The sequence below is a fragment of the Manis pentadactyla genome, chromosome 9 (assembly GCF_030020395.1).
Source record: "Manis pentadactyla isolate mManPen7 chromosome 9, mManPen7.hap1, whole genome shotgun sequence".
Lineage (NCBI taxonomy): Eukaryota > Metazoa > Chordata > Mammalia > Pholidota > Manidae > Manis > Manis pentadactyla.
In genome coordinates this window covers 93493452-93781809 of record NC_080027.1, presented here as the reverse complement: position 1 = coordinate 93781809, position 288358 = coordinate 93493452, and the positions used below count along the sequence as shown (strand labels likewise).

The following is a 288358-nucleotide window of genomic DNA, read 5'->3' as shown; positions in this document are numbered from 1 at the left end:
ATATTTTTTTCTTTTTTCTGCAGAAATGGGGTCCTGTCCCAAGTATACCTTTTTTAAATGCTCACTTTTTCTGTGGTAAAATATACACAACACAATATTTACCATCTTAACAATTTTAAAGTGTATGTTTTGGTGACATTAGTCTGTTAACATTATTGTGCAGCCATTCCCACCATCCATCTCCAGAGGTTTTTCATTTGCCCAAAATACCCATAACAGTAAAATGCCCATTTATCCTCCCCCCAGCCCTGGTAACCACTATTATTTCTGGCTCTGAATTAGAGTACCCTGCGTGCTCCATGTAAGTGGAACCATGCAGTAGTGGTGCTTTTATGGCTGGCTTATTTCACTCAGCATAATGTCTTCGAGGCTCATCATGTAGCAGGTGTCAGGATTACAAACTGAGGCAGCTTTATTTATTCTTCTCTAAACTTACAACTTTTATATCTTTTTCTTACCTTAATGTGCTTAGTAGAACCTCCCATACAATGTTAAATAGAAATGGTGAGAGGACAGTCTTGTTCCTGATCGTAGGAGAGAAACAGTGTTAGAGCTATTTCTGTTTAACAGAAGAATCTAGCTTTGGTCCCAGATGCTTGCCCACGTACTCCCAAAACCCCTTACTGAGTGATTGAACCTAGTAGGAAATGCCCTTTTCCATCTGTTTAACACTTAACATGTACATGTGTCTGATTCTATATCAGGGTGCTCCCTTTGACTCAATATTTAACTTAGATAAAAGAATAGTAGAAATTAGAAGGTGGGGTTAGAACTCCATGGGTACAGGGCTTTTGTGGTAAGTACCTTCTGGTGAGGGAGGGGTCCAGAGGTCACAGAAGAGCTAGAAGGTGAGAAAGCCACCACTTAACATGCTATCCAAAGAGGCTGTCTGGGAACAGTTTTTATTTTAGTGCCAGAAAAGAGGCTGTATTAACCAACAGCTGTCAGAAATAATAGCTTCTGCCTATGCTGGACACTCATGTCCACCAGCTCATCCTGGGTATAGGGACACAGCATGGAGTGCTCCACAACCTGGGGAGAGGGCTGTTCCTCCATTTGAGGAGCCCACGGTTCTTTCATTTTTTTTTTTTTGGTATCATTAATCTACAATTACAAAAGGAACATTATGGTTACTAGGTTCCCACCTTCACCAAGTCCCCCCCACAACCCCCATTACAGTCACTGTCCATCAGCGTAGTAAGATGCTGTAGAATCACTACTTGTCTTTTCTGTGTTGCACAGTGCTCCCCGTGCCCCCCCCACATTATACATACTAATCATAATGCCCCCTTTCTTCCCCCCCTTATACCTCCCTTCCCACCCATCCTTCCCAGTCCCTTTCCCTTTGGTAACTGTTAGTCCATTCTTGGATTCTGTGATTCTGCTGCTGTTTTGTTCCTTCAGTTTTTTTTCTTTGTTGGAGTGAAATCATTTGATACTTGTCTTTCTCCACCTGGCTTATTTCACTGAGCATAATACCCTCTAACTCCATCCATATTGTTGCAAATTGTGGGATTTGTTTTCTTCTTATGGCTGAGTAATATTCCATTGTGTATATGTACCACATCTTCTTTATCCATTCTACTGATGGACACTTAGGTTGCTTCCATTTCTTGGCTATTGTAAATAGTGCTGCGATAAACATAGGGGTGCATCTGTCTTTTTCAAACTGGCCTGCTGTATTCTTAGGGTAAACTCCTAGAAGAGGAATTCCTGGGTCAAATGGTATTTCTCTTTTGAGCTTATTGAGGAACCGCCATACTGCTTTCCATAATGGTTGAACTAATTTACATTCCCACCAGCAGTGTAGGAGGGTTCCCCTTTCTCCACAACCTCGCCAGTGTTTGTTGTTTGTCTTTGGATGGTGGCGATCCTTCCTGATGTGAGGTGATATCTCATTGTGGTTTTAATTTGCATTTCTCTGATGATTAGCGATGTGGAGCATCTTTTCATGTGTCTGTTGGCTATCTGAATTTCTTTGGAGAACCGTCTGTTCAGCTCCTCTACCCATTTTCTAATTGGATTATTTGCTTTTTGTTTGTTGAGGTGCATGAGCTCTTTATATAATTTGGATGTCAACCCTTTATCGGATCTGTCATTTATGAATATATTCTCCCATACTGTAGGATGCCTTTTTGTTCTATTGATGGTGTCCTTTGCTGTAGAGAAGCTTTTCAGCTTGATATAGTTCCACTTGTTCATTTTTGTTTTTGTTTCCATTGCCCGGGGAGATATGTTCATGAAGAAGTCACTCATGTTTATGTCCATGAGATTTTTGCCTATGTTTTTCTCTAAGAGTTTCATGGTTTCATGACTTACATTCAGGTCTTTGATTCATTTTGAGTTTACTTTTGTGTATGGGGTTAGACAATAATCCGGTTTCATTCTCTTACATGTAGCTGTCCAGTTTTGCCAGCACCATCTGTTGAAGAGACTGTCATTTCCCCATTGTATGTCCATGGCTCCTTTATCATATACTAATTTGCCATATATGTTTAGGTTAATGTCTGGAGTCTCTGTTCTGTTCCACTGGTCTGTGGTCCTGTTCTTGTGCCAGTACCAAGTTGTCTTGATTACTGTGGCTTTGTAGTAGAGCTTGAAGTTGGGGAGCAAGATCCCCCCCCCCACTTTATTCTTCCTTCTTAGAATTGCTTTGGCTGTTCAGGGTCTTTGGTGGTTCCATATGAATTTTAGAACTATTTGTTCCAGTTCTTTGAAGAATGCTGTTGGTAATTTGATAGGGATTACATCAAATCTGTATATTGCTTTGGGCAGGATGGCCATTTTGACGATATTAATTCTTCCTAGCCAAGAGCATGGGATGAGTTTCCATTTGTTAGTGTCCTCTTTAATCTCTCTTAAGAGTGTCTTGTAGTTTTCAGAGTATAGGTCTTTCACTTCCTTGGTTAGGTTTATTCCTAGGTATGTTATTCTTTTTGAGGCAATTGTGAGTGGAATTGTTTTCCTGATTTCTCTTTCTATTAGTTCATTGTTAGTGTATAGGAAAGCCACAGATTTCTGTGTATTAATTTTGTATCCTACAACTTTGCTGAATTCCAATATTAGTTCTAGTAGTTTTGGAGTGGATTCTTTAGGGTTTCTTATGTACAGTATCATGTCATCTGCAATAGTGACAGTTTGACTTCTTTACCAATCTGGATTTCTTCTATATCATTGTTTTGTTTAATTGCTGTGGCTAGGACCTGCCATACTATGTTGAATAACAGTGGGGAGAGTGGGCATCCCTGTCTTGTTCCCGATCTCAGAGGAAAAGCTTTCAGCTTCTTGCTGTTCAGTATGATGTTGGTTGTGGGTTTATCATATACAGCCTTTATTATGTTGAGGTAGTTGCCCTTCTATACCCATTTTGTTGAGAGTTTTTATCATGAATGAATATTGAATTTTGTCGAATGCTTTTTCATCATCTATGGAGATGATCATGTGGTTTTTGTCCTTTTTGTTTTATGTGGTGGATGATGTTGATGGATTTTCTAATGTTGTACCATCCTTGCATCCCTGAGATGAGTCCCACTTGATCATGGTGTATGATCTTCTTGATGTATTTCTGAATTCGGTTTGCTTATATTTTGTTGTATATTTATCCAACTGTATTCATCAGGGATATTGGTCTGTAATTTTCTTTTTTGGTGGGGTCTTTGCCTGGTTTTAGTATTAGGGTGATGCTGACTTCATAGAATGAGTTTGAGAGTATTCCCTCCTCTTCTATTTTTTGGAAAACTTTAAGGGGAATGGATATTATGTCTTCTCTCTATGTCTGATAAAATTCTGCGGTAAGTCCATCTGGCCCGGGGTTTTGCTCTTGGGTAGTTTTTTGATTACTGCTTCAATTTTGTTGCTGGTAATTGGTTTATTTAGATTTTCTATTTCTTCCTTGGTCAGTCTTGGAAGGTTGTATTTTTCTAGGCAGTTGTCCATTTCTTCTGTGTTGTACAGCTTGTTAGCATATAGGTTTTCATAGTATCCTCTAATAATTCTTTGTATTTCTGTGTGGTCCATCTTGATATTTCCTTTCTCATTTCTGATTCTGTTGATGTGTGTTGATTCTCTTTTTCTCTTAATAAGTCTAGCTAGAGGCTTATCTATTTTGTTTATTTTCTCAAAGAACCAGCTCTTGTTTTCATTGATTTTTTTCTATTGTTTTATTCTTCTCAATTTTATTTATTTCTTCTCTTACCTTTATTATGTTCCTCCTTCTGCTGACTTTAGGCCTCATTTGTTCTTCTTTTTCCAATTTTGATCATTGTGAATTTAGACTATTCATATCGGATTGTTCTCCCATCTTTAAATATGCCTGGATTGCTATATATTTTCCTCTTAAAACTGCTTTTGCTGCGTCCCACAGAAGTTGGGGCTTTGTGTTGTTGTTGTCACTTGTTTCCATATATTGCTTGATCTCTATTTTAATTTGGTCATTGATCCACTGATTATTTGGGAGCATGCTGTTAAGCCTCCATGTGTTTGTGAGTCTTTTTGCTTTTTTTGTACAATTTATTTCTAGTTTTATACCTCTGTGGTCTGAGAAGTTGGTTGGTAGAATTTCAATCTTTTTTAATTTACTGAGGCTCTTTTTGTGGCCTAGTATGTGGGGTCTGTTCTGGAGAATGTTCCATGTGCACTTGATAAGAATGTGTATCCTGCTGCTTTTGGGTGTAGAGTTCTATAGATGTCTATTAGGTCCATCTGTTCTAGTGTGTTGTTCAGTGCCTCTGTGTCCTTACTTGTTTTCTGTCTGGTGGATCTGTCTTTTGGAGTGAGTGGTGTGTTGAAGTCTCCTAAAATGAATGCATTGCATTCTGTTTCCTCCTTTAGTTCTGTTAGTATTTGTTTCACATATGTTGGTGCTCCTGTTTCGGGTGCATATATATTTATAATGGTTATATCCTCTTGTTGGACTGACCCCCTTATCATTATATAATGTCCTTCTTTATCTCTTGTTACTTTCTTTGTTTTGAAGTCTATTTTGTCTGATACTAGTACTGCAACACCTACTTGTTTCTCCTTGTTGTTTGTATGAAATATCTTTTTCCATCCCTTGACTTTTAGTCTGTGCATGTCTTTGGGTTTGAGGTGAGTCTCTTGTAAGCAGCATATAGATGGTCCATTTACATTTGGGTGATTATTGAAAGATATGTACTTATTGCCATTGCAGGCTTTAGGTTACTGGTCACCAAACGTTCAAGCATAGCTTCTTTACTATCTTACTGTCTAACTTAACTCACTTATTGAGCTATTATAAATACAGTCTGATGATTCTTTATTTCTCTCCCTTATTATTCCTCCTCCTCCATTCTTTATATGTTAGGTGTTTTATTTTGTACTATTTTGTGTTTCCTTTAACTGCTTTTGTGGGTAGTTGACTTTATTTTTTGCCTTTAGTTAGTATTTGGTTGGTCTGCTTTCTTTGCTGTGATTTTATTTTCCGTGGTGACATCTATTTAGCCTTAGGAGTGCTTCCATCTAGAGCAAGTCCTCTAAAATGCCCAGTAGAGGTGGTTTGTGGGAGGCAAATTCCATCAACTTTTGCTTGTCTGGGAATTGTTTAATCCCTCCTTCATATTTAAATGATAATCGTGCTGGATACAGTATTTTTGGTTCAAGGCCCTTCATTTCATTGAATTAAATATATCATGCCATTCTCTTCTGGCCTGTAAGGTTTCTGTTGAGAAGTCTGATGATAGCCTGATGGATTTTCCTTTGTAGGTGACCTTTTTTCTCTCTCTGGCTGCCTTTAATACTCTCTCCTTGTCCTAGATCTTTGCCATTTTAATTATTATGTGTCTTGGTGTTGTCCTCTTTGGGTCCCTTCTGTTGGGATTTCTGTGTGCTTCCATAGTCTGAGCATCTATTTCCTCCCCCAGTTTGGGGAAGTTCTCAGCAATTATTTCTTCAAAGACACTTTGTATCCCTTTTTCTTTCTCTTCTTCTTCTGGTACCCCTATAATGCGGATATTGTTCCAGTTGAATTGGTCACACAGTTCTCTTAATGTTCTTTCATTCCTGCAGGTCCTTTTATCTCTCTCTGCCTCAGCTTCTCTGCGTTCTTGTTCTCTGATTTCTATTCCATTAATGGCCTCTTGCACCTCCTCCATTCTGCTTTTAAGTCCTTCCAGTGATTATTTTATTCCTATATTCTCCCTCCCAACTTTATCTGTTAGCTCTTGCATTTTTCTCTGCAGCTCCATCAGCATGGTTATGACCTTTATTTTGAATTATTTTTCAGGAAGATTGGTTAAATCTATCTCCCCAGGTTCCCTCTCAGGGGATGTATGAGTTATTCTGGTCTGGATCAAATTCTCTGCCTTTTCATGGCAATAGAGGTAGTCGTGGGCAGTTGGCATGTGTGTCAGCTGGGAGAACAACGTCCCTTCCCGCTTTCTCGTCGCTTTCCTCTCATGTGAGAACGGTGACCCCTAGTGGCTTGTGCTGGGCAACTGTGTGCCAACGGAGTCTCTGATTCTGGCCTGGGTGGCTACGGAGAATGCTCTGTGCTGCTGCTGTGCATGTGGCCAGTCTCAGGCTGCTGCTCCACTATGGCGGGTCCGCACCGGAGTGGGAACAGCGGGAGGCTGTTTATCGCCATGAGGGGTCTCAGAGTTGCTGCCCAGGTTGTTAGGGCGCCTGGAGTTCCCCAGGATTCCCCGCTGCTGGGCTAAGTGTCCCGGAATGCTTCTGTCCAGCTGTGGGGTCCCTGTCCCTTTAAAACTTTCAAGAAGCATTCACTTTTCTTTTGTCCCAGGTGTGCTGGCTGTGGGAACCCGCTTGCAGGTTTTACTGTTCTGTTTCCCTAGTACCCAGCACACAAGGCACTGTGTGTCTGTGCTCCCAGTGCGGATGACTAGGGCTGGGTATTTAGCAATCCTGGGCTCCCTCTCCCTCCCCTCTCCGACTCCTCTCCTCCTGCCGGGAGCTGGGGTGAGGAGTGCTCGGGTCCTGCTGGGCTGGGGCTTGTATCTTACCCCTTTTGTGAGGCGCTGGGTTCTCGCAGGTGTAGATGTAGCCTGACTGTTGTACTGTATCTTCTGGTCTCTCTTTTATGAATAGTTGTATTTGTTGTATTTTCAAAAATATGTATGGTTTTGGGAGGAGATTTCCACTGCCCTACTCATGCCGCCATCTTGGCTCCTCACGTCGGTTGTTTCATTTTTATTAATTACAGCCAGGCTGGCCTTTAAAACAGGAGAGGATGGGACTTCTGGTAGTGGCTTCGGTAGCAGATCGGCCCATGGCCCCACCCCCTCCTCTTCTCCCCCCAGCTCCTCCTCCATCTCTGGGGCTGAAGGTACCACTATTCCTACCCCTCACCCACAGCCTCCTGCAGTGCAGCTTTTCCTGCTGCCTCCCCGCTCAAGGCTGCTAAGGAATCTTCTGGGAGCATGACCTGCCTTTTCAGTAACTCTCTTCTTTAATGGCATCCCATAGGTTATCACCCAGCTCCTCCAAGCGATGATGAAGTGTGTCTCTCTCCCACCTAAGTCCCTCTCCTTGCTAACCCTCAATAATCCTTTGTAACATTTTCCACTATCTCAATGAAAAGAGACCCTACAAAGCCAGCCACTACATGGCCACTTAGGATCTCCAAGCAGTCTTCCAACTTATGGAGGATTAATTCTTCAGTTTCTGGTCTTCTGGGGAAGACCCCACCACTCTAGGAGATACTTTACCCTAGACCAGTTCCCCACTAGGGGTTCCCAAATTGGAAGCGCCACAACTGTGGGGATAATAACAGGTGAAGCTGCACCCTCTGCTGCTGCATCCGCTGGGTCCTCCCCACCATCCACATGGGAGGTTCCAGGCATCTCCCCACCATCTCTAGGGGTAGCCCTCCCATAGGTCATGCCCATTTTGACGGATTTTGTGTTCAGAAATCCTGCTGACTATGCTAGATGTAACTCCGGGGAGAAGAAATCCCAGGCCAAAATACCTCTAAAACTGAAATCAGTCAAAGGGAGAAATAAAGTTAAAAACCCGTTTATTGCTTACAAACTGCAGTCTGAGGCCATCTCTTTCCTGCTCGGGAAGAAGCAAACAAGACCTCCCCTTAACCTTTCACGTTCAGATAAGTCCTCAGTTGCCCAGGTAATTACCCATTGATATGGAGATTACCGGCTTTCCACCCCTGAGGAACACCTGTTAACATGCAGATGCACTAATGCCAGGCTATTTCAGGATATTCTGGAAATATCACAATTTTACCCACAGGCCTGGACTGCAGTGCTTTTCTTTATAGGTGAATTACAGGTAACAGAGAAGAAGGTGTGAATTCTGTGAAATAATGGCTCTCATCAGCCTTCACTGACAGGTGAGAAACTGTTGGACAAAAATTTACTAAAAATTTACAGGCTGTCAATCTGTGCATAGCTAAAATGTGACGCTGTTGCCTTCCTGTAGGATACAAGAGGTGGATGACACAGACTGTGAGGAATTCCATCCTCTCCCCAAATGTAAACTTGAATCTAATCAAAACTCTAAATCTCATTGCCTTTCTAGAGAAAATTAAAGGTTAAGCAGGGTTTCTTAATGTGTGTACTAACATTTTGGACCAGGAAGTTTTTTGTTGGGGGCCATTCTGTGTGCTGTAGGATATTCAGCAGCATCCTAGACCCAGCTTGACCAGATACCAGTAGCACTACTGCAGTCATGACCAACAGAAATGTCCATTGTCAAATGCCCCTGGTAGCAAGATCCACCCCCTGTTAAGCACCTTTGTGTTAGAGACACAGGTTAAATAACACAATACGGATACAATCAGCCAGCTCCTGAAGGTGGGAAATCCTGCAGGACAAGTGATACACTTTCATCCACAAACAAATGTCATGAGAGAAAAAAGGATGAGGGCAAGGCTATTATATAACTTAACCCACCCAATATAGTGTGCCGGACTTCTTTGGATCCCAGTTTGAACAAGCTGTACAAAGACATTTTTGAGACAATTGGGGAAAACTGAATATAAGATAGGATATTAAGATAGTATTGTTAATTTTGTTTGGTATGAGAAGATACTCTGATTTTGTATATGTACATTACATCTTCATCTAATAAACACGCTAAAGTATTTTTTATTAAAATATTTTTCTGCCCTTTGATTTAAAATATTGAAGCCAAAAATGCAGGAATAAGTATATAAAATGAGAAATTGGAGAAAGTCATACAGTGTTGAAGGTAAGTGATAAGTAGTCATCATCATCATCATCATGAGTTCATTCCCCTCTTCTCTGTACTTTTGTGTGTATATTACATTTTCTATAACAAAAGTCTAACAATAAAAGACAAAAGGATGGGAAAAGGTTTTTCACTTCTAGTAATGATAGGTTAGGAAATTCAAAACAACCCCCCCCCCACTTAGGACAACAAAAATCCTAAAAGAAAGTGTTTAAATTTTAGGGGATTAAGATCGTAGCAGAGAGGAGAGACAGAGGCCTCCTCCTAAAACCAAATACTATGAAAATATAATTAATACAACTAATCCTGAAAGAGCAACAGGAAAGAAGGCTGCACCAGACTGCGTACCTGGAGGAAAGAATACACTTCATGGAAAAAGGTAACATACCAAAGCTGTGATCTGGCGGGACCCAAGCCTTTCCTCCATACCAGCTCACTGGTGGGAGGAAGAGAAATGGATCAGGGAGGGAGTGGAGGCCTGGGACAGCTGCACACCTAGTCCTGAAGATCTGCTCTGGGAACATGAACCTACATTGCATGGTGCTCTAGTGATTAGTGGGGATGGAAAGCTAAGACAGGCAGAGTACCTGGAGAGACTGAGATCCCAGCCATTTGTGGAAAACAGGGATCCATATCCAGCTGCTCTGGGACAAAAGAAAGGTGGGCAGTGTGAAAGACTTCCTAACAGTGAGGGCTACTAAAGGGGCAAGGATTGCACAGAGCTTACTGCTCAGAAGAAAGACACGTAGACAAAATTGTCCAGGTGCACTCTACCTAGCAGGTGGGGAATTTTCAGGACATTCAGGCGCTCTATTCCCATGGCTGGCTACACAGCTCCAAGGCCCCCCACTGTGATATGCAGCCTGCTGTGCCTTCCTCCTGGCCAGCCTGCACCTGGCTCCCAAACTGGCAGCCCCTGCCCTGACATCAGGCCAGCCAGAGAGAAGAACCCCTACATCAGCTACAAACACAAAGCATAGAGGCTTACACCTGTGTGTTTGGCCCATGGATTTTGGCAGTGGAGATAGGCATAGCAGCCTGGAAGTAGGAAACAGATTTTCCTCCCCCCCCAGGCACCAACACCACTCCTCTGCAAACCCTGACATTGCTCCAGGGACTGAGCAGCTCCAGAGTAGAGCTGGGCACTAGAGGGGGCACCACATACAAATATAATACATCAGAGGAACCTGGTTGAAACCAAAATCCCACAAACACCAGAAAAAGGGTCAAGTGAAATTGAAATCTTCCTGAGAGAGATTTCAAAATAAAAATCATAAACATGCCCAAGGAGGTACAGAAAAATATTCAATAACTCAGGAACGAATTCAGGATGGAGATCCAATCATTATGGAATACAATGCAGGGATTTAAAAGCAGATTAGGTATGGTGGAGGAAACGATAAAAGAAATAGAAATTAGAGAAGAGGCATACAAAGAAGTTGAGGCATAGAGAGAAAAAAGATCACATACAAAGGCAAACCCATCAGGTTATCATCAGGCATCTCAGAAGAAACCTTACAGGACTGAAGGGTAGTGGCCTTATATTTAATGCATATATTTGATATGATATATTTAATGTAATGAAGCAGAAGGGCCTGGAACCAAGAATATCCAGCAAGATTATCATTTAAATCTGAAGGAGGGATTAAACAATTTCCAGATAAGCAAAAGCTGAGAGAATTCACTTCCCACAAACCATCTCTACAGTGTATTTTGGAGGGACTGCTAAAAATTTAAGTGTTCCTAAGGCTAAAGAGCTGTCACCAAAGGTAATGAAACCACAGTAAAGAAAGTAGAAGAATTAATTAGTAAGAAAATGCAAAATTAAATCACCTACCCCCAAAGTTAGTCAAGGGACAAAGAGTACAGAATATGATACCTAATGTATAAAGAATGGAGGAGGAAGAAAAAAGCAAAAAAAAAAAAACCTTTAGGTTGTGTTTGCAATTGCATACTAAGTTAAATTAGACTCTTAGATAGTAAGGAAGTTACCCTTGAACATTTGGTGACCAAGAATCTAAAGCCTACAATGGCAATAAGTACATACCTATCAATAATCACCCTAAATGTAAGTGGTATGAATGCACCAATCAAAAGACAGAGTCAGTGAATGGATAAAAAAACAAGACCCGTCAAAATGCTGCCTACAAGGGACTCACTTCAAACCCAAACACATACTCCAACCGAAAGTGAAGGGATGAAAAAAGAGATTTTGTGCAAATAATAGGGAGAAAAAAGCAGGAGTTGCAGTACTTGTATCAGACAAAATAGACTTGAAAACAAATCACAGACAAAGAAGGGCATTACATAATGATAAAGGGGTCAGTCCAACAGGATATAACCATTATAAATATTTATGCACCCAAAACAGGAGCACATACATATGTAAAACAAATACTAACAGAATTAAAAGGGGGAAATAGAATGCCATGCATTCATTCTGGGAGACTTCAACACTCCACTCACTCCAAAGGACAGATCAACCAGACAGAAAATAAGTAAGGAGACAGAGGCATTGAACAACACATTAGAACAGATGGACCTAACAGACATCTACAGAAGTCTACACCCAAAAGCAACAGAATACACATTCTTCTCAAGCGCACATGGAACATTTTCAAGAACAGATCATATACTAGGCCACAAAAAAGAGCCTCAGTAAATTCAAAAGGATTGAAATTGTACCAACCAGCTTCTCAGATCACAAAGGTATGAAACTAGAAATAAATTATGCAAAGAAAATGAAAAATCCAAAAACATGGAGGCTTTACAACATGCTCCTAAATAATGAATGGATCAATAACCAAATAAAAACAGAGATCAAGCAATATATGGAGACAAATGACAACAATAATTCAACACTGCAAAATCTGGGGGATGCAGCCAAAGCTGTGCTAAGAGGTAACTATATTGCAATACACATTTACCTCAGGAAAGAAGAACAATCCCATATGAACAGTCTAAACAACTAAACTGGAAAAAGAACACACGTGGCCCACAGTCGGTAGAAGGAGGGACATAATAAAGGTTAAACCATAAATAAATAAAATCAAGAAGAGTAAAACAATTCAAACAATCAATGAAAGCAGGAGCTGATTGTTCAAGAAAATAAAATAGATAAACCCCTAGCCAGACTTATCAAAAAAAAAGAGTCTACCTACATAAACAGAATCAGAATGAGAAAGGAAAAATCACTACAGACACCACAGAAATATATAAAGAATTATTTGACAACACTATTAAAAAGTATATTCTAACAGGATAATCTAGAAGAAATGGACAACTTTCTAGAAAAATGCAACCTTCCACGGCTGACCCAGAAAGAAAGAGAATCTGAACAGACCAATTACCAGTAACGAAATTGAACTGGTAATCAAAAACCTACCTAAGAACAAAATGCCTTGACCAGATGGCTACACTGCTGAATTTTATCAAACATTTAGTGAAGACCTAATACCCATCCTCCTTAAAGTCTTCCAAAAAGTAATAGAGTAGGGAATACTTCCAAACTGATTTGATGATGCCATCATCACTCTAATACCAAAATCAGGCAAGGACAACACTAAAAAGAAAAATGAAAAATATCCCTGATGAACATAGATGCAAAAATACTCAACAAAATATTAGCAAACCGAATTAAAAAATACATCAAAAACATCCATCATGATCAAGTAGGATTTATTATTCTAGGGATGCAAGGATGGTACAACATTCGAAAATCTATCAATATCATCCATCACATCAAGAAAAGGACAAAAACCACATGATCATCTCCACAAATGCTGAAAAAGCATTGGACAAAATTCAACATCATTTCATGATAAAAACTCTCTCAACAAAATGGGTATAGAGGGCAAATACCTCAACATAATAAAGGCCATATATGACAAACCCACAGCCAACATCATACTTAACAGTGAGAAGCTGAAAGCTTTTTCCCTAAGGTCGGGAACAACACGGATGCCCACTCTCCCCACTTTTATTCAACATAGTTGTGGAGGACCTCGTCACAACAATCAGACAACACAAAGAAATAAAAGGCATCCAGATTGGCAAGGAAGAAGTTAAACTGTCCCTGTTGGCAGATGACATGATATTGTACATAAAAATTCCTAAAAGAATTCACTCCAGAAATTACTATAACTAATGTCTGAATTTGACAAAGTTGCAGGATACACAGAAATCTGTTGCTTTCCTATACACTAACAATGAACTAGTAGAAAGAGAAATCAGGAAAACAATTCCATTCACAGTTGCATCAAAAATAATAAAATACCTAAGAATAAACCTTACTAAGGAAGTGAAAGACCTGTACACTGAAAACTACAAGACACTCATGGGAGAAATTAAAGATACCAATAAATGGAAATATATCCTGTACTCATGGATAGGAAGAATTAATATTGTCAAAATGTCCATCCTTCCTAAAGAAATCTACAGATTCAATGCAATGCCTATCAAAATACTAACAGCATTCTTCAGTGAAGTAGAGCAAATAGTTGTAAAATTCATATGGAACTGAGAAAGGTCCCAAATAGCCAAAACCCTGAGAAGGAAGAATAAAGCTGGGGGGATTATGCCCTCCAACTTCAAGCTCTACTACAAAGCCACAGTAATCAAGATAATTTGGTACTGGCAAAAGAACAGACCCATAGTCCAATGGAACAGAATAGAGAGCCCAGATACAAATGCAAGCATATATGGAGAATTAATATACAATAAAGGAGCCATGGATATACAGTGTGGAAATGACAGCCTCTTCAACAGCTGGTGGCAAAACTGGACACCTATAGTAAGAGAATGAAACTGGATCATTGTCTAACCCCATACACAAAAGTAAACTCAAAATGAATCAAAGACCTGAATGTAAGTCATGAAAGCATAAAACTCTTAGAAAAAAACTTAGGCAAAAATCTCTTGGACATAAACATGAACAACTTCTTCACGAACATAACTCCCTGGGCAAGGGACACAAAAGCAAAAATGAACAAGTGGGGACTACATCAAACTAAAAAGCTTCTGTACAGCAAAGAACACCATCAGTAGAACAAAAAGACATCCTACAGTATGGGAGAATATATTCATAAATGACATATTCGATAAGGGGTTGACATCCAAATTATATAAAGAGCTCATGTACCTCAACAAACAAAAAGTGAATAAACCAATTAAAACATGGGCAGAGGAGCTGAACGGACACTTCTCCAAAGAAGAAATTCAGATGGCAAACAAGCACATGAAAAGATTCTCCACATTGCTAATTATCAGAGAAATGCAAATTAAAACCACAGTGAGATATCACCTCACACCAGTTATGATGGCCAACATCCAAAAGACAAACAACAGCAAATGTTGGTGAGAATGTGGAGAAAGGGGAACCCTCCTACACTGGTGGTGTAAATTAGTTCAATCATTGTGGAAACCAGTATGGAGGTTCCTCAAAAAACTAAAAATAGAAATACTATTTGATCCAGGAATTCCACTCCTAGGAATTTACTCTAAGAATGCAGCAGCCCAGTTTGAAAAAGACATACACTTCCCTATGTTTATCGCAGCACTATTTACAATAGCCAAGAAATGGAAGCAACCTAAGTGTCCATCAGTAGATGAATGGATAGAGAAGAGGTGGTACATATACACAATGTAATATTATTCAGCCATAAGAAGAAAACAAATCCTACCATTTGCAACAACATGGATAGAACTGGAGGGTATTATGCTCAGTGAAATAAGCCAGACAGAGAAAGACAAGTATCAAATCATTTCACTCAACTGTGGAGCGTAAGAACAAAGGAAAAACTGAAGGACCAAAACAGCAGCAGATTCAGAGACCCAAGAATGGACTAACAGTTACCAAAGGGAAAGGGACTTGGAGAGGTTGGGTGGGAGGGGTGGGATGGGGGGAAAAGGGGGCATTATGATTAGCACGCATAATATAGTTGTGGGGGGACACGGGGAGGGCAGTATAACAGAAGACAAGTAGTGATTCTATAGCATCTTTTTTATATTTTTTATTAAGGTATGATTGATATACACTCTTATGAAGGTTTCACATGAAAAAACAATGTGGTTACTACATTTACCCATATTATCAAGTCCCCACGCATACCCCAATGCAGTCACTGTCCATCAGTGCAGCAAGATAACACAGATTCACTATGTGCCTTCTCTGTGATACAATGTTCTCCCTGTGATCTCCCACACCATGTGTACTAAGCATAATACCCCTCAGTCCCCTTCTCCCTCCCTTGCTACCCACCCTCTCACCCCCCTCCCCTTTGGTAAAGACTAGTTCATTCTTGGAGTCTCTGAGTCTGCTGCCATTTTGTTCCTTCAGTTTTGCTTGATTGTTATACTCCACAAATGAGGGAAATCATTTGGCATTTGTCTTTCTCTGCCTGGCTTATTTCACTGAGCATAATGTCCTCCAGCTCCATCCATGTTGTTGCAAATGGTAGGATTTGCTTCTTTCTTATGGCCGAATAGTATTCCATTGTGTATATATACCACATCTTTATCCATTCATCTACTGATGAACACTTAGGCTGCTTCCATATCTTGGCTATTGTAAAAAGTGCTTCAGTAAACAAAGGGGTACATATGTCTTTTTGAATCTGGGAAGTTGTATTCTTTGGGTAAATTCCAAGGAGTGGGATTCCTGGGTCAAATGGTATTTCCATTTTTAGTTCTTTGAGGAACCTCCATATTGCTTTCTACAATGGTTGAACTAGCTTACATTCCCACCAGCAGTGTAGGAGAGTTCCCCTTTCTCTGCATCTTCGCCAGCATTTGTTGTTCTTAGTCTTTTTGATGCTGGCCATCCTTACTTGTGTGAGGTGATATCTCATTGTGGTTTTAATTTGCATTTCCCTGATGATTAGTGATGTGGATCATCTTTTCATGTGTCTGTTGGCCATCTGAATTTCTTCTTTGGAGAATTGTCCCCTCATATCTTCTTCCCATTTGTGAATCAGGTTATTTGCTTTTTGGGTGTTGAGGCGTGTGAGTTCTTTATATATTTTGGATGTTAACCCCTTGTCGGATATGTCATTTACAAATATATTCTCCCATACTGTAGGGTGCCATTTTGTTCTGTTGATGGTGTCCTTTGCCATACAAAACTTTTTAGTTTGATGTAGTCCCATGAGTTCATTTTTGCTTTTGTTTCCCTTTCTCGAGGAGATGTGTTCAGGAAGGAGTTGCTCATGCTTATATTCAGGAGATGTTTGCGTATGTTGTCTTCTAAGAGTTTTATGGTTTCATGACTTACATTCAAGTCTGTAATCCATTTCAAGTTTACTTTTGTGTATGGGGTTAAACAATAATCCAGTTTCATTCCCTTGCATGTAGCTGTCCAGTTTTGCCAACACCAGCTGTTGAAGAGGCAGTTAGCTCCCCATTGTATGTCCATGGCTCCTCTATCATATATTAATTGACCATATATGGTTGGGTTTATATCAGGGCTCTCTACTCTGTTCCATTGTTCTGTGGGTCTGTTCTTGTGCCAGTACCAAATTGTCTTGATTACTGTGGCATTGTAGTAGAGCTTGAAGTTGGGGAGCGTAATTCCCCCTGCTTTATTTTTCCCTCTCGGGATTGCTTTGGCTATTCGATGTCTTTTGTGGTTCCATATGAATTTTTTGACAGTTTTCTCTATTTCGTTGAAGAATGCTGTTGGTGTTTTGATAGGAATTGCATTGAATCTATAGATTGCTTTAGGTAAGATGGCCATTTTGACAATATTAATTCTTCCTATCCATGAGCACGTGATGTGTTTCCATTTATTGGTATCTTTAATTTGTCTCATATGTGTCTTGTAGTTCTCAAAGTATATGTCTTTCACTTCCTTGTTAGTTTTATTCCTGAGTATTTTATTCTTTTTGATGCAATTGTGAATGGAATTGTTTTCCTTATTTCTCTCTCTGCTAGTTCATTGTGAGTGTATAGGAATGCCACAGATTTCCATGTATTAATTTTGTATTCTGAAAATAGCTGAATTCAGATATTAGATCTAGTAGTTTTGTAGTGGATTCTTTAGGGTTTTCTATGTACAATATGTCATCTGTAAACAGGGACAGTTTAACTTCTTCCTTGCCAATCTGGATGCCTTTTATTTCTTTGTGTTGTCTGATTGCCATGGCTAGGACCTCCAGTACTATGTTGAATAGAAGTGGGGAGAGTGGGCATCCTTGTCTTGTTCCCAATCTTAAAGAAAAAGCTTTCAGCTTCTCTCTGTTAAGTATAATGTTGGCTGTGGGTTTGTCATATATGGCCTTTATTATGTTGAGGTACTTGCCCTCTATACCCATTTTGTTGAGAGTTTTTATCATGAATGGATGTTGAATTTTGTTGAATGCTTTTTCAGCATCTATGGAGATGATCATGCGGTTTTTATCATTTTTGTTGATGTGGATGATGTTCATGGATTTTCGAATGTTGTACCATCCTTGCATCCCTGGCATAAATCCTACTTGATCACGATGGATGATCTTTTTGATGTATTTTTGAATTTGGTTTGGTAATATTTTGTTGAGTATTTTTGCATCTATGTTCATCAGGGATATTTGTCTTTCATTTTCTTTTTTTGTGTTGTCTTTGCCTGGTTTTGGTATTAGAGTGATGCTGGCCTCATAGAATGAGTTTGGAAGTATTCCCTCTTCTTCTACTCCTTGGAAAACCTTAAGGAGAATGGCTATTAGGTCTTCACTAAATGTTTTTTAAAATTCAGCAGTGAAGCCATCTGGTCCAGGAGTTCTTAGGTAGGTTTTTGATTACCAGTTCAAATTCATTGCTGGTAATTGGTCTGTTCAGAGTCTCTCTTTCTTCCTTGGTCAGCCTTGGAAGGTTGTATTTTCTAGAAAGTTGTCCACTTCATTTCTTCTAGGTTATCCAGTTTGTTAGCATATAATTTTTCATAATATTCTCTAATAATTCTATGTATTTCTGTGGTGTCTGTAGTGATTTTTCCTTTTTCATTTCTGATTCTGTTGATGTGAGTAGACTCTCTTTTTTTTCTTGATAAGTCTGACTAGTGCTTTATCTATTTTGTTTATTTTCTCAAAGAAACAGCTCTTGCTTTCATTGATTCTTTTTATTGTTTTATTCTTCTGAATTTTATTTATTTCTGGTTTAATCTTTATTATGTCCCTCCTTCTACTGACTTTGGGCCTCAGTTCTTGTTCGTTTTCTAGTTTCATTAATTGTGAGTTTAGACTGCTTAATATGGCATTGTTCTTCTTTCTTGAGGTAGGCCTGGATTGCAATATACTTTCTTCTTACCACAGCCTTGGCTGTGTCCCACAGATTTTGTGGTGTTGAATTATTGTTTTCATTTGTCTCCATATATTGCTTGATCTCTTTTTGTTTGGTCATTGATCCATTCATTATTTAGGAGCATGTTGCGAAGATGTGTTTGTGTTATTTTTCATTTTCTTTGCGTAATTTATTTCTACTTTCATACCTTTGTGGTCTGAGAAACTGGTTGGTACTATTTCCATAGTTTTAAATTTACTGAGGCTCTTTTTGTGGCCTATTATATCACCTATTCTTGAAAATGTTCCATATGCACTTGAGAAGAATGTGTATTCTGTTGCTTTTGGGTGTAGAGTTCTTTATATGTCTGTTAGGTCCATCTGTTCTATTGTGTTGTTCAGTGCCTCTGTCTCCTTACTTATCTTCTGTCTGGTTGATCTGTCCTTCAGAGTGAGTGGACTGTTGAAGTCTCCTAGAGTGAATGCATTGCATTCTATTTCACCTTTTAATTCTTTTAGTCTTTGTTTCACGTATGTATGTGCTCCTGTGTTGGGCACATAAATGTTTATAATGGTTATGTCTTTTTGTTGGATTGACCCCTTAATCATTATGTAATGTCCTTCTTTGTCTCTTGTGACTTTCTTTGTTTTGAAGTCTATTTTGTCTGATACAAGTTCTGCAGGTCCTGCTTTTTTCTCTCTGTTAGTTGCATGAAATATCTTTTCCATTCCTTTACTTTCAGTCTGTGTATATCTTTGGGTTTAAAGTGATTCTCTTACAGGCAACATATAGATGGGTCTTGTTTTTTTATCCATTCAGTGACTATGTCTTTTGATTGGTGCTTTCAGTCCATTTACATTTAGGGTGATTATCAATTGGCATGTACTTATTGCCATTGCAGGCTTTAGATTTGTGGTTACCAAAGGTTCAAGGTTAACTTCCTTACTGTCTAAGATTCTAACTTAACTCACTTAATATGGTATTCCAAACACAATATCTAAAGGTTGTTTTCTTTTTCTCCTGTTTCTTCCTCCTCCATTCCTTATATATTATGTATCATATTCTGTACTCTTTGTCTATCCCTTGTGTGACTTTGGGGATAGTTAATTTCATTTTGCATTTGAGGTTTTATTACCTCTGGTGACAGCTGTTAAACGTTAGGAACACTTCCATCTATAGCAGTCCCTCCAAAATACACTGTAGAGCTGGTTTGTGGGAGGTAAATTCTCTCAGCTTTTGCTTATCTGGAAATTGTTTAATTGGTCCTTCAAATTTAAATTACAGTCTTGCCAGATAAAGTTATCTTGGTTCAGGGCCCTTCTGCTTCATTGCATTAAATACATCATGCCACTCCCTTCTGGCCTGTAAGGTTTCTGATAAGAAGTCTAATGTTAGCCTGATGGGCTTTCCTTTGTATGTGATCTTATTTCTCTCTCTGGCTCCTTTTAATAGTCTGTCCTTATCCTTGATCTTTGCCAATTTTCTTACTATATGTCTTGGTGTTGTCTTCCTTGGGTCCCTTGTGTTGGGAGATCTGTGCATCTCCATGGCCTGAGAGACTAACTCCTTCTGCAGACTGGGGAAGTTTTCAGCAACTACCTCCTCAAAGACACTTTCTATCCCTTTCTCTCTCTCTTCTTCTGGTATCTCTATAATGCGAACATTGTTCCATTTGGATTGGTCACACAGTTCTCTTAATATTCTTTCATTCTTAGAGATTCTTTTTTCTCTCTGTGCTTCAGTTTCTTTGTATTCCTCTTCTCTAGTTTCTATTTCATTTATTGTCTCCTCCACCATATCCAACCTACTTTTAATACCCTCCATCATGCTCTTCAGCGATTGAATCTCCAACCAGTATTCATTCCTGAGTTCTTGGATATCTTTCCGTACCTCCACTGGCATGTTGATGATTTTTATTTTGAACTCCTTTTCAGGAAGAGTTATAAGGTCCATGTCATTTTAATCTTTCTCCAGAGTTATATTAATTTTACTCTGGACCAGGTTCCTTTGGCATTTCATATTTGTATATGGCACCCTCTAGTGTCCAGAAGCTCTCTCTGGAGCTCCTCAGCCCCTGAAGCAATGTCAGGGGTCACGGGGGAGCAGTATTGGTGCCTGGGGGAAGGAAAGAGTTGTTTCCTGCTTCCCGGCTGCTATGCCTGTCTCCAGTGCCTGACCCAGTGGACCGAGCACACAGGTATAAGCCTTTGTCCCAGAGCAGCCAGATATGGATCCCCGCTTTCCACAAGTGGCTGGAATCGCAATCTCTCTAGGAATTCTGCCTGTATTAGCTTTCCAACCCCATAATCACTCAAGTATCATGAAAACATCATGAAATCTAGGTTTGTGCTCCCAGAGAAGATCTCTGGAGGTAGGTATTCAGCAGTCCCAGGCCTTCCACTCCCTCCCTGCTCCGTTTATCTTCCTCCTGCCAGTGAGCTGGGGTGGGGGAAGGGCTTGGGTCCTGCCAGGCCACAGCTTTGGTACGTTACCCTGTTCCATGAGGTCTGCTCTTTTCTCCAGGTGTATCCAGTCTGGCACAGTCCTCTTTCCTGTTGCTCTCTCAGGATTGGTTGCACCAACTATATTTTCAAATTGTGTGCAGTTTTAGGATGAAACCTGTCTCACCTCTCACACCACCATCTTTAATCCTCCTGTAGCATCTTACTACGCTGATGGACAGTGACTGTGGTGGGGTATGTGGTGGGGACTGGATAATGGGGGGAGTCTAGTAATCATAATTATACATTAATGAAACCAAAGAACTTTAAAAAAATGGCTTTGAAAGGCCCAGTGCTAGAGACTTGCAGCTAATTCTTGTTAGATGATGTCGTCCAGAGGGAATCAGTTTCTCAGAGTTCTAGAGAAGCATATCTGGAGTTCATTAAAACAGGCCAATACTCTCGTTTTCCACTGACAGAAAACTAATGCACAGGTACAACAGAAGGCTTAGCAAAGATACAGGCACTGGTAAATTGAAGCCACTACCCCTGGGAGGTGAGTAGAACTCTTTTATTTACATTCTGGGACGTTTTTATTTGATACTTCTATTGACGAGGCCCCCCTGTATAAATAGGACCTGTTTTCATGGGAACTTTTCTGGGACAGGGGAGAAGATTAACTAATCTAAGAGGCTACCAAGGTCACTTTTAGCACGTGTCCTCAGTGAATATAATAATGACTGTAAACAGATACTGCCCACTAGGTTGTAGTCTCAGTTTTCACAGTAGTGTGGGGTCACAGCTCAAAACTGTGTATTCTTATGTTAAGTGAAGAAAATGTTAAGAATAATGCAGGTCCGGTTTCTTCTTGGAAGAGAATTACAAATATGGACAGGCAGAACTTTAAACCAAACCACATGGTGTTCCTTTGGAATTTAAAAAGGTCAATTTGAACTCATGGGGAAAAGTATACTTTTGTGTAAGTTAAGTGTTTATTTCATTTATTTACTTTAGTAAATATAAAGTGAGGGTGCCTTTATTTACCTAACTTTTTACAGTGTATTTACCTAATTAAGCGAGACCCAGCAGGATGGAAAAGCTGGTTCAAAGAGAATTTTTGAGAGATTAAATATTATAGGCACTGTCTAAGGAATGTTAAAATAGATTTCTGGATTATATACAAAACTGGCTCAGTCATACAGAGTGAGAACACTAACCTTTGAGATTGGGGTTTTGTTTTTTAGGATTTTTTTTTCTTTTTTTTCCTGAAATAAATATACATGCATAGATACATAGCTACATATGTAGAATCATATATACATACATACATGACAGATACATATGTAAGTATATGGATGATAGATGTAGGTACATAGGTAGAGACAGGTGGGAAACAGAGACAAAGGACAGATGGCAGAGATCAAGGGAGGAAAGGAGAGAACAGCAAGCCAGGCAGTCTCAGCATCAGACCCGGAGCCCTTCGGGATCTGGACTGAAGCCTGCTTGCCGTCCACGTTGCCAGTTTTCGTAGTTTATGCTGAGAAGTATCAAAGGCCTTTTGAGGTAGTGATTTCCTTCGCCACAGCTCCATGGGGGTTCTCTTGCTTCGAAGTAACTACTGAATCTCGCCACGTGGTGGAGCCAGCGCAGCACCAAAGAGGCCTCGGAGGGGCCTTCCCTTCCCAGCCCGCTGCACGACACAGAGCTTTGTCTGGGGGTCAAGACTTTACAGCAGGCTTATATCTGGAAATGATGATCTTTAAAACTCTTGACACTCAAAGAAATGACCCGACCCCATGAAAGGGTGGAAAGGACCATTTCTGTCCAGGGAGAGCTTTTTGGTGCGGAAAGAGTAGGTAGGCCATGCCATTGTGCAGGCGGACAGGGAGAAACCCGGGAGAAACTCTGCCCAGACACCTAACCTGACCTTGACACTCACCTCCTTTGCCCTTCAGTGACTCCCAGTCCCTGCAGGAGCGGGCCTCTACCTCCCAGCCCTCCCACCCTTCCCACCTTCCCCTCCACCACTGTTACCAGACCCCCCAAAGGCCAAATTCTTGCATTTCAATGTTCTAGAAATGAGCACTGAACGTGAAAGCAAACAGGTGTAGTTCATCAGAGGCAGCCTGCATACAGGGAAGCGTGGAAAAGAGGAATGTGACCTCCTGCCCGCGGCTGTGCATGGGGCTCATAAAGGCAGTTTCAGAGAGTTGAGGGACTGGGAGGAATGGTCCTGATGAATTATTTCATGATGTTACCTCTGCCATTTGCTTTTTGGTGGCACCACTCCACAATCAGCAGATGTTGATCCACTGACTTTCCAAAATATGGTCGGGCCTCCTTTTTGATGTTTCTGTAGGATAAACTTCACACAAAAGAATTTTTTAAGTTTTTCTTCCCTCAAGGTAATGATTTTAGTGAAAACAGACTTGTTTACTAATTCTTGGGAGTGTTTGTTCTGGCTTAAATTGTTAGTCATATGGCCAGTTAATGGAAATTCTTTGTTTTTAAAGACATTTTAGGAATTTTACCTTTTAATTAAGCCCCAGAATGGGGGTTTAGCTTAAAATAGAGTCCCTCCTGCTCTTCTGGGCCCTGTTTTACCACCACTACCTCCATCCCATCCCCAGCCCCACACACAAGAGGCCCTGGGGCTGTCCCTTGGCCCAGGGTTTACCCCTGTTTTGCCTCTGTCACTGATGCCCTAATGCCCCAGGGGTGAAGGGTGCTGAGGCTGGCAGGATGCTCATGGACAGTCTTAGAAGATACCCTGATGATTTCCAGGACTTCCTGCCTCCGCATGCAGCATACCTGAGAGGTGGGCGCCCAGCCACAGAGTGAGGGGGAGAGGGAGGCAGGGAAATGGGCCTTGTCCAGGTGCATTCTCACCTCTCCCCTGGCAGGGTGGGGAGAAGAATCTGGGGCAAGAATCTGCAGGTTCTTTTGTAAAAAAGGGTTGGTGCACATCTAAACACAGCCATCTGCAGCAATCCTCATAGGTATTAAATCTAGGCCCCTCAAAGCCCTCTATTCAGGAGCTTCTGCAGCAGGACACAGGACCCTCAATACCACTGATGCAAACATTGAAGATACCAACCAGCTTTACCCAGCGAAGTTTTGCATCAGATCCTCCAGGCAGTGGACCCTTACCAGGGACCCAATAGCTGGGCCGCAAGGTGAATGAGGACCCAGTGCATGTCTGGAACTCACAGGCAGGCGGAACCAGACCCACACACACTGAGCACTTCGTGAAAAGCCCTGTAACAGGTCATATAAAAGGGGCTAAGGTACTAGCTCTAATGATTGTTTACCATGCTTTTCAGTTTATATTCAAATCAACATCACATAATTCATGGTAGACAGCACTTGTGCGTTACTTGTGTTTTGATCAGTCCCTGGACTGCTGGGCTGGAAAGAAATCCCACAAAGGTGCCACCTTCTAAGTAAAAGTAGAAAGGTGAGGAGCCGGAGTCCAGCTCCAGAGGGAGGGTAGGGAGGGAGTGAAGCCCAAAAGGATGAGACAGAGTCGGTGCATGGAGAGACAGGACACAGAGTCAGATGGAGGTGGTCTCTTGACAAAGTGCTGATGACAACTTTATTTATACCGTTTTGCACAAGGCTATGATTATTTTTTATTCTGTTGATTAATTGGTGTAGGCAGTTGATTAATAGGTATAGGCAAGCTTTTTACTTTCTTTTTCTTCCTAATCTATTCATGGTTGGTCAAGTGTTAGGTGATCTTTTTCTGTTCCTTGACCAAAACTTTTCCTAGCAACATGTATTCTATTGTGCTTTACGTTTCTGTGCAATGCAGTTTTTGATAGTGCATGTGACCGCAGAAACATGCAGCTTGTAGCAGTGACTATGGAGTCTATCAACTCAGGGTGAAATACAGGTCACTCACTACTACAGTTAGCTAGGCAGGTATCATCTATATTTCTAATGCAATGGGTACATTTCATCCCCTCATAATATTTATTCTATTGTAGGTAGATGCAAGATAAAGATAGAAAGCATGATTTAGAACTGTAAGAAGGCAAGTGTAGATGATCATATCTGTGCCTATAGACTAGATATTAATCCAAGCCAGACAAGGGCAACAAAACATCCATGGGTGTAGACAATTTCAAAACTGGGGAGGTGAGGTTCTAAGCCTCACCTCTGTTGGCCCCCATTTTCTCACCTGATGGCCCCCCTGCAACTGTGCCTATCTTAGGTTGTTCCTCCCTTGAGGAATCTTACCCATCTCTGACTAACCAGCCATCTTCCAGGGCCATACAGGGAGATGTAAAGCTGGTAAGTGAGAGAGAAGTAATATGCTTTGAAAATGTTAGCTTTTTACTTCTTTGCAGATTTATGCTCTGTGGCCTCTATGCCCAGCACTGGTCTTGAGGTATCTTTACCACTTGGAAGAATTATGATACTTGGTAATTCCAAATAAGAGGCACTAATTCTAGTAAAGGGCTGTAATTAGGAAGGAAGAAGAAAAACTATAGAAGTAGCAGAGGGAAGAAAACATGAGAAGATTGATTAAGTGTCAGACAGGGCTATCCCTTTCAGTATTCTCCTATAACTCTATTTCTCTAATTATCCTATAAAACTCTTCATTACTAATCTCACTAGCATTGCAAACAAGGGGGGCGTTCCCACTTAGGTGGAGACGGGGTGGTCAATGTTTGACTAACTGCAGGTTTTGGTATTCTATGTCAGGATCACCATCTGACCCCTGCGTGTTCTATTCTTCAGGAGCACTGTCCTGAAAAGCTTCTGGGAAGTTTATGTTCTCCTCTTTTCTGTGCTGCTTATCAAGGGTTAGCTTAGTCTTTGGCAAAAATGCAAGCAAAAGCAAAGCCAGTAGTATAATGGAGAATAACAAAATCAAGGTGGGTAATAGGGGGAGCCAGCTGCGAAGGCCCCTGCTTTGTGGGGGTCTTCCTCCAGCCTGAGCTTTGCTACACAGCTTGAATAGCATGGCTCCTGCCAGTGAGGCCTGCTTAGCAACCCTGTCAGAGCAGCCCATCCCGAAGCAGAGCCCAGGGGTGGCAGTCCTGAGCACAAGGCCCCAGAGCACCTGGCCTCCCCGGGTGGCTGAGCCCTGCTGTGCAGTGGGTGGAGGGGTGAGGTGGCCCATCCTCCTCATTCTTTCCATTAAATGCTGAAAAATCTCCACTCTGAGTCAGACACTGTGTGATGGTGTCACTAAGAAGTGACTCAGACCTAGACTCAGCTCTGAAGACCTTTGTAACATGCCCTTATTTGGGCTCATGCAGGTCTTCATGCTCTGAGAGCCTCTGAGCAGAGCCTCTCTCCAGCAGGAAGAGCCTTGTGCCAACCCTTAGAGGGTGACAGCCTGGGCCAGCCCATCCTCGCCCGGTTCTGACACAAAGGAATGTCTTTCTAGGCTTTAAGTCTGGTGCAGATTTAAAGGGAAAATGACCAGGGCACCACTGAGCTTCCTCTAGCTCTGCCTGGAAGCCCAGATTCATATTTTAAAAAATAAATATCTCAAAAACTATAGAGAAGCCTCCTCTGTGTATACACATATTAAGAAAGAAAAGAAAACAGACCACCTCCCAGAGGAGGAAGAGGCCCAGTCAGTGGAAAGGGCCTGGTGATTCCGGCCAAGCACTGGCTGTGTTCACCAGTGGGCGCTGTGCCTGGAGGCTCAGCAGATGTCGGGCCAGGCTGGTTTTGAGGCAGGAAAGGGCCCAAAAAGAACAGCCCAGGAGCTGGAAGGAGGTGTCCAAGAGCAGAGGGCAGAAAGGTTCTCATGGAGGGAAGGAGTAACCCACCCAAGGCAGCGCAGGTGAGAGCTGAGATTTCGGGGCTGTGGCTTTGCCATCTGCAGTGCCGATGAGCAAGGGTCAGAGCACTAATATCCTGTGCATTTGCTCCAGCCTCACTGCCCCACGGCCAGGGCTGTGGTCCCCAAATGCAGCCTTGAGTTTAAACTCCACAGCACTAACACTGCCAGGTGGCACTGAGCAAGTCATTCAAACCCATGTGCCTCAGCTTCCTCATCTGTAAATGTGGGAGGGACAGCAAGGCCTATCTCATCGGGTTATAGTGAGGGTTTACCCAAAGGAACCAGAAACATTAGCTTGAAAAGTTGTCTACACCCCCGTGTTCAGTGCAGCATTATTTACAGTAGCCAAAACATGGAAACAACCTACAAGTCCATCTATGGATGAATGGATAAAGGTGCAGAACATATACGCAATGGAATATTATTCAACCATAAAAAAAGAAAATCTTGACATTTGTGTGTGACAACATGGATGGATGTGGAAGGCAATGTGTTAAGTGAAATAAGTCAAAGACATACTGTGTGACTTCTCTTACATGTAGAATATTTTTTAAAAATCAAGCTTATCCATACAGAGAATGGATTGGTGGTTACCAGAGCAGTGGTGGGCAAAATGGGTGAAAGGGGTCAAAAGGTACAAATTTCCAGTTATTATAAAATAAATAAGTCCTGGGATGTGATGTATAGCATAGTGACTATAGTTAATAATACCATATTGCATATTTGAAAGTTAAGAGGGTAAATCTTAAAAGTTCTCATCACAAGAAAAAAAACCTGTATATTTGGTAACCAGTGTTAACTAGACTTACTGTGGTGATGATTTAGCAATTTATACAAATATTGAATCATTATATTGTACACCTGAAACTAAAATAATGTATATCAATTATACCTCAATAAAAAAAGAAGAAGAAAAATAACTCATAAATATGTGCAGAACATTAAAGATGAAGACAGGCTCTCCCCAGGCTGCTCCAGCCAATGACAGCACTGCACAGGTGCTGGGCTGGCCGGCTCTGCCTACTGTGGCCTTGGACTGGCCCAGCCTGCTTTGCCTGGGAGTCCTTATGGGTTGGCTGAGACTCTCTTGGGTGGCCCTCAGGCTGAGGCCCCTCTTGCCCCATCATCTGCCATCTCTTTTCACAGGTGCCAGACTTGCTCTGTGGTCTGAGGCACCCTGCCCCCTCTGCTCCCTCACCCCTTTTGCACACAGGCATTACCCTCAATAAACCTCTGCATGTCTAATTTTTTTGGCATTTGCTTCCTGGGGGACCCAAATGGACAGGCCAGGTCAAACAGAATCCTTTGCTACAGTCTTGTCGGAGTCTTTATTTTAGTAATATTATGACTTATTAAGGGGGAAACATACTGGGAAGCATTTCCCAAACCTATTTGACTACTGAATGCTAACATTCACACTCACATCCACACCCACCACACAGGATACCCATCAACATCTCATAGAACTTTCATTCTGCTTAATAAAGTTTGATAAACACTGAAACTCTCAAGTTCCATCCCACCCTGGGCTCCCACCACACAGATCTCGAAATGTGCTTCAGTAATTACAGCACAACCAGGGCCTTGGTGGGAAAGCCGCAAAGCCTCAGCAGATCTGTATCAACCACCAGGCTCCTCCCATCAGAAGTAAAGCCTGTGATAACAGCACCAGTGGCATCCTTACCTCACGGATGGAAAAGCCAAGGCACAGGGAGGTCAAGACATTTGCCTTGGTCCACACTTGAGTCCTTGGTGTAGCCACTGAGTTGCGATTGGTTTGACATACTGCGTTGACGGAGAACTAAGGGGTTCTGGCATTCAAGCCCTGGGATCACAGCCACACACAAGGCCCCTGAGCTGAGCCCTGTCCTGTGTGGGAACCAAGGGCAGGCCAGCCCAAGATGTGCTGCTGTGACATGCACATTATTTTGAGCTGAAAACCATCAAGGCCCAAAATACCCAGGAAGATACTTTGACCTCCCCTCCACCACCCACCAACTGCATAAAAGGAATTTAGAAGGAGGACCTGCTCATGGAGCAGAGCTATCACCATAGATAGCTGTACTGTAAAACTAAATTAGGGGCAATAGGAAGTGTTTGGGGAGCATTGTGTATTTTCCTCAATTCTTGTCCCCACTGCAACAAAGAATTGAAGGGCAGAGGCACAGTAGTGAAGCAGGATCAAAGTTTTATTTAAAGTTACTTAGAGAAAAAGTGTAGCAGGCAACCTCAGTGAGGAGAGGTGCTCTTAAAGGTTGGAGAGAGAGTTTAAGACTGAAAGGTTATGCACTTAGTGCAGGCTGTAAGGCTGAAGGCTCCAGGGGAAGGGGTGAGCCTGCTGGACAAGCTCAGGCCTCACCAAACAATGTGAAGAGACCAACAGGTTCTGGTCTGACAACATTCCTAACTAGAGCCCTCCCCCAAGATAGAAGAGTAGTGGTAACTTTCCAGTACCTGGCTAAAGGCCAATGAGAGACCCCCATGTACCCTAGGTGAACCAATCCCTGTGCCACTGTATAACTTTGCTCTCCCTCCCCCTGCCTTCTTTAAAAACTCACTGCCTGCCCTGCTGAATATGACTTCCCTGTCCTGTGATAGCCAGACCTGGGAACATGACCCGGGAATTGCACTCAAACTGGCCCTTTGTTGCCTCTCATCACCTGCTTAATTTGGCTAAAATTTATCTTACATTTGGTGCCAAAACCTGGGAAGGAGTGTGAGCGTGGGGCCCCGACCAGCCACCGGCAGCCCTGTGCCCTCCTTCCCTGACCCAGGACCTCAGCCTGCTCTCCGCTGCATGGACTATTTTCCAGTGAGTCCCTCAGTTTCCCCTGGTATGTTTCCCTTCCTAACTCCATTTCACCTGGTCCGTTAGAAATTGTAGCTACATCCAGGTTGGGGCATCTGGCCCACCCTCTGCAGGCATCCAGCCTGCCGCTGGCCCTGCAGTGCGGGAGACGTCCCTAACCCAGGCCCCAGGACATCTGGGGGCATCCAGCCCGCCCCTGGCCCTGTGGTGTTTGAGACATCCCTCACCCAGGCTCCCAGGATGTCTCCCCTGACTTGGTGCACTTGGGACACTGGGCACTCCTCTCAGAGGGATTAGTTGGGGAGTGCCACAGACATGGGGAACCAGCCCTCAAAAGCAGAGGCTCTGTCCCCATTGCGGTGTCTCATTTCTAATTTGGCTACTCTATATTTGTCCCGGGAAGTTTTCAAATGGCAGCTAGTCTTTCTTTGCTCTGAGGCAGGGCCTCAGTATCCCCTGGACAATCAATCTCGCTGGCCCCCTGAGGGAACTTTCAATTTTGGCCTCCTCACCAACTTGATTATTGCCACCAGAGTGGAGAGTGGAGTGAAATCCCATATGTGCAAGCTTTTTGGACATTGCGCTCCCGCCCAGACCTTTATGTTAAGTGTTCAATGACCCAAGTTCTCCTGGCCCAATCTCCAGTTAAAGATTGTCAGCCTCTTACTCTGCCCAGTACTTCTTCCTTTTCAGATCCACCGGAGGATGTTAGTCTCCCACCTCTCTCAACTCGCTACCCCCACCCCTCTCCACCACCATCTTTAAGTTCTTTGTCCTTCCCTGGGTTGCTGCCATCTTAAAGTCCTACATTCTCAACCATGCTGTCGTCCTCCTCTCCTCTTCCGGTGGCTGCACCACCCCCTCCCCTCTCCTTCCACCTTCACTGCCCTCTTCCCCCACCGGAACATGCTCCTCTCACTCTCTGGTTCTGGAAGCCATGGACCAGAAGCTAAAAAGAAAGAAAGCAATTAAATATCAGTAATGTATCAGTTTGTGTATAAGTTTTTATATGAAGTGTTGCTAACTGTAGTCGTTATGTCTCAATTTGTATGTTTGTGTGCCTAAGTGTGTAAATGAAAAATATTTTCCTACCTCCAGATGGTATTAATAAAAATTGATTTAAAAACAAGCACTTGTAAAAATTGGGCATTCTAAAACTTCCAGAAAATCTAATAAAAAATATTAAGCATTAATGCTAACTTAAGTTTAACTGAAACAGACATGTCTTTATAGTTATCAGCTACCAAAGTTTACTTAAAGTCATTTTAATTAACGTTATCTGTTAAACATTTCAAGAAGATGCTTAAAGAAAAGCTTAACTTTGTCTAGTGTTTGGTAAAAGTTTTGTAAGTAATCTAGCATAGTTGCTAAAAATAAGTAAACAAGCATAGCAAATAAACATCTTAATAATAATACTGTATTAATGTATAACTGTATATATATGCAAACAGCCTGAGAATTTTTGTGATAACCAAAATTCTTAAAGTTTGCTAAGATATAGACACATTTTGTGCCTAATGAGAAATTGTGCTGTAAAGCACATTTCCAAAAATGATAATATATGTTCATAGATGTATCAATCTGAAGAATGCTAGTGTAACAGTTTACAGTGGCCTATTTTTCAGTGTTCACTGAAGGTTAAAGTAATGGTTTTAAGTTCTAATTAAAACTACTTAAAGTAATAAGGAAAACATTTCTGCATGCTAAAGAATGTGTCTTGATCAAAGAAAGTAACTTTGTTCTAAAGGACAGCTCTTTATTTAGAGAAATCTAAATGTAAAAAGAAAGTTGTAAAAAGTTTGTAGAAGAATTTAATATGGTCATGCTATATAAAACTAAAGCAAATGAGTCTCAGCATCAAGTGCACAGCAAAATTAGAATTTTGTTTTCAGTTAAAAAGACAAAGTTTTCTTAACTGTTAGTCTGCTCTTAATATTGAAAGATTGCAGAGGTTCTTTTAATTGTTTTACCAAAGCAGTTTCTTATGCTTAAAGTCTCAGTGAGTTGTCGGAGTCTTTAAGAAAATGAGATCTTAATATTAAAAGGACTAAAAGCTAAACTTTGCTAACAACTGTGTAACCTTCTTTATTTGCCTTTGAGATATTTTGTTGTAATTCTAGTTAGATAAGTATTGCTTCATAGCAGCCTATAATCCTATTTAAACAAGTGCAGAAAAACTTTCTTCTAACAACTTCCCAAAATCAAATTCAAAAAAGTACTTTTACCTCTAGTTAACTCTGATATTTTCCAGAGGGCCCCTAGAACATGTCAGAGGAACTTTTTCTCATTGGAGAAAGTATTTGGCTAATTTAGCTTATTTATATGATATATAATTACCTGCTTAATTACCTGGAAAGCACTGTCAAAGGAAGTGATGCTAAACTTTGTTACTGAATGTTTTGTGTTACAGAAATATCCAAATTTCCTTATGTGAACTGTCTTACAGTAAGCTCTCATCAGATCTTTAACCATTGTCATTTGTAAGTCTTTTGTCATTTATAGTCCCTGTTTTATTACTCCTAAACTACTAAAGAACTAGATTTCAGCAGAACAGGTATTAGTTACATAAGATTAAGTACACTAAGGAAGATGATTTTGTGGCTTTTTGTTTCAAATGTTGTTGATAAAGTGTTTTAAGCTTTTCCTCTTAAGCTGACAACAGTTTAGTAAATGACTGCCTTTATAAGCAGAATTAAAACTTTATCTTTCTCTCTACCTGATCCCTCCAGAATTTAAAAACTCTCAGTAAATATTTTTACATTTCATGGCAGTATGTTTATTTGCACAAGTTCAATAAGAATCTGCTTTCCTTGTAAGAAGGCCAATGAAAAACACTGGTTATATTACCAAGGCTTTGACTAGAACGTCATACCTGAGGGACACATGTGTAAACTAAGATATAAACAGACAGTTTTAAGGAACTAAGATTGACTTTATAAAGCCAACAAAGCCCCTTAGAAAAACTGGCCTGGTACCTTGCTTACAGAGTTCCCAGCAGCCTTACCAGGTGAGTAAAGAAAGTCACTTCCTGGCAAGTGCAGGAATCTCAAGAATGTCTTGAGAACCTCAAGAAGAGAAGAATTCACCCAAATGTGCAAGTACTGCAGGCACAACCTGATAGCAAGTCTGGCTTAGCTGTCTGGCCTCAAGAAGCCTTTAGAAGTTCAATCTGAAATTCCTTACAAAAAGTTCCAGCAAAGCATATTTAAAAGAGCCTATGTAATCAATTGCTCTTCTTGCTGCACTTATGCAAATAATAAAGCCAAGTGTTAATTATTTTTTAATCTGGTTACTTCTAATAAAAATGAGAGAGTGATTTTAAAGAAAAGTATTGTCTTAATAATGCAGTCTTATCTATACTAAATCCTAATACTAGTCATTGAGATGTAAACTCAATCCAGAATTCTAGTTCCCCCATAATACCTGGCTATGATTCTCAATTAAAATCTTCATATTTCTCATTCTCATTTTCAGCCATGCATTCTTAATCTCATCAAATTTGTCCTTCCAGAATAGAAAATCCAACTCCAGATGTTGCTACTTAACCTAATAACACAATTTGTTCTATCTTGCCTAGAAGCCACAAAACTGAAAATAGTAATAAAAATGAAACCCAGAACAGAAGCGCCAACCTTCCGAGGCCCTCTCAACTGACCAGTGATGGAGACCTAGCTGCACCCTTTACTGCGCCCCCTTCTCAGCATGAAGCAGCCAGAGCGGTCGTCGCCCCCTTTCCCTAGCAGCAGCTAGAGTCTCCATCTGTACAGGGGAGAATGAGACAGGGACCGTAGGCTTAGACAGAATGAGATGAGAGCTTCTAGAAAAGGCAAGGCAAGATATTTGCAGTCAGAGCAATGTAACTACATGCTAAGAAACCCCCCTCACACAACGCCCCTTGTCAGCCAGAAGTAGCCAGATTGAGTCATCACCCATTATGACCAAAGGCTGGAATGTAAGGCTGGAGGCTCCAGGGAAGGTGTAAGCCTGCTGGACAAGCTCAGGCCTCACGAAACAAGGCAAAGAGACCAACAGGTTCTGGTCTGACAACATTCCAGAGTCTGATCGGACAACATTCCTAACTAGAGCCCTCCCCTAAGCTAGAAGAGTGGTGATAACTTTCCAGTACCTGGCTAAAGGCCAATGAGAGACCCCCATGTACCCTAGGCAAGCCAATCCCCGTGCCACTGTATAACTTTGCTCTCCCTCCCCCTGCCTTCTTTAAAAACTCACCGCCTGCCCTGCTGAATGTGACTTCCCCGGCCTGTGATAGCCAGACCTGGGAACATCACCCGGGAATTGCGCTCAAATAAACTGCCTGGCCCTTTGTTGCCTCTCGTCGCCTGCTTATTTCTGCTAAAATTTATCTTACACCAGCAACCTCAGAGAAAGCACCCCAAAAGGCTGGGTTTCCCCCTTTTAAGGATTCTTCAGAAATATGACTAAGGCCTGGGGGTGCAGACCTGTTAAGTGGTGTTTGAATACTTAAAATTAACATGACAAGGAACTTCCTGCTCTGATTTCTCCCTGGGACACCCGTCATTCTTGGTCTGGGAGCATATCAAACAAGGTTGCCTGCCCAACCCCCGAGGTGGGCCAAGTTATTGTCTGTTTGCTAAACAGTAAGTTAAGAATGTTACTTCTTAACTTCCTGCCTTTTACTATATTTATGGCTTGGCCTGCATGCTAAATTAGTTGCCTAGGTTACAAACTACTTGAGGAGGGCCCAAGGAGGAAAAAACAGCATATAGGTAAAGTGAAAAGATAAGCTGGGCTTGTATGATTAACATAATAAAGACATGGGCTATGCTGAGGTACCCTCCTTTATCTGGGGAATATTCAAACATTCCAGGCCAAGTTGCTCCTGGCTTTTTGAGCTTTAATTGATTAATTCTGGGTCTTTCTAGTGGACTTTCCTGGCCTTTTTCTTTTTCCACCTCGCTCATATCTATTTTCCTCCCTGACAAGAAGGACTACGACAAAATGTGTTAAAATCTTAAAATTTATCTCAGTGCCCCACTGTTTCTGTATGGCTCACCAACTATTTTGTTTAAAATATTTACTCTTTTCATATACCTGTGAACTGTTTCCATTTTCCTTTAAAGTCTCAGGCCCCCACACCCTTCTCTTTGGTTCAGGATGACATCTATATCTCATTCTCCCTGACCGTCTTTGGAAGCCACATCTATGGCTTCCCCGTATGTATGTAATTAAACTTGTTTTTTCCTGTTGGTCTGTGTCATGTCAATTTGATTCCTAAACCAGCTAGAAGAACTTCCAGGGGTAGAGGAAATTTATTCCTCCCTAATGTTAGGCAGGAAAATAGACATGAGCAGGGTGGAAAGAAAACAAGGTCAGTAAAGCCCTCTAGAAAGGACTTGGTTAACCAGTTAAAACTAGAAATCCAGAAAAGACTCAGAGTTAATGAGTTAATCAGTTAAAGCCCAAAAGGTCAAGAGCAACCCATATAAAAGTATCTGAGCACAGCCCATGTCTTCATTGTGTTAATTAGATCATTGTAAGATTTACTCTAGCCTGCTAAAAGGCCCACCTATAAACAGCATAATAAAGACAGGGAGATCCCACCTTAAAGCCAAAATTGCATTTTGAAAAAAAAACCCAAGAAGTTAAGAAGAAAGATTCTTAACATACTCTTTAGCACCACAAATAACTCTGCCCACCTTGGAGGAAGGGCAGACAGTCTTGACTGATAAGCTAATTTTGCAGAATTACCTAGAGGGCTGATAAGAAACTTAACATCTTATCAAAGATACTTTCGACCACTTAACAAGTCCACATCCCTAGCCCTTTGTCACTGTAAGGCTGGAGGCACCGGAGGGAGGGGTGAGCATGTCAGACAAGCTCACCCTCACCGAATAAGGAAAGGGGGCAGCAAAGCCCCCAACTCTGGCCTACTAAGGGAAAGAGACCAACAGATTCTGGCCTGATGACGTGCCAAAATCTCCAGCTGCTGCCTCCCAACCTGTAAAAGGAGTAGTAACTTTCTAGCCCTTTGTATACTGTAAAGGCCAATGATACGTGCCTTAGGCTAGCCAATCCTCGCACCACTGTAGACCTATGCTCTCCCCCTAACTTCTTTATAAACTCACTGCCTGCCCTGCTGGGCATGACTTATCCAGCCTGTGACTAATTAGACTGGCAAACATTGCCCAGGATTGCGCCTTATTAAACTTTTGGCTCCTTTGTTGCCTCCTCGCCTGGTCATTTTGGTTCGATTTAACCTTACATCTGGTGCCAAAACCCGGGAAGGAGATAAGATGTGGGGCTCCGGCCAGCCACTGGTAGCTCCCACCCCTCCTTACCCAATCCAGGACCTCCACCTACTCTCAGCACTTTGGACAGTGATTTGGTGAGTCCCTCCTTTCCCCGGTCTGTTTTCCCAGTCCTGTCTCCACCTGGTTCAATTAACTTGGACATCATAGCTACATCCAGGTTCTCTGGGCATTAAGCCTGTCCTGGTCCTGAGATAGAGGAGATGTCCTCATCCAGGCTCCCAGATCTCTGGGGAAGAGTACAATACTTCCCTGTCTCCTCCTAACCTGAGCGAGTTTGGGATGCTGGGCTCATCAGTTTAGGGGCTCTGGGAAATGGGTAACAAACATGGGGAACCAGTCCTCTAAATCAAAGGCTCAGACCCATCTGCAGTGTCTCATATCCAATCTGGCAACCCTAGATATGGAAACTGGTCTGACTCTGTTCTCAGACTTGGCCTAGTATCCTCTGGCCCCCGGAGGGAACGTTTTATTTTAGCCTTCTCACCAACCTAACTTCTGTCACTGAAATGGGAAGTGGTCTGAAGTCTTGTATGTCCAGTCCTTTTGGACATTGTGCTCCCGCTCTGACCTTTACATTAAGTGTTCAATGACCCAGGTTCTCCTGGCCCGATCTCCAGTTAAGGAGTGTTAGCCTCTTACTCTGCCCAGTTCTTCCTCCTTTTCAGATCTGCTGGAGGACCTCGGTTGCCTGCCTCCCTCAGCCCACGATCCCCTCCCCTCACATCGCCACCATCTTTAGGTCCCTTGTCCTCACCCGTGTCACCACCATCTTTAGGTCCCTTGTCCTCACCCACGTCACCACCATCTTTAGGTCCCTTGTCCTCACCCACATCGCCGCCATCTTTAGGTCCTTTGTCTCCTCACGTCACTTCCACCTTTAGGTCCTTCGTTCTCAGCCATGCCATCTTTCTGCTCCTCTTCCTGTGTCCATGCCACCCCCTCCTCCTCTCCTTCCATCTTCACTGCCCTCTTTCCCCACTGGAACAGGCTCCTCCCACCCTCTGGTTCTGGAAGCCACGGACAAGACTCCCCCCAGCACAGACCCACCTCCTTTCTCTCCTGACACTACACCCCTCCCCACACCCACTATTCCCCATTTGTATCCTTTTCTGGCATCGCCGCCATCTTCTTCACTTCCTGTTCCCACCCCACCACCATCTTATGTGCCCGCGCTGCCCTTAGCTCCCAGTTGGTCTAGCCCTCCAGTCACCAGGTCCAAGGCCCAGTGGCCACCCTAAAGGTCCAACTAGTAGCCCCTCTATGAGAGGTTGTAGGGGCAGAAGAGGTTGTCTGGATTCATACCCCTTTTTCCCCAGGAGACTTATCCCAGATTGAGAGATGCCTGGGCTCTTTTTCCTTTAACCCCACAGTTTATACCAAAGAGTTTGACTACCTAACTCAAGCCTACGAACTTACCTGGCATGATATACATGTTATCCTAATCTCCACTCTTACCTCTGAAGAATATGACCGTGTTACCTCTGTCTCCCGACATTGTGCAAATGAGGCACATAACACGGATCAGGCTGAGCCAATTGGGACAGAGGCAGTTTCTCTCACAAACCCCCAATGGGACTATAATACCCAAGATGGAGGAACTCAGCAGGACTGAATGCTCTGGTATTTACTGGCAGGTATGAATAAGATGGCTCAAAAGGCCATTAATTATGATAAGCTGAGAGAGATTACTCAGAGACCTGATGAGAACCCAGCCTGTTTTCTTGACTGGCTCACTGAGGCTTTCTCTATACATACCTGCCTCAACCCCAACTCATCATTGGGGTCCATGGTGTTGGCTACTCATTTTATTACCCAGTCAGCCCCAGACATAAGATGTAACTTAAAAAAGGCAGAGGAGGAGCCCCAGTCTCCACTCCATGACCTGGTAACCATGGCATTTAAAGTCTTTAATACCTGTGATGAAGAACATGAGAGGAGGATAGCATCCAGGACCCAAGCCTTCGCAGTGGCCCTACTGACCAGTAGAACAGGGGTCTCATTACACCAAAGACTGGTCCGGAGCTCATGAGCCTCTAGGATCTTGCTTCCTGTGTGGCCAGGAAGGCCACTGGGCAAAGAGATGCCCCAACCCGACCAATAGGCCAACCAAACCCTGCCCGGTTTGTGGTAAGAGAGGTCATTGTAACGTAGAGTGCCTGGCTGGGGAAGGTCGTCCCCCCACAACAGAGTCTCGTGGGAGGCAGGTCCCCCTAAGGGACTCCCATCCAGACCTTCTGGGCCTACTCAAAGACTGAAGCTGCCTGGACTTGAACACCCCTATCACCCTTGCTGAGCCCAAGTCCATGCTGTGGGAAGCAGGTAAGTCCATCTCCTTTTTGGTAGACACAGGGGCTGCCTACTCTGTTTTACCTTCCTTTCATGGGCATTTATATCCTTCCCAGGTCTCGGTCATGGGTGTCACGGGAGGTCCCTCTAAGCCTCTAGAGATAGGTCCGGTAGCCTGCATGTTTGAGGGCCATCCTCTTACCCACTCTTTTCTAGTCATCCCGTCCCATACCTTTGTTAGGGAGGGGTCTCCTATCCAAGCTTGGTGCCTCAATCTCCCTGCCACTTAGTCATCCCTAACCGAGTTCACTCATCGCCCTAGCCAGTATAAGTTGTGGCCCTGAGGCCTCCGCGGACCCTCCTGTTCTGTTGACCGACGTTAACCCAATGGTCTGGGACACCTCTACTCCTGTAGTGGCGAGCCATCATGCTCTGGTCCTCATCCACCTCAAGGACCCATCCTCCTTTCCTACTAGGCCCCAATTTCCTATTTCTCATGCCCGTCACAAGGGCATCCAACCTATCATTAACCATCTTCTTTCCCAAGGGCTTCTGGTACCAACTAGTTCTCCCTGTAACACTCCCATCCTTCCAGTCAAGAAGCCATCGGGAGCCTACAGGCTCGTTCAAGACCTGCGGATAATCAATGAGGCTGTAGTCCCTCTTCACCTGGTCGTCCCTAACCCTTATACTCTCTTGTCTCAGGTTCCCCTGGACACCTCTCACTTTATAGTTTTAGACCTTAAGGATGCATTCTTCACCATCCCTCTACACCCCAATTCCCAGTTACTGTTTGCCTTTACCTGGGAGGACCCAGACACCCACCGAACTAGACAACTAACTTGCACGGTCCTCCCTCAAGGCTTCTGGGACAGTCCTCACCTTTTTGGACAGGCACTGGTGAAAGATCTGTCCCATCATGACACAGGAGTCAACACTCTCCTCCAATATGTTGATGATCTCCTATGTAGCCCCACAAAAGAGGCCTCTGTTCAAGACATGGCTTCCCTGCTAAACTTCCTGGCTCAGCAGGGATAGAGTCTCTCCATTGAAAGCTCAGTTATCCACCCCACAGGTTACATACCTTGGAGTGGCCCTAACTCCTTCTTCCAGAGCACTCATGGTGAATCGAACAGCCTCCATTAGAGCTCTTCTACCACCCACCTCAGGAACTGAGATCTTGTCATTTCTTGGACTGGTGGGGTTTTTCCAACACTGGGTCCCTACCTTTGCCTTATTAGCTAAGCCTCTGTATGCTGCTGCCAAAGAAATGCCCTCTGGGCCACTCACCTCTACTACAGCAGTGGCCCATGCTTTTGAAGAACTGTGAAATGCCCTCCTCTCCTCACCCCCACTTATGCTGCCTAGCCCTAACAAACCTTTTTGCTTATATACTACAGAAAAGACATGAATAGCAACTGGAGTGCTGGTCCAGCCAGTAGGACCCAGACACCAGTTCATTGCTTTCCTGTCAAAACAACTGGATCCCATCACTAAGGGGTGGCAACCCTGCCTTAGAGCCCTGGCGGCAGCAGCATGCCTTGCCAAAGAAGCTCTGAAACCAACCCTCCTACAGGCGATAACCGTATACTCTTCTCATCATTTACAGGACCTTCTGGGCCACAAATCCTTGGCCTTTCTCAGCCCATCACGAGTGTAGGAATTTCACCTCCTATTTATTGAATACCTCCAGGTGTCACCATCATTACACCCAACCACACTCCTTCCTCCCACCAGTTCAGCTGCCACGCCCAGCCACTCCTGCACAGATCTGGTGGAAACCCTTTGACTCCTGCATGAGGGTCTCCAGGACACGCCTCTCACTGACCCAGACTTAATTGTCCATGGATGGAAGCTCAGGGATTCAAATGGGTGTAGGTGAGCGGCCTACACAGTAGTTTCCTCCTCCTCAGAAATAGTGGAGGCAGCTCCCCTGCCAATGGGAACCACCTCCCAAAAGGCAGAACTAGTAGCCCTCACCCAAGCCTTACAGTTGGCAGCGGGACTTAGGGTAACCATTTACACTGACTCAACGTATGCTTTCCTAATCGCACACAGCCATGCAGTGATCTGGAAGGAAAGGGGATTCCTCAGTACCCGAGGGACCCCAATTGTAAATTAAACAATTCATCACCTACTCCAGGCCTTACAGGAACCCAAGGAGGTGGCTATTGTTCATTGCCGGGGACACCAGACAGGTACCGACCTGGTCACTAAAGGGAATGCTCTAGCTGATGCTACTGCCCAACAACCAACCTCAGGTCCTGATATTTCCCCAGTATTGTTTCTCTCCCACTCTATAACTCCTAATTATTCCAAAGAGGAAAAACAACAACTTTTAGGCCAGGGTGGAATAGCTGGACAACAGGGATGGATACATCTTACGGACAGGATAGCTCTTCCCCAGGCCCAGGCCAGGGAAATCGTATCTACAGTTCACCAATTCCTCCATATTGGTCCAGAGGCTACATACAGGTTTCTCTCCCCTATCTTCACCCCACTTGGTCTCCAAAAGACCATTAACCAGGTACATATGGCTTGCACCACCTGTCATCATGTTTCTTCTCAAGGCACCTTCAAATGCTGTGCAGCCTTCCACCAGCTGTGGGGAGCGCTACCTGGACAGGATTGGCAGATTGATTTTACATGCCTAGACACAAAAAGCTCAGATATTTACTGGTCATGGTTGATACATTTTCACGTTGGATCAAGGCCTTTCCTACCTGCCAAGAGACTATGTTGGTAGTGGCAAAGACGTTAGTGGAACACATCATCCCTCGTTTTGGCCTCCCAACGTCGCTCCAGACAATGGACCAGCTTTCATCTCAAAGGTCACACAACTGGTGGCTGGCTCTCTAAATATCTGCTAGAAACTACACATACCCTATCACCCTCAATCCTCGGGTAAGGTAGAAAGGGCCAATGGCCTTCTCAAGGATCAACTTACCAGACTCTCCTTAGAGGTAAAGACCTGGCCAGACCTACTCCAAATTGCTCTCACCTGATTGCGAGCAGTTCCCAGGGGACCCACTGGACTAAGTGCCTTTGAGTTAATGTATGGTAGACCCTTCCTTCTAAACACAGGCCTGCCTACAACTCCACCCCCTCTAGCCTCCTACCTACCTTACTTCTCACTCCTAAGACATCTCCTCAGGGAACATGCAGACCAGTTCCTGCCTCAACCCACCTCCCCCTTGAATCCAAGAATCACAGAGGTTCTACAGCCATGAGATGAAGTCCTTCTTAAAGAACTCCAACCTCAGTCACTCCAACCATGGTGGATGGGACCATACACGGTGATCCTTACCACTCCCACAGCTGCCAAGCTATTGGGACACTCCCCATGGTACCACATCTCCAGGCTCAAACAAGCGCCCAGTCATGATAGGTGGAAGTCCAGAGAGACAGGGCCCCTCCGTTTGTGCCTTACTCACACTAGTGCTGGCCACAATGACCCATCTGGCTCTGGCAAACTGGGTCTGTAACCAATGCATCATATAGGGCATGCTCCAACTATACCAATTGGTCCCCTGGACATGCTACTTTCAAAAAGTACCTTGCTAGCAGGGATATCAATTGTACTGGGCCACTATAATGTTAAGAGATTTCCAAATTGGCTGCCCAGGAGGAGTCAGCAAAATCATTTTCTAGGTACGAGACCCTCCACCAAATCCCCAAGGAAAGATACCCCCTTGTTCCGCCCAATGCTCATCTTTCTATTCCTTCGTCTAGGCTGCCTGCTACGAACGAGCCTGGGTCTGTCTCTCATCTTCCAGACAACACTACTGGATGGGGCGAAGCCTGGATAATCATGCAGATATGTCTGTCCTGAGAGACAAGGACAACATATCTGCTGGAACCTCCAGACACCGATAGAGAGGTCGGATGGTAGAAGTGCGCAAGACTATGCTGGTATATCAGTACTCGCCCCTTCCCTCCAAGCCTCCTCCAGCCTCCCACCAGCCTTAACCCTGCCTGCACCACCCCTCTTCAGCCGGAAGTAGCCAGTTCGAGTCGGCACCCATTATAATCAAAAATCTGGAATGTAAGGCTGGAGGTACTGGAGGGAAGGGTGAGCATGTCAGATGAGCTCACCCTCACCAAATAAGGAAGGGGGGCAGCAAAGCCCCCAACTCTGGCCTAGTAAGGGAAAGAGACAAACAGATTCCAGCCTGATGACATGCCCCTATCTCCCAGTGCAGGTGCCAACTTTCCTTCCAGCAGCTGGGATCTGGGGCCACAGAGGTAACTGAGTATTCAATTTCACACCCTCATAATAACCTGCTGATTGGTTGGCTGTAACTCCACAGGAAGATCTGGGCAAAATATTTTGAAGCCGAAATCAAAGTGAGAAATAAAGTGGAAGAAATTTGCTTATTGCTTACATGTAGTCTACTTCTGCTTGCACTTGTCTCTCAGGACCAGGCTGCATAAGAGGCCCCACCCAGCCTCTCTGGTCCAGATAAGCCCTCCCTTGCCCATGTGATTACCTACTGTTATGGAGATGGTCTACTTCCCTCCACCCCTTGGAAATAACTATTGAATGTAGATGCACTAAAGCCAGGCAAGAGATTCTGGAAATACTGCAATTTTACCCACATTGGCTAAGAAAGGCATGGAAAAGGGAGTAGTGAGGAAACCAAGAGGCAGATGGAGCTGTGCTCGCTGTAGCGGCCTGAAGGCACCCGACCAGCTCTGGTGGTTCCTATGTTGTCCAACCACCGGTGGTGCAGGGAATGTTTCCCACCACTGCCAGTGATGCCAGCATTCTTGTTTGCAGAGATGAAGAATGAACTTAACAAACAGTCAAGGTAGGAGAGCCAGAGAGACTTTTACTGAGAGATACAGTGAGAAAACAGACAGAGCTCCTGGCTTATGCCAGGAGGGGACAAGAGAGCCCAGGGTGGTGTGTTGTCTAAGGGATTTATAGGCAGTTGAGGATTTGGGGGAATTGAGGGCTTAGAGTGTGGACTTGTACCACCTGCCCTGCCCTCAAGGTGAGCTGGGTTGTTGTCTGTTTGCTAGGGCTTTTAACAGTGAAGTCATGGGTTATGCTGATATACCCTTGGGGAACACTCAAACATTCCAGGTGGAGTTGCTCCTGGCCTATCGACCTTTAACTGATCTTACTGAAGATGTTTATATTCCTAGTCTAGTATCTTTACCCTAGAGAATTAGTGTGTCCTTGACTTTGCATAATGCTAAACAGAGTTTCGATAGGGACTTTGCATTGTTACATTGCTTTGACTCTAAATATCTTGCCTTGTTTTTTCTGGAGACCCTCACCCTACTCTGTCTAAGCCCATGGTCCCTGTCTCCTTCCCCCCTCTACAGATAGAGACCCTAGCTGCTGCTAGGGAAAGGGGGTGATGACTGCTCTGGCTGCTTCATGCTGAAAGGGGGCTTAGTATGGGGTACACCTAGGTCTCTATCACTGATCAGTTGAGAGGGCCTCGGAAGATGGGCACTTCTATTGCGGGTTCCATTTCTATTACTATTTGTGGTTTTATGGCTTCTAGGCAAAATAGAAGAAATTGCGTTATTTGGTTAAGCAGCAACATTTGGAGTTGGATTTTCCATTCTGGAAGGACAAACTTGATGAGATTAAGAATGCATGGTTGAATATGAGAACTAGAAATAGTAAAACTTTAATTGAAATGATGGGAGAAAACTAACACATCTGAAGAATCATAACCAGATATTTTGGGGAAACTAGAATTCTGAATGTAGTTTATGTTCCAATGACTAGTATTAGGATTTAGTATAGATAAAGGCTACATTATTAAAACAATACTTTTCTCTAGAAAATAATACTTGGCTTGATTATTTGCATAAGTCAATCAAGAAGAGCAATTGATTACATAGGCTTTTTAAAATGTGATTTGCTGGTATTTTTTTATAAGGAATTTCAGATTGGACTTTTAAAGGCCTCTTGAGGCCAGAAGCCAAGCCAGACTTGCCATCAGGTTTTGCCTGCAGTACCTGTACATTTGGGTGAATTCCTCTCTTCTCGAGTTCCCCAAGACATCCTGAGGTTCCTGCACTTGCCAGGAAGTGACCTTCCTTACTCACCTGGTAAGGCTGCTGGGAACCCTCTAAGCAAGTTACCAGGCCAATTCTTTCAAGGGGTTTTGTTGACTTTATAAAGTCAAACTTAGTTCCTTAAAGCTGTCTGTTCATATCTGAGTTTGTGCACATGTCCTTCAGGTATGACATTCCAGTCAAAGCCTTGGTAATATAACCTGTGTTTTTAATTGGTCCTCTTCCAAGGAAAGCAGATTCTTATTGAACTTATGCAAATAAAAATACTGCCATGAAATATAAAAATACTCACTGAGAGTTTTTAAATTATGGAGGGATCAGGTAGACAGAAAGATAAATGTTTCAATTCTGCTTATAAAGATATTGTCATTTACTAAACTGTTGTCACCTTAAAAAAAAAGCTTAAAACACTATCAGCAGCATTTGAAACAAAAAGCCACAAAATCATCTTCCTTAGTTTACTTAATCCTATATAACCAATACCTGTTCTGCTGAAATCTAGTTCTTTACTAGTTTAGGAGTAATAAAACAGTGACTATAAATGACAAAAGACTTACAAATGACAATGGTTAAAGATCTGATGAGCCTCTTACTGTAAGACAGTTGCCTTAAGGAAATTTGGATATTTCTGTAACACAAAACATTCAGTAACAAAGTTTAGCATCATTCCCTTTGACAGTGCTTTCCAGATAATTAAGCAGGTAATTATATATCAGATAAATAAGCCAAATTAGCCAAATACTTTTTCCAATGAGAAAAAAATTCCTCTGACATGTTCCAGGGGCCCTCTGGAAAATATCAGAGTTAACTAGAGGTAAAAGCACCTTTTTGAATTTGATTTTGGGAAGTTGTCAGAAGAAAGTTTCTTTGGCACTTGCTTAAATAGGATTTCTAGGTTGCCATGAAGCAATACTTTTCCATTTAACCAGAATGATAACAAAATACCCAAAAGGTATTATATTATACAGAAGGTTCCAGTTAGGCAAAGTTTAGCTTTTAGTTCTTTTAACATTAAGGTCTCATTTTCCTAAATACTCAGACAACCCACTGAGACCTTAAACATGAGAAACTGCTTTGATAAAGCAATTAGAGAACCATTTACAATCTTTCAACATTAAGAGCAGACTAGCAGTTTAAGAAAACTTTGTATTTTTAACTGAAAACAAAATTCTAATTTTGCTGTGTACTTGATATGGAGAGTCATTTGCTTTAATTTTATATAGCATGACCACATCAATTCTTCCACAAACTTTCTACAACTTCCTTTTACATTCAGAGTTCTCCCTCTTTAAATAAACAGCTGTACTTTAGAACAAAGTTACTTTCTTTTATCAAAAGACACATTCTTTAGCATGCAGAAATGTTTTATTACTTTAAGTAGTTTTAATTAGAACTTAAAACCATTAGATATCTTAATTTTCAGTGAACACTAAGTAGGCTATTGTAAATTGTTACACTAGCATTCTTTAGATTGACAAATTTATGAACACACTTTATAATTTCTGGAACTATGTGCTTTACAGCACAATCTCACTAAGCACAAAATACATGTAAACTTAGCAAAACTTTAATGTTTTAGGTTACCACAAAGATTCTCAGGCCATTTGTAGGTATACACACTGTAACACACTGTAACACACTATTATTAAGATGTTCACTTGCTACACTTTAGTTTACTCATTCCTAACAACTATGCTAGATTCCTTACAAAACCTTTACTGAATGTCAGACAAAGTCAAGCCTCTAAGCATTTTATTCTTGAAAGATTTAACAGGTAACTTTAGGTAAACTTAGGCAGCTGATAACCATAAGGACATGTCTGTTTCAGGTCCACTTAAATTAACATTAATGCTTAACATCTTTCATTAGAATTTTCTGGAAATTTTAGAATGCCCAATTTTCACAAGCACTTGTCTTTAAATCAATTTTATTAATACCATCCAGAGGTAGAAAAATCTTTCATTTACATGCTTAGACACACAAACATACAGATTGAGACATAATGATTACAGTTAGAAACACTTTTCATAAAAGAACATATACACAGACAGATAAGCTGATACAGAGATTTGAGTGACTGATATCCAATTGCCTTTCCTTTTAACTTATTGACTAAAAGTATCTCAGTTTTCAAGAATACACTCTAAGAGCGAGCAGTTTACATAACTGTGTTAAGGTTTAGATGGCCCCAGACTAACAGGGCCAATGAAGGCTCTGAAGTGATAGGGACTGTGTGTGTCCAGGGGACTGGAAATGAAATGCAAGTACAATTCTAGCACCAGTCATTTAAAGCCAGGGTGTATTGCAAAACATAAATTTCTTCTGTTTCAGGGAGTTTAGTTTAAAAACCTCCCAATTTTTGAGGATAATGATGAACCCAATAAGTAGAATAGATTTTCACCAAAAAATTTAGAACTAGTCCCATATTGTAGTAGTTTACAGGACTTTTGACTATTTTCTTTCCTTGCATTAAAATAACTTTAGCTGCATAACCTTATAATATTGTATACTTCTCTCAGGGACCAAGCCTCTCCATTAGAGAGTTTGTATTGAGGCCAGGCTTGTGTGCAGAGGACAAGACACTTCTTTTTCAGGGTCTGAGGATCAAATTTGCTCCCAGTTCTTTAGAATGCAAGCCATAGGCATGTCTGGCTTTAAACTTGAAGAGAAAGCTTCCACCTGGAAGAGAGAAAGACATGTGTGTGACACCTGGTCAGCCTTTCTCTGTGAGGGTGTCCCCTTGCCTTGGAGCCTGGGTGACAATGGTCAATCACCTCCTCTGCCAGGCCTACTGGATTTAACTACTCCTTACCAGTGTGGCCTGTACCTTGCCTTGATTTCCATCTTGCCTTCCCACAAGCAAGAGTTGCTTCAGAGCTCTGGATCTAGTGGGAACCTCACCAGTGTCTCTTACTTTACACCTTCTGGGAGTCCTGATCCAGACCCTAGTTTCTCTGCATGGGCTTGAGCATAGTACACTTGGGATCATTCCTTGAGAGCCCCCTGCCTGTCCAATAAGTGCAGGGACTGTGACCTCTTGCTGCCAGAGCCTTGGTCAGAGCCATAAGCCTGTTTCACTTCCCTGGGGGCTACAGAAAAGGAAATGCCATAGCCCCAGGATGGCTGCCTCTAAGATAGGGAGGTAAATAGAATAGAGCCATTTACTTGTTGGGCTCAAGGTTTCAGCTTGATTGCTTCACAGACTTCATTTCCATTACACAGGAGAAAGTGGTACAGGACTAAGAAAACTGCTTTGAATGCAGAGCAGGGAACTTTTTCCAAGGCCACAGATAAAATTCAGAGGCTGCCACAGACATTTAAGGGTGTGGAAGGTCTATACTCTTAAACAACAGTTTCTCCCACTGCCTGGGAATCATCCTGCTAATCATTCACTGTAAGAAATCTGCCTGTGAGACAAGAGGTCAGGGGTCATCTGCGACTCTCACATAGGCAGTAGCCTAGCTGAAGGTTCACTTAGCATCATTGGATGCATCAGCCGGAGCCGAGATACAAGGATCACTGTCTACTAGTCCAGTCTGCCCTTGGAGTCTGCAGATAAGGATAGGAAAGTAGGAAATTGGCTCAGCCACTCCCCGACATTACTGTCTGTCAAGAGGTGGGGGATCAAGGAACAGCAGACACCTGGGAAACTTTCACCCAAGACTTAAGACAGGTAGCTGACTCTAATCATCTTTTAAGTGGCTAACAGGTGCCCAGACACATTTTATGATATAAAAAGTACAGCATTTAAGGAGGAGCCAAGATGGCAGCACAAGTAGGGCAGCAGAAATCTCCTCCCAAAACCACATTTGTTTTTGAAAATACAACAAATACAACTATTTCTAAAAGACCAGAGGATACAGTACAACAGCCAGGCTACATATACATCTGTGAGAACTCAGTATCTCACGAAGGGGGTAAGATACAAGCTGTGGCCCGTTGGGACCCGAGTGCTCCCTGCAAACCAGCTCACTGGTGGGAGGAATGGAGTCATAGTGGGGAGGGAGTGGAAGCAAAGGACTGCTGAATACCCAGATCTAGTAATCTGCATCCGGATCACAAACACACATTGCATGGTGTGCTGGGTATTAGGGAAACAGAAAAGTAAAATGTGCGAGTGGGTCCCCCAGCTGGCTCCCCTGAGACAAAAGAAAATTGAGTGCTTTCCAAAAGTCTTAAAGGGACAGGGGCTTCACAGCTGGATGGAATCATCCTGGCACACTCAGCCCAGCAGGCTGGGAATTCTGAGGAACTTCAGGTGCCTCAGCCCCCTGAATGGCAAAGCAGCTCTGAAGCCCCTCATTGTGATAAGCAGCCTGCCATTTGCTCCATGGCTGGCGAGGCCACAGAGGCTGAGCAACTGAGAGCAGCCCCACCCACAGCAGCTGCCCAGAGTCTCCTCCCAGCATGCAGCCACCTGGGCCAGACCCAGAGGTCAGCGCCAGCGTACAACTGCCAGGCACAGGCAGAGGACGCAGGAGCAAGGCACAAAGGGGCACTGTTCTCACAAGAGAGCACACCCTGTGCACCTGCCACTCCCCTCAGGACTCTAGGCTACCCCAATAGCTACCACACCCATGGCAGCTCAGGGGATTAAACCAGAGGCTGCTCCTTGTGTGCAGATAACAAACACAGGCAGCAGAGAAGGGCAAGGCAACAAGCAAGCAGAAAGGGACTATGTTCTCCCAGCTGACAGATGCGCCACCTGCCTGCGACTACCTCTATCACCGTAAAAAGGTAGAATGTGATCCAGTCCAGAATTACCCAGACGACCCCCAAGAGAAGGCCTAGAGAGATAGATATATAACCAATCTTCCTGAAAAATAATTGAAAATAAAGTCATAACCATGCTGATGGACCTGCAGAGAAATATGCAAGAGCTAAGGGATGAAGTCAGGAGGGAGAATACAGAAATAAAACAATATCTGGAAAGACCTGAGCAGACTGGATGAGGTACAAGAGAAAATTAATGGAATAGAAATCAGAAAACAGGAATACAGAGAAGCTGAGGCAGAAAGAAATAACAGGATATCCAGGAATTAAAGAATATTAAGAGAACTGTGTGATCAATCCGAATGGAACAATATTCAGATTATAGGGGTACCAGAAGAAGAAGAGAGAGAGAAAGGGATAGAAAGAGTATTTGAAGAAATAATTGCTGAAAACTTCCCCAAACTGGGGGAGGAAATAATCAATCAGACCATGGAAGTGTACAGAACTCCCAACAGAAAGGACCCAAGGAGGACAACACCAAGACACATAATAATTAAAATGGCAAAGATCAAGGACAAGGACAGAGTTTTAAAGGCAGCTAGAGAGAGGAAAAAGGTCACCTACAAAGGAAAACTCATCAGGCTATCATCAGACTTCTCAACAGAAAACTTACAGGCCAGAAGAGAATGGTGTGATATATTTAATGCAATGAAACAGAAAGGTCTTGAACCAAGAATACTGTATTGAGCATGTTTATCATTTAAATATGAAGGAGGGATTAAACAATTTCCAGACAAACAAAAGTTAAGGGAATTTGCCTCCCACAAAACAACTCTACATGACATTTCAAAGGGCCTGCTCTAGATGGAAGCACTCCTACGGCTAAATAGATGTCACCAGAGGAAAAAAAAAGCACACCAAAGAAAGCAGACCAACCAAATACTAACTAAAGGCAAAAAATAAAATCAACTATCCACAAAAGCAGTCAAAGGAAACACAAAAGACTACAGAATAAAACACCTAACATATAAAGAATGGAGGAGGAGGAATAAGAAGGGAGAGAAATAAAGAATCATCAGGCTGTGTTTACAATAGCTTAATAAAAGAGTTAAGTTAGATGGTTATATAGTAAAGAAGCTACCATTGAACCTTTAGTAATGCTGAATCTAAAGCCAGTGATGGCAATAAGTACATATCTTTCAATAATCACCCTAAATGTAAATGGATTGAGTGCACCAAGAAAAGGACACAGAGTAATAGAATTAGAATAGATTAAAAAGCAAGACCCATCTATATGCTGCTTACAAGAGACTAACCTCAAACCCAAAGACATACACAGACTAAAAGTCAAAGGATGGAAAAAGATATTTCATGCAAACAATAGGGAGAAAAAAGCAGGTGTTGCAGTACTAGTATCAGACAAAATAGACTTCAAAACAAAGAAAGTAACAAGAGATAAAGAAGGACATTACATAATGATAAAGGGGTCAGTCCAACAAGAGGATATAACCATTATAAATACATATGCACCCAATACAGGAGCAACAACATATGTGAAACAAATACTAACAGAATTAAAGGAGGAAATAGAATGCAATGCATTTGTTCTAGGAGACTTCAACACATCTCTCACTCCAAAAGACAGACCCACCAGACAGAAAATAAGTAAGGAAACAGAGACACTGAACAACACACAAGAACAGATGGACCTAACAGACATCTACAGAACTCAGCCCCAAAAGCAGCAGGATACCAATTCTTCTCAAGTGCACATGGAACATTTTTCAGACTAGACCACATACTAGGCCACAAAAAGAGCCTCAGTAAATTCAAAAAGATTGAAATTCTACCAACCAGCTTCTAAGACCAAAAAGGTATAAAACTAGAGATAAATTATACAAAGAAAACAAAAAGGCACACAAACACATGAGGGCTTAACAACATGCTCCAAAATAATCAATGTATCAATGGCCAAATGAAAACAGAGGACAAGCAATATATGGATACAAATGACAACAACAGCATAAAGCCCCAACTTCTGTGGGAAGCTGCAAAGGCAGTTCTAAGAGGAAAGTATATAGCAATCCAGGCCTATTTAAATAAGGGAAAACAATCCTAAATGAATATTCTAAAGTCACAATTACTGAAACTGGGAAGAGAAGAACAAATGGGGCCCAAAGTCACCAGAAGGAGGGACATAATAAAGAGAAGAGAAGAAATAAATAAAATTGAGAAGAATAAAACAATAGAAAAAAAATCAATGAAACAAAGAGCTGATCCTTTGGGAAAATAAACAAAATAGATAACCCCCTACCCATACTTATTAAGAGAAAAAGAGAATCTACACACATCAACAGAATCAGAAATGGGAAAGGAAAAATCATGATGGACCCCACAGAAACACAAAGAATTATTAGAGAATAATATGAGAATCTATATGCTAACAAGCTAGAAAACCTAGAAGAAATGGACAACTTCCTAGAAAAATACAACCTTCCAAGACTGACCAAGGAAGAAACACAAAATCTAAACAGACCAATTACCAGCAAGGAAATTGAAGCAGTAATCAAACACTACAAAAGAACAAAACATCCGGTCCAGATTGATTCACTGCTGAATTTTGTCAGACCTATAGAGAAGACATAATACCCATTCTCCTTAAAGTTTTCCAAAAAATAGAAGAAGAGGGAATACTTCCAAACTCATTCTATGAAGCCACATCACTCGAATATCAAAACCAGGCAAAACACCACAAAAAAGAAAATTATAGACCAATATCCCTAATGAACATAGATGCAAAAATACTCAACAGAATATTAGCAATCCGAATTCAAAAATACATCAAGAGGATCATACACTATGATCAAGTGGGATTCATCTCGGGGATGCAAGGATGGTACAACATTTAAAAATCCATCAACATCATCCACCACATCAACAAAAAGGAGAAAAACCACATGATCATCTCCATAGACACTGAAAAAGCGTTAGACAAAATTCAACATCCATTCATGATAAAAGCTCTCAACAAAACGAGTATACAGGGCAAGTACCTCAACATAATAAAGGCCATATATGACAAACCCACAGCCAATATCATACTTAACAGCAAAAATCTGAATGCTTTACACCTAAGATCAGGAACAAGACAGGGATGCATACTCCCCCCAACTGTTATTCAACATAGTACTGGAGGTCCTAGCCATGGCAATCAGACAAAACAAAGAAATACAAGTCATCCAGATTAGTAAAGAAGTAAAACTGTCACTATTTACAGATGACATGATATTGTACATAAAAAACTCTAAAGACTCCACTCAAAAACTGCTAGAACAAATATCTGAATTCAGCATAGTTGGAGGACACAAAATTAATACACAGAAATATGTTCCATTCCTTTACAATAACAGTGAATTAACAGAAAGAGAAATCAGGAAAACAATTCCATTCACAATTGCATCAAAAAGAAAAAAGATACTTAGAAATAAACCTAACCAAGGAAGTGAAAGACCTATACCCAGAAAACTACAAGACACTCTTAAGAGAAATTAAAGAGGACACTATCAAATGGAAACTCATCCCATGCTCTTGGCTAGGAAGAATTAATATTGTCAAAATGGCCATCCTGCCCAAAGCAATATACAGATTCGAGGCAATCCCTATCAAATTACCAACAGCATTCTTCAATGAACTGGAACAAATAGTTCAAAAATTCATATGGAAACACAAAAGACCCTGAATAGCCAAAGCAATCCAGAGAAAGAAAAATAAAGCAGAGGGGATCTCGCCTCCCAATTTCAAGCTCTACTACAAAGCCACAGTAATTAAAACAATTTGGTACTGGCAAAAGAACAGAGCCACAGACCAGTGGAACAGAATAGAGAGTCCAGATATTAACCCAAACATATATGGTCACTTAACATATGGTAAGGGAGCCATGGACATACAATGGGGAAATGGCAGCCTCTTCAACAGCTGGTGCTGGGAAAACTGGACAGCTACATGTAATAGAATGAAACTGGATCATTGTCTAACCCAATACAGAAAAGTAAATTCAAAATAGATCAAAGTCCTGAATGTAAGCCATGAAACCATAAAACTCTTAGAAAAAAACAAAGGCAAAAATCTCTTGGACATAAACATGAGCAAATTCTTCATGAACGTATCTCCCCAGGCAAGGGAAACAAAAGCAAAAATAAACAAGTGGGACTATATCAACCTAAAAAGCTTCTGTAGAGTAAAGGACACCACCAATACAACAAAAAGTTATCCTACAGTGTGGGAGAATATATTCATAAATGACAGGTCCGATAAATGGTTGACATAAAAAATATATAAAGAGCTCATGCACTCAACAAACACAAAGCAAACAAGCAAATTTAAAAAAGGTCAGAGGAACTGAACAGAGACTTCTCCAAAGAAGAAATTCAGATGGCCAACAGACACATGAAAAGATGCTCCACATCACTATTCATCAGAGAAATGCATATTCAAACCACAATGAGATATCACCTCACACCAGTAAGGATAGCCACCATCCAAAGACAAACAACAACAAATGTTGGCAAGGTTGTGGAGAAAGGTAACCCTCCTACACTGCTGGTGGGTATGTAATTTAGTTCAACCATTGTGGAAAGCAGTATGTGAAAGGGTATCTTGCCATGGCCCTCCTTACCCCAGAAGAACTCAGGAGACACGAGCCCATGCAAGACATTTTATTATCTGAAAGAGAAAAATGGCTGCCCCCAGAGAGAGGAAGCAACAGTTCATGGGTGAGGAAGCGTATTTTTAAGGAGTAGGGGTAGGATGTGTTCTGCGTTGGTGATTGGATCTTAAGGGGTGGGCCTCTTAGTGCACCAGAATTTGCCTTCATTCCCATCTTTCTCTTTTCTAAATTGCGCGTTTGGTGAACTGGGTGGAGAATCTCATTCTCTAGCTACTTCCTGCTGGAAGTGGGCACAGATTCTGGGGTAAGCGAGGCCATTGCTGTAGAGTTGGGGAGGGGTGGGCATCGTGAGATGATTCGTGATGTCATCTAGCTGGTTTGGTCATTCTTAGTGAGAAGGCCTTGATAGTCCTGGAGGAGTAACTGGTTGACAATATGGTTAGAAATTTTCAAATTTTGATTTTGAATGAATTTTTGGAATAGGTTAATGAAGCAGGGAAGGAAAAGGAGAAGAATAATAAAGGAATAATAAAGGTAATAGGGGCTTGGAGGGGCAGGAGCCAATTGAAGGGGTAAGGGAACAGATTGTTAGGGGAGTTTTCTAGGAGTTTGGAGGCTTGTTCATGGAGGTGTTTTACGCCATCCCAGATGAGACCAGATTTGTTGGTGTAGAAGCAGCACTGTTCTTGGAGTAGGGCACATATGCCGCCTTATGCAGCTGTAAGGAAGTCCTGTTTGGGTTGTAGAGTAGATTACTGGAGGATTTGTAGTCTGTGGAGTTGAAGGTGTAAGTGGTCCCATTGGGATGGAGGAGAATGGTGAATAATGCATTTTTGAGGTCAAGGATGGTGAAGTAAGTAGAAGAGGTGGGGATAGTGGATAATAAAGTATAGGGGTTAGGGACTACTGGATGGATTGGAATAACAGCTGCACTGATAATTCTTCAATCTTGAACTAGCCTATAAGAGCCATTAGGTTTTTTGATAGCCAGTATCAGGGTGTTGTAAGGGGAGTTGGCTGGTCTCAAAAGGCCCTTTCATAGAAGGGGTATTGGGATTGTGAGGGGAAGGAGGTAGGGTCTTTGACATTGATGGTTACGGATGGGCAGGTGGCAATAGAGGAGGTAGAGGTGTCCCAGACTCTGGGGTTTACTTGGCAAGAGGGTAAGGGAAAAGGGGAGGGAGGTGGGTCTGGAATGGTTTGGAGAGCAAGTAGAAAAGGGATCGGAGGCGAGTTGGTGTTGAGGCGTGGGCCAAAGGTAAAGGAGATAAGAGCCCCTAGCTTGGATGAAAGGTCCCTTCTCATAAGGGGAACCGGACAACAGGGAATAACTAAAAAGGAATGAGATAGAGCAACACCCTTAAAGATGCAGTGAAGCATGGGAGTTTGTAAAGGCTGATAGGGCATGTCTTCTACCCTGACTATAGAGGACTGTGAAAGGGAGGTAGGTCCCCAAAACTCCTTCAGGACTAAGTAGGTGGCCTCAGTGTCCAAAAGGAAAGAGATGGGCCTACCCACTACCACAATGGCTACCCTGGGATCCCATACAGTGATGGTAGTGGTTGGGTGGAGGAGACCCGGCCCCTCAATCATCAGTTGCCAGACCCAGAAGGTCTATGTGTGGAGTGTTAGAGCTGGATGACCTGGCACCTCTCAGTGTGCAAGGACAATCAACAGCCCAGTGTCCCTCCTGATGACACTTAGGGCATGGACTGGGGGGCTTCTGGGGATTTGGGCAGGCTCTAGCCCAGTGACCTGTTTGACCACATTTGAAGCATGGACCAGGAGATCCTCCTGGCTGCTTCTTAGGAAGTGAGGTTACCCGAGCACCAATGGTTGGGGTAGGTTGAAAGGCCTTAGCCAGCATTTGATATTTTTGTTTACGGGCCTTTTCATCTCTTCCATTATATACTTTGAAGGCCACTGCCAGGACTTCTGCCTGAGGAGTTAAGGGTCCCTTCTCTAGACATCTAAGTTTAGCCTTAATGTCTGGGGAACTCTGGGTGAAGAAGTAGGTCATTAATAATTGTCTCCCATCTGGGGTCTCAGAGTCTAGATTTGTATATTGTAAAAGAGCTTTGGTGAGGTGGTGTAGGAACATAGAGGGATTCTCATTTTTATCCTGAATAACCTCTTGGAGTTTTTCATAGTTAATGGCCTTATTGGCTGACTTCCTGAGACCCGCCATGGGGAAGGTAATGAATTGATCTCAACTGGTGACTCCCCCTGCCGTATTATAGTCCCAATTAGGGTCTCAGTCAGGAACCACCTCAGTGTCAATTGGATGAGCTGGAGTAGTTTGGTGAACCTCACTGGCATGAGTTCTAGCCTGTTTCCAGACTTGCCTACGCTCCTCAGGAAAAAGTGTGTTGGATAGGATCATGTGAATATCATGAAAGGTAAGATCATATGACAGTTAGGTACTGGAACTCTTTTATGTAAGTAGCTGGGTTGGAGGTGAAAGAGCCTAATCTTTTCTCAATTTGAGATAGGTCGGAGAGAGAGAAAGGGACATGGACCCGGACGATGCCCTCTGTACTGGCTACTTCCCGTAGTGGGGCTAGGATCTGGGTTCGAGAGTGAGTGGCTGGAGGGCTTGGTGCCAGACTGGGTGAGGGAAGGAGAACTGGTTGTGGAGGAGGAGGACGTGCTGTGGTTCCTCCAATGGCACTAGGGGAGCTGGGAGGGTTGTGATTTTGATCTTGCAGAGAAGGAGGTTGGGGCAGGAGAGGAACTGGTGGTTGAGGGGGAGCTGTAGGGGTTTGAGATCTGTAGGGAGGAGATTCATCAGCAGGGTCAAAGTCAGAGGATGTGGTGGGAATTGGTGGGTGCTGGGGTGAAATTTTTTAGAGTGAGGAGAAGATGTTTAGGATTCCAGGGGAGACAGAGAGCATTCTTGGTTTGGAGGTAGGAGAAAGCCTGGATATATGAAATCTCTTTCCATTTTCCTGTGCACTCACAGAAGTTGCATAAGTCTTGGAGAATTTTAGGATCTAAAGAGCCATTGGGAGGCCATTTAGACTGATTGTCCGAGGAATATTGTGGCCAGATCTCATTACAGGAGTGAATAAGCTTAAAAGGTTTGAGGTCTGCTGTGAGGTGGAGAGGTTTTATATTATTGAGTAAGCACCCTAGCGGTAAATCTGTGGGAATGGAGGGGCCAGATCCCATGGTGAGAATGATACCGTTCAGAAGTCACTGAGGCGTCCCAGAGCGACTGAGAAGGTCACGAAGAAGACCAGACACAGTTAGGGGGTTTTCACCACCTGTAACCGAATGGCAGAGGCAAAAACGATGAGGAGGCTCGGTACCTGGTACCAGGGGTTTACAAGTAGATAAAGGAAGACCAGGCCTCAGTGAATGAGGATTCTCACCACAGGGAGGCAGAGAAGGGTCGACTATGAGAATCAACTGTGACTCTGAAAGTCATGGTTTGGGGGGCCCCTGTCCCGGAGGAGCCCTTGGGGGTGCCGGACATTCAATGGTCACTTCCCAGTTTCCAAAGGGACATTTAAGTCGACCATGAAGGGGAGACTTACCAAATTGAAGGCCGGTGTTGGGCGAGAAGGCGGGCGACCAGGGAAATGGATGGTGAGCCCGTGGAGGAGGATTGGGCAGTGAGGGTTTCCAAAGCAGCTCAAATTCCCAGAGGAAGAGCAAAGTCAATGGGAGAACCTCATCCAAAGTCATGGCACCAATGAAAGTGTATCTTGCTGTGACCCTCCTTACCCCAGAACGACTCAGGAGACACAGGCCCATGCAAGAGATTTTATTATCTGAAAGAGAAAGTGGCTGCCCCCAGAGAGAGGGAGCAGCAGCTCGTGGGTGAGGAAGCACATTTTTAAGGAATAGGGGTAGCATGATTTCTGCATTGGTGACTGGATCTTAAGGGGTGGACAACCATCTGGTCAGTGGTGATTGGATCTTAAGAGGTGGGGGTCTTAACGTGCCAGAATTTGCCTTCAGTATGGAGGTTCCTCAAAAACTCAAAATATACCATTTGACCCAGGCTCCACTCCTAGGAATTTACCCTAAGAATGCAGCAGCCCAGTTTGAAAAAGACATATGCACCCCTATGTTTATCACAGCACTGTTTACAATAGCCAAGAAATGGAAGCAACCTAAGTGTCCAGCAGTAGATGAATGGATAAAGAAGAAGTGGTACATATACACAATGGAATATTATTCAGCCATAAGAAGGAAACAGATCCTACCATTTGCAATAATATGGATGGAGCTAGAGGGTATTATGCTCAGTGAAATAAGCCAGGTGGAGAAAGACAAGTATCAAATTATTTTACTCATCTGTGGAGTATAAGAACAAAGAAAAAACTGAAGGAACAAAACAGCAGCAGACTCACAGAACCCAAGAATGGACTAACAGTTACCAAAGGGAAAGGGACTGTGGAGGATGGGTGGGAAGGGAGAGATAAGGGGTGGGAAAAAAGAAATGGGACATTATGATTAGCATGTATAATGTGTGTGGGGGCACGGTGAGGGCTGTACAACACAGAGAAGACAAATAGTGATTCTACAGCATCTTACTATGCTGATTAAAGGGGTATGAAGGAGGACTTGGTTGGGGGGGGAGTCTAGTAAACATAATGTTCCTCATGTAATTGTAGATTTATGATACCAAAAAAACCCAGCATTTTCTCAGGAATAAGAGCAAAGCATGGATCTCCTACCTTGTGGTGGCGAGCATTGGATTCCATGAAATTGAGAAAGAGGCACACAGAGGAAATAAAGTGCATCCTTGTGTCACCCAGAGGCCAGGGTGGCCTGTAGAAGCAGGTTGGAAGTCAGAGAGACAGAGACAGAGAGAGACACTCCTCGTGGTTACCCAGTTTGGCTGTCGGGTCTGATACCACACACGTGGGCCTTTGAGGAGCCACTGAAGTGTAGCCTCAGCCTAGACTCTCACATTTGCCCACGGCTTCCCTCAGTCCCTCGCATCCAAGAAGATGCCTCTGAAAAGGAATGCTAGCCTCCACTAAGGTGACTTTCCTGGTTCCCAAGAGAGATGGGGGATCCACTGAGGGAGATTCAGGGAAACCTGTTGCTCGAGACTTTGAGAATGGCAGTCGGGCTAGTCCCATTTAAGTGGCTGATGAGCACCCAATGTGTGCCATAGACGGCTTCCTTCTGTAAGGACAGTGAAAGAAAAGGCAGTCTTGGATGCTGATACTCACCTCCGAAGTTATCCTGGACAAGCCCCCAAAGATGATGCCAGGGTTCTTGTTTGCAGAGTTGAAGAATGAACTTAGCAAACAGTCAAGGTAGGAGAGCCAGGGAGACTTTTACTGAGAGATACAGTGAGAAGACAGAGCTCCTGGCTTACACCAGGAGGGGACTAGGGAGCCTGGGGTGGTGTGTTGACTAGGGGATTTATAGGCAATTGAGGATTTGGGGGAATTAAGGGCTTAAGGTGTGGATATGTACCACTTGCCCTGCCCTCAAGGTGGGCTGGATTGTTGTCTGTTTGCTAGGGCTGTTTGCAGTGAAGTTATGGTTTATGTTGAGATACTCTTGCAGAACACTCAAACATTCCAGGCGGAGTTGCTCCTGGCCTTTTGACCTATAACTGATCTCACTGAAGATGTCTATATTCCTAATCTAGTAACTTTGCCCTAGAGAATTAGTGTGTCCTTGACTTTGCATAATGCTAAACACAGGGTGGTTTTTTTTTGTATCATTAATCTACAATTACATGAAGAACATTATGTTTACTAGGCTCCCCCCTTCACCAAGTCTCCCCCACATACCCCTTCACAGTCATTGTCCATCAGCATAATAAGACGCTGTAAAATCACTACTTGTCTTCTCTGTTGCAGAGCCCTCCCCGTGCCCACCCCTCCACTATACATGCTAATCGTAATGCCCTCTTTCTTTCTCCCCACCCTTATCCCTCCCTTCCCACCCATCCTCCCCAGTCCCTTTCCCTTTGGTAACTGTTAGTCCATTCTTGGGTTCTGTGAGTCTGCTGCTGTTTTGTTCCTTTAGTTTTCCTTTGTTCTTATACTCCACATATGAGTGAAATCATTTGGTACTTGTCTTTCTCCACCTGGCTTATTTCATTGTGCATAATACCCTCTAGCTCCATCCATGTTGTTGCAAATGGTAGGATCTGTTTTTTTCTTATGGCTGAGTAATATTCCTTTGTGTATATGTACTACATCTTCTTTATCGATTCATCTATTGATGGACATTTAGGTTGCTTCCATATCTTGGCTATTGTAAATAGTGCAGTGATAAACATAGGGGTGCATCTGTCTTTTTCAAACTGGAGTGCTACATTCTTAGGGTAAATTCCTGAAAGTGAAATTCCTGGGTCAAATGGTATTTCTATTTTGAGCTTTTTGAGGAACCTCCATACTGCTTTCCACAATGGTTGAATTAATTTACATCCCCACCAGCAGTGTAGGATGGTTCCCCTTTCTCCACAACCTCGCCAGCATTTGTTGTTCTTAGTCTTTTCAATGCTGGCGATCCTTACTGGTGTGAGGTGATATCTCATTTAATTTGCATTTCTCTGATGACAAGCGATGTGGAGCATCTTTTCATGTGTCTGTTGGCCATCTGAATTTCTTCTTTAGAGAACTGTCTATTCAGCTCCTCTGCCCATTTTTTAATTGGATTAACAGAGTTTTGATAAGGACTTTACATTTTTACATTGCTTTGACTGTAAATATCTTGCCTTGCTTTTTCCGGAGGCCCTCACCCTACTCTATCTAAGCCCATGGTCCCTGTCTCACCACCATGCTAGGAAATTTGCTCCCCACCCAGACCACAACCCAGAGGGCAGGCTCAGGGCCCAGGCCTCGTGGATTGAGTGCAGGTGGGACAGTTCCAGGATTTCCACGTGGGAGGGCCAGGCTGAGTGCAGAGGTGACCTGGGGCTTGCTTGAGGCCTTTTTCTTTTCTTTGCTCAGTGAGCCTGCTTTTCCTGGAAGCATATCAGTTTGGGGACTTCAATTCTGCTGGTGGGACCAGGCCTGCGGCCCAGCCTCCACCAGCATCCGAGTTCAGACACTGGCCCCTCACCTCCCAGAGTGGAGACAGGCTGCCTCCCCACCTGTTTTCTGCAGCTGGGGGAAATGGAGGCTCCAGGAAGTGCGGCCCCTGGTGCCTGAGGTGGCTCCGAGGGCACCGTAGCTACATACCCCTACACTGAATACCCCTAAGCAACCTCACACACCTTGTAGTTAGTTGGTACATTTAAACAACTCTGTGAACTGTGCCAACTAACATGATTTCTCCATTTTAAGACATGAGAGAATTGATGGTTAAACTTGGGAAATGGTAAAGGGCCCCATGAACACCAGGTTCATGAATTCACAATTAGCAGACTTGCCTGCAGGGGAGCCCTGTTTCAAGGCTGATTTGTGCTGGGGGCAGGCAGCCTGGGGACCAAGGAAGGCCCAAGCCCCTGCTGGAGGCCCAAGGCCTCACAGGCTCCTACCCTGGGCTTTTTGAAGCTCCCTGTGGGGCCTCTCCTCTCTGCTTGAGCACCCCGTCTGCTGCAATACCACAGACTGGCTCTTGTCTCTTCTGGCCTGGGGATTGCAGAGGAACCAGCCCCGCATCCAGTCTGCCATCCCAAGAAAAGCAGTAGGGTGGCAGCTTTAAAGGGCGAGGGGCCTCCACAGCAAAACACTGTCATGACATCACCCTGGAATCCAGTCTCCTGCTCTCCTTGGGATTTGGATCACAGACCTGGAAGCAGATGGGGAATGAAAACCAGCTCTTCTGTGCCCAGCCAGAAGAGGGTGCCTGGAGCTGCAGCCGGGGGCATTACAGCTGGCTTGCTCCCCCACACGACAGCTGCCACTCTGCTCAGGCTCCATTTCCTTATCTATAAAATTAAATGTGCTAGTGTGTGCAAGGCATGGAGCTCAGTGCTGGGCAGGTTGAGGTGCTCAAGTGAAAAAGCAGCTTGGACCAGTGTCTCCAGTGTCTCGGAAGAGTACTGAAAAAAAATGCCACACACACACACACACACACACACCGAGCACACAGGGCTACAGCCCACCTCCCAGCAGTTTGGGGTGATCCCAGCTACTCTGACTCACCCACTGCCTTCAGGACTGGTGACTCACTGGAGGAAGTTTCTCCCTGGGGAGAGGTGAGTTGGATGGGGTGTGTGTTTGTATGCCTGTGCCCTTGAGTTCCTGCAGAAGAGATTATGTGGTCAGAGATGAGATTTTGCCAGATTCAGCAAGAGAGCATTGTGTGAGAGGCACTGGAAAGCATACAGAACAATGCTTATTCAGGTTTAAAGAACTGGGCCTCATCCTGTTGTTGGGGGAGGGGCAGTTATTTATTTCCCTCAGTTTTCTCCACTGCAACAAAGAATTGAAGGGCAGAGAAACAGTAGTGAAGCAGAGTAAAAGTTTTATTTAAAGTTACTCACTTAGGGAAAGTGTGGGTGTCCTCAAAGAGGCACCCTGAAAGGTTGGGGGTTCCCCTTGTAGGTAAAATTGCAATGTTTCTAGAATCTCTTGTCTGGCTTCAGTGCATCTCCATATCAATAGGTGTTCACAAGTGTGAGTGAGGGCTTATCTAGACCAGAGAGGTTGGGTGGGGGGTCCCTTCTTCTGCAAGTGGATTGAAAGAGATGCAGGATGACTGCTTGTAAGAAATAAACAAGTTTCTCCCACTTTATTTCTCCTTTTCGCTGATTTTGGTTTCAAAGGTATTTTGCCCTGGGATTTTCCCCCCAGAGTTACATCTGGAGGTAGTTGGCAGCGCCTCTGAACAAAAAATCTGTCTACATGGGTGTGACCCTTGGGTGGGCTGCCTCTAGGGATGGTGGGAGGCCCCAGTGGCTGCAGCAGTAGAGGGTGCAGCTTCACTCATGAACCCCATATTTGTGGGGCTTCCAACTGGGAAGGCCCTAATAGGGAGTTGGTCTAGGGTAAAGCACTTCCTAGAGGGGTGGGGCCTTCTCCAGAACTGCAGAAGGGTGGAGATACCAGAAGCTGCAGAATTAGCCCTCTGTCAGACAGAAGACTGCTTAGAGGCCCTGATGGCCATGTAGCAGCTTAGATTGTAAGATCTCTTTCTCGAGATAGTGGAAGGTGTTATCGATGAGAGAGGGTTATAGAGGAGAGAGAGAGAGAGACTTCAGCAGGACAGAGACACACTTCAACATCGCTTGGAGTCACTAGGTGATGACCTATGGGATGCCCTTAAGAAAGAGAGATGGTTATTGAGAAGATGGGTCAAGCTCCTGGAAGATACATTAGCAGCAAGGGAGGAGGCAGCCAGAGAATCCACGTTACAGGAGGCTGTCAGGGAGAGGGAAGAAAAAGCTGTGCCATCAGCCCAGGAGATGGTAGAGGAAATGTTGGAAGAGGATGAGGGGTGTGTGGCCAAGGGCTGATCTGTTGCCACAGCCACTGCCCGAGACACCAGACTCTCCTGTATGAAAGGCCTGCCCTGTTGTAATTAAGAAAGTAAAAACACAAGCGCAACAACCTCCAGCTCCTCGGGTTGTGGAGCACTCCATGCTCCTCCTTTATACCCAGGATGAGCTGGTGGACATGAGCATTCCGTTTTGGCAGAAGCCTTTGGAACCTCTGCCTACATGGCTTTTTCATCTCTAGGATATGGGGGTGGAAAACATTGTTCTGTCAAGTTCTGAAATGGGTAGACTGGTTTCCCTGATGACTCACTGTTACCTCCAGCAGAGGTTGCAAAGTGCCCATCACACCTCAGGGAATCAGATGCTTCTGGATTGGCTAAGAGCAGCCATCAGGGCAGTTTGGCCTAATCAGGGTGATTTACCATACTTACTCACCAGGTGGAAAATGGATGCAGAGCTCCAGCAGGTGCTACAGGAGCTGGGCATGAAAAATATCATCTATAATATGGACCCCCAGGACCCCGATGAGAAGTTGTTCACCATAGGAATGAGAAATCTGGTGTTCCATATAGCTCCCCCCATCTTTGAGTCTCTAGTGACTATTCTTGCCCCCCCTCACACATGGGACAACCCATAATTGAGGCTACTTGTACTTTAGCAGATCTGGAGGAGGTTGAAACAATAAGAGCACAGAAGTATGTACAGGCTAGGACTGAAAGGAGAGGTGCAAAAGGCCCCATGAAGGTCTCGAGGACCCAGATGTGGGTTGATTTGATAAAGGCTGGGATAGTGAAATAAAAACTTGATGGGCAGCCCAATAGGATCTGTTGGAACTGTGGCACCAATTAAAGCCAGACAGCCACTGAGGTCAGGGTATGGAAGCCAGAGGCAGAGCCCTATGTCTGACCTGTGTCCCTGCAAGACTTCCTGAGGGACAATACTCAGGATTCGCCTGAGCCCTCACCCCCACAGGAGGATGACTGGGCATCATAGTTCAACTAAGGGGGGTGGTCAAAGTCCCCACCTTGGGGGACATGGTGGGGACCAGAGGCCACATGTAGAATTAGCAATTCATTGGTCCCCTGTGAATGTACAGTGTTTCCTGGCACTAGTAGACACAGGAGCTGAATGTTCTCTGATTTCTGGCAACCCTGACTATTTTCCCAGGACGCCTGCTGTGATAGATGGCTATGGGGGTAAGGCAATTAGAGTGAAGAAAGCCCAAATCTCACTGGGGATAGGGCATTTACCGCCAAAGGAATATACCATGTACATTTCTCCCATCCCTGAATATATAAAATGCTGAACTGGTAGGTAGATACAAGATAAAGGTAGAAAACATAGTTTAGTGTTGTAAGAGAGCAAATATAGATGATCAGGTGTGTGCCTGTAGACGATGTGTTAATCCAAGCTAGACAAGGGCAATATAACATCCACGTATGCAGAAGATTTCTCTCAGAACAGGGGGGGTGAGGTTCTAAGACTTACCTCTGTTGATCCCCAATTTCTCACCTGATGACCCCCCTGTGACTGTGCCTGTCTTAGGTTGTTCCTCCCTTGAGGAATCTTACCCGTCTCTGGCTAACCAGTCATCTTCCAGGGCCATACAGGGAAATGTAAAGTTGGTAAACTTGGTAAGTGAGAGAGAAGCCTTATTGTTTGAAATGGTTAGCTTTTTATTTCTTTGCATATTTATGCCCTGTAGCTTCTATGCCCAGCATTTGTCTTGAGGTATCTTTACCACTTGGAAGAATTATGATACTCGGTAAATTTGATATGAGGTACGAATTCTATTTAAGGGTTGTAATTAGGAAGGAAGAAGAAAAGCTATAGAAGTAGCAGGCAGCAGAAAACATGGGAAGATTGGTTATTTCTTTGACATATCTTCTTGTAGAGTAACTTCAGCATGGATAGGTTTTAAGCTACTACTTAAATTGTGCACACACATTAACATAATAGGAGTATAGTTACATAACCAAAGCATACCTGTAATTACCAGCCATCTCCAGTGAAACCAAGAAAACCAGTTAGGCACCTTAGGCATTTGTGAAAACTTATCTATGATATGGTGGATATTGTCCAACTGAACTTGAACAGTCTGAGAGAAATCAGACAAATTAAAACAACCCATTCCTGGGGAATGTTCACATCCCTTATGTACTTTTAACAGTAAATAGTCTGTAGTTGTAAGATTTTGGAGCGCTACAATTTGCACTTCTCCTAATTCTTGATTGAGTTCCAACAGTACAGATCCAGTCAAATTTGTTGTTTTACTGTATGCACAGGGCAGCTTAGATATCTCCTTCTTCATTCCCATGGCAAGTCCAGGAACTGGTGGGATGAGTACATCTACAGCTGTAGCAGTGCGTGGATCTTTGTTGGGGATTTTTGATGATCATCTTCTGGCATGAGTCTTCCACAGAGTGCTGATGTTGGAAGTTCTTTTTCATATCGTATCTTAGTTCATTTTTGGGGTAGCCCAATTAGGCTTTGACCCTCTGTATAAACACAAACAGACACTTTGCCTACACTTTTATATGCCCTTTACACCCTTGTGTAGAACTCATTGGAGGTTACCACACAGGAAATGCATTTTTTTTTTTGGTATCACTAATCTACACTTACATGACGAATATTATGTTTACTAGGCTCTCCCCTATACCAGGTCCCCCCTATAAACCCCTTTACAGTCACTGTCCATCAGCATAGCAAACTGTTGTAGAATCACTACTTGTCTTCTCTGTGTTGTACAGCCCTCCCCTTTCTCCCACCCCGCTATGGATGCTAATCTTAATACCCCTCTTTTTCTGCCCCCCCCTTATCCCTCCCTACCCACCCATCCTCCCCAGTCCCTTTCCCTTTGGTACCTGTTAGTCCATTCTTGAGTTCTGTGATTCTGTTGCTGTTTTGTTCCTTCAGTTTTTCCTTTGTTCTTATATTCCACAGATAAGTGAAATCATTTGGTATTTCTCTTTCTCCGCTTGGCTTGTTTCACTGAGCATAATACCCTCCAGCTCCATCCATGATGCTGCAAATGGTAGGATTTGCCCTTTTCTTATGGCTGAGCAGTATTCCATTGTGTATATGTACCACATCTTCTTTATCCATTCATCTATCGATGGACATTTAGGTTGCTTCCAATTCTTGGCTATTGTAAATAGTGCTGCGATAAACATAGGGGTGCACTGATCTTTCTCATACTTGATTGCTGCATTCCTAGCGTAAATTCCTAGCAGTGCAATTCCTGGGTCAAATGGTAAGTCTGTTTTGAGCATTTTGATGTACCTCCATAATGCTTTCCACAATGGTTGAACTAACTTACATTCCCACCAGCAGTGTAGGAGGGTTCCCCTTTCTCCACAGCCTCGCCAACATTTGTTGTTGTTTGACTTTCGGATGGCAGCCAACCTTACTGGGTGAGGTGATACCGCATTGTAGTTTTAATTTGCATTTCTCTGATAATTAGCGATGTGGAGCATCTTTTCATGTGTCTGTTGGCCATCTGTATTTCTTTTTTGGAGAACCGTCTGTTCAGTTCCTCTGCCCATTTTTTAGTTGGGTTATTTGGTTTTTGTTTGTTGAGGCGTGTGAGCTCTTTATATATTCTGGACGTCAAGCCTTTATCAGATGTGTCATTTTCAAATATATTCTCCCATACTGTAGGGTTCCTTTTTGTTCTATTGATGGTGTCTTTTGCTGTACAGAAGCTTTTCAGCTTAATATAGTCCCACTTGTTCATTTTTGCTGTTGTTTTCCTTGCCCAGAGAGATATGTTCAAGAAGAGGTCACTCATGTTTATGTCTAAGAGGTCTTTGCCTATGTTTTCTTCCACGAGTTAAATGGTTTCATGACTTACATTCAGGTCTTTGATTCATTTTAAGTTTACTTTTGTATATGGGGTTAGACAATGGTCCAGTTTCATTCTCCTACATGTAGCTGTCCAGTTTTGCCAGTACCATCTGTTGAAGAGACTGTCATTTCGCCATTGTATGTCCATGGCTCCTTTATCAAATATTAATCGACCATATATGTCTGGGTTAATGTCTGGATTCTCTAGTCTGTTCCATTGGTCTGTGGCTCTGCTCTTGTGCCAGTACCAAATTGTCTTGATTACTATGGCTTTATAGTAGAGCTTGAAGTTGGGGAGTGATATCCCCCCTACGTTATTCTTCTTTCTCAGGATTGCTTTGGCTATTCGGGGTCTTTGGTGTTTCCATATGAATTTTTGAATTATTTGTTCCAGTTCATTGTAGAATGTTGCTTGTAGTTTCATACGGATTGCATCAAATCTGTATATTGCTTTGGGCAAGATGGCCATTTTGACGATATTAATTCTTCCTAGCCATGAGCATGGGATGAGTTTCCATCTGTTAGTGTCCCCTTTAATTTCTCTTAAGAGTGACTTGTAGTTTTCAGAGTATAAGTCTTTCACTTCTTTGGTTAGGTTTATTCCTAGGTATTTTATTTTTTTGATGCAATTGTGAATGGAGTTGTTTTCCTGATTTCTCTTTCTGTTGGTTCATTGTTATTACATAGGAAAGCCACAGATTTCTGTGTGTTGATTTTGTATCCTGCAACTTTGCTGTATTCCGATATCAGTTCTAGTAGTTTTGGGGTGGAGTCTTTAGGGTTTTTTATGTACAGTATTATGTCATCTGCAAATAGTGACAGTTTAACTTCTTCTTTACCAATCTGGATTCCTTGTATTTTTTTGTTTTGTCTGATTGCCGTGGCTAGGACCTCCAGTACTATGTTAAATAACAGTGGGGAGAGTGGGCATCCCTGTCTAGTTCCTGATCTCAGAGGAAATGCTTTCAGCTTCTCGCTGTTCAATATAATGTTGGCTGTGGGTTTATCATAGATGGCCTTTATTATGTTGAGGTACTTGCCCTCTATTCCCATTTTGCTGAGAGTTTTTATCATGAATGGATGTTGAACTTTGTCAAATGCTTTTTCAGCATCTATGCAGATGATCATGTGGTTTTTGTCTTTCTTTTTGTTGATGTGGTGGATGATGTTGATGGACTTTCGAATGTTGTACCATCCTTGCATCCCTGGGATGAATCCCACTTGGTCATGGTGTATGATCCTTTTGATGTATTTTTGAATTCGGTTTGCTAATATTTTGTTGAGTATTTTTGCATCTACGTTCATCAGGGATATTGGTCTGTAGTTTTTTTTTTGGTGGGGTCTTTGCCTGGTTTTGGTATTAGGGTGATGTTAGCTTCATAGAATGAGTTTGGGAGTATCCCCTCCTCCTCTGTTTTTTGGAAAACTTTAAGGAGAATGGGTATTATGTCTTCCCTGTATGTCTGATAAAATTCTGAGGTAAATCCGTCTGGCCCGGGGGTTTTGTTCTTTGGTAGTTTTTTGATTACCGCTTCAATTTCGTTGCTGGTAATTGGTCTGTTTAGATTTCCTGTTTTTTCTGGGTCAGTCTTGGAAGGTTGTATTTTTCTAGGAAGTTGTCCATTTCTCCTAGGTTTCCCAGCTTGTTAGCATATAGGTTTTCATAGTATTCTCCAATAATTCTTTGTATTTCTGTTGGGTCCGTCGTGATTTTTCCTTTCTCATTTCTGATACTGTTGATTTGTGTTGACTCTCTTTTCTTCTTAATAAGTCTGGCTAGAGGCTTATCTATTTTGTTTATTTTCTCAAAGAACCAGCTCTTGGTTTCATTGATTTTTGCTATTGTTTTATTCTTCTCAATTTTATTTATTTATTCTCTGATCTTTATTATGTCCCTCCTTCTGCTGACCTTAGGCCTCATATGTTCTTCTTTTTCCAGTTTCGATAATTGTGACATTAGACCATTCATTTGGGATTGTTCTTCCTTTTTCAAATACGCTTGGATTGCTATATACTTTCCTCAAGACTGCTTTTGCTGTGTCCCACAGAAGTTGGGGCTTAGTGTTGTTGTTGTCGTTTGTTTCCATATATTGCTGGATCTCCATTTTGATTTGGTCATTGATCCATTGATTATTTAGGAGCGTGTTGTTAAGCCTCCATGTGTTTGTGAGCCTCTTTGCTTTCTTTGTACAGTTTATTTCTAGTTTTATGCCTTTGTGGTCTGAAAAGTTGGTTGGTAGGATTTCAATCTTTTGGAATTTTCTGAGGCTCTTTTTGTAGCCTAGTATGTGGTCTATTCTGGAGAATGTTCCATGTGCACTTGAGAAGAATGTGTATCCTGTTGCTTTTGGATGTAGAGTTCTATAGATGTCTATTAGGTCCATCTGCTCTACTGTGTTGTTCAGTGCTTCCATGTCCTTACTTATTTTCTGCCCGGTGGATCTATCCTTTGGGGTGAGTGGTGTGTTGAAGTCTCCTAGAATGAATGCATTGCAGTCTATTTCCCCCTTTAGTTCTGTTAGTATTTGTTTCACATATGCTCTTGCTCCTGTGTTGGGTGCATATATGTTTAGAATGGTTATATCCTCTTGTTGGACTGAGCCCTTTATCATTATGTAGTGTCCTTCTTTATCTCTTGTTACTTTCTTTGTTTTGAAGTCTATTTTGTCTGATATTAGTACTGCAACCCCTGCTTTCTTCTCGCTGTTGTTTGCCTGAAATATGTTTTTCCATCCCTTGACTTTTAGTCTGTACATGTCTTTGGGTTTGAGGTGAGTTTCTTGTAAGCAGCATATAGATGGGTCTTGCTTTTTTATCCATTCTATTACTCTGTGTCTTTTGATTGGTGCATTCAGTCCATTTACATTTAGAGTAATTATTGAAAGATATGTACTTATTGCCATTGCAGGCTTTAAATTCGTGGTTACCAAAGGTTCAAGGTTAGCCTCTTTAGTATCTTACTGCCTAACTTAGCTCACTTATTGAGCTGTTATATACACTATCTGGAGATTCTCTTCTTCTCTCCCTTTTTATTCCTCCTCCTCGATTCTTCATATGTTGGGTGTTTTGTCCTGTGCTCTTTCTAGGAGTGCTCCCATCTAGAGCAGTCCCTGTAAGATGTTCTGTAGAGGTGGTTTGTGGGAAGCAAATTCCCTCAGCTTTTGTTTGTCTGGGAATTGTTTAATCCCACCGTCATATTTGAATGATAGTCATGCTGGATACAGTATCCTTGGTTCAAGGCCCTTCTGTTTCATTGTATTAAATATTTCATGCCATTCTCTTCTGGTCTGTAGCGTTTCTGTCGAGAAGTCTGATGTTAGCCTGATGGGTTTTCCTTTATAGGTGACCTTTTGCTCTCTAGCTGCCTTTAAAACTCTTTCTTTGTCCTTGATCTTTGCCATTTTAATTATTATGTGTCTTGGTGTTGTCCTCCTTGGGTCCTTTCTGTTGGGGGTTCTGTGTATTTCCGTGGTCTGTTCGATTATTTCCTCCCCCAGTTTGGGGAAGTTTTCAGCAATTATTTCTTCTAAGATACTTTCCATCTTTTTTCCTCTCTCTTCTTCTTCTGGGACCCCTATAATATGGATATTGTTCCTTTTGGATTGGTCACACAGTTCTCTTAATATTGTTTCATTCCTGGAGATCCTTTTATCTCTCTCTATGTCAGCTTCTATGCGTTCCTGTTCTCTGGTTTCAATTCCATCAATGGCCTCTTGCATCCTATCCATTCTGCTTATAAACCCTTCCAGAGTTTGTTTCATTTCTGTAATCTCCTTTCTGGCATCTGTGATCTCCCTCCAGACTTCATCCCATTTCTCTTGTGTATTTCTCTGCATCTCTGTCAGCATGTTTATGATTCTTATTTTGAATTCTTTGTCAGGAAGACTGGTTAGGTCTGTCTCCTTTTCTGGTGTTGTCTCTGTGATCTTTGTCTGCCTGTAGCTTTGCCTTTTCATGGTGATAGAAATAGCTTGCAGAGCTGGGACGAGTGACAGCTGGAAGAACTTCCCTTCTTGTTGGTTTGTGGCCCTCCTCTCCTGGGAGAACAGCGACCTCTAGTGGCTTGTGCTGGGCAGCTGTGCGCAGACAGGATTTCTGCTTCCTTCCCGGCTGCTATGGAGTTTATCTCCACTGTTGCTGTGGGCGTGGCCTGGCTCGGGCAGCTGCTCCAAAGTGGTGGAGTCGCGTTGGAGCAGGAGCGGCTGGGAGGCTATTTATCTCCGTAAGGGGCCTCCCTGCTCCCTGCAGCCCAGGGGTTAGGGTGCCCGGAGATTCCCGGATTCCCTACCTCTGGATTAAGTGTCCCACCCTGCCCCTTTAAGACTTCCAAAAAGCACCCACCAAAACAAAACAACTACCACAAAAAAAAAAAAAAATGTTGGCTGCTCGTTTTTCTTTATTCTCCGGCACCAGCCTCAGGCATCTGCTCACCAGTCTTGCTGCCCTGTGTCCCTAATATTGGGGTCCCTATCCCTTTAAGACTTCCAGAAAGCGCTCACCAAAACAAAACAGCAAAAAAAAAAAAAAAAATGGTCACTCGCTTTTCTGGTGTCCTCCGGCGCCAGGCCTCTGGTGCCCGCTCACTGTTCTTGCTGCCCTGTTTCCCTAGTATTGGGGTCCCTATCCCTTTAAGACTTCCAAAAAGCGCTCACCAAAACAAAACAGCAAAAAAAAAAAATTGATCACTCGCTTTTCTTATGTCCTCCGGCGCCCGGCCTCCGGTGCCCGCTCACTGTTCTTGCTGCCCTGTTTCCCTAGTATCCAGGGCCCCCTGCGCACTCACTGTGTCTGCACTCTGGCCCGGATGGCTGGGGCTGGGTGTTCGGCAGTCCTGGGCTCCGTCTCCCTCCCGCTCTGCCTGTTCTTCTCCTGATGGGAGTTGGGGGGATGGGCACTCGGCTTCCGCCGGGCCGGGGCTTATATCTTACCCCCTTCGTGAGGTGCTGGGTTCTCTCAGGTGCGGATGTGGTCTGGATATTGTCCTGTGTCCTCTGGTCTTTATTTTAGGAAGAGTTGTCTTTGTTATATTTTCATAGATATATGTGGTTTTGGGAGGAGATTTCCGCTGCTCTACTCACGCCGCCATCTTCCGATCTCTCCCCCCTGGACATTTCTATACATGGACCAGCAATGGCTGGCTCTTCTGACACCTTGGTGTAAAGGCCTGGAAGCTGGCCTCCTGTGTATTCCTGGAGTAACAGCAGAGTGGCCCCCAAAAGATCACGGTTATTTTCTTCCACAGTCCCTGTGGCCTGGATGCACCCGCTGGCTGCAGCTGCCATGTAATGAGTCCTCTAAACTCGCTACCTGTTCAGCTACTGACTGCTTGTGGAATGGGCAAGGGATGGACTTAATCTGCGTAGTATTTTGAACCTAGCTGAATCCTCCAGCTTGAGGATTATCATGATTTTATTGCCATTGCTGTTGTATGTCATTAGTCTGGTTACAATGCTCAAGATTTCTTGCCCAGAGGACATTGTGGAAGATGGGGAAGGAGTAGATTGTAAGGCAAGATTTCTTGAGGGGTGGGCTGTAGGTAAAATTGCAATATTTCCAGAATCTCTTGCCTAGCCTTAGTGCATCTCCATATCAATAGGTGTTTCCAAGGGGTAGAGAGAAGTAGTCCATCTCCATATATCAATAGGTAATTACACAGGCAATTGAGAGATTATCTGGACCAGAGAGGTTGGGTGGGGGTCTCTTCTTCTGCAGCTGGGTCAAGAGAGATGTGGGACAACTACCTGTAAGAGATAAATGGGTTTCTCCCACTTTATTTGTTCCTTTGGTTGATTTCAGTTTCAAAGGTATTTTGTCCTGGAATCTCCCCCCAGAGTTACAGAATAAGCTGGACCTTTTTGCAGGCTAAGTAGGTTTTACAATGATATGATCTAATTGGCACAATGAAGACATGGGCTCCGCTAAAATACTTTTCCTTATCTGGGGAACTGCATTCTAAGTTTCTCCTGGCCTTTGGAACTTCAACTAATTAACTCATTAACTCTGTGAGTCTTTTCTTGCTCTCTTATTTTATCTGGTTAACTCTTTGAGTCCTTTTTAGTGGGCTTTACTGGATTTATTCTCCTTCCACCTGCTCATGTCTATTTTTCTGCCTAACAAAATGATGACTCTCATACAAATATAAAATGAATATATCTTATTTAATGTATTAATGAATGAAGGAACCAGTAGGTGTTAAAAATAAAAACAGTTCAAAGGCAAATTCTAAAGAGGAGCCAGTTGGGAATGCAGAATTGAAATCTTCTGAAGCAAAGAACAAGGGAGGCTAATTGCTTCCATCAGAGGAAACACATTTGCATATATGCAATACTATCAATTTTCTGCAATTTACAGAGCTCTAAAATAGCTTGAAAACAATGGAAGGTCCAGACAACTTGCTACCCTGAAACATTCCACAGGACACTCAGGACGTTTTTTTTCCAATTCCAAAGACAAATACTTAGGTTTTTCCTGACAGATTATTGTTTTGCAGAAAAATTCTTAACATTCGAATCTCAAACTATCCTTCCAGATCAACTTAAATGCTACTTTCTCCACAGAGCCTTATCTGGTCTTCCTTCCTTGGGCTAAAAGGTAATTCATTAAAAAAGTAAATCATGACTCTCATATAGATACAAATTGAACACATTTTTGAGATTGCATTTAACTCATGATTTAAATGAGGCAACTAAGCAAATGTTATAACTGGTTCAAAGAAACAGTCAAGGAAGCACAATTTTACACAAAGTAAAGAATATTGAATGTGCAATTGGGCTCAGAGGCTTCTCGCAGTGAGGGAGCCCTTCACTGGACAGAACTAATTTGCATATCTACATTGCAGTCCTACAGTTACCTTCAAGGGAGAGCTGTAAAACAACTAGGAAACATTGAATCAGCTAACCTGGAAGGAGGTGCTCTGAGCCAGGCTTCCTAGTCTCAACATTGTTGACATTTTGGACCAGGTGATTCTTTGTTTTGGGAGATGCCCTGGGCATCATAAGATGTTTATCAGCATTCCTGTCCCCACATAACAGAGGCCAGCAGCCACCCCATACCTCAGTCACAGCTATTAAATGTCTCCAAACAGTGCCAAATGTCTCCTGGGGTTGGGTGGAGAAGGCAGATTTGTTTCCTGTTTAGAAAGACTACACTACACAATGCAGTTTTCCATTGAAACTCAAATTCTTCCCTATTGGTGTAGGAAAAGAGACAGGGAACCCACTGCCCTGCTTGGCACTCACCCATTTCCCTGTATGAGCTGAGAGTCTCATGCTCTCTCCCCAACAGATGTCCCAGTGGCCCCTAACACCACTATTGTTCTGATACTCTACAGGTATACTCAATCCTCCCCGATCAATGAGTTCAGATAAGTATGCCCTTACTCAACACTGGGGATGTGCTTATACTAAAAACCTATTCTGGTGTTAAAAAACAAAATTCAACAGGGTAAATTTGAAGATCTAATTGGCTTTATTAAGTGATTCTCCAACGGGGCAGCACCCCTGTGGGTAAAATTGTAATATTTCCAGAATACCTCCCCTGGCTTTATTAATACATCTGTATATCAATAGGCGTTCCTCAGAGGTGGACAAAGATTCATCTCCATATAAGTGGGTAATTACCTGGGTGACCAAGGGCTTATACTGAACCTGAGAGGTTAGGAGGAGGGCTGGTTTTGCTTCTGCCAGAGCATGAAAGAGACGGCTCCAGACTGCAGTTTGTAAGCAATAAACGTGTTTTAAACTTTATTTCTCCCTTTGACTGATTTTGGTTTTAGATGTATTTTGCCCCGGGATTTCTTTTCCCCGGAGTTACAACCCCTCTAGCAGGTAGGGAGATGAGCCCAGGAGTTGTACAAATGGAAAACTTTTTTTTTTTGGTATCATTAATCTACAATTACATGAAGAACATTATGTTTACTAGGCTCCCCCCCTCACCAAGTCCCCCCCACATACCCCCTCACAGTCACTGTCCATCTGCATAGTAAGATGCTGTAAAATCACTACTTGTCTTCTCTGTGTTGCACAGCCCTCCCCGTGCCCACCCCTCCACTATACATGCTAATCGTAATGCCCTCTTTCTTTCTCCCCACCCTTATCCCTCCCTTCCCACCCATCCTCCCCAGTCCCTTTCCCTTTGGTAACTGTTAGTCCATTCTTGGGTTCTGTGAGTCTGCTGCTGTTTTGTTCCTTCAGTTTTCCTTTGTTCTTATACTCCACATATGAGTGAAATCATTTGGTACTTGTCTTTCTCCGCCTGGCTTATTTCACTGAACATAATACCCTCTAGCTCCATCCATGTTGTTGCAAATGGTAGGATCTGTTTTTTTCTTATGGCTGAGTAATATTCCATTGTGTTTATGTACCACATCTTCTTTATCCATTCATCTACTGATGGACATTTAGGTTGCTTCCATATCTTGGCTATTGGAAATAGTGCAGTGATAAACATAGGGGTGCGTCTGTCTTTTTCAAACTGGAGTGCTGCATTCTTAGGGTAAATTCCTAGAAGTGGAATTCCTGGGTCAAATGGTATTTTTATTTTGAGCATTCTGAGGAACCTCCATACTGCCTTCCACAATGGTTGAACTATTTTACATTCCCACCAGCAGTGTAGGAGGGTCCCCTTTCTCCACAACCTTGCCAACATTTGTAGTTGTTTGTCTTTTCGATCATAGCGATCCTTACTGGTGTGAGGTGATATCTTATTGTGGTTTTAATTTGCATTTCTCTGATGATTAGCGATGTGGAGCATCTTTTCATGTGTCTGTTGGCCATCTGGATTTCTTCTTTAAAGAACTGTCTATTCAGCTCCTCTGCCCTACAAATGGAAGATTTTTATAGGCAGGAGGGAGCAGCAAGAAGTTATTACCAACAGAAGAGACTGGGGTTGTTTCAAGCCTGGCCACAATCCCTAGGAGGGAGAGCAGATCACCTCTTCACCTTCTTGGGGTTAGGAGAAGGCTGTGGGAGGATCACCTAGTGGGTGCTGGCCAAAAATTCCTGATTGACCAAGCCCACAGTTCTGGGGAGGGTGAGCGGCAGTTAGGCTAGGCACTTATTCCCGGTTGGGCAACCTGGCCCAGCACTGGCCCTTGGGCCTGTGGCTTTACTTTTACCTGAAATTCACGTTTAACTGGGAGGATGTATTTTTATTTGCCAGATCTGGCACCCCTGTCTGTGCTCAAACAGCAGACGGTAACAGTGTAACACCGTGACTGTAACCGGCCTTCTGGCACAATCCCCGCTCTGCCACACTGGGTAAAGTCATTTGGCCTTCTGGAGGCTGTTTCCGCATTCGCACCATAGGGACTGTAGCGCTGCTAAGGGATGCAACGAGCTGCGCAGCAAAGCTATTAGCAGCGCTTGGAACAAGCGGGCCCCATGCGCCTCCTGGGCCCGCTCCCGACCCGCTGATTCAGGGTGTTTCTTGGAGCCATGCCTGCCCAGCTTCCCACGCCGCGCCTGCCGGGCCAACGGACAGTCCCCGGGCCGCGCCCGCCGGCCCAGCAGGCGCAGCGGCCCAGGCCCCGCCCCGGGGAAGCCTTCCCGGAGAGGCGGCGGGCGGGCGCAGGGCGGACCCTCGGCGGAGCGCAGCAGGGGCGCGGGGCCATGGCGGGGATTGCGGCCAGGCTGCTGAGGGACCGCGAGGCGGCCGAAGGACTGGGTTCGCACGAGAGGGCCATCAAGTACCTGAACGAGGACTACGAGGCGCTGCGCGCAGAGTGCCTGGAGGCCGGGGCGCTCTTCCAGGACCCCTCCTTCCCGGCAGCCCCTTCCTCCCTGGGCTTCAAGGAGTTGGGACCCTACTCTAGCAAGACCCAGGGCATCGAGTGGAAGCGGCCCACGGTAGGCGGCGAGCCGGGGGCGCGGGGATCACGGGGCGCAGCCTGGGAGCCCAGAACTCGCGACCCAGTCCCGCCACCCCATCCTACGCAGGCCACTCCTGGGGGCCTCCGGGCGCCCAGCAGAGGTTGGGCCTGACCCCGCGACGCGCCCAGGGTAGGTGGGGGAAGCGGGAAGCTCTGTCCTGAACCCCATTACAGGCCCGCCAAGGGGCCGCCGCGACCTCACCAACATCAGTGACCTAAGGAACCTGGGGAAACTCTGGACTCCACCGGGCGGCGGAAGCGGAGGGCCCGCCGGGCGGGGTGATAGGGGCTGTCTCTGAGAGCTGGAAAAGCCGTATCTAACTCGGTTCTGTGCTTGCCAGGGAGCCGAAAGGATCCCGGTGGTTATTTAACTCAGGACTGGGTCAGGCGTGGTGGTGGAGGTACCCAGTGAGAATTTCTCGTCCCAGACGGACGGGGGGATGCAGCAAAGCGCCAGCGCCAACTCACCATGTTCTTGGCTGAGCCACCCCTACAGGCTTCTCCACCCGCCCAGCCCCCAGATTCCCCTTGTGCATCATTCCTGCTGCTTCTCCTGGAGTGACCCCAGACCCAGCCCACCCACAGCAAGTGCAGCACGGAGGTGGGGGCACCTGGGTTCACTTGACGTTAACCTGCTGGAACTGACCCCGTGCTTCCAGGTCTTCTGGACAAGAAGGGGCGATGCCTGCACATTCTGTGCCCAGTGTCTCTCCAGGCCCAGACACCCTGGTCTCTTCTCCTTTCCCAAAGGCACTGGCCTCACCTGCCAGGACCCATCTCCTTCTTTTCCAAAGTCTGGCTCATTTTCCCTGGGAGAATTAAATGTCCCTCCCACAGACATCTTTCCTTAGCAGCCACCAAACCTGATTTCCTCTATGGTCTTTTCACAATTTATAACTACACCTATCTGTGTGTCCTCCCCTCTGACCCTTTGTCTCATTCGCCAGTGTCCCCATCCCCAGTCCCAGAGGGGCAAGTGGCCTTCCACATATACATTCACTCATTTGTTGTTCTCCAATGTTTACTGAGTACCTACTGAATGTCCAGTGCTGTTTGAATGCTCGGGCTACATCTGTGAATGAGGACTGGCCATTTGTGCAGTGAGTGAATGAATGGTGCCATGTTGTAACAGGCCTCGAATGAGACTGTGGTTGTGAAGGTGAGAAATGAGAAAGTGTGTGCAACTAACGTTTAGCATTTTAGAGTTTACAAAGCAAATTTACACAGTCCTTTACTTATTCATTCATTAGATAAGCATCTAATGAGCACCTACTATATGCCAGGCACAGTGCACCTAGTTTTTGCCTCTGACTTGAGGGCCTGTGAAGGGAAACAGACAGGTGTAACTGCTGTAGGACTTCCAGATGGGGAAATAGAGATCTGGAGCCGTTTCAGGGCCCCTGTTCAGGGTGGAGCAGGCTGTGTACTACACAACCAAAGGTGGGGTATGGCTATTATATTCCCATTCAGCAGCCGAAGAAAGTGAGGCTTGGAAAGGTTAAATATTTGCTCAAACAGATGTCTGGGGTGGAGCCAGGATGTGTCAGCCTGCGGGTGTGGAGAGCTGTGCTTTGTGCCTTCCACCTGCCTTCTTAAATGCTGCTGTGGTTGGGGTCAGGGTCAGGCGAGGGGAACAAAAATGCCCCTGGATTTGGATATTAGCAAGTCCTTTGCAGTGGAAAGGTGGGGGAGAAACTAGATGGCATAGACTTCAAAGTGAGGAATGCAGAGGAAGAATGTGATCCATTGATTTCAGAAGGGTGTCTGAAAATAGGGTGATGGATGGGGTTTGAGAGGCCTTTTCAGAGGAGAGTATTTTCAGGGGTCACCAGAGAAGAAGGGACCAGAGACAAAGGCAGGATGGAGATGGTGACAACCGGTCCAAGGAAGTGAGAATGCGTGGGGGGTGTGGGCAAGCGCAGGCAGGGCAGTGGGCCAGCCTGGGGCAGGAGGGACTGCACCTCGGAGGCTCCAGGTTGGGAGGGTGCAGAAGGGAAAATGGGGAATCACCATGAGGCCCCAGGGCCCACATGGAGCACCAAGAGGAAAAGCCAACATGGTCCGGGGATGACAGCAGGTCCCAGCAAGGGCAGGCGGTATTGGTCCCCATTTCCTCTGACACAGCCAAGCCTCAGGAGGTTCACTGCTTGCTTATACTCAGGCTGAGCTCAGCCCCAAACCCACATCCCCTGCCTTCCGTCAGTGATTATCATCATCAGCTTGTTTAATAATAATAAAACTATAATAGGTAACTTTAGTAATAACAGGTAAAGTACATTTTCATGGTTATCTTCACCTTCAGAACAACCCTATGTGTTAGGTACATGGTGTTCGCCATCCCCAGTTTACAGAAGAGGAACAGGCGTAAAGCCCTGTGGTGATTTGCCAGGGCCCTAGAACCCACAGGAAGTGGCAGTGCTGGGATTCAAATCCAGAGTGTCTGGATGCAAGGCACAAAGCCACATTTGCTTCTCGGTTGCCTTCCATGTTTAATTCCATCCCTACCTACCACGCACAAGGCCATTTTCCAAAGAACCTCTACAGGCCACTCTTGACTTTTGCTGCCTTTGGTAAGGTGCCAAAGATATGAGAAAGTTTCTGGGACTTGATGGAAAAATCCTTCTGGGGTAAGTGCCTGGTGCACTGAGAATTGTGAGTGATTCTTGGGCTCCAGGCACCAAGCCCAGTCCATGCCATCAGCTGGGCAAGTTCCTGGCTGGCCAGCCAAAGCAGGCTTTGATTCCTCACTGTCTCTGTCCCCAAAACAGAGTGACCTGAGCAGGGACCATGCCAGGACACGGAGGGAATGCACTCTGCTGCAGACTTCGGCTCCAGAAGAGCACTGGTGGGGCCATGGTCACGTTGAAATTGCCAGAAGGCAGAGGGGTCCCCCGGGAGTGTGGGTTGGGGCCCTCTCCTGAGGCTGCCCAGGCCAGCCTCAATCTGATTTTTGCCGACTTCCTCTGTGGTCTTGGGGTGCGGCTCTTCAGAATCCGGAAGCAATGAGGAGGGCTGCTGAGGGGCCAGAGTGTTCCACCGCCAGGCTGCTTGGGGGACAGTCCCGAGGTTTAACCCTTAGCAGTTTGTTACTGATCAGTGGGGGCAGAGGGGGCAGTGCGCACACCTCACAGGGGTAGCTGCAGAGCCCAGAGCCAGTGGCAACAGACAAGCAGCATAACTGGGCTCTTGCTTAGCTCCTGAGCCTGTTTGCTCACCTGTAACATGTGGCCAACACCCACCTTGTTCCCAAGGGGCCTCGTACATGGGTTGTTGGCAGGTTCACGATGTACGGGGGCTCCAGTGTCCTGGCCCTGTGATGGGTTTGGAAGGTACACGCATTTCCCTGCTCTCAAGATGTGGGGTGTTAGGAAGACAGAGTGATGCCCCTGGCACCACCAGGCAGTGTCCAACTCAACACCACATTATGGGGGACAAATAGTTTGGGACTCAGAATGTAAGGAGATGTGTAAGGGCTGGACTGTGGAGGAGGGCTTCATGGGGGAGGTGACAATGAGTCTTGAAATACAGTGAAGTGTGAAAAAGTAGAGAACAGGGTGACAAGAGAATTCCATGCAGGAAAACAACCAGCCTGCAGGGACTAGCGTGGTGGAGCTAGCATGGTGGGCAGGACAGCTCCAGAGCGTAGATGGTCTGGACGCCTGGCAGAGGAGCTGGGCCTGGTGCTGCATGGCCCTGAGAATTAGCACAAAGTGGGCTCTGGACAGCTGGGGGCCTTGCACCACCCCCACGGGGACCCAGGGAGCAAGGTCAGAGAAGCGCCCCATGGCATCTGACTAATTACAAAGCTCTCCTAGAGGGCAGGTGAGGGAGGTGGGGTCTGAAGCCCCTGTTGGGAACTGAGGCGTCCTAACTGAAAAAGCACATATGTGGTCGGCTGACAGCACTTTGTGGGTCTCATTCCAGGAGATCTGCGACGATCCCCAGTTTATTGTTGGAGGGGCCACCCGTACGGACATCTGCCAAGGAGCCCTGGGTGAGTGATGCATCCATCTACGGTGGCTGGAGGTGTTACCTGTAGGGCAGTGGGTGGGAGGGGTCAGGGGTGATGGCCCTCGCCCTTCCCAAGCAGCCTGGTGGTTTCCATCTCCAGAAGCTTCTAAAATGTCTTGAACACCAGGTTCTGTGCTGAGACATAAGATGTCCAGATGTGCACTGACACCTCCTGTGTCCCCTGCACTGGGCTAGTCATTGAAGTTACAAAGATGCTTCCCTAGAGAATGGGGGAGCCTCTGGATTTCAGCCTCCCCTTGGCCTCTGTACCTCCTGGGCCAGTGTTCTTAGTGGCCATGCAACAGCCAGGCCTGGGCCAAGGGCCAGGTGGGAGGGCCCCCCAAGCTAATGACAACTCTGATGCATCCATGCCATGGGGTTCAGGGACAGTGACTCAGTGGGAAGGAAGAGGAAACCCGGATGCTCGCAGCCTAGAGGAAGTTAAAGGATCAGTGTGCTCTTAGTGTTTGCAAGATGAGTTGCCATGGTGTCACAACAGTGGGGAGCAGTGCATATGGTCAGAAAGATAGAAAGGTGGTTGTGATGCTCATTTAAGTAAGATTAACTGGAGTGGCTGAATTGGGAGGGTTTGCATCCTTGCTCGCTGAAGCTGAGCTATGGCATCCTCTGGATAAGGTGTCTGCTGAGACTGGAAGCTATAGAGTCTCCAGCTTTGGTATGAAAGCCCCCAGGGCATCTTTGAAGAAGTCCTATCAGCCATTATTTGGGATTCTCATAGAATCCACCCTCAATCTTCTGTGTGCATAATAAATGATTCTTGGAGCAGCTTACATACTCCAGTAAATGAAAAATTGTTTCCTGCCCTCAGCTTCCACTTGCTCCTCCAATGAGTCCATCAATAATAAACTTAGTCAACTTGAATTGTACTTCCTTTCCTGGCCCACCTAGTACAGGTTCTGATCCTTAGAATAATAACAGCTAATATTTAGTGAATGCATACTATGTGCCAGACACTAAGCCATGATTGTGAAATCTCTAATTTGCTCTTACCAATCAGTTTTCCTGGAGCCCTCACTTTTGGTGCCCAGTGACCCTGGGCTTCTGTGATTATTTTCCATTTTACAGATGAGTGTGCTAAGGTCCTGGGAATAACTTGTTTACACAGCTCAAGTGGGGGGGCCTGGGATGCAAATGCAGTCTGACTCCAGGGACTGTTTTTAAACACCTGAGCTAGACTCCCCTAGAGGGGGGCCTGGAAAAGTTTCAACCCCCAAGGCTGTCAGGGCAGCCCTGTGCAGCTATGGGATGGGCACCCTGGGAGGAAATGCCTCTCAGAGAGAACATGGCCCAGCCTAGTCTCAGCTCAGCCTCTGCAGATTCCTGAGATACCAGAGCATATTCCTACCTGCAGAAAATGCCTCTCCCATTTCTCACCTTTTCCCCTCAAAAGACAGAAGCCCAGGGTCCTTGGGCACCAAAGGTGGGTGCTCCAGGAAAACCCACTGGTCAGAGCAAATGGAAGTTCACAGGGTCAGTAGTGGATGAAGACTGACCCACCCTGAGCCTTCACTGGTTCTGCAAACAGCAGCTGTCTCACCTGAGCCATGTTCTGCATTCAGGTGAAATTCTACTCCTGAGCTAAACATTTACTTCACAGTTTAATGACATCTTAAGGGCCCAACTGCAAGTAACAAATACAAGATTTAAGTCCCTTTTAAATACTTAACAGAACATTTGGAGAGGGGACAGGCAAAGCTTGCATTCCTATAGAATTACTATGATATGTACCAAACTCTCAGCAACTGGTCCGTAATTTCTAAGGTTTTTACACCATGTTGGCTTTTTGTTCTCTTGGCCTTTTACGTTGGAGGGTCCTGGTTCTGTTATGGTCTGTGAAGTATGGTTGTCTGGACTCTCATCCTGGTTCTGGCACAGGATACAGGTGGCATGGTGACTGTCACCAAGTCCCAGCAGGCTCAGAGTATCAGGAACAGCAACACCTGGTCCCACCACAGGGAGGACAGCCAAGGCTCGATCTTAGGAGGCCGCCGGCAAGTGATCACTTGGAGACTGTCTCCTCTAAGACTGGGAGGGGAAGAGGGTGAAGGAGGTAACCTCAGAGACCCCCTGGCATGGGGCATACAGCTATGCCAAAGTCATCCTCGCTCCTGGCACTGAGTGCAGACCTTGTTCCAGAGGGTCAGAGCCTGGCCAGCTTGTCTGTCACGTTCTGTCACCTGAGACTCAGCTCGTAGTGGTCTTGGGTGCACTGACTCCAGACTGCATGTTTTCCAGTGCCCCGGCGACCTTCACAGCACTGCCCCGAGTTAATGCACAAACTCCACCCTCTTCCCTGAAGGCCCAGCTCGAAACCTCACCAAAGTAACACAGACCACCTTTGCAGACCGTCAGAGCAGCAAGCCGCCTGTGCTGCAGACCTTGGTGCTGAGTTGAGTCAGCAAAGAAAAATCTGCCCATCCTTGGTGGGGTGAGGAACTGGGAACTCAGGCTGAGCCTCTGCAGGCTGGCCCTGCAGCTAAATTGGGTCTGGAATTGCTTGTAGCCAGCTGTTCTTAAGGTATTGCTGCAGGCCCAGGAAATGCAAAAGCTGAGTTCCTCCCACCTCAGGTTTTGACTGTGCCTCTACTGAGCTTTCCCGCTGCCCCTCCTCCCCCCTGCCACAGGCCCCGCTGCTCCCTCAGCTCTGGGGAATGGCAGCTGCCCTGGCCTGGTGCCCCCACAGGCTTGCCTTGCAGGGGAGGCTCAAGGCCACCAGCACTGTCAAGGCTGTTGAAACCTGGCAGATGTTCTTCAGGCCCCCAGAGGTGGGTTGCCCTGCTCCCACCCCATGAGTCACCTGCATGGAGACGTTTGGCTCCAGGGGCCCCTCCCTACAGCTCAGGCCCTGCTCCCTCACTTACTAGGCTGAGTGACCTCAGAGGTTGTCCAACTTGAGCCTCCCTGCAGAATGGGAAGCGCCCCCTTCCCGGGCGTGGTGACAAGTGAGGTCATGCAAGCAAACAGCTTTGGCAAACCCAAACATCCTGAGCAAGGTCAAGGGCCGTGGTTATTCCTGAGCCCAGCTAGATGCAAAGTCCCTTCACCAAACTGTAGGCAAGAAAGGAAAGGAGATAATCTGGGTTGGAAACCAGATCCTTGTCTCTATAAGGGTTGAAGTGTCAGAAAGGGGGAGGGCAGACTTGGTGCTAACTATATTTGGGTCACACACAGATCGTCATGCCCAGGAAGGAGAACTGGAAGAGATGATAGTCGCCAAGGGGCAGCTGGACGGCCAAAAGGGGGCAGCTGCACAGGCGAGGGGGTCATGAACGGGCAGCTGCACACTCTTCCGTTTTAAAAACATTTTCTCCATGTATTTGTCTCTGTTTTGCTGAGAGCATTTAATTTCCACTCTAACATTTCAGTTGTACAATACAGTGTTGTCACCTGTGGCCTTATTCAGCTTATGGTGAAAACCTCTCCCTATTTCCCCTTACTTTTAAATGTTGTAAGTAATTTTAAATGATTTTTAAATTATAATTTTTAAAAGCCATTTTTATCATAGGTGCCTTTTAAAAATGTTAATAGACTTTTTAAGGACAGTTTTAGATTTACAGAAGTGTTGAGACATTACAGCGCACTTCTGCAACCCCCTCTCAGGTTCCCTGTTAGCACCTTGCGTTCGCGGGGCACAACTGTCACAGTGCATGAGTGATACTGATCATCACTGTAAACTGAAGCCCATACTTCATGCAAACGTCCTTAGTTTTTACCTTGCATCCTAGTGTCCTCTATTCCCGGATCCCAACTGGCACCACATTCCACTGAGCCATGTCTCTCTGTCTCTTATATTTGACGACCTGGGTGGTTCTGAGGGGGCCTGCTCAGGGATATGTAGGGCACCCCTCTGTTGAAATATGCAGGTGCCTTTCTGAAAATCAGTGCGTGTGGTTTAAGAAAAAAAAAGGACTTGTAAACAATGTTGGCTGGCTGGAAGGAGAAAGTAAATCTGCTCTTTTCTCAAAAACAGCCCCTCACCAGCAGACCCTGCCACCAGCAGTGGCCTCTCTCCACTGTGGAGCTGATGCACGGAGACCACGAGTCAGGCCCCCGTCCCCCCAGCTCCTCTTCTGGGTGTAAATGCTGTTCATAACCTTTCTCCCCCATGGCTGCTGCCCAAGCCCCAGCCCCTTTCCTGCTGCGTAAGGTAGCCTCACAAGTGGGCTGAGCAGCAACCCTTAATGTGGCCCAGAGGCCCCTGTCCTGCCCTGAAGCCCCAGCCTTGACCATCACATGACAGGATCCTGCCTCCTCCCAGGCCTCATCCCATGGCTGTCCCCGACCTCCCTTCCCAGGGGGCAGAGGTGATAATCCCCCATTGTCACATACACTTGACTCTGAAGCCACAGGGTGCCAGGAGGCAGTTACAGGGTCCCTTCTGCCCATCCCTGGTGATCAGAGGAGTGTGGCCTTTAACTTGTGTCTGCCCTCCATCACGCGTTCCTGAGCTGAGAGGGTGCATCCAATTTTCTGAGGCCCCACTATTTCTGAGCTGTCACTCCAAAATGTCCGCAGTCCCCATATCCCCTGCTGTCCATACCCACTGTGGGCAGTGCTGGCTCTGCTCTGAGGCTTAAGGGGTCTTGCTCAGCTCATCCCCCAGCAGCATCAGCCACAGTGGCCCGGCACCTGGGGATCTCAGGCATGAGGGGCCCTGTGTTCTGTAAGGTTTGGGGTCCTGGCCTGCACAGTGGGGGCACTGCAGCCCCGGGGGGGTGCACGCTGCCTCTGGCTGACCCCGCATGGGGCCCTGGCCATCAGAACTTCGGGGATGGTGGAAATGCTGTGTCTGCACTGTCCAGTGTGGTGGCCTCTAGCCACGTGTGGAGCGCTGGGCATGTGGCTAATGCAACTGAGAAAATGAGTTTTTTAATTTTATTAGACTTAAAGAGCCACACGCATCACAGTGCAGCAGGCCACTGAGTTTCAGGGCCATCTCCATCCTCACTGTCTGGGGTGGGATGGTCCCCACAGGCTTGAGCCAAGTGTCTCCATGCAGGGCATACACATGAACACGCTGGGCAAAGAGCAGTCAGGAGCGAGGACCTGGGCTCCGGCAGGTAGGGGCTGGCCTCCTGGTGCTGCCGCTCCCTGGCCCTGTCACTTTGGGCAAATCACAGTCCCCCTTTAAGCCTCAGTTTTCTCAGCCATGAAATTGGGGTGATGACAGTACCCACCTCAGAGGGCTGGGGATGCCCCGTGAAGCTCCGCACCACAGGCTGCCACAGAGTGGTGCTTAACATCTGCAGATTGCAAGATAGCTTTGGGGAGGGCAGCTGGGGGAGTTGGTCAGTGAGCAGGAGGTGGGGTGCACTGGGCCCTGGACACCTGGCCAGGCCCCAGCACGTGCTTTTGGCATCTTGGACGCTGGGGCAGAGGAGATGGTGTTCCGAGAAAGTTCAAGCTACCTGCTCAGCTCTCAGGGCCGCTGGGAGGTCCCTGTGCCCCCCTATGCTCCCCAAGCCCAGCCCTCCTGTCCCCTTTGCCTCAGGACCTGAGATGTTTGGCTGCACTTCCCATCAGTGAAACAGGAAAATGGTGGTGTTTGCATCCTTCCTTCTCCCACGGTGGAGAGCTTTAGCCTGTCTGATAGGGGCCCAGAGTCCAGAACCCCCGGGGCTTTTCAGTCTCTGGATCCCAGTCAGAGTGAGGCCATCAACAATGCAGGATCTTTTCCCTTTAGTTCAACGCTGTGTGAGCTGGGGAGTCAGGAGGCAGACACCCTCCTGCTGGTTCCTCCAGGAGGTGAGGACCGGTGGGAGGAGAGTTCTGAGCACTGGGAGTTTGTAGTAGGAATTTGGCAGCCAAAGTAAGGCTCTGTCCCTCCTGGGGGTCTGTGAGGGCCCCACGGCTTGGGGCGGAAGGGCGTGAGTCTGACACTGGGCCAGAAGGAAGTACTGGTAGATAAAAACACTGGTAGCAGGTAGTGACTTCGAGGCCAAGGCCACAGAGAACTGGGCAACAAAGGTGAAACCTGCACTGGGTGCTCCCTCCTGCTCCAGGGCTGCTGTGGGCAGGAACACCCTTCTGAGGGTCTCCTTTCTCAGGGCCGTCCACACAAGCTCAGAGGTGGGAGTGTGAAGCCAGGCCCTGCATCCTCCATTCCCCTTTTGGGCCCAGCTCGGTGGGAGCAGTAGGGAGGGGAAGGGACAGGCCACATGGTTTGACTGACTTGCTCCAGGCTCTGTGCAGCTTAGGGAAGGAGGCTGATGTGAGCATCTCCCCTCCCCACACAGCCACTGACATAAACGCACGATGGGGGATTCTGGTTTGGAGTGCCATTTTCTGGACTGCTGTCAGGCCATGAAACAGGCAGGGAAGGATGGTCCTGTGTGACTCAGACACCATACCCAGGCCTGGGCCCTGGAGAAGCCCTCCCACCCACCAGCCCCCAGGGCTGCCCTAAGGTGCCTCCTTGGAGCTCCTGTCCCCTCCCACCCAAAGGTGACCTCCATCGGCCTCCCTCTCTGGGCTTCCTGGCTGGGGGAGATTCATAGGCCCTGGCAGCAGGGCAGAGGGTCTGCTACAGATATAAATAGTGTCTCAGGAAGGGTCAGATTCAGCCAGAAGCAGCCTCAATGTCTTGGTCCATAAATCATTTAAGTAGCAAAGGAATAAAGCAGAAGGTTGGAGATGAAGCAGGGTTTCCTGACCTCAGGTAATTGCTAGTTTGGGGGTGCTGTCCTCATGCTGTAGGATGCAGGATGCCTCTGCCCACCAGATGCACCTTGCCCCTCCTCCAGCATGACAATCAAAAATACCTCCAGACATCACCAAAAATCCGGGTTGGGGGGCAGACATGCCCCTGGGAGAAAGCACTGCTGGACTGGGCGGATGGGGCTCTGGGAAGGCTCTGCCGTGGGGGATGAGGTGGTAGTTGAGAGATTGAGAGTAAGATCGTGCAGCTTCACATGTGTCCAGGTGCGATTTGCGGGAGAGGAGAGGACAGTCGGTGTGCGGTGCAGCCGGGCTGCAGTGCCAGGATGCGGGCCTGGGGGCAGCCCTCCCAGGAGTTGTGGCAGCAGAGGAGGAGAGGGCCCTGCTTCTCAGGGTGCTGTAGGGCTGGCACCCCGCTGGCTTCCCAGCCAGGTGTGTGGAGCACCTCTCAGGTCCCAGGATGCCCTGGCTGCAGCGTGACTGGGCATCTGGCGCCAGCATCTCCCCACTGGCACCCCTTCACTGGGCAGATCTCAGGAGGGTCCCTATCTGGTTACACCTGTACTGAGTGGGTAACAGCCCTCCCCAAAATTGATGGCTGGAAACAAACAGTCCCTCCTTCCTCTCTTGGTTCTGAAGGATGACCAAGCTCGGCAGTGACTCGCAGGGTCTTCCACAGGCTTGCAGACAGGGTAGGAGCTGGGGTTGCCCACATGCTTGGCGCCTGGGCTGGAGGCTGGGTCCGTGAGGGATCTAGGGGCCCTGCGTCTGGTGTGGTCCCTTCCACCGAGGTGCCCACCTCAGCCTGGGCAGCTGTCCTGCCTTATGGGATGCAGCCTTGGAAGGCATGGAGCTTCACTTCTGCCTCATCCACTGAGCAGAGAGAGGCTCACCTGGATTTCCAGGGGCAGAGGAACACAGAATCCACTGCCAATGGGGAATGGCAAGGTTCTAGATGAGCCCGTGAAACCAGAAATAGCACAGCTGCCACTTTTGGAAGGTGCCACTGTTCTTCCCCTTGAATAATGGCCTCCTTCACCAGTGGTGACCTCAGGCTGCCGAGACACTAGTCCATCACGGTGGAGCAACTGTGTTCCCTGGGACCTCCCAGTGTGCAGGGCAGAGGGCACTCAGCTTGTCGGGCCTGCCTGTGGCCTGTGGACTCTCTCCCCGTCCACCCCTGAGAAGACCCTGCCAGGCCCAGAATCCCCGACGGCTCAGGCCACCCTGCTGCCTTTCTGCTCCCAGTCGCCAGCCTGCTGGGTGCCTATGGTGGGAAAAGCAGTGGGCTAGGACTCCAGGCAGAAGAAACTAGCACGTGAACGATGCCAACCTCTTCAGCTGCCTTGCCCCTGACCCCCTTCAACCCCGTCCACCCAGCCCCCTCTGTTCTTGGCCTCTCCCTCTCTGTCCCCACTGCCCCAGGGGGGCCTGAATTCCCACCTGTTCCAGCCCGTCCTGGATGTTACTGCCAGAGGGCCCCTCAGGAAGGTGGCAGCCAGGTGGTGGAAACAGTTAAGTGGACAAATTAGCTGGTTATGGTCATGATAGCTGGACTGCAGTCTGAGGACACGGGAGGACAACAGGAGGTGAAGAGGGGCCCCCAGGGCTGGGGCTGGGTCCCCAAGGATAACTCAGGAGGAGGTGGGGGACAGGTGCCCGGAGGCCTTCACAGGTGTCAAGGACACAGGGCAAGTTAGTCCACAGCAGACACAAGTGGCCACAGTGAGGGGTGCAGAGGCCCAAGGGCTCCCAGGACTTGGGCTTCGTGTTCTGCTCTTTCTCCAAGATGGCCTTCCTCAGCCTGTGTTTTGCAGTGTGTGTGTGGTTCATGAGCATGTGCTCCACTATGGTGCAGCCTGCCCCACAGAACTCCTATTCTGGACCTGTCAAGTGGCAGCTGTTCTCTAGGATGACAAGCTGCAGCAGGACCCGTGGGCTGGAAGCCTGGCATCCTGGATTCCTCCACTTTCCTGTCTGGGAGGAAAGACAGACAGTGGAGGGGAAGGAGAGAGCATGCAACAAACATGCTCCTCTCTTGGAGAAACAGAGCCAGAAGTAGCAGTGTTGCAGCCACGTCCCACCTGCACAGTGGGCCCCAGGTGGCTGCAGCCAGTGGACAGAGCTGACCTTAGGACACCACACAGCCCAGGAACACAGCTCTGGAAATATACTGACGTGCATGAATGTGTCTTTTTAGAAGAGGGCTCTGGAGCTTAAAAAGGAGCCATTTAAAAAAAAAAAAAGGAGCCATTTATAAGCCTGCTTGGGCTGCTGTGCCCTCTTGGTGGTGTGGGCCTGAGTGCCTGCGGAGAGCGGCCGAGTGTGCCTGGTGAGGGAGGGCAGGGCAGCCCACTGGAGTCAGTCAACTTTCACTGAGGTGGGAAGGTGAGGCAGTAGGGCTTCAGGATCCAACAGACAGCCCCAACTGCCTTTCCCAAGTGAATTGGAAGGAGGGGGTAGTTTGCACTTGGAGGGGATTCCCCTGAGGCCAGGAGCTTATGGGATCTCAGCAGGTGTGGGGGCAGAGCATGTCACTAAACAGTCCGGAACAGGTGACTAAGTCATCCCGTAAGTACCTGCCAGAGGCACAGAAGCAGTAAAGCTGCTGTGGGAAGACCCCCGCTGAGGCATGCCTGAGAGTGGTTGCCAGGCAGCAGGCAAGGGGAGGCAGGCGGCCTGGCTCCCGAGGGACCCAGGGCAGAGCCCTCCCGGGTTTGAGTAAATGCGTTTGTGTCTGCAGCCTCATCTGCACCTGGTCCCCTGCCTTCATCTGCTCATTATGTGGACCCCCAACTTCTGAAGAGTTTATAGAGGCCCTAGATGGTGAGACAGGCCCCATGGACACTGGGGGGCCACATGCCTCCCTACCCACACTCTGTTCTCCTCCCCACATGAGCTGCCACCTGGGCAGGCCCCACCAGGCAGGACAGCACACGTGGCCAGCAAGGCACACAACCTGTCCTCAGGTGAGACTGTCTCTTGCTGCACTTGTCTCCCCTGTAAAGTGAGAAGATAAACAGCACTTGGAGACACCATACTAATGCCTTACCCAATTTCTCCTGTTTAGTTCTCCACCCCAAAGCAGTTCACCATTAAACCCACTCCTTATACAGGGCTGCTGAGGTCCTGGCTCCAGTGTTCCTTAACCTTCAGGGGTGGGGGTGGCAGAGAAACCTGACTCCTTAGCCCAGAAAAACACAGTCAATGTGTTTTTACCAAACATTTAGGCCCAGCTCTCTGAATCTGGGCCACGGACCCCTGTGTTCATGCCCCATCTTCCTGGGGATGTCTTCCCCTCTTCCACAGCTGAGAAAACATAGGGTCAGGGAAACTAAGACATGTCTACATTCACAGTCAGAAGCAGGATTAGGTTTCAACTTGGGTCTCAACACGAGTCCAGGCTCATTCCCACCCACCCTGGGTGGGCCCCCAGTCCATCAAGGAGTGCTTCCCTTATGACTGAAGGCCCGGTGTGGCTGTGGGGGCCCAAGGGGCCAATTGCTCTGTGCCTGGTGCCTCACCCACTGGCACCCTTGGTGAGCAAGCTCATTCCCTCCACTCCAGCCCCTCCACCTTCCATGGACCTAAAGTCCCCAGCCTCTGGCTCTCGTTCTTGGTGTGCAGAAGCCTGCAGGTTCCTGCACCTCCCTGTAGCTCTGGTAGATGACTGTCCAGGGCTCTCCAGGCCAGATGGCACTCTTGGACAAGTCAGTTAATACGGGGAGCGGCTGCAGGACAGACCACACCAGCCAAGGTCTTGAACTACATTGGATGTAAACAGCCTTCTGTAACCAGAGCTCAGAGCCTCACCAGCCCCTCCCTGAAGAGCAGGGGGCAGTTGTCAGGATTCTAGGCATGGGAGTGAGTGGGTCATGTGCAGGTGCCACACAGTCAAGAACCCAGCTCTGCTGAGCTCACCAAGGTGGGGCAGGGGCAAAATGCCTTGATCTCATTCTCCCTTCTGCTCTCTGGGGCAGCCACTGGTCAGACCCCAGCAGCAGCCAGAGGCCCTGGGAGCCCCATGGTTCTGTGGCTGGGCTCCACTCTGGGACAGAGCGGGTGGAGAAGGGCACTGCCTGAATGTGGAGAAGCAGCCAGGGCTTTGGGGACCCACCTTCAGCTGACCACAGTCAGGCCCTGAGGCCCCCAAGATAGCTCTTTCTGGTCTGAGTTAACTGGAGCAAGTAAAGGTAACAGGTAGCCAGTCAGGCTTATAGCTGGGCAGAAGGGCTAGGCACGTCACACTCCCATCTTCCACCAATGGCCGTCACAGCCAAAGCATTTCCCTTCAAGCATTGCCTGACTGCCTGCCCGCCATCACAGGAGTGCTGTGTGGACATCCTGCCTTCCCCTGGCACGCCTTAGGCAGTGCGCTCCCAGAGTGGGGGGAGGTGTGGCGCACCCTCCTGCACTGAGGCGCTCTGAGGGAGCTCCTTGCGCTGTGTTCACAGGTGACTGCTGGCTGCTGGCAGCCATCGCCTCCCTCACCTTAAATGAAGAGATCCTGGCTCGAGTTGTCCCCCTAAACCAGAGCTTTCAGGAGGACTATGCAGGAATCTTCCACTTCCAGGTAACTGGTGGGTAGCTCTCCTCAACAGGCCTGGGGGCCAGGAATTGGTTCCAGGGGCTGAGAACAGGTCCTGGGTGCCAGGAGTGGGCCCCAGGGGCTGGGTGCAGGTGCTCTGCTTGGCTGAGGTCATTAGGCCCTGCTGTCGCAGACTAGGACCAGTTCTGTGGCAGGGACACTGAAGATAGCAGGACACTGACGTGGGGCCCTGCGAGGGTAGCAGTAGGAGGCAGAGTGGGGCATACAGGAAGTAATCCCTAAGTCTTACAGAAGTTGATTGTTTGGGATCTGAGACAAATGTCGTAGCGTGGCTCACGTGCTGGTAAATGAGAAATAGTGTTTTGAAAATCATAAGGCACAGAGTGGAATGCTAGAGAGGTGGGTGTGGACTTGAGAGGAAAGACACAGGCTGTCGTCAGCTCCCCAGTGAGGACTTGCCTGCAGGAGGAGAGTTAGAGGCAGCGTCTCCTGCAGGAAGGGGCACAGAGCCTGCTCCCAGGGCTCAGGGCAGGAAGGATCCAGGTGTGGCTGGGGCTCGGGTCCTCCTCCAGCCCACCCATGCCACCCCTTCCCACCCTTCTCCCCAGTTCTGGCAGTATGGCGAGTGGCTGGAGGTGGTGGTGGATGACCGGCTGCCCACCAAGAATGGGGAGCTGCTCTTTGTGCACTCGGCTGAGGGCAGTGAGTTCTGGAGCGCGCTGCTGGAGAAGGCCTATGCCAAGTAAGTGGTTGTGACCTTCCCTGGGCAGCCTTCCCCCAGCAGCCCCCGACACTGGGAAGAACAGGAGTCATTCAAGGACTACTTGAGCAGAAATCCTGTTCTGCTTCGGCCAAAACTGGGCCCTGAATTCAAGGAGATGGTGCATGCAGGGTGCCTGGCCATGCTACGCCCTGGTCAATGGCTGCAATAGCTGTCTGTGTCCAGGTGCACAGGAACTGATCATGCTGGGCTTGGGAAGGACCTCTGGTTTCCCGGCAGGGCATGTCACGTTTTTTTCAGCTAAATACAGAAAAGAGTTTTTGCCAGTGGGCACAACTACCCGTTGCAGAGGCATGAGGATTGTGGGCATGTGCCCAGAACATGTGGTGTCAGTCGGAAGTGGTGCTCCATGTCCCTTCCAGCTGCCTCCCACCCATGCTGCCTGGACTCCCAGCATCAGAGTGATGGGACCGGATCTACCGCCCTTCTATTCCGTAAAGTGCCTGCGAGCAAGAGGGCTAGGGGTCTCCTACCCAGGTGTGAGGATGAGGGCTTGAGAGCTCTTGAGTCCCTTGCTTAGAGTAGAGCAAGAGAAGCCACAGGAGGCCGGGCCAGCCAGTTGCAGCCCCTCCTACTGCCCACTGTGCAGGGACCCTGCTTTCATTAATTGTCAGCTCTTTTAAAGCATAAATGCCAAGCAGCCAGGCTTCCAATCAGGATGTAGAGTCAGGATGTGGCGCCAAACTAGAAAATCAGCCAGGACTTTCTTATCTAAGGCTCTACGGGTCTTTGAGAACTGCAGAGTACCAGAGGAAGGTACCTGTGGAGGAGTGAGTTGGAAGCTGCCCTTAGGCACCCGAGTTGGAGCTAAGGCCAAGGGGAACGTGCACAGGGGCCCCGGGAGCATCCCCCGGGGAGCACGGGGCACTGAGAAGCCTCAGTGTGGGCAGCGTGTCCCCATCCCTAGGATCAACGGGTGTTATGAAGCACTCTCCGGGGGTGCCACCACCGAGGGCTTTGAGGACTTCACCGGAGGCATTGCTGAGTGGTATGAGCTGAGAAAGGCCCCTCCCAACCTGTTCCAGATCATCCAGAAGGCCCTGCAGAAAGGCTCTCTCCTGGGCTGCTCCATTGACGTGAGTCCTGGCCCCCTCCCAGACCCACCCTGTCAGCTGCAGCTGAGGCGAGCTGAGTCCCCAGGCGCCCAAAGAAACCCATGGTCCTCATTTACCTGATCCGCCATCCTTTGTCTACCATATGACACATCACCCAGAGACTGGGGGCAGCGAGGCACAGCCAGGCTGTCTGATTGCAGTGGCCAGGCCGTGACGCCTGCTTGCTTACCACCCTCCACCTCCTACAAGTCACCACAGCAGCCCTGGTCCCTTGAGAGCCCCTGCCCTCTGCTGGTCCCAAGGGAGAGATCTCTGCAGACACCTCCCGGTCAGCAGGGCCTGTGCGGAGCCCAGCTGCCTCCCCCTGCAGGGCTAATGGCAGAAAGCCGCTGGAAAGCACTGAGCTGAACTGGCAGCCTCGCCAGAGGAAGGGAGGTGGGCACCAGGTCCTGTCCCCACAGAGCCTGTGCACCAGCTCCTGGGCCCTGTCCCATCTGGGACCTGGTCCCTCTGGGCAGAGCTAAGAACCTGGCTCCTGTCATGAGTCTCTAACTCCAGGCCAGGATTCCTAGCCACCTCCTGCAGACCACGCTGAGGCAAAAGACCCTTCCTCCTGCAAGCCTTCTTCCCATTCATCAAGACAAAAATAACCTGCATCAGAGTAGGTGTGGCGTTGAGGAAGTTCTGATAGAACAGAAGCAAATTCCAAAGGCAGGCTGGAAACAAAACTGTCCTGGTGTGAACTGTGCAGCCAGCTGGGCCAAACCAGTTTTCAGGGGACTTGATGCATCTGGGCCACCCCATGCTGTCACAGTGTCCATCTGAACCCACCAGCCACCCTGTGGTATGCCCTTCCCACCCTGCAGTGTCCCCTCCCACCCTGGGGTGTCCCCTCCTGCCCCGCAGTGCACCTTTCCCACCCCTGGCAGCCTACAGAGGCCCTCCAGGTGCAGGGCAGCTCTGTGTCCTCCTGCCGGGTGGAGACTGGAACCGGAGGGCAGGCCACTGATTCTCCATCCCCAGATCACCAGTGCTGCTGACTCGGAGGCTGTCACCTTCCAGAAGCTGGTGAAGGGGCACGCATACTCGGTCACCGGCGCTGAGGAGGTAACGCCCAGAGGGGTCTCCAGGGGTCCTTCTCTCCCCACTATGGTGGCCGAAAGCATGCTCTTGCCTGATTGCCCAGGGTGGCTCAGATCCCACAGTTGGTGCCAGTGGCCTTGTGTTCCTGAGCCCCCGTGGGATGGGGTGCAGCCCCATCTGGAGCCACTGCCCTCTGGTGGCTGTGGCCCAGCCTGGGTGCTGTGGTCTTCTCGGCTTTAGGTTTACCATGCTCTTCTGCACCAGCAAAAAATAGTGAAGTGATGCTGCATCTGTACAGTTTTACACATGTTCATACTTGGTGCACAAAGGCATCGATCGGTGCCCAGCATGGAGCTCAGCCTGTCTGCCCCATGCCTGAGGTGCGGTGTGGGCAGGCTGCTTATACTCTCTGCCCCTTAGGTTCCTCATATTTAAATTAGAAACAATGGCACTATCAGCTGTAGGGCTGTCACGGTGATTCAGACAAGTTACTTGTGTGTTCAGGCTGTGCCTGACCCTTGACGCAGCCATTTACATGGACGCCTCAGGACAGCTGCTCTGGTCATCACCACAGATGTTAGTGGGCAGCTCGAGCTCCCTTAAGCACAAAGCTACAACAGCCCCAACTAGACCCCAGTCTCTGACATGGCCAGTGTCTTTTTATTTTAACCTTGAACTTTTTTAATGCTCCCCCAACGTACATCTTCTTTTGAAAGATTTCAAGTCTACAGAAAAGCCAGGGCGTCTCTCCTCAGCCCCACAGAGAGGCTTCCGAGCCTGGGCCTCCAAGGCTGCTCCTGAGGGCTCTCCGCTGGGCAGCCAGTTCCCTGGCGTGTTCCTCTGGTGTGGACCCAGCCCCCTAGGCTCGCGGAGGAGGTTGGGCCCAAGACCCTCCAGGCCTGGCTTGACCCTGACCTCCCCCTCCTATCCTCTGTCCAACCCTCCATCAGGTTGAAAGTAGAGGAAGCCTGCAGAAGCTGGTCCGCATCCGGAATCCCTGGGGAGAGGTGGAGTGGACCGGGAGATGGAATGACAGGTGAGGAGGATCAGGCCCCTGGAGAGATGGAGAGGGGACAAGGCCCTGGGAGGACAGGGCTCAGCGAGAGGAGCCCGTGGGCTGGTGGCCCCTGGAGACTTTCACCCTGGGGCTCCTGTGAGCTCTCTCCCTCCATCACCGAGCTAAGCTCGGAGCCACCCTTCCATGGGGCCTTCAGGGGAAAAGTTCATCCCTCTCCCCACAAGCACTTGTTCTGCTCCAAGGATGTAAACTTCCCAAGACCAGATCAAATCCCTCCACTGACCCCGGAGCATCCTGTGGGCCTGAACCCCTCAACCTTTGGGTAAAGCCCCCTAGGAGTCCCTCTCATGTTCTTCTGCTCCCACAGCCCACCCTCTGCAGCTCTTCTACCTCCTTCCTTCCAGGCAGGGGGCACCAGCAGGGGCCTCCAGGTCAGCTGGCAAATGCCAAGATGAGCTCCTCATCACATTTTCAGTTGCCCCTTAAACAAGCTCATCCCAGTGCAGCTGCTGACACTACCCCATCTCTGAGGAGCTGCATCCCTCCTGGCCACCATCTTCCAGGATAACATGCCCTCGTACCTGCTCCCCTACAGCTCTTAGCCACCTGGGCATCACTTCCCTCCCTTGCTGGGGTCCAGCCCTTGGAGGCGAGAGAGCATGTCCTACCCTCGGGGAGCCTTGAGGAGAGGTCCTTGCCCTGCGCTGGCTTCTCACACCTGTCCCATTGGTTTTCCAGCTGCCCAAACTGGAACACCATCGACCCAGAGGTGAGGGAGAGGCTGACCAGGCGGCACGAGGATGGGGAGTTCTGGTGAGATTCCTGGAGGCTTCGGGGAAGGTGTCCGCCTGGTGGCCCTCACTAGACAACTAGTACAGTCATCCCGCCGAGGGCAAGGGGCATGGGATCCGGGTTTTGTTCTTTTCAATTTGCTCTAAGACCCTGAACAAAAAACTCTTAAGCCTCTTTGATTTATATTATTTGTACACCTCAGCAATGAGTGTAAAAGCTGAGAAGCTGAGCTGCTTCACAGGGAAGGCTAAGGGGACCTGTGACACTCAGAGCGCAAGAGGAAGGGAAGGTGGGCCTTTCTCCCAACATGCCCCGGATTCATCCCAGCACCTTAGAGAGCATTGATCCTTAAGCAGCAGTGGCCCCCCACATGTGCATCTGCCACTGAGACCACCCACGTCTGACGCAGTGTGCAGTCCACCAAATGCATGCCCATGTGGTGGCTTCCTGGCACCCAGGTCCCGTTCTGACAGATGAGCACTCCCAGCTTCAGGGATTTGACTGGCTCTGCACCCAGGTGGAAAGTGGCAGTGCCAGGATGGGAACCTGCACCTCTGGCTGCTGACCTACAACTGCAGCCCGAGGCGCTGGCTCCTGGCTCCTGGCTCCTGGTCTGACCGTGGTGGAAGGTCCCCTTGTCCACCTGGATGCCTGTGTCCCTGCATCCCGGCAGGATGTCTTTTAGTGACTTCCTGCGGCACTATTCCCGCCTGGAGATCTGCAACCTGACCCCGGACACCCTTACCAGCGACTCCTACAAGAAGTGGAAGCTGACCAAGATGGATGGGAGCTGGAGGCGGGGCTCCACTGCAGGAGGCTGCAGGAACTACCCTAGTGAGGCTCCCCTCCCTGCAGCTCCATCCCAACACCTTTCTGTCTGCTTAGCCCTGCTCTGGGCTGGCTGCCTTCCTGCCAGCAGAACCCAAGACAGGTTGCCCTGTGCTGCCCTCCCTGGCATGCTGCCCTGCACCACAAGCACAGAGGCCATGCCCAGCCCAGCAGCCTGGCCCACAGCAGAGCCTGATCCCCAGCCTGGTCCCCTCCCTGCATATCCAGACCCACCTGTGGTGCAGCACCCTCTGCACCCAGTTCACTTGGCGGATGTCAGTAGGGCCTTGCTCAGATGGGGGTGAGGATGCTTCCTCTGGCTTGTCCCTGATGCCCCTTCCCTGCCTCAATGACTCAGCCCTCCCCTCCCTCAGAAATTGTCAGTCACAATGACCTGCTGATTATGGAGCCCATGTCAGGTGCTGGGAACTGTGCTAAGTGTTTATATATGTTATTCCATTTAATATTCACAGAAAACTTCTGAGGCAACACTTTATATAATCACCTCCATCTTTAAGATGAGGGGACTAAGGCTTGTAGAGTTAAGTGACTTGCCCAGGGCCGCACAACCCAGTAAGGTTAGAACCCAGGCAGCCACTCTAAGTGCTGTGGTGGCAAGTCACGGTCATATACTGACTCTGTCACAGATGAGGAAACTGAGGCTTCAAGTGGCATACCTGGGTCAGCAAGTGGTCAGACTGGGGCTTCCTGATCCATATCTCTAGCTCTGACACTTTTAATCCTTCACCTTAAGTATGCAGCCACCAAGTGGCAGTTTCAGAGGTGCTGGGAAGGTCCTCTGCCCCAGATACGAATCTTTCTCCCACCCAGTAAGTAGATCAGGGGTTGGCAGAACCTCTCTAAGAACAAGAGAGTAAACACATTCAGCTTTGTGGGTCAGTCTCTGCAACTACTCAACTCCTGCTGTAGCCTGAAGGAGGTCGGCCTTAAAAGCAGATGGGCATGGCTGTGTCCCAATAAAACTTTATTTGCAAAACAAGTGGCTCACAGCCCACAGCCCGGGTCTGCCAGCCCCTGCACCAGATGATGCCTGTATTTACACAGTCAGAATCTTATCCCATTAGGTAAAGAAGGCAGTCGGCATAATTACACTCAAACAGGACTGGATCTCAGATCCTTCCTGTAAAGATTTTGAAAATGAGGAGGGTAGAGACACCATGGGAGTGGGCAGGGAAAGGGGTCACAGAACAAGAACCAAAGTCATGCACAAGGCATCCTGGTATCTGGCTCACTGAGGTTGTGGGAGCCTCAGGCAGACCAGCCGGCCCCAGGTGGGATGTCACTGTTCTGACTACCCTGTGCAAGGTGACAACAGTCCTGAGGCAAGCCAGCCAGAGTCCGAGTGCCAGTGGTCCTCACTTAAGTCCCATGAGAGTCTGGTGTGCAGGCGTCCTCTGCGCCTCTGTGGACCCCACCCAAGGGGCTGTGCTCTAGTCCGGTCATGACCGGTTCTGCCCAGGCCTGCTGAGTCTCTCCCCTTCACACCCCTGTGGCTTCAGAGCTGCAGAGCCTCCCCCACTCACACTGCTCAGGCCAGGCCCCTGCACAGTGGCTGACCCGCTCTCTCTGCCCCAGATACTTTCTGGATGAACCCTCAGTACCTGGTCAAGCTGGAGGAGGAGGACGAGGACCAGGAGGATGGTGAGAGTGGCTGCACATTCCTGGTGGGCCTCATCCAGAAGCACCGGCGACGGCAGAGGAAGATGGGCGAAGACATGCACACCATCGGCTTCGGCATCTATGAGGTACGAGCAGGGCAACCCCGGAGGCAGCACCAGAGATGGGACCCCAGACGGGGAGCTTGGCCAGAGGCCTGGCCAGTCCTGGGAGTTCCCTGCAGCAGGTCTGAGGACAGTATCCTGCCCTTGGTGAGGGCGGAGCTGAGCTGGCGGCCCCTCGGGGGAGGGAGCAAAGCACAGGTTGGCACAGCTGTCACTGCTCACACCCATGCTGGCCGACTGGACCCTGGTCCCCACTCGGACACTCACTGTCCACATGGCCTTCAAGTCTGCACCAGCAAAGAACAGCCCAGCTTAGCCTGGGTCAGCAAGGTCAGACGGCAGCCACCTATTGCCTCCTGTCCATGCTGGGCTGGGCCAGAGGACTGACCCAATGTGCTGTAAACCGGGGCTCCCACCTCCCCGCACGCCACCTTCCCAGCACTCCATTGGAAAAACACACCGTGTCTGGCCAGCCCTGCTGCTCACCACTGGCCACGTGGCCACCCCAGGCAGTCACCCATCTGCCTGCTTATACACCAGACTAGGCAAACACTGTCAGTCCAGAAAATGTGAAGAATTCGAAGTCCCTGGGTATCTAAATAGGAGTTGGGGGCTTCAAGCCTGAGAATAACTGTAGGAAATGCAGACTGACTTGTGACATGGCCCCGCCCCATGGGGAGGATTGGCTGACCATTTGGTCCAATTTTAGAGATAAGGAAACTGAGGCCATACAGAGGAAGTGACTTGCCAAAGGACATCAGCCTGAGGCTGATGAGCCTGGACCTGGGCCCGTGGCTCCCGCTTAGAGGGCACCACATGGCCTGTGGGAGGTGGCGTGTGGGCCGTGCCATAGCCGGCTAGTGACCTCAGACCATCCACCCCACTGCTCCATGCCTTAGTTTTATGGTCTATAAATCAGGGGTGGTGGTAAGGGCTGTCCAAGTGACTGTCGGTCATAAGATCTTCATGTGGAAAGCTGCTACTAGGCTGCTCATTGCTAAGCTACAGAGCAAGAGGGCAGCAAAGGAGACCATCACAGTGATGGCATTTCTGTCCCACAGTCTATGCAGCTTTCCCAGAATCTGAATTAAGCCCGTTCTCCTTTATCTCTGCAGGTTCCAGAGGAGGTGCGTCTGGCAGACATCAGCCCCAGGCCCTGGGACTCAGGGTGACCCAGTAGAAGTCCTAGACCACTGGCTCAGGGATCTGCTGAGCTTGAGCAGGGGCTGTGGCAAGAACCACAGCCCCCGGTGAGGGTGCTCGCACCCTGGTCCTGGTCTAAGCTCAGGCCGGTCCGAGCCCAGACATGGCATGTGGGGGTCCCCGCGCCCGTCACAGCCTATGCTGGGTAATCTGTCTGGGTGACGTGTGGCCCTGCGGCCACAGGAGTTTCTTCAAGGAGCCCTGTAGTGCTCATACAACAGACCTGAAGGGAGGCATGGCCCATGGGCCACATGGAAAGAGGCTCGGACCCCGTTCCCAGCTCTGCAGGGTGCGTGGGGCCCTGGGCAGGTGTGGGGGCATCCTTGGCATCGTTTCTGGTAGAAAAGTTTACTTATGTCAAGGGACTCGCCTTGTGGCTTGAGCGAAAATGACATGGACTCAGGGCCCTTCCTGCCCACCACCCCCTTGTTTCTGGTTATTCATCAGATGACCAGCCAGACCAGCGTCCACCTCAGCAAGAACTTCTTCCTGACACACAGAGCCAGGGAGCGGTCGGACACCTTCATCAACCTGCGTGAGGTGCTCAACCGCTTCAAGCTCCCTCCGGGGGAGTACATTCTGGTTCCCTCCACCTTCGAGCCCAACAAGGATGGAGATTTCTGCATCCGGGTCTTCTCTGAAAAGAAGGCCGACTACCAGTAAGTCACGGCCCTTCCCTCTCCACCCGCCACTCCCACCAGCTCTCCAGGGCCCTTTCCTCCTGAGCCACTCTTCTGCTTCAAAGGCTGAGTGTGGGGCCTGATGTGTCGAAGGACTTTTAGCTTGCACTCAAGTACACAAAGAAGTAGCCACTCGGGGTACTTTTATTAGCGAAGGGTGGCTGTAGAGCAGGTGGCAGTCTAATTTCGGGGTTGAGTCTGTGAGGCCACACTGGCATCTCCAGTTCAACACCGGGTGTTGGACTGACTGTGAACCCAGTCCATCATTTGCGAAAAGTGGGCGGTGCTGGCAAAGTCCCTGCTGCCCCCACCTGCCTGCAGGGCCAAGGTGAGAGGGGCCATCTCGGTGGCCTGGGCCTTGAGGCCCCTGCTACTGTATCCCAGCTCTCTGGGGACCCTTTCCGGCCGCTGCCTCCTCTGTGTCTGTTGAGTCGACTGCATGAGACACCAGCATCCTTGGGCAGCCAAAGTCAAAGATATACTGAAAGGTCTCTGGGGTCTTGGACTGATGGGAGCTGGGGGCCTGCTGGAAAGAGCAGACCAAGGATGGGCTGGAGGGGTGTGGGAAGCAGGGCACATGGCAACTGATGCATCCCCTTTGACCTAGTGCCACCTGCTCAGATCCAAAGGCCCAGCAAAGAGTGAAGGGCTGGCTCAGGTCAGCCACCTGACCTGCAGACTCCTGTAGGGTGAGAGGGCAGTGGGAGGGAGAAGCGGGGCACTACCCATGCGCCAAGACAATACATAGCAGAGAAGTGACTTCCTTGAGAAGACTGGGCTGCTACTGAGCATGGTCACTTCAGCGCAGCCACAGCTCCCCTGCTACTAGCAGGTCCCCCTCTTTGGCTAAAGCTTGGCACAGGGCCCGTGCATGGCAAAAACTGGCCCTGGCTTTGGTGGAAATCCCCACGGGCCTCCAGCTGCCCGCCCTCTCCAACCCAGCAGAAGAAGGGCAGCATGTACATGGCCTGAGCCTTAGTGTGGATAATTCACAATGGCAAAGAGTGTCTCAAATGGAGCTACAAAGCAGCTCCTCGGCCAGGGACTGAGTGGTCCCTACAACCAGTGCCACATGGGAAGGCTGTGTGCAAGGACTGAGACCACACGGAGCCTGGCTCTCCACCCTAGAGGTCCCCACGACCCATGCCATGTGGGAAGGCTGTGCACGTGGACCGAGACCACATGGAGCCTGGCTCTCTGAGTTGTTTTGGCTGTGACCCTCCCCTGGACATTTCTGCTCAGATTTCTGTGATGCAGGGGTCACTGGCACAGAGAAATGCCTGCACTCACTCTAGCTGCAAGTGCTGCTCTGTTGTCTGAGCAGTGATTCCAAGTTTCCTTCTGCTTTCAGAATTGTGGATGATGAGATCGAGGCCGACCTTGAGGAGGTAAATCCTGGGTCCCACCCCCTCCATGGGAGACAGCCCAGGGTGGAGGATCAGGAAGTACCCTGGGGTTTCATGAACCCAGCCCGCCCTGCGCCATGTGGCTGCCCTGTGCCCATGAGGGGCTTAGATCTGCTGGCGGGCATGGGGGACATGCCAGTGCGCTGACCCACGCAAGGTGGATGCCTCATCTGGGCTTCAGTTTGCCCATCTGTAACATCAGAGTGCTGGATGGTGAGACTGGCACAGGTGCCCTGCCATCCCACTCATAACAAACGCAAAGCCAGGGAAGAGGATACCACAGGCAGGAGGGTGCCCTCTGCTACCGCAGATCCGAAATGGCTTGGTGATCACGCCCCACATGGGCCCTGTATCCTCAGTGAGAGCCACAACTCCAGAGGGCCCGTGGGCTGTCTTCACTAGCTACTGTTGAGTCCTAGAACATTCTGGCTAGTCTTCATGCCTCTGAATCCCTTGAGAATAGATCATAAAAGGCCATTTGGGTGCACATCAGAGAAGACACCTATGTGAGGCATTAGACTATAACTTCCACATTTGTATTCCCTACCCTGTTTTTAGTAGGAAAAAAAAATTATTTTTAAATTCTTCCCACTGGGCTTTATCTCGATCCGAGCAACCTTGGGCTCAGACCCACGAGAAGCAGAAGGGGCAGAGAGGTTGCCCACAAGAGACACCTTGCTGTCTGTCTTTGTCCTGACCCATGTTTCTCACTCCGTCCTTGCCTTCCAGATTGACATCAGTGAGGATGACATCGATGATGGATTCCGGAGGCTGTTTGTCCAGTTGGCAGGGGAGGTGGGTGTTCCCAAAATCTCTGGTGTGCACAGTGGTTGATACAAAGGCAGAGATAGTCCACCCTCAGGGGACTCTAATTTAGAGGGGAAGAGGAAACAGTGACAGCAAAGAGGGGGAGGCACAAGGAGCTCGGGTTTCTGCCGCGATACCTGCATCTCAGAGGCCCCGTCCGCGGCAAGGCCTCGTGTTCTGGCTGGTGCTTGGCTGTGGGCTCCCCCTTAGGACTCTCGGCCCCCCTTGGGGCTGATTTCCTTTCTCTGTTCTGCTCTAACTGAGACATGGGCCTCAGCCCCTTCTTGACTTCCACCAAAATATTTTAGGAGAAAGAAGGCTTAAAACTCAAGAATGTGAGCGATTTACAACAGTGTATTAAACTTCCTTGTCTTTAAAAAAATCCCTCTGCCAATTAGGCTTCAGTCTGCCACAAATTATTCAGCTCTTTCTTCCCAACACCCCCAAAAACGCCATCATGTGGCGGAGTCTCCAGTGTCACCACCGGGCTCCCCACCCAAGTGCTGCAGCAGGCACCTGGCTACCTCCACCCTCACCTGGGAATCTGTCATCAGAGACTCATTTCCCTGCAGACTGAGCCACACACTCCCCCACCCACAAGGGGGCAGAAATGCCTATAGTTAGTCTTGGCCTCAAATAACGGGGCCCATCCCCTAGAAGGCAGGACTGAGTAGAGGCCACTGGAGCGCCTCTGAGGAACCTGGCCTGAGGGCCCATAAATTGCTGGCCAGCTGCACAGAGGCTGGATCTGCAGGGAGGGTGCAGTGGGTGGGATGGTGTGAGAACTAAGCCTGAGTTAGACCACGAACGTGGGAGGTGGGCACGCATTTCCATTCTCTACAGCAGAGACCTGATAATGAATTCTGCCCAGAGCATGTTGTACATGAGTGCGGCTGTGTGGCCACACATCTGGGGCCTGGTGGAAATGCACCTGCACAGGCCCAGCCCCTACCTGCCTGCCCTAAAGCAGGGCCTGGCCTGAGCAGGTGCCAGTGCAGCCACCAGGGCCAGCACTGACCTTTGCTTGTGTCCACAGGATGCAGAGATCTCTGCCTTTGAGCTGCAAACCATCCTGAGAAGGGTTCTGGCAAAGCGTGAGTAGCCCCTGCAGAGCCCCATCCTCTGCCCCTACAGACACTAGGGGCATGGGAACCCCAGCACTCCCCTGTGGTGGCTGCCGTGGCTGAGCCAGCCCCGCCTGCTCCACAGAAGTTCCCCAGCCAGAGAACTAGAAGGAGGGGTCTGCATGACTTAATTAAAAAAAAAGTTTCCAGGGTTAGTCACATCCAGTTTCCACCCCCTATTGGCTCTGCGGTCTAAACCTAGGCCCATGGCCTCTGACTCCTGCTTCCTTATCTGCAAAGTGGGCACATGATGCTCACCTTTCAAGTGGCTGACCTAACTGGGGAAACACGCAGGAGCTGCCTACACCAGGCCTGTGATTCAGCACCTCTGGCTCTTAGGAGACTGGTGAGAGGAGCTGAGTCAGGCCCAGACACGAGGGCCCAAAAGTACTTGAGTCCCTGTACTCCTGGCGGCGTTTTGTGGGGTTGTCATCTCCCCAGTTCCCTGAAACAGGAAGTGGGTGGATGGGTGCTCACTCTAGGGGGTGGCGAGCAAAGTCTTGTCACTCAGACATGTTTGAATGAGCCTCATGTGACCACAGTTCTACTCGGAGCCATGTCACTTCTCTTGAATAACATGCTAGGCAAGTGGCTGCTCTCCCCCAGGCTGTGGGGCTCCACAAGGAGTGAACGGGAGGGACTGAGAGGGAGGAACAGGGTGCCTGGGCCTGACTCAGCTCCTCCATCTCATACAGCCTCATTGTTTGTCCACAGATGAGAGGTGGGAGGGTCCTCCGGGAGAGTGGCTTGCCTCACCCATGCCTTTGAGAAGGGAACCCTCCCTGCTGCCTGGTGCCCCAGCCTTTTGCCCAAGGCCCATGTAGCCGCGTGCCCATTCCTGAGAGGGGCCAGGCCCAGACCAGCAGCTTTGAGATGGTGGAGTGCAGCTTCCACAAAGCTAGGACAGAAAGGGTGGGCTCCTCGTGGGGCCAGAGGAACCAGATTCACTTTCATGACAATTAGCTCATATCCCCAGCCAGCCAGGACTCACCTGGTGGAGCACCATGGCTCTGCAAGCTTCCGGGTCCTGGGGTCTCTCAGCCCCCTCGGGACATGGGCTCCATAAGGGCCTGCAGGCGGACAGTCACAGGCCTCTTCCTCTTGAGGGTCCCAGCCTGGGAGCACCATGTGCCCTGGTTTCCTTTCCCTGCCTGATGCCCACAGGTGCCCTGTGAGCACTTACTGGCCATCATTCCCCATTCTTCTATTTACTTATTTAAAGGCACTTACTGAACCGCTGTCGCCCTTGGCCAACAAGCAGGAGGTGGGTGCATGTAACACACTCCCTACCGGCCCAGTGTGGTGGCCACCAGCCTCCTGGCCGTCTGAAGTGACAGGTGGCTGCTGTGTTGGAGGGTGCAGACAGGACGCTTCCACTGTGCAAGGGCTGCTCCAGAAGTTTCCCATCACACTTGTTTTGTCGTCTAGGCCAAGATATCAAGTCAGATGGCTTCAGCATTGAGACCTGCAAAATCATCGTTGATATGCTGGATGTATCCTTTAACTCACTCAGAGAGCAGGGCTGAAGGGGGGCCCCCCACTCCAGACACTCACACTGCTCCCTTCGGAGAGGCCGTGGTCCAGGGTCTGAGGTGGACTGCTGTCCTGCGGGCCTCCCTCATCGGGGACGTGAGGACCTGCAGAGGGCAGGCAAGCCACCCCACCCCACAGGATCCCCCAGCTCAAGAGCAGCCCGGATTGGCTCCTGAGTGGTGGTGCTTCTGGGAAACACTTCCTCTAGGAAGGTATTCCCTAAACTATGGTATTTCTGATGCACCAGCTTTCTCTGGTTTGATTTTCTTCTGACTTGGAGATGCAGAGCCCAGCTCCATGAGCATTTTTTCTGTGTGCACCAGCTCTTCCTAGGCCACTGCTGCCCCCGAGGCAGACTGGTCATCATTTGCCCCTTGTCCCTGGTGCTTGCACACGCTGGTTGGGCTTACGGCTCCTGCTGTGCAGCTGCCCCACAGAGTCCCTTAGAAATACTCCTGGTAGCACCCAATCAGCAAGGATCCCAGCACTGGAGCCACCCGAAGTCTGAGCCCTTCACCTGGCAGCTGTTTTTGGTAGGACCCAGGGTCCCCACAGCACCAGACCAATCTATGGGCAGTCAGTGGAGCCAGGGGCTCCACGGCCCTTCTTCCACCCTCAGTGCAGACCTAGCTGACATGAAGGGCAGGGAAGGTGCCCTGGGGGCTCCTGGTAAATACGGTGTGTTCGCCACCAAATCAGTGGAGAGGACCCCAGGGGACACTGCCTACCTGAACCCAGACCCTGCAGCTTCCTTAACGGCAGGCAGTCAGACGGGAGCGGTAAGCTGGGGCTGAGGGAGTTCCACATTCTGTGGATGAAGATTCAGAAGTATCAAGTGAGCCTGGCGGGTGCGCGTGTCCAGGGCGGGCGCACAGGTCCGGGGTGGGCTGAGGACCTCACCCACAGTGAGCTCAGAATGGGTGAAGTCAGGCCTGGGCAAATAGCTGCAAACAGGAAAAAATGAGGATTTGCATGCTAGGGGTCTCCTCTCTGCCTTCACCTGATTATTGACCAGAAATGGGGCCATCAACAACCACCCTCAAAAGTGTTCAGATGGGAGATGTATCTTCCTGTCATTCGGAGTTTTACAGCTCAAGTACAAAAATTAAATAACATGGGCCCATGACAGTTGTCTAGTTGATCCAATGGGCCTCTTACAACCTAGCTGTTTAAGGCAGGAACATGGCAATCCTTCCAAGGTCAAACTAGAGGCGTGGAGCCTGGCAGACCCCACCGCACGCAGCACAGCACAGAGCTAGCCTGCCACCTGCCTTGCTTTGGGTCACGCTGCTAATAATTGTGTTGCGTGTTTCAGAAAATTTACCGGGAAATCGACGTGGACAGGTCTGGTACCATGAACTCCTATGAGATGCGGAAAGCATTAGAAGAAGCAGGTAACACTTAATAAATGTTTTTGTTTTATCTGTGAATATTTGAACTCTTCTCTACACAACACAATGCAGGGTTTGTAAGTTAAGAAGTAATACAGGTGCTTATTCCTTACAAACATGTCCTTTCCATTCCCCTTTCAAAGACTCATGGGTAAAATAAAGTGTAGTCCAGGATGCTCTGCCCTCCGAGCCTTCTTGAATTTAAGTTTCCTTCTGAGCAGCCTGGCAGGTCAAGCAAGTAAAGCCAGTCTCAGTGCATTTGTCCTGAGTTGCCCCTTCCAGGTGTGGGATGTCAGACAGAAATGGGGTATCTCAGCTCCAGTTATGGATAAGTCCCTAGAGGAATGTGCTATCAATAGAAGGGACACAGGCTTTTGGGAGACCAGCAAGTGGGAGATGGTGTGTTTTGGGGGCAAATATGACAACATGAGTTATTGTTGGTTGGGATATAATGCCTCAGCAGAGACCCAAATAACTGGTTTAAACAAGATCTTCCTCTCACAAAACAATACAAGCTCAGGCTGACCAAGGCTGGGACTGTGTCTCCATCTGTCAGGGATCTGGCTCCTATCCTATTCTACCAGCCCTTAGCATGTTCCTATATCTGTGGGGACCTAGGGTGGCTTGCCCACAACCACATTCTGGCACGTGTTGACAGAAGGCTGGAAAGACAGGCCCCTTGCCTATACAGGTCCATGTTCCTCTGTGCACACGTCCCTCTGCACACACATCCTGCTGCCAGAACTTAGTCACAAGGCCCCAGATGGCTGCGAGGGGGGCTGGGAGATGCAGTCTCACTCTGGGCAGCCATGACCCATTAAAAATACTAGCCCTAAGAAAAACGGGAGAAGTAATATTAGTTTACAATGAACAGTTTCTGCTATACACAGCCAGAACAATCTAGTCTCCAAAGTGATTCAGAGCTAAACAAATAAGGTGTGTGGCTAACAAGATGAAGCAGCCTGACGCCGGGTGGAGAGCAAGGTGAGGAAGCTTACATGTTAGTCAGTAAGGGAACAGGCAGGGTGCCAGTGAACAGTTTGCAAAGCAATGCAGGGGGCACTGGCTTTGAAAATAAAACCCAGCTCAGAGAAGAGCAGTCAAGTGACAAAAGCAATAGTAATAGTAATTTCCCTGCCACACCGATTCCATAGCCCGTGGGCAGTAATACTTAGCAATCTGTCTGCCTATTCATGTACCTTCAGGGTTCAAGCTGCCCTGTCAGCTCCACCAAATCATTGTTGCCCGGTTTGCAGATGACCAGCTCATCATCGACTTTGATAATTTTGTTCGGTGTTTGGTTCGACTGGAAACACTATTCAGTAAGTGGCTATTTGGGGGAAGACCCAATTCCATCAAAGCAACCTGCCTTTCGAAGCAGAGATATGTCTGGTTGAGAATTGAAAATCCTTTAATTTAGGGAAAGAATAATAGCTTGTGTCGTTCAGTGAAATCAGCTGCCAAATTGGGGAAGAATTTGACGTGCTCTCTTTCCTCCTCTCCAGGGATATTTAAGCAGCTGGACCCCGAGAACACTGGAATGATAGAGCTGGACCTCATCTCTGTAAGTCGACAGCTTAACGGGACAGGGCAGGGCTGTGACTTGGCTGACCTGTGGCTTACTGACTTGTGTTAATTGAAAGCTTTGCTTTAAAAATCTTTTGGTCGTAAATGGGTACAGGACCCCACAATGCACTCTTACTTCAATCATTTCCCAACTACCTGTTATTCTCAAGTCCAAAAAACCACACCTGACCCCTCCTTCCATGAGTTTTGCCTTGAGTATAGCACAAGGTTAAAAGAGCAAGACTGCTGCTGCAGGATCCCTCTAGAAAAATGAGCTCATTAGCATGCATGGGATAGGCTCTTACATAACAAAACCGTGTGGATCAAATTCAAATGGGCTTGGGGAGGATCTGTCATTCTTAGAAGTGATCTACCCAAAATGCTTCCTGAGCAAAGTAATTTTCTCTACTAACTCCCCTTTTAAAAACAGAACTACCAATGGTAAATAAGCTTGCCACATAAAATTGCCACTCATGTGTCTGGAACCTCAGCAGCACCCACCTCTGAATTAAATTGGAGTGCCAGTTCCACAAAAGCAAAGCCCAGAATGTTCTCTTGTCATCCCAATAACAGAAAACTCTCTCACTTCAAAGAAAGAAGCCAGCCCTGGTATTTCATTATCATTTTCTCTGTCCACATTTCCTCTGTCCTCGAGGGAACTGAACTTGGAGCAGCACAGGCTACAAAGGGCTGGGTCAGGTGGCCAGTGCTGGACGGGAATGACAGATCCCGTGCCACAGAGGAGCCAAGCGGCGAGAAGGGCACATGTAAGGCACTGGCCACTCTTTCCCTTGAACTTTAAGTTCTGGAAGAAGCCAGCAACTGAATAGCTGTTTCACTGTGCAATCTTGCAATACCTTTACTGAAAATACATCTTAGCTGGCTACAGGTAGTGCTAACTCGCTTGAAACTGTCTGTAGCCTAGGACACAGTCCTGCCCTGAGAGTGTATTCTGAAGTAGAGTTGATGCCACTGCGACAAACACACTTGTTAACCTTTGTTATTTTTGCTGGGACTCCTGTTCCTCCCCAACCCCTGTGGTATGTGCTGGCCAGAGCCTACCGTCCTCCTCCCCTCTGAGAAACCCCTTACCCACTGGCTTTTCTCCTGTGTAAGCTGCCTGCAAGCCCCCAGTCTTGCTAAGGGTGAGCAGCAGCAAGGAAACCTCCCCTCTAGTTGCACGGTTTCAGCCTCAGCTGCAAGTGATGTCCCTTGGGGAGCTTTGCAGAAGTCCGGATGTCCAGGCCATCCCAGACCAGGTCAATCAGAATCTGACTTAAAGTGCCCAGAGCACTCCAGTATAGAACTAAGGTTGAAAACTACTAGTTTAACAGATATCCACACCCCAAACTAATGTCTGATGGGATACTCTGAGGCGAAGATGTAAAAATGGTAATTCATGTTGTCTGAATTTCACGTCATGCATTTAAATCAGCTCTGTGATATAAGGCATGACTGTGATTCAAATAACACATGGATAACTGACCTATAAAAAGCTAGACTTTAGAATCTGGCAGGAAACACAGGAGTTAATGACTGATATTTCAACCCATGGGCAACTTCTCTGGTACAATCATCTTTCAGAATAATCTACAGTACTTAAAGTAGCCTTTAATTTTTAAAATGGTCACTAAACTGCTTTTTCTTCCTCACAGTGGCTCTGTTTTTCAGTACTTTGAAGTTGTGACTCGTCTTCCTGAAGACTTCACATGACAATCAACCAAGAACTAGGCTTTCACAGAGAAACTTTTTATCCAGACCTTGAAAGTATGGGAACATTTGCTTAAAGTGATAACAACTATAGCTGAAAATAATATTATTTGAAATAGCAGAACTTTAGATAGCAGAGCAAAAGATTTGCTTATTATTGTACTAAAACGCAGGTGAGCCACTTAATCCTTGATAAACTTAAAGCCTTAAATCTATAAATAATGTATACACTTTTTACTTTTACACACTTACTGTTTATAGCAATATTAAGTCAGAAAAAGATATAGGGAGTTGTTTAACAGCTGAGCAAACAATAGACCAAACTCCTTGCTGGAAGTATTTAAAGCAACTTAAAGTTCAAAGTCACATCTGTGGCATTTACCAAACAACCAGCCAGGGATTACCGTGTCCCTTGAGCAGTGGAAAATACGATGCATCACTAGGTAACATCAAGGCAGGAGGAGGCCAGGTGAGGAAGCACACCTGGCCCATTTCGGTGAACAGGAGACAACTCCAGCTAAGGCTGGTTCACCTATCTCTCTGCGTCCTTGGGGCACATCTGGTCTGAAACAGTTATAAGTGCTGCTGGACTGTGCTCCCTGGCTGCAGCAGGGCGCCAAGACCAAGCATCTAGTTTGCAAGCCAATTGCAGTAACAGACAAGCCCCACTTCTGGCTGCCTGCCTAGGAACCTCCTGGCTCTGCAGCCTCTGGCATTTGTGCATGCGGCTGGGGGCCTTACAAGGGAGCACCCGGTTCCCATTCCCCTCACTCTGGGAGAATGCCAGCAACATTATAGACACATTGCCTTACTGCCTTATATTCTTCCAGATGTGCTGTTAAATAAAGTTACCCAGGCAATCGTACACCCTGCTGTCCTTTCTGGGGGCCCACACGGGTTAGAGGCACACCCCCAGACAGCCTGTTCCCACTCTGGCAAGATGCACAGCTTCTGACTGCCCGCACTGGGGGCAGACAGTTGACCTTCATTTCAGTGTGGACCTGTAACACTTTGAGAAACCCCATCCTGAGGCTTTGTCCACGGGCCATAGAGCAGGCGCACTCCTCCCCTGGCTCTGCGGAGCCGGCCCTGCAGACCACCTGCTGCCAGACCTCACCTGGTGTGGGACCAAGAAAGGAGCCAAGAACACATGGGGAGAAACCACTGGTGTGCTGGTGGTGGTCCTTGAGTCACAACAAATAGCAGAGATGGAAGGTGGCACAAATAGGTAAATGCCAACCAGGAAATGATAGAAGATGGATTTCCCCATGCCAGTCAAGCAAATTCAAGTTATTCCTGTTGCCAGGTGGCATTTGGGGGCCCCGAGGAGGCTGGAGACTATGAACACATGGTGACCCCCCCAGTCTGGGATTTTTCTCCACTCAACACAGGGGTAAGGGGTAGAGGCAGCAGGTGACAGTGGCCAGTGGACAAAGGCTGGGGGTGGTGACTAGTGGCTGAAATGAGGCAACAGGGTCCTGGCTAGAAGGGCAGCAGTGAAGGCAGGGAGATATGCCAAGGCCCTTATTGCCTAACTGCAGACGGGCGGGAGCAGACCTCTTCAAGCTGACCTGTTTACCACTTAGAATCTGTTCTAGTGACACAAAGAAATAATGGGAAAAAAAGCAAGGCATATGCTTCTCATGGCAAATGTAGAAAAAAATGGAAAAAGAGGAGGCTCACTAAGTACCCTGAGCTCCCACATCTTACAGGAAAAAATAGGTGAGACAGTAAGTCCCTTTGTAACCCTGGAGAAAGCTGCCTGGCTCAAGCAGGCATATGCTCAACACTAGACAGTCTGGATACCACGTGCAGCAGACACGGTGCAGCCCCTAAGCATGTCTGGTGCAGGTCAACCATAAAACTGGAGAGATGGCAACCTGAAGAGGATGCGGTCAGCTACATGTAGACAGACCAGAGTCGGCAGCAGTGGCCACCTCTACAGCAGTCTTTCCTCCCAACTCGCCCCTTTCCTGCACTGTTAAATCTGTAAGGAGGTTTGATACAAGGATGTGCTGATGATAAAATACATTAACAAGTAAAAAAAAAACCGAAGAGGAAGAGCAAATGATGTTCCCAGTTAAGGACTAAGGAAACGGGGGTGCCCATGTCCTCCCAGGCTCCACCCGTGTCCACTGTTCCTCACGCCACTGGCGCCTTCACCCATGGTACTTGGGCTGCGTTTCCCCAGCCAGCAGAACTGTGGAGGGGATGATGCCACCCCCAGTTCAGATTAGGTAAACAAGGCCAGCAGGCAGGCATCTTGGCAGGGTCCCAGGTGGACAGGTTGGAACCACTCTACTTGTCTTACAGGGCTGTGGCTCTTCATGCATGCAGCCCAGTCTCGGTTCTGTAGGTTAGAAACCCAACTCCACCTCATCCTTACTGCAGACTCGAGGACGTGTCTGGGCCACTCAGGCCGGCAGGACCCAATCCCGTTTCCTTGCTGGCCAAAGAAATGCTGGCTTCTCCAAAGCCAGCTACAGCAGGCTGTCCTCACACCACATCTCACTGACCAACCTGCTCGGAAGAGCTCATGTGACCGCACTCAGCCCACCTGGACCATCCGAGACAGCTTCCCCAGTTTAAGGTCAGTTAATGCGTGCATTTAGTTAAATCTGAAAAGTCCCTCACAGCAGTACCTTTATTAGTGTTTGAATAACCAGGTATCCTCATCTGCTCAGGTGGCTGCAATGAAACACCACAGACTGGGGGCTTAAACAGCAGACCCTAACTTCCCACAGTCTTGGAGGCTGGACATCTGAGATCAAGGGGCTGGCACACTTGGTGCTGGGGAGAGCCGGTATCTTGCCAATGGGTTTCAGCTCTGGACAAGTTCACTATGGATTCAGTGTGACCAAAGAAATAGAGTAAAGCGTTCTTGGGGTGAAAGGGTTATACCCAACTTTATTTCCATGGTGGCAGGTCAATCACTAAAATCCCGTTTACTCAGAGCGACTCTGCATGCAACAAGCTGGTCTCTGCTTCTGGGCCTCTGTTCTCGGCGCTGCCACCACTCCAGCCTCTGCTCTGCCCTCCTGCAGCCTTGCAGCCATGCCACCATGTTGCCCAGAGCACTGGGCGGAGCTCTTTGTATATATGTAGTCACTAGCAACGTATTGCCCACTCATGTGTAAGCTAGCCAACCAGGGCCAGGTGAGAATCCTGGCCACAGGAACTTTCATTTTCGGCTGTGTCCTCATGTGGCAGAGAGAGGAAGGTCTGGCCCATGAGAGTAAGGACCACCCTCAGACATCATGTACCCAAATCACCTACCAGAGGCCCAACCTCCAATACCAACATACTGGGGTACAGGCTTCAATATGTGAATTTTAGGGCTACTCAAACATTCAGCCCACAGCACCAAGGGACAGGAATGTGGGGAACCGGCATCTTTAGAATTCTACCACACACATCCGATATTTAGTTCATGTTGTCACTATTTCTCCATTACTGTCAAAGGCCTGGTATGTTCTTTTATCTAATTTTCTTGCTAAAATATAGCTACTCATAAAAATGTATAAGGAAAAGCTACTGCAGATTTTTCATTTATATCTTCTAATAAGACAGTTCCACTGAGGAAAATAGGTTCCAAAACAATTCATGGACTTGGGGACATCTTAATAAAACCATGTGGGGGACTACTCTATTAATTTTCAACACCATAAATCAATGTACATAACTGCAGAACGTGAGATAAGATGAGGACACAAAGAGTCCATTACACTACTACTTTTAGTTAAAGGTAAACAATCTTCTATCTTCTATCACTACGGTCTCTAACATCTATAAAAAAGTTTATTCTATATTAAATACCATGATAAACTCATGAATTGCAAAACTGGCAGTTTTCTATAAGCAAAATAATACTTTTTACTTTCAATCACACAGCTGGTAAAGAAGTCTTATTATTTTTTGGCTGGGTAAGATATTCCAAGGCTATTAATGAATCAAAAACCAAAACCAGTAAAATGTTTAGAATCAAAAATTTTAATTTTATTATAATTGTTTTTAAAGTCAGCTATGATCTTGACAAGTATTATACATAAGTCTACAGCAAGTCTGTAATTACCAAGATACAAAAGACAATAAATATAGATTCAAATTCAGCCTAAAACAAGACTCTAAGTCTAATTACCTGTAGTGTAGCTTGGTTTCAGTATTTCAAATATATGTGTAATTCTTAAGATGCTACAAGAACTCATAAAGTCAAGACAGCCAACTAACATCTCTGATAATACACAAGTGTGTGGCCCTCCGGACCTCCACATGGGTCACCAGAGGGCCTGCTGGTGCTGGGAAACCATCAGAGATGGTGCTGTGATGGCTCTGGTCCTTTCTGGTAGGAGGGCAGGTACGGAAAATGTGAAAAATGCCAACTAAGCAGGACAGGGAGCTGTTCCCCAGTAGCCCAATAAATGGTACTGTTTACTGTGGAAAACAGGCTCGCCTCCACATGTACGTGGGGGCTACCTGGGCGCCTTTACCCCAGTGCCACCTGCTCAGCTCCATTTCATTGGGCTCAATGCCTCCACTGCTGTGAACTCTTCAATCCTTCATTCTCTTCCAGAGCATATTCTTCATTGTTTTCAAGTTACATGGTCATTAAAATAAGTCTTGTGAAATTTCTGCCAAAAATAATCTTATTACTTCTTAGTGATAACAGAGATTAAATTCTTCATTTAACTAAAATTCTGTAGTTTCAGGCCAAACTCCTTTGTCTTGGCTTAATTCTTGGGTATAGCTGTAAGAGAATTTTTAAGATATTTACGTACTATATAGACATGTGGGAGGATAACAAAAATTCAAGAAATATTGGGGGTTTGCTGTCACAGGAAAGAAACTTAACTAAGCAAAGGACTCTGCCTTCCATGTGAAGCACTCACAGCTGCCCAAGTGCACGAAGCTTCACATTTAGTAATGGACACTGCAGACCACAGGGAACCCAGGACGGAGCAGTGCCATGGTGCAGGGACCCTGGATGGGGCAATGCCATGGTGCAGTGACATTACACAGCTTTTTGAGCTATACCTCAAGTCCAGCAAGGAACACAACTGCTAAAGGTGACTTGTGATACCCTTTACTCTCCAGCATTCAGAGTTTCCTCTCTGAGGGAAATGAGAGGTTCCTTTAACTTTGTTCACAGTGGACATAACAGTGTGCCATGGAACTTGAGACTGTCAGTAAAGAAATGCCACAGACTAAAAGTCTATGGATTTAAGGGAGGACAAGTGGTGTCTTTTGTTTTAGACTTTGTGGCTTTGTGTTTTCCATAACAAGAGCTACAGAAGAGCATTTGTGGATGTCAGACCCCCAGTCTTGAAGCCAAGAGCAGGTCAAACTTGTAATTCAACTGGCAAACTACACAAAGCCCCTCCTCCTCCTGGTCCCCCTGCCCTGGACAAAGGAAAAAGCCTCATTAACAGAAGAGTCAGACTCCAGCCAAAGCTGACAAGCTAACTGGTGGATCAATGTTAAGTACAGGATTATTTTTCTGAGAACAGATATTTAGCCAATACAGTTTTCTAGACTCATTCATATCTGAGCCTCTAACTGAAAACTCAACATTTATGCCATTTCCTTTTATTTAAACCTCAAAAGAAGCAAACAAACAAAAGCTGTGTACAGGCCACTTCTGCCCAGAAAAGATTTCCAAGGGACTAAGAATATTTAAATGTCAGATTAAAAATGGCAATCTTCAGTCCAGCTGCTGATTTCAGAATGTTTCAGCTCTACGACTGAGACAGAACTGAGTCAGTAGGCAACAGCTTCCATGGTTGGGAACAAATGATTCCTCCCATGTTTCATTAACCCCAGGACCTCTTTGTTAGGAAATCAAAATAAAAACTCAAATAATCACCTATTTCTAAGAGGCAGAGCTTTTCATAGTAAAAAACTTTGAAGAGTAAAAGTGCTTAGTTGCTTTTGATTTTCCTTGAGAAGGAAAGTGGCTGTGGGAAGAACCACACCTCCTGGGGCTGCCAGCTTTCCCAGGGGGCACTGGGAAGGGGGCACTTCCAGGCGCCTCCTCTCGTCTGCCAATTCAAAAGCTTTTCTCAATGGCTCCGCAGCCTCATTTTTTTTCACTTTCATGTATTCTTTGTGATTTACATGATGATCACACAAATGAATACTGTCTAAACCTGAATCTCTGTAATAGTAAATTTCACTGTCATAAGGCAGGAGACAGGATGCATGAAGCCTTTTCACACTGCATGTTAGACAAACACAAATGGAGAAAGCAGAGTCAGGAGGAGACATTGGTCAGAATTGACAGCTAGGTCCCCATGCTGGCATTGCCATGTCAAAAACTCCCCCAGAAGAGACACCAGGGCAGCCTGGCTGGGCCAGAGATCAGCGGAGGAGCTCTGTGCATGCACAGACCATGTCTGCCAACAGTTGGCGAAAATAAAGATCTCTGCCATTAGCTATAAACAAGACACCTGCTCCATCCTCCACCACCCTAGGAGGCAGTCTCCCCACCCTCCCCACAGCCCATGAGCCAGAGAAGAAGTATGGGCTCTGGGAGCCAGGCCACTCCCCTGCCTCCTCTCTACCACAGACTTTGCAGCCACTTCTCCCTTTGAACTTGTCTCTGCTTCGATTCCCCTAAACCTCCTTACCCTGCATGCAGCCCCCAGGCCTCTCTGCACCAGCAACTGCAGACTGGAAAAGCTGACCCCAAGAAGAGCTGAACAGAGTCTGGAAAGCCTAGTTCCTTCCCTTCCTCCATCAGCCACGCTAGCCTTTCCCCTGGAAACAATGCTGAGTCTCCCTGATGAGAGCAGCCTCTCCACGCAAGAGAAGCGTCAGCTGTATGTGCTGACACATGCACATAGGTTTGTATGTGCTTTGTTATTTTCTTGATTTTCTTTAAACCTGATTTTTATGAAATCAAAGACTAGAGAAAGATCTTGTCTTTAGTGCCCTGTTCAAGCCCTATCAGATTTGTAAATTCTGATTTAAACAAATTTAAATTTTATTCCCAGTGTCATAAGCTCAACTGCCATCACATTCTCCAGTTATCTTTATAAATGTAGGCAGGACCCCAGACCTCTGGGGTCTGGCACACATCAAAGTGCTACTGATAATAGGAATCATTGCAGTGTGGATCTAAGTTTAAATCTAAGACTATCAAAAACTTCAAATTCCATGTCGCATGAACAGAAGGCAGCCAGCTGAGCCATCTCCATCACAAACAATGGTGAGAAAGCCCCTCTGACACACATGAAAAACCTTATGTGGTGGGATAACTTACTCCCAGTAAATTGCGTGGAATGTATCCCTCCTTCTCATTAAGGCGTGCCCACCACCACTCGATTTCATCTTCGTCTTCCCTGCGGATGATCGTCATACAGTCTCCTTCTTTCATGGGCAGCTCATCACCATTCTGAGGTTCATAATCCCAAAGCGCATAGATGACTCCTTTGTTCATTATGCCCATTTTCTCCTGAACTCCTAAAATCATGACAGTAAGGAACAGCACAGAATATATAACATAGAGTAGAGCACTCTTAAACTATATAAGAGCAAAGAAGAAGAAATGGGTCATGCTGGCATGTTAGAAAGCCTACACTGAACAGCCAAAAATAACATTTCCCAGGGACAGGGGAGGAAGTAAGCCCAGCAGTGTAGAGGGCAAGTTACCAGCGCTACCATATCTAAAACAGCTCTGATAACTAACATGTGTGTCCAAACAGCTCCCTAAACTGGTCTTACTCCGAATACCAGAAGTTTTGCAAGCCCAGGAGTAAAGGAAGGACTGCTCAAATCTAAGACTCTAAAACATTTAGAGTGAATGCCAGGCCTATCACATGTCAGCCCTAAGTGTGATGACCAAGGAGCATGGAAACATTACTTCACTCTTTACCCAGAACTTAGGGTAGATGGAGGAAAAAGACTAAAGTGTGGTGGTCATTAAAGTCGTCTCTACCAATTCCAAATGGGGAAAGGTAAAAGAAAAAAAGTATAAAGTATGTGGGAAGGCAGAGGCATGGCTCAATATTTTAGACATGATATAAAAGTCTACACATAGATTCTTTTTCTAAAATAAATTCTAAAAGATACTGAAATCCACAAACTGGGGAGGGAAAAATCCTCCATCTACTTTTCACCAGAGTTGATGACAGATTTGCAAATTAAGCTCTACCTTTTTCCATTTCTACCTTCCCATCCTTAGTGCCCTGCTTATAAAGACAAGAGTCAGCAACAGGCAGGCAAAGAGGAAATGGTGAAGAAGAGGAATTAGGCAGTAAGGTCCTGACAATTCAGAGTTGTTATTACCATCTTTATGTTTTTAGGAAAGCCGGGAAAATATATGCCTGCTATGGAAGAGTCACATTTTTTCAATTTTCGTGAATACTAAGGTCTTAATTATGAACTTACCTGTATCAATTAATATAACATAGCACACAGTACATATATATATGGACAAAAAAGAAACAAGAAATGAAATAGTTCTTTTCCAAAAGAAGATTCTGCCAATCTAAAGGGTCAGGTTTCTACCAAAGGAGACAAGTAAATTTCCAACTTTCCTATTAAAGACATGCAAAACATGACCACAAGTTTCACGAGGACAACAGAACATGATATGATTATAATTCCACAAAGTTTTAAAGCTGGCCAGACTCATCTGTTTGGGATGGGAATGGGGGAGGAGAGAGGAAAAATCTGGGTACTCCAGTATCCTGAAAATAGTGACTCTCAAAGAGTCAATGAGGTTACTCTTGGTAAACCTAAATGCTTCTGTAAAATATTAATTAAAAGGTGTTTTATCAGAATTAGAAAGTCATATTCCAATAGAAAAATAACAATTTGAGTCTAATTTCCTAGAAATCATGCCCATGGGAGATTTCACATTACTCTGCTATCTACAAAATGACGAGTTACAAATTACTGTGTTAAAATTTTTCTGAGGGACCTAAAAACATGTTCAATATCACTAGTGATATGAGAAATGCAAACTAAAGCCACAGTGAGACATCATTCCAAACCCACCAAAGGTCAAAAAGACCCCATAACAAAAAGATTCCATGTAAGAAATGTGTCACTGGGACCCTACAATCCACTTCTAGCTGGACAGCAGAAGAGAAGTACAGACATGGTCACAGAAGCAGTGTTTACAATTGAATAAATAAACAACCCAATATCCACCCAAAGTACAACAGAAAGGTAACTGTGGGATAGTCACAAAACAGAACAGGATGACCCAATGGGAAGGGACTGCAGCTGCAGGCAACACCATGCTGGATCTCAGGAACAGTGGTGAAAGAAGACAGCGAGCCACAGAACCCCCAGTATGATCTGTTTTAATATAAAGGTTGAAAACAGACAAAACTAAACAAATCGGTTATAGGATTCATACACAGGTGATATAACTGTTTTTAAAAAAGCAAGGAATGTAGACAGATCCGATAAAGGGTTGACATTCAAATATATAAAGAGCTCACGCACCTCAATAAATAAAAAGCAAATAATCCAATTAAAAAATGGGGAGAGGAGCTGAACAGACAGTTCTCCAAAGAAGAAATTCAGATGGCCAACAGACACATGAAAAGATGCTCCACATCGCTAATCATCAGAGAAATGCAAATTAAAACCACAATGAGATATCACCTCACGCCAGTAAGGTTCGCCACCATCCAAAAGACAAACAAAAACAAAAGTTCGCGAGGTTGTGGAGAAGGGGAACCCTCCTACACTGCTGGTGGGAATGTAAATTAGTTCAACCATTGTGGAAAGCAATATGGAGGTTCCTCAAAAAGCTCAAAATAGAAATACCATTTGACCCAGGAATTCCACTTCTAGGAATTTACCCTAAGAATACAGCAGCCCAGTCTGAAAAAGACAGATGCACCCCTATGTTTATTGCAGCACTATTTACAATAGCCAAGAAATGGAAGCAACCTAAGTGTCCATCAGTAGATGAATGGATAAAGAAGATGTGGTACATATACACAATGGAATATTATCCAGCCATAAGAAGAAAACAAATCCTACCATTCGCAACAACATGGATGGAGCTAGAGGGTTATTATACTCAATGAAATAAGCCAGGCGGAGAAAGACAAGTATCAAATGATTTCACTCATATGTGGAGTATAAGAACAAAGAAAAAACTGAAGGACCAAAACAGCAGCAGAATCACAGAACCCAAGAATGGACTAACAGTTACCAAAGGGAAAGGGACTGGGGAGGATGGGTGTGGGAAAGGAGGGATAAGTGGGGGGAAAAAGAAAGGGGGCATTACGATTAGCATGTATAATGTGGGGTGGGGCACGGGGAGGGCTGTGCCTCTACAGTATCTTACTACGCTGATGGACAAGTGATTGTAATGGGGTTTGTCAGGGGGACTTGGTGAAGGGGAGAGCCTAGTAAACATAATGTTCCTCATGTAATTGTAGATTAATGATATGAAAAAAAAAAAAAAAAGCAAGGACTGGTAAACATAAAGCATACAGTTCAAGGCAGCAGGCCCCAGACGTGCAGGGGGCACCTGATGGCATCAGAGAGGGCGGCATGTTCTGTTTCCTGAGGAGGACACACACTGTTTGCTGTTGTCCATCTATTAGTGTTTTTATTTAAAGCACATGTCTGTATCAGAAACACTCTTGGTATCCATGACATTATTTCATAAATTAAAATCTGATCAGATGTCCCTAAATGTTTTAAAAATTATATTCCATACTTAAATACAGCTTAAGATGACTAATACATTTAATAAACAATATATATTAATATATTAAGTTTAAAATTGTTAACATATCAAAATTATTATTTGATCCAGAGTTCAGAACATAAACGAAAAGTAATCATAAATATCAATAATAAAAACTCCCAGCTAAGAGAGCTGAAGAGGAGAACTTGAGATTCATGGTCCTCTGACCCTCTCTCCCCCTACCTCAAGCCTGAAGACAGGCCTAGTGAGGCAGGACAGTAGATGGAGAGGAGAGGCATGCGTTCAGCTTAGGGTCTTCCCACCACCTGGCAAAGGAGTTTCTGAGAGCATGCGTGGCTATGGAATCCTGGGGCCTCCTCATTTATCATCTTTCCTCAATTCTTCTCAAGCCAAATTAAAAAGAAAAATTAACATTAACTTCTAAGACTTTACATTAAAAAATTTTCCTTGTAAATAAAAATGCTAGCCAACATATACCTATCTAAAACTTCAGGGACATTCTTCTCTAGAAACAGAGCTGATGTTATCCATTGGAACCATAAACTCAAAATCAAGAAAACAAAAGAGAGAAGGGACATAGTGGATCTCTGGCAACTTGCTGCACTGATGGACAGTGACTGCATTGGGGTACGGGTGGGGAATTGATAATATGGGTAAGTGTAGTAACCACATTGTTTTTTCATGTGAAACCTTCATAAGAGTGTATATCAATCATACCTTAATAAAAAATTTAAAAAAAAAAAAAAAGAAAGAAAGAAAACAAAAGAGGCAAAAAATTAGCTCTAAAATACATGTTGCTTTTTATTTCACTTTGACCAGTTTGATTTAGCACGAAAACTCGGATCAATCGTATGCTTATACCAACACTGCATTTCTTTAGATCACCTCAGAAGCTGGAGGGTTCTATTTACTTATCTGCAAAGATACATCATCACTGGCTAAGTATGAAAGTCTTAGCAGAGGATCTTTTGATGGTCAAAAGCCATTCATGCCCCTGGATCAGACCCTGAATCTCTGTAGCTGAAGATGTCCCTGACAATAGCTGTTTCTAGACACAACACAAAAGATGCATTGATGTCTGTGATCAAGGATGCCCTATTTTCAATGCCCAGGACTGTGTACAACACGAAAATGTTCTTTCACATAACAAAAATACTTACCGAACCATGCCCTGGAGACACAGGATGAACGAGCACATTCAGATCTGTTACATACCATAAAGAAACTGAGAGCACTGGGTGTAGCCCTCCTCCATCTCCTCACACTTGTCTGCAGCCGTCTGCATATCACTGTAGGTCATGGCGAACACAGCGGCTCCGGACTCCACCAAAAACTTACACACCTGGACATTGTTACAGGAGGCAGCACAGTGCAGTGGGGTCCTGCAGGGTGAGAGGCAGCAAGGGCTACAGAGGCTTCCTAAGCAAAGTGACTCCTGCTATGATGAGGGGTCTGGTAAGGAAGTTCCTGAGTCTGTCATCTGGGCCTGTCCTTCTTACTCAGTTATTTAAAATTGGTTTAACAGAGATGCTTGAGCCCCTCAGAGACCTCCAGCCACAAAGGAATGTATCAACGCTGGGCTATGTGAGGGCTTGGGCAATGCAGGGGTGCAAGGAGGCGAGAGCACAAGGGAAAGCACAGAATAGTCTAAGATGGGGTAGACTGGACATAGTGTTGGGCTCTGGGGCACCCAGCATGATTATTTCTGCAGTGCAGAGGTCAGAAGTCTTTAAGATACAGGCCTTCACTCAAACCATGTGCTTTAAACATCCTTTTGTCACCATCAATGTTGAAGGATCTAAGTTGCACATAAAGACCTTATCCAGCATTTTTAAAAATCTAAAGTAAATTTTAATTGAAAAAAAAATTGTCAATTCAATTCAGATTAAAAAAATGACTGTAAAATCCACACATTTCAATCTCTGGCAACTGTCATCAGGAACTTACTAATACCACTAGGAGACTCTTCTCCAGCACTCAAATGCTTTGTAACATAGTAGAAACAGCCCAGATTAAAGGTACAGATGTGCAAGGCAGCACCATGGCCTAAACTCAGAGGATGGGCTGAGAACGCTTACCAGGCTAAGTCCACCGCCCTTGTTTCTGAACCTTTTCTTCTGTCCCCTTGGGGAAACATCTTTAAAGAAAAATTTATTCCCCATTCCCCACCCCACAACATTATCATTAATAGTTTGGTGAATATTACTACAGATTTTTAAACTGTGGCTCTTTTAATAGTCTATGTATAATTATGTATAATCAAACTCCCAATATTAGGGAAAAAGGACATTATAACACATTAATTTGTTTTAAAAATAAACCAAAATATTAGGCTAAAAATTTATATATCTAAATAAAGGAAATATATTAAAATATTAATGGTGTTTACCTCTAGATTTTGGGGTATAGATGGCTTGTTTTCCTATTTTGTACATTTTCCACAGTAGGCACATATTATTTTTATAAATGTAATTTTTAACAATTAAAAACCGAGATGATTCTCAAAGCATTACTAAAATCAAACCATAAAACACTGGAAAACAGTCGAAATGTCTAACAAGAGACGGTTACAATAAATGAGTACATAGTCATGTGGTAGAATATGAGGCTATTTGAAATTTATGTATATGTGGGTATGCAACCTATATGTATATACATGTATATTTGATCTTATAGCATAACTATGGCCTATAGTAAGAGAAAAACAGGCTATAAAATAAAAATACCTGGGAGAAATGACTAAAGATGGCGGCGTGAGAAATGAGACAGAGGCATGCTCCTAAAACTGCATATAATAAGAAAACATAATTAATACAACTAATCCAGAAAGAGCAACAGGAAAGAGGACTGTGCCAGACTGCATACACCTGGAGAAGAGAGCAGACCTCACCAAACAGGGTAACATACCAGAGCTGTGGCACTGCGGGACCCGAGCCCCTCCCCCACCCTAGCTCACTGGCAGGAGGAAGAGAAACGGAGCGGGCAGTGAGTGGAGCCCTGGGACTGCTGAACACCTAACTCCGGAGATCTGCTCTGGGAGCACAAACCTACATTTCACGGTGCTTGCATGGTACTCTCAGATTAGGGGGTTGGAAAGCTAAGACAGGCAGAATTCCGGGAGAGACTGAGATGCCAGCCACTTGTGGAAAGCAGGGATCCATATCCAGCTGCTCTGGGACAAAAGAAAGGTGGGCAATCTGAGAGACTTCCTAACAAGGAAGCCCTTAGCAAGAGGGCTGCTAAGGTGCAAGGATTACACAGAACTTACTGCTCAGAAGAAAGGACAGGTAGACAAAATTATCCGGGTGCCCTCTGCCCAGCAGGTTGGGAGCTTTCACGATCTTCAGGTGCTCCAGCTCCCTGGCTGGCTACACAGCTCCAAGGACCCCCTCCATGATACACAACCTACCATGACTTTTCCCCGGCCAGCTCCACCTGGCTCGCAAACCAGCAAACCCTACCCTGGCATTAGGCCAGCCAGAGGCAAAATCTGTCTACAGCAACTACAAATGCAAAGCATAGAGGCTTATACCTGTGTGCTTGGCCCACTGGGTCAGGCAGTGGAGACAGGAATAGCAGCCAGGAAGTAGGGAACAGCTCTTTCCTCCCCCCAGACACCAATACCACACCCCCGTGACCCCTGAGAGTGCTTCAGGGGCTGGGCATCTCCAGAGAGTAGAGCTTCAGGGCACTAGAGGGCGCCATATACAAATATGAAAAGCTAAAGGAACCTGGTTCAAAGCAAAATTATTAATACAATTCCAGAGAAAGATGTAAATGACATTGACCTCATGAATCTTCCTGAAAGGGAGTTCAAAAGAAAAATCATCACCATGCTAATGGAGGTACGGAAAGACATTTAAGAACTCAGGAATGAATTCCAGTCGGAGATTCAATAATTGAAGGGCACAATGGAGGGAAGTAAAAGCAGATGAGATACAATGAAGGAGATGATAAATGAAATAGAAAATAGAGAAGAGGAATACAGAGAAGCTGAGGCACAGAGAGAAAAAATGATCTCTTAAGAATGAAAGACTATTGAGAGAACTCTGTGACCAATCCAAACGGAACAATATTCACATTATAGGGATACAAGAAGAAGAGAGAGAAAAAGGGACAGAAAGTGTCTTTGAGGAGGTAATTGCTGAAAACTTCCCCAATCTGGGGAAGGAGATAGTCTCTCAGGCCATGGAGATGCACAGATCTCCCAACACAAGTGATCCAAGGAAGACAACACCAAGACATATAGTAACTAAAATGGCAAAGATCAAGGGTAAGGACAGACTATTAAAAGCAGCCAGAGAGAGAAATAAGATCACATACAAAGGAAAGCCCATCAGGCTAACATCAGACTTCTCAGCAGAAATCTTACAGGCCAGAAGGGAGTGGCATAATGTATTTAATGCAATGAAGCACAAGGGCCCGGAATCAAGATAACTTTATCTGGCAAGTTTATCATTTAAATTAGAAGGAGGGATTAAACAATTTTTAGATAAGCAAAAGCTGAGAGAATTTACCTCCCAAAACCATCTCTACAGTGTATTTTGGAAGGAATGCTATAGATGGAAGTGTTCTTACAGTTTAACAGCTGTCACCAGAGGTAATAAAAACACAGCAAAGAAAGTAGAACAATGAATTACTAAGCAAATGCAAAATTAAATTAACTAATGCCCAAAGTCAATCAAGGGATAGACAGACTACAGAATAGGATACCTAATATATAAAGAAGGGAGGAGGAAGAAAAAGGAGAAAAAAAAATAAAGAACCTTTAGATTGTGTTTGTAATAGCATATTAAGTGAGTTAAGTAAGACTCTTAGTAAGGAAGTTAACTTTGAACCTTTGGTAACCATGAATCTAAAGCCTGCAATGGCAATAAGTACATACCTATCGATAATCACCCTAAATGTAAATGGACAGAATGCACCAATCAAAACACATAGTCACTGAATGGATAAAAAAACAAGACCCATCTATATGCTGCCTACAGGAGACTCACTTTAAACCCAAGATACACACAAACTAAAAGTGAAGGGAAGGAAAAAGATATTCCATGCAACTAATAGGGAGAAAAAAGCAAGAGTTGCAGTACTTGTATCAGACAAAATAGACTTCAAAACAAAGAAAGTCACAAGAGACAAAGAAGGACATAACATCATGATAAAAGGGTCAATCCAACAAGATATAACCATTATAAATATCTATGCACCCAACATAGAAGAAACTACATATGCGAAACAAATACTAACAGAATTAAAGGGGAAATAGAATGTAATGCATTCATTCTAGGAGACGTCAACACTCCACTAACTCTGAAGGACAGATCAACCAGACAGAAAATGAGGAAGGAGACAGAGGCACTGAACAACACATTAGAAAAGATGGACCTAACAGACATCCTACAGAACTCTACACTCAAAAGCAGCAGAATACACATTCTTCTCAAGTACACATGGAGGATTTTCAAGAATAGATTATTTACAAGCCCACAAAAAGAGCCTTGGTAAATTCAAAAAGACTGAAATTGTACCAACCAGTTTCTCAGACCACAAAGGTATGAAACCAGAAATAAATTATGCAAAGAAAATGAAAAATCCCACAAACACATGGAGGCTTCACAACATGCTCCTAAATAACCAATGGATCAATGACCAAATAAAAACAGAGATCAAGCAATATATGGAGAAAAATGACAAAAATAATTCAACACTGCAAAACCTGTGGGATGCAGCAAAGCCCGTGCTAAGAGGAAAGTATATTGCAATACAGTCCTACCTCAGGAAAGAAGAACAATCCCATGTGAGCAGTCTAAACTCACAATTAATGACACTAGAAAAAGAAGAACAAAGGAGGCCCAAAGTCAGTAGAAGGAAGGACATAATAAAGATAGAGCACAAATACATAAAAGCGAGAAGAATAAAAAATAACAGAAAGAATCAATGAAAGAAAGCTGGTTCTTCGAGAAAATAAACAAAATAGATAAACCCCTAGCCAGACTTATCAAGAATATTAGAGAGTCTATTCACATAAACAGAATCAGAAATGAGAAAGGAAAACTCACTACGGACACCACAGAAATACAAAGAATCATTAGAGAATACTATGAAAAATGATATGCTAACAAACTGGATAACCTAGAAGAAAAGGACAACTTTCTACAAAAATGCAACCTTCCAAGGCTGACACAGAAAGAAACAGAAAATCTGAACAGACCAATTACCAGCAACAAAATTGAACTGGTAATCAGAAACCCACCTAAGAATAAAACTCCTGTACCAGATGGCTTCACCACTGAATTTTATCAAACATTAAATGAAGACCTCATACCCATCCTCCTTAAAGTTTTCCAAAGAGTAGAAGAAGATGGAATACTTCCAAACTCATTACATGAGGGCAGCACTACTCTAATATCAAAACCAGGCAAAGACCCACCAAAAAAGAAAGCTACAGACCAATATCCCTGATGAATGTAGATGCAAAAATACTCAACAAAATATTAGCAAACCGAATTCAAAAATAAATCTAAAGGATCATACACCATGACCAAGTGGGATTCATCCCAGGGATGCAAGGATGGTACAACATTCGAAAATTCATCAACATCATCCACCACATCAACAAAAAGAAGGACAAAAACCACATGATCATCTCCATAGATGCTGAAAAAATTCAACATCCATTCATGATAAAACCCCTCAACAAAATGGGCATAGAGGGCAAGTACCTCAACATAATAAAGGCCATATGTGACAAACCCACAGCTAACATCATACTGAACAGCGAGAGGCCGAAAGCTTTTCCTCTGAGATCGGGAAATAAACAGGGATGCCCACTCTCTCCACTGTTATTCAACATAGTACTGGAGGTCCTAGCCACGGCAATCAGACAAAACAAAGAAATACAAGGAATCCAGATTGGTAAAGAAGAAGTGAAACTGTCACTATTTGCAGATGAAATGATATTGTACACAAAAAACCCTAAAGACTCCACTCCAAAACTACTAGAACTAATATTGGAATCCAGCAAAGTTGCTGGATACAAAATTAACACACAGAAATCTGTGGCTTTCCTGTATACTAACAATGAACTAATAGAAAGAGGGAAAACAATTCCATGCACAATAGCATCAAAAAGAATAAAATACCTAGGAATAAACCTAACCAAAGAAGTGAAAGACCTATACCTTGAAAACTACAAGACACTCTTAAGAGAAGTTAAAGAGGACACTAACAGATGGAAACTCATCCCATGCTCCTGGATAGGAAGAATTAATACCGTCAAAATGGCCATCCTGCCCAAAACAATATACAGATTCGAGGCAATCCCTATCAAATTACCAAAAGCATTCTTCAATGAACTGGAACAACTAGTTCAAAAATTCATATGGAACCACCAAAGACCCGGAATAGCCAAAGCAATCCTGAGAAGGAAGAACAAAGTGGGGGGGGATCTCGCTCCACAACTTCAAGCTCTACTACAAAGCCACAGTAATCAAGACAATTTGGTACTGGTACAAGAACAGAGCCACAGACCAGTGGAACAGATTAGAGACTCCAAACATTAACCCAAACATATATGGCCATTAATATATGATAAAGGAGCCATGGACATACAATGGGGAAATGACAGCCTCTTCAACAGCTGGTGTTGGCAAAATTGGACAGCTACATGTAAGAGAATGAAACTGGATCACTATCTAACCCCATACACAAAAGTAAATCTGAAATGGAACAAAGACCGGAATGTAAGTCATGAAACCATAAAACTCTTAGAAAAAAACATAGGCAAAATGTCATTGACATAAACATGAGTGACTTCTTCATGAACATATCTCCCCGGGCAAGGGAAACAAAAGCAAAAATGAACAAGTGGGACTATATCAAGCTAAAAAGCTTCTGTATAGCAAAGGACACCATCAATAAAACAAAAAGGTATCCTACAGTATGGGAGAACATATTCATAAATGACAGATCCGATAAAGGGTTGATATCCAAAATATATAAAGAGCTCACGTACCTCAACAAACAAAAAGCAAATAATCCAATGAGAAAATGGGCAGAGGATCTGAATAGACAGTTCTCTAAAGAAGAAATTCAGATGGCCAACAGACACATGAAAAGATGCTCCACATCGCTAGTCATCAGAGAAATGCAAATTAAAACCACAATGAGATATCACCTCACACCAGTAAGGATCGCCATCATCGAAAAGACACACAACAACAAATGTTGGCGAGGTTGTGGAGAAAGGGGAACTGTGGAGAAAGTGGAAATTTACATTCCCACTGCTGGTGGGAATGTAAATTAGTTCAACCATTGTGGAAAGTAGTATGGAGGTTCCCCAAAATGCTCAAAATAGAAATACCATTTGACCCAGGAATTCCACTTCTAAGAATTTACCCTAAGAATGCAGCACTCCAGTTTGAAAAAGACAGATGCACCCTATGTTTACCGCAGCACTATTTACAATAGCCAAGAAATGGAAGCAACCTAAGTGTCCATCAGTAGATGAATGGATAAAGAAGATGTGGTACATATACACAATGGAGTATTATTCAGCCATAAGAAGAGAACAAATCCTACCATTTGCAACAACATGGATGGAGCTAGAGGGTATTAAGCTCAGTGAAATAAGCCAGGAGGAGAAAGACAAATACCAAATATGTGGAGTATAAGAACAAAGAAAAACTGAAGGAACAAAACAGCAACAGAATCACAGAACCCAAGAATGGATTAACAGTTACCAAAGGGAAAAAGACAGGGGACGATGGGAGGGAAGGGAGGGATAAGGGCGAGGAAGAAGAAAGGGGGCATTACGATTAGCATGTATAATGTGGGGGTGGCATGGGGAGGGATGTGCAACACAGAGAAGACAAGTAGTGATTCTATAACATCTTACTGCACTGATGGACAGTGACTGTAATGGGGTTTGTCGGGGGGACTTGGTGAAGGGGGGACCCTAGTAAACAAAGTTCTTCATGTAACTGTAGATTAATGATAACAAAATATTTAAAAAATTAAAAAAAAAAAAAGAATATTATCTTCCCCTGACTCCTCTGTTTCTCAGGCCATTCAATTTGCCTTGTGTGCCTCTCCTCACAAGTTTCTTTTAAGGGGTTTCTTTCCTACTCTCCCCCCATTCTAATAAAAGCATGGTTTGCATCCACCGGACCTTTTTTGCCTCCTGTCTATAAATACCCTGCATCTTCTGCAAGGGTCCCCTGTCTGCAGTGAGGGGGGTCTAAAAAGAAAAAAAAAAAAATCCTATATAGACAAAGGTAATTTTTTTATACTCCAAAATAGAGCATACTACAATTTCAAAATAAAATAACAAAATTTACCATTTATTCTATTCTAGTTATTGGAAATGACAGCAATTTATTAGGACTTTCATCATTATTATTTAACAATAATACATTATCGTATGAATAATATTCATCATTTATAATAGTATATCCTGTGTTTTATGCACACAACAGTTCTAAAAGGTGCTCCATGAGAAACGGATCCCATGGTCAAATATATTTGGGAAAGGTTATACTTTTAATTCTCCTTGGAGACACACAACGGACATCAGTACATTAAAGACTGAGAAGTTTCAGAGGGTTGGGGAAACTTTGCTTAAATCAGCATTTCTAGAATTGGCTGAAGCATGCTCATTAACTGTGTACCACTTTCTGAGATTTCTGCTAAACTTTAAAAACGCCACCTGCCCCAGATGGAAGTGAGACGACCACTGCATGCGGACGTGTTCACTTCTCCACCCTGAGTGAAAGGCAGCGAGGACACCGCACCCTCTGTGCTTCCCAGGGGCAGTCACAGTGCTGCTTACTCACTGCAGCACAGCAGGACAGCTGACACTCGAGCGGACCTCAACAAGAATCTTACCATCCGTCACTATCAGCTGCATTCACATTCACACCAAACAGTACCAGGAACCTGACGATCTCTGTGTGGCCCGCGCAGACAGCATTGTGCAGCGCAGTGATGCCTTCATCATTGGGCTGGCTTGGGTCATCCACCTACAGTAGTAAGGACGTCTGTCACTCAAGTTGCTTGTCACCTGAACTGTCACTATTAACTGACTCTTTAGGATTAAAAGCACAGAAAAAGACTTGTGGTACTTTTTTAAAATTATAACTAAAACCTACAGGATCGAAGAAAAACATACCATGGACAATTCTAGAAATCAGACAGACAGAATAACCACATTAAGTAGATACTATAGAGAGGTTTTTTTAAGAATTGAAGAAGTACCAGAAGCTATGTTCTTACAGTCATTTTGTTTACTTATTCTCCAACTTCCCACCACAAATGAGTGTGTACGTAGAGGTGCATTTGCCGTAGAAAGGAAAACAGGTCAGGTCAACTAAAATTATTTTAAATAGTAGCCTTCTGTAAAGTAGGGACAACATCTGTATTTAAAACTATACAGTACAAATCCATGCCTGAGCAGTTTCTAAGGATGGGCCAATCTCCCTGAGAAAGAGAAGTACTCTAGGGGACTCTAGTGAGAACTGAACTGCTGCATTATTGAACATTTTAGAGCCACATCTTTAAAAAAAACAAAGCCTGTTTGGAGCATGCACATGTTCCTGTCCATTGTCCCACGCCCAAAGAAGAAAGCAGTTTAAAAATACAATTTCTCCACTGCAGCTTTCTGTTCAGAGCTTTGAAACAAAATGCAAGGTTATATTTAAGAAATTTGCTAATTAAAGCATACCTCATAAATAATTCTCTGTACAAGGTCAAATTCTCCCTCCAAAGAAGAATCCAGAAGTAAAGCAAGGGGGTTGAATTTCACCCTCATCCCATGAGCAATGCGCTCCGAACCAGTTTTACGCAGGTTTGTCCTTTTGCCCTGTAGAGGAAATGCATGGAAAATCATGGTCTGACCCAAGGCCACCACCAATATGGGAGGAGTAACATCTCAGCTGCATTAGCGGAAGGAACTTTAAAAGTACACATTCAGCATATTTTACTAAAGTACATCTGTATTCAGAAAAGTAACTAAATCGTAATATACAGTTTAATAAATAAACCCATCTAACAAAGTGGGAAGGGCTTTTTCAAACCCAGCGAAATTACATTTGGGTAACCATGAGAGCCGGGGCTGCGCCAAGAGCATGCCCTTCCACGGCAAGCAGGCTGGCTTTTGTCAAGTATGGAAGTGAGCCAACACTGTCTCTAAGTAACCTATCTAGCGAGCACAGTAAACCTCGCAATTAAGTTGGGCAAGAGCACAACTCAGACTTGTAATACTAACATCTACTGAATAAGCATTCATTTATTCCTCACAAAACCCTATCATCCCATTTTACAGATAAGAAAATGAAGGCACATAGCCAGTAAACTTCAGAGCTGGAATTCAAATTCAAGTAATTTGGCTTCTTCAAAGCCCCTCCTTTTAAACATTTCACAACAAAATGCCTCCTTGTGAGCAAAGCATAGAACTAAGGTAAACCAATAAGAAATCCTACTAGCCTTAAAATGCTATCACTGTTTTGTATTAAAACTAACTATACCCCAAAACACCTACGTAAATCAAGTGTTTCCACATTTTAATAAGTTAGGCCTTAAAAAATAAAGGGCAAAATTACTAAGATTAATTCTAATATCCTATGCAGTAGGTTTCTTAAAACACATCAACCAAGTGCTAAAATTTGTTTCCTAACTATGGTATGACCTGTATTTGTCTTTATTGCATTTCAGATGTGGATAACTACTGAGCTTAAAAAACATTAACTGGCAATAAAACGTCTCACAAATGTGCAGTGGCTAAAATGTTGGGTTTCTTGGAAAAAAGAAAAGCAGTGTAAACACTACATGACTCTGATAACACAACTCCTGAGTAGCACTGGTGTGAGGACGCCTGCCACATCCATGACAGTGGCTTCTATTTTACTCGGCTGGGAAAGAAAAAGTAAACTCTTTCCTAAGAAAGAGAAAAACAGCATCTCAAAAAGAAATTATTTTACTTTATCAGCTCTGCTTTCCTTTTCCATCTTTGAGAGTATGAATTATTTTGACACAACCAACAAAATAACAAAAGTAGATGTTAAAACTTCTTTCCTTTTTGCATGTTTAACACTGAAGAAAGGGTAGGTGGGGTGGAGAGGCTGAAAGGGTAGGTGGGGTGGAGAGGCTGAGTGGATAAAGGGGCACAAAAATTCTTAATCGTAATATAAATTGGTCACAGGAATGGTAGTACAGCATGGAAAATATAGCCAGTGATTCTGTAACATCTTCCTATATTGACAGATAGTAACCACAATAGAGGGGGTGAGGATTTAATAATATGGGTAACTGCTGAACCATTGTGTTGTATACTTGAAACCAATAAAAGATTGTATATCAACGATACTTCAATAAAAAAGAAACTGAAGAGAAACATGCCTCAGAATGAAGGCACAAAGTTGTTAAAAAAGTGTTAGCTCTATTTTAAAACTCTTTTTTCTAGAATCCTACACACACACACACACACACACACACACACACACACACACACACACACACACACACACACACACACACACACACACACACACACACACACACACACACACACACACACACACACACACACACACACACACACACACACACACACACACACACACACACACACACCTCCAACAGATAAAGCACCTTTAAAAAAAATATCCCTGCAGTATGCTGTTTTGCTTTTTGGCACCATGAAACTAAATGCTTTCAAATTAAACTCTCAAAAAGCTTACTTCTTTAAAAGACATTCTAGGAATCTGATCTTTTCTCATCTATTTCAAAGTGACCTACTAACTTCCAAGCAAAAGCTTAATATCGGGAGTAGTGCAGAAGACATAGCCACGTCAATACATACAAGGCTTTGGGATAACATAACATAAGGCCAGAGTACAAAGAACCCCACGGGCTGTCATGCTGTCCAGAGGTGCTGGAACTGCACTGGAGGCGAGGCAGAGGCCCCATAGCCCAGTCCCTTCTCTGGCCCGTTTCATCCAGAACCCTCCAAGCTAAACGGTGCTGGATGTGTGAGGTTCCACCTAAATATTAAAAATAAGTTCACTCTTAGAAAAGTTTAAGAGTAATGTCCCCAATCAGAGAAGTTATGCCACCCTTCCAGGTTCACAGAACTTAGTTTCACTAAACTAGTGATCAATTTTGAATCCAGGTCTTTTCATGCCCAGCTGCTTCCCAAATATGTGACATCAGCTAGAAGAGAAACACAAATGTGGTATTTATAGGTATAAAAACAAAACTCTGTTTCCTTCACAAAGAAAGGGGTTCCTCTAAAAGAATCTTATCCAAGCTACTTTGTACCAAGTGAGCTGTAAAATAAAAGGGGATATGAACACATCTGCTACCACAGGCAATTCAAACAAAAACCATCTTTGCAAATGGCCCTACACTTGCTGGTGTTGCACTGAGTTCTGGTGATCAACCCCTAGAAGACTGTGACTAGGCAGAGGAGTGCTGATGGTCATAAGACACCAGGTCACTTACAGGAGGCAGGGCCCCCTGCCCAGTGATCTCAGGTGGGCACATGCTCACAGAGTCGTCGCCCAGTCCTTCTGGGTCCCCAGATGGGTATGGAGGGGGTGGGTAGGGAGGGTACTCCTCCAGGTACACGTCAAGCAGATGGGGAGCCTCTGGATTTGGCTCTCCCATGCTGTTCTGGAAATGTGGGCTGCTGTCTGTGATGCCTTCAGGCACATAGTCAAGGCCCGGAGAAGGAGTCAGCATGTCCCCATTCTCTGCACTGGCACTCCCTACTTCCTCTGGGGACACTGGCTCAGGAACCAGAGAGACCACCTCCTTCTCCAGCTCCACATGTAAATATGGATTCTGGATTTCCACTGGGCTGTCTGAGCTGGCAGTCACTGAGGTCGACTTGGAAGGGTATGATGGGACAGAGATGGTCTCCATGGCAGCTATGGTGGTCCTCTGGTACAAGAGTTTCTGAATATTCGGCCCATTAGGACCTTCTGGCTCTGTAATAGAGCTACGTTTCTTGAGTGGCCGTGGTGCATTAGACAGTTTCTTACGTAGGGCTTCTAAGTCAGCGTCGCTCTGGTTTCGGTAAGGATTAGATAAGAAAGGCAGTAATTTGGTTGGGCTGAGTGGCCGAGGAATCCTCTCATTCTCGTGGTTCTCTGGAGCGGAAGGAAGAGGCTCGATTTCAGGCCCCGGACTGCCAGGCCTGCCCTGGGCACTGGAGTAAATGTTCTCAGGGTGCTGCTGGTTCTGGGCGGAAGCAATCACAGGCTTGCCGTACACTAATTGGAAATGGGGAAAAAGCCCTGGTTAGTATTAATTAACAAAACCTAAAGTAACAAACATGGCTAACAATAACTAAAGCCTTTTCAAATTTCATAGCTATTACATAATACTCTTCAATACAACTAATTTTTAACAATAACAAACGACAAAGCAAGCCTTCCCATCTTTGCATAATAAACTTATTACAGAATGAAAACCCTCGTTCACTGTAACACACATTATTTTATGCACCACTAAGAAAGAAAAGACTGTAAAAACTGACTGTTAGCATCCATATTTAAAATGATAAAATGTGAAAAGAATTTAGAATCAATGAAATTTGGTAATCCTTTGTATCCAGATTAAAACTAAACATGCGTCCATCTTTCATACTTTTCAAAAGTAAATCAATGTGAGAAATCATGTTTGGCTTATAAAATTATTAAGAACTACTTTTATTTACAAAAACTATTCCCCCTAATATTGTGACTATATTAAAATTAACCAATTCTCAAATTATTATATTAGCAGTTTTTACCAAAGACTCATGAAAAGAAATGAGTCAAATGTAGCATATAAATTATTTGCTGTCAAGTTAAATTTATGACATTTTAGGCCATGATCACATGCTTATTTCATTACTGGAAAGCCACTTTCATACAATTAAAACATGGTGAATTTGATTCTAATCCTATAAACTAATGACTCTTAAAAAGAACCCAACAAATTAACAGATCATGTATGTTAAACATAAAGTAGTATTTTTGCTTTATATTTAACAAGTAACTGTGTTCTCATTAGAACTTACAATCGGAACATTTTTAAAAAAAATATACACCTGTGCAGCTGTCATGTTCCCCAAGAACACCTGATGAATCCCATACTGAAGACAGTCTCTGCCCTGTCACCCCTGGGTACAGCCTCTGCCCTGTCACCCGCAGGTACATTATGTGCCCTGTCACTCCCAGGTACAACCTGTGCCCTGTCACCACAGAATATAGCCTCTGAACTGTTACCCCCAATACAGCCTGTGCCCTGTCACCCCTACGTACAGCCTCTGCCCTGTCATCTACGGGTACCTTATGTGCCCTGTCATCCCCAGGTACAGCCTCTGCCCTATCACTCCTGGTGCACTGTGGCCCACACACTCATGAGCTCCTGAGCTCTCAGTTCTGAAGGGGCCCAGGGAGCAGGGAACAAATGCAAGTGGGTGATTACAATACAGGAGGCTTGTCTTCACTCTACATTTTATTTGCCTTATTCATTAATTATTTTCAAATTTATTTCATCTTATATCTGTTATCTTCAGTGCCTACTGCAGGAGTTGACTTTAAGTGGAAACTTTTAAATTCACACTTAAGAACAGAAGCCACAATTAAAATTCTTAGAATAAAAGCATCACTCGAAACAGGCACATGTCATTTTCTGTTTACTGACAAGTGGTGGCTCTGGTGTAGGACTTAACGCATCTTCTATGCAGGTCAAATAAGACCAAGACTCACTCACCACTGGAGAAGGGCAGCCCTCTGGAATGGGTTCTGGTGGGCGCGCTCTGCGCTGGCTGCTGGAGGCTCTTCCCAGGAGCCTGATGCTGTGTATACATGGAGTATATTGAGCTTGCTGCCACAGTCTGGGGCTTTCTGAAGGGAGGCAGTAGAGTGTCTTTGCAAGGCTGAGGGGTGAAGGGCCGGACAGCAGCAGCAGGGGGACTTTCTTGCTTAGAACCTGGAGGAAGAGCTAGGTCTTGGCCAACCGAGGGAGCACCAGGGGATAGCAGGACCCACTGCTGCCCTGCAGTTTTTGGTTTACTTCCCGTGGACACAACAGCTGTTGATAACTGCTGAAGATTTCCATCTGGCTTAATGTCTGATGGTGACTGACTAGGCTGTCCAAAATAAGGCAAATTAATCTGTTTTGGTTTTGATGGAACAGGAGGTGGTACTTTAGCCACATTTTTATTTGCAGCCTGAAATACACACACAAAAAGCCAATTAAAATATTGTTTTGCTGGGTACACAGGATGTTCCAGACAACCTAATTTCACAAATCTAAGAATATACTAAGAATACTAGCTTCACATTTTAAAATCATTAAACAATTTCAAATTTTTGAATGTAATCACATTTAATAAGGGACTTCAGTAATGGGATACAGTTCCTGCCCTGCACAACTCCCTCCTCATCGCCACTTCCTATTTGGGCAGCTATAACTGCCCACTTGAACATTTTTAACTGCCATTTTCACAAGACAGCACCAAAACTGAAAACCATTCTAGTTCATTGCAACTTCATGCAGTCGTGACAACTGGGGTAAAAACAACTCCCTCGGAGCTGCCATAAACTGGCGTCAAAGTTCAGAGCCCTCACAGCTATGGAAGATTCACCACCGAATCCTTTGACATAACCTCAGCTCCAAATTTTTAAGAAACAAAGTAACTGGGCAGCACAAATACGACGCTCTTCAATGTGCTCAGGTGTTTAGAAAATTGCATGAAGCAAGTATGTCCGGTCATTCTCCAATATGGCGAGACCACAAATACACTCAACAAACAGAATTAAAAGTAATAATGCTGTTATATTTTCACATATTTCAGATATATTTTGGGGTTTTTTTTGTTCTCCCTCACATAATACTTTAACTCTTCTAAAAAATACACAGAATTACCATTACATTTTAGAGTGGGTGTTCTTACCTGAGCATCCCGCAAGATATCTTCACTGCTCTGGTTTTTCCTCAGCACGCCAAAGAAGGGCGGGCCAGCAGCCTGGTCCACCGCGTCGAACATGGAAAAGGGACGCACCTTCTTCTCCTTCTCCCTCAGCGGAACCTCCCCTTCATCAGCTGAGAAAGGAGAAAAAAACCACTCTTGTATTCAAACTGTCTATGATAAACTTTCTTATTCACACATGTTTACCTCTTCTCAATATCTTTGAAACCCTATGCCTGCTAAATGCCTTCCTATTTTTAAATTAAGTTGACTATAGTATAGTGCAATGCTAGTAACTCCCTGGCTAAATGAAGGTGATCTGGAAATAAATACTGTCCCTAGTTTTAACACACTAGAAAATAAATTATCTAAAAAACAATACACAGCACACTCTAGATGGCCAGAACAGAACATTCAGGAGCACCACAAATAAACCTCACCTTGGTCTGGAGCGTTCCCAGAGCTTTTAGGGACAGGAGCAGAGGCTTGGTCCGGGAAAGGATCTGCATTTGGAGGACTCCACTCAGGGCCAAGCAGATGGATTTTAGAGGCTAGAATGCAGAAAAGCAATTACAAATAACCCAGCATTCTAAAGAGATTTTAATGGTTCATTCTGCTGTTAAGAAGTTGAAGCTCTAAAAACAGTTTTAACTTTCAGACTCACAACAACCCCAGTAAATTTATTTAGAAAATATGAGACTTCATATGTCTAATGTAAGATTTTTCCCCTTCGCTCAAACAATTTTAAATTAGTCATGATATACAGAAAGTCTGCTAGAGCCTTCACTAGGTAAGAAAGCGCCGCCATCACACTCAGGAAGCGGCTCCCAGTACAGCAGCTGCAGGCTCTCGGGTACACCCTACCTAAGGACACCACAGTGACACGCACTACCCAATGGCAAAGGGCTTTTAACTTGTAAATTCAGCCACTAGCTTTCACTGTCTAGGCCGTGTGTTCAGGATTTTTCTACACTGGTAATTAAGTTTCAAAGCCACAGCTTTTATTTTTCCTTATAGAAACAAAACAAGAATAACTCTTTCTACAATAAAACCCAGACTGTGTACCAGTATTGCTTCCCAATAGTAATTACCACAAAACAATTAATACTTTTAAATTTTGCTATTTTCTACACATGATAGTGGTTAAGGAAGAGACACAATCCTGGCTGTTATCTTGTCCTTTGGGGGTCTGAATGATAAGGTCATTAAAGGGTGTCTTTACATTACTTTTCCTAAAATTTCCCTTCATTTTCTCCTCATCACAAAACTCTGGCTTGTTCCTCCAAATATACCTGAGGGACTATACAGAATGCACATTAACACGATGAAGCTCTGTTATTTTCATTTTTATCTCCCAGTATGTTTACCTTACTCTAAAAATTATCAGTAGACAAATTCTCATGCATAAGCACATATGAATAGTAAACACCCACCATCAACAGAATGGACTCACCACTTTATATTCTGTAAAAATGACACGACTAACACATTCATGGTGTTCTACACAGAAAGAAAAGCTCTCAAGTTATTAGTATCAGGTCAGAATTTCCTTATTAACAAGAAGGAATTCAAAATAATTTTCAGATTCACAGAAACATTATATTTTATTTCATTTCTCAAACAGAACTGTATTATTTACAGTTAAGAAACCTTAGCAAACTCACCACTGTGCTAGCAAGGAATGTAAGGAGACTCTTAGAGCTAAACATGAACAAGGGATGGGAAGACATCCTTTTAAAACTCAAACTTAGGGAAAAGTCACGGTGAGGACAGGGAGGAGCTAAGGGGGGAAGGACTGGTTTTTACCTTTTATTTGTGAAGCAGCCCCCAATCTCATGCTGGGCAGTGTCTGTACTTTCATCAGCCCCTCCGACACCTGCATGGCCAGGGAGCCATCCGGCAGAGCTGGCTTCACCACAAGTTCAGGCCTAGAGGGCATCCGGGGCATAGTAGCTGACTGGATATAGGGACCGACTGCAGCCACGCGGCTAGGCGCCGATCCCCCTTGCTGGGGTGGATTTCCATCAGCTGAGACCTTAGGGAAAAAGAGTCAAACTCAGAAAAGGCCATGAAATTTTCATAATTCTGTAAAGATCAGCACTTTCAGGATCTAGGCCAAACAGTCTCCAAGAACATTCCAAGCAAAAACACTCCATGATGAACTCTCACCCACACTTTATTAGAAATATTAGAAAGGAGAGCAGAACTACACAGGTAACAATGTTACCATCTGTGAGAACAGGAAATTCTCTCCCGGGGAGCCGCAGCTCTGCTCTCGTCTGGGTGCACACCAGCAAGGATGCCGAAGAAGAGATGCTGGCCTAGGTGACTTCCCTGGGTTGTCCTCTTCTTCCCTCCTCCCCACCCTCAAGACAGTCCACTTACCAGAAGGTTCTCTTTTTGTTGTAGGGCCGCCTTCTTCTTCCACAGCCGGTCCCTCAGCTCATTGACACGCTTATCCATGACTGCCACTTCTGAATTGCGCTTATTCAAACACTCCCGCTGTTGCTGCAGCTTGGCATTTTGCTCTTGATTCAGCTTGTTTCTCAACTGAATAAAATGGGGGGAGAAAAGAGGTAACCAAGGAGTAGGAAGAATAACCCTCAGAGAGAATCACATAGTTAACTATTATATAACTTCTAAAAATGTAAGGTCCCTCCACGCTCCCCATCTCGTGGTTTAAAATTAAGTGTTAGACCACTGCTGTGGTTATAAGGAAGACCTCAAATTTCCTGTCTGAGGTACTATAAAGTTTATTCTAGATTCTATGGGATTTATGTCCTCCTCTCCCTCTCCCCTTTAAAAAAAAGAAACTTAAATCCAGCCCTCCTGCCACTTATATGGACAACTCTGTGTTGCTGGAAAGGAGTTCCCACTGCATTTCGTAAGCAGCCAGGACTACCTGCAGCTCCTTGTAGAGCCGATCGAGCTCAGCCACTGCAGACTGGCTGTCGTGATGGCCATCAATCCTGCCGTTTTTGAGCATCTCAAGTTGTCTTGAAAGTTCCTCTACTTTTGACACAGCTAGAACGAGCTCCCTCTGTTTTTGCTGGAACAAACTATTCATCTGTTCAATTTCCTCCACTAGAATGGAGGAACAAGAAAAGCAATGATAGTTGAAAAGAATGGACCAGTTAACCCCACTTTACAATAAACTTTCTATGAAGAGGGGACGTCTCATAAATGTCCTAGAACCAACCTGTATCTTTATAAGCAACTGAAATCAACAGGGGTATCTCTAAATGTCTGTGACTCTCTGAATGTATCTTTAACAAAATTTGTATTAGGAATAATATTAAACCAACTTCAAATTTAAGAAACAAATTTATTTAGAACTTTTAATCTCAGTTTCAGTGGTAGATGGAGCTATAATATGAATAAAAATTCTTGCTTCTTCAAGTTTTCAGCCAAGAAGTGTTTAGCGAGAAAAAATAAACTACTCTCATATTTTCCAAAGGTAACATAGAATCATGGCTTAAAACACTGGGCAGCTACATTCAATCCAGGGAAACCAGCAGCATCAAAACCCCAGTGAATTCTACTTCTCAAAACAAATTTTCTTCGAGTCATTTACACACAAGTCTCATCTGATTCTCCTTACTTACTACGGTAAACTTACATAAATTTCTACACCGATGTGCTTTCCTACACTCCAACAGTTTATGGCACAGTCCTCAGTCCTGGGTTAAAGCAGCCTCGGGTCCTGGGTGCTAAGGTAACCATACTAGGAGCAACTCACCAAGTTTCCCATTGCTTAGCCTCTTCTGTTCCACGTGTCCTTTAAGTGCTCTCACTTTTTTTAGCTTAGCTTCCTGATTCTCAGCTATTTCTTTTAGCCTCTTAAGCTTTTCCTGCTCAGCGGCTTGTTGCTGTTGACGCTGATCTTGCTGTTTCAAAAACTTTAAGCGCTGCTCCTAAAGACATAAGCCCTCATCAGGCATACAATTTTAAACAGGGTTACCACTAACCCCAAAATAACCTAAGCACAACCCTGAGATGCTGAGGCTGAAGTGCAGCATTGTTCTGGCCTTACCATCTGTCCTGCACACTGCCATCAGAACCACCTTAGACGTCTGTGAAAAACAGACATTCCTGCACCCAACCCTAAAATCTCCAGCAGGTTAAAATTCAGGAATCTGAATGTTTAATCCAAGTGGTTCTTATTCAGCAAGCAAGCAAGCAAGCAAGCAGTAATCCCTGAGCTAGTGTTTATGAGCTACAGCTACAAGTTTAAGAAGGAGCTCGTGCATGGGTGGGAAGCAGGGTAAGGAAGTTGATAAACGGTAAGTTTTAGAGTCAAATTTGGATTCAGACCTGAGCTATATGACTTACTTACCTATGAGACTTCAGGCAAATTACATAATTTTCACTTCACAGGGCTACAGTGAGAACTAATGAAATGTGAATCTCTCTGAACAGCCCCTTACATGGCTAGTGGGCACTGAATGGTACAGTTAGAAAAGAGCTAAAGAACTATTTAATGCCTTTAGAAAACTGCAATTATGCAAGTTAAAATTTTATTTCTAATGTATCAGAATTTTAACCAAAACTGAGTAATAGAGCCACACCTTTATAATCAAGGGTAAATTTCTCAGATTAACATGCCTAAATATATAAATACCATAGAAATAGCTTCAAAATAAGACCCCAAGGTAAGAAATTATTCTGTTATCAACCTTTTTACTTGAATTTATGTCCTTGCTGTTCAAGGACTGGTGCATCAGTATCATGTGGGAGCTTGTCAGAATGCAGAATTTCAGACTCCCACCCATACCTACTGAATCAGAATATGCATTTTAAACAAGATCCCTAGGTAATTCCTATCCGTGTAAAGCTTGAGAAGCAATGATGCACATGATTTTGAAAAAGCCAGTGTCCAGCATCAAAAACAGAAAATGGATGCATAAGAACCCTGGGAAGGCCATAGTGCATGCTGAAAACCACCTTATAAAAGCCCTGGCCATTACTTCAAAGCCCTGCTGGGTAATCTGCTATGTCAAACCATCAGCTGCATACCCTCGCTTCAGTGAGCTTAAAGTCACTAAAAGACTTGTCAGCTGCAGATACTGAGTTTAGTCCAGGAGTTGGCAAGGAACCTGCAGGCAAAATCCAGCTTGCTATCTATCTTTGTAAGTTTTACTGGAACACAGTCACACCCATTCATTTACCTATTGTCTATGGCTGCTTTCATGCTACAGCTGCAGAACTGAGACAAAACAGGCTTCAAAGCCTAAAATATTTACTATATAGACCTTCACAGAAAAAGTCAGATGATATCTGGTTTAGACTAGAAGCCTATGGCTGGCAGGAGAAGCAGAAGTGAGACTGGTTCTGATATTAACAGAGGCATCTTGTATTTGGTGCTTGTTCAAGAAGAGGACTAGGTTAAGCTTGTGCGTAGACAATGTTCCCAAATAAAGGCAAGCAGCCTGTTATTGGTGCCAAGTAGCAGAAAGGGACAGTGTTAGCACTTGCAGACTCTAACTACCTCTGCTACCATGATGATTCAGGGCAAACTTAGCCCTGAGTAGCTCCTACTAGCAAGCTTCTTCATGCCTTTCCTGTTTTACTGATACCCAGTAGAGTGTGGTTAACTTTGATCAGAATCAGGGGTCAGGAAAATATCAACAAGTGAGACAACTTAAAGACTTCCAAAAATGCTGCAGTAAAGAGGAGAAAGCACTACATAGCAGGTACCTTTTGGGCTGACAATATCAACTCTTATCTGTGAGGTACCTGGCTTAATAATGAGGGTAGAATATGAACGGCTTTACACATATACAACAGTAGTGGCAAGTCAGGTCTTTTAAAACAACACATTACCTTAGTAGCCAGCATTTGTTGCTGGGCCTCAATCTGCTGTTGCTGGCGAGATGCCATTTCCTGAAGTTCAGCAAGGGTCAAATCCATCCTAGGATTACTAACCTATAAATCAAACACAAACAATCCACCTTACTGTAAAATGGTCACAGAGTCTTCTTCAAAGGTCCATTTATAAGCTTCACCTTAAACAACCATGGCAAAATTCTTTAGCCATTTTTATTCCACAATATTAAAGAGATCATTAATTTTTATACTGATACCCCACTTTACGTAAGATGTAAAACTAATATACAAACCAACTCTAAGTTGTACATTTAAACTACAACTTTTACTCTAAGTTGTACATTTAAAATTAATAGTTTCAGTAGTGACATAAATGGAACAACTCAGAATTACCTTGTAGTTAATTTATATTAGGAAAGTAGTGTTTGATGATACTAAACATGGAATTTAGGCAATGGCAGAAAACCTAGAATACAGACATCAGAACACCCTTTAAAAACATGATACTACCATTTAAAAAATTCATGATATATTGGGTTATCAAGAACAAAGCAAGATGTCTACTCTCAAAATAGCTATTCAATATGGCCCTAGAGGGTATAGCCAGTGCACTAGAACAAGAAAAAGAAAGAAACTGTACCCAGATAGGAAAGGAAGACATTAACTGCCTTTACTCACAGACAACATAATCAATCTTCTATGAAGATAATCCTATGGAATCTACAAAAAAGCTCTCAGAGCAAGTAAGTTATACAGCAAGACTGCAGGACAAAAGAGTAACATGTAAAAAATCAGCTGTACCAAATATGTCTAGGATGCTGTAGTCCAAGGCCATTTTTGCTGGCTTAAGTGTGGTCTCCAGAACCAGAGAGGACACAGAGCTCTTCTTAAAATTGAAGTTGTTTCTCTGGCATCTTGCTGCACTGATGGACAGTGAATTCATTGGGGTATGGGTAGGGACTTGATAATATGGGTAAATGTAGTAACCACATTGTTTTTTCATGTGAAACCTTCATAAGAGTGTATATCAATCATACCTTAATAAAAAAAATTTTTTTTAATCAGTTGCACATCTACGTATTACCAACAACAAAAAATTGGGAAAAAAAAACCTTAAAAAATACCATTTACAATAGCATAAAAAATAGTATTTAGGAATAACTTCAGAAGATGTGTAAGACCTGTACACCGAAAACCTCAAAACACTGCTGAGAAACAGAAGACCTAAATAAATGGAGAGACATGCCATAGTGCTCATGAATTGAAAAGTTCAGCACGGTCAAGACAGCAGTTCTTTAAACTGATCCACAGATTGAACAACGCCCAGCAGGTCTTTTTTTGTGTCACTGACAAGCAAATTTTAAAATTCTGTATGAAGTGCAAAGGGTCTAGAATAGCCAAAACAACTTTGAAAAGAATAAACTGGGAAACTTACACTACCTAACTGTAAGACTTACCAAGTTTTGGCAGCCAACAGAGTGTAATATTGACATCAAGATAAATAAATAGATCAACAGAAAAGAATAGAGAGTACAAAAACAGACCCACACATATAGGGGGCAAACGATTTTAGACAAAGGTAAAAAGGCAACGGAGTGGAGAAAAGAATAGTCATTTCAACAAATATTGCTTGTATAATTAGATATCCATATACAAAAAACAAAATGAACTTTAATTTTCACCATATGCAAATGTTAACTCAAAGTAGATCATAAACTTAAATGTAAAACCTAAAATTATAAAACTTCTAAATTCATCAATTATACCTTGCTAAAGTTAAAAAAAAGTCACAGAATGGGAGAAATATTTACAAATCATATATCTAATAAAAGACTTGGATTCAGAATATATAAAGAACTGTCAAATACAATAGTAAGAAAGCAAACAACCGATAGAGAAAAAAATGAGCAAAGGAATTGAACAAATCCTTCACCAAAGATACACAAATAGTAAATACACATGAAAAGAAGCCAAATATCATTAGCCATTAGAGAAACACAAATGAAAGCCACCACCCAACTATTAGCCAAAATTAAAAGGAATGACCATACCAAGTGTAGGCAAGAATGTGGAAAAGCTGGAACTCTCTGATGGGAAAGTAAAATGAAATAATTACTTTGGAAAACAGTTTGGCAGCTTCTTAAAAAGTTAACTACATCTACCATTCAACTCAGTCATTCCACTCCTAAGTATATACTCAAGAGAAACAAAAGCATATGGCCATCCAAAGACTTATACCCAAATATTCATTGCAGCTTGATAGGAAATAATCAAAAACTGGAAAAAATCCAAATGTCCTTCAACAGATGAATGGATAGGTAACTGTGGTATATCCAGACAATGAATTAACTCCCAGCAATAAAAAGGAATATGTATATTATGATATACATAACAAAACATGAATCTCAAAATAATTCTGCTGAGCAAATTCAGACAAAAAGACTACATACTGGATGAACTCCACTTACGCAATATTCTATCAATACAACTAATTGGTAGTGACAGAAAGTGGATGTACTCGCAGTGCCTTGAGGATGGGGAGGGAGACAAACAGAGAAGGAGCACAAAAGGACACCAGGAGACAGATGGGGCGAGGGGTATGTTCATTATCCTGATCATGGCAATGGTTTCACAGGTGTTTGTATGTCAAAAACCTATCAAATCATGCAGCTGAAATTATGTGCAGTTAATTAAATGTCAGTTATATTTCAATAAAGTTGCTTAAAAAAACCCAGTGAGGGGAGAGAAATACATTGTGTCAAGATACACCCCAATCCTACTAATGGCCAAGCCCATTCCTGTCATTCTTACACCAGCCTTTCATCACTGGAAAGTAACTAAAATCAAAGAGGAACAAAAACAATTTGTAGAAAGGTAGTGTAGGAACAAATGGCACTTCAGATAATTGGGATTCTAACATAAATTTCCTGTAGAGTGGAGAAAAGTAATTTAGTAATCCCTAACAGCGCTACAAAGAAATAAGCTCTGAAAAGAAAACGTCTACAAGTGCCCCCAAAGATACCTGCTAAAACCCATATGCAATAGCAAGACCACTGATAGGTAATTTTCCACTTTCTAAGAGAGATTACAGCAACAAACAAAATCACAAAACACAAATCCTTCCTCAGATTAGTTCAACATTTGTTTTGTTCTGAATTTATGATATATTCAGCATCTAACTTCTTTAAATAACCAACCATGTAGGGGTCATTAAAATTAATCATTTATGTGAAATAAATCTTAAATAGCCTTTTTAAAAAGGGCCATCTTAATAGCCTATGAGTAACGAAGTAACAATGAATGAGATCCCAAGGTTAAGGCCACCACCATGTGTACAGCAGAGGTGAGGCCGCCACTTACGCTGTTCCCCTTCCTCCGATGCTCACCAGGAACTTCCACACCATTTCTTTTTAAATTTGTATCCTGAGACCTTGGTCCACTCACTAGGCACAAAATTCAAAAACAATGCATTAACACAGATGTAAGTATGGTTCATTTCTGAGTTCTGTTATTATTGCTCTTTGACATTTTAAGTTGAAAGGATACTTAAAAGAAGGGTATTTTCTATGGGGCTAAGATCTCATAATTCAGCCTGTTTTGGAAAACCTTACTTGGCACAGAGAAGAGTTAGCACTAGAATCTATCACATGCCAACTATTCCCTAGGAAAGCTGTACAATTCAGACACAAAAGGGGGAGAAACTAACAGAATAAATGTACTTCTGATTATGGGTAATTCACCCCATTTGCCTATGGTTTCTCTTAGTTCTCCACTTAGCTACTCAGTAGTGAAATCAAGAATGGTTTCACTAAAGAAATAAGTGAAAATTAAATCAATCCATTCTTGCACTCATTAACAGTAACTTATACAGGAAGAAAGCAACTGAAAATAGAACTAGTGGCATTCTGATATTTGGTTTACTGAGGACATTCTGTGGTAATTCGTAAATACTATGAAGTACTTACCCATATAGTTAAGCAAAAAATGTCCATATTCTTTGTTTGTGAAAATACTAACTGGAAAACACCAGGTATTCTGCTCTTATGGCTAAAAAATAATTTTTCAAGCCAAAATATACGGGTCTCTCAGTACCATTTAATGCATCACAAAGGGAAAATTTAAACTAATACATTATAAGAAATAAATAGTATCAACAGAGACTTTTAAAAATACATGAAATTAAGCTTATATCTATACTTTACAGAAATTAGAAAAATTATTAAATTATTTCTCAAGAAATTTAAGATTAAAAAAATTTTTTAATCAAATGTCTGTGTACCTGCCTTGAAGCTTAGCACAAATTCCCAGACCAATAAATAAGTATGTCTATCCTCAGTCGGGTATCACACTTATACCTCTCTCTAACGTGTTAGTTTTATTTTTAAAACACTGTTCAATTCTCTGACAAAATAGCCGAGGTAATCTGTCACAATATTTCTGCAAGAAAAAAGAATCTATCATTTAAGAATAATTGCTTTCTTCATTGCCTCAAAGATAGAGCATTCAACCAGTTTCTCCCTAGCATGTTTACCTACATCATTAGAGAAAAAAAAGCAATTTTAAAAAATAACTTCATATACATTCTGGGTCACAGGTCCTGGTTAATTTGGAAAAAGAATATGATGAGTCTCCTAATCCGCAATCTAGATGTCTACAGTGAAAAGCTTCATATACCTCATTAAAGGACACTGAAAAGCAAACCTGTTTTAGCCCAATTTAAACACTATGTGGCACTGGTGATTTGCGCCAATGTAAAAACAGCTTCTTTATCTTCAGATTGTAGTGCTCACATTACAGACACACTGAAACTACACATTGCACTATTGAGAGGCTATTTAATAATTAACTGAGTACTATACAGGAAGATATTTGAACTAGCAGACAAATGGGTAAAATTCAACAAACTTATCACAAGTAGATGTCTACAGTAAATAAAGAACAAAATAAAAGTTAGATGCAGATTCAACTTAAAACTATAAAAAAGTCTTAGGAGAAAATTGCATGCTTACTTAAAATAAAATTACAGACACCAATGACACTGAAAGACACTGAAGCCAGCCTTGTTTGAGGCAGTTCAGGTTCCCCTCCAGGCTCTGCCTTAGGTGTATGGCCTCTGACAAGTCATTTAACCCATCCGAAGAGTAGACGAAGCCAGACTAAGTCAATTCTGGCATTCCCTCATACTCAAAATTTTAAATTTTCTAATTGCTGGGTACCATGTGGACATTTATATTAAAGCAATAAATCTGAGATTTTATAACATTCAATAATTAACATCTTTCACCCACCTTCTCACTCCTAAGACTTACATGCTAAAGTCACAAACTCTCAACTTTCCATTTTAAAAGTTTCACCATTTAAAAATACCTAGGAATCCTGCTCCAACTAGGGGCCCTGAGAACAGAGCTTCCCCACAGGTCTCACATTCAAAACCCCTTGTCCTCCTGTGTTCCACAAGCCTTCCAAGGACCCAGCAACAGCGCATGCTGTTTTCAGCCCACTGTCCCCCCACCTCCACGTATGACCTTCCCAGCTCCTCGCTGTCATCTATGAACTCTACTCACAACCCTCAAACACCACACTGTGACCTTTGACCCCATCGTGCCTCCACTCCAAGTCCTGCCTTCACTCTGGATGACATGGCTAGCTCAACTCTGCACCTTTCTCATCTCCACTGAGTTCAGGCTCACTTTACGGCCGAACCCAGGAGCACATCACCTAGAATGTCTACCTCGACAGCCGTATCCAAGCATTCTGCTTTCTGAGCACCATTCCTCACTGCACCCACTCGGAACCCGAGGACGGCAGCCTGCAATCCTGTCTGCTCCTCCCTATGTCTCTCCTCTCTACACTGCCTCCCCACTGGCTGGGATGCCATCTTGCCAAAATTCTCTCTCTCCAGGCCCTGAACTGGTCTGGCAAAACTCCAACAGAGAGTCAACCCAACCATCTTCTCCTCTTGCAACCATCCAGTGCACTGCTGGGTTCCCCTGGCCTAAGATCTCCAACCCCAGCAGGACTCTGCTTCCCCAGCAAGCACCCATGGCCTGTTAATTCCCCACCACAGCCCATGCTCCTGGCCACTCCCCACCACCTCCAGAGGGATCCTGCCTTCCCTCTCAGAGAAAACAATGTTCTCAGACAAGAAGGCCCAACCTGCTCCATGGAGCACATTGATAACTGAAGCCATGCTGACAAGGACACAACAAGACCCCCCAAGCCTAAGAATCCCTTGCCAGTGCGGAGTGGGCACCTCCTTGTGACCTGCCCACCAGGCATTTACTATTTCTTGCATTTCAACCACCTGCTTCTACTAACTCCTTCTCGTGGCATTAAAAACTATTGGCAAACTCCCCATCTTCAAATAAAACAAAGTCAAAACCTGCCACTCCCCCCAAACCCATGACAGGCAGGTGTTAGAAGACCAGTCCACCCCTACTGCTTCCACTTCCTTACCTCCATTCCCCCTCAAGTCACCTGGCTCCTGATCACATGCCAGCTTTCCCCAGATACTCCACTACATGAAATACAAGTTCAAATCTTTGTTATGATTCATAAATGCCACCCACCAATGTCCCTGCTAGGGACACATTCATGACGAAGAAAGAAACGGACTTCATTTCTCTGACTTCCAAACCGTTGCAGAACATCAAACATTCGCTCATTGTCAGCAACAGGTCGTTCTAAGAGAAATGAGCAGAAATCACATTATCTGCAGGCAAAAGAAAGACAAGCAAGTTACATACTATCCTTCAGGCGAACTGCGCATTAGTAAGGTAGGAAATACTTAGCATCTTAGACAATTTCTTTTTCGTTAAAAGAACCCTTAGGAACTCAAGACAAATGCTGGGCATAGAAGCCACAGGGCATAAATATGCAAAGAAGTAAAAAGCTAACCTTTTCAAACAATAAGGCTTCCCTCTCACTTACCAACTTCACATTTCCCTGTATGGCCCCGGAAGATGACTGGTTAGCCAGAGACGGGTAAGATTCCTCAAGGGAGGAACAACCTAAGACAGGCACAGTCGCAGGGGGGCCATCAGGTGAGAAATTGGGGATCAACAGAGGTGAGGCTTAGAACCTCACCCCCCCTGTTCTGAGAGAAATCTTCTGCATACGTGGATGTTTTATTGCCCTGGTCTAGCTTGGATTAACACATAGTCTACAGGCACACACCTGATCATCTACATTTGCTCTCTTACAACACTAAACTATGTTTTCTACCTTTATCTTGTAGCTACCTACCACTTCAGCATTTTATTAAAAATAATAATAATAAAGAGAGAAATGTGGTATCCACATATAAATCAAGTATAAAAACCAAATGAGTATTCATATTTGAACTGACTGTTTAGAGTTCATAATGCATGAGCAAAACTGAAAGTTTCTGTGATGACTGCCCTTGTACTGTTCACTATGTAACTTATTCATTATGTAAGAATTTGTTCTACATGTAAGAACTTGTTTGTTATGCCTCAGAAGATTGGAGACTGACGAAAATTAGGCTTGGGGTGGATTAATGATTGTGCATTGAGCACTGACTCCCCTATACAGAATTTTATTGTCGTTAACAACCATTTGATCAATAAATATGAGAGATGCCCTCACAAAAAAAAAAAAAAAAAAAAAAGGACAGACTTCCAATGGTAAAATAAATAAGTAACCGGGATGTAATGTATAGCATAAGGAATATAGTCAAGATATTGTAACAGCTTGGTAGGGTGATAGCTGGAACCTAGAATTATGTATATAAATGTTTTATCACTGTGTTGTACACTTGAAACTAATGTAATGTAATACTGTGCGTCAACTACCCTTCAATAAAAAATAATTATTAAAAAAAAAAAAAAAAAAAAAAGAACCCTTAGGAAATGACAGCTCACAGAGTTTCCACATGCATAATTAGTATCAAACCTCACTGGAGCCCTGGACAGAAGACTGGACCTGGCCAGCTGTCAGAAACTCCAGAGTCTCAGTCAGTGGGCTTCTTACAAGCTGCAGGCATGCCACTGAACCTCTGTGTTTCAAAATTTTCTACATAGGATGGTCTCTGAGGCCCCTTCTAAATCTAATGATTATGATTCTCTAAGTATATAAATGAAAAATTAACAACTTTCTTAATGACTTAGTCTTACTATGTATTAGGCTATTTTTAAATTACAGTTTTACAACTGGGTTTAAAAAAAAAATCAGACATATCTATTTCCAAACAAAAGGCAATTTACTATACTGGAAATACAGCTATTTGGCTACACTTCCAGTGAGACTACCAGCTGTCAGAACTTTCTAGAGACAAAACAAAGGGCACAGCTAAAAATCCTAGCAATGGCCTTCAGAAGAAAATGTGTATCTGAAGCTCTCCTCTCAATCTTCCAATATCAAGGGACCTGGATATAAAAACCAAACGTACTGTTTCAGGATTCACCGTTTAAAATCAATGTAATTATTTGTATGAGTATGGAAATAGCCTGAGAAAACCCAGTGCACTTGTCAGTCACCAAAGACACTGTCTAACTGCCTTCAGGAGACCACATGGGCAGCAAGCAGAGAAGCCAAGCACTCAACAGCTGATTCTGTGAACTAACCCTGAAACAAATCTGCTTGGTAGCAGCACACAAAGTTAGGCTCTGGCTCTATTTATAGTAACATAACATACTGAGTTGACATAGATAACCTCCCTCTATAAACCACAAAGATCCTAACAAGACTCCCCCAAAAGTGAACACCCATAACTGAGCAGACACCCCAAAAGAAATTCTAAGAAGACCTTCCACCTTCTCACCAAAATACACACACACACACACACACACACACACACATACACACACACATTTACTTAAAAAAAAAAGGAAAAAGAATGAAGTGAAATTCCCAGGTCCCAGGAGCAAAGAGAGAACTCATAGGAGGTAAAGTAACCTGCAGTGTGTGCTGGACTGGACCTTCTTGGAAGGTGTGGGAACTTAGGTCCCAATGGCCTGGGATGACAAAGGTCATGCAGACCTGCACAAACTGACAGACACAACAGAGGTTCTCAAAGCCCCTAACACCCCAGACTCCAGCCACACGGGTCTCTCTGTCAGGGCGTTCATGACAATGTGACGTTGAACATGCCACCCTAGCAATGATGATTGTCCCCAGCACCCTTCTGCAAGCAGAGCGCAACCATCAGTTCCTGGAGATGTTTGCTGATCCTTGCTTCTGCTTGAAAGCAGGACAGCTTCCTCACTCTCAGAATCAAACAGTTCCTAGCACATAACAGGAATACAAGAAATGTCCTCTGAGCAAACAGATGGGTGGGTAGTAAAGAAATGGAGATACCAAAGAAAAGTTACTCATTTCAAAAGATTGTCAGTGATCGAAAATGAGAAATTTGAGAAACTAACAAAATAAAAGCAGTATTTTACTATTTTTTAAATGGGGCAACTTACACAATCTGCAACCACCAAGGGGGAGTTACAAACATAAAAGCTCTTACTTATAGGCACTATAAGATGCCAGGGGCTATACTAAGCCTCCTTCAAATATTAGCTCCGGATTGTCACACGACTAATGGGACAGGTTCAATTTTTATTCCAACTCTGCATATAGGATACTTGAGGATCATAAAGGTTGAGTATCTTGCCTTAAGTTATAAAACTAGTAAGTGAAAGTGACAGAATTTTGATACCCAAGACCTTGTTCTTAACTTACAACACCATACAAACAGCCCTCAAATTAACTGTTTCACTGCAACCCATCAAAATCTCAACAGAATTTCTCATGGAAACTTTTGAGGTAATTCTAAAATTTATCTGAAAAGGAAAACAGACAAGAATAGCTCAGATTTTTTTTAAAGAAGGAGAACAAGCACTTGCCTTAAAGAGACCCAACTTATTATAAAACTGCAGTAATTAAAATTCATAGTTTCGTAGCATATAGGAACATTACTTCATGTAAGACAGAACATAGATGAAGTGATGTTTCACATCAGGAAGGAGGAAGCCAACTGTTCGATAAAGCATGTAAGAAAATACACTTTGGGAAAAAAATTCATTTGGGAAAGATATCATTATTAATTCACATTAGTCACAAAAATTAATAGGGGCAGAGAAGAGTAGAGAAGAGAGGCAAGGAAAAGACTTTAACACAGTATGAAATAACCAGGAGAATACGTTTATAGCCTTGGAGAGTAAGGAAAGGATTTTTAAAAATAACACACCTCTAGGCCTAAGATACAGAATAGAGGTTTTTCTTCTTTTTTAATACTTACACATCAAGAGAGAAAAGGCAAAAACCAAAGGGAACATGAGCAAAGGCTAAAGAGAATCAATTTTTTAAAAATGAAAATCCAAATGGCCAATAAGCAAAAAAATGGCAACCTCAGCTGTCAGCTTAGAAAAAATTATATTATCCTATCAACTGTTGATGAGGGATACTAATCTGAAAAGATCTCCAAGCTACGCTGTAAAGTAAAATAGTAAATTACAGGATACAGATGTGTTATTTACAAAAAAAAAAAAAAAGCAAAGACACAACATGCAAAACTATTTATTTCTGTTGTTACTATAAACGCAGAGAAAAAGTATGAAAAGTGATCTGCTAAAATTTTAAGCAATTACGTCAAGCAATCAGGATGAGCCTGGGGGACAGACTTCCATGTGCAATGTTGTTTCCTCTTTTACAAAAATAAAAGCACATTCTGTGTTATCTGCCTTCTTTTTAATTAAAAAGGTCAGAAGAAATAAAATCCTTTAAACATCATCCTTACATAGTAAGGGCTGTTGAACTCAAGTGAGCAAGACAGGAGAGAGAAAAGGGAGTAGGTGGAATCAGAATGGGAGTGCCAGGGAGAGGGTGAGTGAGCCTGGGCAGACAGAAAGAGCCCTCCTCCAAGGAAATTGGAAACTCCAAGGTACATACAGAGGAAGGGAATGGCAAGCTCACATCAGGAGGCCATCATCCTGCAAAGCAAGGTACCCTGCTGAATGCAATGCTCTGTAGATACAGGACGCCTGCCAGCCCCATGGGGGCACACTAATGAACAAGACCAGCAAGGTCTCTGCTCAGGGAGCTCGCATGTATTTAATCCAGGATTAAAGAGGCCATAAACTAGTAAACACAGAGAAGAACCACCCGCATGCCTTACTCGGAGGATTAAATCAGGATGATGGAATACAGAGCTCCAGGGCTGCCCCAGCAGCACACTCAGAAAACCTCTCCAAGGAGGGAGCATTTTAGCTGGAATCCAAGCGGCAGAGCCGGCGAGTGGGAAAGAGCAGAGTTCATTCAGGAACACAAAGACGAGGCAGGAGGCACCAAGCAAGATGAACCAGATGACAAAAGATAACAAATCTGTAAGACTTCACAATTGAAGATCAGCATTTGGATTTTATTCTAAGAGGGTAAAGCCACTAAAGAATTCAAACAGGAAAGTCTCATGTAAAAAGGATCATTTGGGCTCCTTTATGTGAATGGTCTGATCTTGTGCCTCTGTGAAGGGAAAAGGAAGCGAGCAATTCAGGGAGAGTGCAGAGGCCCTCTAGAACACCCACCTGTAGGACAGTCAACTGGATGAGCAAGAGGTCTTGCCTGTGAGAGGTGAGCGCTCAGCTCAAGTCATATACCAGGAATGGATGACCCAAATCAACACAGTGTGTAACCTGTGCTGGAACACTGGCACCCCAGGAGAGAAAAGGGAAACGGTGGGAGTTCAACTGGCTATGTGGGAACGAGGCAGAAATTATGGTTAAGTACTCTCGTATCTATAAAGACGCTGAAAAGAAACCATGTTGTCCCATGCTAGAACTCCAAATACAGAGAGGGACTGAGGGATTGATTTCAAGGTTTAAAATAATGCCTATGATTTCACCACTACCTTCTGCCACCACAGTAACTCAATAAGCAATAGTTTTCCCTAAAAACCTACAAGAAATTAGAGAGGGCAAGGCAAAGCAATCAGGATGCCTCATATTTCTAAGTAAAGCCTAGGCATACAACAGATACTTTTGAGCAACATACACTTTACCATACACCCCAGAAGCTTCCACCCAAGTATACAGACTGCCTGTCCCTTGACCTTTTATACTGTGGTGTCTGGTATATTTCAGAAAAAAGAAAACAGCAACAAGACTTCATATTCCAACAAAGCTGGATGGAGAACACTGCCTGAAAGACATGTTATTCTCATTTCTCTGTGGACAAATGTGAGCACTGCCCATGCTGTGTCCAAAACCAGTAACAATAAAAGCACAGCTAAAGCACAAGGCTGCCTGGGCCTCGCACCAGAGCCACCCCACACTTCAGCCAGATGGCAGTCACTCTCGCCAGCTTCTTTGCACAGATCCACCACATCTCTGCATATCGTTTCTGGGGTCACGGGGACTTCTGTGAAGTGATGCTCGTTGTTACTGAGGTACACTGTAAGGAACACCTGCAGACACAGAGAGAGACACAGTTAGCCCTGCGTGTGAAAGAAACACCCACGGACACAGAGAGAAGCATAGTTATTAGCACTGTGCACATTGGCAATCTTCACTTTTAATTCACCTGGGATTCCTTCCCCAAACAGTCTTGATCTCAGTGCAAACTCACACCAAAGCCGCTCGGTTGTCCAGGCTGGAATGGGCAGGCTCCAGAGCTCCACCCACTGGGCTCCCTGTGCCCCTGCCAACAGTGCCCGCAGAACCCCTGGTGGTCCTGGGCATACAGTTAAACCAGTTCACACAAAAGAGCCAATTAAATCTTTCTTTGACATGTTCTTCCTATGTGCTATACCCATACTACACAGACCTTCCTGCCAATCCTGTGAGGCAACCAGAGGTTGTCAGACGTGTACTCATCTGCACACAGCCTCTTTGTGGAAGGATACATAAGAAATAAATGAAGATAGGGATGGGAAATGGGGCCAGAACTTGAAGGGAAATCTAATATTTATACCATGTGCATATATCACCTATTCAAAAAACTATATTTTTAAGCCTAAAATATTTTAATCAAATTAAATACCTACTTCAAAGCATGCCTTCATCAATATGGTTTAAGTAAAATCATTGGCTGTTAGGCTAAACTTATCTGATCGGTATATAAACATTCAGGACAGCAGAAGATTTAAATCTAAAACTTATTAACAGTCTTTCTCCTTGTAAAAGTAGACAATGTATCTTTAAAACACTGCTACTAAAGAATTCAAGTTTTCACACCTATTAAATTATCAAAAAAAAACATTAATAATTCATGGTATTAAAGAAACTGAGTGAAAAGCAAGCAAGCAGTTGATGGCAATCCAAGTCAGTAACTGCCTCCCTCCTTCAACCCGGCGAGCCCTACCTCACGCAAACCAATACACCCCAGGATAAAAAAAACAAGCAATTTGAAAGAGTGATCCCACTGTAATCATGCATCCTGTGCAAATACTACTAATCACATAATGAGAAGGCAAAGGCTATGGAACACAGACTTGATGGGGCAGGGAACACCCTGTGAAGGGCATTACTGAATCTATGCTACCTCGGGAGAAGCTGGGCTGTAAGAAAGCTACATGAGTACCATCTGTGCTGCAATCACAGCCACGATGGCTGCCAAGAGCCAGTGGCCCGCCTAGGCAGGAGGTCCTTCCTTGTAGGAAAGGTGGCGCCACATGAGGCACAGGAGGTGGAGCTGACGGGGGCTGGAGAAGGGGCGCCTCAAAGCCCTGGTGAGAGTGGAGGAGGACACTCCCAATAGAGAAGTCCCACTGTGTCAGGGCTCAGCTGGGGGCTTTCCAGATGGGCTAAAACCAAAACCATATTTGCTTAAGGTAATCCAAGTCCCCAGTTCTTACAACCAGCAATCTTAACTCACACAAACATGTACAACATAGAAAATAATCCAGAAAACTAGAAAAATTAAAGGGAACCCATTACAACTAGAAGGTAACCCAGAAAAATTAAAACAATGGATACAGTTGAAAAAATTAATGAAACATGGAAAAAATAAAACTGTAGAGTTTCCTAGTATGAGCTCACAAGCTTTCAAGGTGATTATATCCAGCTTTCTACATTGTGATACACTGTACTACATGAAGATACACAGTTCCAGGCCTCCACTCAGCCAAGAAGGCAGAACTTTAAAACTTACATAAAAATCAGAAAGCAGTGAAAAAAATAACAAAGATTAACTAAGCTCACAGAATTCTACCCTGTTGCTGCTCTTGAAAACATATAAGCACATTTGAAGACAGAAATAAATAATTTACACTTTAGCATTAAAAAATACTTCTCCTCTACTTTTCCATACCAAAACTTTCTTTGAAACTTAATACTTCAAAAAATAATTTTTCATTGTAAATAACAGACTTAGAGGTGTTTATTAAATTACAGAAATATTTAATACACAGCATATATACTAAACACACTGTATCAACAAATAAAAGGCTATTCCGTGAAACGACAGCACCATGCCTCATTGGGACCCTTCATCTTTCAGGGTGCTTTCACACACAGTATCTCAGAAATTCACAACAATGCTCAGATAAGCAAAGGTAACTCTCACTTTCTCTTTTTAAATGAAGGAAAAGACTCAGAGAAGTGGGCTACCTGGCTACTCAAGTGGGAGGGATCCACCCTCCACTCTAGGCTATTTCTTATAGCAGAAAATATTAGGAAACGCTCTACTTAACCATAGTAACCCAAACTTTAATGAAGATCTGGTTTGTACTTTCTGGAAAACAACAGTTTCATTTATTTATAAGTATAATTACAAAATAGAATGATGAAAGATGTGCTCTGTTTAAGATTACTTATCCCCAAGCCACAGGAAAACCATTGGTATTAATTCCCAGTGCAGAAGTGGATCTGTTCCTGCCTTTCAAGGATGAGCACCAGTTCTGTGCTGACTGTGGTAATTGCACTGAAGTCCTCCAGGCCCTGGGCGCTGTGATCTTGCAGCAGATTCCTGAGCTGGTGATCTGGGTCCTCAGCAAGCTTGTTAATAACTAGTCAGACTACCTTAGGGAAGTCCTGCAGCTTGTCATATTTACAATGACAGCCTTAACGTTCCTAAGAGCCACTGTTCGTTTAGGTTAGTATGTATTGGAGTAAAAGCCAGAGTCTTTCCAATGGCCTACAGTTGGAAGTTAGTGCTTCAGGCATGAAGTGAGGGCCTGAAGGAGGGCCAGGCTGGGGAAGGAGAACAGACTCCACAAGAAGACCATATGCAGGGCAGTGAACAGGTCAGCAGATGATGACAGTGAAGGCAGGAGGGGAACCAGGGCTGCCTCGTTCTGGGACTGAGCAGCATCAGGGAGGGGGAAAGGGAAGTAGGAGGAGAGTGAGAAGACATGGGGGGAGGCGGGATGGAAAAAGAGGAGGCAATGGGAAGGTAGAGTTTGGGTTGGACTAGTAACTGTGATCTGCCCACACCAGCATCTCCCCCATCACCTCCCAGTGGTTGCTAGGGGCCGGGTGAGTGACTGCTAATAGGTACAGGGCGATAATAATGTTTTGGAATTAATTAATGGTGATGGCTGCCCAGCCTTGAGGATATAGTAGAAACCACTGAATTGCACACATCTAAATGGTGCTATATGAATCATACCTCCATTTTTTTAAGAGTGCCTACTGGAAGATTTTCAGCAGGGTAGTGAAGTGACTTATGTCATTTAAAACCATTGTGGTCACTATGTAAGGTGACAGGACAGGCATGTCAGACCAATTGACAGGAAATACGGCACGCAAAATGAGACATGACAGTAAAACAGACTGTGTGGGCAACAGCAGAGGTAGTCGAAAATGGCAGGTGAGGGTTATATTCTGAAGGTAGAGTCAACAGGGCTTGCTTGATGGAAACATGTGGGACGTGAAAGCGAGAAATTGGAGGGAACATGGATTTTGTTGTCTGAGCAACTGGAAGAGCCATCGTGCTACCAAGGTGAGGAGTGGGGACAGGCTGCAGAAGGCCCAGGGCAGAGTCTCTGTGCTCCATCTGAGCCACTTACCCGGGGGCATGATGCGGCTGTTTTTACACAAGTGACTGGGGTGGTAATGGAATGAGATCAGCGGTGGGCAGCTGGAGACAGAAGAGGAAGCTGCTTCTTTAGCTGACACCCAGAGGCTCCTCCAGAGCACCAGGATCCAGAGGGACTGAGAAGATTCATCAGCAAAAACAGAAACCAAAGGGATGCTCTGTACCAGCAGCAAGTGAAGAAAGCTTATCAAGCAAGCCCCATGAACTTCAGGCCTCAGAAGGCGGGGAGAGCCCCGATGCGCAACGGGAGGCTGCAGAGTGGGAACAGGCCACAGCCTGATGGCAGGGCGCGGAGGCACAGGGAAGGCACGCTCTGGTTGGGCCTTGCCCCATGCCAAGAGGCCATGGCTGGCTCTCCTCCCCCAGCACTGGCAGGGGGTCGGCGCTCCAGCTTGCCCACGGCCTGAAGGCCCTTGCCTGTGGCAACCACGCCACACCCGCCTGGCCACCTCCACAGCCGGCCCTTGCCCACCTGCTCTGCTGGAGTGGCTACTTTACTTTCTAAACTACCAAGGGGCTGACCCAGGGGACGGCACTTAGGGGACACCAAGCACAGCATGGCCATAAGAAGTGCCTGGGGCTGTGCCTCCCGCTCACCCAGCAGCTGCAGCCTGGGTCCCCTGGGCCCCCCACCTGCTGGCCACTGCCTTTGCAATCATGACATTTCCCTCCTAGACTGGAACGATTAGTACAAAATTAGGGCATCACACCTTTTGAAATACTTTTAAAACTCATTCCATCCACTTAAATTTATAGACAAGTATATCCCCAAGTTCTAAAGATTAAATATCACCTATACTTATATATCACCTATAATTTTAAATGTTTTAAAGTATAGTCTGGTCATTACAGTGGGCTGTAGGGTGATAATTTACAGCTATTTAAATTTTATAGAGGAAGTGAAAAAGGCATTTTCTCAATAAATAATCAACTCTCTTCTTATTTTCATGGAAGAACGAAAAAATAAACAGGAAAAAGAGAGTCAAAAGAGAGGGCTAGCTAAACCCCTTACCACGTTACCATGAGAAAAAGCAGGTACCCACGTTCTGTGTATTACTACTTTCCTTGTTTCAGAAACCTGTTATGCTCTGGAATGATAAAAGAATGTAAATTCCTGAAAAATTAAAAAACAAGGTGGAGCTGGTTTGTTTTGTTTCATTTAGTGAAGCAGTTTTATCAGCATGTTGAAAAATATACTAATGAAAGAAATTTTACCTACTCTATCAACTAAGCCCTTCAGAAAACAATTTTGGCCTAGAGTTCATCATCTTTAATGATAAAAAACACTGTTAAATCTTCCAAGTTACAGCATCTGACACCAAAACTTTTAGAAGAGAAAAGCACAAGAAACAAACTTTTAAAAAAATGTGTCATTATATATTGTTTTGTTACAAAACAGCGTTCACCATTATCTTATTATGCAAATGGAAAAATATAGTATATATATACACATACATGTAATACATGCATAGGAAAAAAGCATGGAACTATATTGACCAAATTAATAGTAGTTATGCCCTGGAGATAAGATTATAAAGTGAACTTTGGGAAGCTTATCTATGTTTAAATTTTCTAGAATGATATGCACCAATTACACAATAAAATTGATTTTTTAAAGAATCAATGATGAAATTAACAAGATGAACATAAGGTACCATTTTTATTCACACAGTTACCACTTCCCTGGATCCTTGCTGTGAGATATGTAAGGCAAGTATCTGTTTGAAAGTGCTTTTTTTTCCATTACCATGTTGTCTCAACTTTCATGGGGAACCACTATAAACAAGCAATCAAGAAATATACTTTAAAAGTACACTACATTAGAATGGAATATTATTCAGCCACGAAAAGGGATAAGGTGCTGATACAGGCTACAATGTGAATGATACACTAAGCAAAAGACACCAGACACAAAAAGAAATGTTCAGAATACTTAAATCCACAGAGACAAAAAGTAGATTAATGGTTGCTAGAGGCTGGGGGAGGGATGATGGGGGTAACTACTAAAGAGAATGGGGTTTCTCTTGGGGGTGATGACAGTGTTCTGGAATTAGTGGTGATAGTGACATTGCCTTGTGAATATACTGAAAACCACTGAACTGTATACTTTACAATTTTACGGTATGTGAATTATCTCAATTAAAAAGGCCTACTACATGTTTACTATGTGAGAGTTATAAAAATCTTTTAAAGGAGACAAAATTTACTCATGGGAAAATTAGAGAACAATTTAATACTAAATTACACGAATGAGACTGTAGATAAAATGGAAATTTAGAAGTGAAAAAAATTAATGTGATGAGATAGACTGAGGCTTCAGCAAAGAGGTATAAGTGAACAGAAAGCCTTACAAAATAATCTCCAGTACCTTACTTCCAAAATGCAATCTCTTCTCAACACTTTCTATTTTTCTTTTTTTTTTTTTTTTTATTGAACAGTAGTTGACAACAGTATTGCATTACATTAGTTTCAGGTGTACAACACAGTGATTCAACATTTATATACATGATAATTCTAGGTACCAGGTATCACCATACCAAGTTGTTACAATATTTTGACTATATTCCTTATGCTATACATTACATCCTGGTTACTTATTTATTTTACAATTGGAAGTGTGTTTATATATATATATATATATATATATATATATATATATATTTTGTGAGGGCATCTCTCATATTTATTGATCAAATAGTTGTTAACCACAATAAATTTCTGTATAGGGGGGTCAATACTCAATGCACAATCATTAATCCACCCCAAGCCTAATTTTCGTCAGTCTCCAATCTTCTGATGCATAACGAACAAATTCTTACATGGAGAACAAATTCTTACATAGTGAATAAGTTACATGGTGAACAGTGCAAGGGCAGTCATCACAGAAGCTTTCGGTTTTGTTCATGCATTATGAACTATACACAGTCAGTTCAAATATGAATATTCATTTGATTTTTAAACTTGATTTATATGTGGATACCACATTTCTCTATTATTATTATTTTTAATAAAATGCTGAAGTGGTAGGTAGATACGAGATAAAGGTAGAAAACAGAGTTTAGTGTTGTAAGAGAGCAAATGTAGATGATCAGGTGTGTGCCTGCAGACTATGTGTTAATCCGAGCTAGACGAGGGCAATAAACATCCATGTATGCAGAAGATTTCTCTCAGAACATGAGGGGGGAGGTTCTAAGCCTCACCTCTGCTGCTCCCCATTTTCTCACCTGATAGCCCCCTGCGACTGTGCCTGTCTTAGGTTGTTCCTCCCTTGAGGAATCCTACCCGTCTCTGGCTAACCAGTCATCTTCCGGGGCCATACAGGGAAATGTTAAGTTGGTAAGTGAGAGAGAAACCTTATTGTTTGAAAAGGTTAGCTTTTTACTTCTTTGCATATTTATGCCCTGTGGCTTCTATGCCCAGCATTTGTCTTGAGGTGTCTTTACCACTTGGAAGAATTATGATACTCGGTAAATTCGACATGTGGCACGAGTTCTATTTAAAGGTTGTGATTAGGTAGGAAGAAGAAAAGCTATAGAAGTAGCAGGCAGAAGAAAACCTGGGAAGATTGATTATTTCTTTGACATATCTTCTTGTAGAGTAACTTCAGCATGGATAGGTTTTAAACTACTAATTGTGCACACACATTAACATAATAGGAATATAGTTACCTAACCAAAGCATACCTGTAATTACCAGCCATCTCCAGTGAAACCAAGAAAACCAGTTAGGCACCTTAGGCATTTGTGAAAACTTATCTATGATATGGTGGATATTGTCCGACTGAACTTAAACAGTCTGAGAGAATTCAGATAAACTAGAACAACCCATTCCTGGGGACTGTTCATATCCCATATGTTCTTTTAACAGTAAATAGTCTGTGGTGGTAAGATTTTGGAGTGCTACAATTTGCACTTCTCCTAATTCTTGGTTGAGTTCCAACAGTATAGATCCAGTCCAATTTTTGTTTTACTGTATGCACAGGCCAGCTTAGATATCTCCTTCATCATTCCCATGGCAAGTCCAGGAACTGGTGGGATGAGTGCATCTACACCTGTGACAGTGCGTGGATCTTTGTTGGATTTTTTTTTTTTTTGCTGATCATCTTCTGTCATGAGTCTTCCCGAGAGTGCTGATGTTGGAAGTTCTTTTTCATATCGTATCTTAGTTCATTTTCGGGGTAGCCAAATTAGGCTTTGATCCTCTGTATAAACACAAACAGACCCTTTGCCTACACTTTTATATGCCCTTTATATCATTGTGTAGAACTCATTAGAGGTCACCACATAGGAACTGCTTTTTTTTTTTTAAATCATTAATCTACACTTACATGACGAATACTTTGTTTACTAGGCTCTCCCCTATACCAGGTCCCCCCTATATACTCCTTTACAGTCACTGTCCATCAGCGTAGCAAACTGTTGTAGAATCACTACTTGTCTTCTCTGTGTTGTACAGCCCTCCCCTTTCTCCCACCCCGCTATGGATGCTAATCTTAATACCCCTCTTTTTCTGCCCCCCCTTATCCCTCCCTACCCACCCATCCTCCCCAGTCCCTTTCCCTTTGGTACCTGTTAGTCCATTCTTGAGTTCTGTGATTCTGTTGCTGCTTTGTTCCTTCAGTTTTTCCTTTGTTCTTATATTCCACAGATGAGTGAAATCATTTGGTATTTCTCTTTCTCTGCTTGGCTTGTTTCACTGAGCATAATACCCTCCAGCTCCATCCATGTTGCTGCAAATGGTTGGATTTGCCCTTTTCTTATGGCTGAGTAGTATTCCATTGTGTATATGTACCACATCTTCTTTATCCATTCATCTATCGATGGACATTTAGGTTGCTTCCAATTCTTGGCTATTGTAAATAGTGCTGCGATAAACATAGGGGTACACTGGTCTTTCTCATACTTGATTGCTGCATTCTGAGGGTAAATTCCTAGGAGTGCAATTCCTGGGTCAAATGGTATGTCTGTTTTGAGCATTTTGATGTACCTCCATACTGCTTTCCACAATGGTTGAACAAGTTTACATTCCCACCAGCAGTGTAGGAGGGTTCCCCTTTCTCCACAGCCTCGCCAACATTTGTTGTTGTTTGTCTTTTGGATGGCAGCCATCCTTACTGGTGTGAGGTGATATCTCATTGTAGTTTTAATTTGCATTTCTCTGATAATTAGCGATGTGGAGCATCTTTTCATGTGTCTGTTGGCCATCTGTATTTCTTTTTTGGAGAACTTGTCTGTTCAGTTCCTTTGCCCATTTTTTAATTGGGTTATTTGTTTTTTGTTTGTTGAGGCGTGTGAGCTCTTTATATATTCTGGACGTCAAGCCTTTATCGGATGTGTCATTTTCAAAGATATTCTCCCATACTGTAGGGTTCCTTTTTGTTCTATTGATGGTGTCTTTTGCTGTACAGAAGCTTTTCAGCTTAATATAGTCCCACTTGTTCATTTTTGCTGTTGTTTTCCTTGCCCGGGGAGATATGTTCAAGAAGAGGTCACTCATGTTTATGTCTAAGAGGTTTGTGCCTATGTTTTCTTCCAAGAGTTTAATGGTTTCGTGACTTACATTCAGGTCTTTGATCCATTTTGAGTTTACTTTTGTATATGGGGTTAGACAATGGTCCAGTTTCATTCTCCTACATGTAGCTGTCCAGTTTTGCCAGCACCATCTGTTGAAGAGACTGTCATTTCGCCATTATATGTCCATGGCTCCTTTATCAAATATTAATTGACCATATATGTCTGGGTTAATGTCTGGATTGTCTAGTCTGTTCCATTGGTCTGTGGCTCTGTTCTTGTGCCAGTACCAAATTGTCTTGATAACTATGGCTTTATAATAGAGCTTGAAGTTGGGGAATGAGATCCCCCCTACTTTATTCTTCTTTCTCAGGATTGCTTTGGCTATTCGGGGTCTTTGGTGGTTCCATATGAATTTTTGAATTATTTGTTCCAGTTCATTGAAGAATGTTGCTGGTAGTTTCATAGGGATTACATCAAATCTGTATATTGCTTTGGGCAGGATGGCCATTTTGACGATATTAATTCTTCCTAGCCATGAGCATGGGATGCGTTTCCATCTGTTAGTGTCCCCTTTAATTTCTCTTAAGAGTGACTTGTAGTTTTCAGAATATAAGCCTTTCACTTCTTTGGTTAGGTTTATTCCTAGGTATTTTATTTTTTTTGATGCAATTGTGAATGGAGTTGTTTTCCTGATTTCTCTTTCTGTTGTTTCATTGTTGGTATATAGGAAAGCCACAGATTTCTGTGTGTTGATTTTGTATCCTGCAACTTTGCTGTATTCCGATATCAGTTCTAGTAGTTCTGGGGTGGAGTCTTTAGGGTTTTTTATGTACAGTATCATGTCATCTGCAAATAGTGACAGTTTGACTTCTTCTTTGCCAATCTGGATTCCTTCTATTTTTTTGTTTTCTCTGATTGCCGTGGCTAGGACCTCCAGTACTACGTTAAATAACAGTGGGGAGAGTGGGCATCCCTGTCTAGTTCCCCATCTCAGCGGAAATGCTTTCAGCTTCTCGCTATTCAATATAATGTTGGCTGTGGGTTTATCATAGATGGCCTTTATTATGTTGAGGTACTTGCCCTCTATTCCCATTTTGCTGAGAGTTTTTATCATGAATGGATGTTGAACTTTGGCAAATGATTTTTCAGCATCTATGGAGATGATCATGTGGTTTTTGTCTTTCTTTTTGTTGATGTGGTGGATGATGTTGATGGACTTTCGAATGTTGTGCCATCCTTGCATCCCTGGGATGAATTCCACTTGGTCATGGTGTATGATGGTTTTGATGTATTTTTGAATTCGGTTTGCTAAAATTTTGTTGAGTATTTTTGCGTCTACGTTCATCAGGGATATTGGTCTGTAGTTTTTTTTTGGTGGTGTCTTTGCCTGTTTTTGGTATTAGGGTGATGTTAGCTTCATAGAATGAGTTTGGGAGTATCCCCTCCTCTTCTATTTCTTGGAAAACTTTAAGGAGAATGGGTATTATGTCTTCCCTGTATGTCTGATAAAATTCCGACGTAAATCCATCTGGCCCGGGGGTTTTGTTCTTTGGTAGTTTTTTGATTACTGCTTCAATTTCGTTGCTGGTAATTGGTCTGTTTAGATTTTCTGTTTCTTTTTGGGTCAGTCTTGGAAGGTTCTATTTTTCTAGGAAGTTGTCCATTTCTCCTAGGTTTCCCAGCTTGTTAGCATATAGGTTTTCATAGTAGTCTCTAATAATTCTTTGTATTTCTGCGGGGTCCGTCGTGATTTTTCCTTTCTCATTTCTGATACTGTTGATTTGTGTTGACTCTCTTTTCCTCTTAATAAGTCTGGCTAGAGGCTTATCTATTTTGTTTATTTTCTTGAAGAACCAGCTCTTGGTTTCATTGATTTTTGCTATTGTTTTATTCTTCTCAATTTTATTTATTTCTTCTCTGATCTTTATTATGTCCCTCCTTCTGCTGACCTTAGGCCTCATTTGTTCTTCTTTTTCCAATTTCGATAGTTGTGATATTAGACCGTTCATTTGGGATTGCTCTTCCTTTTTTAAATATGCTTGGATTGCTATATACTTTCCTTTTAAGACTGCTTTTGCTGTGTCCCACAGAAGTTTGGGCTTAGTGTTGTTGTTGTCATTTGTTTCCATATATTGCTGGATCTCCATTTTGATTTGGTCATTGATCCATTGATTATTTAGGAGCGTGTTGTTTAGCCTCCATGTGTTTGTGAGCCTTTTTGCTTTCTTTGAACAGTTTATTTCTAGTTTAATGCCTTTGTGGTCTGAGATGTTGGTTGTTAGGGTTTCAATCTTTTGGAATTTACTGAGGCTCTTTTTGTGTCCTAGTATGTGGTCTATTCTGGAGAATGTTCCATGTGCACTTGAGAAGAATGTGTATCCTGTTGCTTTTGGATGTAGAGTTCTGTAGATGTCTATTAGGTCCATCTGTTCTAATGTGTTGTTCAGTGCCTCTGTGTCCTTACTTATTTTCTGTCTGGTGGATCTGTCCTTTGGAGTGAGTGGTGTGTTGAAGTCTCCTAGAATGAATGCATTGCATTCTATTTCCTCCTTTAGTTCTATTACTATTTGTTTCAGGTATGTTGGTGCTCCTGTATTGGGTGCATATATATTTATAATGGTTATATCCTCTTGATGGACTGAGCCCTTTATCATTATGTAATGTCCTTCTTTGTCTTTTGTTACTTTCTTTATTTTGAAGTCTGTTTTGTCTGATACCAGAATTGCGACACCTGCTTTCTTCTCTCTGTTGTTTGCTTGAAATATCTTTTTCCATCCCTTGACTTTAAGTCTGTGCACGTCTTTGGGTTTGAGGTGAGTCTCTTGTAAGCAGCATATGGATGGATCTTGCTTTTTTATCCATTCTATTACTCTGTGTCTTTTGATTGGTGCATTCAGTCCATTTACATTTAGGGTGATTATTGAAAGGTATGAATTTATTGCCATTGCAGACTTAAAGTTTGTGGTTACCAAAGGTTTAGGGTTAGCTTCTTTACTATCTTACTGTCTAACTTAACTCGCTTGTTGAGCTATTATAAACACAGTCTGATGATTCTTTATTTCTCTCCCTTCTTATTCCTCCTCCTCCATTCTTCATATGTTGGGTGTTTTGTTGTGTGCTCTTTTTAGGAGTGCTCCCATCTAGAGCAGTCCCTGTAGGATGCCCTGTAGAGGTGGTTTGTGGGAGGCAAATTCCCTCAACTTTTGCTTGTCTGGGAATTGTTTAATCCCTCCTTCATATTTAAATGATATTCGTGCTGGATACAGTAGTCTTGGTTCGAGGCCCTTCTGTTTCATTGCATTAAGTATATCATGCCATTCTCTTCTGGCCTGTAGGGTTTCTGTTGAGAAGTCTGATGATAGCCTGATGGGTTTTCCTTTGTAGGTAACCTTTTTTTTCTCTCTGGCTGCCTGTAATACTTTGTCCTTGTCTTTGATCTTTGCCATTTTAATTATTATGTGTCTTGGTGTTGCCCTCCTTGGATCCCTTGTCATGGGAGTTCTGTGTACCTCTGTGGTCTGAGAGGCCATTTCTTCCCCTAGTTTGGGGAAATTTTCAGCAATTATTTCTTCAAAGACATTTTCTATCCCCTTTTATCTCTCTACTTCTTCTGGAATACCTATGATTCTTATATTGTTCCTTTTCGTTTGGTCACTCAGCACTCTTAAAATTCTTTCATTCCTGGAGATTCTTTTATCTCTCTCTGCATCAGCTTCTCTGCGTTCCTGTTCTCTGTTTTCTAGTCCATTAATGGTCTCTTGCATCTCGTCCATTCTGTTTTGAAGTCCTTCCAGAGCTTGTTTTATTTCTGAATTCTCCTTCCTTAGTTCTTGCGTATTTCTCTGCAAGTCCATCAGCATGGTTATGACTTTTGTTTTGAATTCTTTTTCAGGAAGACTGGCTAAATCTATCTCCCCAGATTCCTTCTCAGGGGAAGATGTAGCAGATGCCGAAGCTGTCTGGGTTAGTCTTGTCTGGATCATATTTTTTTGCCTTTTCATGTTGACAGGTGCTATTGACTGTCAGCTGGGAGGGCCAAAATTTTCACTTGCTACTGGCCTTTCTTTACTGGGACAACTGCGACCCCTAGTGGCTTGTGTTGGGTAATTGCGTGTAGAGTGGGTCTTTGTGTCTTGCCTGGCCGGGAGGGAGAAATTTCCCTTTGGGTGGGCGGAATTTGTCTCAGGCTGCTTCTCTGCTTTCACAGCGCCCGGTGGGGTAATGGATGGGGGGGCTGCTTGACTGTTTGCCTCCGTGAGGGGTCTCAGAGCTGTTGTCCAGGGGGTTAGTGCACCCGGTTTTCCCTGTAATTTCCAGCTGCTGTACTGTGACCTGGGTTGTTTCCGTCAAGCTGTTAAGTCCCTGTCCCTTTAAGACTTTCAAAAAGCCCCCGCTTTTCTTTGTCACAGGGGCATCAGCTTCGGCACCCACTCAGAGGTCTTACTCCCTGTTCCCCCAGTATCCAGGGCCCCCTGGGCACGCACTGTTTCTGTGCTCTGGTGGGGGTGGCTGGGGCTGGGTGCTCAGCAGTCCTGGGCTCCGTCTCCCTCCCGCTCTGCCTATTCTTCTCCCTCCGGGAGCTGGGGGGAGGGGCGCTCGGGTCCCGCCGGGCCGGGGTTTGTATCTTACCCCTTTCACCAGTCGCTGGGTTCTCGCTGGTGTAGCTGCAGTCTGGCCACTGTCCTGCGTCTTCTGGTCTCTCTTTTAGGGCTAGTTGTGTTTGTTGTATTTTCAAAAGTATATATGTTTTTGGGAGGAGATTCCCACTGTCCTACTCACGCCGCCATGTTGGCTCCGCCTCCAACACTTTCTATTTTTTAAACACCATATTCTCCAGAAAACAGAGATGACTTCACAAGCTTCTTTCCCTTATAGAAGCATACAAAACAGGGTTCCCTAGTGTTAAATTCCTGGGGAGGCTGCTGTGAGCAACCTGGTTATTCTGACTGACTTGAGTGAGAGGTGTGTTCCTGGGGACTTCTGAGATAAATTATCTTCATCGTAAATGAAGCAGTAACCAGATCAGAACAACACATCACAGGTGCACTTGGACACCACAGAGCAACAAGCTGCCAGGGCATCTGAAAATGCTCACAGTGTCTAGCAACAGAATGGGTAGCTCCTCGTCCCTTACCAGGCCAGCCCTTCTCAGCTGCACACACACACTGAAATGGTAGCTTCTTTCCAACTGGCAAGTCAAAAACTTCATTTTCTTATAGTATCAGACACAAAGATTAATCAATAAGCAGTAACACTCAAATATATTTAAGAACAGAGAATAGATCACAAAAGATAATACAAATGGTAAAATCTGGGGGAAAGTAAGTGTAAATTAAAATAGTGAGGTACCACTCAGCACTACTACATTCATCTTCAATTAAAAGATAAAATCTGACAGAGATGAGATTGGAGGAAAGTGATTCACTCAAAAGACATGATGTTGGTACTATAAACTATTAAAGAGCCCATTTGGAAAGTAAAATGAGTCATGAATCAAAAGTCATAAAATGATGTATACCTCATGATCTTCTGGGAATTTACCCCAAAGAAATAATTGAAATGAAGAGAGTCGACATGTATGAAGATTTTCACTAGTGCTAGAGCTATAAATAGTGATGGGAAACTAAATATACAGCAGCATGGAAAAGTTAAAGTACACTGCTGGAAGGACTATGACCCAGCTACCAACTATTGTTTAGTAGTGTTATGAGAAAAATGTTCAGATGAAGTCACAACACAGAGTAATATTAAGTTGTATGCTACAACCACTTACAACATATGGCATGAAATGAAATACACCAATGGCCATCAGCGGTATTCCCAGAGCAAGAACAGACGGCACTTTAAAATTTTTTTAACTCCAATGTCAATATATTTTTACAATAATTTAGATTTTAAAGTACACTATATAAATTAAATAATTTAAAATTAAAAGTAAATTTAACATAATAAAAAACTGGTTTTAAAGAATGTGAAATTATTCATTAAAAACGGAAAGTTATTATGTTTCTACTAAATAAAGTGATCAACCTGAAGAGAAACATTACTTAGGAAAAGATAAAACACTATTTATATGAAGTTGGCAAACTCCACACCACACAGTAAATGCCAAGTCATGTCCAAGTGAAGACTTGCCCTTCCAAAAATCCAGTCATGGACAATTTTCACTTACAAAGAATGGGTCGAGGTGGAGCAAAGATGGCAGTGTGAGTACAGCAGCGGAAATCTCCTCCCAAAACCATATATACTTTTGAAAATACAACAAATACAACTATTCCTAAAAGAGAGACCAGAAGATACAGTACAACAGCCAGGCTACATCTACATCTGTGAGAACTCAACACCTCGCGAAGGGGGTAAGATACAAGCAGTGGACCAGCAGGACCCAAGTGTGCCCCCGACCCCAGCTCCCCGGACAGAGGAAAGGATTCGGAGCAGGGAGGGAGTGGAAGCCCAGGACTGCTAAATAGACAGCCCTAGTCATCCACACCAGGAGCACAGACACGCATTGCATGGTGTGCTGGATATTAGGGAAACGGAACACTAAAACCTGCGAGCGAGTCCCCACAGCTGGCATCCCTGGGACAAAAGAAAAGTGAGTGCTTTTTGAAAGTCTTAAAGGGACAGAGGCCTCACAGCTCGACGGAAGCATCCCAGCACACTCAGCCCAGCAGCTGGGAATCCCAGGGAAATTCAGGTGCTCCAGCCCTCTGGGAGTCAGTGCAGCTCTGAAGCCCCTTGTGGTGATAAACAGCCTCCAGCCCATTCCCCCTCCGGCACGGCCCTGCCACAGCAGGGGAGCACCATCAGAGTGGCCACGCCCACAGAAACCACCCAGAGCCTCCTCCGCAGCCGCCTGGGCCGGACCCACAGGCTCCACCAGAGCACAAAGACAGAGGAAGCCAGGACAGGGCTCCAAGGGTCACCATTCTCGCAGGAGAGCACATCCAGCGTGGCTGCTCCTCCCCACAGGGATCTGGGCTGCCCAGATGGCTGTCCCACCCGTGGCGGGTGAGGAAATAAAACCGGAAGCTGCTCTGAGGAGGGCAAGGCAATCAGCAAGCAGGAAGGGACTTTGTTCTCCCAGCTAACACATGCGCCAACTGCCCACGACTACCTCTATAGCCATGAAAAGGCAGAGGAATCTGATCCAGTCCAGAATCTCCCAAATAACCCCTGAAAAGAAGCCTGCGGAGATCGATTTAACCAATCCTCCTGAAAAAGAATTCAAAATAAAGGTTGTAACCATGCTGAAGGACGTGCAGAGAAATATGCAAGAGCTAAAGAATCAAGTTAGGAGGGAGACTACAGAAATAAAACAATCTCTGGAATGACTTAAGAGGAGACTAGATGAGGTGCAAGAGGCCATTAACGGAATAGAAATCAGAGAAAAGGAACACAGAGAGGCTGAGGCAGAGAGAGATTAAACGATCTACAGGAATGAAAGAATACTAAGAGAACTGTGTGACCAATCCAAACAGAACAATATCCACATTAAAGGGGTAACAGAAGAAGAGAGAGAAAAAGGGATTGAAAGTGTATTTGAAGAAATAATTGCTGAAAACTTCCCCAAACTAGAGGAGGAAATAGTCACTCAGACCATGGAATCCTACAGAACTCCCAACACAATGTAACCAGAGGACAACACCAAGACACATAATAATTAAAATGACAAAGATCAAGGACAAGGACAGAGTATTAAAGGCAGCCAGAGAGAGAAGACAGATCACGTACAAAGGAAAACCCATCAAGCTATCATCAGACTTCTCAACAGAAACCTTACAGACCAGAAGAGAATGGCATAATATATTTAAGGCAATGAAACGAAGGGCCTTGAACCAAGAATACTGTATCCACCACAATTATCATTTAAATATAAAGGAAGGATTAAACAATTCCCAGATAAGCAAAACTTAAGGGAATTTGCCTCCCACAAACCACCTCTACAGGACATTTTAAAGGGACTGCTCTAGATGGAAGCACTCCTAAGGCTAAACAGATGTCACCAGAGAAAATAAAATCACAACAAAGAAAGCAGACCAACCAAATACTAACTAGAGGCAAAAAATAAAATCATCAGCCAAGATAGCGGTGTGAGCAGAGCGCGGAAATCTTCTCCCAAAACCACATATATTTCTGAAAACACAACAAATACAACTCTTCCTAAAAGAGAGACCAGAAGACACAGGACAACAGCCAGACCACATCCACACCTGCAAGAACCCAGCGCCTCACGAAGGGGGTAAGATAAAAGCCGCGGCCCGGCGGGACCTGAGCACCCCTCACCCTAGGACCCAGCGGGAGGAGAGGAGTCGAAGCAGGGAGGGAGAGGGAGCCCAGGACTGCTAAATAGCCAGCCCTAGCCATCTGCACGAGAGGACAGACACAGTGCATGCGTGGGGTGCTGGAAACTAGGGAAACAGGACAGTAAGACCTGTGAGTGGGTCCCCGCAGCTGGCACCCCTGGGACAAAGAAAACCGAATGCTTTTTGAAACTCTTAAAGCGACTGGGACCCCACAGAAGCGTCGCAGGACACTTAGCCCAGCAGGTGGGAAACCCAGGGAACTCTGGACACCCTAACTCCCTGGGCAGCAGGGCAGCTTGGAGGCCCCTCACAGAGATAAAGAGCCTCCCGGCCGTTTACCCTCCAGCGCAGCTCCGCTATATCAGAGCAGAAGCCTGAGGCAGGCCACACCCAGAGCAACCACGGAGCTACACTCCATAGCGGCCAGGCAAGACTCAGAAGCCCCATCTGCGCGCAGCTGCACAGCACAAGCCACTAGAGTTCGCTGTTCTCCCAGAAGAAAAAGGCCACAAACCAACAAGAAGGAACGTTCTCCCAGCCATCACTTGCACCAGCTCCGCAAACAATCTCTATTGCCATGAAAAGGCAAAAGAATTTGATACAGGCCAGAATCACAACCGCTGAGAAGGAGATAGACCTAACCAGTCTTCCTGAAAAAGAATTCAAACTAAAAATCATAAACATGCTGACGGAGAAGCATAGAAATATACAGGACCTAAGGGATGACGTCTGGAGGGAGATTACAGAAGTGAAACAATCTCTGGAAGGATTTATAAGCAGAAGGGATTAAGATGCAAGAGGCCATTGATGGAATAGAAACCAGAGAACAGGAACGCATAGAAGCTGATGCAGAAAGAGATAAAAGGATCTCAAGGAAAAAACAATATTAAGAGAACTGTGTGACCAATCCAAAAGGTACAATATCCGCATTATAGGGGTACTAGAAGAAGAAGACTGAGAAAAAGGGATAGAAAGTGTCTTTGAAGAAATAGTTGCTGAGAACTTCCCCAAACTGGGGGAGGAAATAGTTGCTCAGACTACGGAAGCACACAGAAATCCCAACAGAAGAGACCCAAACAGGACAACACTAAGACACATAATAAATAAAATGGCAAAGACCAAGGACAAGGACAGATTATTAAAGGCACCCAGAGAGAGAAAATAGATCACCTACAAAGGAAAACCCATCAGACTATCATCAGAATTCTCAATAGAAACGTTACAGGCCAGAAGAGAATGGCATAATATATTTAATGCAATGAAAAAGGAGGGCCTTGAACCAAGGATACTGTATCCAGCACGATTATCATTTAAATATGAAGGAGGGATTAAACAATTCCCGGACAAGCAAAAATTGAGGGAATTTACCTCCCACAAACCACCTCTACAGGGTATTTTAGAGGGACTGCTCTAGATGGGAGCACTCCTAAAAAGAGCACAGAACAAAACACACAACATATGAAGAATGGAGGAGGAGGAATAAAAAGGGAGAGAAATGATCATCAGACTGTATTTATAATAGCTCAATAAGTGAGTTCAGTTAAATGGTAAGGTAGTAAAGAAGCTAACCTTGAACCTTTGGTAACCACGAATCTAAAGCCTGCAATGGAAATAAGTACATATCTTCCAATAATCACCCTAAATGTAAATGGACTGAATGCACTAATCAAAACACACAGAGTAACAGAACGGATAAAAAAGCAAGACCCATCTATATGCTGCTTACAAGAAACTCACCTCAACCCAAAGATACGCACAGATTGAAAGTGAAGGGATGAAAAAAGATATTTCATGCAAACAACAGGGAAAAAAAGCAGCTGTGGCAATACTAGTATCAGACAAAATAGACTTTAAAATAAAGAAAGTAACAAGAGATAAAGAAGGACACTACATAATGATAAAAGGGCTCAGTCCAACAAGAGGATATAACCATTATAAACATATATGCACCCAATACAGGAGCACCAGCATATGTGAAACAAATACTAACAGAATTAAAGGAGGAAATAGAATGCAATGCATTCATTTTGGGAGACTTTAACATGCCACTCACTCCAAAGGACAGATCCACCAGACAGAAAATAAGTAAGGACACAGAGGCACAGAACAACACACTAGAACAGATGGACCTAATAGACATCTATAGAACTCTACATCCAAAAGCAACAGGATACACATTCTTCTCAAGTGCACATGGAATAATCTCCAGGATAGACCACATACTAGGCCACAAAAAGATCCTCAGTAAATTAAAAAAGACTGAACTTCTACCAATCAACTTGTCAGACCACAAACATATAAAACTAGAAATTAATAAATTATACAAAGAAAGCAAAAAGGCTCACAAACACATGGAGGTTTAAAAACATGTTCCTAAATAATCAATGGATCAACGACCAAATTAAAATGGGAGATCCAGGAAACAAATGACAACAACAACACAAAGCCCCAACATCTGTGGGATGCAGCAAAAGCAGTCTTAAAAGGAAAGTATATAGCAATCCAGGCATAGGAAGAACAATCCCAAATAAATAGTCTAATGTCAAAATTATCAAAATTGGAAAAAGAAGAACAAATGAGGCTTAAGATCAGCAGATGGAGGGACATAATAAAGATCAGAGAAGAAATAAAATTGAGAATAAAACAATAGAAAAAAATCAATGACACCAACAGGTGGTTCTTCGAGAAAATTAACAAGATAGATAAGCCTCTAGCCAGACTTATTAAGAGAAAAAGAGAGCCAACACACATCAACAGAATCAGAAATGAGAAAAGAAAAATCACGAAGGACCCCACAGAAATACAAAGAATTATTAGAGAATACTATGAAAACCTATATGCTAACAAGCTGGAAAACCTAGGAGAAATGGACAACGTCCTAGAAATATACAACCTTCGAAGACTGACCCAGAAAGAAACAGGAAATCTAAACAGAACAATTACCAGCAACGAAATTGAAGTGGTAATCAAAAAACTACCCAAAAACAAAACCCCAGGCCAGATGGATTTACCTCGGAATTTTATCAGACATACAGAGAAGACATAATACCCATTCTCCTTAAAGTTTCCAAAAAAATGGAAGAGGGAATACTCCCAAACTCATTCTATAACCCAACATCACCCTAATACCAAAACCAGGTAAAGACCCCACCAAAAAAGAAAATTACAGACCAATATCCCTGATGAACGTAGATGCAAAAATACTCAATAAAATATTAGCAAACCGAATTCAAAAATGTATCAAAAGGATCATACACCACGACCAAGTGGGATTCTTCCCAGGGATGCAAGGATGGTACAACATTCGAAAATCCATCAACATCACCCACCACAAAAAAAAAGGACAAAAATGACATGTTCATCTCTATAGATGCTGAAAAAGCATTCTACAAAATTCAACATCCATTCATGATAAAAACTCTCAGAAAAATGGGTATAGAGGGCAAGTACCTCAACATAATAAAGGCCATATACGATAAACCCACAGCCAACATCATACTGAACAGCAAGAAGCTGAAAGCTTCTCCTGTGAGATCGGGAACAAGACAAGGATGCCCACTCTCCCCACTGTTATTTAACATAGTACTGGAGGTCCTAGCCATGGCAATTAGACAAAACAAAGAAATTCAAGGAATCCAGATTGGTAAAAAAACAAGTTAAACTGTCACTATTTGCATATGACATGATATTGTACATAAAAAACCCTAAAGACTCCATTCCAAAACTACTAGAACTGATATCAGAATACAGTAAAGTTGCAGGATACAAAATTAACACACAGAAATCTGTGGCTTTCTTATACACTAACAGTGAGCCAATACAAAGAGAAATCAGGAAAAGGATTCCACTCACAATTGCATCAAAAAGAATAAAATACCTAGGAATAAACCTAATCAAAGATGTGGAAGACCTATACCCTGAAAACTATAAGACACTCTTAAGAGAAATTAAAGAGGACACTAACAAATGGAAACTCATCCCATGCTCTTGGCTAAGAAGAATTAATATTGTCAAAATGGCCATTCTGCCCAAAGCAATATACAGATTTGATGCAATCCCTATCAAATTACAAACAACATTCTTCAACGAACTGGAACAAATAGTTCAAAAATTCATATGGAAACAACAAAGACCCCGAATAGCCAAAGCAATCCTGAGAAAGAAGAATAAAGTGGCGGGGATCCCACTCCCCAACTTCAAGCTCTACTACAAAGCCACAGTAATCAAGACAATTTGGTACTGGCACAAGAACAGAGCCACAGACCAGTGGAACATATTAGAGACTCCAGACATTAACCCAAGCATATATGGTCAATTAATATTTGATAAAGGAGCTATGGACATACAATGGGGAAATGACAGTCTCTTCAACAGATGGTGCTGACAAAACTGGACAGCTACATGTAAGAGAATGAAACTGGATCACTGTCTAACCCCATACACGAAAGTAAATTCAAAATGGATCAAAGACCTGAATGAAAGTCATGAAACCATAAAACTCTTAGAAAAAAACATAGGCAAAAATCTCTTGGACATAAACATGAGTGACTTCTTCATGAATATATCTCCCTGGGCAAGGGAAACAAAAGCAAAAATGAACAAGTGGGACTATATCAAGCTGAAAAGCTTCTGTACAGCAAAGGACACCATCAACAGAACAAAAAGGTACCCTACAGGATGGGAGAATATAGTCGTAAATGACAGATCTGATAAAGGCTTGAAATCCAAAATATATAAAGAGCTCACGCACCTCAACAAACAAAAAGCAAATAATCCAACTGAAAAATGGTCAGAGGAACTGAACAGACATTTCTCCAATGAAGAAATTCAGATGGCCAACAGACACATGAGAAGTTGCTCCACATCGCTAGTTATCAGAGAAATGCAAATTAAAACCACAATGAGATATCACCTCACACCAGTAAGGATCGCCACCATCCAAAAGACAAACAACAACAAATGTTGGCGAGGTTGTGGAGAAAGGGGAATCCTCCTACACTGCTGGTGGGAATGTAAATTACTTCAACCATTGTGGAAAGGAATATGGAGGTTCCTCAAAATGCTCAAAACAGACTTACCATTTGACCCAGAAATTTCACTTCTAGGAATTTACCCTAAGGATGCAGCACTCAAGTTTGAAAAAGACAGATGCACCCCTATTTTCATCGCAGGACTATTTACAATAGCCAAGAAATGGAAGCAACCTAAGTGTCCATCAGTAGATGAATGGATAAAGAAGATGTGGTACATATACACAATGGAATATTATCCAGCTGTAAGAAGAAAACAAATCCTACCATTTGCAACAACACGGATGGAGCTAGAGGGTATTATGCTCATGTAATAAGCCAAGCAGGGAAAGACAAATACCAAATGATTTCACTCATCTGTAGAGTATAAGAACAAAAGAAAAACTGAAGGAACAAAACAGCAGCAGAATCACAGAACCCAAGAATGGACTAACAGTTACCAAAGGGAAAGAGACTGGGGAGAATCGGAGGGTAGGGAGGAGGGATAAGGGCAGGGAAGAAGAAAGGGGGTATTATGATTACCATGTATAATGTGGGGGGTGGGGGAAAGGGGAGGGATGCGCAACACAGAGAAGACAAGTAGTGATTCTACAACATCTTACTATGCCGATGGACAGTGACTGTAATGAGGTTTGTTGGGGGGGACTTGGGGTAGGGTAGAGCCTAGTAAACATAACGTTCTTCATGTAATTGTAGATTAATGATAACAAAATTTTTAAAAAACTCTTAGAAAAAAACATAGGCAAAAATCTCATGGACATAAACATGAGCGACTTCTTCATGAACATATCTCCCCGGGGAAGGGAAACAAAAGCAAAAATGAACAAGTGGGACTACATCAAGCTGAAAAGCTTCTGTACAACAAAGGACACCATCAATAGAACAAAAAGATATCCTACAGTATGGGAGAATATATTTGTAAATGACAGATCTGATAAAGGGTTGACATCCAAAATCCAAAGAGCTCACACACCTCAACAAACAAAAAGCAAATAATCCAATGAGAAAATGGGCAGAGGATCTGAATAGACAGTTCTATAAAGAACAAATTCAGATGGCCAACAGACACATGAAAAGATACTCCACATTGCTTGTCATCAGAGAAATGTAAATTAAAACCACAATGAGGTATCATCTCACACCAGTAAAGATCGCCATCATCCAAAGGACAAACAACAACAAATGTTGGCAAGGTTGTGGAGAAAGGGGAACCCTCCTACACTGCTGGTGGGAATGTAAATTACTTCAACCATTGTGGAAAGCAGTATGGAGGTTCCTCAAAATGCTCAAAGTAGAAATACCATTTGACCCAGGAGTTCCACTTCTAGGAATTTACCCTAAGAATGCAGCACTCCAGTTTGAAAAAGACAGATGCACCTCTATGTTTATTGCTGCACTTATTTACAATAGTCAAGATATGGAAGCAACCTAAATGTCCATCAGTAGATGAATGGATAAAGAAGATGTGGTACATGTACACAATGGAATATTACTCAGGCATAAGAAAAAAACAGATCGTACCATTTGCAACAACATGGATGCAGCTAGAGGGTATTACGCTCAGTGAAATAAGCCAGGTGGAGAAAGACAAGTACCAAATGATTTCACTCATATGTGGGGTATAAGAACAAAGGAAAACTGTAGGAACAAAACAGCAGCAGAATCACAGAACCCAAGAATGGACTAATAGTTACCAAAGGGAAAGGGACTGGGGAGGATGGGGGAGAAGGGAGGGACAAGGGCGGGGAAAAAGAAAGGGGGCATTACAATTAGCATGTATAGGGTTGGGGGTGCATGGGGAGGGCTGTGCAACACAGAAAAGACAAGTAGTGATTTTACAGCAACTTACTACACTGAGGGACAGTGACTGTGAAGGGGTATATGGGGGGGACTTGGTGAAGGGGGGAGTCTAGTAAACATAATGTTCTTCAGAAATAAATAAATAAATAATAAAGCCACAAATCCCCAAAGAGGGACTTTCTACAAAATCCCTGACCAGTACTCAAAACTGTCAAGGTTAACAAAAACAAGCAAAGTCTGAGAAACTATCACAGCCAAGACAAGCCTAAGGAGGCCTGACCACTGAATGTGATGTGCAGTCTGGTGGGACCCTGAAACAAGGGACAGCGGGTGAAATCCAAGGAAGTGTGACTATAGACTTTCACTAATAATCATATATCAAAGTCTGTTAATTGTTAACAAATGTTACTACACTGATGTAAAGATGTTCTAAATAGGAGAAACTTGGTATGATCATACGTGGAAAACCCTGTACTATCTGCTGGATTTTTCTGTAAATCTAAAACTGTTCTAGAACAGCAAGTCTATTAATAAATTTTTTTAATGCAAAAAAAAAAAAAATCAACTACCCACAAAAGCAGTCAAAGAAAACAGAAAACAACACAAAATAAAACAGCTAACATATAAAGAATGGAGGAAGAAGAATGCGAAGGGAGAGAAATAAAGAATCATCAGCCTGTTTATAATAGCTCAATAAGCGAGTTAAGTTAGATGGTAAGATAGTAAAGAAGCTAACCTTGAACCTTTGGTAACCACGAATCTAAAGCCTGCAATGGAAATAAGTACATGTCTTTCAATAATCACCCTAAATGTAAATGGACTGAATGCACCAATCAAAAGACACAGAGTAATAGAATGGATAAAAAAGCAAGACCCATCTAAATGCTGCTTACAAGAGACTCACCTCAAACCCAAAGACATGCACAGAATAAAAGTCAAGGGATGGAAAAAGATATTTCATGCAAAAAACAGGGAGAAAAAAGTAGGTATTGCAGTACCAGTATCAGACAAAAAACAGACTTCTAAACAAAGAAAGTAACAAGAGATAAAGAAGGACATTACATAATGATAAAGGGGTCAGTCCCACAAGAGGATATAACCATTATAAACATATATGCACCCAATACAGGAACACCATCATATGTGAAACAAATACTAACAGAATTAAAGGAGGAGATAGAATGCAATGCATTCATTTTAGGAGATTTCAACACACCACTCACTCCAAAGGAAGATCCACCAGAGAGAAAATAAGTAAGGACACACAGGCACTGAACAACACAATAGAACAGATGGACCTAACAGACATCTACAGAACTCTACACCCAAAAGCAGCAGGATACACATTCTTCTCAAGTGCACATGGAACAGTCTCCAGAACAGACCACGTACTAGGCCACAAAAAGAGCTTCAGTAAATTAAAAAAGATTGAAATTCTACCAACCAACTTCTCAGACCAAAAAGGTATAAAACTAGAACTAAATTGTACAAAGAAAGCAAAAAGGCTCACAAACACATGGAGGCTTAAGAACATGTTCCTAAATAATCAATGGATCAATGACCAAATTAAAATAGTGATCAAGCAATATATGGAAAAAGCACCAACTTCTGTAGGACATAGCCAAGGCAGTTCTAAGAGGAAAGTATATAGCAATCCAGGCTATTTAAAGAAGGAAGAAAAATCCCAAAATAGTCTAAAGTCACAATTATTGAAATAGGAAAAGAAGACCAAACGAGGCCCAAAGTCAGCAGGAGGGAAAATAAAGAGAAGAGAATAAATAAATAAAATTGAGAAGAATAATACAATAGAAAAAAAATTAATGAAACCAAGAGCTGGTTCTTTGAGAAAACAAAGTATATAAGCCCCCAGCCAGACTTATTAAGAGAAAAAGAGAATCAACACACATCAACAGAATGAGAAACGAGAAAGAAAAAATAACAACAGACCACACCGAAATACAAAGAATTATTAGAGGATACTATGAAAACCTATATGCTAACAAGCTGGAAAACCTAAAAGAAATGGACAACTTCCTAGAAAAATACAACCTTCCAAGACTGACCAAGGGAGAAACAGAAAATCTAAACAGACCAATTACCAGCAATGAAATTGAAGCAGTAATCAAAAAACTACCCAAGAGCAAAGCCCCCAGTCTAGATGGATTTACCATGGAATTTTATCAGACATACAAAGAAGACATAATACCCATTCTCCTTAAAGTTTTCCAAAAAAGAGAAGACGAGGGAATACTCCCAAACACATTCTATGAAGGCAGCATCACGCTAATACCAAAACCAGGCAAAGACCCCACCAAAAAAGAAAATTACAGACCAATATCCCTGATGAACATAGATACAAAAATATTCAACAAAATATTAGCAAACCAAATTCAAAAATACATCAAGAGGAACATACACCATGATCAAGTGGGGTTCATCTCAAGGATGCAAGGGTGGTACATTCGAAAATCCATCAACATCATACACCACATCAACAAAAAGAAGGACAAAAACCACATGATCATCTCTATAGATGCTGAAAAAGCATTTGACAAAATTCAACATCCATTCACAATAAAAACTCTCAACAAAATGGGTATACAGGGTAAGTACCTCAACATAATAAAGACCATATATGAGAAAACCACAGCCAACATCATACTGAACAGCGAGAAGCTGAAAGCTTTTCCTCTAAGACCAGCAACAAGACAGGAATGCCCACTATCCCCGCTGTTATTCCACATAGTACTGGAGGTCCTAGCCACGGCAATCAGACAAAACAAAGAAATACAAGGAATCCAGATTGGCAAGGAAGAAGTTAAACTGTCACTATTTCCAGATGACATGATACTGTACATAAAAAAAACCCTAAAGATTCCACTCGAAAACTACTAGAACTGATACTGGAATACAGCAAAGTTGCAGGATACAAAATTAACACACAGAAATCTGTGACTTTCCTATACACTAACAATGAACTAATAGAAAGAGAAATCAGTAAAACAATTCCAGTCACAGTTGCATCAAAAAGAATAAAATACCTAGAAATAAACCTAACCAAGGAAGTGAAAGACCTATACCCTGAAAACTACAAGACACTCTTAAGAGAAATTAAAGAGGACACCAACAAATAGAAATTCATCCCATGCTCCTGGATAGGAAGAATTAGTATTGTCAAAATGGACATCCTGCCCAAAACAATATACAGATTCGATGCAATCCCTATCAAATTACCAACAGCATTCTTCAATGAACTGGAACAAACAGTTCAAAAATACATATGAGAACACCAAAGACCCCAAATAGCCATAGCAATCCTGAGAAGAAAGAATAAAATGGGGGAGATCTCGCTCCCAACTTCAAGCTCTACTCAAAGCCACAGTAATCAACACAATTTTGGTACTGACACAAGAACAGACCCACAGACCAGTGGAACAGAACAGAGACTCCAGACATTAACCCAAATATATATGGTCAATTAATATATGATAAAGAGCCATGGACATACAATGGGAAAATGACAGTCTCTTCAATAGATGGTGCTGGCAAAACTGGACAGCTACATGTAAGAGAATGAAACTGGATCACTGTCTAACCCCATACACAAAAGCAAATTCGAAATGAATCAAAGACCTGAATGTAAGTCATGAAACCATAAGTCCTAGAAGAAAACACAGGCAAAAATCTCTTGGACATAAACATGAGTGACTTCTTCATGAACATATCTCCCCCGGCAAGGGAAACAAAAGCAAAAATGAACAAATGGGACTATATCAAGCAGAAAAGCTTCTGTACAGCAAAGGACACCATCAATAGAACAAAAAGGTACCCTACAGTATGGGAGAATATATTCATAAATGACAGATCCGATAAAGGGTTGACATCCAAAATACATAAAGAGCTCACACACCTCAACAAACAAAAACCAAATAATCCAATTAAAAAATGGGCAGAGGAGCTGAACAGACATTTCTCCAATGAAGAAATTCAGATGGCCAACAGACACATGAAAAGATGCTCCAATTCGTTAGTCATCAGAGAGATGCAAATTAAAACCACAATGAGATATCACCTCACACCAGTAAGGATTGCCGCCATCCAAAAGACAAACAACAACAAATGCTGGCAAGGTTGTGGAGAAAGGGGAACTCTCCTACACTGCTGGTGGGAATGTAAATTATTTCAACCATTGTGGGAAGCAGTATGGAGGTTCCTCAAGATGCTCAAAATAGACATACCATTTGACCCAGGAGTTCCACTCATAGTAATTTACCCTAAGAATGCAGCACTCCAGTTTTAAAAAGACGGATGCACCCCTACGTTTATCGCAGCACTACAATAGCCAAGAAATGGAAGCAACCTAAGTGTCCATCAGTAGATGAATGGATAAAGAAGAGATTGTACATATACACAATGGAATATTATTCAGCCATAAGAAGAAAACAAATCCTACCATTTGCAACAACATAGATGGAGCTAGAGGGTATTATGTGCAGTGAAATAAGCCAGGCGGAGAAAGACAAGTACCAAATGATTTCACTCATATATGGAGTATAAGAACAAGGAAAAGTGAAGGAACAAAACAGCAGCAGAATCATAGAACCCAAGAATGGACTAACAGTAACCAAAGGGAAAGGGACTGGGGAAAATGGGTGGGAAGGGAGGGATAAGGTCGGGGAAAAAGAAACGGGGCCTTACAATTAGCATGTATAATGTGGCGGGGGGCCTAGGGAGGGCTGTGCAACACAGAGAAAACAAGTAGTGATTCTACAGCATCTTACTACACTGATGGACAGTAACTGTAATAGGGTTTTGAGGTGGGGGGGGACTTGGTGAAGGGGGAAATCTAGTAAAAATAATGTTCTTCATAACAAAATAAATAATTAAATAAATACGGTTTGGGGAGCAGATTTCTGCTGACCCACTCATGCCGCCATCTTGGCTCCTCCTCCATGTGCCCTAGTTTATCTGAAGGTACTGCTATATACTTCACTCTGTTTTGTACTGTTAGCCACTAAGCACTCTATTTTTAAGACCCTTCCACAATGCCACTAAGAACAAGCAATCCATTGCTTAAAGCTCTTCCCTTTCAACCTCACACTTTCCTATGGAAATGTTCCTCCATTTTCAAAGATTTCACTTTTGAAAATCGTTAATAAAGTTCAAAAAGCCAATAATGGACACAAATTTAAATGGGCAAGAACTACCCTCACCAAAGAAAATAAAAAATAAGAACATTATTCACCTAGACAATACTCATTAAATCTCTACGGTGTGTCAAACACTGTGCGAAGTGCTAGAAACACCAGACAGACATGGGCCATGCCCTCAAAGAGCTTGCTGGACAATGCAGGGCCCTGCAAACAATGTCACCCTGTGTGGGTCCTTCCTTGTGATGGCATGTGGCGTGTCCTGCGAACAAGGAAAAACTACTCCCTTCAGGGGGTTCTGCAGAGTTGAAAACTGAAGGATGAGTAAGACAAGCAGGAAGAGGAACATCCAGTCAGAAAAACATCCCACGAATAGGCACAGAGGTGTGAGCAAACCTGGCATGCTGCCATAGACACTCCTAGAACTCCTGAGACATGATGCAGGCGCTGAGCCAGCCAAAGACGAAGACGCAGGTCACTTCTTAACCCTGAGCCTCAGATGTGCTGTGAAAACTTTCCATGTGCCAACCTGTCACACACAACACAGTTACAGCAGTCAGATGGCACACAGTGGGTCACTGACAACCATACACAACAGGGTACAGCTGGCTGTGAGCGAGAGGAAACATAACATCAATTCCCACAACAGTCCTAATGCAGAGAGCTCCTGCGTGGCAATGAGCACATCTTCCCAAACTCAACCATTCAGGCAGAGCTGATGAGCAGAGGCTGAGTGGACACCTCAGGAAGCATTCACCCTATTCATGCCTCCTCCATAGTGACTGCCAGGTTGTAAATGCTACCTTGCTCAGTGCTTTGAGTCTTCTGGTCATTTCCACGGTAAAGCTAAATATTCTGAAACAGAAGAAGTGTGTTGCTGACAGAAAAAGGCTGAAATTCACTGGGCTAGACAATAAAGACACTTTATATCTGCTGAAGTGTTTATGTTGTGGGCTGTAAGTTAACAGAAAGCAGTCTTGAAGTACTCGGAGAGGGAAGAGAGATTTCTGTTTCAGAAAAACTACCACAGAAGGAGTGTGTGGAATGGATGGAAGGGCCAGAGACCAGGAAGGTAAGAAGCTGGGTAAGCAGAGGATTACAGCTGCCAGGAAGTGGGGGCAAAGCTCAAGGGCAGCAGCAGGACTGCTCAGGAGGGGCCCCTGGCACAGCGCAGGCAACGGTGGGGAAGTGGAAGGGCAGGAGTGTGGGGCAATCCTCGGTCTCTGGCTACTGAAAGCAACAGGCAGAACCCACCAGAGAAGATCCTATATGCCTTTAAATTAAAGTGTTACTGGAAACAGATTTCATGACATCAACAAGCCCCAAAAAACTACCTACATATTACAGCCTAGTGGCTGTCACCTCCACCTTGTCAACGCTCTGGAAAGCACTGGCAGGAAGGAAGCCCTTTCTAGAGTTAAAGTCAGCTCTGACTTGAATTTCCTAGATCACTGGCTACTCTGTATCTGCCAATAAAATGAAGTTATCACTGACTAAAAAACTGGCCCAGAAACTTTTAGATGAAGGCATAAGACACTCCCAAAGCGGCCTGGTCATAGGGTCAAAAGCACGGCTTTTATAAAACATTTGTTGCGTTACAGCTTCCTTAAGAAACCTGATCTGCCTTTCTCAGTTTGGAAGAACTACACTGACCTAAGGCCTTCTCTCAAGCTGTCTTAGCACTCTAACCATAACAAAAGTTTGGTTTCTCTTTAGTCCTCCAGGGAAGAGCTTGTGGATATGGGAGTAACGTCCCCCACTGCCTTCTTGGACTGAGTCCCAACCCTGGACAGATACTAGTTTTCTCTCCCACTGCTGGGGCTTCAAGTCAGTAGAGCAAGAAACAACGTGTGCTAGGTTGAGTCCATAGCCCATTCATACCGTCAGCTGGGCCCTGGGTGTGACAAAGGATCGCCTTCAGGCATCTAGGCAGATTTCTGTAGACCTCCCTAGAACAGGAGTTGTAAGTCTTTCCCATTCTTCCCACCTTTCCTTGCTCTTTCAATCTGGCAGCTCCACACAGCAACAGAGGGGTCTTTCTTAATCAGTCAGATGATGCTACTCTCACTGTTTAAAACTCTTCCTGTGGCCCCCTCCAGCTTGAGTGCCACCCTCCCGTGCCCCAGGCCTGGCACTAGTTCCTAGGAACTCTGCCTACTCAAAACACTCCACTTACACAGGACCAGCTCCTCTGGTCATGCAGTCTCAGCTGAACCGGCATCCTGACCATCCAATCTAAAGCAGCCGCCCTGTCACATTATCCTACTTCAATCCCACTCTCATGTTTTTTACCATCTCCCCCACCCAAACCCCCAACTAAGCTCCATGAAAGGCAAGCTCCCTGAAAATTCTCTTTCCTGCAGCCATTACACTTAGAACAGTGCCTGGAATACAGTGGATGTTTGCTAAATATTCGTTGAACAGATGCTGTCCCAAAATGGCCATCCAAAAACCATTACCAGCATATGAGGAAGAATGAAGAGCAACGATTTAATGTGATTTTGTTCAAAATCATCCCCTCGTTTATTTCTGATGAATTCATCTGATTAAACTACATCGCTATTCCATGCCACACAGACAATCCTGAGGCTGCAAGTGGAGATGCTGTCACTCTGCCCCACTTCCACTTCCCACAGGCAGTGGGCATTCCTGCAAGTCACTGCCACACCCCTGAAGCCACCGTCAATGGCTGCACAATGATGGCCCCACAGCACACGCTGTTCCCCACCCTCCACACCTCCTCCACTTGCCGTCCTTCCTTTCCTACATGTCACCTGTCTAAAGATACCATCTAAAGAAAGATTATGAATACCCCTCAGGCAAGAGGCAACTGTTACACCCCCTCTCTTTCCCTGCAGATATGGAAGAGCTGAGAATGCCATGAAGTGTTAGAGGTAGAAAAACCAAGTCACTGAGATGTTCTGTTGCATAGGACAGGTAATCACCTCCCTATCATTCAAAACTTAGTAAGAGAGTGATTTACCATTCTTTTTATCCAGCTTTAAATGTGGAAATATGTCTGTTTTCCTTTTTCTACTTCAAATATATAGCTATGCTCTGAAAAGCAGTACAAAGTGACCATTAGCCAAAAGAACATTACGGCTACTGTCTGTCCCGTCAAGAATCTAAACTAGTCTAATCTGGCATTACATCTCAAAGAGCATCTGTCTGCAGGCAGACCTGGTACACACCTCATTTTTGCTGAGTGACCAGAAACAAATTACTGAGACCCTTTGAGTTTCACATTCCTTACCTGTTGAATGAGAATGAAAAGACCCACTTCACAGGGTTCTAACTGGATGACATGATCAGCCTAAACCACTGGGCACAGTGTCGGCACAGAAAGGGGTCTCAGGAAAAGCTCTTTCACCTTCCCTGGGAGGGCAATGAGCACACATGGCTTTCAATCTCACTGGTTTATACAGAAATTGTTTGTTCCACCGTGGAAATTCAGTAAACCATACTAACCATTTATTATTATTACAACTCATTTAAACTGATACTCTACTTTTCTAAACTTGTGCCTCAGGGATTTTTAGTTGATAGTTTTGAAATTTAAATAAAGTAATACTAAGTTGTAAGTCTGTTTCTAGAAAAGCAACTAAAGTATGCATTTCAAAAGTGAAACTTCAGCATTTACTAGCCAAATGAACATTTTCAATGAAAATCTGGTTCCATCATCATCTAAGTAAATCATTCATTTTGGGATAAATTTTATGTAGAAAAAAGCTAAAAATGACCACAGTTGTTGATTCTGTTAAGCTATTTTTCCTGCACATGATCTAATTATGTTCACAATTCGCTTTTTTTTTTGATAATTTTCTTTGATAACATAATATATAAAGCATTTTAAGAATCACTGTCTCCTAAATTCTCAGTTCTCCTAAAGGACTGCCTAATGACCAATGCTTCTCCTGGGCTTTCCCCAGTAATGCAAAAAATCTTAATGTCTCACCTACCACTCCCAAATAAGTATACATTGCATATGCAAGTCTGTTATCCTTGTTTTCTTTTCTCAGTCACATCTGATTAAAGAAGAATGTCTTATTCAGTACCTAGCATACCACCAAAAACAAGTATTTAAATAATGTTTGACTTGATTAAGTGGCATGAACTGAAAAGAACACTCTGGATTCCCAAACGCTTATATCACTTTGCTTATTCTTTGAGATACTTAATAGAGAAGATTGGTAAGACATTTATAATACCTGATGGCAAATCGTACCAACGTGCACTGGTAATCAGTGATCCTATTCGAGCTGAAGAGAGGCTGAACAACCCTTGAGAGTCAAGGATGGCTCACTGTTAAATTAGCTTTAGAAAGACTTTTTAAGAAGTGCCACACACTATGCGAGATTACCAAGAGATAAAGGTCTACAGTATTCCTTAAAACCCCCAGAAAGGAAAGGTCTTGTTTTATTGTTTTTACTGTCCTCTGTTGGGAGTCAAGGGACATGAAGAGGAGAGAAAACAGCTCTTCCTAGAAGCAGCACATGAATAAATGACTATGTCCCTTCCAAATAAATAAATTCTCTTTAATTTTTAAAATATAAGCAAGTGTTCACCTGTGCTATATTTCTTTATAAAGTCTAGCTCTGTTTCTCTGAAAGAGGTAAGAATACAGAAATTTTTAAGTGCTTTTCAGCTTTTAATTAATATAGAAGTCACATGGCAACAAGCCTAACTATACATAAAATGTGAGACATCTGGCACATTTTTTTAAAACAGATGATTTGTTTAACAGCTTTTGAGGAATTACAATTCTATAAAGAAAGACTTTATTGTGGAATAAAACCTAAGGTAACTTGCTACATTACTGCTCAACAATGAGAAATAATTATATCAGCATATGGTATAATCATATACTATTCCCAAGCTATATCTTTAAATGGTTTTAATTTCAAAGCACAGTTTCAGTTTTAACAGTATGTGCAAATAAAACCAGCCACTTACACAAAAATAATACAACTATTAAGCATAAGTCGAGCTATATTGGTCTGTGAGTTGCACAAGTTGTACATGGTTACCTTTGAAAATATATAAATCCTACTGACCACGTGTCAAACTTCCAAAGGAGATACAACAAGAAACCATTTTTTTCTCCCCCTGGACTCCCCAACCTAGAAGCTTAAACAATCAGATATTATTTGACAGCATCATAGAACAACTAGAAATAATTATTATGCTTCTGCAGCACTGAAAGATAAAACTTAAACCATGATCAGTTCAATTTTTTTTAATAAACTATTATTTTCTTGAAATTATCAGCTGCATTAGGGCTATGTGATGAAATTCATTTCAACAGAACACTAAATTCAACAACTGGAAAAACCCATTCTCTAAGTCATTAGGGATAAATAGGCCATTACTATTTCATTTTAGAGTATTAATGTAAATATAAACCTGCAAATAAGCTACTCAAATGTATTATTCTTTGCACTACTTCATCAAACTGACTGCACTGTCAATACAGTGGCCACAAGGCACATGTGACTATTCAGATATAATTATAATTAAATACAGATATTTTTAAAATTCAGTTTTTCAGTCCCATTAGCCACATGTCAGGTGGCTGGTGCCTACCAGACTGGGCAGCACAGGTACAGAACATTCCCATCACAGCTAGTCATCTATGTCAAATGTATGACATCTACTATTGAGACACAATCCTCTAGCTGGCCTTCCCTGTGGCACTGCAGAATATGGTGTGTGGTTCTATACATAAGTTTTTTTTTAAACATACCACTTCAGCAGCAGGCACAAATTTTTATAAAACTGTATCTAAAAAGAGCAGTGAATGCTTTTAGAGTTAGCTTTCCTGACGTATTTTTGTTAGGATATAACACTTCACAAAATGAAAGTTATGAAAAAAAACTATCTAATATAACTTGAAATAGCTGAGAAACTTTGCTTTTAATAATTATCTCCCTGTATTTGAGAACCAAATACAATGACAGTGACTCACTGAAAATATTGAAACTGCAAATGACCCTTTCTTTAAGAAGAAAAATTAGGTGTCAAGTTGAAAGATTAACCAGTTTCTGCTCACCAAGTTGTAGAAATATCATAGAACAAGAAACACTAACAATGGCAGGTATCTGAAAATTAGTGTAATTATCATACCCACTCTGCAGTACCCTATCATTACCTCCATTGTGATTCTCAGCGCTCTACTTATTTTTAGTTAGCCTGCTCAAATGCATCTTCCCTCTCTGCTTTTGGATCCAATTATCACTTCATGTCCCACGTGAAAAAAATCACTTGATTCTCTACCATCTGGTGAGAAACCTCATGAACACAAGTTATTTGCACATTTTTAATAAAATGTAGTCTAAATAGCACACTTATCTTTAGGATGCCTTTAAAAGCGAATCAAATAATGTACTCTTAATGTCACATAACTACACACTTAAAAATGCTTGAGGCGGTAATTTTTGTTATGTACGTTTTGCCACAACAAAAAAAGCACATCAAGACCACTGTCTACATTCTGAGACTATCCATTTTTTTCATATTAAGCATAATGCTTTTTCCTGATAAATTGGTTAGAATTTTTCAAAGTAATAAAATACAAAACCTCCTTCAATGTTGGAATAAAAATCCAAGCATATTAAAAGCTAAAGATGACAAATATATTTAAGGATATAAGTTTATTTTAAAGTACCAAAAATAAAATAGTTTAGGATAAAGATACATATAACATGAAGTTATTCAATTAAAAATTGTTTCAAATTTTTATGAAATTTTATGTATCACAACATAAGAATCTCCAGTTTAGCCAATGCTGCAAATTCAAGAGAAGTACCTATTCCAACCTAGCCACTGTACTAATTGCTTCATTAATAATAGCTCTAATCCTCATAGCCACACTAAAAGCTAGGTACTACTGACATGCCCATTTTACAGATGATGACACTGAGACAAATCATTTTCTTAAAAAACCCTGTTGTCACAAAAGTAGTAGCTGAGCAAATATTGAAGTCTGGATTCAAAGCTGGTGTGCATGTCCCCACACCATAGGTCTGTTAAGATTCTACTCTGACATTAGAAAGTCAATCAGAAGAGGCAAGGGCTACCTAAATTTTTATAAATTCTGATGATCTGGTATGTACGTGGGAGAAGAAAAACTTTAAGTTTTAGGAAAGCCTGAAAGATACCTTGGCATGAAATCACATCGCAACAACCAATGTTTGTCTTTGCCCCTTTCAGAAAAAATTTAGAGACAAGCTGCAGCAGTCATTTCAACAGGACTTGTAAATCCAGGGAATCACTGTTTCAACGGCGACATCCTTCATCCTTACCCGTGGTTCACGCTTCAATATCAGGCATTCACAGTGCAATCCTGACTTCATAAGCAGGTGTTAAGCTAACATAGGGTGCGTGATGCTATTAACTCTTTCAAATTCCTCGAATCCTCCAGGACCCGGTATCCCAAACCATCGGACCTCAATGTCCAATTCCAGGAATCGGTGAAGGTTGAGGACGCCCTGCCGAGGGGCGGAGGGGGCCAGGCGGGCGACCGCAGGTACGCGTATCTGTGACCGCAAGTGAGTTCACTTAGTGGCCGCTCAACCCCGCAGACAGCACAACAGTAGGAGAGTTTGTTTCTCTGAGGCCACGAGAAGGTGACCCCGCCTCAGTGGGGGCACGACTCCCACTCCCCCCGGAACACCCTTCTCCAGGAGCCCGGGCCGCCGAGGCAGGCCATCCACGGCGCCTCAGCCGCCCGCGGGGACCCCGCCGCGCCCGAGGCCGCCCGCACCGATTGGCTTCCGGACAGCGCGGCTCGGCGGCGCTCGCGGACACGAGCAGGAAACTCCGCGGATCGGCGCGCGCGCGCCGCTCAGCGTGTCACCCCACAGAAAGTTTAAGGGACAGAGGAGGAGACAAAGCAAGCAGAGTCCCCTGTGCCCTACCCCCAACTGCGGAAAGCGGAGGCCGGCCGGGAAGTTCGCGAGCCGCCGGCCACGCTCGGGACCGCGCCAGGCTCCCTCGGACCGGCGGACCTGCCCGCTCACCGGCATCATCGTGGACCCGAACCTCATCGGGGCGCGCGGCCAGGCCCAGGCAGCGCACAGACCTGTTGCGCAGCGGCGGCCCCCGCGCAAAGCCGTCCTGGCGGGCCCCGGGCGCGGCTTTGTCTCCGCGGCGCTCACCCAGCGCGTGCTCCTCCTCGGCTCTCCGCCCGGGATCCGGCCGCACGCGCGCGCACGCACCTGGGGGAGGGGCGGCCGGAGCTGGGCGCCTGCGCGAGCCCGCGGAGGAGTCGGGGGCAGCGGGCGGAGGGGCCGGGGGCGCGTGCACGCGGCGGGGGCGGGGCCGGGGCCGCGCGAACCTGGAGTTAGAGCGAAAGTTCCCGCAGAGGCTGCGCCGCAGCTTCCGTTGGTTCCTGAAACGTGGTTCTTGGGACGCGGCCTCCGGAGCAGCCGCAAGCTCCACGCTGCTCGGCCGGGGTTCCCGCGCGCAGCGGCCTCAAGCCGTCAGCCTCTCACCTCCTTTGCCCAAATTCCTATTTAAAACTCGTGGGTGACTTTCTGTGGTTTCAGAGGTACACTTAAAAGTGACTAAAATGGTAAATTTCATGAATGTTTTACTACATGTAAGTTAATAAAACTCCCAGAAAGGTTAGAATTGTGAAAACCAAGACTTCTGAGGACCTTCTCCGCTGCCTGAGAATCCCTTGCATCCCACCTGTGCCCCCGACGGGCTGTTGGTGACCCCACGACGCCCCCACCACTCACTCGTAGAGGGTGAGCCCTGCCGGGGTGTTGGTGACCCACGAGGCCTCCACCACGGCCCTCCTGGGGACCTGGGTCTGGGGACATGCGGGGTTCCCTGAGGAACAATTGCTCCCGGCCTCCCTCCCCAGAGCGATGCAGACCCTGGGGGGATCCCAAGCGAGAAGCTGGGATCTGGGGACAGGGCCCCACAAGCTCCTCTCCATCACCTTCCAACAGAGTCTTAAAATTTCGGGGGAGTAAAGCACCTAGATTTATCCAGCTTCCAGGACAGACAATTCTTAGTCCACGTGTCCTGTACCGGAACCTCCACCCAGCTCCATATTGAACTGGCACAACCACTTATCTGGAAATAATGAAACCATGGTTAATTCAATTAGAATGAAAATCTCTCAAAAAATCTAGTTTAAAGTCTAGTTATTTTATCAAGAATTTAAGTAAAGGGAATTCACCCCTCATTCCTTCAGTAAATATTTATCAAATACCTGCCCTGTGATGGGTGTTCTGAATCCTGGGGATACATTAATGAAGAAAACAAAACCTGAATGGGCAATTAAACCAATAGCTAAGTATATATTAATAATTACATGAACTACGAAGTATGGTTGCAAGGAAAAGATTAAAGGGTAAAGGATGTGGCATGCAGGTGCAATTTTAAACGGGGTAGTCAGGGTTGGCTTCACTGAGAAGCAGACAGGTGAGCCCTGAGTGGAAGGCAGTGGAGGAGTGAATTCAGGAATGTGCGAGGGACCCCTCCTGTCAGAGGGAGGCTGCCTGGCCAGTCCAAGGCCACCAAGGAGGTGAGCACAGCTGGAGCAGTCTGCATGAGGGGCAGCAGGAGCAGATGAGGTAGAGAGGCATTGGGGCCAGAGAAGACACCACCTCATGGGCCGTGGTAAGGATTTGGGCTTCCACACTGAGTGAAGTGGGTAGCCATGGAAAGGTTTTGCACAGATTAGTGCCATGATCTGACATATATTTTAATAGGAACACTCTAGCCACTGGGGAAGTTAGTGGAGAACCTGTGGGAAGCTCGTGCAATAATCTGGGGAAAAGATCAAAGAGGATTGGACAGGGAGAAAGGTGGTCATATTTAGGGTGTATTTTGAAGGCTGACCCCACAGAATTTTCTGACCGGTTAGATATGGAATACTAAAGAAAGAAGTCAAGGACACATCCAAAGGTTTTGTCCTGAAGGATGAAGTTGTCACCAACTGAGATGGAGAAAGTGATGAGTGATCAAGTTGCAGGGAACAGGAAATCATGTTAACTTTGAGAATCTTAATAAAAATAAAGGAAACTCTAATCCTGAATTTAGCACATTTGTGGAAAGCAAGGATCCCTTTGGGCAGCCTGCAGCTCATAGAGGGACTCTTTCGCACCAAAAAATTGACCTCGTATTTCCCTGGTTTTCATTATTTTCTTGCATATAAAGAAATCTCAGAAACAACAACCAGAAAAAGAATTATGGCTATCAGTCACTAAACCTCCCATTCTCAGCAGTAAAAAACATGTCTCTGTACCTCTGAAACCTGGTCACACACAATAGTGTGTTATATTTAGTATGAGCTTGGCAGCCCCAGCTTATTAATAAAACAATTACAATGGAAATAGAAGCAAGGAGAGAATTGAATAAGGTCTGGTTCTATTTCTTCACTGCCTGTTTTCACAAATGCCAGAGGAGGGGGATGCAAGAGGACTGCAGCTGGCACTGTCCCAAAACCCATTTCCAGCCAAGAATTCCCGCAGCCAAATAGCAGGTCCCTTTAAGTTGGGGGTTGTCCCCTCCTCTCCCCTCCCCACCTTCCCTTCCTCCCCTCCCCTCTCCTCCCCTCCCTCTCTTCCCTCCTCTCCCTCCTCATCTCCACCTTCCCCACCCTTCCCTTCCCTTCCCTTCCCTCTCTCTGTCCCTTCCCTGCCCCCCTCCCTCCCCTTTCCTCCTTTCATTATAAAGCAGGACACCTAGGAAGCCTTCTCTGTACTTTGGCTTCATCCCTTCAAACCGCACCTGCAGCTCTTGGATAGGTTGTTTCCTCCCTTCTTTTCACCTTTTATCTCCATTCCCACTATCACCTGGCTTATTCGGTCAGGAGTATCTCTTGGCTCTCCAGACTATAATTCTGTATTTGCCTTCAAGAAAGGTAAGTCAATTGCCCAAAGTGGGTAAGGAGCTGTCTTCTCTCTGGAACCTCACCTCACCCCCAGGCACAGTGCAATTATCTGTTGGGCTGGAGTTCAAATGTTTGCATTCCCACCTTCCTCCTCACATTCCCTCCCTTCCCATTCCCCACAGATGTCCAGACCTTGTAGCCCTGGCTCCTCTCAGAAGAGCTCCCAGCCCACTCAGCCAATAAAGTGGAAGCTTCTGGGGTTCATGCCGCTGTAGCGTCATCCCTCAGATCCAGATCACCAGCGTCCTTCTCCACTCTCTTCCCACTCCCTTGGTTCATTCATTTCACCAAAAATCTTAGGGTATGTACAGGCACTGCTCTAGACTCCAGATACAACAGTCAGCACACCAAAGGTGCTGCCTTCACGGAGCTAGTGGGAAGCTAGACCAATAAATGAGGTAACAGTAATGCTGGTGGGGGACAAAGCAACCAGGCAAACCCGAGAGTAAATTCTGTGTCAGATAGGGAGGTAACAGAGGGCATCTGAGGTGTGAAGTGGGGCAGGACTCAGATGCAGGGCAGTGGAACAGCACCAGAAACATACCTGACCACGAGCGTGTGCAGAATCTTGGAGAAACAGCAGCCAGGCCCATCTGCTGCGACCTCAGAGGACAGCAGGACAGTAGGGAAAAGGGAAGTGTAGCCAGGACCCCGGTCAGGCAGTACCTTCATCAGCCGCCAGCCCACCAGTTATCTGCCCTCTTGCAACCTGACACTCGACTTCCACAGGTTTCTTAGCCTACGGGTTCACTCAGTTCTTCCTGCATTTCCGTCCAGAGAGCAGCAATCCAGAGATGGACAGGGCAGAAGCTCAAGTTTCAAGCTTCCTTGCATCTATTTATATTTTTCCTTTGCCTTGAATACTTTCCTCCCTACCCGACTTCTACTCATTAAGTGCCCACCTGAATGTCATCCTTGGACATCATGTGTGATGTTCTCAAACAGAACTCATCAACATCTCATACACCATAGCCATATGGATTTTATTTATTTATGTATGTATGATGGCACTTACCATATGATACAGAAAAAACATGTCTGTCTCCCCAACAAGACCCAGTGGCAAAAACTGTTATTGGTTTATCTGTGTATCTACAGTCCTAACATTGTGCTGGGGCATAGTGGGTACTTAATGTAGAATTGGTGCCATTTGATAAATGTTTACCACTCTCTCTTTTCTCTTTGTGCATGTAGTGAAGTTTTGTTCCTGACCCTGCAGTAAGCCTCAGGGAGGACCTCCTGCATCTGCCCTTGCTCCCTCCGACTCACTCTCCACCCTCGCTGCTGGCCCTCCTCCAAGTTAGCTTTGCGGAGGTCAGTGACCTGCATTCACTGTGCAGTAAACATTCAGCCTTCATCCTCCTTGGCCATGGGCAGTGCCAAGCTGTTGCTTCTTCTCTCCCTCTCGAAACGCCCTCTCCTGTGGCTTGCAGGATAGTGCTCCCGGGGCTTTCTCCCTGGTCTCTGCTTCTCCTCGGTGTCCTTCGAAGGCCGTCTTCCTTACCAGCCTCTCTGTGTTGAAGGTCTTGAGGCTCAGTCCCAGCCATTTCCCCTTTTCACTGATGGCCCTGCCCTCTTCCTAGACAGACTGACCCAGTCATAAACCTCATTCACCCAGGGGTTGAATTTTTATATTCCACCCCAGACTGCTTCTCTGGCTCTAGGACTGTGCTGTCTGGCGTGAAGGTCACTGACCACATATAGTTGTTAAGCACTTGCAGTGTGGCTAGTGCAACCGGGAGGCTGAAATTTTAATTATAATTAACTTAAACTGAAGTGGCCACATGTGGGTGGTGGCCAAAATATTAGACAGGGTTAGTACAGAGTCCTTGCATCGCCAGTGAAAGCTCTTCTGGACAGTGCTGGGTATCCATAGCCAGTCACACCCAAGTGCCTGCTCAACATTTCCTCCTAGCATCTCAAAGTATTGCAAACTCAACTTGTCTAAAACCAAACATACAGTCTTTTTCTTCCCAGTCCTGGGCCTCATCCAGCAGTTCCTACCTCAGTGATGGAACACGTGTTCAACTGTTTTCCTAAGCCAGAAACTAGGCTTCCCGTTTGCCTTTATTTCTCCCTCCCAGTGCCTACCCAGTCATCAAGCTCCATCTACTCTTTCTCTTAAATATTTCTTCAGACTCTTGTTTTCTGTCACCACAGCTGCCACCATCTCACACTTCTGATCTATGGACCATGACAGCAGGGGCCGATCTTCAGAAGGGTGCCCTAGGTCTGCTCTCCCACAGTGTGTTTGGGCTCATGGGTCCTTTTGCCTGTGTGCCAGGTCTAAGCCCTCCTTAACATCACCCCCCACCCATGCCCTCAAGTGTCTGTGCCTGCTGCCCTCCAGCCTTCCCCACACCACAGTCCCCATACAGTCCCCACACACTCCCCTCCCCCTGGGCCACTGGTGTACCTTCTTCAGCTTCTTTTGCCCTGGCAGCAACCCCTGCTGTGGAGTGGCTCTGCGTACCACACCATCATGTTCTGTGTCACCACAGAATGTTCAGCCTGGTTTGTGTCCCCAGCATTATTCACTTAATGTCTGTCTCTCCCATAAGACTTTAAACCATGAGGTAGAGTCTTCTGCTCATCCTTGTTACCACTGATCCTTCACTACCTAAAATGGGACCTGGTACATAGTAGTATAAAGAATATAAAATGAATAAACGAATGAGTTGTTCATTTGTCTGTGTAGCTCATGTGGTTAAAACCAGGCCATTAATCAGCTTGGGCTGATATAACAAAATTTCATGAACTGAGTGGCTTAAACTACAGGAATTTACTTTTTCAGAGTTCTGGAGGCTAGGAAGTCCAAGATCAAGGTGCCAGCCAATCCAGTTCCCTGGTGAGAACTCCCTTCCTGGCTTGCAGAACACCTTTCTTGTGTCTTACCTTCTCATGGCAGAGACAAAGAGGAAGCAAGCTCTCTGGGGTCTCTTTTTATATGGACACTAACTGGTCCTGAAGGCCCCACCCCCGTGCCCTCACCTAAGCCTGATTCCCACCTGCAGACACCATCCCCTTGCAGGGTAAAGCCTCAACATGTGGGTTTTGAGTGGACGCAGTTCAGTCCACAGCATGTTTGGTACATTTTCCCAATCCTGTAACCACAGATTGCACTCATCACCCAAATCAGCTGCCTCATAAATCACCACAAGAGGTCCTGGTGGCACGCAGGCAAAAGGACCCATGAGCCCAAACACACTGTGGGAGAGCAGACCTAGGGTGCCCTTCTGAAAATCGGCCCCTGCTGTCATCATCCATAGAGAACTGCATTTATAATTACTATGCAACATGTGAAAAGAAAATCCACTTGATGACATTTCAGAAAATTAAATTGAGGCTTCACTACCAACAAGAGAAGTCTGGCCTAATATACTGAAAATAGATACTTTCAAGCACCAAGGCGCCACCAAGGCCACTGGCCATCAGCAGAGCCTGCTGTGGTTTCTATTCTGCTCAGGTCAAAGGAACTTTATTCTGCTGTGAGGGATGGGCATGTGTTTCTTCCCACCCTCTATTAAAATGCACCATGTTAGACCAGAATGAACTGAGTTCTAGTCATTTTAAAACCATTCTAAACCATTTTAAAATGTGGGCTTTATTCAAATATTTTTCAAGAGTACCTGTGAAAAACATACTAGTGTTGTGGACACATGGCTGAAGTCCCTCTGGGGAAAGGGCCAATCCTTGTGGTTTTTTTTGGTATCATTAATGTACAATTACATGAGCAACATTATGGTCACTAGACTTCCTCCATTATCAAGTCCCCACCACATATCCCACTACAGTCACTGTCCATCAGTGTAGTAAGATGCTATAGAATCACTACTTGTCTTCTCTGTGTTGTACTGCCTTCCCTGTGCCACCCCCTTACATTATGTGTGCTAATCGTAATGCCCCTTTTTCTCCCTTATCCCTCCCTTCCCAGCCACCCTCCCCAGTCCCTTTCCCTTTGGTAACTGTTAGTCCATTCTTGGGTTCTGTGAGTCTGCTGCTGTTTTGTTCCTTCAGTTTTTGCTTTCTTCTTATACTCCACATATGAGTGAAATCATTTGGTACTTGTCTTTCTCCACCTGGCTTATTTCACTGAGCATAATACCCTCCAGCTCCATCCATGTTGTTGCACATGGTAGGATTTGTTATCTTCTTATGGCTGAATAATACTCCATTGTGTATATGTACCACCTCTTCTTTATCCATTCATCTATGATGGACACTTAGGTTACTTCCATTTCTTGGCTATTGTAAATAGCGCTGCTGCAATAAACATAGGGGTGCATCTGTCTTTTTCAAACTGGGCTGCTGCATTCTTAGGGTAAATTCGTAGGAGTGGAATTCCTGTGTCAAATGGTATTTTTATTTTTATTTTTTTGAGGAACTTCCATACTGCTTTCCACAAAAGGGCCAATTCTTAAAGCTCTTGATATTCCTGTTAGCCTAGCTTTATTCAAATATTTTTCAAGAGTACCTGTGAAAAACACACTAGTGTTGTGGGCACATGGCTGAAGTCCCTCTGGGGAAAGAGCCAATCCTTGTTTTTTTTTTTTTGGTATCATTAATGTACAATTACATGAACAACATTATGGTCACTAGACTTCCTCCATTATCAAGTCCCCACCACATATCCCACTACAGTCACTGTCCATGAGCATAGTAAAATGCTATAGAATCACTACTTGTCTTCTCTGTGTTGTACTGCCTTCCCTGTGCCACCCCCCTACATTATATGTGCTAATAGTAATGCCCCTTTTTCTCCCTGTGATGCTTCACTACTAATTACTTATTAAGTGAATGCAGTCACATTGCTACTATGAAAATTGTTTTTCCCAATGGCTAACAATGACATTAGAAAAGGAAAATCTAATCAGAAGGTTTCCTATGCCATCATTTCAGCCCCAGTTGCACAGAGCCCATAACTTGCTCTTGTTACAGTTATGTGTGACATGTTAGTTATTAATTGACTGTTGAGAACATTCCACCATACCCCCTCTTCTGGCCCCATGCATAATAATTGAGAATAAGATTTCTTAAAGTCATGGCTGAACTGGATTTTTACTGCTCTACTTAAGGCCCAGAGGAAGTTTTAGAAAGGTCCACAGAAAAGGTAAACTTAGAAAACAATGAAGCTGACAAAGAAAAGTTCTCTCTGTTTGGAGAGAGTTTTTCCTTCAGATGGGTGAGCCCCCAAGCTGTAACCACTGAAAATTTTTTTCCTTAAGGTGATTGGTTCTCTGAAAGTGTTTATAAATTGATTTGGAGGAAAGTATGAATCTTCTCAAATATACTTCACATTTACCACATCTAATAGAAAAACCATGAAATTGAAAAAAAAAAAACAAGTAAGGTGTGCCTGTACCATTCCTAAGGCTCAGCGAGCATCTCCATCCCTTTAACGTACTTTCCCTTACCAAAAACTTCCAGTGTGCATACGGCTTTTCAGGGTAAGTCGACAAACACTGAGTGTACTGTGAGTCCAGCATGGTCTAGGGCACATGCATGTGAAAGGAGGTGCCCATCAGAATGGGGGCTATTGTCAGAGCCTGTGTGGGAACCTGCTAACTGCCTCAATAACTGTGTCATGGCGAGGGGCCTGCAGCACAGAGAGGCTGAGTGACTGGTCTGAAGCCTCACAGCTGGTGAGAAGCAGAAGCTAGAATTTGGGCCCAGGCTCTTTGAGTCCAGAGACTGCATTGTTTGTCATGATGCCATTGTCCTCCCACTTCTATCTAGTCCTCTAACTTCTAAACCAAGTGCCAGGAGGCATGAGGCCAGCCAGTGAGGGCATAAAATAAGAAAGAGAGCACATGCAGCCTGGTAAAGGAAAACATGCCTATGAGCACATGAGACCAAACACACAGGTGCTTTCTGTGGAGTCTGCACAGGGAACAGGTGCCTACCCCTGACTCTCCCAGGATTGGCAGTCTGGATAGACCTTGTAGGCAGAAGGGCTCATGAGCTGAGTCTACAAGATAAAGTGGGTGTGTTTCCTATTTTATTTATGTGATGCCTTGGTTTACTAGGAGGAAATTTTATTTCATTTAAACTAATTTTTAGTGAGTGTCTGCCAAATGCATGACAATAAGAAATAAACAAATAAGATATGATCTGTGCCCTAGATGAGCTTATAGACTCAGAGGGGGGAATGCAGGTAGAAATAACTGGGCCTATTATGGTACACATACTACATGCCAAACATCATGCTAAGCCCTTTACAAATATATTCTCATAATCTGCACTCACCCTGTAGGGAGGCACTGTTATCTCCATTTTATAGATAGAGAAACTCAGGTGAGATGCTGACTTCTTGATTCTTTCAGTGATTACTGATTAACTTCACTAAGTGAATACTTGCTAATACTAATACTTAATATTAATACTTACCAAGAACTCATTGTGTATGTGCCAGGCATAATTCTAAGCTGTAAGGACAGAGTGATAAAAAGGACAGATAAGGTCCTGCTGTGCTCTCCAGAAGTTTTTGTTCTAATTGAGGATGACAGATGATAAACAAGTAAACAGGAAAAATGCTATGAAGAAATAAAAATGAGATGATGTGCTAACTGGAATGGAGTAGTTACTTTAGAAATGGCGGACAGGAAAGTTTCCATCTGATGGTATGACATTTGAACCAAGATCTGAATGACAAGAAGAAACTATCCTCAGAAGACCTGGGTGAAGTGGGCCCCAGGCAGAGGGGACAGCAAAGCCCCAGAGGGAGAAGTGAGCATGGTGTGATAGATGCACAGAAAGGCCACCGTGGCTGGGGCAGGGGTCTCATCCCAGCCATAGAGCTAAGAGCTGAGAAGAAGCAGAGCTGATGGGCGAATCCAGGTTTGCCTAAGGGCAAAGCCCACTCTGCCACTAAGCAAACTGCCTGAAGGAAAAAAACAATGTTCTGCATGCCATCATCACCCAGTGTGTTTTTAAACTAACTTGAGCAAAACTCAAACGGGAACAAATGGAATCACAAGTCAAAATAGAAGACGGTTGCAAGCAGAAAGGCTCCCCTAAGGCAGGAGATGCAAAGATAAATAAAACATTGTCTCACACAAGGTGTGTAGGCCCAGCTTCATTTAAGCCTGGTCTTAACCCAACCCATTATGCATTCTCAGTTCTCATCTTTAGCCTGAAATCCCCTGCGAGTTGATGGAAAGCAGCTCTGATACTTCAGATTTGGAGCTCAGGTAAAGCTTAATGCCAAAAATCCTTCCAGCTTCTTGCAGGTGCAAAGAACCCTTGATCTAGAGGGTGCCTACTTCTACAGGCTCCAGGGGAGGTAGGCAGCTACCAGGAGCCCTCTGGGCAAAAGGCTTTGTAGGGAACTGTGCAGGTTGGCTGGCCAGGTGTGGTTAAGCAGGTGTGTGTACTGGAGGGGGTGGTAGGTTCCAATGGGAGTGTTACTGAGATAGTGATCATAAGGTAAGTGGCAGAGGCCAAATTGTGGGTAGGTCAGCCTCCAGTTGCCAAGAAAGCTGTTGTGGACATGGAGGCAGAAAACTACACATGAATCCAAGAGACACGTGTTGTTCTGACACCTCCCTGGGTCAAAGGAGCCCATTTAAACTCATCAGCTTGGATTTAACTGGACAGCCTTGTCCCAAAGAGATTGCACCTAGTCGCAAGGGCTGGGCCTCCCTCTTTGTCCAGATATAGGTTATCCTCGGTTTGGCGTGGGTAGGAGATCTGGCTGATAGCTGATAGCTGGCACAAAGGAAGGGGCTTTCTAGGGTGTGATCTGTATGTTCTGGCTGCATGGTCTGTAGGTGGTGGGCAAGGCACACATCTACTCTGAGATCTGTTAGGCAACTCTTCTAAAAAGAATTGTTCTTTTATGATTCAATTAGGAAAAAATCCACGAATAGTGGTAATAAGAATGTACAGAGTGAGTTTTCTGATTTTATGTTCCATCCAGGCCATGAAAAAACAGTATATCATATCCTATTAAATACTCACAATGACCCTATGAAACTAATGTTAACAATAGTCCCGGTTTAGAGATAAAGAAACTTGGACTTAGAGCACAAGCAAATGTGTAAGGTCACATTTTAGTGAGAGGTCAGCGTGACAGGTCTCCCTCCTGCACCACGTCTGTGCTCTTTATTTTCAAACAGCTAAATATTTTGCACATACCTCAACTGTACAGTTATTTGAGTTTTGACGAATGTATAAACACTTGTGGATACCATCAAAGTGAGCTGTATAGCATCTCCTCCACCCTCCTTACCCCCTTGTGGGATAAATGGAAGTTTTCACCCAGAATTTCCAGAATTTTCTGCCTGGCCTTAATCTGTTTCCATGCCAGTGGATGTTTACTACAGCATAGCCTCAGGTAGATTCAGGGCAAAGGGTGGAGAAAAAATGGCCATTCTCTCCTCCCCTTCATTTCTAGTACCTAATTGGTCTGGTGCTAGTCAGTCACCACAGACCCGCCCATGGAGTTCCTGCCAGAGGGGGCGGGCAGGGGGAGAGAGTATGCACAGGTGGAGGAGACCCCAGATAGCACAGGGCCTGGTTAAGGAACCCGAGCAAGTTGTGAGAAATAAACCCCTTTAATCCAACCTGTCCTTCCCTTTGTCTTATTTCAGTTTCACCAGATAAACAGGGAACTTGTCCCAGAAGGGGAACCCCTTTCTCCCGAGGCCACATCCTTTGCATCAGTCTTCCCCACGCCAAACTCCACTGATCTCCTTTCTGATACTAAAGCATCATTCTGCCCACCCTAGAGCGTCAGAGAATAAAATCAGACAGCATGAACACTTTTGTGTCTGACATTTTGCTCAGCGTATTTTTGAGTTTCATTCACATAATTGCATATATCGATAATGCGTCCTTTACTACTGCTGAGACACAGGCCATAGTGTGTCTGTGCCTCCATTGAAAGCAGGTAAGTGGGGGTTTCCTGGTCTGGTTGTAACACTCATGCACATGTCTTTTCTGCTCCTTCTTCTCAATGCCCAGCTGTAGGGGCTGGCCTACGGCCGAGGCTGAGTCCCACTATGGCTGAACACCGCCCTTCCACTGTAGCTGACCAATGCCCTAAGATGGCACCCGCTTTCTGGGCGCCACCCTTCCTGGTTTGGTGGCATTAGCATAAGGAAGTTGCTCCTATAGGCTTGCCCCATGCTTCCGCGCTCGTGCTCAACTCATGCAGAAGGCATGCTACCAATCAGCTTAAAGGTCACGCATGATCTTGATCACCATAGGCCAGCTTCCTTTATATAGGCATAAGTGGGAAAGAGAAGCTCTCTCTCTCCTCTCATTCTTCCTCTCACTCGCTCCCTCCGGTTGTTGCTTCTTCTCACTCACCTTCTCCCGACCTTCCGAGCAACAATAAAGAACTGAAGTGAACCAGGTCTGTGTACGTATCGCTGTCGTCACCGCCACAAGGAGCGAACGCGATACCTAGCCCCCCGCCCACAGATTCCAGCCACATCAATAGCCACACACTCTTGTGTCTGCCTCCTTAGCTCAGAGGGGCCCCATACTCTGCTTGGGCTCCACCTGATGGTTCCACAGTCCAGAAACTATCTCCAGATGGAGTCACAGCAAATGGGCCACCTCAGGAGTTTATGCTTCCTGAAGATCACAGTTCTGTACTGTTTATTGTTAAATGTCTGAGAACAGTTACCCATATATTTTGTCTAGTTTTATGCTTGTTTATGGCAGGAAGGCTAGTCCATCACCAATTGCTATATCTTGGCCAGAAGGCAAAGTGGAATCATTTGCTTCTGACCACAAGGGATGGTGCCTTATAAAGCTGAAAGGACCCTGGAGCTCCTGAGCAGTGGCCATGGCTCTGTGGGGCTCCCTGGGCCTGAAGTCTGTCATTTTGTTAGTGGCTTAAAGCTGCAAAAATTCAAGTGTGTGTTAGGATGGAGATGATACAGAAAGGGTTTCATCATCCTGTAGAGTCATATGAAGACTAGAAGAGGCTTCTTATGGTTAGTTTATCTGGTTCTTATATGGTGTCCATAACTAGATTTCCTCCCCCAACTCAAGTCTACCCAAAGTTCTAGGTGACCATGAAGAGGGTTATCAGCCCCAGGACACCTGAGGGGTGTCCCAAATATGTCTTGTGCGTCTGGACAGTTCTGGCAGGACACACATGCATTGGGGAGGAGCATGTTCCTGGACTAGGAGTTGGCCAATAGCGTGCTGAAGTGGGTGACAGCCTGGCTCTCCCGGGCAGCCAGGGTGAGGTGGAGCTGGAGCCTCACCACTGCCTCAGCAGCAGGTTGGCGCCATCAGCTCTGGGGATGTAAGTGTGTGGGTTCGGAGCAGGCAGCCTGTAGGAACAGGATGCTGGGAGATGTGCTGGATCTGACCACAGACCCCTACCTGGGTGGCAAGTAGGGCCTGTAAGCCCAATGCTGGTTAAATAACAGGATGGTGAGAGATGTCTGCAGGTGTCGGAGGACAGAAATCAGGTAAATGGCTCCTTCTGGATGACGCCAGCAGCCTAACTCATGAATCTTAAGTCAGTCTGGGGATATATATATTTTTTTAAAGGTACAGGGCAACAATAAATAGAAGGAATTTTCAAAAAGCTAGAATAAAACCTGTTCAAGTCTGTTAGCTCATGGGTACCGGGAACTGCAGAGCAATCTCAAGATCGAAGAGCTGCTGAGTCTCTGTTGATAAGTGTTTCTCAGACACAGCAGGGGGATTGGTCCCTTTAACTAGAGACTGTTTGTCATCTAACTCTGCCTCTGATATAAGGCCTACCTGGTGTTTAAGAACTGCAGCCTCTGAGAAGAAATACAGCTAAAATCATGGACTTGGCATCACACAGAACCACACAGGAGGTGATGCCAGCCACTCAAAGCTGTGTGGCATAGGACAATTTATTTAAATCTCAGGAACCTCAGTGTCCTCATCTGTAAAGTGAGGCAAACAATACCTGGCTCTCCGGCATGTGGGAGAATGAAGGGAAATAGTGTATGGGAACCAGTTAGCCTAGGACCTGGCCCCCAGTAAGCATTGCTAAGGGGCAGCCACATTATTTTTACACAGGATCAGAGTTGTTGTTTATTGCACAGAGCAAACCGGGAAGATCTGTGTGGCCTGTATGGGGCGGCCTGAGTGGGCATTCCCCAGCCAGAGGCCCAGGTTCCCAATACCTCTGCTAGGCTCTTCCCACCCCTGGCAAAGTAGCAGTCTAGCTTCACCCCAAACCTTCTGAGCCAAGCCATTCATCCTTAAGCTTATGGTCTCTCAAAACCTTACCTGACTCTTTCGAAGCCTCTGTTTGTTTTTAAATGGAGACCATAAGGCCTGCATTTCCTACTTCATGGGATCATATTACATATTTTTAAGTGAAACCTCAGAAAGAAACATGAGATTCATGAGGTCAAAGTAAGGGATTCGGCTCTCGAACCTGCGGCCGGGGAGCGGTGGGAGAGAACAAAGTGCACCTTCTGGAAAAGGACAAGTGAGTGAGCAAAACCCAGCAAGGGCACTGGCCACCAGCACAGCCTGGAAGAGGCAAGAGCAGAACCGAACCCAGTTCCCACCTATCAAAATGGTCCCAGACTAAGATAGGATGTAGCCGGCTCAGTACCAGAACCCAGGAGCTAACATGCTGGCTGGGAATGAGGTTGTCCGGCAGCAGGGCTGAGGCACGGTGCACAGCACAGGCTGTGAAAGGCAAGTGGGGCAGGCAGAATCTGTGTGCAGGTGTAGCTGAAAAGACTTGCAACCCACATGCTCCAAGCAGCAGCGTGGAACTGCAAACCGAGATAACCTGGGGCAACCGGGGCGCCCCACAGAGACCAGCAGCCAGGAGGCAGGGCAGGACATGCAGGATGGGAGATTTGGGAGCCAACTCCAGGGAATACCAGACTTACCACCCTATAACAGTCTGAGTGCCTCTGGAGGCTGAGCCTAGGGAACCACCTGCTCCAGATGAGACAACACCACACATAGTGTTAAGACCATACAGATGGTTTCACTTAGGTTGTAAGAAACTGAATTAACTAAGCTACAGCTTAATAAAACATTCACAAAGATTAACATTCATTGGACTACAAATGACATATTTGTATAGAACTGTGTGAACTCTGTAAAGGAGTTAGATTTAGACCCTATCATCATTGTCCTGCAAGTCTGAACAAGGTTTTTACCAGATGCCAGAGTATACATGGTTCTTCAGCTTTCCCAGTAAACCTGTCTCATAATTGTCATGTGCACAAAATTGGTCACATATGCAACTTAGAGGTGAAATTATATACTCCCTCTTCTGAGCATCTGATACTTAAAAAAAAAGGCAGGAAGTTCTTTTTATGTGGATTGTTTCAAAAAAAATAAAAGGTCAGATGCCCAACCAATCACTTATGAATAAGTGATTGGATAGTTGATGGTGTCATGAGATTATCATAAATTTAAGAGTGATAACAGCATTATTGTGGTTGTTTAAATCTTTATCTTCTAATTATACATAGTGAAATACATGTGGATAGAATGATATGATATCCAGGATTTGTTGCAAAATAATAAAGGATGGAGGAAGTAAGTGAGAGTGTAAAGGAAATGGGATTTACCTGGAGTGGATAATTTTTGAAGGTAAGTGGTGGGCACATGGGGATTTATTATACTGTCCTCTTCATATTTGTAAAAGTTTACATTTTTCCATAATAAAATGTTCTTTAAAGGTCTTCAAATACTTAAAGGGCTGCCACTTTTGAGGGCCCTTGTGATTCACTGGGCCCACCCATATAATCCAGGATCATTCCTATTTTAAAGTCAGCTGATCAGCAAATTTAGTTAATCTGTAAACTTAATTCCTTTTTGCCATGTAGGTAATATATTCACAGGTTCTGGAGCTTAGGACATAAACATCTTTGGGGGGTCATTATTCTGCCAACTACACTAAGATATGATTGACATTCTTCAAACTGCAATATTTATAATGTGCAACTGGTGGGTTATGACATGTGGACAAGCCTGTAAAACTGCCAACACAATCAAGATAATGAACGTATCCATTACCCACCAAAGTCTCCTTCTGCCCCTTAATAATCCCTATCTCTTTCCCTTCTCCTACTGCTCCCTATGTGACTACCAATCTGATTTTGTCAATATTGATTAGAATGCATCTTCTACAGTATCACATAAATCGAATCATATGGTGTGTACTTTCTGGGGAGCTATCTGGCTTCTTTCACTCAGAATAATTATTTTGTGATACATCTATGTTTTTATGTATATTAATATTTCATCCCAAATCTGTTGTTGTTAAGTAGTATTCCATTGTCTAGTTATATCACAATTTGTTTATCTATTAATCTGTTACTGGACATTTGGGTTCCCAGGTTGGGGCTTTTACAAATAAAGCTGTTATGAACATTAGTGTACAAATCACACAGAATCATAATAAGAATAATAAAGAAAAACTTATCAACTCAAAAGAAGGCAGGAAAGAGGGGAAAAAGTAATAAATGAAAACATGGGAGTAAAACACAAAATCAGATGGCAGTGACATGTCTACATGTATTAGTGATCACAATAAATGTAAATAGTAAAATACACCAATTAAAAGACAGTCTTCCGCTGGATTCTAAAATTCCAGTTAATGTGTGGCAAGCATCTAGTAACATACAGTTATCCAGTAGCTATGCATCTGAAACTAACATAATATTGTGTATCAACTTAATTGCAATAAAAAATTCCAACTAAATGCTCTTTATAAGACATATACCTTCCTACCTATAAAAAGAACTTAACATCTCAATAAAACATTATAGAATTTAAGGAAATAGCAATAGAAGGAACAAAGAGGAACATTTCATACTTCACCCACTAAGCAGATATAAAAAAGATGTCATGGAAAACACCTGTAAAAATTATATTCAAGTGGAACTAGAGGGTATTATGCTCAGTGAAATAAGCCAGGCGGAGAAAGACAAGTACCAAATGATTTCACTCATTTGTGGAGCATAACAACAAAGCAAAAACTGAAGGAACAAAACAGCAGCAGACTCACAGGACATAAGAATGAACTAACAGTTAGTTACCAAAGAGAAAGGGACTGGATGGTGAGTGGGAAGGGAGAGATAAGAGGAGGGGCATTACAATTAGTACTCATAATATGGGGGTGCACAGGGAAGGCAGTATAGCACAGAGAAGACAAGTAGTGACTCTATAGCATCTTGCTATGCTGATGGACAGTGACTGTAATGGGGTAATGGGGTGGGGACTTGATAATGGGGGGAATGTAGTAACCACAATGTTGCTCATGTAAAATTTGAGCATAAGATTGTATATCAATGATACCTTAATAAATAAATTTTAAAAATATATCCAAGGACTTTGTTTTCTGGAGAATTCCATTTATTTCATGGCTGTGTGCTTTTTTTTAAAGATTTTGAGATTTTCTGAAGGAAGTATGGAACTTACATAGTAATAATATATCAATACTGGCTCATTAACTGTGCCAAGTAGACCATACTAGTATGTTAAAAAGGGTTAGTTTTTTGGGATGCTGGGACTGTTCTGTATTTCAAATATGATGAATCTAGACATGTGTTAAAATTCATTAAAAATGTACAGCAAAAATAGTAAAAGAAAATTTTGAGATTTTTTCCAGTAAGATTATGTGTCTTTCTGTATTTAAATATAGTACAATCCCAAAATATATTCTGGTGCAGAAGGAATTCAGGGATTTTGAGGAACCAATGCAAAGGAAGACAAACCTAAGGTAGGCAAAGCCCATGGTCCCTTATCCTCATGGCAGGAGAGGAGAGCTGTGACTGCAGTTCATGCACAGTGAATTCACTGTACAAAATTGCTTGAGGTACAGAGGAAGGAGCTAGCTCTAGTTAGAAAGGCTCTGGGGGAGAAGTGTGGTGGGCAGGGTTCAAACATGACTGCCAGTGACCCTGACCCCTCTCTAATCTCATTCCCTGCTCATGGGCAGAACCATGGATGAGATGTTACTCCCATGATTCTATTATTTTGTTTGGCAAAAGGGAGCTTGAAGTGTGCAGGTTTGACTCCAGGGAGGAACTCTGTTGCTGAGGGGAGGGGCTGTGGGGAAGGCCCTGATGAGCCTCTAGACCAGAGCAATCCCAACAGCCAGTTGGCAGAACTGACCACATTTCGATGACGCAAGGAATGGAGCTCGGCCAACAATCTGGATGAACTGGGAGGCAGACTGCCCCAGAGCCCCCAGATATGAGTCCACCCCAGCTGACAAGACACCTGGACTTTTTCCTGTGAGACCCTGAGCAGAAAGCCAGGTTGAGCTCAGACTTCTGGACTGTGAGCTGTGAGGTAGCACATGCCTACGGGTTTAAGCCATTAAATGTATGGTAATCCCTCATGCAACAAGAGAACGTGAATACAGGTGACATCTGAACTATCCCTTGAAGGATGGGTAGGATTTCAGAAGGAGGAGAAGAGAAGGAAGGAGCTCTGGGGGAAAAGCATGTCCTGCAGAAGACAGACACTCAGGTTAGGGCATTGGGCAGTGCCAGCTGGTGCCAGCCTCCCTGACAGCTCTGGGCTTGAAGTCAGCTCACAGGGATCTGGAATGCCATCCCAAGTCGTTTGTGTTTTCTCTAGATATTGTGAAGGGACAGTGAAAGCTTTCAAAAGAAGGATGCATGATGAGTGCTGTTCTTCAAGAAGATTAACTGACCTTATCAGTAGGGTGGACTGGAGGCAGGGCAGATGAAGGAAGACATAAGAAGGGCTGTCACAAGTGCCCAGGACCCCAGGTGGTTCCGGTGACATGCAGTGTTCTCTCAGCTCACTGTGCCAGGCTCTCCCTAAGGCTCTGAGAGACCAGCAGCCCTGAGCAAGTACAGTTCCCAAGTGTAGGGTCCCCCTCAACTAAGGGGGCACAGAGCATTGAATAAACGTCTGTCTTCTGTCCTACAGGTGAACTGTTCCAGGAGGTGCTCTCCACCCTTCTAACAAGATGCCAGTGGAATCACATCTCCAGTGCAAAGCCACCTGGGCCCTCAGAAAGGCCCTCCTCTATATCTCCTTCTCTCTCATTCCTGCCTCCTGCACCAGGTCCTGACAGGAGGCTCTGCTTTGGGGAAAATCCACACTAACACATCCAGGCAAAGAGGGCCCAGTGTGGGCAGGCAGAGTGGGTGGGAAGGGGATAAAAACACCACATAGGCGGGCGGCCGCGCGCGCGGCGGGCTGGGGGCGCGGGGCGGGGGCAGGCCCAGCCCCTCACTGGCCTCCGCGCCTTCTCTTTGTGTCCGCGGCCGTCGCCACCGCGTCACAAAGACCCCGGCCCGCCCGGTGAGGGGCGCGTGACAGAGCCGCCGGCGGGAGGGGTGGCTGCGACCCCGCCCCGCGCACACCCCCAGCTCCCGCGCCGACAGCTCCGCCCCCGCCCGCGGCTGGCACCGCCTCCAGGGGAGCTATTGTTCCAGCGGCGGGATGCGAGCGCGGAGGGCGGGGGTCGCCGCCGCCCCGAGGTCCCGCCGGGCGCCGACGATGCTCCGTAGGCATTACCCCACCAGACAGGTGAAGAAACTGAGCCTTGGAGGGATGAAGGTGACTTGTCCAAGGTCACATACCAAGAAATGGGCACGACCAGAATTGGAACCTAAGCTCTGACTCCAGCTATGCAGTTCTTGGAGATGGGGATGCATGTCCGCAGGGAAAAGGTTGGTGCTGACCAGGAACAAAGCGCATGGCCTCTTCTGAATAAATTGGAATTACTCTACGATATACTGAAACTGGGAAGAGCATAGCATCACTTCTGGGTCATTTGTATATTCCTATGCCGTTGGCTGTTAGTGCTAAAATCCTGGAGGAATGGACAAACCAAGCATATAGAGTCTGTAAATATTATCTCTGTGGTTTTCGTCCTGCGGAATTGTTCACAAACACTCGTTCTGATCTTGGACAATGCAAAAAAGTACATGATGAAAATCTACGAAAGCAGTATGAGAAGAGTTCCCGATTTATGAAAGTTGGCTACGAGAGAGATTTTCTGCGATATTTACAGAGCTTACTTGCAGAAGTAGAATGTAGAATTAGACGAGGCCACGCTCGTTTGGCATTATCTCAAAACCAGCAGTCCTCTGGGGCAGCTGGCCCAACGGGAAAAAATGAAGAAAAAATTCAGGTTCTAACAGATAAAATTGATGTACTCCTGCAGCAGATTGAAGAATTAGGATCTGAAGGCAAAGTAGAAGAAGCCCAGGGAATAATGAAATTAGTTGAACAGTTAAAAGAAGAGAGAGAGTTGCTTAGATCTACAACCTCGACAATTGAAAGTTTTGCTGCCCAAGAAAAACAAATGGAAGTCTGTGAAGTGTGTGGAGCCTTTGATAGTAGGAGATGCCCAGTCCCGGGTAGATGACCATTTGATGGGAAAACAGCACATGGGCTATGCCAAAATTAAAGCTACTGTAGAAGAATTAAAAGAAAGGCTAAGAAAAAGAACCGAAGAACCTGATCGTGACGAGCGTTTAAAAAAGGAGAAGCAAGAACGAGAAGAAAGAGAAAAAGAGCAGGAGAAAGGGAAGAAAGAGAAAGGAAAAGACGAAGAGAAGAGGAAGAAAGAGAAAAAGAAAGGGCCCGAGACAGAGAGAGAAGAAAGAGAAGTCGTTCACGAAGTAGGCACTCAAGCCGAACTTCTGACCGAAGATGCAGCAGGTCTTGGGACCACAAAAGATCATGAAGTAGAGAAAGGCGGAGAAGCAGTAGAGACCGACGAAGAAGCAGAAGCCATGATCGATCAGAAAGAAAGCATAGATCTCGTAGTCGGGATCATAGAAGATCAAAAAGCCGGGATCGAAAATCATATAAGCATAGGAGCAAAAGTCGGGACAGAGAACAAGATAGAAAATCCAAGGAGAAAGAAGAGGGGATCTGATGATAAAAAAAGTAGTGTGAAGTCCAGTAGTCGAGAAAAACAGAGTGAAGACACAAATACTGAATCAAAGGAAAGTGATACTAAGAATGAGGTCAATGGGACCAGTGAAGACATTAAATCTGAAGGTGACACTCAGTCCAATTAAAACTGATCTGATAAGACCTCAGATCAGACAGAGGACTACTGTTCGAAGATTTTTGAAAGAAAACTGAAAACGGCATAAAGTGAAGATCAACATTAAAATGAGGTGAAAGAAAACTTTAGTGGCATAGAAAAAGTATAAAGCTCAGTTAGTATGTTTTTTTTTATTAAAAGTTTATTCAGAACTGATGTGACCTACCAGATTTCAGAACACGTGTTAATAGCATATATATGCCACTGAAAACTTAGGTCCTGTATCATATTTTTTTCTTTAAGACTTTTTAAGAAATATTACTTAAACATGTGGCTTGCTCACTGTTTAATTGCAAGTTTTCATTCTTGGACTTTGAAAACAGGATTAAACGTTAGTATTTGTGTGAATCGGTTTAAGTGGGATTCCATTTTTACAACTCTGCTTACCTAGCCTTTGGATTTAGAAGTGAAAATAAAGTATCTCTGACTTTATGTTAAAAAAAAAAAAAAAAACACCACATAGCAGAGGGGGAAATAGGTTAGATGTGCAGTGGACAAGAGAGAAGAGCCCCAGGGGACACCAAGGCTTCAAATCTGAGGGTCGTTACCAGGAAAAGGCACTGTGGAGTGGGAATATGTAATTTGTGCAGGCCTTAAACTAACATCAACAACCGATATATAGTAAGCATAGGGCCATGCACCATAATCACTAATTTCACAGTCTGTGTCCCTTATCCCCTTGCCCTTTGCCATAAATATTAAGTGAAAAAGGCCGATTGTTACTTGTATAAAGGGGTGGGGAGCACAGAGCAAAGACCCAGATGATACCAACAGCTCACAGGCCACGTGGTCCAGTGTTGGCTTGTCTGTGGTGGTCTCGTGTCCCCCAGGCCTCTGCTCAGGGGGATGAGGCCTGACCAATGTACCCAGAGCAGCTGTTCTCGGTCTACTAGCACTGGTGGAGAGCTTACGTCCCTGCATAGAGAGATGCAAGATTTTGTCTTCTCCTTAACCTGCAAACAAACAAAAATGGAAAGTGTGTCTCCTCTGAGCCTCTAGCAAAACTATAGCATTATAACTTAACCTCAATTATGCAGAAATAAAAATGAAATCTCCTACCCAAGGTTCTAATAGTCAGGACCAAAGATGAACCTTAAGGTTTGCCAAATATCTTTTCTCATTGCTGACTAAAAAAACAAAATGACATTGTGAGGACCTCCAAATAATAGCGTTTCTCATCTTTTGAGTGCTTACAGTTTGTTGAGCACTTTTACAATATTATTTTATAAAATTCTCACAACTCTGTGAATAGTTATTATATCTTCATTTTATGGAGGAAAAACCCAACCACTCAAAAAGATACAGACATGTGAGCCAAGTAAGTTGGGCAAGCTATTATTAAAACCAGGGTTTGCTTGATTTGAAATCCCACTCTTTTTACTAGGTAACCCCAACCTGCCTGGGGGCTTGTTGGCTGAAGAGTGACATACTGCAAAGGAGACAGGTCAGCACCATTTCCTCTGGGCCCATGACCCTTAGACTCATCCTTGTGTGTTTATTTTCCTGAAGGACAGAGGCAAATAGTTTGCCTAAATCACTGTGGATCAATATTAACAAGTTAACTCCAAAACAAGCAGGTGCAGCATGACACCACGCACCCCTCCCCCATCCCACCCATGTTTCCTGAGATGGCTCATCCTACCTGGTCTTCACCCACTGTCAACCTGCCAACTACCCTCCTGGCCCATCTCCTTCTGTGCTCTGGGACTGCCACTGAGAGGAGACTCCCTCAGTGGCCCTGCAGGCTCATTCTGGGGTTTGTGAGGGGTCTGCTGTGAGACTAAAGGGCACCCACCCTGTGACTTTCTAGATTTTTCCTAGGGAAAACCTTCACACATGCACAATATCCTGCAACAAGGTGGAGGGCTTGGAGCCGGCTCAAAGTTTGGAGTTTGCAGGAGCCACTGAGCAGGCCAGAGCAATGGGAGTGAAAGGTTCACGCAGAAGCACTAGTCAAGAGGTGTCTGCACCCCCTCTTCAGAGCAAAGCCACCTACTCCTTCTGGGGGTGAAAAAGTTGGAGATCAATAGAGGAGACCCACAGTGTGTTTTGGGGGTCTGCGCAGACACTGGACTGTTTTGTCTGCCTGGCCAGCTGCAGACAGGAGAGCCGTCCAAGCTGCTGGGAAAGAGGGTCACGTTGATTTCCCAACACAACTAATCAGATTAGTCAACTTGCATAAATTCAGAGAAGCTGAAATCCTCCTCAAATTCCTGCTTTAATAAGCATTATTAGCTGAGACAGTGATCCATCCGGTGAGTTCTGGAAAGTTTGACCTGCACCATCTGCCAGGCTGTCCGAAATATTCCTTGGTGGTAGTTCCTATCAGTGAAACTCAAGCCATCTAAAGAAGAAAGTGTCACAGAGAAGGTGAGTTAGGAAGAAGGGAGGGGTTCAGGGATACAATAGGAGCCAATAGCATCCATGTCTGTCTGAGACCCTGCATGTGGTTCACAGCACCAATAGCCAGCCCCCGGAGACAGAGAGGAGAGAACAGAGCTAAAGGGTTCCCCTAACCGCGGCCCTTACCCTACGCTTGCCTCATCTCTGCTGTGCTCAGGGAACCCCTGACTAACTTGCCTTCGCCAAGATCCCTTCTGCTCCAGGTGACCCAGCCCCCTCCATAGGCATGGGTTGGAGACCCAGGCGTCGCAGTCACCGGAAGGGAAACCCTGGTTGCACATCCTTCTCCTGGAATTCCAATGCTCCTGTCAGTCCACTGCAGGCTGAATAGGCACAAGTCTGTCACCCAGTGGAAAGGAACATCCAGGTGCTGGACCTAAAAATTCAAAGACTGAGCTGTGCCTCCGGGGCCCTGTGTGTGACCCAGTGGGCTGCCATCAGACAATGGCCCCCACTTCCAAACAAACCCCCTTACACATCGGGATGCTTAGAAGTCACACCTGTGTTATTATGATGCCGTTTGGAAATAATTTGTAACTATTTGGTTTCCCACAAAAATAACTGATTCTTGCCCTTCCATCCACAATGAACTTATGAACTTAGTGCATAACACACACACACACACACACACACGCACACGTTCTTTCTCTCTTCCTCCTGCTTTAACATCCATCTTCACACATCTCTGCGTCAGGAGCCAAAACTGGGTGTTCAGGACACAAACCGCAGGCTCTACCGCCACTCCCACCTATGAGCAAAATAAAACAGTGCAGACTAGGCCCAGACTGGTCAAGCCAGACCTCATTATGTGGATTCACCCTACTCTACACTGCAGGCCCCTGTCGTCAGGAGCGGCCCCACCCCCTCCCGCACGCCTTCGCAGTCGCCCTGCATCTCTGCCCTCCTGGGTTGCTTAGGCCTCCTTGGCTGGGTGGCCTGCCCTGCCCAGCAGCGCAGCCTGCTGCCTGCCTCTCAGCCAGGATGCAGCACAAACCCCACTGGCTCAAGCCCCCGCCCTGCTCCCTCACGGTGGCTTTGGGAGTGGGCACGTGGACACTGAGGAACTAACTGCAAAGCATGGACGTGGCGCTCCCCAAGAGGGTGAGGTACAGAGGTGAGGCTGCAAGGACCTCAACACAACCCAGGCACCTGCAGGCTTCATTATCCCCCGGCCACCAGAACAGACTTCCCGGCACAGATGGGGATTTGCGTTTAAAGTAACCTTACTGTCTGTGGAACAAGACATTCAAAGAATTGCCTGGTGAGTGAGGCCCTGCACAGTCTCGCCTGAGCTACCATCCATGCAGTCTGCCTCTGGGTTCACTTTTGCTTTGCAGTTAACCAAGCAGAGCTGCGTGGCTCCCTGCAGGTCCCAAGCAGCCCTTTCTCAGACCCTTGCCTGCATTCCCCTCCCTGGGAGTAGTCTGGGCCCTGTCCCTTTAGGAACCCCCTGGGACAGTGTCACAGACAGCCCACCACCCGCTGCCCTGCAGCCCTCTCAACCACCGCTGGTCTCGCAGGGGCCCTGAGAGCTCACAGCCAACCTCTCCTGCTGCTGCCAGCAAGCACCCTTCCTTTCCCCCTTGGAAAGGAAAAGGCTTGGCATTCTCAGCTGGGGCCCACCTTTGCGGTGCCCTGCTGCTCTGCCCTGCCATGGGCACCTGGCTCCTCCAGCACAGAGTTACAGGGGGAATCCCTTCCCCCAGTTCCACTGCACACACCCCTCCTTAGCAAGATGCTAAGGCCTGCCAGATGCCATCTCTTTAGCAAATGCTCTCCAAGTTCCTGGAGCCATTGGAAGCCCCCCTACACACACCTTGATTTACTCCTCTCTTCTCACTGTGTCACTTGCCACTTTAACTTCTGTGTACTGGGATTAACCCCTTTCCAGATATGAGAATTCAAGCTCAGTAAACCCAGTTTTATTTTTAATTAATCTCTGTTTCTCTCCCAACCCAGAAGCCTAGTACACTGGCCACAATAAACCTAAATATTTTGTTGATTGGTTGAATGAATGAATGATCCTCTCACTCTGGGGCCACTTTGTGAGTCTTTGTATCGTTTTTGCCAGTGAGAGCAGAGGATCTCAGCCTTGCAGGGAATAAGTCCATAGACAGTCATCCTGTGAACATCCACCCAATTATAATCTCCAAAAGAGGGCCATTTTTGTGAGTCGTTCACACAGAGTGCTGTTTCATAACTTTCTCATAATTATACAAGCCAGAATGGTAACCTAGAACCTCACTTTTAACAAATATCAGCTGTCAGTGCACTCTGCATACCAAATGAAATGCAATGTTCACTAAATAAGATATATTTTATGCACACTAAATACAGATCCCTAAATCATGAAAATGTTTGGTTTGACCAGCAGTCAGTGGCCAGGAACCCATTTCAGAGGCTGCCTTCCTGATCAGAAAAAACACCAGAACTGATGGCCCAAGTCCAGGCTGGCCTGCAGAGAGAAGGCACAGCAGGTCCAGACACCACGCCTCCTCCAATCTCCCTTTGTAGCCTGTCACCTGAAGGCCAATGCTGACCCCTTACTAGCCGCAGTGGGGTCCTCAGTGACCGGGACAGCAGTGAGTATGTGGAGCAGCTGGAACCACTTTCCAGTCATTCATTCCCTTGACATGGCACTAAAGCCCCCAGCCAGGGCACCTGATCACCCTAGGCTCTGGGAGAACAAGAAACACTGAACTTTATCTAGCAGATTTCTCCTTAGTAGTAGCATTGGTGATAGAGCTCCAAAACTATTGTGTGTATTCAATATAGAGTAATGAGTAAATTCACTAGTGTTTTAGGGAACAATGTCTCTGGTAGGCAAAGGTATACAATAGAGAACAGGAAAAGGTGGGGAAAAATTGGAGTGTTAGATTTGCATGGTAATATAACCTCACAAAACACATGACATATATACATATATGTATGTATTTTAATTGCACATATTTAATTTTGCAAATTTTTCAATTTCTTTAGGAAAATATAACAGACAAAGACAAAAGACAAGTGAAAAACTGAAGACAACATTTATAATACATAGGACACAGAGCTAATTTCTTTAATATATAAACAACTCTTAAATACTGAGTTTTAAAACCCAACAAAACATAAAGGACAAGAACAGGTATTTCTCAAAAGAGGAAAAGCAGATGACTTCTTACCAAAAAAGTCTTGCCCTTACTCATAATGTTAAAAATGCAAATTAAAAACTCTGTTAGGGAAAAATGACAATCACTATCAAATTTTAAACTTAAATACTCTCATCTAGCAATTCTTCTTCTAAACATTTATCTTACAGACACACTCACAAGCAGATGTAAAAATGTATATACCAGGATATTCACTTCACCCATATTTGTAGCAACAGAAATTTAGAAATGACCTGAACATCCAACCAAAATAGACTGTTTAATAAATCATGGTATATCCATGCAGTGAAACACTATACAGCTGTTAAAACAATGAGACAGGTCATACATCTTAATATGGAAAGATTTCCAAAGTTATTGTTAAAATTTAAAAATATGCAAGGAACTAAAATGTTGTGTATGTAGTTATTTTCAGAGTTTAAAACAAAAGCAGAGGAGGAGCCAAGATGGCAGCATGAGTAGGGCAGAAGAAATCACCTCCCCAAACCATACACATTTTTGAAAATACAACAAATACAACTACGCCTAACAGAGAGACCAGAAGATACAGTACAACAGCCAGGCTACATCTACATCTGCGAGAACTCAGCACCTCATGAAGGGGGTAAGATGCCAAGCAGCAACCCGGCAGGACCTGAGCTGTCCCCCCACCTCAACTCCCTGGCAGGAGTAAAGGAGTAGGAGTGGGGAGGGAGTGGAAGCACAGGACTGCTAAATAACCAGCCCTAGTAATCTGCACTGGGAGCACAGACACACATTGCATGGTGTGCTGGATATTAAAGAAAGGGAAAAGCAAAAAGGTGTGGGTCCCCACAGCTGGCTCCCCTGGGACAAAAGAAAAGCGAGTGCTTTTTGAAAGTCTTAAAGGGACAGGGGCTTAACAGCTATATGGAATCATCCCAGCACACTCAGCCCAGCAGGCTGGGAATCCTAAGGAAATTCAGGTACCCTAACCCCCTGGGAGGTAACCCAGTCCTGAAGACCCTCACAGTGATAAGCAGCCTGCCATTCCTTCCCCCCAGCCGGCGCTGCCCCACCACAGCGGTGGAGAAGCAGGAGAGTGGCAGCACCCACAGCAACCACCCAGAGTCTCCTCCCAGCATGAAGCTACCCGGGCCAAACCCAGAGGCTGCTGCCAGTGTGCAGTGGCCCAGCACAGACAGAGTAAGCTGGGGCAAGACACAAAGGGGCGATGTTCTCGCAGGAGACCACACTTGGTGCCTGCCACTCCCAGCAGGGCTCTGGGCTACTCCAAGGGATGCCCACCCATGGCAACTCAGGGGATTAACCTGGAGGCTGCTTCCGGTGTGCAGGTAACCAACACAGGCAGTGGAGAAGGGCAAGGTGAGCAGCAAGCAGGAAGGGACTTTATTTTCCCAGCTGACACACACACCATCTGCCTATGACTACCTCTATCACCATGAAGAGGCAGAAGAATTTGGTCCAGTCGAGAATCACCTAGACAAACTCTGAGAGAGGGCCTGGGGAGATAGATATAACCAATCATACTGAAAAATAATTCAAAATAAAGGTCATAACCATGCTGATGGACCTGCAGAGAAATATGCAAGAGTTAAGGGATGAAGTCAGGATGGAGATTACAGAAATGAAACAATCTCTGGAAGGACTTAAAAGCAGACTGGATGAGGTGCAAGAGACAGTTAATGGAATAGAAATCAGAGAACAGGAATACAGAGAAAATGAGGCAGAGAGAGAGAAAAAGATCTCCAGGAATGAAACAATATTAAGAGAACTGTGTGACCAATCCAAAAGGAACAACATTCGCATTACAGGGGTGCCAGAAGAACAAGAGAGAGAAAAAGGGATAGAAAGTGTATTCGAAGAAATAATTGCTGAAAACTTCCCCAAACTGGGGGAGGAAATAGTCTCTCAGACCATAGAAGCCAAAAGATTTCCCAACATAAGGGACCCAAGGAGGACAACCCCAAGACATATAATAATCAAAATGGCAAAGATCAAAGACAAGGGCAGAGTATTAAAGGCAGCGAGAGAGAGAAAACAGATCACCTACAAAGGAAAACCCATCAGGCTATCATCAGACTTCTCAACAGAAACCTTACAGGCCAGAAGAGAATGGCATGATATATTCAATGCAATGAAACAGAAGGGCCTTGAACCAAGAATACTGTACCCACCACAATTATCATTTAAATATGAAGGACAGATTAAACAATTCCCAGACAAGCAAAAGTAGAGGGAATTTGCCTCCCACAAACCACCTCTACAAGGTATTTCAAAGGGACTGCTCTAGATGGAAGCACTCCTCAGGCTAAATAGATGTCACCAGAGAAAATAAACTCACAGCAAAGAAAGCAGACCAAACAAATACTAACTAAAGGAAAAAAATAAAATCAACTATTCACAAAAGCAGTCAAAGGAAACACAAAAGGGTACAGAATAAAACACCTAGCATATAAAGAATGGAGGAGGAGGAATAATAAGGGAGAGAAATAAAGAATTATCAAACTGTGTTTATAATAGCTTAATAAGCGAGTTAGGTTAGAGGGTTAGATACTAAAGAAGCTAACCTTGAACCTTTGGTAACCATGAATCTAAAGTCTGCAATGGAAATAAGTACATATCTTTCAATAATCACCCTAAATATAAATGGACTGAATGCACCAATCAAAAGACACAGAGTAATAAAATGGATAAAAAAGCAAGACCCATCTATATGCTGCTTAAAAGAGACTCACCTCAAACCCAAAGACATACACAGACTAAAAGTCAGGGGATGGAAAAAGATATTTCATGCAAACAATAGGGAGAAAAAAGCAGGTGTTGCAGTACATGTATCATACAAAATAGACTTCAAAATAAAGAAAGTAACAAGAGATAAAGAAGGACATTACATAACGATAAAGGGCTCAGTCCAACAAGAGGATATAACCATTATAAATATATACACACCTAAAACAGGAGCACCAACATATGTGAAACAAATACTAACAGAGTTAAAGGAGGCAGTAGAATGCAATGGATTCATTCTATGAGACTTCAACACACCACTCACTCCATAGGATAGATCCACCATACAGAAAATTAGTAAGGACACAGAGGCACTGAACAACACAATAGAACAGATGGACCTAACAGACATCTACAGAACTATACACTGAAAAGCAGCAGGGTACACATTCTTCTCAAGTGCACATGGAACATTTTCCAGAATAGACCATATACTAGGCCACAAAAAGAGCCTCAGTAAATACAAAAAGATTGAAATTCTACCAACCAACTTGTCAGACCACAAAGGTATAAAACTAGAAATAAATTGTACAAAGAAAACAAGAAGGCTCGCAAACACATGGAGGCTTAACAACATGCTCCTAAATAATCAATGGATCAATGACCAAATTAAAATAGAGATCAAGGAATATATGGAGACAAATGACAATACCACAAAGCCTGAACTTCTGTGGGATGCAGCGAAGGCAGTTCTAAGGGAAAGTATATAGCAATCCAGGCATAATTAAAGAAGGAAGAACAATTCCAAATGAATTTTTGAATTCTAAAGCCACAATTATTGAAACTGGGAAAAGAAGAACAAATGAGGCCCAAAGTCAGCAGAAGGAGTGACATAATAAAGATCAGAGAAGAAATAAATAAAATTGAAAACAATGAAAAAAATCAATGAAACCAAGAGCTGGTTCTTTGAGAAAATAAACAAAATAGATAAACCCTTCACCAGACTTATTAAGAGAAAAAGAGAATCTACACACATAAGCAGAATCAGAAATGAGGAAGGAAAAATCATGACGGACGCCACAGAAATACCAAGAATTGTTAGAGAATACTATGAAAATCTACATGGAAACAAGCTGGATAACCTATAAGAAATGGACAACTTCCTAGAAAAATACGACCTTCCAAGACTGAGAAGGAAAGAAAACAAAAATCTAAGCAGACCAATTACCAGCAATGAAATTGAATCAGTAATCAAAAACTACACAAGAACAAAACACCCGGGCTAGATGGATTCACTGCTGAATTATATCAGACATATAGAGAAAATATAATACCCATTCTCCTTAAAGTTTTCCAAAAAATAGAAGAGGAAGGAATACTTCAAACTCATTTGATGAAGCCAGCATCACTCTAATACCAAAACTAGGCAAAGACAGCACAAAAAAAGAAAACTACAGACCAATATCCCTAATGAACATAGATGCAAAAATTCTTAACAAAGTATTAGGAAACTGAATTCGAAAATACATCAAGAGGATCATACACCATGACCAAGTGGAATTAATCTCAGAGATGCAAGGATGGTACAACATTTGAAAATCCATCAATATCATCCACCACATCAACAAAAAGGACAAAAACCACATTATCATCTCCATAGATGCTGAAAAAGCATTCGACAATATTCAACATCAACTCATGATAAAAACTCTCAACAAAATGAGTATAGAGGGAAAGTACCTCAACATATTAATAAAGGCTATATATGACAAACCCACAGCCGTCATCATACTTAACAGCGAGAAGCTGAAAGCTTTCCACCTAACATTGGAAATAAGACAGGGATTTCCACTCTCCCCACTGTTATTCAACATAGTACTGGAGGTTCTAGCCACGGCAATCAGAGAAAACAAAGAAATACAAGGCATTCAGATTTGTAAAGAAATAATCAAACTCTCACTATTTGCAGATGACATAATATTGTACATAAAAATCCCTAAAGAGTCCACTCCAAAACAACTAGAACTGATATCTGCATTCAGCAAAGTTGCAGGATACAAAATTAATACACAGAAATCCATTGCTTTCCTATACACTAACAATTCCATTGACAGTTGCAACAAAAATAAAATACCTAGGAATAAACCTAACCAAGGAAGTGAAAGACCTATACCCTGAACACTACAAGACACTCTTAAGAGAAATTTAAAAAGACACTAACAAATGGAAACTCATCCCATGCTCTTGGGCTAGGAAGAATTAATATTGTCAAAATGTCATCCTGCCCAAAGCAATCTACACATTCAGTGCAATCCCTATCAAAATACCAACAGCATTCTTCAATGAACTGGAACAAATGGTTCAAAAATTCATAGGGAACCACCAAAGACCCTGAATAGCCAAAGCAAACCTGAGAAGGAAGAATAAAGTGGGGGGGGATCTCGCTCCCCAACTGCAAGCTCTACTACAAAGCCACAATAATCAAGACAGTTTTGGTACTGGAACAAGAACAGACCCACAGACCAATGGAACAGAATAGAGACTCCAGACATTAACCCAAACATAAATGGTCAATTAATATATGATAAAGGAGCCATGGACATACATGGGGAAATGACAGCCTCTGCAACAGTTGGTGTTGCCAAAACTGGACAGCTACATGCAGGAAAATGAAACTGGATCATTGTCTAACCCCATACACTAAAGTAAATTCAAAATGGATCAAAGACCTAAATGTAAGTCATGAAACCATAAAACTCTTAGAAAAAACATAGGCAAAAATCTCTTGGACATAAACATGAGCAACTTCTTCATGAACATATCTCCCCGGGCAAGGAAAACAAAAGCAAAAATGAACAAGTGGGACTATATCAAGCTGAAAAGCTTCTGTACAGCAAAGGACACCACCAATAGAACAAAAAGGGATCCTACAGTATGGAAGAATATATTCATAAATGACAGATCTGATAAAGGGTTGACATCCAAAATATATAAAGAGTTCATGCACTTCAACAAACAAAAAGCAAATAATCCAATTAAAAAATGGGCAGGGTATCTGAACAGACAGTTCTCCAAAGAAGAAATTCAGATGGCCAACAGGCACATGAAAAGATGTTCCACATCACTAATCATCAAAGAAATGCAAATTAAAACCACAATGAGATACCACCTCACACCAGTAAGGCTCGCCACCATCCAAAAGACAAACAACAACACATGTTGGTGAGGTTATGGAGAAAGGGGAACTCTCTTACACTGCTGGTGGGAATGCAAATTAGCTCATCCCTTGTGGAAATCAGTATGGAGGTTCCTCAAAAAACTAGAAATAGAAATACCATTTGACCCAGGAATTCCACTCCTAGGAATTTACCCTAAGAATGCAGCAGCCCAGTTTGAAAAAGACATATGCACTCCTATGTTTACCGCAGTACTATTTACAATAGCCAAGAAATGGAAGCAACCCAAGTGACAATCAGTAGATGAATGGATAAAGAAGATGTGGTACATATAAACAATGGAATATTATTCAGCCATAAGAAGAAAACAAATCCTACCATTTGCAACAACATGGATGGAGCTAGAGGATATTATGCTCAGTGAAATAAGCCAGGTGGAAAAAGACAAGTATCAAATGATTTCACTCATCTGTGGAGTATAAGAACAAAGAAAATAACTGAAGGAACAAAACAGCAGCAGACTCACAGAACCCAAGAATGGACTAAAGTTACCAAAGGGAAAGGGACTGGGGAGGATGGGTGGGAAAGGAGGGATAAGGGGGTAAAAGGGGGGCAGTACTATTAGCAGACATAATGTTGGGGGGCAAGGGATGGCTGTACAACACAGAGAAGATAAATAGTGATTCTATAGCATCTTACTACGTTGACGGACAGTGACTATAATGGGGTATGTGGGGGAGACTTGGTGATGGAGGGAGTCTAGTAAACATAATGTTCCTCATGTAATTGTAGATTAATGATACCAAAAACAAAAAAAAAGCAGATACACAAATATATTAGCATGCATATATGTACATTGTTTATGCATTGACCATATCTGGGGAATGTTATGAAAACCAGTAACAGCAGTTGCCTCCAGGAAGGAAATTCAGACACTTGCTCAGGGGTGAACACTCACTTTTACTTACATTCTGTGGGACCTGTTGAATTTTAACAACTTATGTAAAAGCAACTGCTTATTTAACTTCAAAACAGCTTCTTCATTAGAAAAATGCAGCTTAAGAATTTAATGAAAATTTAAAATGGGAAAAATAAGTATGAAAAACATAACTAACCAACAAAATACTAAAAATCAAAGTTGGTGCTCAAATTTCCCTTGACGAGTGGTCAGAGTTGTGGTAGTTTTCTGACAAGGAAACGCAGACAAGTAACCATTTCAGGGGAGGACCGACCCTTGTTACCCATGAATGAAACATAGATTCTGGCAACATCATAGAGCATTATACCATCAAAGATGAAAACCAATAACACTAGAGCTTTTGAAATGGTTCTACACATTCCAATAGTGTCTGAACACTTCTTCCCAAGCAACACTGACGTGCACCTGCTGACAGACTGAGAATTCCCATCTTTAGTCTTTCAGAAGCAGCACATTTGCACATCAATTGAACAGAGAAGGGGTGAAGGATGCATGAAGCAGGGGGGGCAGCCAACAGAAACTTATTCTTTACTGGGAGTTAGAAGCTTTACAGAAAGTGGCAATTAAAAAAAAACTTTTTTTTTCCTGTAATGCCACCTGGGATTACATAACAAGAGTTTACTTCTACTTTGCAGTGTAGCCCTCCCCCTTCATATCAATGCTACTAATAACAATGGAAACAGGAGAAATACATCAAAACATCATGCTTTCTGAAATGTATACATACATTAGTATGTAGACTAATTCTGACATGTGAAAGAACATTGAATTAAAAGCAGAACACCAATTGTACACACTTGTTACAGTTATAACAAGTTCATGTCGAGAGGAGCAGAGGTAGAGAAATAATTTGGAGCAGTGGAAACAGTTTATAATGAAGTGTTGACCAGGTTTTGGGTGAAAGCTTGCTTAAATTCACAGAAAAGAGTCTGTCCAGCTGGCAGCAGGACGACAGAAAAAGAAGCAGATGGGCGCGGTAACAGGTCAGCACTGCAGAGGGAAGAATGTCCAGGGTTGGGTTAGTGATACCCCACCTTTGGCTCAGGGCCCCAGCTGGGGAATTAGAGGCCACCTGGTGGCTGAACCTGCAAATTACAGCTCAGCCGACGGCCGGAGGTCTGATGCAGTAAGAACTCGGTGGGACTTGGAGTCACCACCGTTCACTGGTCAGCTTTACAAGCACACGGAGGCATCTTAACAGCTCCTGGCTCATTGTCACTATTCCCACAGACGCTCTCATGTCCTCTTCAACTTTGCCGGGGTTCTCGCCACTTCTCCTCTCGCCCCAGTCAATGTCATATCTCTCGGCATCATCTTTTCCGGGCAGTATGCATCCCCACTGCATCTGAACACTCAAGATGCTGTACTTAACACCTGGAAACCCACCCCTCCACTCCCAGCACGTGCTCCATCCATTTCTTCTGCAGAAACACAGATGTGTATTTTGGTATTAAACAATAAAAAAATGAAGGTGTGCTGATTTACAAAGACAAATACATATTCCGTTTCTCAAATGGCTCATTCATTAGAGGACACCATTCCCATCATTCAGTCAACTCTGGGTTATCCTTTGGGGTAGTTTGTGTAATGAAAACAGCAGCATTCAACCCCTGACCTATTTTTGTTAGTGTTATTTTCAGTACCCTTTGCAGAGAGATCTTTCTGCCTGAAAGGATGGCCCCTATGTGACCAGTCCTCATATGATATTTGAAAGGACAAGCTCCCAGATCCTATTTCAGCCAATCAGAGCTTAGTCTCTCTCCAATCAGCAAGAAGTACACCCACCACCCCTAGACCCTGCCAGCTGACCAAAACCATGACTCATCACCCCCACAACTACCCCCAGACCCAGCCAATCAGCCAGAGCCATGGCCATCACTCCCCCCAAACCACCCTGGAAACCCATAAAACCTTTGTTCTGGAGAAAACGCGCTCTCTTTCTCTGGCATCTTGCCACTGCGTTGGTGTAGATGAGAGATTGAGCTCGAGCTAGCTCGAAGAAAGGCTCTTTGCTTTTGCATTGGTGTTGGCTCCTTGGTGGTCTTCTGGGATTTGCGACTTTGGGCACAACATTTGGGGCTCGTCCGGGATCCCAGAGACACCCAGGACCCCCGACCCAGAGAGCCCTGTGCTGGCTGGTGAGTGCACTCAGTTATCTGTCTGTCTTTGTCTGTCTGTGTCTCACTGTTTTTGTTCGCGAACAAGCCTGAAGCCTGTATAAGCCTGTAGGAGCTCCAATCTGTATCTGGGTCAGCATTGACTTAGGTGGACACGCTGGCAGGTTGCTGACCAGGGGTCTTGGGAGATGTCCCTTGCCCCCGTCTGGAGGATGAGGTCCTCATCTGTGAGGAAAGTTGGCTGCCGCTGCAGTCTGACAGACCCTCAACTTACTTTCAGTTTTGCCTCCGCGGCCGCGGCAGATTCTTCTCTGTAGGCGCCTGTTGGTTGTTTGTCATGTTTGTCTTAGACTTGTTGACAGAAGAAATGGGACAGACTCAGACGACCCCCTTCTCTCTCATGACAGACCGTTTTCCTCAGACGTTAGGGAGAGAGCTCACAATTTGAGCACGGACATCAGGGAAAATTTCGTGTTTTCTGCACCTCCAAGTGGCCGTCCTTTAACGTTGGCTAGCTGCCGGAGGGAACATTTAATCCAACCACTCTTTTACATCCTCAGTGTGGAAGTCCAGAAGGGTCGGTGGCAGACTTTTTGTTCTAGTGAGTAGCCAGTTTTCAATGTCGGATGGCTGCCAGAGGGAGTCTTATCATTAATACTCAGTCTGTATGTTTGTGTGTCTCAGTGTGTAAATGAAAATATCTTTCTACCTCCGGATGGTATTAATGAAATTGATTTAAAGACAAGTGCTTGTGAAAATTGGGCATTCTAAAACTTCCAGAAAATCTGACAAAAAATGTTAAGCATTAATGCTAATTTGAGTTTGGCTGAGGTGTGCATGTCTTTGTAGTTATCAGCTGCCTAAGTTTACCAAAGGTCATTTAAGTCAATGTTATCTGCTAAATCTTTTAAGAATAGAATGCTTAAAGGCTTGGCTTTGTCTAATATTCAGTAAAGGTCTTGTAAGTAATCTAGCATAGTTGTTACGAATAAGTGAACTAACTTAAAGTTTTGCTAAGTTAAGAAGATATACTTTGTGCTTAGTGAGAGATTGTGCTGTAAAGCTCATGGTTACAGAAATTATAAAATGTGTTCATAAATTTGTCAATATAAAGAACGTTAGTTTAACAGTTTACAATAGCCTACTTCTCAGTGTTCACTGAAAATTAAGGTTTCTAATGGTTTTAAGTTCTAATTAAAACTACTTAAAGTAATAAAGAAAACATTTCTCTATGCTAAAAGATGTATGTTTTAATAAGAGAAAGTATAAGGAATGAAAACTCATCTGCATGCTAAAGAATGTGTTTTTTGATAAAAGAAAGTAACTTTGTTCTGAAGTACAGCTATTTATTTAAAGGGGGACAGAGAGACAGAGACAAAGAGAGAGAGAGCAGTGTGGTGCAGCAGCGTGGTGCCTTTTGTTGTGGCGGATCTGCTCAGCCTGTTGTTTTGGCGGAGGGTCAGGATGGTTAGAGATAAGGCGGGATGAACTCAGTCAAGCCCCAGGCAAGCCCAGGCATAATTCTCACCGGCTTATGTGCTTGGGACCATGGGGCAAATGAAGAATAAATTACTATATTCTTACAGATATAGTCGTGCTATGTGAAATTAAAGCAAGTGAGTCCTGATATCAAGTACACAGCAAAATTAGAATTTTGTTTCCAGTTAAAAAAACAAAGTTTTCTTTAACTGTTAGTCTGCTCTTAATGTTGAAAGATTGCAAAAGGTTCTCTAATTGTTTTATCAAAGCAGTTTCTCATGCTTAAAGTCTCAGTGAGTTGCTGGAATTTTTTTTTTTAATGAAATCTTAATATTAAAAAGACTAAAAGCTAAAGTTTGTTAACAACTGTGTAACCTTTATTTACCTTTGAAATATTTTGTTGTCATTCTGGTTAAATAGATAAGTATTGCTTCATAGCAACCTATAATCCTATTTAAACAAGTGCCAAAAAAAAAATCAAATGCAAAAAGGTGCTTTTACCTCTAGTTAACTAATATTTTCCAGAGAGCCCCTGGAACATGTCAGAGGAATTTTTTCTCATTGGAGAAAGTATTTGACTAATTTGGCTTATTTATCTGATATATATATTTACCAGGAAAGCACTGTCAAAGAGAATGATGGTAAACTTTGTTACTGAATGTTTTGTGTTACAGAAATATCCAAATTTTCTTATATCAACTCTTATAGTAAGTTCTCATCAAGTCTTTAACCATTGTCATTTGTAAGTCTTTTGTCATTTATAGTCACTGTTTCATTATTCCTAAACTAGTAAAGAATTAGATTTCAGCAGAACAGGTATTAGTTACATAAGATTACATAAACTAAAGAAAATGATTTTGTGCCTTTTTGTTTCAAATGTTGATAAAATGTTTTAAGCTTTTTCTCTTAAGCTGACAACAGTTTAGTAAATGACTGTCTTTATAAGCAGAATTGAAACTTTGTCTTAATCTCTACCTAATCCCTCCAGAATTTAAAAACTCTCAGTGACTATTTTTATGTTTCATGGCAGTATGTTTATTTGCATAAGTTCAATAAGAACCTGCATTCCTTGTAAGAAGACCAATTAAAAACAGAGGTTATACTACCAAGGCTTAGACTGGAATGTCATACCTGAGAGACACATGCATAAACTCAGATATGGACAGCTTTAAGGAACTAAGGTTGACTTTATGGAGCCAACAAAGCCCCTTGGAAGAACTGGCCTGGTACCTTGCTTACAGGGTTCCTAGCAGCCTTACCAGGTGAGTAAGGAAGGTCACTTCCTGGCAGGTTCAGGAACCTCAAGATGTTTCAGAGACCTCGAGAAGAAAAGAATTCACCCAAATCTATAGGTACTGCAGGCAAAACCTGATGGCAAGTCTGGCTTGGCTGTCTGGTCTCAAGAGGCCTTTGAGAGTTCAATCTGAAATTCCTTACAAGAAGTTCCAGCAAAGCACATTTAAAAGAGCCTATGTAATCAATTGCTCTTCTTGCTGCACTTATGCAAATAATCAAGCCAACTGTTAATTATTTTCTTAATCTGGCTAATTCTAATAAAAATAAGGGTGATTTTAGAGAAAAGTATTGTTTCAATAATGCTGTCTTATCTATACTAAATCCTAATATCCAGAATTCTAGTTTCCCCATAATATCTGACTATGATTCTCAATTAGTCTTCATATTTCTAGTTCTCATATTCAGCCATGCATTCTTAATCTTGTCGTTTGTCCTTCCAGAATAGAAAATCCAACTCCACATGTTGCTACTTAACCTAATAACACAATTTGTTTTATCTTGCCTAGAAACCACAAAACTGCAAATAGCAATAGAAATGAAACCCAGAATAGAAGCACCAACCTTCCGAGGCCCTCTCAACTGACCAGTGATGGAGACCTAGCTGCACCCTTTACTGCGCCCCCTTCTCAGCATGAAGCAGCCAGAACGGTCATCACCCCTTTTCCCTAGCAGCAGCTAGAGTCTCTATCTGTAGAGGGGGGAATGAGACAGGGACCATAGGCTTAGATAGAATAAAGTGAGAGCCTCTGAAGAAAGCAAGGCAGGATATTTGCAATCAGAGCAACATAACTACATACTGGAAACCCCCCTCCTACTAGAACTATGTTGAACATTAAGCTCTAGAATCATTCTTCAGTGAGATCAGTTAATGTTCCCCAGATAAAGAAGATTAGCACATGTTTTATTATGCTAATCATTTGTAATTGTGCATAAGATTCACTTTAGCATACTAAAAAGCCCAGGCCTATGTGCTGTCTTTCCTCCTTCTGATCTAAGTAATTTTGCAAGCTGAGCAACTGATTTAGCATGCAGACCCAGCTGTAGATGGCAGAGTAAAAGGCAGGATTCTTTAGCAAATATACAATATCTCAGCCCACCTTAGAGGCTGGGCACACAGTCTTTTAATGTGCACCCAGACCAAGGCACCAGTGTCCCAGAGAGAAATCAAGGTAGGAGATTATCTTTAATCAAGGACCCCTTGCCATCCCACTCCTTTTACTAACCCTTAGGCCCTGTATCATCAACAGGCTGGTCCAGATTGTCAGAGACCACATGGGGGCCGTCCAACTGATAGTCCTCCTTGCTCAGTACAAGCCCCTAGTAATCTTGTTACTCCTGCTTACCTGATAACTTATTAAAGATAGAATTAATACAGTCAAGCTAATAGTGCTAAGACAACAGTATCAGCCTTTATCTCCTTACAACTGCAAAATCTTATTAGACCCATGATTGGGTCCCTTAGGATCCGGAGAAAGGGGGGAATGAAAGGGCAACCTCCCAGATCCTATTTCAGCCAATCAGAGCTTAGTCTCTCTCCAGTCAGCAAGAAGTACACCCACCACCCCTAGACCCTGCCAACTGACCAAAGCCACGACTCATCACCCCCACAACTACCCCCAGGCCCAGCCAATCAGCCAGAGCCATGGCCATCACCCCCCCCAAACCGCCCTGGAAATCCATAAAACCTTTGTTCTGGAGAAAACGCGCTCTCTTCTCTGGCATCTTGCCACTGCGTTGGTGTAGATGAGAGATTGAGCTCGAGCTAGCTCGAATAAAGGCTCTTTGCTTTTGCATCGGTGTTGGCTCCTTGGTGGCCTTCTGGGATTCGCGACGTTGGGCACACAATATTTAAGAGCCTTTGAAGAGGGGAGACAGGTCTGGAAAGGAGCTTCTGGATGCTGACACTGGACTCCCTCAGCTCTTGTTTGATTACCTCTCTGCGACTGATTACTGATCCTACTTCCTTTACTCAGCTGAGAACTCCTCACCTGTTGTCATAAAAGTCTGGGGGTCACAGCAGAAACTCAAGGAATATCAGTCCCTTCTCACCTATTTGGACCAAAAGGTATAATAAGGCCAGAAGCATGAAACAGAAGGTCAAGTACGGTCACACAGGATGGGGGGGCCTTACATCTTCAGGTCTGTCTCTGGCTTTGATGAGTCCCAGGACCTGAGGAGACCCCTGCCCCAACATCCACCTTAATAATACCTGCCCACCCAACTGTCCCGTGCACCCTGTGGGTAAAATTGAAACATTTCCAGAATATCTCACCTGGCTTTAGTATATCTGCATATCAATAGGCGTTCAGAGGTGGAAAGAAGTATGGCTTTAGTGCATTTGCATATTTCCTCAGGGGTGGAGAAGTTCATCTCCATATCAATGGGTGATTACCTGGGCAACAGGGGGCTTATCTGTACGTGAGAGGTGAGGGGGAAGGCCGGTGTGGTTGCTGCAAGAGCAAAGAAAGACGGCCTGGGACTGCAGTTTGTGAGCAATAAATGGGTTTTAAACTTTATTTCTCCCTTTGACTGATTTTGTTTTTTAGAGGTATTTTACTCAGGGATTTCCTTTCCCTGGACTTACAAGTGGCAAAAGTCAGCATGGTTCACTGTTGACCAAGGGAAAAGACAGGCTGCCCTTATGGGAGGGGTACTTCAGAGGGCCGCCCCTAGAAATGATGGGGAGAAGCGGCGCTCGCACCAAGGGACATGTGTCTACACTCGTGTGTTCATGGAGGTGCCACCACTGTTGCTGGCCACGCCGACCCCGCCCCATGGCCCGAGCCTAAGGCTACCGCTTCTGCCACTGCTGCTGCTCTTGTTGCCTGCCGCAGCCTGGCCACAACCATGGAACAGAGCAGAGGTCCAGGTCACCTTGAAGCAACTGGCTGCTGTGTACCACTCCTTGCTGGCTATAGAGCCCATCACTGGAACAGCTCCAACCAAGGTAATAACCTCCTATCCTATCGCGGGGTGGGTGTGAGACTGGACCCAAAGGCCACAGAGTGGCATGGCACAGACACCTCAAAAGACAATGTGGGCCCATCGGTGTGGCTTGTATTTCACCTTTGAAGAAGTCAGCCAAGCCTGGAAGGAGTGCCCTGCACGTTGTGCAGATCAGCAAACCACCAAGAGGGGCCTAGAGCATCTCTGCAGCCTATGGTGGTCACCGGTTACTGAGAGCGATTGAGGTACCCACTGTTAGGCTGCAGGCATCAGGGGAAGGGGTGAGCCTGATGGACAAGCTCAGGCCTTACTAAAGGAGGCAAAGAGACCAACAGGTTCCGGTCTGACAACATTCCAGAGCCTGATCGGATAACCCTCCCAACTAGAGCCCTTCCCCCAAGCTAAAGGATTAGTGGTAACCTTCCAGTACCTGGCTAAAGGCCAACAAGAGACCCCCACACACCCTAGATGAGCCAATCCTCGTGCCAATGTACACCTTTGCCCTCCCTCCCCCTGCCTTCTTTAAAAACTTGCTGCCTACCCTGTTGGGTGTGACTTCCCTGGCCTGTGTTTCAGACCACAGAACATCACCTGGGGTTGGCATTCAAATAAACTACCTGGCCCTCTGTTGCCTCTCTTCGCCTGCTTACTTTGGTCAAAATTTATTGGAAGTTATCTTACATATGGTGCCGAAAAACCTGGGAAGGAGTGTGAGCGCGGAGCCCTGACTGGCCACTGGTGGCTCCACCCCCTCCTTCCTCGACCCGGGACCTCAGTCTGCTCTCTGCTGCGTGGACTACTTTCCGGTGAGTCCCTCAGTTTCCCCCAGTCTGTTTCCCTCCCTAACTCCATTTCACCTGATCCGTTAGAAATCGTACATACGTCCAGGTGGCCCACCCTCTGCAGGCATCCGGCCTGCCCCTGGCACTGTGGTATGGGAGACACCCTACCCCAGGCCCCAGGATGTCTGCAGGCATCTTGCCCGCCCCTGGCCCTGTGGTGGGGGAGACATCCCTCACCCAGGTTCCCAGGACGTCTCCCCTGACTTGGCGCGCTTGGGATGCTGGGCGCTCCTCTCAGCGGGATTAATTGGGGAGTGACGCAGACATGGGGAACCAGCCCACAAAAGCAGAGGCTCAGACCCCACTGTGGTGTCTCATTTCTAATTTGGCTACTCTATATTTGTCGCGGAAAGTTCTCAAATAAAAGCTAGTCTTTCTTTGCTCTGAGGCCGGCCTCAGTATCCCTTGGACAATCAATCTCGTTGGCCCCCTGAGGGAACTTTCAATTTTAGCCTCCTCACCAACTTGATTAATTATTGCCACTGGAGCAGAGAGTAGAGTGAAATCCCATATGTGCAGGCTTTTTGGACTTTGCACTCCTGTCCAGACCTTTATGTTGTGTTCAATGACTCAGGTTCTCCTAGCCTGATCTCCAGTTAAAGATTGTCAGCCTCTTACTCTGCTCAGTCCTTCCTTTTCAGATCCACCAGAAAACCTCAGTTGCCCGCCTCCCTCAGCTCGTGATCCCCTCCCCCTCTCTCCACCACCATCTTTAAGACATTCTCAACCATGCCGTTGTCCTGCTCTCCTCTTCGGTAGCTGCACCACCCCTTCCCCCTCTCCTTCCACCTTCACCGCCCTCTTCCGCCACCAGAACACGCTCCTCCCGCCCACTAGTTCCAGAAGCAACAGACAAGAAGCTGAGAAGAGGGAAGGCAATTGAATATCAGTGACTCAAGTCTTTAATCAGTTTGTCTGTCTGTGTATATGTTTTTGTGTGGGGGATGTTGCTGACTGTAGTCGTTGTATCTCAGTTTGTACATTTGTGTGTGTAGGTGTATAGATGAAAAATATTTTATTTAAAAACAAGCGCTTGTGAAAATTGGGCATTCTAAAACTTCCAGAAAATCTGATAAAAATGTTCAGCATTAATGCTAATTTGGGTTTGGCTGAGGCGGGCATGTCCTTGTTGTTATCAGCTGCCTAAGTTTACCTAAGGTCATTTAAGTAGATATTATCTCTAAATCTTTTAAGAATGAAATGCTTAAAGGCTTGGCTTTGTTTAATATTCAGTGAGGGTTTTGTAAGTAATCTAGCATAGTTGCTAAAATAAATAAACAAGCCTAGCAAATAAATATCTTAATAATAATACTGTATTAATGTATAACAATGTGTATATATATATATATATAAAACAGCCTGAGAATTTTTATAACCAAAATTCTTAAAGTTTGCTAAGTTATATAGACATATTTTGTGCCTAATAAGAAATTGTGCTATAAAGCACATTTCCAAAATTGATAATATGTTCATAAATGTATCAATCTAAAGAATGCTAGTGTAACAGTTTACAGTAGCCTATTTTTCAGTGTTCACTGAAGGTTGAAGTAATAGTTTTAAGTTCTAATCAAAACTACTTAAAGTAGTAAGAAAAACATTTCTGCATGCTAAAAAATGTCTTTTGATAAGAGAAAGTAACTTTGTTCTAATGTACAGCTGTTTGTTTAGAAAGAGATCTAAATGTAAAAAGAAAGTTATAAAGAGTTTGTAGAAGAATTTAATATGGTCATGCTATATAAAATTAAAGTAAATGAGTCTCAGTATCAAGTAAACAGCAAAATTAGAATTTTGTTTTCAATTAAACAGACAAATTTTTCTTAACTGTTAGTCTGCTCTTAATATCGAAAGATTGCAGAAAGTTCTTCTAATTGTTTTATCAAAGCAGTTTCTTATGCTTAAGGTCTCAGTGAGTTGTCGGAGTCTTTAAGAAAATGAGATCTTAATATTAAAAGGACTAAAAGCTAAACTTTGATAACAACTGTGTAACCTTCTTTATTTGCCTTTGAAGTACTTTGTTGTCATTCTAGTTAATTGGATAAGTATTGCTTCATAGCAACCTATAATCCTATTTAAGCAAGTGCCTTAAAACTTTTAACAGCTTCCCAAAATCAAATTCAAAAAGGTGCTTTTACCTCTAGTTAACTCTGATATTTTCCAGAGGGCCCCTGGAACATGTCAGAAAACCTTTTTCTCATTGGAGAAAGTATTTGGCTAATTTAGCTTATTTATCTGATATATAATTACCTGCTTAATTACCTAGAAAGCACTGTCAAAAAGAATAATGCTGAACTTTGTTACTGAATGTTTTGTGTTACAGAAATATCAGAATTTCCTTATGTCAACTGTCTTACAGTAAGCTCTCATCAGATCTTTAACCATTGGCATTTGTATGTCGTTTATTATTTATAGTCACTGTTTTATTACTCTTAAGCTGGTAAAGAAGTAGATTTTAGCAGAACAAGTATTAGTTACATAAGATTAAGTAAACTAAAGAAGATGATTTTGTAGCTTTTTGTTTCAAATGTTACTGATAAAGTGTTTTAAGCTTTTTCTCTTAAGCTGACAACAGTTTAGTAAATGACTGCCTTTATAAGCAGAATTGAAACTTTATCTTTCTCTCTACCTGATCCCTCCAGAATTTAAAAACTCTCAGTGACTATTTTTATATTTCATGGCAGTATGTTTATTTGCACAAGATCAATAAGATCTACTTTCCTTGTAAGAGGACCAGTTAAAAACACTGGTTATATTACCAGGCTTTGACTGGAACATCATACCTGAGAGACACGTGTGTAAACTCAGATATGAACAGTCAGCTTTACGGAACTAAGATTGACTTTATAAAGCCAACAAAGCCCCTTAAAAGAACTAGCCTGGTACCTTGCTTACAGAGTTCCCAGCAGCCTTACCAGGTGAGTAAAGAAGGTCACTGCCTGGCAGGTGCAGGAACCTCAAGAATGTATTGAGAACCTCAGAGAAGAGAGGAATTCACCCAAATGTACAGGTACTGCAGGCACAACCTGATGGCAAGTCTGGCTTGGCTTTCTGGCCTCAAGAAGCCCTTAAAAGTCCAGTCTGAAATTCCTTATAAAAAGTTAAAGCAAAACATATTTAAAAGACCCTATGTAATCAATTGCTCTTCTTGCTGCACTTATGCAAATAATCAAGCCAACTGTTAATTATTTTCTTAATATGGCTACTTCTAATAAAAATGAGGGTGATTTTAGAGAAAAGTATTGTTTCAATAATGCAGTCTTATCTATACTAAATCCCAATACTAGTCATTGAGATGTAAACTCGATCCAGAATTCCATTCCCCCATAATGGCCTGACTAATGCCCCTACTGGGCCCCTTAATAACAGTTTGTGGTTTACTCTTAGTTGCCCCTTGTGTCCTCAGGTTCCTCTAACAGCAGATAACCCAGATAACCCAGGTCGCCACCAACCAGATGTTACTTCACTCTTATGCATCTCTTCCCACTGAACCCCCTCCTTCAGCCTAATACCAGCCTCAAATCCCCATGACGCCCCTTTTCAGCTGGAAGTAGCCAGATCGAGTCATTGCCCATTATGACCAAAAGGCTGGAATGTTAGGCTGGAGGAAGGAAAAACAAGGACATGCAAACAGAACAGAGAGATGCCATAGGGGGAGAACAGACCAGACCACAATGTCCGTGCCTTATATGTAAAGGGGACAGCTCTTCCTGAATTCCATCCTTCTGATGTGCCAACTAAGACCTGGATGTCAGCCTCCTCCCTCTTGGAACAAAAAAAGTTTCTAGTTGTCTATTATGTCACCTTTAGCCAATCATACCTCCCCACGCCCCCTAGGATGGCTTGCCCACTCCTCCCCCTCCTAACCCCTTATAAGCCCCCACCTCCCTGACTGGTTGTGACTTCCCTGGCCTTTAATACCCAGACTGCAGAACATCACCCAGGAGTTGCACTCAAATAAACTACCTGGCCCTTTGTTGCCTCTCTTCACCTGCTTATTTTGGCTAAAATTTATCTTACACCTGGGTCAAATGGTATTTCTATTTTGAGCTTTATGAGGAACCTCCATACTGCTTGGCACAATGGTTGAACTAATTTGCATTCCCACCAGCAGTGTAGGAGGGTTCCCCTTTCTCCACAACCTCGCCAGCAATTGTTGTTGTTTGTCTTTTGGATGGTGGTGATCGTTACTGGTGTGAGGTGATATCTCATTATGGTTTTAATTTGCATTTCTCTGTTGACAAGTGATGTGGAGCATCATTTCATGTGTCTGTTGGCTGTCTGAATTTCTTCTTTGGAGAACTGTCTGTTCAGTTCCTCTGCCCATTTTTTAATTGGATATATTTGCTTTTCGTTTGTTGAGGTGTGTGAGCTCTTTATATATTTTGGATGTGAACCCTTTATTGGATCTGTCATTTATGAATATATTCCCCCATACTCTAGGGTACCTTTTTGTTCTATTGATGGTGTCCTTTACTGTCCAGAAGCATTTCAGCTTGATATAGTCATACTTGTGCAATTTTGCTTTTGCTTCCCTTGCCCGGGGAGATATGCTCATGAAGAAGTCTCTCATGTTTATGTCCTGGAGATTTTTACCTATGTTTTTTTCTAAGAGTTTTATGGTCTCATGACTTACATTCAGGTCTTTGATCCATTTCATATTTACTTTTGTGTATTGGGCTAGACAGTGATCCAGTTTCATTCTCTTACATGTAGCTGTCCAGTTTTGCCAGCACCATCTGTTGAAGAGACTGTCATTCCCTATATGTCCATGGCTCCTTTGCCATATATTAATTGACCATAAATGATTGGGTTAATATCTGGAGTCTCTATTCTGTTCCACTGGTCTGTGACTCTGTTCTTCTGCCAGTACCAAACTGTGTTCATTACTGTGGCTTTGTAGTAGAGCTTGAAGTTGGGGACTAAGATTCCCCCAACTTCATTCTTCCTTCTCAGGATTGCTTTGGCTATTCAGGGTCTTTGGTGTTTCCAAATGAATTTTTGAGCTATTTGTTCTAGTTCGTTGAAGGATGTTGTTGGTAATTTGATAGGGATTGCATCAAATCTGTATATTGCTTTGGGCAGGATGGCCATTTTGACAATATTAATTCTTTCTAGGCAAGAGCATGGGATGAGTTTCCATTTGTTAGTGTCCTCTTTAATTTCTCTTATGAGTGTCTTATAGTTTTCAGGGCATAGGTTTTACACTTCCTTGGTAAGGTTTATTCCTAAGTCTTTTATTCTTTTTGACGCAATTGTGAATGGAATTTTTTTCCTGATTTCTCTTTCTATTAGTTCATTGTTAGTGTATAGGAAAGCCACAGATTTCTGTGTGTTAATTTTATATCCTGAAATTTTGCTGTATGCCAGTATCAGTTCTAGTAGTTTTGGAGTGGAGTCTTTAGGGTTTTTCATGTACAATATCATGTCATCTGCAAATAGTGACAGTATGACTTCTTCTTTATCAATTTGGATTCCTTGTATTTCTTTGTTTTGTCTAATTGCTGTGACTAGGACCTCCAGTACGATGTTGAATAACAGTGTGAAGAGTGGGCATCCCTGTTTTTTCCCGATCTCAAAGGAAAAGCTTTTAGCTTTTTGCTGTTCAGTATGATGTTGGCTGTGGGTTTATCATATATGGCCTTTATTATATGGTCTGAAAAGTTTATCATGTGGCCTGAAAAGTTGGTTGGTAAAATTTCAATGTTTTTGAATTTACTGTGGCTCTTTTTGTGGCCTAGTATGTGGTCTATTCTGGAGAATGTTCCATGTGCACTTGAGAAGAATGTGTATCCTGTTGCTTTTCAGTGTAGAGTTCTATAGATGTGTATTAGGCCCATCTGTTCTTTTGTGTTGTTCAGTGCCTCTGTGTCCTTCCTTATTTTCTGTCTGGGGGATCTGTCCTTTGGAGTGAATGGTGTGTTGTAGTCTCCTAAAATGAATGCATTTCATTCTATTTCCTCCTTTACTTCTGTTAGTATTTGTTTCATATATGCTGGTGTTCCTGTTTTGTGTGCATATATATATATATATAATGCTTATATCCTCTTGTTGGACTGAGCCCTATATTATTATGTAATGTCTTTCTTTATCTCTTGTTACTTTCTTTGTTTTGATGTGTATTTTGTCTGATACTAGTATTGCAACACCTGCTTTTTTCTCCCTATTGTTTGCATGAAATATCTTTTTCCGTCCCTTGACTTTTAGTCTGTGCATGTCATTGGGTTTAAGGTGAGTCTTGTAAGCTGCATATAGATGGGTCTTGCTTTTTTTTATCAATTCAGTGACTCTATGTCTTTTGATTGGTGCATTCAGTCCATTTACATTTAGGGTGATTATCGATAGGTTTGTACTTATTGCCATTGTAGGCTTTAGATTCGTGGTTACCAAAGGGCCAAGTTACTTTTCTTACTATCTAAGAGTCTAACTTAACTCCCTTAGTATGCTGTTACAAACACAATCCAGAGGTTATTTTCTATTTCTCCTCCTTTTTCTTCCTCCTTCATTCTTTATATTTTGGGTATCAAATTCTGTACTTTTTGTCTATCCCTTGATTGACATTGAGCATAGTTAATTTAATTTTGGATTTGCTTCATAATTAGCTGTTCTACTTTCTTTACTGTGGTTTTATTGCCTCTGGTGACAGCTATTAAACCTTAGGAACACTTCCATCTATAGCAGTCCCTACAAAATAGACTGTGGAGATTGTTTGTGGGAGGTAAATTCTCTCAGCTTTTGCATATCTGAAAATTGTTTAATCCCTCCTTCAAATTTAAATGATAATCTTGCCAGATAAAGTAATCTTGGTTCCAGGCCCTTCTGCTTCATGGCATTAAATACATCATGCCACTCCCTTCTGTCCTGTAAGGTTTCTGCTGAGAAGTCTGATGTTAGCCTAATGGGCTTTCCTTTGTATGTGATCTTATTTCTCTCTCTGGCTGTTTTTAGCAGTCTGTCTTAATCCTTGATCTTTCCCATTTTAATTACTATGTGTCTTGGTGTTGTCTTCCTTGGGTCCCTTGTGTTGGGAGATCTGTGGATCTCCATGGCCTTAGAGACTATGTCCTTCCCCAGATTGGCAAAGTTTTCAGCAACTACCTCCTCAAAGACACTTTCTAACCCTTTCTCTCTCTCTTCTTCTTCTGGTATCCCTATAATGCAAATATTGTTCTGCTTGGATTGGTCACACAGTTCTCTCAATATTCTTTCATTCTTAGCGATCCTTTTTTCTCTCTGTGCCTCAGCTTCTTTCTATTCCTATTCTCTAGTTTCTCTTTCATTTATTTTCTCCTCCACTGTATCCAACCTGTTTTTAATGCCCTCCATCATGCTCTTCAATGATTGGATCTCTGACCTGAATTCATTCCTGAGTTCTTGGATGTCTTTCCATACCTCCATTAGCATGTTGATGATTTTTATTTTGAACTCCCTTTCAGGAAGAGTCACCAGGTCCATATCATTTAAATCTTTCTCCGAGGTTGTATTAATAATTTTACTCTGGACAAGGTTCCTTTGGCATTTCATGTTTGTATATGGTGCTCTCTAGTGTCCAGATGCTGTGGTCTCTGGAGCTGCTCAGCCCCTGAAGCAATGTTGGGGGTCACAGGGGAGCGGTACTGGTGCCTGGGTACTCTGTGTCTTTTCACTGGTGCATTCAGTCCATTTACATTTAGGGTGATTATTGAAAGATATGTACTTATTGCCATTGCAGGCTTTAGATTCATGGTTACCAAAAGTTCAAGGCTAGCTTCGTTAGTATCTTACTGCCTAGCTTAACTCACTTATTGAGCTATTATAGACACTGTCTGGTGATTCTTTATTTCTCTCCCTTCTTATTCCTCCTCCTCCATTCTTTATATGTTGGGTGTTTTATTCTGTGCTCTTCTGTGTTTCCTTTAACTGCTTTTGTGGGTAGTTCATTTTATTTTGTGTCTTTAGTTAGTATTGGGTTGGTCTGCTTTCTTTGCTGTGAGTTTATTTTCTCTGGTGACATCTATTTAGCCTGAGGAGTGCTTCCATCTAGAGCAGTCCCTTTGAAATACCTTGTAGAGGTGGTTTGTGGGAGGCAAATTCCCTCTACTTTTGCTTGTCTGGGAATTGTTTAATCTGTCATTCATATTTAAATGATAATTGTGGTGGGTACAGTATTCTTGGTTCAAGGCCCTTCTGTTTCATTGCATTGAATATATCATGCCATTCTCTTCTGGCCTGTAAGGTTTCTGTTGAGAAGTCTGATGATAGCCTGATGGGTTTTCCTTTATAGGTGACCTTTTTTTTCACTCTGGCTGCCTTAAAACTCTGTCCTTGTCCTTGATCTTTGCCATTTTAATAATTATGTGTCTTGGTGTTGTTCTCCTTGGGTCCCTTCTGTTGGGAGTTCTGTGTACTTCCATGGGCTGAATGATTATATCCTCCCCCAATTTGGGGAAGTTTTCAGCAATTATTTCTTCAAATACACTTTCTATCCCTGTTTGTCTCTCTTCTTCTTCTGGTAACCCTATAATGTGAATATTGTTCCATTTAGATTGGTCACACAGTTCTCTTAATATTGATTCATTCCTGGAGATCCTTTTATCTCTCTCTCTGCATCAGCTTCTATGCATTCTTGTTGTCTGGTTTCTGTTCCATCAATGGCCTCTTTCATCTTATGCATTCTGCTTACAAATTCTTAAAGAGATTGTTTCATTTCTGTAATCTCTCTTCAGATGTCATCCCTTAGCTCTTGTATATTTTTCAGCATCTCTGTCACTATGTTTATGATTTTTATTTTGAATTCTTTTTCAGGAAGACTGGTTAGGTCTATCTCTTTCTCAGGTGTTGTGTCTGTGATTTTTGTCTGTCTTAGATTCTGCCTTTTCATGGCGATAGAGATAGTTTGCGTAGCAGGGATGAGTGACAGCTGGGAGAACATCCCTTCTTGTTGGTTTGTTCCCTTCCTCTCCGGGGAGACCAGCGACTTCTAGTGGCTTTTGCTGGGCAGCTGCACACAGACAGGGCCTCTGATTCCTGCCCAGCTGCTGTGAAGTTTAGCTCCGTAGATGCTGTGGGCGTGGCCTGCCTCAGGCTGCTACTCTGATATGGTGGAGCTGTGTCAGAGGGAAAACGGCCAGGAGGCTGTTTATCTCCGTGAGGGGCTTCAGAGCCACCCTGCTGCACAGGGGGTTAGGGTGCCCAGAGTTCCCCACGATTCCCACTGCTGAGCTAAGTTTCCTGGGACGCTTCCATCCAGCTGTGGGGTGTCTGTCCCTTTAAGACTTTCAAAAAGTACTCGCTTTTCATTGTCCCTGGGGTGCCAGCTGCGGGGACCCACTCACAGTTCTTACTGTCCTGTTTCCCTAGTTTCCAGCACCCCACGAATGCACTGTGTCTGCACTCTGGTGTGGATGGCTAGGGCTGGGTGATTAGCAGTCCTGGGCTCCCTCTCCCTACCCACTCCAACTCCTCTCCTCCTACCGAGAGCTGGGGTGAGGGGCGCCCGGGTCCCACCGGGCCATGGCTTGTATCTTACCCCCTTCGTGGGGTGCTGGGTTCTTGCAGGTGTGGATGTAGTCTGACTGTTGTGCTGTGTCTTCTGGTCTCTCTCTTAGGGAGAGTTGTATTTGTTGTATTTTCAAAAATATATGTGGTTTGGGGAGGAGATTTCCACTGCTATACTCATGCCACCATCTTGGCTCCACCTCAAAAGTGAGTGCTTTTTGAAAGTCTTAAAGGGACAGGAACCTCAGAGCTGGACCGAAGTGTCCCAGGACACTCAGCCCAGCAGCTGTGAATCCCATGGAACTCCAGGCACCCTAACCCACTGGGTGGCAGCACATCATGAGGCACCTCACAGTGATAAACAGCCTCCTGATGGATCCCCATCTGGCACAGCACAGCCATATCAGAGCAGCACCTGAGATCATCCACGCCCACAGCAGCCACTCACAGCCTCCATTGCAGCCACCCGGGCCAGACACAGAGGCCCCGTTGGCATGCAGCTGCACAGCACAAGCTGCTAGGGGTCACCATTCTCAAAGGAAGGGAAGGTGACAGGCAAGCAGGAAGGGACTTTCTTCTTCCTGCTGACACATGCACCAAATACCTATGACTACCTCTATCACCATGAAAAGGCAGAAGAATTTAATACAGAACAGAGTAACCCAGACATTCCCTGATAGGGAACCTGGGGAGATAGATTTAACCAATCTTTCTGAAAAATAATTCAAAATAAAGGTGATAACCATGCTGATGGAGCTGCAGAGAAAAGTACAAGAGCTAATGGATAAAATTGGGAGGGAGAATGCAGAAAAAAAACAATCTCTGGAAGGACTTAAAAGCAGAATGGGCGAGGTGCAAGAGGTTCTTAATAGAATAGAAATCAGAGAAGAGGAATTCAGAGAGCTGATGCAGAGAGACATAAAAAGATTTCCAGGAATGAAAGAATATTAAGAGAACTGTGTGACCAATGCAAATGGAACAATATCTGCATTATAGGGTTACCAGAAGAAGAAGGGAGAAAAAAATGAATAGAAAGTGTCTTTGAAGAAATAATTGCGAAAAACCTCCCCAAACTGGGGGAGGAAATAGTCGCTAAAACCGAATCCCACAGAACCCACAAAAGAAGGGACCCAAGGAGGACAACACCAAGACATATAATAATTAAAATAACAAAGATCAAGGACAAGGACAGAGTATTAAAGGCAGCAAGAGAGAGAAAAAAGGTCACCTACAAAGGAAAACCCATCAGGCTATCATCAGACTTCTCAACAGAAACATTACAGGCCAGAAGAGAATGTCATGATATATTTAATGCAATGAAACATAAGGATTAACCAAGGATACTATATCCAGCACAATTATCATTTAAATATGAAGGAGGGATTAAACAATTCCAAGACAAGCAAAAGTTGAGGGAATTTGCCTCCCACAAACCACCTCTACAGGGTATTATAGAGGGACTGCTCTAGATGGAAACACTGCTAAAGCTAAATAGATGTCACCAGAGAAAATAAAATCACACCAAAGAAAGCAGACCAACCAAATACTAACTAAAGGCAAAAAATAAAATCAACTACCCACAAAAGCAAAGGAAACACAAAAGAGCACAAAATAAAACACCTAACATATAAAGAATGAATGAGGAGGAATAAGAAGGGAGAGAAATAAAGAAACAGCAGACTGTGTTTATAATAGCTCAATAAGCAAGTTAAGTGAGACAGCAAGATAGTAAAGAAGCTAACCTTGAAACTTTGGTAATCACGAATATAAAACCTGCAATGGAAATAAGTACATATCTTTCAATTCAACCTAAATGTAAATGGACTGAATGCACCAATCAAAAGACACAGAGTAATAGAATGGATAAAAAAGCAAGACCCATCTATATGCTGCTTACAAGAGACTCACCTCAAACCCAAAGACATGCACAGACTAAAAGTCAAGGGATGGAAAAAGATACTGCATGCAAACAACAGGGATAAAAAAGCAGCCATTGCAGTACTAGTATCAGACAAAATAGATTTCAAAACAAGGAAAGTAACAAGAGATAAAGAACGACATTACATAATGATAAAGGGCTCACTGCAACAAGAGGATATAACCATGATAAATATATATGCAACAAATACAGGAGCACCAACATATGAGAAACAAATACTAACAGAATTAAAGGAGGAGATAGAATGCAATGCATTCATTTTAGGAGCCTTCAAGACACCACTCACTCCAAAGGACAGATCCAATGAACAGAAAATAAGTAAGGACACAGAGGCACTGAACAACACACTAGAACAGATGGACTTAATGTACATCTATAGAACTCTACATCCAAAAGCAACAGGATACACATTCTTCTCAAGTTCACATGAAACATTCTACAGAATAGACAATAGACCACATACTAGGCCACAAGAAGAGCCTCAGTAAATTCAAGAAATTGAAATTTTACCAACCAACTTCTCAGATATAAAATCAGAAATACATTGTACATAGAGAGCAAAAAGACTCACAAACACATGGAGGCTTAACAATATACTCCTAAATAATCAACTGATCAACGAGTAAATTAAAATAGAGAACAGGCAATATACAGAAACAAATGACAACAACACAAAGGCCCAACCTCTGTGGGATGCAGCAAAAGCAGTTTTAAGATGAAAGTATATAGCAATCCAGGCATATATAAAGAAGGAAGAACAGATTAAGTAAAAAAGATGGCAGCATGAGAGGAAAGACAGAGGCTTCCTCCTAACACTGGATGCAATTAGAAAATATAGTTGGTGCAACTAATCCTGAGAGAGCAAAAGGAAAGAGGATGGCGCCAGACTGCATACACCTGGAGAAAATAGCAGACCTCAGAGAATGGGGTAACGTTACAGAGCTGTGGCTCAGTGGGACCCAAGCCCTTCCACCACCCCTGGTCACCAACAGGAGTAAGAGAAACGGAGCAGGGAGGGAGTGGAAGGCTTGGGACTGCTGAATACCTAGCTCCAGAGATCTGCGCTGGGAGCACAAACCTACATTTCATGGTGCTTTCATCATTCGCTTCTGAATATGGGGTTGGAAAGCTGGGACAGGTAGAGTTCCAGGGGAGACTGGGATTCCGGTCGCTTGTGGAAAGCAGAGATCCATATCTGGCTGTTCTGGTAAAAAAGCTTATATCAGTGTGCTTGGCCCACTGGTTCAGGCAGTGGAGACAGGCACAGCAGCTGGGAAATGGGGAACAGCTCTTTCCTCTCCCCAGACACTAATACAGTTCTGCTGTGACCCACGACATTGTTTCAGGGGCTGAGCAGCTCCAGAGTAGAGCTTCTGGACAGTAGACAGTGCCATATACAAATATGAAATGCTAGTGGAACCTGGTCCAGAGTAAAATTATTGATACAACTCCCAAGAAAGATTTAAGTGACATGGACCTCATGACTCTTCCCGAAAGGGAGTTCAAAATAAAAATCATCAACATGCTAATGGAGGTACAGAAAGACATCCAAGAACTCAGAAGTGACATGATGTATTCAATTCAATGAAGCAGAAGGGCCTGGAACCAAGATTACTTTATCTGGCATGGTTATCATTTAAATTTGAAGGAGGGATTAAACAATTTCCAGATAAATAAAAGCTGAGAGAATTTACCTCCCACAAACCATCTCGACAGTCTATTTTGTAGGGACTGCTCTAGATGGAAGTGTTGCTAAGGTTTAATAGCTGACACCAGAGGCAATAAAACCACAGTAAAGAAAGTAGAACAGCTAGTTACTACGCAAATGCAAAATTAAATTAACTATTCCCAATGTCAATCAAGGGAAAGACAAAAAGTACAGAATATGATATCCAATATATAAAGAATGGAGGAGGAAGAAAAAGGAGGAGAAACAGAAAAGAACCTTTACATTGTGTTTGTAACAGCATACTAAGTGAGTTAATTTACACTCTTAGATAGTAAGGAAATGAATCTTGAACCTTTGGTAAAAATGAATCTAAAGCCTTCAATGGCAATAAGTACATACCTATTGATAATCACTCTAAATGTAAATGGACTGAATACACCAATCAAAATAGAGTCATTGAACGGATAAAAAACCAAGACCCATCTATATGCTGCTTAGAAGAGACTCACCTCAAACCCCAAAACATGCACAAAACTAAAAGTAAAGGGATGGATATAGATATTGCACGCAAACAACAGGGGGGATAAAAGCAGGTGTTGCAGTACTACTATCAGACAAAATAGACTTCAACACAAAGAGAGTAACAAGCAATAAAGAAGGACATTACATAATGATAAAGGGCTCAGTCCAACAAGAGAATATAACCATTATAAATATATACGCACCCAACACAGCAGCACCAGAACATGTGAAGCAAATACTAACAGAACTAAAGGAGGAAATAGAATGCAATGCATTCATTTTAGGAGACTTCAACATGCCACTCACTCCAAAGGACAGATCCAGCAGATAGTAAATAAGTAAGGACACAGAGGCACTGAACAACACACTAGAACAGAAGGACCTAAAAGACATCTATAGAACCCTACATCCAAAAGCAACAGTATACACATTCTTCTCAAGTGCACATGGAACATGCTCCAGAATAGACCACATACTAGGGCACAAAAAGAGCCTCAGAAAATTCAAAAATATTGAAATTCTACCAACCAACTTTTCAAACTACAAAGGTATAAAACTAGAAATAAATTGTACAAAGAAAGCAAAATGCCCACAAACACATGGAGGCTTAACAACATGCTCCTAAATAACCAATGTATCAATGAACAAATTAAAATAGAGGGCCAAGCAATATATGGAAACAAATGACAACAACAACACAAAGACCCAACTTCTGTGGGATGCAGCAAAAGCAGTCTTAAGAGGAAAGTATATAGCAATCCAGGCATATATAAAGAAGGAAGAACAATCCCAAATGAATACTCTAACATCACAATTATCGAAACTGGAAAAAGAAGAACAAATGAGGCCTAAAGTCAGCAGAAGGAGGGCCATAATAAAGATCAGAGAAGAAATAAATAAAATTGAGAAGAATAAAACACTAGAAAAAAATCAATGAAACCAAGAGCTAGTTATTTGAGAAGATAAACAAAATAGATAAGCCTCTAGCCAGACATATTAAGAGAAATAGAGAATCAAAAAACATTAACAGAATCAGAAACAAGAAAGGAAACATCACGATGGACCCCACAGAAATACAAAGAATTATTAGAGACTACTATGAAAACCTATATGCTAAGAAGCTGGAAAATCTAGAAGAAATGGACAACTTCCTAGAAAATTACAACCTTCCAAGTCTGCCCAAGGAAGAAACACAAAATATAAATGAACCAATTACCAGCAAAGAAATTGAAGCAGTAATAAAAAAACTACCCAAGAACAAAACCCCTGGGCCAGAGGCATTTACCACAGAATTTTATCAGACATACAGAGAAGATATAATGCCCATTCTCCTTAAAGTTTTCCAAAAAATGGAATATGAGGGAATACTACCAAACTCATTCTATGAAGCCAACATCACCCTAATGCAAAAACCAGGCAAAGACCCCAACAAAAAAGAAAATTACAAACCAATATCCCTGATGAATTAGATGTAAAAATACTCAAGAAAATATTAGTAAACCGCATTCAAAAATACATCAAAAGGATCATACACCATGACCAAGTGGGATTCATCCCAGGGATGCAAAGATGGTACAACCTTTGAAAATCCATCAACATCATCCACCACATAAACAACAAGAGGGATAAAAACCACATGATCATCTCAATAGATGCTGAAAAAGCATTCGACAAAATTCAGCATACATTCATGATAAAAACTCTCAACAAAATGGGTATAGAGGGCAAGTACCTCAACATAAAAAAGGACATATATGATAAACCCACAGCTAACATCATACTGAACAGCGAGAGGCTGAAAGCTTTTCCTCTGAGATCGGGAACAAGAAGAGAGATGCCCACTCTCCCCACTGTTATTCAACATAGAACTAGAGGTCCTAGCCATGGCAATTAGACAACACAAAGAAATACAAGGAATTCAAATTGGTAAACAAAAAGTCAAACTGTCACTATTTGCAGATGACATGCTATTCTACATAAAAAAACCCTAAAGACTCCATTCCAAAACTAGTAGAACTAATCTTGGAATTCAGCAAGGGAGCTGGATACAATATTAATACACAGAAATCTGTGGCTTTCCTATACAATAACGATGAACTAATAGAAAGAGAAATCGGAAAAACAATTCCATTCACAATTGCATCAAAAACATAGAAAATACCTAGGAATAAACCTAACCAAGGAATTGAAAAACCTGTACCCTGAAAACACTCTTAAGAGAAATTAAAGAGGACACTAACAAATGGGAACTCATCCCATGCTCTTTGCTAGGAAGAATTAATATTGTCAAAATGGCCATCCTGCTCAAAGCAATCTACAGATTCAATGCAATCTCTACCAAATTACCAGCAGCATTCTTCAACAAACTGGAACAAACAGTTCAAAAATTCATATGGAACCACCTAAGACCCCAAATAGCCAAAGCAATCCTGAGAAGGAAGAATAATATGGGAGGGATCTCACTCCCCAACTTCAAGCTCTACTACGAAGCCACAGTAATCAGGACAATTTGGTACTGGCACAAGAGCAGACCCACAGAGCAGTGGAACAGAATAGAGACTCCAGACATTAACCCAAACATATGTGGTCAATTAATATATGATAAAGGAGCCATGGACATATAATTGGGAAATGAAAGCCTCTCCAACAGTTGGTGTTGACAATAGTGGACAGCTGCATGCAAGAGAATGAAACTGGAACATTGTCTAACCTCATACACAAAAGTAAATTCAAAATGGATCAAAGAACTGAATATGTCATGAAACCATAAAACTTTGAAAAAGTCATATGCCCAAATCTCTTTGACATAAACATGAGTGATGTCTTCATGAATATATATCCCCAGGCAAGGGAAACAAAAGCAAAAATGAACAAGTAGGACTATATCAAGCTGAAGAGCTCTTGTACAGCAAAGGACATCATCAATAGTACATAAAGGTATCCTACAGTGTGGGAGAATATATTCATAAATGATAGATCTGATAAAGGGTTAACATCCAAAATATAAAAAAAGCTCACGCACCTCAACAACCAAAAAGCAAATAATCCAATTAAAAATTGGGCATAGGCGCTGAATAGACACTTCTCCAAAGAAGAAATTCAGATGGCCAACAGACACTGAAGAGATGCTCCACATCGCTTGTCATCAGAGAAATGCAAATTAAAACCACAATGGGTTGTCACCTCACACCAGTAAGGATCGCCACCATCCAAAAGACAAACAACAACAAATGTTGGCGAGGTTGTGGTGAAAGGGGAACCCTCCTACACTGTTGGTGGAAATGTAAATTAGTTCAACCATTGTGGAAAGCAGTATTGGAGGTTCCACAAAATGCTCAAAATAGAAATAACATTTGACCCAGGAATTCCACTCCTAGGAATTTACCCTAAGGACGCCGCAGCCCAGTTTGAAAAAGACAGATGCACCCCTATGTTTATTGCAGCACTATATACAATAGACAAGAAATGGAAGCAACCTAAGTGTCCATCAGTAGATGAATGGATAAGGAAGATGTGGTACATATACACAATGGAATATTATTCAGCCATAAGAAGAAAACAAATCCTACCATTTGCAACAACATCAGTGAAGCTAGAGGGTATTATGCTCAGTGAAATAAGCCAGGTGGAGAAAGACAAGTACCAAATGATTTCACTCATATGTGGAGTATAAGAACAAAGAAAAAAGTGAAGGAACAGAACAGCAGCAGATTCACAGAACCCAAGAATGGACTAACAGTTACCAAGGGGAAAGGTACTGGGAAGATGTTTCAGAAGGGAGGTATGAGGTGGGCGGGGGAGAAAGGGGGCATTACGATTAGCATGTACAATGTGGGGCGAGCACAGGGAGGGCTATGAACACAGGGAAAACATGTAGTGACTCTACAGCATCTTACTATGCTGATTGAGAGTGACTGTAATGGGGTTTGTAGGGGGTGCTTGGAGAAAGAGAGAGCCTAGTAAACAGAATGTTCCTCATGTTACTGTAGATTAATGATACCAAAAAAAAAAAAAACCTACCTAAGCACAAAGTACTGGACCAGATGTCTTCACCGCTAAATTTTATCAAACATTTAGTGAAGACCTAATACCCATCCTCCTTAATGTTTTCCAAAAAGTAGAGGAATAGGGAATACTTTCAAACTCATTCTATGAGGCCAGCATCACTCCAATATCAAAACTAGGCAAAGAACCACTAAAAAAGAAAATTGAAGACCAATATCCCTGATGAACATAGATGCAAAAATACTCAACAAAATGATAGCAAACCAAATTCAAAAATACATCAAGAGGATCATCCGTCATCATCAAGTACGATTTATTCCAGGGACGCAAGAATAGTACAATATTAGAAAATCCATCAACATCATCCACCACATCAACAAAAAGGAGAAAACCATATGAGCATCTACGTAGATGCTGAAAAAGCATTGGACAAAATTCAACATCCATTCATGGTAAAACTCTCAACCAAATAGGTATAGAGGACAATTACCTCCACATAATAAAGGACACATATGACAAACCCACAGCAAACATCATACTTAACAGCAAGAAGCTGAAAGTCTTTCCTCTAAGATCGGGAACCAAGACAAGGATGCCCACTCTTTCCAGTTTCATTCAACATAGTACTGGAGGTCCTCGCCACAGTAATTGTACAACACAAAGAAATAAAAGGAATCCAGACTGGTAATGAAGTTAAACTGTCCCTGTTTGCAGATGACATGATATTGTACATTAAAAAAGCTAAAGAATCCACTCCAAAACTACTAGATCTAATCTCTGAATTCAGAAAAGCTGCAGGATACAAAATTAATACACAGAAATTTGTTGCTTTCCTATACACTAACAATGAACAAGCAGAAAGAGAAATCAGGAAAACAATTCCATTCATAATTGCATTAAAAGAATAAAATACTGAGGAATAAATATAATGAAGGTAGTAAAATACCTATGCTCTGAAAACTACAAGACACTCATGAGAGAATTTAAAGATACCTATAAATGGAAACACATCCCGTGCTCATGGATAGGAAGAATTAATATTGTCAAGATGGCCATCCTGCCTAAAACAATCTACAGACTCAATGCAATCCCTATCAAAATACCAACAGCAGGATTGGGAGCCAAGATGGCAGCGTGAGTAGAACAGCGGAAATCTCCTCCCAAAACCACATATATCTATGAAAATATAACAAAGACAACTCTTCCTAGAATAAAGACCAGAGGACACAGGACAACATCCAGACCACATCCACACCTGCGAGAACCGAGCTCCTCGCGAAGGGGATAAGATACAAGCTCCGGGCTGGCGGGACCCGAGCGCCCCTCCCCCCAGCTCCTGGCGGGAGTACAGTAGGCAGAGCGGGAGGGAGACGGAGCCCAGGACTGCTGAAAACCCAGCCCCCGCCATGCGGGCCAGAGCGCAGACACAGTTCATGCACGAGGGGCCCTGGATACTAGGGAATCAGGGCAGCAAGAAAAGTGAGCAAGTACCGGAGGCGTGGGGCCGGAGGACATAAGAAAAGAGAGCGGCCATTTTTTTTTTCTGTTTTGTTTTGGCGAGCGCTTTTTGGAAGTCTTAAAAGGATAGGGACACCAATACTAGGGAAACAGGGGAGGAAGACCGGTGAGCAGATGCCTGAGGCTGGCACCGGAGAATATAGAACAACGAGCGGCCATTTTTTTTTTTTTTAATTTTACAAATTTTTTGTGTGTGTGGTCGTTTTGTTTTGGTGGGTGCTTTTTGAAAGTGTTAAAGGGGCAGGGTGGGACACTTAATCCAGAGGTAGAGAATCCGGGGATCTCTGGGCAACCTAATCCCCTGGGCTGCAGGGAGCTCAGAGGCCCCTTACGGAGATAAATAGCCTCCAGACCGCTCCCCCTTGAACGGGAATCCACCATTTTGGAGCACCAGCCTGAGCCAGGCCACACCCACAGCAACCAGGCAGGAAGCAGAAGCCCTGTCTGCATGCAGCTGCCCAGCACAAGCCACTAGAGTCGCTGTTCTCCCAGGAGAGGAGGGCCACAAACCAACAAGAAGGGAAGTTCTTCCAGCCATCACTCGTCCCAGCTCTGCAAACTATTCCTATCACCATGAAAAGGCAAAACTACAGGCAAAGATTACAGAGACAACACCAAGAAGGAGACAGACCTAACCAGTCTTCCTGAAAAAGAATTCAAAATAAGAATCATAAACATGCTGACAGAGATGCAGAGAAATACGCAAGAGATATGGGATGAAGTCCGGAGGGAGATCACAGATGCCACAAAGGAGATTACAGAAATGAAACAAACTCTGGAAGGGTTTAAAAGCAGAATGGATAGGATGCAAGAGGCCAATGATGTAATTGAAACCAGAGAACAGGAACGCATAGAAGCTGACATAGAGAGAGTTAAAAGGATCTCCAGGAACAAAACAATGTTAAGAGAACTGTGTGACCAATCCAAAAGGAAAAATATCCGTATTATAGGGGTCCCAGAAGAAGAAGAGAGAGGAAAAGGGATGGAAAGTATCTTGGAAGAAATAATTGCTGAAAACTTCCCCAAACTGGGGGAGGAAATAATCGAACAGACCACGGAAATACACAGAACCCCCAACAGAAAGGATCCAAGGAGGACAACACCAAGACACATAATAATTAAAATGGCAAAGATCAAGGACAAGGAAAGAGTTTTAAAGGCAGCTAGAGAGAAAAAGGTCACCTATAAAGGAAAACCCATCAGGCTAACATGAGACTTCTCGACAGAAACCTTACATGCCACAAGAGAATGGCATGATATATTAAATGCAATGAAACAGAAGGGCCTTGAACCGAGGATACTGGATCCAGCACGACTACCATTAAAATATGAAGGTGGGATTAAACAATTCCCAGACAAACAAAAGCTGAGGGAATTTGCTTTCCACAAACCACCTCTACAGAACATCTTACAGGGACTGCTCTAGATGGGAGCACTCCCAGAAACAGCACAGAACAAAACACCCAACATATGAAGAATCGAGGAGGAGGAATAAAAAGGGAGAGAAGAAAAGAATCTCCAGACAGTGTATATAACAGCTCAATAAGTGAGCTAAGTTAGGCAGTAAGGTACTAAAGAGGCCAACCTTGAACCTTTGGTAACCACAAATTTATAGCCTGCAATGACAATAAGTACATATCTTTCAATAGTCACCCTAAATGTTAATGGACTGAATGCACCAATCAAAAGACACAGAGTAATAGAATGGATAAAAAAGCAAGACCCATCTGTATGCTGCTTACAAGAAACTCACCTCAAACCCAAAGACATGTACAGACTAAAAGTCAAGGGATGGAAAAACATATTTCAGGCAAACAACAGCGAGAAGAAAGCAGGGGTTGCAATACTAATATCAGACAAAATAGACTTCAAAACAAAGAAAGTAACAAGAGATAAAGAAGTACACTACATAATGATAAAGGGCTCAATCCAACAAGAGGATATAACCATTATAAATATATATGCACCCAATACAGGAGCACCAACATACCTGAAACAAATATTAATAGAACTAAAGGAGGAAATAGAATGCAATGCATTCATTCTAGGAGACTTCAACACACCACTCACTCCAAAGGACAGATCCACCAGACAGAAAATAAGTAAGGACACAGAGGCACTGAACAACACATTAGAACAGATGGAACTAATAGACATCTACAGAACTCTACATCCAAAAGCAACAGGATACACATTCTTCTCAAGTGCACATGGAACATTCTCCAGAATAGACCACATACTAGGACACAAAAAGAGCCTCAGTAAATTCCAAAAGATTGAAACCCTACCAACCAACATCTCAGACCACAAAGGCATTAAACTAGAAATAAACTGTTCAAAGAAAGCAAAAAGGCTCACAAACACATGGAGGCTAAACAACACGCTCCTAAATAATCAATGGATCAATGACCAAATCAAAATGGAGATCCAGCAATATATGGAAACAAATGACAACAACAACACTAAGCCCCAACTTCTGTGGGACACAGCAAAAGCAGTCTTAAGAGGAAAGTATATAGCAATCCACGCATATTTTAAAAAGGAAGAACAAGCCAAAATGAATGGTCTAATGCCACAATTATCGAAATTGGAAAAAGAAGAACAAATGAGGCCTAAGGTCAGCAGAAGGAGGGACATAATAAAAGTCAGAGAAGAAATAAATAAAATTGAGAAGAATAAAAAAATACCAAAAAATCAATGAAACCAAGAGCTGGTTCTTCAAGAAAATAAACAAAATAGATAAGCCTCTAGCCAAACTTATTAAGAGGAAAAGAGAGTCAACACAAATCAACAGTATCAGAAATGAGAAAGGAAAAATCACAACGGACCCCACAGAAATACAAAGAATTATTAGAGAATACTATGAAAACCTATATGCTAACAAGCTGGGAAACCTAGGAGAAATGGACAACTTCCTAGAAAAATACAACCTTCCAAGACTGACCCAGAAAGAAACAAAATCTAAACAAAACAATTACCAGCAACGAAATTGAAGCAGTAATTAAAAAACTACCAAGGAACAAATCCCCTGGGCCAGATGGACTCACCTCGGAATTTTATCAGACATACAGGGAAGACATAATACCCATTCTCCTTAAAGTTTTCCAGAAAATAGAGGAGGAAGGGATACTCCCAAACTCATTCTACGAAGCTAACATCACCCTAATACCAAAACCAGGCAAAGACCCCACCAAAAGAGAAAACTACAGACCAATATGCCTGATGAACGTAGATGCATAAATACTCAACAAAATATTAGGAAACCGAATTCAAAAACACATCAAAAGAATCATACACCATGACCAAGTGGGATTCATCCCAGGGATGCAAGGATGTTACAACATTCGAACGTCCATCAACATCATCCACCACATCAACAAAAAGAAAGACAAAAACCACATGATCATCTCCATAGATGCTGAAAAAGCATTTGACAAAGTTCAACATCCATTCATGATAAAAACTCTCAGCAAAATGGGAATAGAGGGCAAGTACCTCAACATAATAAAGGCCATCTATGATAAACCCACAGCCAACATTATATTGAACAGCGAGAAGCTGAAAGCATTTCCTCTGAGATCGGGAACTAGACAGGGATGCCCGCTCTCCCCACTGTTATTTAACATAGTACTGGAGGTCCTAGCCACGGCAATCAGACAAAACAAAAAAATACAAGGAATCCAGATTGGTAAAGAAGAAGTTAAACTGTCACTATTTGCAGATGACATGATACTGTACATAAAAAACCCTAAAGACTCCACCCCAGAACTACTAGAACTGATATCGGAATACAGCAAAGTTGCAGGATACAAAATCAACACACAGAAATCTGTGGCTTTCCTATACATTAGCAATGAACCAACAGAAAGAGAAATCAGGAAAACAACTCCATTCACAATTGCATAAAAAAAAAAAAAACTAGGAATAAACCTAACCAAAGAAGTGAAAGACTTATATTCTGAAAACTACAAGTCACTCTTAAGAGAAATTAAAGGGGACACTAACAGATGGAAACTCATCCCATGCTCGTGGCTAGGAAGAATTAATATCGTCAAAATGGCCATCCTGCCCAAAGCAATATACAGATTTGATGCAATCCCTATGAAACTACCAGCAACATTCTTCAATGAACTGGAACAAATAATTCAAAAATTCATATGGAAACACCAAAGACCCCGAATAGCCAAAGCAATCCTGAGAAAGAAGAATAAAGTAGGGGGGATCTCACTCCCCAACTTCAAGCTCTACTATAAAGCCATAGTAATCAAGACAATTTGGTACTGGCACAAGAGCAGAGCCACAGACCAATGGAACAGACTAGAGAATCCAGACATTAACCCAGACATATATGGTCAATTAATATTTGATAAAGGAGCCATGGACATACAATGGGGAAATGACAGTCTCTTCAACAGGTGGTGCTGGCAAAACTGGACAGCTACATGTAGGAGAATGAAACTGGACCATTGTCTAACCCCATATACAAAAGTAAACTTAAAATGAATCAAAGACCTGAATGTAAGTCAAGGAACCATTTAACTCGTGGAAGAAAACATAGGCAAAAACCTCTTAGACATAAACATGAGTGACCTCTTCTTGAACATATCTCCATGGGCAAGGAAAACAACAGCAAAAATGAATAAGTGGGACTATATTAAGCTGAAAAGTTTCTGTAGAGCAAAAGACACCATCAATAGAACAAAAAGGATCCCTACAGTATTGGAGAATATATTTTAAAATGACACATCCGATAAAGGCTTGACATTCAGAATATATAAAGAGCTCACACACCTCAACAAACAAAAAACAAATAACCCAATTAAAAAATGGGCAGAGGAACTGAACAGACAGTTCTCCAAAAAAAGAAATACAGATGGCCAACAGACACAAGAAAAGATGCTCCACATCGCTAATTATCAGAGAAATGCTAATTAAAACTACAATGACATATCACCTCACACCAGTAAGGATGGCTACCATCCAAAAGACAAACAACAACAAATGTTGGTGAGGCTGTGGAGAAAGGGGAACCCTCCTACACTGCAGGTGGGAATGTAAATTAGTTCAACCATTGTGGAAAGTAGTATGGAGGTACATCAAAATGCTCAAAACAGACTTACCATTTGACCCAGGAATTGCACTCCTAGGAATTTACCCTAAGAATGCAGCAATCAAGTATGAGAAAGACCAATGCACCCCTATGTTTATCACAGCTCTATTTACAATAGCCAAGAATTGGAAGCAACCTAAATGTCCATTGATAGATGAATGGATAAAGAAGAGGTGGTACATACACACAATGGAATACTACTTAGCCATAAGAAAAGGGCAAATTCTATCATTTGCAGCAACATGGATGGAGCTGGAGGGTATTATTCTCAGTGAAACAAGCCAAGCGGAGAAAGAGAAATACCAAGTGATTTCACTCATCTGTGGAATATAAGAACAGGAAAAACTGAAGGAACAAAACAGCAGCAGAATCACAGAACTCAAGAATGGACTAACAGGTACCAAAGGGAAAGGGACTGGGGAGGATGGGTGGGTAGGGAGGGATAAGCAGTGGGGAGAAAAAGGGGGTTATTAAGATTAGCATGCATGGGGGTGTGGGAGAAAGGGGAGGGCTGTACAACACAGAGAAGGCAAGTAGTGATTCTACAACATTTGCTATGCTGATGGACAGTGACTGTAAAGGGGTTTATACGGGGGACCTGGTATAGAGGAGAGCCTAGTAAACATAATATTCATCATATAAGTGTAGATTAATGATACCAAAAAAAAAAGGCAGTTCCTGTGTGGTAACCTCCAATGAGTTCTACACAATGATATAAAGGGCGTATAAAAGTGTAGGCAAACGGTCTGTTTGTGTTTATACAGAGGATCAAAGCCTAATTTGGCTACCCTAAAAATGAACTAAGATACGATATGAAAAAGAACTTCCAACATCAGCACTAGCGGGAAGACTCATGCCAGAAGATGATCATCAAAAAACCCCAACAAAGATCCACGCACTGCCACAGCTGTAGATGCACTCATCCCACCAGTTCCTGGACTTGCCATGGGAATGAGGAAGGAGATATCTAAGCTGGCCTGTGCATACAGTAAAACAAGAAAATTGGACTGGATCTATACTGTTGGAACTCAACCAAGAATTTGGAGAAGTGCAAATTGTAGCGCTCCAAAGTCTTACAACTACAAACTATTTACTGTTAAAAGAACATATGGCATGTGAACAGTCCCCAGGAATGGGTTGTTTTAATTTGTCTGATTTCCCTCAGACTGTTCAAGTTCATTTGGACAATATCCACCATATCATAGATAAGTTTTCACAAATGCCTAAGGTGCCTAACTGGTTTTCTTGGTTTCACTGCAGATGGCTGGTAATTACAGATATGCTTTGGTTATGTAACTATACTCCTATTATGTTAATGTGTGTGTGCAATTTAAGTAGTAGCTTAAAACCTATACATGCTGAAGTTACTCTACAAGAAGATATGTCAAAGAAATAATCAATCTTCCCATGTTTTCTTCCGCCTGCTACTTCTATAGCTTTTCTTCTTCCTTCCTAATTACAACCCTTAAATAGAATTCGTGCCTCATATCAAATTTACCGAGTATCATAATTCTTCCAAGTGGTAAAGATACCTCAAGACAAATGCTGGGCATAGAAGCCACAGGGCATAAATATGCAAAGAAGTAAAAAGCTAACTTTTTCAAACAATAAGGCTTCTCTCTCACTTACCAACTTTACATTTCCCTGTATGGCCCCGGAAGATGACTGGTTAGCCAGAGACGGGTAAGATTCCTCAAGGGAGGAACAACCTAAGACAGGCACAGTCACAGGGGGGTCATCAGGTGAGAAATTGGGGATCAACAGAGGTGAGGCTTAGAACCTCACCCCCCCTGTTCTGAGAGAATTCTTCTGCATCCGTGGATGTTTTATTGCCCTTGTCTAGCTTGGATTAACACATAGTCTACAGGCACACACCTGATCATCTACATTTGCTCTCTTACAACACTAAACTATGTTTTCTACCTTTATCTTGTATCTACCTACCACTTCAGCATTTTATTAAAAATAATAATAATAAAGAGAGAAATGTGGTATCCACATATAAATCAAGTATAAAAATCAAATGAGTATTCATATTTGAACTGATTGTTTAAAGTTCATAATGCATGAGCAAAACCAAAAGTTTCTGTGAAGACTGCCCTTGTACTGTTCACCATGTAACTTATTCACTATGTAAGAATTTGTTCTCCATGTAAGAACTTGTTCATTATGCTTCAGAAGATTGGAGACTGACGAAAATTAGGCTTGGGGTGGATTAATGATTGTGCATTGAGCATTTACTCCCCTATACAGAATTTTATTGTTGTTAACAAACATTTGATCAATATGAGAGATGCCCTCACAACAACAAAATCTACAAAAAAGTACACACTTCCAATTGTAAAATAAATAAGTACCTGGGATGTAATGTATAGCATAAGGAATATAGTCAAAATATTGTAACAACTTTGTATGGTGATAGCTGGTACCTAGAATTATCATGTATATAAATGTTGAATCCCTTTGTTGTACACCTGAAACTAATGTAATGTGATACTGTGTGTCAACTACCCTTCAATAAAAAATAATTATCTACAAAAAAAAAAATACCAACTGCATTCTTCAATGAACTAGAGCAAATAGTTCTAAAATTCATAGGGAACCACAAAAGACCCCGAATAGCCAAAGCAATCCTGAGAAGGAAGAATAAAGCTGGGCCAATTATGCTTCCCGACTTCAAGCTCTACTACAAAGCCACAGTCATCAAGACAATTTGGTACGGGCACAAGAACAGAACAATAAATCAATGGAACAGACTAGACAGCCTTGAGATAAACCCAACCATATATGGTCAATTAATATTTGATAAAGGAGCCAAGGACATACAATGGGGAAATGACAGCCTCTTTAACAGCTGGTGTTGGCATAAGTGGACAGCTACATGCAAGAGAATGAAACTGGATTATTGTCCCTCTCCATACACAAAAGTAAACTCAATATTGATCAAAGACCTGAATGTAAGTCATGAAACCATAAAACTCTTAGAAGACAACATAGGCAAAAATTTCCTGAATATACTCATGAGCAACTTTGTACTGAATGCATCTCCCTGATCAAGGGAAACAAAAGCAAAAATAAACACACGGGACTACATCAAACTAAAAAGCTTCAGTACAGCAAAGGACACCATCAACACAACAGAAAGAGATCCTACAGTATGAGAGAATATATTTGTAAATGACATATCCAACAAGGGGTTAACATCCAAAATACATAAAGAAGTTACATGCCTCAACACCCAAAAAGCAAATAACCCGATTAACAAATGGGCAGAGGATTTGAAGAGAAAATTCTCCAAAGAGGAAATTCAGATGGCCAACAGGCACATGAAAAGATGCTCCACCTATACAAATAAAACCACAATGAGATATCACCTCACACTAGGAAGGATGGCCAGCATCAAAAAGACTAAGAACAACAAATACTGGCAAGAATGCAGAGAAAGGGGAACCTTCCTACACTGCTAGTGGGAATTTAAGCTAGTTCAATCATTGTGGAAAGCAATATGGAGGTTCCTCAAAAAACTAAAAATAAAAATACCATTTGACCTGGGAATTCCAGTCCTAGGAATTTATTTACCCCAAGAATATAATTTCTCAGATTCAAGAAGACATATGCACCCCCATGTTTATCACAGCAGTATTTACAGTAGCCAAGATATGGAAGCAACCTAAGTGTCCATCAGTAGATTAATGGATAAAAAAGATGTGGTACATATACACAATGGAATATTATTCAGCCATAAGAAGAAAACAAATCCTACCATTTGCAACAACGTGGATGGATCTGGAGGATATTATGCTCAGTGAAATAAATCAGGCGGAGAAAGACAAGTGTCAAATGATTTCCCTCTTTTCCTCATTTGTGGAGTATAACAATGAAGCAAAACTGAAGCAACAAAACAGCTGCAGATTCACAGACTCCAAGGAGTAGCAGTTATCAAAGGGGAGGGGTGTGGGAGGGTGAGGGGATTGAGGGGTATTATGTTTAGTACACATGGTGTAGGGGAGGTCTCGGAGAAGACAATGTAGCACAGAGAAGACAAGTAGTTACTCTGTGGCATCTTACTACACTGATGGACAGTAACTGCAATAGGGTACCGAGAGGGACTCGATAATATGGGTGAATGGAGTAACCACATTTTTTTTCATGTGAAACGTTCATTAGAGTGCATATCAATAATACCTTAATAAAAGTAAATAAATAAATATGATAATAATCAGGAGAGGTTCAGGGACCCATCCCAGGGCACTCTGACATCAAGACCAGAGAGCAGGAGCATGCAGAGAGACCCCCAAGAGAAGATCATCAGGAGGACAAAGCACAGATGGAGAGAAAAGTGCAAGAAGTGTTGTGAAGAGAGCAGGGCAGCCTACCGGCTGATGCTCCTGACAAGCCACATGAGATGAGCACAGGAGTAGGTCCTGGAGACTCTAACAAGAGCAACTTTGAAGGTATGGCAAGGGTAAAAGCCTGACTGGAGGGGATCAAGAGAGAACATGACAGATACCAGGAGCAGAAGCACAGTGGAGTCTTTAAGGAGCTTTCCCAGAGGGAGGGAGAGACGGAGGCATGCCTGCAGGCTTGTGGGGCCAAGAGGTTTCTTTAGGATGGGAAAGCGGATGGTGCCTGTGTCTGCTGAGGGGAAATATTAGGTAAAGAGAGAAATTTTAATGGAGGGAAAGAATAATTGCCTCCATCTTCCTCCAGGAGGAGAGGACATGGGACTAGTTTGCACACAGAAAGGTAAGCCATGGCCGGGAACCAGGAAAGTCCACCTGAAGCACCAGAAGAGCGGGCAGGTGTGGGTCGTGGTGGATGTGGCCCGGGACTTGGGAAGCACTCCTCTGGCACCTTTTTGTCACTGAAGGAAGAGGCCAAGTCAACAACTGGTGGAGACCCAGCAGGCACTGACTATCTTAGAAGAAAAGTTATGAAAGAACCATTCAGGAAAAATGCAGAGGTGAGGTTGGCAAACACAAGCAGCTGCAGAGAGCAGTAAGGCCCACTTGCGGCCATGAACATGGCCTCACAGCATAGCAGTCAACATGGTTACTGTTTCTCTGGTAGCTGTGTTCAGCTCCCAAACACAGGCAGGGGTAAGCGCAGAGTTGGAGCTAAACACATTTAACCACATTTTAAGCCATATTTTAACCAGAAGCATGGCAAAGCAAGGAGTCAGAGTGGAGGAGTTGGACAAGGGGTACTGGTAATGACTAACGGTGGGGTCTAAGCAGAGGAGGGCAGGAAGGGATGCATGGGGAAGGATGGGAGGCAGTGGAAAAGTCGGTGGGATCAGTGGGGTAGGTACTGGGGGCTCGCAGGATTATTAACTTGAAGGTATCAGAGAAGTGAGCTCAAAGACAGGAAGAGATGGCCAGAGATGGGGATGCTCAAGGCAGATACAAAAAACTGCGTTCTGATGATGACCAGGTCTAGGGCATGCTCTGAGAGGAAGGCTAAGCTAGGGTGGAGGACAAGATCCCTGGGAGCAGAAGGGACATCAGCGGGGGTGCAGTGGTCATATTTTTTATTTGCTGTGTTTTACCAAATAAATGCTTTGGTATCTTGGGGCATTTTGGACCTGGGGAGGGACTGTCCCTCCCAGGAATAGCAAATCCCTAGGGAGAACAAACAACCTGTCTTTGAATGTGCCCTGGCATGCAAACCAAGGAACCCAGAGTCCCTCCCTCTCCTTTAGTCAGCCCCTGGCAGTCCAGAACACTGTCCCCTGCCCTACATCACCCCAGCACCTGGCACTGGACAACTGAAGACACCCCTGGGACCCCGAGCTCACTGAAATTATTAAAGCCATCCTATCCTAAACTTGTTCAGCCTGCCTCCCCTGCTTCACTAATTCTCCCCACAAAAAACACAATAAAGGCTCCGGGGCGCACTCCCTCCTCCTTCTGTAAACAATCCCACCCATTCCCTTCCTACCCCTTTCACTCCCAGCCACCCCACCCCACCCCCGACTTCCACAACTGATCAACATTCTTCCGCACGTGACTTCTCGTGGCCAGGACAGGCGTGCCCCTTCCTCTCGGGAACTGTAAATAATGAACTGTTCTTTCAAGGTAGCTGCTCTATGCCTGTCATCTTACTATACACAATTAGAGCAAAATCCTGAAACATTTAAAAACAGAGGATAGAAGATTAGGGCATCTGGGAAAGCCATTTTAAGTACTGGCTTAAAGTAAAATACTTAAGTATTTTAAGTAAAAGGCACATAGTAAGTGTTCAATAATCAAAGCTGCTATTGTAATTCTCTGGAGGCCTTGCAGGCACTTAACCTCAACATGCACTAAATTGAACTTGCTTTCTCTCCTCCCCCACTGCCAGCCTGAGCCTGTCCTTGTAATCTCATCTCCTGTAATGGTGAATCCAGTCATCCTGCTGCTGAATTTGTATAACTGTCACCCTTAACTTCTCCCAGTACCATATCCCCAACATCCTGCCAGTAAGCACTGTGAGTTCTCTGGAGGGTCCTGTCAACTTTAACAACTTTTAACTCTGTGCGTTTCTTTTCCATCCTAAAAGTCACTGCTATGATTCAGGTCCAAAACCCTATGTTTCCTTAACTACTACACTATCTTCCTGCCTGGTGTCCCTACCTACCAACTCTCTGCCTCTCCATCCAGTCTTCCCATTATCACCAGACTGACTTTTCCAAAACACAACAGATCAACTCATTCCTCTACCTCAGAATGGGTCCCATCTGCCCATGGCAGTAGTTTCAGGTGTTTGCAGAGTGGCAGATTTTTGAGAAGCTCCTTCAGGAAACAAGAGGAGGATGAATAGGGCAAGTCTTGGGTTTTCACTACATTTTAACCAGAAAAGATCTGCTTTTATCTGTTTTATGTATTAGGGTTCTTGAAAGATTTTTGTTAGAAAGGATTTCAGTACTGTATCAGTCTGGGTCCATCAAGAGAAAGAAACCATACAGTAATTTGAACAGGGAAAGTTTCATATCAAGATTCAGTAAATAGGGCAGTAGATCAGTGAGGGACTGGCTCGTAAGCAGTAAAGAGAACGCTGAAGAATATTGGGACAGCAGATACAAGGAGACACCACGTGCTTTGAGCTGAGACCGCCTCCAAGGAAGAGGTGCCCTCTGGCCTGAGACCCTGGCCTTGTGGAGGATACAGGTGTGGTCCTCTGAAGGCAGAGCAGTGCCTGTGGTGCTGTGAGGACAGAACTTGCTGGAAATCTGCCCTCTGAACTGACCAGAAGGCTGTTGTCTAGGATGCCAGGGAAAGCTCTTCCTGGGGAGGTGTCCCATCAAAGGCACTGACGGCCACAGCATCCAGAGGAGAAGGAGGTGGGGCAGCTGCTGACTCCAGTGCACTGCAGGAGCTCACAGCAGGATGGCCGGGCCTCTGCGCACCAGGAGCCTGCCAAGTAAGCACACTAACACCACTGAGCAAACCTAACCTGTGGCAATGTCTCTCTAGAAAGGAAAAATATGTAAAGGCCATCACTGACTTCACACAGCAGGCCAAAAGGGTGAATTTAGAGCTCAGAAGCAATACATCGATAACCTGCACAGGGACTTCAAAAGAATTAGAGACAAAATAATCACCACTACTCTATAGAACTAAAGGTCCAAAATGCCATGCACACGTGCACTCCCTTCCTTCTAGGTGTTTGCATGGTCCATGTTATGTGCTTTCGCCATTCCTTTTGTCTGAAATACCCTCACACCCATCTTCACTTTTTAATTAAGGACACCTCTACAAGTACCCCATGCCATGTCAAGCTGAAGTGTCCCTGATCCTTCAAGTCAAAATTAACTACTTCCACATGTTTTCATCATTTTTGTTTACACACTTTTCTAATGGCAGGAGAACACAGATAGACAAATCAGTCTGAAGAGGAGTCCAGGAAATTCCACTTTCCTTTCTGAATATTCAACTTTAGGATGGTTGCCTGTGAGGAAATAAGGAGACACTAGTCTAGCCAGGTCAATGGAATCACTTCAGTGGATCATGTGGTGACCAAAACTGTAGCCAGATTCACATCCTCTTGAGGTTCGGAACATTATTCACCTTAGCGTGTTCCCAGTGCCTTATCCATCTAGCAACTAGTAAACACTGACTTGCAAGTTTAATGAGCTATCTTTACGAGAGTCAGATCTTTAAGAAAATGAATCCAGTGATAGCATTTCAGATATTAACCAAGATAGGAAACCTCTAATCTAGTCAAAAGATAGGCCTTAAAAAATATACTTAAGAAGAATGAAGTTGGAGGTGTCACACTCCCTGACTTCATATTTTATTACAAAGCTACAGTATTCAAAACATCGTGGTATTAGCATAAGAACAGACATAAACCAAAGGAATAAAAGAACCATAAATAAATCCTCTCATATATGGTCAAATGATCTTTGACAAAGGTGCCAAGACCATTCAATGGGGAAAGGACAGACTCTTTAACAAATGTTGCTGAAAAAACTGGACGTTCACATGCAAAAGAATGAAGATGGACCCATACCTTAATACTATATACAAAAATTAACTCGAAATGGAGTTAACTCAAAGACCTAAGTATAAGATCTAAAACTATAACTTAGCTAGAAAAAAAAATAGGAGGAAAGCTTCACGGTATTGGATTTGGCAATGATTTCTTGCATATGACACCAAGAGCACAGGCAAAAAAGAAAAATAGGTAAGTGGGACTACATCAAACTTTAAAACTTTTGTGCATTTAGGGATACAATCAACAAAATGAAAAGGTAACCTACAGAATGGGAGAAACAATTTGCAAATCACATATCTGATAAGGGGTTAGTAGCCAGAATATATAAAGAACTCCTACAACTTAACAGCAACATCAACAACCAAGTAACCCAATTAAAAACTGAACAAAGGACCTGAATAGACATTTCTCCAGAAATGTTATACCAATGGCCAATGAGCATGTGGAAAGTGTTGGTAAGGATGTGGAGAAATTTAAACCTTCACACACTCTTGTTGGAAATGTAAAATAGTGTAGCTGCTATGAAAAACAATATGCAGGTTCCTCAAAAAATTTAAGTGCAACTACCATGTGATCCAGCATATATCCAAAATAACTGAAAGCAGGACCTCAAAGAAATATTTTTAGCCATGTTTATACACACAGTAGCCCAGAGGTGGAAGTAACTCAAGATTCCAAAGGATGAATGGATAACATGTGAGGGTGACATGAATATATATGAATATTATACAGCCTTTAAAAAGAAGGAAGTCCTGACACATGCAGCCACATGGATGAACCCTGAGGACATTATGCTCAATGAGAGAAGCCAGACACAAAAGGACAAATACTGTGTGATTCCATTTAGATGAGGTATCTAGAGTAGACAAATTCACAAATTCACAGAAGCAGAAAGTAGATGGTGGGTACCAGGGGCTGGGGGGCAGAAAGGGATGGGAGTTGTTGCTTAGTGGTGACAGAGCTGAAGATGTAGGTGTTCTGGAGATTGCACAACAATGTGAATATACTGAACACCACCAAACTGTGTGCTTAGAAATGGTTATGATGGTGAAGTTTTGTGTTACATGTTTTTACTACAATCAAAAAGAAAAAATATAGGTAACTACAATCCATAGAACCTCTTTTTAGTTAGTCCATGAGCTCACCCTTTTTCTATACAGTATATATTACAAATCTGCTAACAAACACCAAGAACAATGTCTGGTTTTAGTTTCCACTTTTTCACATATGAAGCCTATTCTCCTGTGGAGGTGCCATCCAACAGCTTAGATCACTCCTTGCCACACCTCACTGCAGCCCACCCAACCCTTTCCCCCAGCCACACCCCCGACCAGGAAGGCTGATGAGGGGAGCCAGGATCATGCAGTGTCTGCACTGTAGTAAATTAACTTGAACATCTTTAATCTAAGGAATTAAAAATTGAAACTCCACCCATTTCTTGTCTCAGCTCACCCTCACATTCATGAGATGAAAGAAGGTAGTACTATTCCCTCGTAAAAATTAAAAACTTAGAAACATACAGATCTTAAGATGCTGTTCTTGAAAACACTATCTTGTAAACATTCTATTGTAATTTGCTGGCATAAAACCACATTTGGAACCCAGAACTCCTCCAAAATTTAAGTATTTGTTTTAGTTACAAATATTTGTTTTGATCGGAAAGCAACTCCCAAACATTCATTTCAATAACTGAAACAAAGCAACCATTTGTTTAGAAATATTCTCTTTTCAAAAAAAAATATGTATAGGAAATAAAAGGGCACAGATCCAATATACATAAACAGGACAATCTGAATGAGTTTACTGGCAGGAAGTGGTTTAAATTGTTTCCAAAGTTGTATTCTTTGTTTAGACCAATGATCAGCCTATCCTAGATGTTAACTAGCTGACCACATATGGAAAGATAAGGGAGGAGGAAGGCTTTTCACATGCTGGTTTCAAGCAAAACAAAACTGCATGTAATCAGCAGATTTATTGAATAAATTAAGTTAGAGAGTGGCAATTCACTTTTTAAAGGATTTTCTATGGTTTTCACTTATAATGAGACTACCCATAATGTATTTAAAGAGTGCTTCCACTTACAGAAATCTGATTTCAATCCAACCTACCTAACTTTAATAAAACAATGTAGAAAATGAATTCATTCCAGATCAAGTTGTAATAGATTCTATGAAGAGACAGCAATAATACCCTAAGTAGAAAAATGAATTCACAATCTATTAGTGGAGATAAAACTAACAAATACAAAAACATGTCAGAACATTTAGGCACAAGGCATTTATCAAATGCTAATCAACCCTGGAACAGAACTAAAGAAGCAACTTCAAAGGATTTTACAATCTGCAACAACATAGGTAAAGGACCAATTGCTTACATGCTCAATTGGAACTAGGTGCCCACTCTGACCAGCTAACCAGTGCCACCTCCTGCTTTAGATGACCCCTTCCCATAGCCTTTAGTTACTCTCAGCTTTTTTGGCACTTGCCAGTCTACCATGCAACAATTAGACTCCAAACCAAAGCTGCAAAGGGAAGAACATATTCAAACTTTAAGAACCAGAACCAAAGAACAGAAAGCTTCAAAATTTAGTGATTTATGCACCTTTATCTTTGTCATAGAATATTATAAAGAAACAAAAATATAGAAATATTAAGCAACCTGTAATAACTTTTTATTTTGAAATTAATTGCAAGGTAGTACAAGTCACGCTCATATACTCTTTATCCAGATTCACCAATTGTTAACATTTATCACCTTTGCTTTATTAATCTCACTCTCTATTTATTGAAACATTTGAGAACAACCTGATCATCATGTCTCTTTATCCCTAAATAACTTCAATGTGTATTTCACAAGAACAAGGACATTCTCTTACAAGACAACAATAATCCAAAGCAGGAAATTTAATATAATTACAATATTATCTGATACTGAAGTCCATACTCAAAATTTGCCAATTGCTACAATGTTCTTTACAGCTATTTTTCCTAATCTAGGACCCAATTCAGGACAGCCACACATTTAGTTGTCTTATCTTTTTGGTCTCTTTTAATATGGCACAAATCTTTAGTCTTTAGCCTTTCATAACAATAGTATACTTAATGAGTATGGAGCAGTTTGTTGATTTGTCTACCTCAAAAGTTATGCTCTCATTTTTTTAAAACTCATTTTATTATCATTAATCTACAATTACATGAAGAACATTATGGTTACGAGACAACCCCCTTCACCAAGTCCCTCCCACAAACCCCATTACAGTCACTGTCCATCAGCGTAGAAAGATGCTGTAGACACACTACTTCTGTCTCTTGCACATTCCTCTCTGTGCCCCCCCAACTATATACATGCTAATTGTAAGGCCCCCTTTCTTTTGCCCTGCCCTTATCCCTCCCTTCCACTCCTCCTGCCCAGTCCCTTTCCCTTTGGTAACCATTAGTCCATTCTTGGATTCTGAGATTCTGGTGCTGTTTTGTTCCTTCAGTTTTTCTTTGTTCTTATACTCCACATATGAGTGAAATCATTTGGTGCTTGTCTTTCTCTGCCTGGCTTATTTCACTGAGCATAATACCCTCTAGCTCCATCCATGTTGTTGCAAATGGTAGGATTTTTTTTCTTCCTATGGCTGAATAATATTCCATTGTGTATATGTACCACATCTTCTTTATCCATTCATCTATTGATGGACAATTAGGTTGCTTCCATTTCTTGGCTATTGTAAATAATGCTGCAATAAACATAGGGGTGCATTTGTCTTTTTCAAACTGGAGTGCTGCATTCTTAGGGTAAATTCCTAGAAGTGGAATTCCTGGGTCAAATGGTATTTCTTTTGAACTTTTTGAGGAACCTCCACACTGCTTTCCACAATGGTTGAACTAATTTGCATTCCCATCAGCAGTGTAGGAGGGTTCCCCTTTCTCCGCAACCTCACCAACATTTGTTATTGTTTGTCTTTTGGATGGTGGCGATCCTTACTGGTGTGAGGTGATATCTCATTGTGGTTTTAATTTGCATTTCTCTGATAATTAGCGATGTGGAGCATCTTTTCATATGTCTGTTGGCCATCTGAATTTCTTCTTTGGAGAACTGTCTATTCAGCTACTCTGACCATTTTTTAATTGGATTTTTCAACCCTTTATCAGATCTGTCATTTATGAATATATTCTCCCATACTGTAGGTACCTTTTTGCTCTATTGAGGGTGTCTTTTGCTGTACAGAAGCTTCTCAGCCTAATATAGTCCCACCTGTTCATTTCTGCTGTTGTTATCCTTGCCCGGGGAGATATGTTCAAGAAGAGGTCACTCATGTTTATGTCTAAGAGATTTTTGCTTATGTTTTTTTCTAAAAGTTTTGTGGTTTCATGACTTACATTAAGGTCTCTGATCCATTTCGAATGTACTTTTGTGTATGGGGTTAGAAAATGGTCCAGTTTCATTCTCTTACATGTAGCTGTACAGTTTTGCCAGCACCATCTGTTGAAGAGACTGTCATTTCCCCATTGCATGTCCATGGCTCCTTTATCAAATATTAATTGACCATATATGTTTGGGCTAATGTCTGGAGTCTCTAATCTGTTCCACTGGTCTGTGGCTCTGCTCTTGTGCCAGTACCAAATTGTCTTGATTACTATGGCTTTATAGTAGAGCTTGAAGTTGGGGAGTGAGATCCCCCCTACTTTATTCTTCTTTCTCAGGATTGCTTTGGCTATTCAGGTTCCTTGGTGTTTCCATATGAATTTTTGAACTATGTGTTCCAGTTCATTGAAGAATGTTGCTGGTAATTTGATAGGGATTGCATCAAATCTGTATATTGCTCTGGGCAGGATGGCCATTTTGATTATATTAATTCTTCCTAGCCAAGAGCATGGGATGAGTTTCCATTTGTTAGTGTCCCCTTTAATTTCTCTTAAGAGTGTCTTGTAGTTTTCAGGGTATAGGTCTTTCACGTCTTTGGCTAGGTTTATTCCTAGGTATTTTATTTTTTTCATGCAGTTGTGAATGGAGTAGTTTTCCTGATTTCTCTTTCTATTGGTTCATTGTAAGTGTATAGGAAAGCCACAGATTTCTGTGTGTTAAGTTTGTATCCTGCAACTTTGCTGTATTCCGTATCAGTTCTAGTAGTTTTGGAGTGGAGTCTTTAGGGTTTTTTTTATATACAATATCATGTCATCTGCAAATAGTGACAGTTTAACTTCTTCTTTACCAATCTGGATTCCTTGTATTTCTTTGTTTTGTCTAATTGCCGTGGCTAGGACCTGCAGTACTATGTTAAATAACACGGGGGAGAGTGGTCATCCCTGTCTTGTTCCCTATCTCAGATGAAAAGCTTTCAGCTTCTCGCTGTTCAGTATGATGTTGGCTGTGGGTTTATCATATATGGCCTTATTATGTTGAGGTACTTGCCTTCTATACCCATTTTGCTCAGAGTTTTTATCATGAATGGTTGTTGAATTTTATGAAATACTCTTTCACCATCTATGGAGATGATCATGTGGTTTTTGTCCTTTTTGTTGATGTGGTGGATGATGTTGATGGATTTTTTAATGTTGTACCATCCTTGCATCCCTGGGATGAATTCCACTTGTTCATGGTGTATGATCTTTTTGATATATTTTTGAATTTGGTTTGCTAATATTTTATTGAGTATTTTTGCATCTACAGTCATCAGGGATATTGGTCTGTAATTTCTTTTTTGGTGGGGTCATTGCTTGGTTTTGGTATTAGGGTGATGTTGGCTTCATCGAATGAGTTTGGGAGTATTCCCTCCTCTTCTATTTTTTGGAAAACTTTAAGGAGAGTGGGTATAATGTCTTCTCTGTATGTGTGATAAAATTCCAAGGTAAATCCATCTGGCCCAGGGGTTTTGTTCTTGGGTAGTTTTTTGATTACCGTTTCAATTTCTTTGCTCGTAATTTGTTTATTTAACTTTTGTGTTTCTTCCTTGGTCAGTCTTGGAAGGTTGTATTTTTCTAGGAAGTTGTCCTTTTCTTCTAGGTTTTCCAGCTTGTTAGCATGTAGGTTTTCATAGTAGTCTTTAATAATTCTTTGTATTTTAGTGGACTCTGTTGTGATTTTTCCATTCTCATTTCTGATTCTGTTGATGTGTGTTGATTCTCTTTTTCTCTTAATAAGTTTGGCTAGAGGCTTATCTATTTTGTTTATTTTCTCAAAGAACCAGCTCTTGGTTTCATTGATTTTTGCTATTGTTTTATTCTTCTCAATTTTGTTTATTTCTTCTCTGATCTTTATTATGTCCCTCCTTCTGCTGACTTTAGGCCTCATTTGTTCTTCTTTTTCCAGTTTCGATAATTGTGATGTTAGACTATTCATTTGGGATTGTTCTTCCTTCTTTAAGTGTGCCTGGATCACTATATACTTTCTTCTTAAGACTGCTTTTGCTGCATCCCACAGAAGTTGGGGCTTTGTGTTGTTGTTGTCATTTGTTTCCATATATTCCTTGATCTCTATTTTAATTTTTTCGTTGATCCATTGATTATTTAGGAGCATGTTGTTAAGCCTCCATGTGTTTGTGAGCCTTTTTGTTTTCTTTGTAGAATTTATTTCTAGTTTTATACCTTTGTGGTCTGAAAAGTCAGTTGGTAGAATTTCAATCTTTTGGAATTTACTGAGGCTCTTTTTGTGGCCTAGTATGTGGTCTATTCTGGAGAATGTTCCATGTGCACTTGAGAAGAATGTATATCCTGATGCTTTTGGACATAGAGTTGTATAGATGTCTATTAGGTCCATCTGTTCTATTGTGTTTTCAGTGCCTCTGTGTCCTTACTTATTTTCTGCCCAGTGGATCTATCCTTTGGGGTGAGTGGCGTGTTGAAGTCTCCTAAAATGAATGCATTGCATTCTATTTCCTCCTTTAGTTCTGTTAGTATTTGTTTCACATATGCTGGTCCTCCTGTGTTGGGTGCATATATATTTAGAATGGTTATATCCTCTTGTTGGACTGAGCCCTTTATCGTTATATAATGTCCTCCTTTATCTCTTGTTACTTTCTTTGTTTTGAAGTCTATTTTGTCTGATACTAGTACTGCAATCCCTGCTTTCTTCTCTCTGTTGTTTGCCTGAAATATGTTTTTCCATCCCTTGACTTTTAGTCTGTACATGTCTTTGGGTTTGAGGTGAGTTTCTTGTAAGCAGCATATAGATGGGTCTTGCTTTTTTATCCATTCTGTTACTCTGTGTCTTTTGATTGGTGCATTCAGTCCATTTACATTTAGGGTGACTATTGAAAGATATGTACTTATTGCCATTGCAGGCTTTAGATTCGTGGTTACCAAAGGTTCAATGTTAGCTTCTTTAGTATCTTACTGCCTAACTTAGCTCGCTTATTGAGCTGTTATATACACTGTCTGGAGATTCTTTTCTTCTCTCCCTTCTTATTCTTCCTCCTCCATTCTTTATATGTTGGTTGTTTTATTCTGTGCTCTTTTGTGTTTCCTTTAACTGATTTTAGTGGGTAGTTGATTTTATTTTTTGCCTTTTGTTAGTATTTGGTTGGTCTGCTTTCTTTGCTCTGATTTTATTTTCTCTGGTGACATCTGTTTAGCCTTCGGAGTGCTGCCGTCTAGAACAGCACCTCTAAAATACCCTGTAGAGGTGGTTTGTGGGAGGCAAATTGCCTCAACTTTTGCTTGTCTGGGAATTGTTTAATCCCTCTGTCATATTTAAATGATAATCGTGCTGGATACAGTATCCTTGGTTCAAGGCCCTTCTGTTTCATTGTATTAAATATATCATGCCATTGTCTTCTGGCCTCTAAGGTTACTGTTGAGAAGTCTGATGATAGCCTGATGGGTTTTCCTTTATAGGTGACCTTTTTCTCTCTAGCTGCCTTTAAAACTCTTTCCTTGTCCTTGATCTTTGCCATTTTAATTATTATGTGTCTTGGTGTTGTCCTCCTTGTGTCCTTTCTGTTGGGAGTTCTGTGTATTTCCGTGGTCTGTTCGATTATTTCCTCCCCCAGTTTGGGGAACTTTTCAGCAATTATTTCTTCAAAGACACTTTCTATACCTTATTCTCTCACTTCTTCTTCTGGTACCCCTATAATACAGATATTATTCCTTTTGGATTGGTCACACAGTTCTCTTAATATTGTTTCATTCCTGTAGAACCTTTTATCTCTCTCTGTGTCAGCTTCTATGCGTTCCTGTTCTCTGGATTGTATTCCATCAATGGCCTCTTGCATCTTATCCATTCTCCTTATAAATCTTTCCAGAGTGGGAGGGGCGGAAGATGGCGGCATGAGTAGAGCAGCGGAAATCTCCTCCCAAAACAACATATATCTATGAAAATATAACAAAGACAACCCTTCCTAGAATAAAGACCAGAGGACACAGGACAATATCCAGACCACATCCGCACCTGAGAGAACCCAGCGCCTCGCGAAGGGGGTAAGATACAAGCCCCGGCCCCGCAGGAGCCGAGCGCCCCTCCCCCCAGCTCCCGGAGGGAGAAGAGCAGGCAGAGCGGGAGGGAGACGGAGCCCAGGACTGCCGAATACCCAGCTCCAGCCATCCAGGCCAGAGTGCAGGGCGCTCGATACTAGGAAAACAGGACAGCAAGAACAGTGAGCAGGCACTGGAGGCTGGGTGACAGAGGACATAAGAAAAGTGCACGACCATTTTTTTTTTTTTGCTTTTTTGCTGTTTTGTTTTGGCGAGCGCTGTTTGGAAGTCTTAAAGGGATAGGGACCCCAATACTAGGGAAACAGGGCAGAAAGACCGGTGAGCAGAGGCCTGAGGCTGGCACCGGAGAATAAAGAAAAACGAACAACCACCTTTTTTTTTTTTTTTTTTTTTAATTAAAAAAATTTTTTTCTTTTTTTTTTTTTGGTGGGCATTGTTTTGTTTTGGCGGGTGCTTTTTGGAAGTCTTAAAGGGGCAGGGAGGGTCACTTAATCCAGAGGTAGGGAATCCGGGATCTCTGGGCACCCTAACCCCTGGGCTGCAGGGAGCAGGGAGGCCCCTTACGGAGATAAATAGCCTCCCAGCAGCTCCTGCTCCAACGCGACTCCACCATTTTGGAGTAGCTGCCCGAGGTAGGCCACGCCCACAGCAACAGCGGAGATTAACTCCATAGCAGCAGGGCAGGAAGCAGAAACCCTGTCTGCGTGCAGCTGCGCAGCACAAACCACTAGAGGTCGCTGTTCTCCCAGGAGAGGAGGGCCACAAACCAACAAGAAAGGAAGTCCTTCCAGCCGTCACTCGTCCCAGTTCTGCAGACTATTCCTATCACCATGAAAAGGCAAAGCTACAGGCAGACAAAGATCACAGAGACAACACCAGAGAAGGAGACAGACCTAACCAGTCTTCCTGAAAAAGAATTCAAAATAAGAATCATAAACATGCTGACAGAGATGCAGAGAAATACGCAAGAGAAATGGGATGAAGTCCGGAAGGAGATCACAGATGCCAGAAAGGAAATCGCAGAAATGAAACAAACTCTGGAAGGGTTTATAAGCAGAATGGATAGAATGCAAGAGGCCATTGATGGAATTGAAATCAGAGAACAGGAACGCATAGAAGCTGACATAGAGAGAGACAAAAGGATCTCCAGGAATGAAACAATATTAAGAGAACTGTGTGACCAATCCAAAAGGAACAATATCCGTATTATAGGGGTCCCAGAAGAAGAAGAGAGAGGAAAAGAGATGGAAAGTATCTTAGAAGAAATAATTGCTGAAAACTTCCCCACACTGGGGGAGGAAGTAATCGAACAGACCACGGAAATACACAGAACCCCCAACAGAAAGGATCCAAGAAGGGCAACACCAAGACACATAATAATTAAAATTGCAAAGATCAAGGACAAGGAAAGAGTGTTAAAGGCAGCTAGAGAGAAAAAGGTCACCTATAAAGGGAAACCCATCAGGCTAACGTCAGATTTCTCAACAGAAACCCTACAGGCCAGAAGAGAATGGCATGATATATTTAATACAATGAAACAGAAGGGCCTTGAACCAAGGATACTGTATCCAGCACGACTATCATTCAAATATGACGGTGGGATTAAACAATTCCCAGACAAACAAAAGCTGAGGGAATTTGCTTTCCACAAACCACCTCTACAGAACATCTTACAGGGACTGCTCTAGATGGGAGCACTCCTAGAAAGAGCACAGCACAAAACACCCAACATATGAAGAATCGAGGAGGAGGAACAAGAAGGGAGAGAAGAAAAGAATCTCCAGACAGTGTATATAACAGCTCAATAAGCGAGCTAAGTTAGGCAGTAAGATACTAAAGAGGCTAACCTTGAACCTTTGGTAACCACGAATTTAAAGCCTGCAATGGCAATAAGTATATATCTTTCAATAGTCACCCTAAATGTTAATGGGTTGAATGCACCAATCAAAAGACACAGAGTAACAGAATGGATAAAAAAGCAAGACCCATCTATATGCTGCTTACAAGAAACTCACCTCAAACCCAAAGACATGTACAGACTAAAAGTCAAGGAATGGAAAAACATATTTCAAGCAAACAACAGTGAGAAGAAAGCAGGGGTTGCAGTACTAATATCAGACAAAATAGACTTCAAAACAAAGAAAGTAACAAGAGATAAAGAAGGACACTACATAATGATAAAGGGCTCAGTCAAACAAGAGGATATAACCATCCTAAATATATATGCACCCAACACAGGAGCACCAGCATATGTGAAACAAATACTAACAGAACTAAAGGGGGATATAGACTGCAATGCATTCATTCTAGGAGACTTCAACACACCACTCACCCCAAAGGATAGATCCACTGGGCAGAAAATAAGTAAGGACACGGAAGCACTGAACAACACAGTAGAGCAGATGGACCTAACAGACATCTATAGAACTCTACATCCAAAAGCAGCGGGATATACATTCTTCTCAAGTGCACATGGAACATTCTCCAGAATAGACCACATACTAGGCCACAAAAAGAGCCTCATAAATTCCAAAAGATTGAAATCCTACCAACCAACTTTTCAGACCACAAAGGCATAAAACTAGAAATAAACTGTACAAAGAATGCAAAGAGGCTCAGAAACACATGGAGGCTTAACAACACGCTCCTAAATAATCAATGGATCAATGACCAAATCAAAATGGAGATCCAGCAATATATGGAAACAAATGATAACAAAAACACTAAGCCCCAACATCTGTGGGACACAGCAAAAGCAGTCTTAAGAGGAAATTATATAGCAATCCAAGCATATTTAAAAAAGGAAGAGCAATCCCAAATGAATGGTCTAATGTCACAATTATCGAAATTGGAAAAAGAAGAACAGATGAGGCCTAAGGTCAGCAGAAGGAGGGACATAATAAAGATCAGAGAAGAAATAAATAAAATTGAGAAGAATAAAACAATAGCAAAAATCAATGAAACCAAGAGCTGGTTCTTTGAGAAAATAAACAAAATAGATAAGCCTCTAGCCAGACTTATTAAGAAGAAAAGACAGTCAACACAAATCAACAGTATCAGAAACGAGAAAGGAAAAATTACGACGGACCCCACAGAAGTGCAAAGAATTATTGGAGAATACTATGAAAACCTATATGCTAACAAGCTGGGAAACCTAGGAGAAATGGACAACTTCCTAGAAAAATATAACCTTCCAAGATTGACCCAGGAAGAAACAGAAAATCTAAACAGACCAATTACCAGCAACAAAATTGAAGCGGTAATCAAAAAACTACCAAAGAACAAAACCCCCGGGCCAGACAGATTTACCTCGGAATTTTATCAGACATACAGGGAAGACATAATACCCATTCTCCTTAAAGTTTTCCAAAAAATAGAGGAGGAGGGGATACCCCCAAACTCATTCTATGAAGCTAACATCACCCTAATACCAAAACCAGGCAAAGACCCCACCAAAAAAGAAAACTACAGACCAATATCCCTGATGAACGTAGATGCAAAAATACTCAACAACATATTAGCAAACCGAATTCAAAAATACATCAAAAGGATCATACACCATGAACAAGTGGGATTCATCCCAGGGATGCAAGGATGGTACAACATTCGAAAGTCCATCAACATCATCCACCACATCAACAAAAAGAAAGACAAAAACCACATGATCATCTCCATAGATGCTGAAAAAGCATTTGACAAAGTTCAACATCCATTCATGTTAAAAACTCTCAGCAAAATGGGAATAGAGGGCAAGTACCTCAACATAATAAAGGCCATCTATGATAAACCCACAGCCAACATTATATTGAACAGCGAGAAGCTGAAAGCATTTCCTCTGAGATCGGGAACTAAACAGGGATGCCCACTCTCTCCACTGTTATTTAACATAGTACTGGAAGTCCTAGCCACGGCAATCAGACAAAATAAAGAAATACAAGGAATCCAGATTGGTAAAGAAGAATTTAAACTGTCACTATTTGCAGATGACATGATACTGTACATAAAAAACCCTAAAGACTCCACCCCAAAACTACTAGAACTGATATCGGAATACAGCAAAGTTGCAGGATACAAAATCAACACACAGAAATCTGTGGCTTTCCTATACATTAGCAATGAACCAACAGAAAGAGAAATCAGGAAAACAACTCCATTCACAATTGCATTAAAAAAAAAAAAAATACCTAGGAATAAACCTAACCAAAGAAGTGAAAGACTTATATTCTGAAAACTACAAGTCACTCTTAAGAGAAATTAAAGGGGACACTAACAGATGGAAACTCATCCCATGCTCGTGGCTAGGAAGAATTAATATCGTCAAAATGGCCATCCTGCCCAAAGCAATATACAGATTTGATGCAATCCCTATGAAACTACCAGCAACATTCTTCAATGAACTGGAACAAATAATTCAAAAATTCATATGGAAACACCAAAGACCCTGAATAGCCAAAGCAATCCTGAGAAAGAAGAATAAAGTAGGGGGGATCTCACTCCCCAACTTCAAGCTCTACTATAAAGCCATAGTAATCAAGACAATTTGGTACTGGCACAAGAGCAGAGCCACAGACCAATGGAACAGACTAGAGAATCCAGACATTAACCCAGACATATATGGTCAATTAATATTTGATAAAGGAGCCATGGACATACAATGGCAAAATGACAGTCTCTTCAACAGGTGGTGCTGGCAAAACTGGACAGCTACATGTAGGAGAATGAAACTGGACCATTGTCTAACCCCATATACAAAAGTAAACTCAAAATGGATCAAAGACCTGAATGTAAGCCATGAAACCATTAAGCTCTTGGAAGAAAACATAGGCACAAACCTCTTAGACATAAACATGAGTGACCTCTTCTTGAACATATCTCCCCGGGCAAGGAAAACAACAGCAAAAATGAGTAAGTGGGACTATATTAAGCTGAAAAGCTTCTGTACAGCAAAAATCCTTCCAGAGTTTGTTTCACTTCTGTAATCTCCTTCCAGACATCTGTAATCTCCCTCCAGACTTCATCCCTTAGCTCTTGTATATTTCTCTGCATCTCCGTCAGCATGTTTATGATTTTTATTTTGAATTCTTTTTCAGGAAGACTGGTTAGGTCTGTCTCCTTCTCTGGTGTTGTCTCTGTTGTCTTTGTCTGCCTGAAATTTTGCCTTATCATGGCAATAGAGATAATTTGCAGAGCTAGCACGAGTGACGGCTGGAAGAACTTCCCTTCTTGTTTGTTTGTGGCCTTCCTCTCCTGGGAGAACAGCTACCTCTAGTGGCTTGTGCTTGGCAGCTGCATGCAGACAAAGATTCTGATTCTTGCCCGGCTGCTATGGAGTTTATCTCTGCTGTTGCTGTGGGCGTGGCCTGCCTTGGGCCGCTGCTTCAATGTGGTGGAGCTGCGTTGGAGGGGGAACAGCTGGGAGGCTGTTTGTCTCTGTAAGGGGCCTCCGTGCTCCCTGCTGCCCAGGGGGTTAGAGTGCCCAGAGTTCCCCAGATTCCCTGCTGCTGGACTAAGTGTCCCAGGACGCTTCTGTCTAGCCGTTCGGTCCCTGTCCCTTTAAGACTTCCAGAAAGCACTCGCTTTTCTTTGTCCCCTGGGTGCCGTCTGCGGGGACCCGCTCACAGGTCTTACTGTCCTATTTTCCTATTATCCAGGACCCGACGCATGCACTCTGTCTGTGCTCTGGTGCGGATGGCTAGGGCTGGCTATTTAGCAGTCCTTGGCTCCCTCTCCCTCCCTGCTCTGACTCCTCTCCTCCCGCCCGGAGCTGGGGTATGGGGCGCTTGGGTCCCACCGGGCCACAGCTTGTATCTTACCCTCTTCACAAGGTGCTGGGTTCTTGCAGGTGTGGATGTGGTCTGGATGTTGTCCTGTGTCTTCTGGTCTCTCTTTTAGGAGGAGTTGTCTTTGTTGCATTTTCAAAAATATATGTGGTTTTGGGAGGAGATTTCCACTGCTCTACTCACGCTGCCACCTTGGCTCTGCCTCCTCTTTAGGGTTTTTTATGTACAGTATCATGTCATCTGCCAATAGTGACAGTTTAACTTCTTCTTTACCAATTTGGATTCCTTGTATTTCTTTGTTTTGTCTAATTGCTGTGGCTAGGACCTCCAGTACTATGTTGAATAACAGTGGGGAGAGTGGGCATCCATCTTGTTCCTGATCTCAGAGGGAAAGTCTTCATATGCTTTTGATTTTTTGCAGAATTACTAAATTGTGTCATGCCTTTTTCAGGATATCTTCTCAGGAGACACATGTCCCTCCTCACATATCTTGCAATGTTATTTCTGATCATTTGGTTATGGTGGTATCCACCAAATTTCTCAATTGTATTCATTTTTACCACTGAAATTAATATGTAATTTGTGGGGAGTTGAGATTGTGTAAATATTATGTGAAAGGGTATCTTGCCACGACCCTCCTTACCCAGGACAACTCAGCAGACACAGGCCAATGCAAAAGAATTTATTATTTGAAAGAGAGAGTGGCTGCCCCAGAGGGAGGGGGAGAGAGAGAGAGAGAGAGAGTGCAGGGAGAGCAGGGGGACAGAGAGACAGAGACAAAGAGAGAGAGGGCAGCAGCATGGTGCAGAGCGTTGTGCCTTTTATTGTGGCAGATCCGCTCGGCCTGTCGCCTTGGGGGAGGGTCAGGATATTTACAGATAAGGTGGGGTAAGCCCAGGCAGGACCCAGGCAAGCCCAGGCATAATTCTCACCAGCTTATGTGCTTGGGACCATGGGGCAAATGGAGGATGACTTACTATTTTACTATATTCCCCTCTTTTCTGTTTCATAAGTGGTAGAGGATTTGGGAAGGGGTGAAGGTCAGTCTTTAGTAACTGCTTCCTGCTGATTAGGGGTGATGAAGTTCATTTTTGTATTGATGGGGGTGGTCCTCAGATGAGCCCTTGGTCTGCAGTGGCGATGGCATGTTCCAGGTTCAATAAGGATCATCGTCTTTGGAGAGGGGTTGGTAATCCTGTAATATAATCCGGTTAAAGATTTGATTAGAAATTTTTTACATTGGGGCTGATTGCTATGTTTACATAGGGTGGCTGAGTTATAGCATTGATGGGGACCTATGTGTAGGCAGAAAAGCAACCTGTAGGGCAAAGGGAATCCTTGATGGTGCAATCTTTTGGACAGTCTGAAAGAGAAGGGCTGGTGTTGGGAAGATAGTGTAAGATTAAATTCTAGCCGGAATAAGCAGGCAAAGACAGGCAACAAAGGGCCAGGTAATTTATTTAAATACCCCCGGGTGAGGTTCTGTAGCCTTCTTGCCAGAGGCCAGAGAAGTCACTGCCGGTTAGGGTGGTGGGGCGCTTATAAGGGATTAGGAGGGGGAGGTGTGGGCAAGCTATCCTAGGGGGTGTTGAGAGGTATGATTGCCTAAAGGTGACATAATAGTCAACTAGAAACTTTTTTCTTTCCAAAAGGGAGGAGGCTGACATCCCGGTCTTAGTTTGCACATCAGGATGGAATTCAGGGAGAGCTGTCCCCTTTCCATATACGGCATGGACTTTGGGGTCTGGTCTGTTCTCCCCCTATGGCATCTCTCTGTTCTGTTTGCATGTCCTTGTTTTTCCTTTCTCCAGCCTAACAGATAGGTCTGGTTTGAGATTAAGTGTTAAGACCAGGGTTAACAATCCTGAGGCATGACACATGGCGGTTGTAAGGGAGGTCTTAGGACTCCGTGCTGGCAGAAACTTCTTCAGTGATGAGTGGAAGTGGAGATGAGCATCACGAAATGCAGAGAGTAAGAGGTCCCATCAGGGTGGAGAAGTAGGAACCTGTGGGAGATTTGGTGGGAGGGGAATAAGGTGAGACAAACAGCTTAAGGTGGGAGTTGTGTATCCAATGGAGAAGACTCTGGAGTTTAACTGCAGTTGGTGTGGAAAGGATTACTGTGTATGGTCCTTTGCCATTTGCGAATTAGGGATGGTGTCTTTGTTGTTTGGAACGGGCATGGTTTGGAGAAGTTTTTTCCTGTCTATGGTAATGCCCTTGTAGCATGGGGAGAGCTGAACTCCCAGGTATGTGACCTGAGTGGCAGACAGCTGACGTTTGGAGGGTGAAACCTGATAGCCGTGTTCTGAGAGAAAGTTTAAAAGGAGAATAGTATCTTGTTGAGAGGTTTGTAGGGAGGGACTGCACAGGAGATCATCTACATATTGAAGGCGGGTGGAGCTCGAGAGAGTAAGGGATTGAGGTCTTGTGCTAGAGCCTGTCCAAAAACGTGGGGACTATCTCTAAAGCCTTGGGGAAGGACTTGTTAAGTGTTCTCTGAATATTAAAAATTAACTTAACATAGGGAAATTCCTGCCTTGATTTTTCTCTGGAATTTGGTCTGGGAGTATATCAAAAGGTTGCCTGCTCAGCTCCCAAGGTGGGCTGAGGTATTGTCTATTTGCTAAAGAATCCTGTCTTTTAATATGCCATCTACATCTGGGTCTGCATGCTAAATTAGTTGATCAGTTTGCAAAATTACCTAATCAGATCTGAAGGAGGAAAGATAGCTCATAGGCCTGGGCCTTTTAGTATGCTGAAGTGAATCTTATACACGATTACAAATGATTAGCATAATAAAACATGTGCTACTCTTCTTTATCTGGGGAACATTAACTGATCTCACTGAAGAATGATTCTATGAACTAAGATACGATATGAAAAAGAATTTCCAACATCAGCACTCTCGGGAAGACTCATGACAGAAGATGGTCAGCAAAAAAAAAAAATCCAACAAAGATCCACGCACTGTCACAGGTGTAGATGCACTCATCCCACCAGTTCCTGGACTTGCCATGGGAATGATGAAGGAGATATCTAAGCTGGCCTGTGCATACAGTAAAACAAAAAATTGGACTGGATCTATACTGTTGGAACTCAACCAAGAATTAGGAGAAGTGCAAATTGTAGCACTCCAAAATCTTACCACCACAGACTATTTATCGTTAAAAGAACATATGGGATATGAACAGTCCCCAGGAATGGGTTGTTCTAGTTTATCTGAATTCTCTCAGACTGTTTAAGTTCAGTCGGACAATATCCACCATATCATAGATAAGTTTTCACAAATGCCTAAGGTGCCTAACTGGTTTTCTTGGTTTCACTGCAGATGGCTGGTAATTACAGGTATGCTTTGGTTAGGTAACTATATTCCTATTAAGTTAATGTGTGTGCACAATTTAATTAGTAGTTTAAAACCTATACATGCTGAAGTTACTCTACAAGAAGATATGTCAAAGAAATAATCAATCTTCCCAGGTTTTCTTCTGCCTGCTACTTCTATAGCTTTTCTTCTTCCTACCTAATCACAACCTTTAAATAGAACTCGTGCCACATGTCGAATTTACCGAGTATCATAATTCTTCCAAGTGGTAAAGACACCTCAAGACAAATGCTGGGCATAGAAGCTACAGGGCATAAATATGCAAAGAAGTAAAAAGCTAACCTTTTCAAACAATAAGGCTTCTCTCTCACTTACCAACTTAACATTTCCCTGTATGGCCCCGGAAGATGACTGGTTAGCCAGAGACGGGTAAGATTCCTCAAGGGAGGAACAACCTAAGACAGGCACAGTCGCACGGGGCCATCTGGTGAGAAAATGGGGAGCAGCAGAGGTGAGGCTTAGAACCTCCCCCCTCATGTTCTGAGAGAAATCTTCTGCATACATGGATGTTTATTGCCCTCGTCTAGCTCGGATTAACACATAGTCTACAGGCACACACCTGATCATCTACATTTGCTCTCTTACAACACTAAACTCTGTTTTCTACCTTTATCTCGTATCTACCTACCACTTCAGCATTTTATTAAAAATAATAATAATAGAGAAATGTGGTATCCACATATAAATCAAGTTTAAAAATCAAATGAATATTCATATTTGAACTGACTGTGTATAGTTCATAATGCATGAACAAAACCGAAAGCTTCTATGATGACTGCCCTTGCACTGCTCACCATGTAACTTATTCACTATGTAAGAATTTGTACTCCATGTAAGAATTTGTTCGTTATGCATCAGAAGATTTGAGACTGACGAAAATTAGGCTTGGGGTGCATTAATGATTGTGCATTGAGTATTGACCCCCCTATACAGAAATTTATTGTGGTTAACAACTATTTGATCAATAAATATGAGAGATGCCCTCACAAAATATATATATATATAAACACACTTCCAATTGTAAAATAAATAAGTAACCGGGATGTAATGTATAGCATAAGGAATATAGTCAAAATATTGTAACAACTTGGTATGGTGATAGCTGGTACCTAGAATTATCATGTATATAAATGTTGAATCACTGTGTTGTACACCTGAAACTAATGTAATGTAATACTGTTGTCAATTACCCTTCAATAAAAAATAATAATAATAATAAAAATAAAAAATAAGAAAAATAAAAAAATAAAAAAAAGAATGATTCTAGAGCTTAAAGTTCAACAGTTTTAATGGGGGGGGGGTGTTCCTAGCATGTAGTTACATTGCTCTGACTGCAAATATCCTGCCTTGCTTTCTCCAGAGGCTCTCACCTTATTCTGTCTAAGCCTATGGTCCCTGTCTCATTCTCCCCTCTACAGATAGAGACTGTAGCTGCTGCTAGGGAAAAGGGGTGATGGCCGCTCTGGCTGCTTCATGCTGAGAGGGGGCGCAGTAAAGGGTGCAGCTAGGTCTCCATTACCGGTCAGTTGAGAGGGCCTCGGAAGGTTGGCATTTCTATTCTGGGTTTCATTTCTATTGCTATTTCCAATTTTGTGGCTTCTAAGCAAGATAAAATAAATTGTGTTATTAGGTTAAGTAGCAACATCTGAAGTTGGATTTTCCATTCTGGAAGGACAAACTTGATAAGATTAAGAATGCATGGTTGAATATGAGAACTAGAAATATGAAGAGTCTAATTGAGAATCATAGCCAGGTATCATGGGGAAACCAGAATTTTGGATTGAGTTTACATCTCAATGACTAGTATTAGGATTTACTATAGATAAGACTGCATTATTGAAACAATACTTTTCTCTAAAATCACCCTCATTTTTATTAGAAGTAGCCAGATTAAGAAAATAATTAACAGTTGGCTTGATTATTTGCATAATTGCAGCAAGAAGAGTAATTGATTACATGGGATCTTTTAAATGTGCTTTGCTGGAACTTTTTGTAAGGAATTTCAGATTGAACATTTTTTAAAAATTTTATTTTGGTATCATTAATCTACAATTACATGAAGGACATTATATTTAGTAGGCTCCCCCTTCACCAAATCTCCCCCACATCCCCGTTCACAGTCACTGTCCATCAACATGCTGTAAAATCACTACTTGTCTTCTCTGTGTTGCACAACCCTCCCTGTGCCCCCCCCACACTATACATGCTAATCGTAATGCCCCCTTTCTTTTTTTCCCACCCTTATCCCTCCCTTCCCA

The 288358-nt window shown here is 43.6% G+C and overlaps 2 protein-coding genes and 1 pseudogene across 9 annotated transcripts; 2 read left to right on the top strand and 1 right to left on the bottom strand.

Annotated features, from left to right (window-relative positions):
- The first annotated feature begins 76199 nt into the window (after window positions 1-76199).
- On the top strand, window positions 76200-111394 carry CAPN2 (calpain 2). Of its 3 annotated transcripts, XM_036925463.2 has the most exons (21): window positions 76201-76549; window positions 80497-80566; window positions 91716-91834; window positions 92419-92552; window positions 93499-93667; window positions 94670-94753; window positions 95680-95765; window positions 96486-96560; window positions 97213-97373; window positions 98964-99133; window positions 100225-100236; window positions 100760-100971; window positions 102344-102380; window positions 103128-103193; window positions 104242-104299; window positions 105758-105822; window positions 106629-106697; window positions 107178-107256; window positions 108459-108575; window positions 108759-108817; window positions 110475-111394. In XM_036925463.2, the coding sequence occupies exons 1-21, from the start codon at window positions 76313-76315 to the stop codon at window positions 110496-110498; spliced, it is 2103 nt and encodes a 700-aa protein (XP_036781358.2). In that variant the 5' UTR covers window positions 76201-76312; the 3' UTR covers window positions 110499-111394. The 3 variants fall into 3 exon arrangements, with proteins under 3 accessions (XP_036782112.2, XP_036781358.2, XP_057363807.1); XM_036926217.2 differs by lacking the exon at window positions 94670-94753 and having other exon boundaries at window positions 76200-76549; XM_057507824.1 differs by lacking the exon at window positions 100225-100236 and having other exon boundaries at window positions 76202-76549.
- A 3109-nt stretch (window positions 111395-114503) lies between these two features.
- On the bottom strand, window positions 114504-194035 carry TP53BP2 (tumor protein p53 binding protein 2). 6 transcript variants are annotated; one of them, XM_036932095.2, is made up of 18 exons: window positions 193930-194035; window positions 156255-156402; window positions 150563-150676; window positions 147354-147436; window positions 143991-144092; window positions 141907-142081; window positions 141070-141251; window positions 140553-140717; window positions 139974-140202; window positions 138608-138718; window positions 138153-138301; window positions 136967-137426; window positions 134705-135477; window positions 131928-132065; window positions 131093-131226; window positions 122423-122589; window positions 117788-117987; window positions 114504-115273 (listed from the first exon to the last, which is right to left on the bottom strand). In XM_036932095.2, exons 3-18 carry the CDS (start codon window positions 150648-150650, stop codon window positions 115232-115234), a joined length of 3198 nt encoding a protein of 1065 aa, XP_036787990.2. In that variant the 5' UTR covers window positions 150651-150676; window positions 156255-156402; window positions 193930-194035; the 3' UTR covers window positions 114504-115231. The 6 variants fall into 6 exon arrangements, with proteins under 6 accessions (XP_036787990.2, XP_036784057.2, XP_036783247.2 ...); XM_036928162.2 differs by lacking the exon at window positions 193930-194035 and adding an exon at window positions 193792-193923 and having other exon boundaries at window positions 150563-150705; XM_036927352.2 differs by lacking the exon at window positions 193930-194035 and adding an exon at window positions 193792-193923.
- Window positions 194036-213332: 19297 nt separating this feature from the next.
- On the top strand, window positions 213333-215139 carry LOC118907166 (luc7-like protein 3; annotated as a pseudogene).
- Window positions 215140-288358: the final 73219 nt, after the last annotated feature.

Bases quoted from the DNA above. Each gene is read 5' to 3' on its own strand.
- CAPN2 (XM_036925463.2), top strand. From the start codon at position 76,313: ATGGCGGGGATTGCGGCCAGGCTGCTGAGGGACCGCGAGGCGGCCGAA. The intron at 76,550-80,496 runs GTAGGCGGCGAG...GTCTCATTCCAG, and splicing joins TCGAGTGGAAGCGGCCCACG to GAGATCTGCGACGATCCCCA. The intron at 100,972-102,343 runs GTAAGTCACGGC...TTCTGCTTTCAG, and splicing joins GAAAAGAAGGCCGACTACCA to AATTGTGGATGATGAGATCG.
- TP53BP2 (XM_036927352.2), bottom strand. From the start codon at position 193,818: ATGAGGTTCGGGTCCACGATGATGCCG. The intron at 147,437-150,562 runs GTGGGTGGCATT...TTTTGTGCCTAG, and splicing joins TGTCCCTAGCAGGGACATTG to TGAGTGGACCAAGGTCTCAG. The intron at 138,719-139,973 runs GTAAAAACCAGT...TCTGCATTCTAG, and splicing joins GGCTGCTTCACAAATAAAAG to CCTCTAAAATCCATCTGCTT.